General features: G+C 39.9%; 14 protein-coding genes and 1 pseudogene across 22 annotated transcripts; 10 read left to right on the forward strand and 5 right to left on the reverse strand.

Annotated features, from left to right (window-relative positions):
* Positions 1-5,242: 5,242 nt before the first annotated feature.
* Positions 5,243-17,629, forward strand: plat (plasminogen activator, tissue). 4 transcript variants are annotated; one of them, XM_067614548.1, is made up of 15 exons: positions 5,243-5,402; positions 10,635-10,710; positions 11,266-11,389; positions 11,618-11,752; positions 12,621-12,731; positions 13,986-14,160; positions 14,438-14,529; positions 14,629-14,803; positions 14,912-14,997; positions 15,149-15,208; positions 15,323-15,527; positions 15,615-15,751; positions 16,021-16,161; positions 16,324-16,472; positions 16,589-17,629. In XM_067614548.1, the coding sequence occupies exons 2-15, from the start codon at positions 10,648-10,650 to the stop codon at positions 16,754-16,756; spliced, it is 1,821 nt and encodes a 606-aa protein (XP_067470649.1). In that variant the 5' UTR covers positions 5,243-5,402; positions 10,635-10,647; the 3' UTR covers positions 16,757-17,629. The 4 variants fall into 4 exon arrangements, with proteins under 4 accessions (XP_067470649.1, XP_067470671.1, XP_067470660.1 ...); XM_067614570.1 differs by having other exon boundaries at positions 5,244-5,402; positions 11,266-11,308; XM_067614559.1 differs by lacking the exon at positions 5,243-5,402 and adding an exon at positions 8,750-8,890.
* A 2,257-nt stretch (positions 17,630-19,886) lies between these two features.
* Positions 19,887-31,736, forward strand: si:dkeyp-117b11.1 (B-cell linker protein). Its single transcript, XM_067614591.1, has 19 exons — positions 19,887-20,229; positions 22,965-22,990; positions 23,107-23,141; positions 23,251-23,276; positions 24,294-24,387; positions 24,513-24,577; positions 24,672-24,723; positions 24,831-24,932; positions 25,652-25,680; positions 26,933-26,969; positions 27,124-27,178; positions 27,416-27,446; positions 27,648-27,681; positions 27,790-27,895; positions 28,080-28,117; positions 28,324-28,367; positions 28,458-28,526; positions 29,797-29,955; positions 30,116-31,736. The coding sequence occupies exons 1-19, from the start codon at positions 20,221-20,223 to the stop codon at positions 30,230-30,232; spliced, it is 1,128 nt and encodes a 375-aa protein (XP_067470692.1). The 5' UTR covers positions 19,887-20,220; the 3' UTR covers positions 30,233-31,736.
* A 2,107-nt stretch (positions 31,737-33,843) lies between these two features.
* Positions 33,844-67,150, forward strand: cltcl1 (clathrin, heavy chain-like 1). Of its 3 annotated transcripts, none has more exons than XM_067614599.1 (32): positions 33,844-34,301; positions 42,104-42,311; positions 45,953-46,221; positions 47,190-47,351; positions 47,612-47,725; positions 47,813-47,986; positions 48,222-48,419; positions 48,838-49,038; positions 49,256-49,408; positions 49,552-49,674; positions 50,120-50,257; positions 50,360-50,524; positions 50,685-50,865; positions 51,026-51,189; positions 51,312-51,437; positions 51,880-52,022; positions 53,540-53,774; positions 53,866-53,988; positions 54,082-54,227; positions 54,313-54,496; positions 54,990-55,182; positions 55,295-55,452; positions 55,559-55,723; positions 56,505-56,780; positions 57,401-57,550; positions 57,655-57,786; positions 57,881-57,991; positions 58,591-58,761; positions 59,076-59,297; positions 60,365-60,391; positions 63,712-63,787; positions 65,317-67,150. In XM_067614599.1, the coding sequence occupies exons 1-32, from the start codon at positions 34,260-34,262 to the stop codon at positions 65,460-65,462; spliced, it is 5,076 nt and encodes a 1,691-aa protein (XP_067470700.1). In that variant the 5' UTR covers positions 33,844-34,259; the 3' UTR covers positions 65,463-67,150. The 3 variants fall into 3 exon arrangements, with proteins under 3 accessions (XP_067470700.1, XP_067470707.1, XP_067470714.1); XM_067614606.1 differs by having other exon boundaries at positions 60,365-60,385; XM_067614613.1 differs by lacking the exon at positions 60,365-60,391 and having other exon boundaries at positions 33,845-34,301.
* Positions 67,151-67,418: 268 nt separating this feature from the next.
* Positions 67,419-92,011, forward strand: si:dkey-178e17.1 (tricarboxylate transport protein B, mitochondrial). Of its 2 annotated transcripts, XR_010931896.1 has the most exons (10): positions 67,419-68,392; positions 80,874-80,981; positions 83,306-83,405; positions 87,344-87,482; positions 87,983-88,067; positions 88,214-88,318; positions 89,380-89,495; positions 89,623-89,696; positions 90,091-90,411; positions 90,795-92,011. XR_010931896.1 is itself a non-coding variant. In XM_067614625.1 (9 exons), the coding sequence occupies exons 1-9, from the start codon at positions 68,281-68,283 to the stop codon at positions 90,203-90,205; spliced, it is 954 nt and encodes a 317-aa protein (XP_067470726.1). In that variant the 5' UTR covers positions 67,419-68,280; the 3' UTR covers positions 90,206-92,011. The 2 variants fall into 2 exon arrangements, 1 of the variants encoding a protein (XP_067470726.1); XM_067614625.1 differs by having other exon boundaries at positions 90,091-92,011.
* A 2,386-nt stretch (positions 92,012-94,397) lies between these two features.
* si:dkey-178e17.3 (somatomedin-B and thrombospondin type-1 domain-containing protein) lies at positions 94,398-107,900 on the forward strand. 2 transcript variants are annotated; one of them, XM_067614635.1, is made up of 5 exons: positions 94,398-94,936; positions 102,834-103,019; positions 103,512-103,602; positions 105,694-105,852; positions 106,397-107,900. In XM_067614635.1, exons 1-5 carry the CDS (start codon positions 94,687-94,689, stop codon positions 106,500-106,502), a joined length of 792 nt encoding a protein of 263 aa, XP_067470736.1. In that variant the 5' UTR covers positions 94,398-94,686; the 3' UTR covers positions 106,503-107,900. The 2 variants fall into 2 exon arrangements, with proteins under 2 accessions (XP_067470736.1, XP_067470746.1); XM_067614645.1 differs by having other exon boundaries at positions 102,837-103,019.
* A 3,258-nt stretch (positions 107,901-111,158) lies between these two features.
* Positions 111,159-117,010, reverse strand: snap29 (synaptosome associated protein 29). Its single transcript, XM_067614691.1, has 6 exons — positions 116,902-117,010; positions 115,881-116,114; positions 115,564-115,754; positions 113,132-113,217; positions 112,941-113,045; positions 111,159-112,601 (listed from the first exon to the last, which is right to left on the reverse strand). Exons 2-6 carry the CDS (start codon positions 116,112-116,114, stop codon positions 112,441-112,443), a joined length of 777 nt encoding a protein of 258 aa, XP_067470792.1. The 5' UTR covers positions 116,902-117,010; the 3' UTR covers positions 111,159-112,440.
* A 206-nt stretch (positions 117,011-117,216) lies between these two features.
* LOC137199998 (phosphatidylinositol 4-kinase alpha-like) lies at positions 117,217-144,955 on the forward strand. 2 transcript variants are annotated; one of them, XM_067614658.1, is made up of 55 exons: positions 117,217-117,389; positions 118,727-118,843; positions 119,402-119,495; positions 119,861-119,949; positions 120,047-120,119; positions 120,213-120,475; positions 120,667-120,733; positions 121,731-121,879; positions 121,985-122,050; positions 122,158-122,254; positions 122,362-122,553; positions 122,679-122,779; positions 122,932-123,061; positions 123,659-123,788; positions 123,880-123,975; positions 124,078-124,261; positions 124,945-125,048; positions 125,295-125,463; positions 125,543-125,593; positions 129,484-129,592; positions 131,319-131,455; positions 131,537-131,670; positions 131,764-131,846; positions 131,928-131,998; positions 132,174-132,298; positions 132,393-132,474; positions 132,791-132,874; positions 133,176-133,265; positions 133,669-133,788; positions 134,742-134,756; positions 134,900-134,992; positions 135,237-135,393; positions 135,495-135,622; positions 135,757-135,915; positions 136,076-136,227; positions 136,334-136,441; positions 136,566-136,693; positions 136,868-137,026; positions 137,192-137,271; positions 137,378-137,577; positions 138,280-138,370; positions 139,235-139,402; positions 139,711-139,764; positions 139,878-139,998; positions 140,101-140,230; positions 141,084-141,227; positions 141,321-141,391; positions 141,484-141,590; positions 141,713-141,817; positions 141,986-142,111; positions 142,259-142,379; positions 143,256-143,415; positions 143,499-143,588; positions 143,683-143,766; positions 143,879-144,955. In XM_067614658.1, the coding sequence occupies exons 1-55, from the start codon at positions 117,291-117,293 to the stop codon at positions 143,928-143,930; spliced, it is 6,309 nt and encodes a 2,102-aa protein (XP_067470759.1). In that variant the 5' UTR covers positions 117,217-117,290; the 3' UTR covers positions 143,931-144,955. The 2 variants fall into 2 exon arrangements, with proteins under 2 accessions (XP_067470759.1, XP_067470768.1); XM_067614667.1 differs by lacking the exon at positions 134,742-134,756.
* On the reverse strand, positions 125,985-129,151 carry serpind1 (serpin peptidase inhibitor, clade D (heparin cofactor), member 1). Its single transcript, XM_067614679.1, has 7 exons — positions 129,070-129,151; positions 128,601-128,871; positions 127,735-128,378; positions 127,458-127,606; positions 127,152-127,276; positions 126,807-126,951; positions 125,985-126,618 (listed from the first exon to the last, which is right to left on the reverse strand). The coding sequence occupies exons 2-7, from the start codon at positions 128,861-128,863 to the stop codon at positions 126,427-126,429; spliced, it is 1,518 nt and encodes a 505-aa protein (XP_067470780.1). The 5' UTR covers positions 128,864-128,871; positions 129,070-129,151; the 3' UTR covers positions 125,985-126,426.
* Positions 144,956-181,263: 36,308 nt separating the features above from the next.
* On the reverse strand, positions 181,264-199,869 carry LOC137200028 (hypermethylated in cancer 2 protein-like). The gene is made up of 2 exons (XM_067614703.1): positions 199,661-199,869; positions 181,264-189,171 (listed from the first exon to the last, which is right to left on the reverse strand). The coding sequence occupies exon 2, from the start codon at positions 189,093-189,095 to the stop codon at positions 187,332-187,334; it is 1,764 nt and encodes a 587-aa protein (XP_067470804.1). The 5' UTR covers positions 189,096-189,171; positions 199,661-199,869; the 3' UTR covers positions 181,264-187,331.
* A 2,076-nt stretch (positions 199,870-201,945) lies between these two features.
* On the reverse strand, positions 201,946-202,833 carry LOC137171654 (adenosine receptor A1-like). The gene has a single exon (XM_067575702.1). The coding sequence runs from the start codon at positions 202,831-202,833 to the stop codon at positions 201,946-201,948; it is 888 nt and encodes a 295-aa protein (XP_067431803.1).
* A 2,230-nt stretch (positions 202,834-205,063) lies between these two features.
* LOC137172407 (sphingosine 1-phosphate receptor 3-like) lies at positions 205,064-206,989 on the forward strand. Its single transcript, XM_067576824.1, has one exon. The coding sequence runs from the start codon at positions 205,927-205,929 to the stop codon at positions 206,791-206,793; it is 867 nt and encodes a 288-aa protein (XP_067432925.1). The 5' UTR covers positions 205,064-205,926; the 3' UTR covers positions 206,794-206,989.
* Positions 206,990-213,696: 6,707 nt separating this feature from the next.
* On the forward strand, positions 213,697-214,998 carry LOC137172416 (G-protein coupled receptor 183-like). The gene is made up of 2 exons (XM_067576836.1): positions 213,697-214,744; positions 214,841-214,998. Exons 1-2 carry the CDS (start codon positions 213,861-213,863, stop codon positions 214,896-214,898), a joined length of 942 nt encoding a protein of 313 aa, XP_067432937.1. The 5' UTR covers positions 213,697-213,860; the 3' UTR covers positions 214,899-214,998.
* A 1,595-nt stretch (positions 214,999-216,593) lies between these two features.
* On the forward strand, positions 216,594-218,100 carry LOC137172424 (G-protein coupled receptor 183-like). Its single transcript, XM_067576848.1, has 2 exons — positions 216,594-217,775; positions 217,889-218,100. Exons 1-2 carry the CDS (start codon positions 216,829-216,831, stop codon positions 217,944-217,946), a joined length of 1,005 nt encoding a protein of 334 aa, XP_067432949.1. The 5' UTR covers positions 216,594-216,828; the 3' UTR covers positions 217,947-218,100.
* Positions 218,101-219,864: 1,764 nt separating this feature from the next.
* On the forward strand, positions 219,865-222,804 carry LOC137171661 (sphingosine 1-phosphate receptor 3-like; annotated as a pseudogene).
* LOC137200036 (protease-associated domain-containing protein 1-like) lies at positions 222,510-226,846 on the reverse strand. The gene is made up of 5 exons (XM_067614714.1): positions 226,615-226,846; positions 226,231-226,331; positions 226,003-226,112; positions 223,376-223,543; positions 222,510-223,256 (listed from the first exon to the last, which is right to left on the reverse strand). The coding sequence occupies exons 1-5, from the start codon at positions 226,688-226,690 to the stop codon at positions 223,136-223,138; spliced, it is 576 nt and encodes a 191-aa protein (XP_067470815.1). The 5' UTR covers positions 226,691-226,846; the 3' UTR covers positions 222,510-223,135.
* Between the last annotated feature and the right edge of the window lie 843 nt (positions 226,847-227,689).

The raw sequence follows: 227,689 nt of genomic DNA on the forward strand, positions 1-227,689 counted from the left end.
ATTGCTTTTTGTGAAAAGATTAAGTCGTCCATCTGTTAAATGTGCCAATCAGGTTGGGAAATTTACTTTTTAAAAATGTGAACATCTACCAGCCACTGACAGATAAATGTTCAAATTCACCAGCCACTCAATAGTAAATCATTATTTTGTGTCTGAAATCTACCAGCGACTTTCATATTTTACCAGCATTTGGTTGGTGGCTGGTGATAATTTCCCACTTTGGTGCCAACAATGTGTAATCTAATCTAACAATGAGCGGGAGTTGTTTCAATTCACCAGTTTGAGTTGGATTATTTTTTAAATATATAATTCTAGTAATTTTACAAAAATGTATCTTTTAAAGATTATAATAAATAAATAAGAAGAATAGACACTATGGTCACTGAAGATTCTCATTTCTGATTGGCTGGTGGCAGGTGTCCATTAATTTCCAGTAACTGCACAGTATAACCGGACACCTATGACACAGTTTGTTTTTTTACAGCTCTAAATTAATGTACCAATATTAAACTCTAAGCAAGGACAACAGTGCTTGCAGAGTCATCCATCACAATTGTGAAACACACAACTTGTCCGGTATTACGCCTTACATCATACTTTATTAGCTTTATTAGCTACATGATGAAAAAGAAGCATTGAATTGAAGTGTAGAATGTATCGCTGCCAATTAAAAAAGATTTTCATTGCTATTTGTGAAAAGATTAAGTTAAATGTGTTAAATGTGCCAACATTGTGCATTCTAATCTAATGTTGCTTCTATCTTTGACAAATTTTAGCTTGTGCATATTCATGTTTTGATTAATTGGTGACCAAACTGATATTCAGGGGCCCCGAAAGACTTTTTACCACGCTTCAGCCAGTCATGTAGCAATATAAGGACTAGTTTTAATTATCTTAATGTACAAAATGTACAAATGATCATTCTGATACGAGGTTCTATTCATTTTTTTGTCATCTCACCACCTCAAGGAAAGAAACACAAGAGGTCACTGAGATATGCGGAAGAACAACGTCTGAAGTTATCCTTTTTCAGGGAATAGTCTTTTAGACCTCGTAAAAGCACAATAAATGCATTTATACACCAGGCACTGATGGAGCCAATGGCTGCCACTATTTTGGGAGTACACCTAATAAATTTTTGTCTTCAGTTTCACAACTTTTCGTCAGTGGTTGGATCAAATTGCCGAAACCATTCAGGATAGTAGAGTCACCCCCCGATTTGCTTTCATGATGTGGCAACTCATCTCATTACTTCATGTCTCTCTCTTGAATTTCAACGTCTCCTCTGTGGTTGAAACAGATTTTTTTTTCCATTATTCTTTTTAATATCTTTTGTTTATCTATTTTTTTCTGTTATTCATAGTCATATCAAAAACATGATTTTTGTTATCTGTTCTCAAGGTTTCATTACACTGTAATGTAATGCAGATGTTATAATTTTTATTATTATTATGCTTCTGTAACCACTTTCCAGTGTCACTGTTGATCTAACAGATATGTATGTATTTGGAGAGGAAGCACTTCAGAGTTTCCACAGTATTCGAATGATGTTTTTCATCGCCCATTATTCTTGGAATGAACATTTCAGGTGAAAACTGTAAACTCAGTCTGTTGCAACCAACAAACTTTATTTCCGTCTTATCTGCATATGCACATCTGACGTTTCTCTGACGTGGTCTTCGAGAGTGTAAGACCCACTTAGGAAATGTTTAAAAAAAACAAAAAAGATTTTCCTGTTTATACTTACCAAATATGGGTCCGCTTCCGAATGTTTTCCAGTGAGGATAGTGCACAACAGAGAGGGCTTCACTGAAATCAGGAAGAAATGAGACTCATAATGAAAGATCGGTGTTGTGTTATATTTAGCCTTAACCTGTGTACATGTTGTCCCCAATTACATATCATTATATATGTTTATTTTCAGTGTTTTGATGTGTGATCCAGCTTCTTTTATTCAGCCACCAGCAGTTTGTTCAGTTGAACATTCTGTTACCATAGCAACAGCTACTGGCACAGTTCCATAGCAGTTTAACTGAAACTGTTAGCCTGTCGTTAGCTACATCCACCATTTTGTCAGATCTAAGCAAATGTTGACAAACATCTTTTATCTACTTTCAAAATTCCCTTATTGGATAATTATTTGTACACTTTTGCAGTTGTTTTGTGATTGGTGATTAGTTAATGTCGTTTTTCTGTAATCAGTTTACTGCTAACCAAGCTAGCCACTGTAGGCTACTATCTGTCTGAGGCTAAGGTGTTGCTAATCCCTACATTATTCAGTTTCTTCTCACTTGAATATTATCAAGAGATTTTCAACATTGCACATTGAAGATAACAAAAGTAAAATAAATCAAAAACAGATTAACACACATACACACACACACACAAGGGTAAAAAAGTTAGCTAAGTAAAATGGTGGGGAAAGTATTAAAAGTATAAAAGTAGTAATAATACTCAATTACAGTGCAAGTAATATCAAAGTCATTGAGAATTAAGTGTAGAGGTATTGGTGACAAACTAAATTTAAAATATCGAAAGTAAAAGTAGTCGCAGAATGGCCTCTGTCGGTATTATAAACTGATTGGTTTGAAAATCTTTATATAAAAGTAACTACTACTAACTCCACCTGTCAGATAAATGTAGTGAAACAAAAAGAGTGGATTAACTAATAGTATAAAGTAGCAGATACCTACTCAAGTAAAGTATAGCCTACAGTAAAAGTACACTGGCAAAGTATATAATTAGGTTCAGCACTCAAGTAAATGTAGCCTTCCTTTTACCACTACTGTCTAAGTATCTGTTAATTGTTTACTTTTGTAAATCCAGTTTCCCTATTTCCGTACAGTTTCACTTTCACAATTACCTTGCTCTAACTTGTTAATGTTTTCTTGTTTTCTGATTTATAATCACTTCAGTTGAATTTTTTTATGCTGTTTTCAGTTTCACAATTACTTCCAGTTAAATTTAAAAACTGAAATAGGAATGTAATTGAATTTCAATTTAAGTAAAAAATAAAGTTTTAAATTTAAACTACACTGTGTAACATGTGAACCTACATGCATAGTGAGAGCACAATATCCCGACAGAGATAATATGTTTGCTTGGTAATCTTTGATTCATTTTTTTACAACCACGGTACATTTTTAATCATCTCTGTCTGCTACATTCCCAGTGTATTGATTACATGATGGAAAAAATATGTGACAAAGCCTCTTGTTCTTTGTAGGTGTAACTCTGTTATCATATCAGTTAGGAAACTATGAGGTGTGTCTCTGCACCAACATCAGAAGACAACAAAGATTTTACGTCACTGTATGTGGCATTTGATATTTTGTTTATGAATCCGGTGACTCTTAGTTCATGGAGTCATGAAAACACTCACCCACGCAATAAGACAATAAACAAAAAATGTTTAAATAGCGGTTTGTCTAGTTTCTGCAATTCCTCCACAGAATTTACAAACACCTTTTCTTGCCATTTATTGCCCAATATAAATAATGGGCAGTCAAATGATAGATTATTGAAATACTTTTTGAATCACTCAACACAAGGGAGGAGATGTGTAGAAAAAGTTCAGCTATATTTAATTAATTTGATGAAATTTTTCACGAAAGAAAGATAAGACTTACTAAGATAAGACTAACGGGTATGTTTGAAGAACATGATGTATGGCATTACCTTCAGCTTGAACCATCTCTAATAGATTACGTGTTAAAGTAGCTTTCACAACTAAATGTGTGTAACTAAATGTGTGTGTGTGTGCGTGATTTTCCTCATCAAGAGAAGTGGGAGTGAGCACTAATCTGACGCAGATGGTATAAAAGAGGAAAGGCGCCAAACTAACTACCACCACCCAACATGTCTTCAACTATCGTGTTGTTAGCTGTTAAATGTGGAGTTAACAGCCAGCAAAAACAATGAACATAGATTAAACCAGGCAAATAAAAACACTGTTAGTCTGAGAAAAGATGCTGCTATTCTAAAGACTAAGTGACTGATTTCCTGAGGAAGGGATGGGTTGAATAAATGGGCCTCTGTAAGTGACAAATTACTCCTGGTGCCAGCTGGTTAACCGCAAAGATATAGTGCTGCCAAATAGTCCATCTCACCAAACCGTAGAATCAGAGTAAGCGTTTCTGGCATTTCACCTACTTCCAAGGTGCACAGAGAAGGGAAAAAAGTCTAAAGAGGTCAAAACTCCAGCAACGCTTGTCATATATAGCATAACTTTACTGTTAGACCAATGCCTTTCAGCTTGTGACCTTCGTCAGGGTCATCATGAAACACATTACATTTACAACATTTAAATTGAAAAGACAACCAATCATGTATATCCAGACACATATCAGCCAATGGGGCACTTATAAAGATGCACTGGGTATATGTTTGTGTGGCTTCAGGCCAATCGTTGTCCCACCAGAACGCCAGATGTCACTGACAGTGTGAAAAATCAATAATATGCCAGATTTGATGTCATTGCACACCTATCAGAGCCAGTTTAAAAGCTCCAATAGGTTCAAGGTACTTTTACTGCAAATTAAACTCTGAACACTTAAACAGGAGAATACTGTGTGTATGGTGTAAGTTATATGTATAGTACATTATATACTGTGTAGTACCTGTATTTTTGTTTGTGCTTGTTATCTTAATGTAGTGTGATTTTTTTTTTTGGCTTAATACTTTATCTCTAATATGCATCTGTTTTTGTTCTTCCTTTTGCTGCTTCTACATGCAGTTTTACCTGTATGGAATCAATAAAGTTTGTCTTATCAGATCTATATCTTACCTATCTCATAACAATATACAGTATATCAACAGTATACAGTATATATTAAGTGACACAAATGTTTGTTGTCCTAAAAGAAATGATAAGAAACCTGTTCTCTTATTAATAAGAGTTGTAAACTTGTCTGAATTGTACTTAAACACTTGTATTTGTGTGGATTTTTGAACTCTGTGAGTTTAATTTTGTGGTGAAGGCATAATTTTCAGACTGATAATATCAGGACTGGGGGAATCCATGCACATTTTTAAAACAAATTAATTTTTATTTTCTCAAAGGTGTCGACCAGAGTGTTGTTTGTTCCATATTTAGAACAAAAAACCTGTTCTAACAAAGTGTGTTTTTTGCCCTGCAGCTTGGAGTACTTGGGACAGTCCCGTCTCGTGTCGGTACCGCCCATCAGGCTGCATCATCACCATCATCATCCGGCCGGTCTACCATGCTTCCCTGCTGAGGTCACTCCCAGGCTGCAGACCTCCCCCTTCAAACGCCGACAGCACCGCGATAAAAACGGAGAGCGGAGGGATCAAGACACAAGTCCGAGCGACAAACACCAAGGACACTACATCACTGCTACAGAGATACTGAGAAGTGACCGATTCACAAGATTTTACATTGGGTGAGAGATTATTCTCCTTATGTGTTTGACTCCGATGCATTCGCTTTTTCTTTATATCTGGGAGATGCAGTTCCATCCACACTGTGCACCAGTCTGTTCTCAGTGGTGTAACATCACTATTATTTGAATTTGAAGAGTTCATCTATTAGAGTTATAGAGTCTTAAACATTTTGCATGATTGTTACTTTCTGTGTTAATAGGAACTAGAGGAAATATCTTATATCTCTCTGTTTTTTGGGGGGGTTTTTTTGCATTTGATGAAAAGTTACTGAAGAAGGTTATTTAACCAGTACTCTTTAAGTTGATAGACCAATTTTGGCTTGGCAATATTTCAATATTATCATATACAGTTTTGCAGTAGAATCTTATATGATTAGACAACGATATGGATTTCTGTCATATTTAATGATAATCAACAAAAAATAGATCAGAAAAAAGTAGGAAATGTAAACATACTGTAAGTACTTCTAGACCTGAAACTCAGTGTAGTTAAGAACTGATTTAACATTAAACTTATTTAATACCTGATTTTGCATCTTGGCAGACACAGTCTATGGGGAGTGTATTAAGTTTTATGCATATGGTGATATTCATGTAACCCATGTTGCCCAGCCGTAATGCTTTCACATCAGCTGCGTGAGCCCTTAATTTACGTCTCTGCGTCCACCTCCACCTGTTTCATATGGTGGGAATATAATTCACATTCACATACTTATATTCTCAAACACTTAAAGTTAGTTAATTCATGTGTATCAAAGTCATGTCAAATCTCTTTTTGCAACACAAAATCACAAAGCGTTCTGTTGCTGCTTCTCTAAATGTTACAAGAACAGGGTTGTATTGTGCTTTGCTGCTGCACTCAGTGTGTGTGTGTGTGTATATATGTTATCGAGGAACATCCCTGCTATGATACTGATAGTCTACGTCGGAGTATCTGTGTACCACTCTGAGCCAAAAGCTGCACAGGCTCACTGACTGTCACTCTTATCAGGCTAATGATTTGGATTTGTGTGTGAGCTAGCAATTTGGGAATTCTCCTCCCCAACATCCGTCCGCACAGACATTCCCCAACACATGGATATGATGTACTGTTTGCGTCTTTGTATGTTGAGAGTAAGTAGAGTTTGTATCCATTTAATTGCATTCCTGGCAGTGCGGTCAGTTGTGTTTGTGAGTCTGGTGCCTCGCACTGATGTTTGTGACTCACAGGATCAGTGAGTTTGGTCTATAAGCTGTAAACTAACATTAGGTCAGACAGAGGATAAGCCTGCACCAGTTCGTGGGAACAATGAGCAGAAGATGACGATGAATCCTTAGAGAGTGAATTCATAACCGAGCTGAGAGCTTCACTTGAATCTGGACAAAAACTCTTTCACGTCTCTTCTTTTCTTGACTGAATTTAGGAATTGTATCTTCATCTAATTGCTTCAGTGATGCTTATAAATCCCATCAATGCTTCTATTTGTGTCTCTTCCTCCATCTATCCCTGTGCGGTCCTGGAAGATGGGATGACTCAGGACTACTCACTCCCTTTCTACTGACCTCTGGGATTTGATTTCTTCTCCTTTTGCTCCCTGCTGTTGCCCTTCTCTTCTTTCTCTCTCTATTTACTCTCTCCATCCCTTTATCTCCTTCCACGCAGCTGTCTCACACTCCATCATCTCCTTGGTTTATTCTCATTTCCAGTGTCATCACATGCTTTTACCTGCCTTTCTGGCATGTGTATGAGTGTGTTTCTTTCTGTAGCCTCTTTGATAAGGATTCAAAGCCTCACATTGTGCACAGACCAGAGGGAAGCTGGAAGGCAACAATGCAACTCTCTGTTCTGCGGGACTTTACAGAGCCAGATCACAGCTGGTTTAATGAGGCTTGACTGAAAAAAACCCCGAGTAGAGAATGAACAATGCCTGCTAAGTAGCTTATCGACATGACATCACCTGTCATAACACGTCATCAACAAACATTCTACACGTATGCAGGGTTCTTAATTGAAGGAGCAACGTCTTAACTGAAACTACTGTAAAAATTGAATGCAGGGTTAGGCATCCCAACCAGTTCAAAAACATGGAATGACATTCAAATTTACCACGGGAAACTGACGCTGCCAGCCTGCTGTGACAAAAGAATGGGAATAGTGTTGTTGTACAATCCGATCCAACAAATGTTGAGCTTTCTAAGAAATCCTTTAGTGCCAAAGAAAATCAGACTGTAAAAGCGCAGCAGTGCTCACTGAAAAGGTGTTTCTTCTGCCAGTTCCTCCTCTGGGTGTCAGGGTGGGCAGTGCACCCACTCCAAGTGATCAATCAAGCATCTGTTCTGACAGTTGTAGTGATGGGAGACAGCAAAAGTAACCTCAGAGATACTTTAAAGCGCACAGCGAACCAGTCATTTTAAATTCACAGGTAGATGTAAGTACATTCTCACCATTTTAGGCTTTAACATTTTGACCTTGTTACTGGAAGGCAAAAATGTCTCACCTCCAACGTTTACAACCTCAGCGCATCATCATCATTACACATCCTCGCTAATGGTCCGGAGAACCTACCGCAAGGAGTCAAACATTGCGGTCAATACCTTTAAATACACTAACACTGCAGATTACAAGGAAATGAATAATGTTTGTGGGTAACCATTTTCTCTCAGCTGTGGACATACATTTTCTGTGTTTGTGTGTGTCTGCCTGTCTCATCATCTGTTGCATGCATTTGCCCTACTGAACTGATGCATCTTATAATTGTTGTCATTAAGCTGCTCCTGACTCATAGTCTGGCTGCTGCGCCTCCAAAGATGTTTTCATTTCTTCCATTCATACTTGACCTACTAGGAAAAACCACATTCTGCACAGGCAGCATACTTGGTTGCACATGCTTCAACTTTTAACTGATTGGGTGTAACAAACAAATACCTTAATCCCCTCTAGGAAATCATTTTCACTGTACGCCCAGTAAACTAAAAGAGCAGCTACAGTTGTACTTTGTATCCTGCAAATTAGACCTTTAACATGATTTTGCCTGCACATTTGTTTACTTTGTGTACTTCTGTCTGTACATATGCATTAAATGTTGTAAGACAGACCACAGAAACAGTTAAAACTCAGGCCAGTTGCATTGTGGGTTTGTCAGAAGAGCAGTATGTTAATGGCACCCCAACAGGGCCTCTGCATGTCAGATACCACGGACTTTAGAAAGGGTGGGATACACATATGTTCATGTCTGATGTGTGTGTGTGTTTGTGTGTGCATGCGTTGATATGTATGCACGTTCCTGAAGCGTACGGGGTGTATTTAGCAGGAAACACATGTTTTTAGCTGACAGCGCTGGGCGGCTAAATGGAGCTGAGCAGCTGCACAAAGGAAACAAAAAGGAAACTGGTCTGTTGTCGTCCTGCCAGTGAGGCTCAACTGAGGGGGGGGGGCAAAAGCGCACAGGCAACATAGTTTTTATTTGTCCGACACAAGGATAGCTTTCAAGGGACTTGTCCTCTAAATGGTGAGTGTGTGAATGCATGTGTTTGTGTCTGTGTTTTTTAAAAGACAAATCCTGAGAGGGAGTCTTTGTTTAAATGAACAATGAGCAGAATGCACAGTAAATCTTTGTGTGCAGAGGTGTTGATTAGCTCCACGTTCCTGAGCACTTTGTGTATGTGTGTGTGTGTGTGTGTGTGTGTGTATGTGGTTGCCAACGAAGCCGTTTTACCTCACCGATAGACACTACTCTGTTTTCTATTAACGCAGCAACCACAGAAGGTGAGTCAGTGAGGAACCAGCCGACAGAGAGAGGAGAATGTAAAAACATTACCAAGAATAGAAGTGTCAGCGCAGGCATGTACAGAGATGGTTATCAGTGTGTTTCTGCATCTTTGCATGGGTGTGTCTGTTGAAAATTTCTCATCTTTATACTGAGGTAATTTTTATTTTTCATTCCGCACTGTGTGCAACTTTTTTCTCTCTCCTCTTTCCTATTTTCCCCTCTCCACTCATCCTTCTTCCTCTCAAACTCCCCCCCCCCCCCCCCCCACACCCACTCCCTTCCTCCTCCTTTTGTGACTCATATTTACTCACACTTGACTGAGAAGCAATAGGCTCTCTCGTCCACACATTTTCTATATAATATGACTCCAACAAAGAAGAGGAACATGTCTGATATTAAACATCTATTCTTAGAATTATGAAATGGAAATATGAATTTAGTTACTTTTTCTGGCATTAGGCTTTCCCCTCAGTTTTTTTTTCCTCTTTTTCTTTATAGTCCTGAGTCGGTTTATCTTCTTTCCAGCTGTTGATTTGCTCTGTAAGGAAAGGAATGCTGTCAGTATGATGCAGAAGCTTTCTGCTGTGCGACCTCCCTGTCGTCGCTTCAGGGTTGTTCAGACTGTGTTGTTTGTGGCCTCTGTTTGATGTCTCATTTTGTCAAATGAAGACAAGATAATCTGCTTCCTGTTTATCCTCAGATGGGGATGAATTATGATAAATTGGTTTTACGGTATGGGAGTTTAAATATGGTGAAGGAATGGGCTCGTGATAAGAAAGTGAATCAAGGAAATTAAATTGAGGATGCCAAAGACTTACACAGCATGAACTTTTTGAACTTATCATCAGACTGTCCTGTTCAGGCTGTTCCTGTCTGAGTCAAGAAGTCAAGACAATATCAAGAAACTAGAATTGACCCCCGGTTTCCCACAAGTACCCCACCTGTCCCACCCTTTCCTCCCCAGTGGTGTCCCTCAGTTAGCAGACGTACATGGAGGAAGGAAGCTGAACAGAGAAACAGTATAGTTGAGAGAAGCATACAAGGTGACCAGTGCGGATATTTTTCCTGCAATTGTTGGCTCGGTATAGATGACAGATTCACTATAAAAGATTTATATGGATTGATGCTCAACAGTGAAATCCCTCACTCACCTTACTGTGCTGAAACATTTAATTTTTTAGACATTAAACTGAATTTTCTTTGTCAATTGTGGTTTTCATTTTGGTTGTACTGCAATCTTGTGTACAACTTTGTTAAAAAATGTTAAATAATGTTTGATAATGATTGTTCTGATCTGTAAAACTATGTCAGATAAAATGCATAAATCAGCATCGAGACTTAAAAAAGGATTTTGTGCTTTTTTTTCTCCAGATAAAGCTACTCTGTGTATCAGTGCTTTCATATGTCAATCTAAACTGTATCTTGTTACCTTGTAAAATCTTCTCTCAGTTGTTTCTAATCTGTATTTATATTGCACTTGCAGCACTTGACGAGCCATGACCAGAACACTTGGACTATTAATACTACTGTCTGCTCTCTGCTGCTGCCTAGCGGACAATGTAAGTACTGCATCATTTTCATTAGACTTACAGTAACTACAAATCCTACAGACCTAAAAGGGGTTTATCTGAATGCTTGTGAAATTTGCAGCTTTGTATCTTCCCTTATGTGTATAAATATCAAATTAAAGAGACTTGAAACTCGCTACTTACTTACTTCTGTCACAGCAAACATTTAGTCCGCTCAATCTCTTTGTTTCTTACATTTATTTTATTGTTGAGCGATGATGTTTTAAAAATATTATCTTGGTGATGCCTTCAAATACTTGCCTTGAAACTCAGACATTTGACACATCTGAATATACTGAACAGCAACAATTTTAATACAAGAAGATACCAACCTCGCTTTCACAAAATTCTGTGTATGTACTGTATGTGAAGCAAGTTTCAAAGCTCTGAACGTCTATTTTCATATCATACTAAAGAAATAAAGAAATAATTTTCATACCATGCTAAGAAATTATATAAACACATTGGTAGCCTGGAAACTGATGCCATGCCACCATTTCCTATGCACTGCTGCACAGTAAACGTCTCCCTATTCTCCTCTTGCAGGTGGGGCTGCTCCGCTCAAAGAGAGGGACTCGTTTTTACAGAGGTGAGCGCAACCGGCAGCCAGACAGACGGCCACTTTTGATAATTCATGTCGAGAAGTCTTCACCTTCCCATGTCACCTCCTGTGAGCCCCATCACACATCTGTTTGTCTTTTCTAATAACACCATCAGCACCGTCATCATCCTCAAATTCTTTCTAATTCTGTCTTGTCATTCATGTGTTTGTGTTCCTCTTTTGTTTTTGTACCTTCATGTTTTTAACCGCATGTACATGTAACGATATATCTGTGTGTCATCCAGTTTGATTGGTGATATATTTATTGTTTTTTTGTGTGTGTGTGTGTGTTTTCAGCACTTTGTGTGGATAGTCAAATGTCATCAGTGCGTAAATATGGGGACACTTGGCTGCGATGGAAGGGACAGCGTGTGGAGTATTGCCGTTGTGCATTAGGAGGACGAGAACTTTGTCACACTGTGCCCGTCATAAGTGAGTGTGACATGGACGCACACACAGACACACACACACAGACACACACACACACGTGGATCAGCTGAATCATTTGTCTTCATTTTTGTCTCTTTCTAATCAGATTATATTTTGTTTGCAATAAGCAAAACATAATCTCCTGGTTTTTTTTTAATGTGTCTGTTAATCTGCTTGCTTGTCCTTTCTGACCTTTTTTGTCTTTCAGTACAACTTCACTTGACTAACTTACTCTAACTTGCCATTACAACCTCAGATGATTATTTTTTGTTGGCCTGCCTCGCTCATCCCTGTCATTTCAGTGCATCTAAATGAAGATCTGCTGGGTTTCTGTGTTTTGGAGTGGGAGTAGTTTAGTCTAAGATTGTTTGAGATACTCCTGCCAGACCAGCCCTCGTGCGTTCTTTCACCCCCATTGACGAATTCTGTAAAGCCCCTCCCTCAGACAAATTACAACCACGTTTCAGTCTGACAAACTGGCGGCCTGTGAGATCATACTGTTGGCAGTGAGCAGGGTGGTGTTATTCTGAACGCCAGCCTTTAGGAAATGTTGAAATAATAAATTAAAAACCCAACTGGTGATTGAATACAGCCGGTTTTTCACAAGAAAGAAATCCAACTGTACCATGATCGCACAGTATTTTATAAGTCAGGTGTTAGAAAACAGTCAGCAGATACATTAGATTTAATTCTTACTGCATACTACTCAGTGTTCCTACATCATATGTGACAAGCCCAGACATTGAATTTTCTGTATACGCATATACGCATCTTGGCCAATCAATCATATCCTGATCATTAAAAATGTTTGTGTGCTGAAAAACTTGATGATGTATGACTGACTAACCGGCTCATTGTCTGCTCCTTCCAGACTGCTACGTGTCTCAGTGTTATAACGGAGGGATCTGTAAGGAGGCTGTGTACACTTCAGACTACATTTGCCAGTGTCCCCGAGGCTTCAGTGGGCGTCAGTGTGAGATCAGTAAGTACTCATCAAACTCTATTATTATACTACCTGTGCAATGAGCTCTGCAACAGCTCGCTATATCTTGTATTTGACTTTAAAGGATGGGTTCCCAATTTTTCACATCTGTCAGGTGCCTAAATGATCATTGAAATAGAGTTTTCTTGCAGTAATTATTCCTCCTATTCATACTGACCATTAAAGATCCCTTCGTAATGCACTTACAGTGTAAGTGATGAGGGACAAAATCCACAAGCCTCCTTCTGTGTAGAAATGTATTTAAAAGTTTAGAGTCAAGTCAAGTGGACGTCTTTTTAGTTTAGTTAGTTCAGTTGGCTACTTTAAGTACCAGATTCCCTTTTTTATTACTATCCCATTGCAGCTGAACACGGAAACAAAGAGGGAATTTTAGACTCAAAAGACTGTAATTTTGACTGCAGAAGTCTCATATTAACTTCATAAAAACTTTTAAATACATTTTTGCATGAAAGGAGGAATGTGGATTTTGTCCCCCATCACTTATATTGAAAGTGCATTTAGAGGGGATCTTCTAATGGTCAGTAGGAATGATTATAATGAGGAAAACCTGTTTCAATGTTCACATGGGTACCTGACTGTTGTTTAAGACAAATTTGAAAAATTGTGAACTTATCCTTTAAAGCAACAAAAAGTCAAGGGAGTTCCATGATGAGACGACTGGTGACACAACACTGATTTAAATGTGTAACAAACATGTCAGTGAATCTTGATAAGGTCATAGACTGACCTGTGACTCATGTAGTAGGTGTCACAAGCCTGTGGTTTGGAGGGAAGATGAAAAGATCATAAACCATGGAAAAACATTCTGGGATATGAATGTTTGTGTTTCTGCGGGCTACTTTTTCAGGCTTTTAGGACACCCCGCCCACTCAGTGGCGTAATTATGTGAACCCCAGCGGTCACAACCAAGTGATTTCAGCGAAACAATAATGAATTAAGAGGACCAGACTCAATAAATCTGATTTCATTTACATCATAGTTTATGTTTCGTCATTTTTTAAAACCACTAATTGGAAAAATACAATATAATTGCTATTAGGAAATAAGTTGTGAGTTTAATGCCTTGTATAAGCGATAACAATGTTTTAAATGGCCTACGTTTTTTCCAGATCCACTAAACAGGCTTTATTGTCTCAGAATAATTGATTTATGTCAGTTATTAGAGTGATATCAGAGCTATATATAGATGAGGGACACTATATTTAGTAACTGAGCTGTCTCTCTCTCCAACAGACACCAATGAGAAGTGTATTGCTGGGCAGGGCAGTGGGTACCGTGGCACACAGAGCATGAGCAATACAGGAGCAGAGTGCATAAACTGGAACTCTACGTCTCTGAGGGGAAAGAAGTTCACAGCCAGAAAATTGGACGCCAGCAGTCTTGGACTGGGCAATCACAACTTCTGCAGGTATGAGACCAATCTGATCTGTTTAGTGCTGGAGCTTCTCTCTCTAATTGTGTTCATGCAATTAAATCAAGGATGGTGTCTGATCATGCATCACAAAAGACGCTGGTCTAATGTTAATGAACAGTGCAGGAATTATGCATTTTTATTCTGGCGTTTAATTGAATTCAGTGATATCTGATTGTGGCACTGTAGCTGATGGTGAGAGTTTCTGAAAGGAAGTGGTTTTTACATCCTCATAGTGAGCCAAAATATTTACTTGCCTCTCTTTCTCTCTCAGGAACCCTGACGGTGACAGCTCTCCCTGGTGTTACGTCTATAGAGGCACTCAGATCAACTGGGAGTTCTGTTCCTTGCCCAAGTGTCTAGGAGGTAAATCTTTACAAAAAGTTAATATATATATAAAGTAAGCAGAAACAATAATAATTAAACAATTAAATGCTTACACACCTCTGTTTCTCTGTGTTTTAGAAAAGTACAGAGAGTGTGCGGTGCGCTCCGGGCAGTCTTACAGAGGTACAACAGCTGTCACTAAGAGTGGCTCTCGCTGTCTCCCATGGGACTCCCCGGCTGTGAAGCGCAAGCGCAACAATGCATGGAGATCTGATGCACTGGAGCTGGGGCTGGGCAGTCATAGCTTCTGCAGGTATGGATGCCAAAACACACAATATAATAAAACAAACACACATGAGAGGTTCTTCTTGCATGCAGATATTTCAGATTTTCATTGCATCTCTCCTTCTTTATCAAACAGGAATCCAGATGGTGACGTGGGTCCGTGGTGTCACACCTACAAGAACATGCAGCTGACCTGGGAACTGTGCGACATACCTAAATGCTGTGAGTTCCCTTGTTTTGTTATTGTTTCAGTGTTGCTGAATCATAGAAAGACTGATGCTAGAAGTCAGCTACACATTAGATCTGTATGAGCTAAAATCCTCCGCGCAGCAGTGTGCCATCAGGCTAACCGTACTTGTTGCCTCTTTTTCAGCGAGACGGCCATCTATCACCACTCTCGGCCCTCGTGCCCCCACAACTAACAATAACAGAGGTAAGACATCTTCACAACCTATGAAAATCACAGAAAACAGGAGTCAATTTCCTCTGATGTGTCTGGTGTTAAAATTTTATTTAACCATCCTCCTATAACCTTTCCTCTCTGTAGAGACTTGTGGCCAGCGTTTAGACAACTCCCTGAATAACGCCGCCTACCGCATGGTTGGGGGCAAAGAGAGTGACATCTCAGAGCAGCCCTGGCAGACAGTCATAAATGTTTACCAGGCCCGTCTCAAACAACACTTTCACCGATGTGGAGGAATCCTCATCGACTCCTGCTGGGTCCTTTCTGCTGCACACTGCTTTGAGGACAGGTAGGAATGACTCTCAAACATCTCTCACAGGTCATTTAAACATGTTTTTCCAGGCAGCATACAAACATATTTCTTTGTCTTTTTCAGAGATAAAGCGGAGAAGTTGGAGGTGATTCTGGGCCGTACCTTTAGGAAGCAGAATTCCAGCAGCGAGCAGATTTTTAATGTTGAGAAGTACTGGATCCACGAGAAGTTCAACAGTGAAACATATGACAATGACATTGGTGAGTGAACATTTCAAGAGATAAAATGTGTAATTTTGTAATGTTCAATTCGTTGCTGTTGTGGTTGAAAAAAAACCAAAAAAAACAGTGTTGTTTCAAGAGTTCTGTCATGCATAGAGTAAAAACATGAAAATTGAATTAGGTGCTTGAGTTGCCATGTTTGGAAATTTAAGTGGGCAGCAAAGGCTCATTAAGTTATACCTCAGACTTCATCCCACACGGTACCAATGTATTACACTGACTTTCCTCTGGTCACTTTCCACTTGCAGCTCTGCTGAAGCTGAAGACAGACATCGGCATCTGTGCTGTAAACTCTCCAGAGGTTCTTCCTGCATGTCTGCCTGAACCTGAGCTGGTGCTGCCCGACTGGACTGAGTGTGAGATCTCAGGCTATGGAAAAGACAGTGAATGTAAGTAAACCTCATAATTCACCCTACACTCTAGTTTTGATAATTTGGCACACGTGATGTTTGTATTTCAGAGGCAATTTGTTGACATTTATGTGACTGACCAGCAGAGGGCGGTACTAGAAAGCTTTCCCACAAATCAATAACCACGCCACCTCTCCACAGTTGCAGCTGTGTACTCCGAGCGTGTCAAGAGAGGCTATGTTCGCTTGTGGCCCAAAGAGCGCTGCATCCCAGATGTGCTGTCTGGACGGACGATTACTTCCAACATGCTGTGTGCAGGTGACACCAGAGGCCTGGATGATGCCTGCAAGGTGAGAGCACCTGAGTTTTGCACTGAAAATCCTCATTTAATCACTGGCAGGATGCTGCAGTGATGGTAACATTCCTCTAATGTTTTGTTCTCTGTCCATTTGAACTTCATCCACAGGGGGACTCTGGTGGCCCACTCGTCTGTCGAAACAATGACAGGATGACTCTCATGGGTGTGATCAGCTGGGGTGATGGTTGTGGGCAGAAAGATAAGCCTGGCGTCTACACTCGTGTCACCAATTACATCGACTGGATTAACGACAAAATCAAGGCAAACCCAGTCTAATGTAAGACAGACTTGCAAAGAAGATGTTGTTGGATGAACAGAGTGGGTAATGCAACATACACAGATATGTTTATCAGCAAGATCCACAGGATTCATGTTCAGAGCCAGTTTACCTGAATCCAAATTGGATTTAAGACCACTCCTTCAGAGACGAGAAGGACCTCAGTCATGAGTTTTTACGCTCAGTGTAACTTCTCAAGTTTGTCTTCTGTTCTTTACTGTTTTGAATGCAACAGTATCTATGGACAGAAACACAGAACAAGCTCTTCTTCCTCCTTCTGGGCCATCTTGATCTTTTTTGTCCTTCTGTGCATAAAAATGTTTGATTGTGCTCTCGGTATTGTTTTCTGACACCGAGCGCAGAGAGCAGGTTGTCACCAAACTGGAGGTTTAGGCAGTGAACCTATTAAAATAGGAAATGCCGATATATTCCTCTTCTCTTTTGTGGCTGGCCTCATGCTGGTTTATACTATGAAGTCACAGTGGTAGACTTGAGGTCAGTAGCACTTTTAATGAACGCTCCACTCAACACAGGCATTTAGTTTGCACAATAAGTCACATAGGAATGCTTTTACTGCTCCAAAAGGGCATTTTTAACAAGTTGTGTGCACATATAGTGAACTGTCATGTAGATCTGAGGGTATGTTGTCTTAATTAGTTTTAATGCAAACTTTCCTGCATTTGCTTATTTCAAGGCCTTAAATGATAAGTTCACATGTTTTCAAATCTGTCCTAAAACAATATTCTTGTGCTCAAATGAACATTGACACATGTTTCTCTTGCCGTAATCATTCCTCCTGTTCATACTGACCATTGAAGATTCCTTCAAAATACACTGACAATGTAAGTGATGGGGGTCAAAATCCACAAGCCTCCTTCTGTGCAAAAGTTTATTTGAAGCTAATATGAAGCTTCAGCCGTCCAAATTAGACAAATCAAGTCAATATCTTTCAAAGTTACAGTCCGTTTAGTGCCAAATTCAATATTTTTGTTACAATGCTTCCACTGTGCAGCTGTACAGGAAAACACTGACTGTCGAGATACAAAGAGGGAATTTTATACTAAAAAGACTGTGACTGTGGAAGATATCCACTTTATTTGACTCTTTGTTTAACTGCAGATTTTGTCCCCCATCACTTCCACTGTAAGTTCATTTGGAGGGGAGCCTATCCTTCGAATACCGTACCTTCATCCAAATGACAAAACGTATCTGCTGGTTCAGATTGTGCTGGGGTTTTTTGTTTGTTTTTCAGTTTCCTCTCTTTTAAGGGGAAGGTTTTTATTCAAACCTGTGTCATGTTCATTAAGCTTCACTATAAAGGGAGCACTTGTCTACCAGACACCTGGGTTGAGCCCAGCGTGTACAGTATATACAGTAATGTATATTGAATTTATATTGGAAATAACTGGGGGGCTGTTTTCTCTGTTCTACGTTGAACTGCTTGTTGACTGCAAAGCTCATCTTCTTACTCTGAGTTTGTCTTTCTTGGGTTGCAATGTGATAGACTCTCAAAGGAAACTAGGTTTTAGATGTTTTGTACTAAATTAATATTTATGTGTATTTTATATTATTTTATAGAGACTTAAATATGTGTTGTAATGTGTGTACTGTAGTGTAATAATTTATTGTCTCCGCCATTATAACCACAACCTCTGGCAACATACTGCTTCGTCAATAAATATTTGGAATAAATCTTGTGGGCTTGTGCTTTTTTTGTGTGGTATTTTTGTTTTTACTGGACAGTTGATAGTCTGGAGGGAGACAGAAAAAAAAATACTGTATCGTAAATGTTTATTATCCAGTAACACCTCAGCTAATGACAACTCGTGGTTGTCATAGTAACAGTAAGGAGAGATACCCCAGTAGGTTCATTAAAGAAATACATATTCACTATTTTTTCATGCATATGATCTAAAAAAGTTTGGGAACCACTGCTTTATTGTCTTTAAGTAATTCACTGATAAATTACAACAAGACAGGTCAAGGATTACTAAAGTAGAAGTCATATTAAAGGGTAGGTTAACAATTTTTCAAGTCTGTCTTAAAATGACAATCAGATGCCCAAATGAATTTTGAAATGGGTTTTTCTTGCTGTAATCATTCCTCCCATTCATATTGACCATTAGAAGATCCTTTCATAATGCACTTACAATGTAAGTGATAGGGGGCAAAATCCACAAGCCTCCTGCACAAAAATGTATCTGTTTAGTTTATCTGAAGCTAATATAAAGCTTCACTCGTCCAAATTAGTCAAATGAAGTTGATATCTTTCAAAGTTGCAGTCCCTCTTTTTGTTACTATTCTTCTACCGCAGCTCAACAAGGAAACACAGAGTGAATTTGATGCTAAAAAGACTGTAAATGTGGCAGATATCCTCTTGATATGACTAACTCAGACTGCTGAAGCTTCATACAAGCTTCAGATAAACTTTTAAATGCATTTTTGTGCTAAATGACTGTGTGGACACACTGTGGATTTTGGCCCCCCATCACTTACATTGAAAGCACATTTGAAGGGGATCTTTTAATATATATATAAACAGGAGGAATGATTACAGCGAGGAAATCCTCTTTAACTGCTCATATAGACACCTGACTGTTGTTTTAAGACAGAGTTGAACTTGCTCAGTTTATCAGCCTTTGAATGACGTTAAATTTCAACCACTGGAAGTTCTGTCATCATGTTGGAAATAAACCATCACACATAAATGTTATGGCTCCTTTTCTCACACGTTCACATTTCCATATAAAAGTCTGTGAAATCTACAACTAGCTACATGACAAATCATACAATGACTTTCATTCAAGTGATTTCTTGAAGCAGTAAGGCTGGCTGACCATACTGATATATCCACAATTCATCTAGCATGGGAACAATGTCCAAAGTTGAATAATGAAGTGAAAACACGCTGGGCTGGTGTTAAAACCTATACACAGTAGCAGATTGTTTGTTTCGGTTTAAGTGCCATCTGCACACACTTATTACTCACTGCTTGTAGTTTTAAAGGTGTAAGATAAACTCTGCGTGTGGATACAAGGGAGTTTTTGAGTTTTTTAATGTAATGACAACTTAATAGCGTCATTGATGGCTTGTGTTTGCATTCAATGTTAATAATTAATTTCCCCCGTTTGGTGGTAGTTGGAATACAAAAGAGACGTTATATACCAGTTGCAACATATGACATCAAATTCAATTGGTTACATGGTCATTAGCAGGTTCCTGTAGGGAGATTTAGAGTCGTGTATGAGCTGTACAGCAGCTGCAGCTCATTTGTAGGCAGACAGTTCAGCAGCAGGTGAGGCTGCCTGTCTGACACAGGTAGGAAATGCAAATGAGATCATTTATAGCCGCTCTTCACATTCTCTCTGTATCGCTCGCTTTCAATCTTTAAAACCATTTGCATCCAAGAACAGAAACAAAGACATTTCCTCATGACTTGAGCTGTGAGACTCGACCCTAAATCATGACAATGGTAATGTACTACCTTATTTTTTTGTCATATTTTGGTTTAGATTGTGTTAACTTTGGGTGGAGTGAGAAGGAAGTGAGCGTGTGTTGTTGATGGCAGAGTTTTTGTACTGTACAGTAGCGGCTGAGTCCCGTATAAACCTTCCTTGTATTTACTTTCATTTCAATGTTTTTTCCTTGGATTTCAGCGACATTGTTAAAGTTGTAATTGTGTGGGAGTGTGAAGGCAAACAGTAAAAATAACTCCGGCAGCTAGTGTTTGCAGATAAACTGAAAGTAAACACATCTACAGGCATCAGTGCAACAAAGCTGCTTTACTGTAAAACAGATCAAAGTTGTCTGAAACTTTAACTTGAATTAAACTTTAACATATTTTCAGTGTAACTGATTAGGAATTCGATTAATTAACTCTGACAAAACTGAATCACAGATGCTATTCTTAATGTGCACTTTTGAAGGTTTGTGTAGCTTCTATCTGTTCATTTTACTCAGTAATTGTAATACTTTAATGTTTTCTAGATATAAAATTCAAATAAATTGGAAATTTAGCAGACACACACATATGCATAGATTATTTGTGTCAGTTACACTACATATTTGTATATGGCATGCCATGCATTTCATATTTGGCTTGTAGTCAAATTTTAAATAGTTTCCCTATTTGAAAAAAAGTTTGTTGTTTCTTTTGTGGTCAACGATGCTGCTATCAGGCCCCTATAATACTTTTCAGAAACTAACTCAGTAAACATGAACATGCAGTAGTCTGGAAGGTGCTGTGCTTCATGTAAAGATGATATTTTGGGGAAAGTATTTAATTAATCAGATAACAGAAAAGACTTTGTGGTTTTCTGTGTCTCTGATTCTGATGAATTTTACAGTTTAATGTAGATGAGGATCATTTTGTACAACTTTACCTCTGTTGTCTTGTACAAAACGTTTCCAAACTTGATTACTGTTACACAACAAGAGTATGTAGGAAGACTTAATATCTCTGTCAAAAATAAAAATTAAAAATTACAGTAATTAATGATTTTTTAAATCATGTCTAATATAATTACTTGTGATAACACAGATACACTATTTCTATTGTGTGAATAGTGAAAAATTTGAATTTCTTGCCCTTGTTTGCATCAGATTTCACTTCATGGTTACGTGACTTTTTCCTTTTCCTCCTGTTGGTGGCAACTCTTTTGAACTCTTTTCACTGAGACTTTACACGTAGATTAATGTTTTCCCATCAGAGAGAAGTTACTGCTGAGAGCGGTTCAACACTGTGATCGACACAAAGCAGAGCATTGTCTCTGTAACTTGATCAGGCCTTAAAAATGCAGATATTTTTGGAATTACTGCGTGTGGAAAAAGGTCATAAATAGCAGAACAGTAACGTAGTTGTCCTCGTCCTCTTTAATCACCTCTCACCTGCTCATCATTTATCAACTGTAACAGTGTGTGTGAGTGTAAATACAAATGTGCCAATGTGTGAGAGAGAGAAACTGATGCAGTCCTCCCCCACTCTCTCCCCGTCTTTCCGTTTGTAGTCATTTACTTTACATCAGCACTTCCCTCTACAGTTGCCTGGCTGAGACCTGGCAGTGTGGGAAAACACAGATACTGTCACTCCACTTCCTGATTTCACTTGATGTGTGTGTTTATCTCCGCCTCCACCTGCCAACCTCAGTCACATCCCCGCAGATGAACTTTTCTGTGATTTCACTGATTATGTTCCTACTTCAAAACAGCATTGATCACTAAATAACTGTAGCAGCAGTTAGAGAGTACCTTAATATCTGCTTATATGTGCATTATAACACAATGTAATGTACTTATAAGCAGATTTAAGGATATGTTTCAGTTGTTAGAAATGTGTTTGTCAGCAACTATAACTCCTCCTATGAAGCATCTACAGCTATGATGTAAACAATTATTGAATGCATGAATAATACATATTATTGCTCTCATATAAAGTGAGTTTTAAACACATTTATAAACAGCTTTAAACTCACAAGTGCATGTTTTGTGATATTATTGTATGGTATGTATTCATTTTTCTTTATTTGGATCCTCAGGAAGTGGTTGCTGGTCTTCCTGGGATGCACACATAGACGGCAACAATAAAACTTAAATTTAAAATCACATAAAACCGAAAAAAACAACAACAAAACAAAAGCCCAACAAGGCAAATCTAACAATCATAAAAAGGTTAAATCACATATCATTATTATTATTATTTATTTATCATATTGTCGTATTATTATTACTGATGTATTAACATGCAAGCAGCATTTTAATGTTATAGCCAGTTGACGTGGAGCCAATTTTAACTGCTTTATATAGTGTTGAGTACAAGATAGATAGTCTTTGTATACTGCAACTTATATATCTTTGCGCCACTTACTTTGCTTCATGGGAGGAATTACAGTTATTGACAGTTACATTAAATAAATGCTGAAAACATCCATTATACATTATACCATGATAGAATGTGTTATAAACCTTTTATTAAGTGTTAACCTTGTACTTTAGGTGTTTTTTTATGTAAATCACCTAAATAAAGCGTTACTGTCCATCAGTGTGACCTTCGCCAAAGAGCAACTACTGACTCACACCTCATAATGATGCTGACTGATAATGTTTGACTAAAAGTAAATGATTAAAAAGCAGGCATCCAGTTCAGAGTCATTTGCTTGTGTCACATTGACACAGCTTAAAAATGTTAATCTAAGTTTCTGTGTTTTTCAGAGCTTCTTTGGAAAACTGAAGAACCTGTAAGTATTGTGACAAAAATCAAACCCTGATTTGTGCTACTGTTGTTGTACGATGCATGAAGCTCATAGTGCTGCAGAACGTTTTGTTTGAGTCTTTTATCTGCTCTTCCTCTCAGGCACAGCGGACCTCCGGCTCCACCCAGAAGAAAAGGTGATAAAACTTCACCTCAGAAGAAAAATGTTTTGATTTTGACGCTTCTTCACTTTGTTTCTTTACTTGATTACAAATGTATTGACTGTTTATCTTTTTCACAATGCAGGGTTTGGATGGCCACAGGATGAGTTTGTGAGTACAGAGAGTCAACAAGTTTTTGGATTTGTGCTTTTACGGGTTTTATCATTAAAGGTTCTACATTTTTAAAATTATTTATCACATTCTTATAATATTGTTACCACATCTCCTATAAACTCTGGTGCTTCCTTTCATGGAGGATATTGCGGTATGTCCCTCATTGCTCTATCTGGCATGTTCTTTTCTTTTGCTTTACTTAGGAAGATAATCTTTTTAGTTTTTCAGTTGCTCTCTCACGTAATTTTCCAAAATTTACAGTACAAAGAACATTTCCTCAATCACACAGTGTACTGTAAAATGAAGAAATAAAACTTCCACTTTTTTTTTGGTTTCATATGACTGAAACACTTTGATATTCTTATGCAGTACTGTGCAAAAGTTTTAGGCACTAAAAGTAAAGTGAGAATGCTTACAAAAATATTGCCATAAATTGTTTTAATTTATCAATTAACTCCTTACAAAGTTGAGTAAACAGCAGAAACCTAAATGAAATCAATATGTGCTGTGAGCAGCTTTGCCTTTAAAACAGCAGCAGTTCTCCTCGGTACACTTTAACACAGTTTTTCATGGTAACTTGCAGGTTGGTTGTTGTAACCATCCTGGAGAAAGAATGTTCTTCTGTGGATTTATTATTTAGGCCATCTCAGGTACTTCTTTATGTAATCCCAGATTGACTCCATGATGTTGAGATCAAGGCTCTGTGGGGGCCAAACCATACCATCTGTTGCAGGACTCATCATTCTTCTTGTCGCTGAAAATAGTTCTTTATAACTCTAGCTGTATGCTTGGGGTCACTGTCATGTTATGAATAAATGTGGGTCTGATCAGACACCTCCTTGATGGTATTGCATAATGGATAAGAATCTAAACATCTAGGATGCCTAAAACTTTTGCACAGTACTGTATGTTCATATTCCAAATCTCAGGATCAATGTGGCAGTGACTTTTTGTTAAAATGCTACATGCCGGCACCTTTGAAACATAACTACACTTTGTATTTACTTCTGGCAGGATGAAGAGGAAGGTGACACGTATGAAGCGCCTCCTTGTGAGCGTCCGGCTGTGAAAGTCCCACAGAGACAAGTGGAAGAAGACGTTTATCTGGGTAACAACAATGAACTGAGTCTTTACTACAGAAAAGATGGGGTTATAGGGTAAAACTGTGCAAATCCCTGTAAAAAAGCACCTTTTTCCCTAAAATCCTTTTTATTTGTTGCCACTTTTCTCTAGAAAGGACGTCCAATCCTGCTGTTCCACAAAGGCATGCTGCTCCTCCACCCAGGCAGAAAGCTTTGGTAACTACAGCTTAGTATCCTGTAAGTCTGCATCTGTCAAGACATCCAAGTTTTCAAGATGTTGTAATGAAATGATCTCCCCTCTGTCATGCAGAAACCTCATCAACGTGCTAAAGAGTTCTACTTTGATCTCAACACTAAGAAACGTGAGTCAGTCTGCAGAACTCATTTCATTTGCTATGATATTTTCAGATTATATACCCCACCTCTCTTGATCGTTTTAATGGCAACATCCTATCCTTCTCCCTCACAGCACCTGAGGTAAACAGAAATGACAAACCAGGGAGAAAGAAGATGCCTCCTCCACCGGTCCGATCTGCTCCTGCTCCAGTTCCTGAACCCAACACCGAGGAAGGTGCAGTAATCACTTCTACTATCAACACAAATAACTCTTTCATGTAAATATTTCACCAGCCTGTGAAGGACCAATGATTGTGACAGGTGACTGGGAGGAAGGCAAAAGCTTGTATGAGGTTTTAAGTGTTTAAATAATGACATATACTAAAAGAAATATTTGTTTTACAGTAATACAGTTATCTGATAAACTCACTCCATTAAAGATTTTACACCTGTTGTCTTGTAGATCTTTCCCAGGAAAAATCCTCATGATGCACAGTCAAGACATATATGTAATATAATATGTATACATATATATGTTTTCGGCAGCAGTAGCAGCAGCAGTATAGCATGGATACATAAATAGAAGAACTGTGTGGTGAAGTTAAGCAGCAGAGATTGCCACCATGAATGAATCCTACAATGATAGTGCCACCTAGTGTCACTGAGCTGCCACTCACTTTATTAGCAGAGTGATTGCAAAATGATCTGCGGTAAAGGCCACAATAATCTCTTTGCAGAACAGATGTAGTCAAAATTAAGACATTTAAAAGGTGAGGTAATTCGTTTAACTATCTTTAGCTGACCAGCAGACTGACTGATTTGACTGTGTGATCTATTCTCATACAGTGGACAGTTGTAGAGTTTTGGGCTCATTTCATCACCGCAAAACAACTTTCTTCAAGTATTAGTCATCAATACACATGTTGCTTCAAGTATTTTCTTTCTGTATTTTAGATGTGTATCTGGATCCAAATGAGGAACAGGTGAGTTTAACTGATGGTGGCTAACTTTCCCATGTAGACTTTTTATGTTTTTATATGTTTATTTATTCCTTGATGACCCTTCAAGCAGGTATATGGACATAGTTATGCATAAAATTCAAAAGAAACAAAAATAAAGTAGGCAGACAGCGATACCTGATATTCAGTAACGGGCAAATACAACACAACAGGGATGAAAATGATAAGTAAATAAACAAATAAACAAGTATACACAAGAGCAACATTTGTATTTTGTATTTTTTTTACAGACTTTCTGATATTAATAGTATTGAATATTTTGTCAAATTTAACAGCATTTGGATTAATTCTATACTACCATTTAATTTATTGTAACTTTAGACAAACTGTAATGATACTTATCACTTTGACATCAAACACGAAGTACACGGTCTACAGTGTATTCTCCAGAACAAAGTCAGGAAAAAAGTGGTACTCCATAGTTAAAAAAACAGCAAAAAGAACCACCTTTTTCCTGACTTTGTTCTGGAGAATATAAACTGCTTCTTTAAAGATCAGAGCACCTGACTGAATTTCAGTGCAGGAGAAGCGCACCTGTTTCCTCTTACAAACTCATAAAGTACATGGTCTTGGACATAATCACTTAAATATGTTGTCTTTGAAATTGGCAGATTGTGACTACCTTATCTAAATTGAAATCTAAATTGAAACAGATTAGTTCTGCACACAGAGATAAACAAAACTAAATTCTTTACAAAAACAAAATCAGTCTTTAACAGTCCGCATTTATTACACTGAGGGCTGTCATAAACTGAAGATCCTACTTGAGTCTGACATCAACCTGAAATTCAGTGTATTCTGGATAAATATGTCCATCACTGTTGCCTCCATACCTGATGGAGAAGCTCAAGAAGTTGAACTTTTTTACTCCATCTAATATGTAATAAAGAGGAATATTTATTAAAGAAGCATCCTACAGAGCTGCAAAGAACAGAAAGTGTTTTTTTTGTTTTTTGGACTCAGTACTTCATAAAGAAAGATGTGCGTGTGTCCCACACATTGTTTGCTATGTCCATCATTGTGCCATAAATATGATGACCCACATTTCTCACAAATGTTTTTAACATGAGAAATTCATTTTGACTGATTGTTGCTGTTGTCATACAATTTCTGTAGTTAATGAACCCAAAAATTCTCCCCAACTTGCCGTGTGCCAAACAATTTCCTGTGTTTCTGTTTACCGGCAATGAACAATATTTGTCTTTTTATGTTTCAGGAAGATAATGACGACCTGTATTTAGAACCAACAGCTGGTAGGTTGCATCACACTTCACAAAAAAAAACTCAAAGATGTCAATTGAAAATTTGCATGAATTCAAAATTATTGGTAATCTGGAGATGTCATTTCCAGATTGTGTCAATATGAGTCTAATATAAATGATAATTTCCTTCCCTATTGCTCGTCAGCTTGCTCTCCTGGCCCTCGTGGTCCAATGAGGATGCCTCCTTCTGCCATCCCCATGTAGGTGCCCGTCAACCTGTTTGAACATGTTGATATACACTAACCTGATGTGACGTAACTGACAAAACTGATGTGTGATATAATCTGTCTGCATGCCTTCATACTCCATTTCCCTTCAGACAATGTCAGTTTTCTTTTCCAGCTAAATGCAAATGTGGGAGATATACAATAGTGGTGATGTTTTTAAATTCCTGATACTAAACATTCAATGAAATTGAACATTCACTCTATCTGCAGGATGAAGCCTCCAGTTCCCAGAGCTAAGTCAGTGAGTGTGTCTATTCATCTCAGCGCTTAGTCTTATCATTTTCTTATGCTAAGCTCTGTCTTTTTTTTTATAAGCAAGACTATCTGAATGATGCAGGCTGAGTTAGAAAGGAAAATTTTCTTTCAGGAAATTAAGCTCAACTTGTCAGTATGACACAGCAGCTTTAATAACAGCAGTAACATGTATTTTCCTGCCTTTCAGAATTCACTCTTGCCTTCTTTGAATGAAGTAAAAGGTAAAGACAACATCACCTTTACTCATACATCATTAAAGCACCTTCTGACATAAAAAAAACAATCCTTTTGATCATGTTAATGAAGCTCAACATATCCTGCCTCTGTAGGTCCTTCAGTTGAAGCAAGACGCGCCACATTTCCAACCAAATTCCCTCCACCGACTCCCAGTGTTAAGCCCCCTCTGCCTGCAAACCTGAAGGAAGCTAAGCCCAGGTAAGAGGCAGATTGGGAGGATGTAATACATCTGTAATGAACCAACTGAAGACAGACGGAGTTTAAAAGTGGTAAAATGTAACGATTTATATTCATTTCCAGCTTGTTTTTTCACTTGACCCCATCAGAAAGTGCATGCATATACTACAAGTGTATAATGTTAGCCTTTTTGTCTTTATTTCAGCCCTCCAAATCCTCCCATGGCAGACACTAAGCCTGCGGGTAAGCTCAAATTAAAAATAAAAAATAAAAAGAGGGGTTTTTTTAAATCCTGAGGGATGACTGAGATCATACGGGGTGTGCTTAGATTATTCCTGTAATGTAATCCCAACATTGCATGGATCATACTTTTTACCATCTGGCTGCTGCCAAATATGGATTTCCCAAACCTGCACTTGACACATGACATGTTTTCTATCTGTTCTAAGCCTCCTCTGGTGGTATGAGGGCTACCAAACAAGCAGGGAATGAGGTATGACCCTGCACAGAAATATAACACGAGTTAGTGAGTGCTGGTTTAAATAACTTTTATTTATATATATATTTTTACGCCATATCACAGGTTAAAGAGTGGTTTGCTGGAGACTGTAACAGAAAGACAGCCGAGGATCTCTTACTGCGAGTCAACAAGGTAAACCAAACAGTTTTTATGTTTCATATCATGGTGAAATGCACGGTCAGCAGGGTCAAGTACAAGCAAACTCAAAGGCTTAAGGGAAGGGTGTTGCACAGACAATAGAGGAATTAACTGCATGTTTATGTGCATGTGTGTCCTTATGCTGACACTCAAACCTAAATTAAAAGTCAAACCTGAGTCAGACACCTCCTCGGCACTGGGATTTTGGTGGCATGTTGCATTCCAGCTTGGTAATAATGGGGTATTATTTTGATAATAAAGAGATAATAAAAAAGTAATATGATGATAATTACTAAATTAATAGGCAATAGCTTGGTATTAATAATGGGTATAACTAGGTAATATTAGACTTTTGTAGCAGGGTAATAAAGGGACAAAAACAAAGGGGTAATAATGCGGAAACACATTCGAAGATAAAAATGAGGCAGAAATGTTTAGTAATAGCACAGTAACACTTTGGTAACGATACTGTGAACAATAATAAGCTTATATCATATTTTGATTTAAAATGGTAAAATGGTGACATTAATGGGGTAATAGCCTAATAATAATTGGGTAGTATGGTTCATATTTTCACAATATTATGGGATACTATCAGTGTAAAACCTGTAAGAAAACACATTACAATTCTTGGAAGTGAAAATGACCTGATTATGGTGCTGAAATTCCTCCTCCCTTATGTTCCAAACATTCCCTTTTGATATCAGGTAATACTGAATTATCATGCGATTTATATAGGTATTATGATGATAATAGCACATAATATTTTGAAAATATGAACCATACTACCCAACTATCATCAGGTTATTACCCCATTAATGTCACCACAGTACCATTTTAAATCAAATTATGATGTAAACTTATTATTTTCAGCAGGTTACTGTATTGTTCCCAAAATGTTACTGTGCTATTACTAAATAATTCTGCTTTATTTTTATCTTTTGATGTGCTTCCACATTATTACCTCTTTGTTTTTGGCCTCTTATCACCCTGTTATAAAAATTTAACTCTAATATTACATACTTTACTTTACTTTACTTACTTTATTATTACCTCTTTATTATGTAAATATTTTTTATTTTTAGTTTTTACTGAGCTAAAATGTAAAGTGCTACCCCATTTTTTCCCCACCTACTTTGTATATTTATACAAACCCTTATTTTTCTATTAAGACTCCCAAACTTTTCGTCTCCATCACGTTTTTACATCCCACTTTGCTTAGATTTTCCAAGTTTTTCTCTCACTTTTTCTTTCCCTGTTGAAGGACGGCGCCTTCCTCATCCGACACAGCTCGGCCCAGAATGCCCGCCAGCCGTACACCCTCGCTGTGCTCTACCAGCAGAAGGTGTACAACATTCCCATCCGATTCCTGGGGGAGACACAAGGCTACGCCCTGGGAAAGGAGGGCAAGAAGAACGAAGAGGTGAGGCCAAAATTAAGAGAAACAGTGGCATACTGAAAAAAGAGAGAAAGGAAGGAAAAAGAGAAGAAGAGACAGAATTATGAAGGGAAAGGATTGCACCTTTCAGTAATAAGAATTTTTGATCCATCTCTCTCTCATTGTCTTTCTCCCTCTCTCTCAGATTTTCACCAGTCTGGACGAGATGATAACTCACCACAAGAATAATCAGCTGTGTCTGATTGACAGCAAGAGCCAGGCCAAGCACATGGCGTATTTAACTCACCCTGCACGCCCTTAAAACTACAGAACCTCTCTCATGCTTCCTTCAAATAGTCATATGAGGATAATTGCACAGTTTCCCACCTGGAGATTCTGTAAGTGTAATTACAACTCTATGAAATCAGTCACACAGTCTTTATGTTATTGGTAAATTGAAATAGACGCTGCAACCATTCAATGCACTGAAACACTGTATAAGCAGAGTAAGAGAGTTGAAAACAGTATAAATCCAAAACATAAACCTCTGAAATCATCAAGTTCTGTTGTTTGACGAGGCAATTTTCCTGTTTTGCACCATGTCATCAGTTTAGCAACAATTGCACAAGTTTAATTGTTTTCTAGTGAAAAGGAAAATGTGTCACTGTGTTACTGTCACTCAGTCTGGATGTTTCCAGATGAAGAAATGATGCTCCCACTGTCATAGCTGTCTGTTCATTGACTGTTTAACATACAAACAGTATATTTCTGCTGTAATAAGATGTCAATCCACGAGATCATTGATTTGCATCTTTAAGGGACAGGTTCACAATTTTTTAAGTCTGCCTTAAAACGACAGTTTGGTGCCCAAATGAACACTGACACATGTTTTTCTTGCTGCAATCATTCCTCCTGTTCATACTGACCATTAAGATCCCTCATAATACACTCTTCATGTAAGTAATGGGGGACAAAATCCACAGTCCTCCTTCTGTGCAAAAATATATTAAAGCTTATTTGTAGCTTATATGAGGCTTCCGCTGTCGCTGAACAGGAAAACACTGTCTGTCGAGACACAAAGAGGGAATTTTTTTACTAAAAAGACTGTAACTGTGGAAGATATCCACTTTATTTGACTAACTCAGAGTGCTGAAACCTCATATTATCTTCAGATAAAACTCATTTTTGCACAGAAGGAGGATTGTGGATTTTGTCTCCTATCCCTCACATTGTAAGTGCATTATGAAGGGATCTTCTAATGGTCAGTATGAGCAGGAGGAATGATTACGGCAAGAAAAAAAACCTGTTTCAGTGTTCATTTGGGCACCAAACTGTTGTTTTAAGGCAGACTGTGAAACCTGTCCTTTAAATCTTCACCATCACTTTGGTGCTTCCTGCTTATTTCCATTATTACAGCTGTGTGTGATGAACCCTTGAGATAAACGTCTGCATGAATTAAGTAATTTTAATTTCGGTCACAAGTACAGATTTGGTGTGTATCTTTTCCCTTCAGTTTAGTTTAATGACTTTAATTTTTAGTATAATGAATGTTATGGGTGTCTGTTCAGGCCCAAAGTCGTAATGCTTCAAATATTTATATTCTCTTTCTTTTTTAACCATTTTTGTTTGATATTTTCCTCAGATTTACTGTTGTTGGCCAGTAACTATCAGTTAAACTGGTTTAGGTGACCTCGACGCTATAACTGACCCCAGCGTGGGGCTCTGTGGCATGTGGGGTTCACCTAAAGGATTAAATACATTATGAAGTTTGTGTGTTGTGTGATGTTTGATGAAACTGTTTCAGTAAACTCACTACTAACAAAGTGCATGTTGTCAAACCTCCATTTGTGATGAGTCCTCACCAGTAAGGGTCAGTGTGGTGAGCTGAGGGTTTGTGGTTTTCACTGAGACAGTGAGAGTGTGTGTGCGTGTGTGTGGCAACTGACCAGCAGTCGTTGGTTACACCTGCTTCCTGTCAAGAGTAAAACCACCTTCTCTGTGGCCAAAACATAAATCTCAGACCTGCCAACATACTAAAATAGTAGAAACATCAGTGCTCGTGTATAAAAACATCAACACATCAGAGTTAAATCGAACATTTATCATAATTTTGACCACCTGTTTCAACTCTTTAAATGGATTACAACTATTTTAACACAAGCTATCAACTTGAAATTACTGCCTATAAAATTTATTGCATAGCAAGGATTCAATTCAACTTTGAAAATACGTCACAATGGTAAGTCATGGCTGCTTAAAATTAATTAAAATACATACAGACAGCAACAGTTTAAGCTGAGCACACCAAACATTGTCATGTCCTTTACTTTTTAGATGTTTTTTTGACACAGTTTCAGGTTTCAAGTGTGACCACATTATGTGTGAGACTTCAGCTTAAAGCAGCAGAGTCTCGTGCGACTGTAGCTGCTGTATTTGCATAGGCTGGTGATGTTAATGAGCACTAAATAACTTCCTGGAGCCACTGCAATTTGGCAGATGGGTGTGGGGCACATACTGCTAGGATGACAAACTGACATATTGTCCAGACGTGACCCCAACAACATCCTGTGATTTGCAACATATAGCACAGCAGCACTGCCACTGATATCTTGTAGAATCATTATATGAGAAATAATACGTATTATTTTTCTCAGAGTTTTCTGGGCATTTTCTTTTTTGCCTTTATTAGATAGTGACAGGAAATGAGGGGAGAGAGATGCAACAAACATCCCTGGCAGGACTACAACTGGGGACGCTATTAAACTCCTACGTCACCAGGAAGTCCCAAATTAGAGATTTTCATTCAAAAAAAGAATTAATAAACTTTAATATCATGAAGACTTATTGCCACTGAACTATCACGGGTAAATTACATGACTTAGAATATATCCTCTGCTTTTTTAGTGGTATACACATTTAAATTTACTGTAAATACAACTGCTTCCATTAATAATATTATTATAATAAACTTTATTTGTATAACACTTTCCTTAACAAAATTAGAAAGTGATTCACAGGGAAAAAAAAGAAAAAGTGTTGTGTGCATTTTGTGCAGTTTTCACTCCTTATATGATACAACTTTCTGCATCTTGATCAAATGAATGAGCTCATTTCCATCATAAATGTCTGCGCAGCATCTTTTTCCTTCCTTCCTTATACATATCTCCCAGTGGGGGAAGTCAAAACTGTATTGTGAAAGTCTCATCCTTTGAAACTGTGGTTTTTTGATTTCCAGTGATGTCTGTGCTGTCCACATCCTGCGTGTAATACTGACTCACACTAGTAGTGTCTTTGTTGATTTTAAAGGGAGTATTTTTCAGACAAACCACAAACTGACAGTGTGTGGTCTTAATGATTATGACTAATAGACAAAGAAAACACTGAATTGTATACTATCTTCCTTTTTTTTTCCATAGGCAAAAATGTCAGTCTCATCAAATGTATTTTAACACTAAATATTTATCTTAATAGCATAATTAACTTGAGTACAATCCATGATAGAAGACATCTTTGTTAACTTACAGTAAGAGTATTCTTTAACACAACCTGCTGCTCACCAGGCATAATGATGATGATGATGATGATGATGATGATGATGGGAGTATTAGGCCATAGAAGAGATCTTGTGTAGGTCTCAAAGATGCATTTTCAGCTCCTTGGAAAACATGGAAAACACACTTTAAAATATCAGCAGTCATCTGTGGTACAGAGCTATGTGTCCTCCATACAATAACACACTTTTTTTTCTAGGTGTGTGTGTGTGTGTGTGTATGTGTGTGTGTGTGTGTGTGTGTGTGTGTGTGTGTGTGTGTGTGATTTTGTAGAAATCATGCAGAGGTGGGGGGCGCTTGTCACGAGCCCTGATTTCGAAGTTGGTGGAGAGGACGGGGGAAGGGGCTGCGGCGGAGGGGTACAAACTGCACATCCGACCTCTCGCATTGACAGCTGTGAGAAAAATCCACGCCACGGGCTGCTTATGCGAAATCATCACTTACAATAAGTCAGCACGGATTTTTTTTTAATTTTTAAGGACACTCCCGTATCCTTACAAGGCACGAGGAGGAACTGGTTTATGCACGGGGCTCGGTAGTAGTTGAAGTGGACTAGTTTTCTTAGCGGAGGTGCGGAGTTTTTGATTCCGGACTGGCGTAGGGGGGCTGCTAAATGGGAGCAGTCACTGGATTCGTGTGATAACCAACGCAAGCCACCCAGACTACCTATTACAGCCCATCATATTTGACTTTTGGGCACGTTTAGGGCACATACAGAACAAGACCACCTCTATTCCTCCTGCTGTCCCCTTCCCCTTTCCTTCCTCACGGATTCTTCAGACAGAAAACCCTACAGAAATGGCTCAGATACTGCCGATACGTTTCCAGGAACATCTGCAGGTAAGGAGACGCAAGAAAAAACCCTAAAATTAATTCTAGCTGGTTTGTTTTTGCGCAGCTCCTCGCCCATGTAGGTCCGCACACGCACGGCACATGTCGCATTTAAATGGGATCTGAAATAGGGCTGCAGGGTGGTGCTCAATTTAGCTACAGGCCTAGTTTTCTCCTGCCGGGCAGATGATGACTTGTGAAAATTGAACAGTACACAGCTCCAATGCGGACCGGTGTGAGGATACGCCGCAGTTTTTCCCCTCAAGTGGAAAAACGCCGCTGTCATTTTCAATCCTGCTGTCCGCGCCGGTGGGAAACTGCGGTGTTTTGACACTTTATGTTGCAGGCAACTGTGAGCTCAGCTGTTCACGGTTACATTGTAACTGAATGGCACTTGGACTCTAAGCTTTGTGGCTACCATGTTGTTGTCATGTCCTGCAGCAACATATTCCTACTTTGTAACCTCCAACAGCAACAACAACAACAACAACACTGGGCTCTGTGTGTCTGCAAATGTGCAGTTTCTCCGCTGAGTTGGGCGTTACTGACAAAAATCACCATAATATATTGATTATTGTGACATTATGTTGAGGGTGTTTTCAGACTGTAGGTGTGGGTAAAGTTGTAGAAGCATTTGCTTGTTCAGAAAACTGCATCGCTTAATGATGCAGCATGTCATAACAGGAAAAAAACGCTACATTTAAACAATATTTTTAACGATGCAATAACAGAATCCTAGAAGACACCTTGTTTCATATCACAGCATCAATGTTAGACGGATAAACTGTATCTTCCAGGCCTACTTGTTGGTGTTTTAATGCTAGAAGAGCATCTGTGCAGCTTCAAAATGATCAACATGACAGAGTAAAGGCCCTGTGTGCTTTGGTAGGCAGTCTCTTGATGGAAAAAACAACACAGTGCCCCTTTTTAGATGCTGGGATTTAAAAAAGGAAAACAAACAACGAGCTATTTGGTCGTCTGTGGAGGAACTATTTCCACCACGGACCCCCTTTTTTTTCCTCCTCTGGTTTGGACTTTGATAATCGTTGTCCCATAGCAGCCCCTGCGCTCGGTGTCTTGCAGCCAAAAGAGAAACTTTGTGACGCACCCCCTCCACCTCCCCTGTCTGTAGCCTGTTGTTATGGTAACAGCAGGCAGTGAAATGGCCTTTCACTAGAAAAAGCACAGAGCCTCCACCCACCCACCCCCCTCTCTCTCTCTCTCTGCTCCCTTCCTCTGGCCAGTAGCCCCACTTTCGTCAGCCAAAGATCCTTTATTCACCAAACTGTGACTGCCAAGAGAGCTTGCAGGCTACCAGGCTCCTCTCCTCACTGACAGGGCTGGTACACTGTTGCTTGCTGATGGAGGGCAGTGCAGTACCTGGCAACGTCTGGGTTATTAGTTCAAATTGCTTCCAGCAGCGCATACCTTTCCCTTTTACATCTGCTAAGAAAATCTCGCCCTGAGACAGTGATAAGCAGCAGCGTTCCACCTCTACCGTGAAATCCCGGCTCTGCCCCAGTCGTATCCCCCTGTGAATCTAGGTGGCTCCAGCAGAGTGAAAAATGCTTGGAATTTGCAAACCAAGGACTTTGGGCCTCAAGTTGTTTAGCTTTTTTCCCTTGGCCTGGTATTTACAGCTCTCTGTCTGCAGTCTGGGCTCAGGAGTGTAACATGGACCCAGATCCATGGTGAGGCACCAGCCTGCCCAAATATGTTGGTTATTACACTCAACACACTTCTTTACTCTACACTTTTGTTAAATATGGACGTGGAGGATCAAGTTCAGAGCACACAGTTACTGTTTTAGCTGTGGTTGAACCAATACTCATTTTCTCACCTCACACTGTCATTAAGGCAAAGCTGTGGGTGAAGTCAGTCTCCGTCATCACTCTTTGTCTTCCCCGCTTATTTATTTCAGTGTGATTCATGATCCAAGGTCCAGGCTGTGCCTGAGCAAGTCAAAGTGTGTCATTAATTGACTAAATGGATCGGTGACCTAGTTGGACGTATGGAGCCAAATGCAGGGCTTGAAACTGCAGACGTGTTCTGTGGATTATGTCGGTGGCAGCATGAAGGAAGATGAGGACAGAGAATGGTGAATTATGAAAGTGCTAAAGTCATTTGCAGCTTATGTGGCTTTGCTGCTGGCTGTGTTAGCATCGGCCTACGTGCTGTAGCAGCTCGTGTAAGTGCAAAAATGTCCCGCAGCTCCCGAAGCGTCTGAACATTGTCCTGTTGAGTTGTAGTTAGGAGGATCCAACCTGCTGCTGCTCTGCGGCCTTTTCCAGCATCCCGGTGCGCTGCTGCATGTGCGCTGATGAAACGATCACGTCAGACCGACAAATGTGATAGAAAGATTGAGGTAAGCAGCCCCCCCCGTTTAAGTTCAGCAAATCACAACAGGGTAGGAAGCAGGATGAGGAAGTGAATTCACCACTCTGGGTCTAACACAACACATCTGTGACCGCAGCAGTGGCTGGAAGGGACGAGGATGAGCGTCTGTGTTCAGTCACCAAAACTCAATCATGAGTGCATGGAAAGAGAAGTCGTTCACACGTACAATAAACACATTGTCTGCATCTTTTAATGTGAAATGAGCCATGAACTGTTCATGTTTCCATGATCACCTACACTGTATACCTCCTAATGTGCAAGAAAGTGTGAAGTAGTAGCACTTCCATGTCATTTTGCTGCATTCCTCCTCAGTTTTAACTGTTTGTGCAATCTCCTCTCTCTCTCTCTCTCTCTCATGAGTCCAAAACCCTCAGCTGCTGACGTGACGTGTCAGTGCCTCAGTAATGCATCCACCCAGTCTATGACTCACCAAATACCATATGCTGTATCATCAGCGAAGTTCTTCTGCCTTTTGTTATTGTGATATGTTTGGGATTGTTAACCTCAGCCGCTAAGGCGAAGAGGACTTACAGGAGTCTGTGTGTGTGTGTGTGTGCGTAAAGGATCTGTTGCTAGAGGTAGTTTGTGGGTCACAGGAGACAGGAGGTTTAGTTGAAGTGTGATTTTAGTCTGGAATGTTCTTCTAAGGAGGAGTGTGTGGGGGGGTTTTTTCTTCCGGTGAGTCAGTCGCCCCACCCTGAGCTGTAGATTGCCAAAAGCCTGTCTTACTGGAACTGATGTGTATAGACACAGCACACATCCCTCCTTCATTTCTCATAAAAGGTACATTTATTACTCTGCCCCCCCACCCCCCTACCCCACACGCACACACATGCGCTCCTTTTAGCAGGATGCTGGACTGTGTCTTGAGCTCCTCCTTTCACCCCCATCCTTATCTTCTCCTTTGCTATCTTTATTGTGGTTTCTCCCTCTGTCTCCTTCCAGAGATAGTTTTGGCGGTCTTGAGAAGAGATGCAGCATATGGCTCCAATCCTCCCTCAGGTCTTCTGTGGCCTTTTCAAGAACCCTTTCTCTAATATTTCTGCATAATTTCGCAGATCTCGTTTGTACATTGAGTTAAGGCTCAGCATTAGGGGTGAAACCATTATCATGATATTGATATGTATATATATCTTGATATAGAAAATGTATGCAAAATCAGGTGTAGAGCTGCAAGCAATCCTTATTATTGTCTTGATGGATGGTTTGGTCTATTAAATATTATAAAATAGTGAAAAATGTCTATCACAGTGTCGCAGAGCCAAAGGTGAAGTCCTCAAATTGTCTTCAGCAGTCTAAAACCCAAAGATATTGAGTTTACAGTTGTATGTAAAACAGAGAAAAGTAGCAAATATTCACATTTGAGAAGCTGGAACCAGAGTACGTGTTTGTGTTTTTGTTTAAAAAATGATTAATTAGTCATTAAAATAATTGCAGATTAATTTCCTGTCAGTCTTTCAGAGCTGTAAACTTTGTTCCACTGGTATGCATCACATGTATCAAACAAAAACTAAATAAACAACTAATTTAGTTACTTTTTAATTACACCTTGCTCAAAAACATGATTTTTTTTGCAATGGAAATTGTGTTAAATGTTAAAATAACATAATATTTTTATTGCAATATGATTTGGTTGAAAGTTTATAAATAATAATATGAAAGCTGCATTGATTGCAGTTGAAAACAAGTTTGATGAGTGTGGCGTTTGTGAGTTGTAAAACCAAAACAACGAGCTAACAGAGGCTAAAAAATCTCTGTAAAGCTGAGGGTAGTTGCACTACAAGCAAACCCTTTCAAGTGTAGCTTTAAATTTTCTCCAGCCATACCTTGAATGAATGCAAAGCTAATGCTATTGCTTGGATATCATTCATTATGGATCATTACTTAATTGGTAACTTCTCTCTCTCTCTTTCTGGAGCCCCGACTGCTGACTGTCACATCCTTCCTGTTTTGTAGATGACATGATTTAAATGGCTCAGCAGTCACATTTGCTGCTCTACCAGCCAACTGTCAGATAGTACAGTCCTTGTGTTGAGCGTAAGGATTCCTTTCCGCTTGCCTCAGACTGCATAATGTAGTCAGTTCAGTCATCAGTGCGTGTTTGGTCTGCTCTATCTGTTCACAGTTAGCTTGGCAATGTGCACAATAATACCCCTGTTCAGCAGCTGTTAACCTAGGTAGTGTTTCATGTTTGTTAGTTCTGCTAAGATTCGACACGGCACAAGTTGACATCCGCTCGGTCTTTGTGCTTTGTTGTGTCTTGGGACTTCGTTTTATTAGGAAGGTAAACATGCTGATTAATGGATTGGATTCGCTGATGGAGCCTTATTAAAAGAATTCAGAAAGCAGATCTCTACTGGGGATTTTCTTTAATGTCGTCTCAGGCTGGTTTAGGTTGGATAATCAAGTGGTAAATAAACTTTTCTTACAGCTGGCTGCTTGCATAGACACTTAAATACAGTGTGAGGGTTTAATCACAGGTTTATCTGAATTAAAGTAGTTTTTTCCAGTATTATTGAGATGTAATGATGCATTGGCATTGCAAAAGAAAGAAAACATAGTTATCCAAATACTTCAGTAAATTCAGGAGATTATTAGCATCCACATTAAAGGGGACCAATTATGCTCATTTCCAGCTCTATATTTTTATTCTGGGACTCCACAAGAGTAGATCTGCATGATTCACATCTCCTTATTTATCTTCTACTGGCCCTTTTATGCAGCCCCTCAGTTCAGCCTCTGTCTCTTAACAGGCAGTCTTAGTTCTTATCTCTTCAAGGCCTGCGTCTCGATGATGCCTGTTCTGACTGGCGTTGGAAACTGAGCGTTCAGAGCAGTCTGAAATAAGTGCTTTCTGCTAACATTACTTCTGTATACATTTACTTCATTATCTGATACTGTGGCCATGTTTAATATGAACATCCAACATTATAACATTACATATATGACTGAAAATAAGGAAAAGCGTAATAAGTTCCCCTTTAAACTCTGCTGAGTTAACATCTTGCTTGTTGCCTGGCTCTGTGTACCACCAGACCTCTTGTCTGGAAAACAGCATTTTAAGAATTTCCCTGGAAAATTGGAGCAGATCTGCTGCTATTTTAATCACAACACCGTTTTGGTTGGGTACTTGCTGCTTGTTCCCCCCGCAAGGCAAATGTCAGCCATATTTATTTTCCCACTGATTTTTTTTTGTTGTTGTTGTTGTGATGGAGAAGGCATGACTCCTTCAAAGCTCTGAAAGAGCTGTTAAATTGAGATTTTCAGTGTCTAGCTGAGCGTAACTTTCATTCCAAAAATAGTAAATTGTTGGCACACTATGAAAGCAGTCTTGAGTGTTTTTATTAATTTAACAGGCTTTGGTTTAACCACCATTAAAACTTTAAGTTTAATACCAGATCATGGTTCATCCTTTCCAATGATTATTAGGACACACTCCCTATATTTAGCATTTATAAGCAGTTAACAGTAGTACATAGTTTACAGCACACTATGCAGTTTTTAGCAGATATAAGGACATTTAAAGTGCAACTATAATGCCTACTGTGAATCATTTTATGTAATATACTATTATATTTATTAATGAAGTATTGATTTATTGAGAAATACTTCTTCTTCACTCACCATGACAACTGGCTCTGACTGCGGCTAAGGCAAGAAGATGTGAATGAAAGCTTCTGGAGAAATCTAATAATTGGACATTGAGTTTTTTTTTGGCAAACTTGTATTTCCAACATAAATTATGAACCTTCAAGCTCAACATGTTTTGAAGAGTTTTTAACACATTCATAAACTGTTTTTAACCTGACTGTGAATTATTTGTAGGCCTGCATGTGTATAAACGGCGAACAAATGTTTTATAACACATTTGAATTGTTCATTTGTCTTGTCATGTGTCATTTAGGGAATCGTTTATTACATTACATTTACATTTATTTGCTTACTGGTAAACATCACTCTCATATCTGTTCCTAATACAAGGCTACAGCTGGCCAATTTTGGTTTAGCAAAGAGAATGAAAACAGGGAAATATAGAGGCGGATAAATGGAAAAACATGGTGACAGATGTCGGGTGGTCAGTTAGAGACGCAGCGGGCAAATTTACACACTACAAAATCATCCACAGATATTATTATACACCAGTTAAACTTAAAAAATGGGACTCATGGATAGCAGTTATTGCTGGAAGTGTGAAAATGAAATGGGTACTTTTCTTTATTTAATGTGGGAATGTTTTTTTTTTTTGTTTCTCCTTTCTGGAAACAAGTAATGAAAAGTATCAGAGAGTGGTTGCATAGGCCATTGCCAAAATATCTCCAGCTGTGCTTATTAAGAGACCAGTCTCTCTTACCACCAGATATATAAAAACAAAATGGATTTGCTCTGGCAGCTTTATTGCCTCTTCAAGGATGGTTTTCCGGTATTAGAAAAGCCAGACAAAACCAGATCTTACTGAATGCTTAAAATTGATGGCAGACATTGCCTCTTTTAAATCTCTAATCGCAAGGACTCATAATTACCAAGGGAGGTTTTATGAAGTTTGGTCTAATTTTCTGATGTATATAAAGGAAGGAACTTAGCAGTAAATATTCCTACACATATTTTTTAAGGAACATGTGCTACCCCATTTATTGATACATGGTACCCCATGTATCAATATTTTTCATTTGTCTCCACAGTTAAATGCTTTTTCTCACTGTACTTGTAGTTAATTCTGTTTGCCCAGATTCATTTTGTTGTTTGTTCTATTACTTATTTTTCATTGATTTACTGTAATAAGTGGTCTCATGTTTCATTATGTTTTGTACATATTGAAAAAGATAATAAAAAAAAATTACAAAAAAAGAGAATGAAAACAGGGGAAACAGCTAGCTTGGCTCTGTCTGAAGGTAACCAAATTCACCTACTAACACCTCTAAGGCTATCTAATGTATATGTTGTATCTTGTTTTCTTTAATATGTACAAAAAACCAAGTGTAAAAATGACAGGTCGTTATTTTACGAGGGCGTTTGGAAACTGTTTTTGCACGGATTAAACAAATGAGATATAACTTTTTAATTAGTAAACTGTAAACAGATGTTAGGAATAATTTGTTACAGTCCTTTGATTACTCCCTCATGTTTCCAGTCTTAATACTAAACTAAGCTAACCAGCTGTTGGCGGTAGCTTTATATTTAGGTATACAGACATGAGAGTGCTATCAATCTTCTAATCCAAATCTGCAAGAAAGGGAATAAGTGTATTTCCCTAAATGTCAAACTATTTCTTTACAATTATTGCTTCATGTTATACTGTCTTATCAATCATTCATTAGCTATTCAAACACAGTTTATTAAGTGTTTATATAGTGCTTTTTAAAGCGTTAGCAGGGTAAAGAGTGTCATTAATGCTCATGTTTTTGTATTATTCCCAGTTGCAGAACCTGGGGGTGAACCCGGCCAACATTGGGTTCAGCTATCTGACCATGGAGTCTGACAAGTTCATCTGCATCAGAGAGAAGGTGGGCGAGCAGAACCAGGTGGTGATCGTGGACATGTCGGACCCCACCAACCCAATCAGGAGACCAATCTCTGCCGACAGTGCTATCATGAACCCCGCCAGCAAGGTCATCGCCCTGAAAGGTACAAGCATGTATGCTGTGATGTATACATGGCAAGTGACAAATTAAAGGAAAAGCCTGAATATTTGAGTGGAGAAACATTATGAATGCAGATGTTTCCACACAGGTGCACTGCATGGTACAATTAAGCAAATAACAGCCGATCATGCACTGTGGCATGTATAAAAATGCTGAGCAGGCCCAGTTGACTCTGATTTTGTATCAAGATGGTAAGAGGAAAAGATCTAAGCGACTTTGAAAGAGGATTCATTGTTGGGGCACGGATGGCAGGAACTTCAGTCATAAAGACTGTTCAACTGGCTGGTGTTTCAATAGGAACAGTGACTAAAGTGACATCTGCATTTAGATCTATGGGAAAGGCATTAGTAAATAAGGTCGGACATTTGATGACCGAAATTCTCGTGCATTAGTGTGATATGCAGGGAAAAACAGAAGAGCAACTCTTCCTCAGGTGACTGAGAATGTCAATGCAGGACTTGATCAGACTGCGTCAGCAAGAACAGTCTTTCTACAATTACATAGAGAAGGATATTATAGCAGGGTTGCAGTACATAAACCCCTCATTACAAAGATGAATGCACATTTGACAATGCAGTGGTGCAAAAACCATAAGCACTGGTCTACCGAGATGTGGAAAGAAGTGATATGGTCAGATGAGTCATCCGTCACCATATTCTCAACAAGTGGGCGAGTGCATGTGTGGCGTACACCAAAAGGCCTGAATGCTTGACCCCTACAGTGAGGGGATCCGGTGGCTCTGTTATGCTGTGGGGGCATTTTGCTGGCATGGTTTGGGTCCACTTGTGTCCTTAGAGGGAAGGGTCAATGCAAATCAATACAAAGTTGTTCTGAGTGATCACCTTTATCCTATGATGAAACATTTCTATCCTGATGGGAGTGATCTCTTCCAGGATGACAATACCCCCGTCCATAGGACACGAGGGTTCACTGAATGGTTTAATGAGTATGAAAATGATGTGAATCATATGCTATGGCCTTTGCAATCACCAGATCTCAACCCAGCTGAACACCTACGGGAGATTTTGGACCAATGTGTTAGACAGCACTCTCCACCACCATCATCAAAACACCAAATGAGGGAATATCTTTTGGAAGAATGGTGTTCATCCCTCCAGAAGAGTTCAGAGACTTGTAGAATCAATGCCAAGGCACATTGAAGCTGTTCTGGCAGCACGCGGTAGCCCAACACTTTACTAAAACACTTTATGTTGGTTTTTCCTTTAATTTGTCACGTAGATACACATTCAGGCAGCCATACCAACTGGCTATTAGACGAGAAATACTGTAATGTTGTGAGAAAAAACAGATCACTGGTATTATTAGTGGCTTTAAACCAAGTGTTGAGGTTATTATTGTTGTTTATATTCCCAGAATGAAGTCTACATGGCATCCTCAATGTTTATTTAGTTCTAGTTTTAACAGATTTAGCCATCTAGTATCTACTAGTATCACTGTGGGAATGCCACGGTCATGCAATGACTAATGCTCTGTCAATGCTATAAATATGTAGAGTGCACTCAGTTCTATTGCCTGAATGTACTAAATTGGTTGTGCAAATTGATTTTCTGCCACTGAATCTTGCCCTTAGAGCACAAACACAAGCGCTGATCAGGATGATTTGCCTATAATGCCTCTCTCTCTCCCTCCTCCCCCACCCTCTGAGGATAATATGCCCCTGTTTGCCCTCTCTCTGTGGTCTATCTGTATCTACTCATTCTTACCTGATTGACACTTTGCTTTTTCTCCCTTGCTTTCTGTCCTTTCTCAGATGGTGAGTTGCTTTCTGTTGTGTCTACCCGTCTGGCAGTCTGTTGTGATGATACAGTAGCCATGTCTGTCTCATAAAAGCTTCCAACATACCCTTCTCAAGTGCACAGAGCAATTCCTATTTCGACCACTGATCAATCAAAAGACAGACACCTGTTTAGAAAGGACTTAACACTGCAGACGGCAGTAAATTGTCTCAACCTCACACGCCTGCTCCAACCTAACCTGCAGGCTCACCTCCTACTTTTATGAGAACTAAACATGTGTTAGCATGACTAGCTGTATGCTGGAAAGTGTGTGTGTGTGTTGGTATGCATCATCAGATATTACACACTGTCTTGTGAGTGTGTTCCAGCAGCCATATCAGTGTCTAGATCTTTCCTTGCTGCATACAAGGGATGCCATTAAATGTATCATTATAACTGTGTGTGTTGATGGTGGTTTGTAAAACTGCTCCAGTTATTCACCTGAATCATGCATTACCTCACCTGCTTGTTCCTCGGTAACTGAATCGTTAAACCGAGTTCCTTACATATGTGGGACTATTAGGACAAGCAAGAAATGCCAGAGCAGAAACATTATTATGGCCCAGACAGACCAGTACTATCAGACAGGTAAATGTGTACAGGGTGGTGCTCCATGCAATTAAACACCATTAATTAAATGGTTGGTTCATGTCAAATACAAAAAACATACTTTCTGACTTTTCTGTAATGGCATTTATTCATATTTATGGTTTTATTTGTCCCAGTCTTGAGATATCTTTATCAAATACCTTCACTTCCACCCCAGTACAATGGAAATTAAAAGGAATTTCATCTACAGTGCTCACAACATTGGAAAGTTTTGCTTAAAAATTTCAGCAGCAACATCTATTTCCAGTCATTATTACTCTGGATAATCTGTGCAACGTGCTGTCAACAGTCTAAAAGGGACTATTGTTTTGGTTGTAGTCTTCAGTGGAAGTTGTTCCAAAATAAACAGTTCACAGCGAGGTCAGTGGATCATCCAGAGTAACTGGGACATTGATTTTGGAAAGAAATATTGCTGTTGATTTTTTTTTTTTTCATTTTAAACGCAGGTTAAATGTGAGTATGACAAATGAAATTCCATTCTCCTCCTTTGCACTGAATTGGAAGCAGATATCTCCAAATCTGGGCAAATAAAACTGAAACTATTAGTATCTGGCTAAGTTCTAGTAGAACTAAGTGAGAATTAAATTTTTTTATTTTAGTGAACTGACTGGGCTAAATAAATCACATATACCAATTTCCAGAGTCTCACACTAAGTTTTGCTTCTTTCTTTTTGTTCTGTGAACTCTTTTCCAGCTCTGTGCAGTTGTGAGCTGTCCTATTAAATCAAGATTTATTGGTGGTCAGTGAGAGGTTACTATATATTGGGCTAAGGAGCATCACAAGAGCAACCGCAGGGCTACATTTTAGAAACGGCCAATAAAACAGAACAGCCTCTTACCACAAAACATTCACATGTTACTCCACATGTCACATTAAATCTTGATCAAAAGTTATTTTTTTTGTGTTTCCATTAATGATTTATACAAAAATAGTTTAATACATATATAAAATAGGGTGAATACAAACTGATATTTCAGCAGAAAATGTGATACAGTTTCCAGAGTTTCATACAGACAGTAAAAACAGTGACAGTTTGTGTAAGCATGGTTTAAAAAAATAACAAATTTATCAATAAATCATAACGTTGATTTGAGGTTATATCACCCAGCTCGGCTATAAATCTATTAATCGCTGTCTCTGCTTATCTCAGACTCAGTTATTCACTTTTTGCTGCCTGTTTGTCTCACTTCTTCCCTCTGTATCCTAACTTCCCCTCAGCTGCCAAGACGCTGCAGATCTTCAACATTGAGATGAAGAGTAAGATGAAGGCTCACACCATGACAGAGGAGGTCATGTTCTGGAAGTGGATATCGGTAAACACTGTCGCCTTGGTGACAGATACAGCCGTCTATCACTGGAGCATGGAGGGGGATTCCCAACCAGCCAAAGTATTCGATCGGCACGCCAGTCTGGCAGGATGTCAGATCATTAACTACAGAACTGACGAACAACAGAAGTGGCTACTGCTGATAGGGATTTCCGCACAGGTATATTTACTCATGCCTCATATAGTAGACATGCAAGCAAGAATGTCTTTTAGAGGAATTGGCATGTTTCTTTACCCTCTGATCCCTTATCTGCATTCTCATAGTACAAAGGATCCACACTGAGCTTGATTTATCCGAAGATACATCACATTACACTAAGTAGATCCAAAAACAGAGCTTTCAGAATCACTCACTGTGAATATCAGTGTAGCCACAATACAGGTGTGTCTACAGTTTTTTTCAAACCATATCACAATGATCAAATATTTATTTGTTCGACATCTTTGTGCCGCTGTGGTGAACCGGTAGTATTTAGACCCACAATAGAATTTCTGTTCTGTGTTTGTTGAGTTGTTTTGAGAATAGAAATAAAAGAATATGTATGTAAGAACAACTTAAGTGTAAGTCAGTAATGAAGCATAGAATAAGTGACGATAGAAAGCATGAGGGAAAATAATCAATGTTTAGTAGTGAAATTGGGGCTATAATATTAATAACATTATCGTTTCAAGCATTATTTTATTGGTTGCTGTCTGAAAGAGTAGGAGGAAGAGATTCGGCCATTTTCTGAACTTCTGAAAACAAAAACGGCCCATAAATACCAGTGTGGATGTTTTCACATAGTGTTGAGCCTTAGAAAAGGCAGCTTTGATTACTTCAAGGCCGTGTGCAACAGCACCAACCTTCTACTACAGATGTTTATTCTGATCTTAACAAACCAAATATAAAACTTAACCATCTAAACCTAATAAGGGACCAAAACATCCATCCATCCGTAACCTAAGCACTGTCAATTATAAAAATGTATTTGTAGTTGCTAAACCACCATGAATAAAAGTTTTTCTAACTTGACCCTAGAATTATTCATCTCTGATTTGTAATCGTTTGATTTTTGGGATGACATTAATGGCGTAATGCACCAAAAATGACCTGCATGTACCTACATTTTTTGTGTGTTTGTGCTACAGCAAAATCGTGTGGTTGGGGCGATGCAACTGTATTCTGTCGAGAGGAAAGTGTCCCAGCCCATCGAGGGTCACGCTGCCGCCTTTGGGGAGTTCAAAGTGGAGGGAAATGCCAAATCCTCCACCCTCTTCTGCTTTGCTGTGCGCTCACAGGCTGGTGGAAAGGTGAGGGTCTCTAGATGATACACAAGGATTTTACTCATGATCCTATCAGTGTATTTAGTCTAGTTTCTTAACAAAAGGCTCTGTGTGACACAAAGGGAAGTGTTTCAGGTAAGATCAGGAGAAACATCTGTGATGTGTCATGATTTTGTCATGGTTTGTTGGGTATACATCACCAAAATAGCTGTTGACATTAAGAAAGTTCATAGTTCATTCATATTTGCTCAACTGTGGTCACTTCTATGTGCTTTTTCTTCTTGCAGCTGCACATCATTGAAGTTGGTCAGCCAGCTGCAGGAAACCAGCCATTTGCTAAGAAAGCAGTGGATGTGTTCTTCCCTCCAGAGGCCCAGACAGACTTTCCTGTAGCTATGCAGGCAAGAAAAGACCCCTACTACTCACTGGTTTGGGATATACTCAGGATGACTTGTGAATGTTAAATTATACCTCTCTTTTCTCCTCAGATTGGTAATAAGCATGGTGTAATATATTTGATCACTAAGTACGGTTACATTCACCTGTATGATCTGGAGTCTGGAGTGTGTATCTACATGAACCGAATCAGTGCAGAGACCATCTTTGTCACTTCCCCTCATGAAGCCACCTCGGGAATTATCGGCGTCAACAAGAAGGGACAGGTGAGAAATAAGTTACTACTGTAATTACTGGCTTTTGTAACAGCATCAAGAGCAGATATGCTGTTGATGTTCAAGTTAAATGTTTAACAGTTGGCCTAATTTATAATGATGGATATTGGATGGATTTTCGTTTTGCACTGGTGTGAACGTCAAACAATCTCAAAGGACAGAAATATCTTTGCATCACTTATCTTGTGAGCAGTTTTCACATGTTTATCTATTCTTTATCTTCTAGGTCTTGTCAGTATGTGTTGAAGAGGAAAACATTGTCAACTATGCCACCAACGTGCTGCAGAACCCAGATCTGGCATTGAGGATGGCTGTGAGGTCAAACCTTGCAGGGGCAGAGGAGCTTTTTGCCAGGAAGTTCAACACTCTGTTTGCCCAGGGAAGCTATTCAGAAGCTGCAAAGGTTGCTGCATCAGCACCCAAGGTATGTCCGTCCTTTGCTGCAATGTGGTGTGGTGTGTGCATATTGTAATATATGCTGATGGCTTTGAAAAAGCAATTTTAGAAAATGCTACTTGCACATTTAGCGCTTAATGTAGATCAATTTGTAGAGTTTTGTTTTTCACTTTGTCATTTAAGTATTTTTCTGTTGATTGTTGAAAAACATTTCTAATATCACCTGCTGTGATTCAGTTTTCTAAATAATTAGAATTATGAAAAGGTTCAAAGAAAGAGGTCAATATTGTTCATAGGCATTGTATAGCATTATGAATGTGTTCTGCAATAAATATGAAATTATTATTCAAAAGATTCAATGCAATTCTTCTTCCATTGTTTGCTCTGCCCTTGTTTTTTCCATTACCCATAATTCCTCCATTCTTCACCATCTCTCCCCCCCTCAGGGTATCTTGCGGACAGCAGAGACCATTCGTAAGTTTCAGAGTGTGCCGGCTCAGCCGGGTCAGGCATCTCCACTCTTGCAGTACTTTGGCATTCTGCTGGACCAGGGCCAGCTCAACAAGTTTGAGTCTCTGGAGCTGTGCAGGCCTGTCCTGCAGCAGGGCCGCAAGCAACTGCTGGAGAAATGGCTGAAGGAGGACAAGGTAGGATCGGAGGATTAGAACAAGGCAGCTTTCATAAGCCTGGACTGATCTATAGATGTGCTGTAGAATTTCATTTCTTTGTGGTTTCCAAAGTGATAATGGTCAAATATATGGGGGTGTTGGCATTTATTCATAAATGGAGCTTGTTTACAGTGTAGTATCACCTACACATTGATGATTATCAACGGTATGTATTGTCAATGTATATCTGTTGTAGCTGGAGTGCTCAGAGGAGCTGGGAGACCTGGTGAAGGCCTCTGACCCCACCCTCGCTCTTAGTGTGTACCTCAGAGCTAACGTCCCCAACAAGGTCATCCAGTGCTTCGCTGAGACCGGCCAGTTCCAGAAGATAGTGCTGTATGCTAAAAAGGTAATCCCAGAGCTAACTTTATCATATAAGCAGTATATAAGACATGTTTATTCACTGCATCTTAACTTGTTTATACATTTATTTGTTTGAATTCAAAATGTTTGAATTGAGAAGTGAGCTTTAATCCAACTCTACTTCTGTAGGTTGGCTACACCCCAGACTGGGTGTTTTTATTGAGAAATGTGATGCGAGTCAGCCCAGACCAGGGACTGCAGTTTGCACAGATGCTGGTCCAGGATGAGGAGCCGCTGGCCAACATCAACCAGGTAACGCACACACCAGCATCTCCCTCGCTGGAGACACACAGTTACTCCTGCACATGCCCTCCTTTTAAAACACATCTGCACGTTTACCCTCACACATGCACGCAAACACACAAAGTGCCCAGTGTGGGAGCCTCCATCTGTGTTATTCCAGATGTGCCAGCAATGCCAGGAATTTACTGAGTCAGTGACCCCCTTCCCTTTTAAAGCCACATAACCACTCTGTCCAAGTCTCAACCAGAAAACTGGAAGACTTGATGCTTCTCTAAGTTAAGATGTCTGCCCCTTTTCATTTGTGGCCTCTGCACATGTTGTTAAATATAAAAAGCAGAAACATCTGGGCCTGCGGCTCTTAATAGTGTGTGAATCTTAATTTTACTATGCACGCTAACTCAATCGTGACTTGGTGCTCTTTTTCTTCCCATATCTTTGATTTCTGCTGTTGTAGATTGTGGATGTGTTCATGGAGGGCAGCTTGATCCAGCAGTGCACCTCCTTCTTGTTGGATGCTTTAAAGAACAACCGCCCAGCCGAAGGACACTTACAGACGCGCCTGCTTGAGATGAACCTCATACACGCCCCCCAGGTGAACATTCAGACATGAAATGACAAAAAGCAACTACAGCTTTGATATTAACAAGGATTTGTGTGACCATGTGTGAGTACACTTCCTTTTTTTTTTTTTTAGGTAGCAGATGCGATCCTGGGGAACCAGATGTTCACACACTATGACCGCGCTCATGTTGCTCAGCTGTGTGAGAAGGCAGGTCTGCTACAGAGAGCTCTTGAACACTACACCGACCTGTATGATATCAAACGAGCCGTGGTGCACACACATCTGCTCAACCCCGAGGTATGCCTATGGAGATGCAGTGATGCTTGTGAATACCACTCTATAGGGAGCGTCCACTTTTTACTCTTTTTTTTGATAATGTGTGAAACTGCCTCTTGAATCCACTTCTTTCCTTCCTTCTCCCTGCTCAGCCTGCTGTCTCACTTTTTTCTCCTTCTAGTGGCTGGTGAACTTCTTCGGCTCTTTGTCAGTTGACGACTCGTTGGAGTGTTTACGAGCCATGCTGTCGGCTAACATCAGACAGAACCTGCAGCTTTGTGTCCAAGTAGCATCTAAGTATCACGAGCAGCTGGGGACTCAGGCTTTAGTGGAACTCTTTGAATCCTTCAAGAGTTATGAGGGTAGGTGACATAAACAAGTGGGATTTGGGGTGCAGATCTGGGTCATGTTGGTTTAGATTAAAGCAAATTGTGATTTTTTTTCCATTTTGTGGAGGTTTTAAGAGTTAATAGATGGAGCTGACTATTTGCTGTTCCTCTCTCTCTGCTATCTCTATTCAAGGCTTGTTTTACTTCCTTGGGTCGATTGTGAATTTCAGCCAGGAGCCTGACGTTCACTTCAAGTACATCCAGGCTGCCTGTAAGACTGGACAGATCAAAGAAGTAGAGAGAATCTGTAGAGAGAGCAACTGTTACGACCCGGAGAGGGTTAAAAATTTCCTCAAGGTAAAAGGTTTCCCTATGTCAGAGAGCAAACGATTCACATCATTTAGCAACAATGTTGTGATATATTACACATTTGATAGTTTAATCAGAAATGACATGTTTCATGTTTCTTCTCTTCGTAGGAGGCCAAGCTAACAGACCAGCTTCCTCTCATCATCGTGTGTGATCGCTTTGACTTTGTCCATGATCTGGTGCTCTACCTCTACCGCAACAATCTACAAAAATACATTGAAATCTACGTACAGAAAGTAAGTAGGGCTGCAACTATCGATTATCTTCATTATCGATTTATCTGGTTATTATTTTCTCAATTAATCAAATAATTGTTTCGTCAGTAAGATATTTTTAAGAAAGTGAAAAATGCCCATCACTACTTCCCAATGTGATCTTCAAAAGTCTTGTTTTGTCTGACCAGCAGTCCAAAACCTAAAGATATTCAGTTTGCTATGTTACCAAAAATGGAAAATATTTGCATTTAAGAAGCATGAACAAGTGAATTTTTTTGTATAAATGACTTACACCATTAATAAATTTAAAAGTACTTCCTCACTGCTTTGCTTTTGATTGACTAAGTGTTTAATTAATTAATAAAATTAAGATCAAAACTACATCTTAGACTTAATCCAAATCTCTCCTTATTTGATCTGCTTGTTACCATCTTCATTTGGATATTGTTGCACTTGTTTCCAGGTGAACCCTAGTCGTTTGCCAGTGGTGATAGGCGGTCTTTTGGATGTAGATTGCGCTGAGGATGTCATTAAGAACTTGATCATGGTGGTCAGAGGGCAGTTTTCCACTGATGAACTTGTGGAGGAGGTAGAGAAGAGGAACAGGTAAGACTAAGTGAGAAATGGCTTCCACTATTCCTTGTCTACTTGCATAGTTGCCTCTGTGTGTCCCAATGGATGCAACATCTGTATATTTGGTGTCTCTGTACGTATATAATAGGTTTTTAAATGAGCCTTTAAAAATGTAGCTAGATGTAGCAGCTTTGTAGGTTATGCTCACACTGCAAGGAATGTCTGTGGTCTGCTTGAGTCAGTTCATACAGTAATTTTTCCCAGTAATAACAGTATGGGCCAAGTGGAAAGAAAGAAAAGTCACAGAAACCAAATAATAAATATTGACTTAACAAAACAATCTTCTCTTTCTCAATAACACTAGACATAAATACAGTTAGAAGCATTATGCTTGCAAAAATGTAAATATTTAATTATAGCGCCACAAATCACCAAATGCATACACAAGAGCAAAAAGACAAATAGATAAATAAATCTAAGGAAATATGCAGGCTCTTGTTTTTATCTTTTGCTCTGTGTATGCTTGACGGTTTGTGCTCTCCAGCAGCTGAAGTAAATATTTCCGTTTTAGCATCAATGTACTTTGAATGTTTATTCTCTCTGGACCTTTCAGAAGGCCTGTTTCCCTTGTGTATTTACCCAGACATCTAAATAATGCAGAGAAAATAGCTCTTAAGTTCCTCATCTTACAAAACTATTTCTAGTGCAAACCCTCTTTGCTGCCATACTGTATCAAACACTGAATTTGGGAAAGTGTCACCATAAATACTTACAGCATAAATGAATGACACTGCTGAATGCACAACACTGCCATCTAGTTTTCTAGCTGTGCGTTACATTATATTACAGAAAACTTTCTGACAGCATTCTTAGGCCGTATTCAGAACAAATCAGACTATGCGGCATAAACACCAGTCCTCCCATTCATTTGAATGAGGGTAGTGCGTTTCAGCTGCGGGCGTTTTGGCTGTAGTGGCACTGCACCAGACTGCGGCCGGAAAGTTGAACCAGAGTCAACATTTGGAGAAATGCAACCCAATGTCACTGCGGCTAAAGGCTGCAGTGGCCAATCACAGCCGGAGATCAGACTGATCAGAGCTGTAAACTACAAAGACGTTACTAAGAGGAGGTGAGGACACTTCTCTTCGTTTGATAATCTTTAAAAGTAAAGTTAGACTTTGCTGTCTGCTTCCTGACTCATTTTAAAAGAGACGAGAGAAAGAGAGCGAGAGCTGAGAGCACCAGCGAGATGGAGAGAGAGAGAGGGAGCAGCTGTGGTCGAGCAAGCTAGAGAGTGAATGAAGAGACGGTGAATAAGAAGAAAACATTATTTTCTGATTGTTTCACAGCAGTTACGTTCTAGAGCACAAATAAACACACTCACGCCTCCGCTCAACCCTGCGGCGATGGGCTGCACCGCCTGATTTGGTCTGATTACGGCCTTAATAGCACTGTAAAACATGTTAGTTAAATACATCTTCTAAATGGCGCGTATTATTTTATTTAATGAAGCTGATATTTAAAAATGGTGTATTTTCATTTCTTCTCAGGTTAAAACTTCTGTTGCCATGGCTGGAGTCCCGTATCCATGAGGGCTGCGAGGAGCCGGCCACCCACAATGCTCTGGCCAAGATCTACATTGACAGCAACAACACACCTGAGCGTTTCCTGAAGGAGAACCCGTTCTACGACAGCGCTGTGGTTGGACGCTACTGCGAGAAGAGAGACCCCCACCTGGCCTGTGTGGCTTATGAGAGAGGCCAGTGTGACCTGGATCTCATCAAAGTGCGTAGTTCAAATCACACAGCATTTAGATGATCCTTTATCTAATTCATATTGACATAAGTCTTAAATAAGTGCATTTCTGATGTACTAGGTGTGCAATGAGAACTCATTATTCAAGAGTGAGGCTCGATATTTGGTACGGCGGAAAGATCCAGAACTTTGGGCGAATGTGTTGGAGGAAAACAACCCCTACAGGAGACAACTCATCGACCAGGTCAGGTTTTCTCCAGCTCCGCTCTTGAAGTGATGCAGACTGTGGTATTTATTGATCTTTACTTTCGCTCACTTCTCATTTTGTTAATTTCAGGTGGTGCAAACAGCTCTGTCAGAGACCCAGGACCCAGAGGAGGTGTCAGTCACAGTCAAGGCCTTCATGACTGCAGATCTACCCAACGAGCTGATTGAGCTGCTGGAGAAGATTGTACTTGATAACTCTGTCTTCAGTGAACACAGGTACAGCAGACTTAACACTGGTAATAATTTAGCCACAACACTTGCCATCTTTATAATAATCCCTCTGTTCCATTTATTTTCCCAGAAATCTTCAGAACCTGCTGATTTTAACAGCCATCAAGGCAGACCGCACTCGCGTGATGGAGTACATTAACAGGCTAGACAACTATGATGCTCCAGATATTGCTAATATTGCCATCAGCAATGAGCTCTTTGAAGAGGCTTTTGCCATTTTCAAGAAGTTTGATGTCAACACCTCAGCTATACAGGTAAAATGGATGTATTACAGCTAGAGATGCACTGACACTATTATTTCAGGACAAATCTGAGCACAAAGTACTTCATTACTGGAAGTGAAGTTTAATACCCATCAGATTATTTCTTATATTAGACATTTATATTATTAAATTTAGGAGTTTGATGTCTGCTTAAGATATATACTCCAGTTTGTCAATGTTAAGCACTTCCTTACCTCAGACACTTTTCCTTACTGCACCAACATGCATTTCATTAAAAGTATCTGTCACGGTATCTAAAACTAATTTGTCAGTACAAGTAATAAAGAGCTGCGCTGGCGATTGCTGCAGGTCGTATCAGTGCACCTTTAATTGCTGCGTAGAGAAATGACGCAGTATTTGCTTTAGTGCTGGACATAACCTGTAAATTAAAACTAGTAAAACTGAATTTTATTACTGGTGTTTTATTTCTACATATATGTTACATAATATAATGCAACTCTCTCCTCTCCCCTCCCTTCTTTAGGTACTGATAGAGCACATAGGGAACTTAGATCGGGCCTATGAGTTTGCTGAGCGCTGTAATGAACCAGCGGTGTGGAGCCAGTTAGCCAGAGCTCAGCTGCACAGAGACCTGGTTAAAGAGGCTATTGACTCGTATATTAAAGCTGTTGACCCCTCAGCGTACATGGAGGTGGTCAATGCAGCCAGCAAGAATAGTAAGCCTTTGTTTTTCAGCATCACTAGCAGCTCACATTGAGTGTTTTTTTGGGGGTTTTTTTGATGTAATTGATCAGCATTGAGCTTTAAGATGTTATATGTGTTTCGCAGATAACTGGGAAGACTTGGTGAAGTTCCTCCAGATGGCTCGAAAGAAAGCCAGGGAGTCATACGTCGAGACAGAGCTGATCTTTGCTTTGGCTAAAACAAATCGTCTGGCTGAGCTGGAAGAGTTTGTCAGTGGGCCCAACAATGCTCACATACAGCAGGTAAGAAAAAAACGTCACAGCTGTAGTGTTAAGCTATTATGTATGTAGCTTTTGTTTGCATGTATCTGGTGATTCTCTCTCTCTCTTTCTCTCTCCCCCTCTCCAGGTGGGCGATAGATGTTATGAGGAGGGGATGTACGAAGCAGCCAAGCTCTTGTACAACAACGTGTCAAACTTTGCTCGACTTGCATCTACACTAGTCCACCTCGGAGAGTACCAGGCAGCTGTGGACAGCGCCAGGAAAGCCAACAGCACACGGACATGGAAAGAGGTAACTAGCACATGAAGTAAAGCTAACCTCTGCTCCATGAACCTTAACCCAAATGTGTATTATTGAGGATTTTTCTTTCTCAGTTTTTAAAAACTCTTTAAACTCACTAAGTCACTCACTGGGTCTGATGAGGACTCCAGAGTTTCTAAAGATGATACATATATCAGGATGGTTTGGGGTATTAATGGCTGTACAAGACATCAGGAATATTTCCATTTGAACGAGCTAGACAGTGTGGAATAAGATACTTTTTCCAACCTTAAAGCTACTTGAGGGGAAAAAATGAGAAAAAAAAGTGTTTATGTGGTTTAAAGGTTTTCTAAAAAGTAGAAACAATACTATTCTATATTCTGAGACACACTCTATCTGCTACAATACTAGTTTAGCTCAGAAACCTTGTTTATTATATATATTAGGATTCAACAACATCTTACAGTCATAGAAACACAGTCAGAGCCTCATGTGAGCTGTCTCATCGAATGCTGATGAAATATTGACACTTTTGTGATTATTAAAAGGGCTAAGTGTTGAAATTTTACTAGATAATGATGTGGTAAGTAGTTATTTGCCTTAAAACGTGGACAGAGAGCACACTGATTAACGAAGAGCTTAGTATTATGTTTCAGCTTTTCAGCAAGAAGGATTGATTTTATTAATATCAGTGTGTAATCTGAGCTTTACACTTACAGGATGCTATACTTAACATTCTCGTATTTCCTCTTTTATGTCCACTGTTTTCTTTTCTCATTGGTAATTCTCGCGTCCTTCCTCTGTCTATCAGGTGTGTTTTGCATGTGTGGACGGCGAGGAGTTTCGACTTGCACAAATCTGCGGCCTCCATATAGTGATCCACGCTGATGAGCTGGAGGACCTGATCAGCTACTACCAGGACCGCGGGTACTTTGAGGAGCTCATTGCTCTGCTGGAGGCAGCACTGGGCCTGGAACGGGCTCACATGGGCATGTTCACCGAACTCGCCATCCTCTACTCTAAATTTAAACCTCAGAAGATGAGAGAGCATCTGGAGCTCTTCTGGTCCAGAGTCAACATCCCAAAGGTAGGTTGTGTCTGTCTGTGGACATGTGTTTCATAACTATTCCTACTCTTCCTTACTCTTGTAATGAATCAATGAAGTCATCAAACATAAGGATGCTGCATGTGTCCTTTGATTTATTACTCTGCAAAGATTTCTGCTCATCAATACCCAGAAATGAGAGTAATATTGTGCACAGAAGATTCCTGTTTGTAGACTCAAAAATATGTCATGAAAGTGAAAAATAGATTGTTGGCTGTTTCTCTTGCCCACAAGTCTTTCCCATCCTGAAGTACCTGGGGAAAAAAAACACTTATTTTAAATGTATCACCTGCATTTGTCAATATTCTTCTGCTTATTGGACCTCATTTTGTTGATAAATGGACCTGATAAAAACCAGAAGATAAATATTTGTACCAAAGAATGTAATAAGAAAAGAAATGACACATGATTTCTTGATGTGACAACATGTGGCTGATGGGGCATAAAAGGAGGCCTTTACGATATCAGTCCTTGACCGCTGTCAGAGTTTTACCCAAACATACTAATTTGAATCCTTGAATCACATCAAACAAACCTGTTAAAGTCATCAAAGACTGTTTCAGTGTTTTTCAATTCTGTGTTTTCTGTCTTTTGCTTACCAGGTCCTTCGTGCAGCAGAGCAGTCTCACTTATGGGCAGAGCTGGTTTTCCTTTACGATAAATACGAGGAGTACGACAACGCTGTCATCACAATGATGTCTCATCCGACAGATGCATGGAAAGAAGGGCTCTTCAAAGACATCATTGCCAAGGTAAACTGTTAAAGTATTTGTGGTTTGCTTAGTATTTTCCTTGTGAAACATCTTTACTTACACTCCATATTTATGATATTTACGTGTGTTCTTTTTCTCCTCAGGTTGCCAATGTGGAGTTGTACTATAAATCTCTTACCTTTTACCTGGACTACAAGCCGCTCTTACTGAATGACCTGCTGACTATCTTGTCTCCACGGCTGGATCACAGCCGAGCTGTCAACTTTTTCACCAAGGTAATTGTCAGCCTCTTTGAATTATGCCCTCTGTATTTTTCTTTACAGTTTGTATTGTTGACATGACATGATGTGGGTTGGTTTTGCTTGACAGGTGAACCAGCTGAAGTTGGTCAAACCGTACCTGAGGTCTGTCCAGAATCACAACAACAAGTCCGTCAATGAAGCTCTCAACAACCTGCTTACAGAGGAGGAGGACTACCAGGTCTCTCAGCCATTCTGTTACTGACGTTAATAATAGAGAATAATGTTAACACTTAATGAATCAGCAGATAAACTTTGAAGTACTGTAACAGCTACTCATCTGTTTCATTTTTTTGATGGCTGTTCATTCCTTATTGAAACTTTTATCCGTGCAATTTGTAAGACTGTTCCTCTTTACATATGAAATAATTTTGTAGATTTTTGACCAGTGCTTCTGCAGGTAGGGCACAGATGATCTGGCTCTTTGGGCCTCCTTTGACCAAATGTGTCCCACATTTGGAGCAGTATTTGTGATTTTATTATGTCAGTTAGATTCTTTCTTTTTAAGTGCTGGCATTGTTTTTTCTACTTCCTGTATGTTGTAGATGGTTTATTATTTATCACAGTAAAATGCGTCATATATAGTATGATATATGTATCACTTATAGATTAAACTCTACAGTTCACAATATTTGGGACTGAAGCCCACTGAGGAGACTCAGCTTCTGTGATCACTAGATGGCACTGTTGATGTCCAGTTACAATGAACTTACTGGATCCAGTCTCCATCTAATTGAGATGTAACTTTTTTCCTGTCTGTGTGTTACATGTTATCTACAGGGCCTGAGAGCATCCATTGATGCCTACGACAACTTTGACACCATTGGTCTGGCACAGAGGTTAGAGAAACATGAACTGATCGAGTTCAGACGTATCGCTGCTTACCTATACAAGGGCAACAACCGCTGGAGACAGAGTGTAGAGCTCTGCAAGAAGGACAAACTCTACAAGGTAAGAAAACAACCTTTCAAAAAAATGTTTGAGAAAAGAAAAGAGAACTGCTGTACTCAAACAGTACATCCTCCAGACAAATGTACAGTACCTCCATGTCCCCATAGATGGCACTTATACTTAAGAGAGATATTCATTATCTGGAGACAGATACATGGACCAGCTAACATCAAATTAAGATAGGACAAAAGATATCAGTGTTTTGTCACCAGTTGCCATCTCTTATCAAAAAAGACTATTAGACAACAAGTGAAACCAGTCTTGCATGAAGACTCATAACCAGTTAGTTAAATGCACACCACTGTCTTCCCCAGGATGCCATGCTGTATGCCGCAGAGTCTAAAGATGCTGAGCTGGCAGAGACTTTGCTCCAGTGGTTCCTGGAGGAGGGCAGGAAGGAGTGCTTCGCTGCTTGCCTGTTCGCCTCCTATGACCTGCTGCACCCTGATGTGGTGCTGGAGCTGGCCTGGAGGCACAACATCATGGACTTTGCCATGCCGTATTTCATCCAGGTCATGAGAGAGTACCTCACCAAGGTTAGTACTCAACTGAAAAAGAGTACAGAGTTCCCTTAGTTTATGCTATAACCTGTTTTCCAAAATTATGTTTAATTAGTGGATATTACTAAGAAGAAACATGTTAAAAGGTGAATTTCCTTTCATATTGCATTTTTACTGTGTACTAAAATTGGTTTATTTTTCTCAGATTTTTTAATTTCCTGTAGAAACCTGCCCCCACAGGTGAGAGATGGACAATAGTCCAAAATAGTAATATCTCTGGAGCAAAGGTTTTCAAACTGAGGTGCCAAGGGAGTTGAAGGTGCAATTTATGTCAAAACTCAGTCACATCTGAACACACCTGATTCACATCTGATTCAGTGTGACATAGACTTCCTGAGGATATCGTTGCCTCTGACGTGAATAAACATCCATAAATCTACTTAGTAATCAGAAAAAAGATGTTGGGAATTATGACATTATTAAGTTTTCTTCAGTATCAGAGTAATCCAGTGATAGTTGTCTGTACATTCATGTGTACATTGCAAACAGGAACTGCTAATAGCTGATACGACATACTTATTACTACCTACTTTAAACAAATTTACGCTAAAAAAAACAGGACTCAAGTTGTAGCCTACAGCTAACTCACTGAATCCATGGCAATGTTATACTGTGCTTCCTGTTTACACCCCTAAAGCATTGTGGGAACTGTAGTTCTAAAACTGAGAACATGATTACCCCTCAAATCGAAGTAAGACAGGAACAAAGAGTAACAATAGAGTGACAAAATCCATTAATATGAATTTGCAATATTTTGCACTATCCAAGACTATCCATATCCAGTCTTGTCTGAGAGGGGCCATACTATGTCAGACTTTGAAAACCCCTGCTCTGGAGGTATTGAAAAACAGGTAATGAAGAGTATTTTTATTTACAGCATACCAGGTCTACTGCTAGATGAGAAGGTAGCAGGAGACGAGTATTCAAGTTTATTAAGCAGTGATATTAAACTCCCTCTGAAACATGGTCTTCCCCATTTCCTAAAATGTTGACCTGTAGACATGTGAGGTCACTTGAGGTCATTTCTTTGGGTTCTTTTCCAGGTTGATGAGTTTGCAGCGAAGGTGACGGTCTCTGGCCCTCTTTTTATTTCTCTTATGTGTTCTGTCTGTTTTTTGTTGTAACTTGTCTCTTAGGTTTCTGATGTAGGAACCTAGCATGGACTGTAGACTGAGTACGGCCTAACTAGCTCTGGTCCTGGAGAGCTGTAGCAATAGTGTGTGTGCAGGCTTTGGTTCCACTTCAGCACCAACACAACACATTTTGAGTTTAGATTTTTTTTTTTACTGGAAGCAGTTTCTTAATTATCCTCCTGGGGAAACTCATTGTCCTTTTCATTTGGGCTAATGAATTCTCATTTTCAGTGGAAAGTTTAATAGCAGTCGAGCAGAAACAGCTTCATGAAAACCGAAGTTCAGCAGAAGTTCATGACTGTAAAGGTTTAAGAACCACTATATGAAGAAATATGCTGTATCAGCTACCTGTTAACAATGGAAATATAATCAGCTGCTGCTTTTGGGTAAATATCCAACAGCTAAGAAACATCTGTGCTGCTGATAATGAATTCCTGGCATTTTATGATCTATGGTTGAATTGAGACACTATGAGCTCCTCTGACTGCCAAGTTTCCTGTATCCAGAGGGTTTAATGTGGTCTAAAGTGGAAGTCTTGGACCACTTGAGACCCCACTAATTCAAACACTGTGTTGATGTTGGGAACTGAAGCCTGCACACTGTTCTTCAGATCTTCAGGACCAGGATTAGCCTGTCCTGGCCTAACAGATACCTCTCACCTCTCTAACTCTTCTGTTATGGGGCTGCATCGAGTCTTATGTGGCTTTTTTTTTTTTATATAAATGTCTCTCAGTTACTGATACTTTCAGTTGTGCTGGCACAAATTCATAATATTGACAATATTTTGAGACTGACTGATCTTTCCACCTGTCTTATGTTCTCCAAAGACCAGAAATGAAGGTGGGTGAGGAGAACGAGCCACTCTAGACTTGTTAGATGCATCCCCATGTTTCTAACTTCAGGTTAACAAGTTGTAGTCTAAATTATTGAACTGTTACATCAGTGCAGGGCCACAAACACTAACTTCAAAGGCTTTGGGATCCCTTAATTTCCTCTCTCTCTCTCTGGGAATTTTTTTTCAGTTTATTTCTGCTAATCTAACAGTTTATTTTCTAGAGACCAAACACTTTGTTCCATAAATCACTGGTCAAACTGGTTGGAATGGAGTCAATGCAGCTGCTGGGGAAGTGAAACCATAAAATAGAATAAACACACACTAAGAGACAGCAGTAAGGTCTTACCAGATGTTTTTTTGCAGCTATGTCCCCCATCTTGCTGGCAATGAAACAGGCAGCACAGCAGTGTAATGTTTTGTTTTATTTACTAAAATCATATAAAATTCTTTTCATTCTTGCTCTCTATATAATATTTTGTAGTCATATTAAGACAAGTGCTTTACAGGTGGTGTTTAAGCTTTCCTCCAAACTTGCTTCCATCTCTTCAAATTATGACTCAACAAAAACCCTACATTTAGATACCTAATATTAATTGAGTTAAACTGATCTCCACTTACATCAGAAACCTTTTTGTCTTCAGCTTTTTCCACGATCGAAGCACAATGCCTGAATATTTCTTTGCACTTAGCGGCTAGGAAAATTGGCACCACAACCGACTCACTGCGCAAATCATGCCTGGCGAGGATGAGCTTAACCTGTGAGATTTTAATTGGTAGCTTGATTTTAGTCCCGCAGCATACACTCCATACAATGAAAATCTATGAGGAGGGCCTGCTTACAGCAATGAATGAGATGCATGTGGAACCTGTGATTTGTCATTTATTGATATGAGATTGTTAACTGTGAATGGCTGGAAATGTAGCATCAGCATATAGGCATGTGTAGCTTCTCCCTCACTTAATACACAATGTAATATTTCTTTAACCTTGAATCTCCCTCTAATACTGCTTTTAAAGGGTCAGCTCATCCAAATCACACAGAATTTCCCCTCTTACTCCTTGTGGTATCTAACCATGTAGATAGTTTCAGTTTTTTTTTTGGATCTGTGATGCTCAAAGCGCAGAAAAATCCCATTTTAGAAACTCAAATGTTCTTGATATTCATGATGATCCATAGACCTCGCTTTTAACAGTTTCCATTGAGAGCTATTCTCCTCTGAATGTAAGAAATAATTAAAACAGTGAGGTCTTTTAATAATTATGACATTTTATCTGAAAATAGGATTTACTGTTGAGTTTTTTAAATGTCACTTTTTGATGCTTTGAGCAGCAGCATTACACTCCCTTTAATTGGGGTGATGGCAGAAGTCTCAGCAAAGGTGTCTTCATGGTTAAATACCTCTAAGAGTCAAGTGGGAAATTATTATTTTGGTTTTTTTTGTGATTTGGGTGAACTGCTCCTTTAATTGTGCCTAGACTGTGGACTTAACATCTGTACTTGAAACTGTTTTTAGAAGTTCTCACCAAACCTGCATGGCATCTTCTCTTAGGTAACCTCAGTGTAGCTGCACTATGAAGTACTGTATGTAGTATTGTATTAGAGAAGGGAGTATAACAAATCTACTGTGTTAGCCAGTAATACTTGTAAGTGTTTATTTGTTTGGTATAAAAGAAAGAGGCTCTAACGTAGTCTTCCAACTGTAGTATTAGACTTTATGATCTATTGTAGGACATCAAATACGAAATTTTCATTTGAATAAAAGAGAAAAGTCACATCACTGTGATCGCTAGATTGTAGGTATCCAGAAAACATCTTTTATTTAAAGGATATGGCTCGTGATTTTCTATATTTTTCTTATTGTCAACAAATCTCATGTGCAGAGCCAAACCAACAATGAATTCATCCTACCTACAAGTACTGTTTGTGTATCCAAAGTCTGATATATTGTATTTCTCTGTGCTGTGGACCTCTGTTGTTGTCCAAAAACTGGTCCTGCTTCGCTTCGCTAGCTTGTTGTGCTATACATCACAACCTGTTGACTTAATGCTGCATTTTAAATTTCTCACAGTACTTCCAGACTTTGGATACATGCACAATACTTGTAGGTAGGATCAATTCATTGTTGGTTTGGCTCTGCACATGAGTTTTTTGACAGTAAGAAAAATATAGAAAATTGCCAGTCAAATCTGTTTATTTTTTTATTGATAGCTAACCTTTTCCTAAAAATATAAAATTTCTATGTGACCAAGACAAGTTTTGGAATTAGTGTTTTAAATATATGCTTGAATGGCCTACAAAGCTAAGAACACGGAGTACAATGTTTCTGTAGGATACCTACAATGCATGAAATCAGACGTTCTCTTATTCTGTGGAGAACATGAGAGAGCGACGTCTCATCTGTCTTGTCTTTGTTGCCCTCAGGTGGACAAACTGGAGGAGGCTGAAAGCCAAAGGAAAACTGAAGAGGAGGTGACAGAGCCTCAGCCGATGGTGTTTGGTAGGTTTACAGGCAGCGCGTTACCCTGAGGGACAGACGCTTCTGGTTCCTAAATAGGAGAAAATTGCCCCCTGCTTTGAGAGCGGCAGGATGTGAGCTGCAGTGTTTATCTGTCTGAGGCTGTACTGTTTGTTCTCAGAAACTACTGGTCTATGAAGCCTGTGGTAAAACACATCATTACCAGATTTACACTGATCGGAGGAAGGGAATGGACTGTTGTTTCTTTGTTTTAGTCATTCTTTGGGTGGAGTCAAATAGTCACTGGAAAAACTAATGTGCTGATATTGGCTTCACCAGATTTTTATGATTCATCGTTCAAAAAAGGATTCCAACACAGCTTGTGCACACCATAAAGTGTTAATGACAAATCTGGAGGATCACAAACTGTTTAAGGTATCTTGCACACTGTTGGTCACTTGCTCTCACTTTATTAATGACGTTCCATCAGGTAAAATCCTAATGAAGGATGGAAAAAAAACAAACAATGCAAAGTGACCAACAGTGTTATAGGGTTTATTCTCATTCACACAGTGGAAATGCAACTGCTGTCAAAGTGCTATTTAGAATTTCCATTAAAGTAAATGTCATGTTTGCTACTGTGTTCCCAGTTGATATAACACAACAGTTATTTACAGCTGACACTTTTCATTTATTGTAGTCTTATACTTCAAGTGTTGAGTAGCTGGTTGCTGGTGTTGTGTCAAAAGTTGTTTCCCCTTAAATTTTTACTCTTACGTACTTTTTATTGTCTTCATCTTACACTGGTTTCTAAGGATAAAAATGTTGTGTTAAATTATTTCATAATATTACACAGAGTGAACGTAGCCTTCTGGTCTAGTTGACCTGTAATGAACTGGGACATCTGTTTGTGATGCACTGAAACCTGCAGCAATGTTTTTCATTTATTAAGTAATTTTGCCCTGTGATCATTTTTTTTTCTTAATGCAATTTTTGGCACAATATTGGGGCAAATGCTGTGGTGTCGGAGAGGAGATAATGTATGTCTTCAATCAGTCAGATCATTAATGGTTCTTTGTTTGCAAGAGTAGTGATGAGCTATAAGAGCACCACTTATAAAGGGGACATATCATGCTTTTTGTGATTTTCTGTTATTTTTATACTGTTGTGATATCAGATGTCTATTTTTAACATGGTTAAAGTTCCATGAGGTGAATGATGTGAAATGCTGAGGGGGGCCTTAAAGAGACAGGCGCTAGAACGGCCTGTTGTAGACACAGGCTGAACTGAGGAGCTGCATTAAGAGCTTGTATAAGATTATAAAGGGTTTTTAAAATTTTAAATCATGCAAATATATTCTAGTAGAGCCCCAGAATATAAATGTACACTTGGAAATGTGCATTATGCATCTCACTTAACTGAAAATCTGATGACAAAACAGTTTGACAAATGGTCTCTGGGAATCCCAGTGCATAAAAATGTGCAGCAATTAGCACTTAGTTGTAAAAAGGTTTTTTGTACTAACATGCAACCATCTGTGTGTGTGTGTCTGTTTGTGTTTGTATGTTCAGGCCAGCAGCTGATGTTGACCGCCGCTCCTGCTCCAGTGGCTCCCCAGCCAGCGTACCCGGGCTATGGCTACGCCCCCGCCACCGCCGCCGCCGCCACCGCCCCTACGGGCTACCCTGCTCAGCCCGCCTACGGCTTCAACATGTAGAGGACTGAACCCGCCTCTTCCAACCCCTCCCCCCCCCCCCCCCCCCCCCCCCCCCCACCCCCCCCCTTACACACACTCACACACCCCATGGACCTGATCCACACTGAACCGTGCTGCTCTGGGTCTCAGCTGGCCAAACTGAAACCTCACCGGGACTAGACACCACCCAAGTTCACCGAAACTGCAATAGAAACTGCTTCTCAGCCCTTCATCTGCCCTTTTCTCTCCTCTTCAATACAGCAGGACGGCATCACGGCTGTTGGACACCTTTCTCCACTTGGACGTAATAACTGCATCACTGACTAAAACAGCATGAAGTCACCTCTCAGCTCCTAGAGGAATTAACATACCGAAGATAACATTAGTGACATCAAACCACTCTGTCCTGTTGCTGTTCCATGTAGACTTTGTTAATCATAGAGCAGCTTTTTCTTTGTTTTATTTCTTTTTTTTTTTTTCAGCACTGATGAGGAAGAGACTTTGTTACTGAGGAGCAGAGGGGCTTGTGCTTCTTCCCCTCCCTCCAGAAGCACTGCTACGGCCTTATATACAATGAGGACAAGGAGGCAAAAAAAAAAAGAAGAAAAAAATGGGCTCATGTTTAATTTCACAACTGTCTCATGCTCTGATTAGAAAGACGGTTACTGTGCAATAGTTTTTTTTTTCTGTTTGTCCTTTCACAACAGGTACAGATTGTTTTCAAACAAGGCTATGCTGTAAACGGACTAAGAACACTTGTTTATGAGGTTACGGTACTGTCTGTGTCTGTATGTGTGTGTGTGTGTGTGCGTGTGTGTGTGCGTGTGCGTGTGCGTGTGTGTAGCCTCTAAAGCCTTCGAGGGATAGGTCACCAAACCATGAGACACTCAATGAAATTTCAACTCCCTTGCAGCCGCAAACTTTGTGCGGTTGATCTCATCAGTCGACTCTTTGGGCTGTACGATACTGGACGTCCGGCGTTTCAGGATGAAAGTGATTAAAAAGACAAAAGAAAGGATGAAATAATTTAAAAAAAAAAAATGCTATAAAAATGCTGTAGTCTGTGCATGTGCTGCCAAACTATAATGCTGCAACCAGGAGCACAATTTTCATGTTACACTCAAGTATATCAAGTATTACTAATGTTGTGTCAAAAACTAAGTGATGTACAATGAAACTTTCTCACCCGACTAACAGAAAACGGTGATGAAACTCCAACAGCAGACAGACTGAGGAGATGAAAACAAACACAGGGGAACATTAGCTCATGTCCTGGTGCCAGTTGGTTTAAAAAAAAAAAATCATTATTGTAATGAAAGCAGTGTATAATTTAAGATATATTGAAATACCTAACTAATCAAAGAAGTCAAATATTATGGAATACCGTATGTATTGTCTATAGTGTGTTGTTGTAGTCTTAAACAAAGCGTAATGATTTTTGTAAGAAAAAGGACAAAATGCAAAAACAGCAGGTCAATAAATGGTCTTGAGGCAAGGCTGCTCAAAGTGGTGACAGTTTGGTTGATTGTTTACTTCCCGTGTTGTCCGACAGTCCTCCTGTATGATGCGCTGAGCTCTGTCCCAGTGGAGTCCACTACGGATTTGTCAAAGCGGAAAGCAAAAAAAAAAAACCTGAGCTGCAAACACGAAGCACTCCCTTTATCTGCACAAGTCATGCATACAGAAAGAGGAATAAAGTTTACACACAGTGTCGTTTGTGCATTTTCATTCATTCACATCAGGAGAAGATTTAGTCTCTTTAAAGCAGCGGTTCTCAAACTTTTTCATGTGAAGGACCCCTAAATGGACACAAAGATTTTTTTTTTATTACAGAAAGTACATGAAACCCATGACCAAAACAGTCATACATTCTGTCATTGTGTTACTTATAAATGGAATTATAGTGAAAATCAATTATCCTTGGGGGTCCCTGAACTCCACTTTGAGAGCCACTGCTCTAAAGGGTTCGGCCTTTATTGTTTGTGTGTTTTGGGGGGTTGGGTGGGGAGTTTTATAGCGGTGAACATTATGCAACATATATTTACTTCCATACTTTGGTAGAGCCACACTGACATTTTGGTCACCAAGCTGCTCAGACCTGATTGATGGTTTCAGTCCCTGTGAGAGCTGCAGCCTCTTTGTGTGGGAAGGGTGTGGCTGTCCTATTACTGCCTGCTGCACACTGGGCAATGCTTAAGGTTTTGGCAGTAAAAGATTTAATAACAGGGGAATCAGGTTTTATTCTTCCTCGCTGAGATGCTTTCATATGATAATCCAGACAGAGCGGAGAGAGAGAGAGAGAGAGAGAGGCTGCGCCCCGCCCTTCTTCTGTTGTGGCACAAAAGTGGCCGCTCTCCTCTCACCCTGCGCTCATACAAACACCCGGAGTGTGCCTCCTACTATCCGTTATCACAGACCAGGCTCCGTGATCGCTTCAGTTCACTCGCTGTCAGGTGAAATTGCCAAATCCCACGCTGCAGGATACGGATACACCTTTTCGTCCGCCCCTTCTTGCTTCCGGTTTGCTTTGCTCTCTTACGTACTATTGTCGTGATACAGAGTTACCATGGTTACAAATAACAGATATTGGATATAGAAAATCTCAACTTCCTTGACAGTCCCAGTATCCGCCCACTGTCAACAGAGAGATCCGCCAGAGTCTCCGGACGCATCAGAGATCACCTGCATCCAGGAAAGCGCACCAGGCAGCGGCGGTCCATGTGTTGCGCGCTCCAGTCGACTTGAAAAAAAAAATTTGCAAGCCCAACCACTTTAAGATAAAGCTCACGACATTTTAAAAGCTCTGCGTTGATTTGAGTGTGTGTGTTTTCTAGTAACAATGCAGGGAAAAGGCACATTTATTAGCCCGTTTCACAGACCGCGCTGTCTGGCGGCAGCGGCGCCGGCGGGGAAAGCGAAATTAACTCACCCGGGAAAGGCGATCCTGGCAGGTAAGTTCATCACATTTGGTCTTGCGGAAAAGTCAGAGTTGGTCATAATGTCACTGTGTATACGAGGAAGAGTGGTATGGTGTCACAGCTGGATAAAGCGGTAAATACTTTGTCTTTGCTTGTTTCTGGTGCGCATCGGAGCGAATAAGTGTCATAAATACTGGACAGATAGTATTAAGACAAAACCTTTAAACAACATAAAGCTTCCTGTTATCACATTATAACGAGAGAGATACTCTTATGTCCAGTCTTTAGCCTGCAATTTAAGGGAATGTTGAAATCCCATATTGTGTCCACAAACAGGCTAAGAATATTTGAATATTGTTTATATATATATATCATTTTGAAACACCACAAATAAAACACTTTGCCATGTAGACTACTTTAATCCAAAACATAAAAAACAAGATTGCTGTAGAAGAAAGTAAGTTCTGTTTGCTTTGTGTTTATTATTGTTTAAATGTTGCTGCAAAGATCAAGCCTAATTAGAGCCTTTCTCTTTCAAATGACACATTTCACTTCATGCTTCTGAGAGACTGGGATTTGTGGAGCTGTGTGAGCTGCAATTTCAGTTTCTAAACATAGACATAGAGCTGGTAAAACTAGATTTTAGAGTTCTGTCATTTTCCATCAACTACTGCCACTTACCCTTAAACTACGTTGACCCCTGTGACCCTTGAAGCAAAAAGGAAAAGGCCTTCAGAACTCAGTGTTTAAGAAGAAGAAAGCAGTTTTGTTCTTCTTCTGTGCCTCTGTTTTTGTCATGGTTGGGATCTTTAGCTGCTGCACTGATGTGGTTTTATCTAATCTAAAGATCACCTCTTAGTGCACTTCACATAATGCTATTAGAGCAGAGTGATGCATGCAGCGGGGTAGAGGACACTGAAGACATTCACAGAAAGGTCTCAGCTAATGTGTGATGGTGAGCAGAACACAAACAACACCTTTAATGTCGAGGCTCAAAGTTCATTTTAACCTCGGATGCAGCTGCTGAGAAGAGAAGTCTCAGTACAAGATCAGTTTAGTAGCTTTTATAGAGCTTTTTGTCATATCACATGATCCTCGTCAGCCCAGTTCTCATGGAATTGTAGACGTTCAAATTTCCAGTTTTCATCGAGGGTTTCTTGTACGTGTTGGCTTAAAATTTCCATGACGACCGGGCAAAATCCATCTGTTGATGATGTGATTGAAAGCTCCTGAAGAGCTGCTAAATGGACCTTGATTGTTCTCTCAAACTGTAATGTTGTTCTGTTAGTTTGTGGTTGTGGTTCTGCTCTCTGATACCATGGCAGTATTTGTCAGCTTTAGTTAGACTTAGTTTGATCTTCAACCCACCCAAAAAAAACTCAATTTATTCTTGATATAAATCATTGCCTTGATGCTGTGCACAGCAATGGTTTGGTATTTTTATTTGATGAATGACAGAAACAGTAGAACAGATTGATTAATTGATTGACTATTTCAGTCATGCTTGTTTGAGCCATTTCTGTGATTCATGGGTTTATCCCTGCTGAGGTTCAGAAACTCCCACCTTTCTCTGCTGCTGCTCGACCCTCTCATGTGTTTTGATGATCGGGGGGCAGCAGCTCCAGTTGATTTGAGAGGCTCTTGGAGGTGCTCTTGTATTGAGGCAACATGCTGAGATTTGGCAGCATGTTGTTGATTTCAGCCTTGTGCTCTGGCAACAGTTTCATGCTGAATATTTCATCGTTCTGGATGGATTCCTTTTGATTGAAGATTGAAAATGAACTTTTTGTGCGGATGCCAAATGAAGGGATCTAATAAGCGTTTACATGAAGAAAACCAGGTTGTTATGTTATTTAATGTTAATTAAGGCCGCAGCTAACGAATAATTTCATTCTCGATGAATCTGCTGTGGATTATTTTCTCGATTAGTCATTTGGTTTTTAAAAAGTCAGAAAATAGTGAAAAATATCGATGGCTGTTTCCCAAATCCCAACTTAAAATTTCATGTTTTGTCCCGGCCAACAGTCCAAAACCCAAAGATATTCAGTTTATTATCATAGAGGACTAAAGAAACCAGAAAATATTCACATTTATGAAGCAGGAACCAAAGAGTTTCATAGTTTTTCTTACTTTTCTTTCTTAAAAATTACTTGAAACAATTATGGCTGTAGGTGTGTGTGTGTGTGTGTTACAGGAGAAACGCTGGTTCAGTAATCATTCAGTACGTACAGTAAACACTCAGTAAACATTGAGTACAGTCAGACCTAGCAGCCTCAATTAGGTTGGGCGAGTTCAAACTTGTGTATTCAAAACACCCCTGTTTTCACAGGTAATTTGTTTGTCTGTCCCTCCCGCCTCAGAAAATAATGGATAAATCCTTGAAGGCTACTGATGCAGCACTTTTCTTCTTCTGAAAGCAACACAGAGATTATTCGACCAATGAGAATTTAGTTGGACGAGAGCATATCGACCAACTAATCGACCAGTCGATCAAAATAGTTGGCGATTAATTTCCTGTTAATGAACTAATCGTTGCCACTCTAATGTTAATGATTTACATAGCGACTAGCATCAGTGGCTTAACCCCTTTTGATATAATGAAAGTGAGATCAGGGTCACATGGTATGGAGTAAAAACAACATACACAATACAATAATGACAAAACACTGGCAGGAATGAAGTGCAACAAAAATAACTTGAACAAAGGTAAAACATTCTTTAAAAAGGCATCTAGTTTGCATATAACTGTTGGCTTATCTGACTGTAATAACAAAATTAATTCAAACATTGATGGACAGTTTAAAAAGTACTTCAACAACTAGTTTTCCCTTTTATTCAGTCATACATTCAAACTAAATGTACTTGTCTCATTCATTTCAATGGTTACAGAACCTTACAGCACATTTCATACACATGGAAATTCAAAGTGCTTTATATAATTCAATTAATTTAGATTTGAGAGCAATCTGTCTACCTGGGTCCATGTGAAGTTACAATAATGAATATAGAGGGAAAAAAACAAACAACTTATAATAATCTGTTACTTCTGTTTTCATACAATTAGTGATTTTCCAATTTAAGTTTAGTTTAAATCTAACATAAAGATCACACACTGACATAGTTTGAATTGTATCAAAAGCATAAAAAATGGATCATAAAGTTGGAAAAGTGTTTAGAGCTCATGATTTTATGGTGAGTAGAGTGAATGGAAAAAAAATCTCCTCTCCTGAGTCATGTCGTCCTATCAGCTGCTGAGAACTGGAAACCTTCCCATGGCGAGACCTTTCCCCTCCCCCATCAGCTGCCGGCAGCCTGATTGACTGGATTCGGCCCCGTGTTGCTCCCTGTTCACCCCACTGTGTGGTTGAGCTCGTCTCAGGCCTGTCTGTCCAGTTTTGCAACAGCGGAGCGATTGCATCCTCTCTGTCTCTGACTCTCCTCCAGGCCTCACTGACGAGGAAGCATTGATTTCTCACTGTCTTTCAGAGGTTTGGAAATGAAAGCTTGTGTCAGTGTGTGTAGTCTGACGAAAGGACATGTTTCAGAGCTTTGCTGGGATGACTCAGCGATAGATAAACTGCCTCATTGACCTAAGTCAAAAACCACGGCTGATACTTTACAGTGTCAGGATGAAAAAAAATCTTCTCACTCAGCTGTGGCAGATCATAAATCCAACTGACACCCCTCCCAGTGCTTTGACATGCTAATGTTACTTCAGATTTATCTGTTATGGTTAGCGGTATGTCTATGTGGAGGCAGAGAATCACTTGTACATGCCCGAAGGCTCCAAGTAGACAAAGCAAGAAGTAGAAGGTCAAAGCTTAATGCATTAGAGAGCCCACATAGACAGTGTTTGGGGAGGAGGGGTGCACATTGCACAATTCTAAAGCTTTTAGAGGTCTGCGAGCTCTTTTTGCTCCCATTGGTCAACTCAAGTCTTCTCTCAGCAGCCACTGGTGATGACTGAAGTTGAGACACGGAAAGAGGTCGAGTTTTTTCTGTGTGAGGCCTGAGGGGGAGAGAGCTGGATAAATGGGTCCTGATTCACTGGCTGTTGTGCATTCATGCACTGTTGTAGCTTTCATTTACAACCCGTCTGCTCAGGAGGGTGCACGGTCAGGGATGGAGAGCAAGAGAAAGTTTCTTTTATATCTCGATTTCCTGAATTTCCACTGAGACAAGGGTTGTTTTATGCCACTTCTTCTGCTCTCTTTGCCTCCTTTTCCTTCCCTCCGTCACTCTCTCGCTCCAGCCTCAGGGCAGCCAGTGAGGTCTTCTGAGTGGCTGTCTCCTCTCAGGCTCAGAGGGCTCGTCAAAAATGAGCGCTTACTCCCCGTTTCCTTGCGTCACAAGCGACGCACATAGTCCACTCCCCTCCGCTGTTCTGCTGCTCCCAGACCCCGAGTACCAGGAGGCGAGATAATAAATCACAGTACAGTCCTCTGTTCACCCCCGAGCCATCCCCACCTTAACAGCTTGTCAACTAGATGTTGCTTTCATAGACACACAAACACCTAGCAATGTAGAAATGAGTGTGGAAATTTATAATATAGGACGGATACCTCAGTATTACGTTTTTTTTAGAGGTTGATAAATGATCCAAAGCTTCATATTTTATCTCAGTAATTATAAATGACATAATATTAAACAACCCTTTTCCAAAGCATTCTGTCTTTAGATTGATTGTCTACCTTCCAGTCAGCCTTTGTTTTCCTTTCATTTAACGGTTTGCAGAGACTTGAAACTTGCCTGGTGATAGGTGATCCATCACAGTGAACAATTTGCTGCCAACATCTTTTGTCAAAGTTATGTAATCACAGTGTGGTAATCCATTTTCAAGCAAGTGCTTTACTGGTACATTCAAATACTCTCCAACGTCCACAATGTGAAAGGTGGTTTCCAAAAGACCCTGAAAATCAATGTTCTTAGGGGCGACAGGGTTGTTTTACTCTCTACCAACTCCTGAGGGAAATATCTGGCTCTTTAGCTGCTAAATGCTCCACTATGTTCACCAGCTAGTCGCTAACTTTGTCTGCTTGCTGTCCGGTGTTGGCTAGGTAGTGTATGGTGGCTTTTTAGAAAATGACACTACAAGAGCAGTGAGAGTGAGCCAAAACGCTCGGCCTCATGGGCCGTAAAACCAAAACAATAAGCTGAAAGATGCTACAATGCTGCGTAGAGCTGAGGGCAACAGCGGAGTCGAGTGATAATTCTCTGTGGGTTCATCAATACCAGCAACCCCCATCTCAAGTAGTCATGTGATAGTATGGTTTTCAGGGTGTTAGATTTGACAGGAAACTGTCAAATCTAACACAATCTATGGTTGTTTATTCTTTGTTTTAGGGTGTGAAATTTTGACAGCTGTTGCTTATGAATGCAGATCAATGCTTAACATGCTTAAATCTATGCTTAAAGATGCTTAAAAAGCAGACTGAATACTGTATGTTGGGTTACAAGCTTGTTTTGCCTCTCCAAGTTAATTTTGTAGTAAAAAGAACCCTCAGTGAATCCAGGTAGGTAATCAAATGTAGTTATGTAAATTTAAAGAAACCTACTTGTTTGGCCCTTGAAGTGAGTGTGATCAGGCTTGTCTACAACTGTACACACTGTCAAAACAACTTGAATGTAGTTGTCTTGTTCATGTAAATCTTTGTATAATCTGCATGCTACAGGCTTATAAGCAGTTAAAGCAGTTCCCATGTAAAATTAATCAACATCCCTCCTGTAATTAAGCATCAGTGTAGCATTGGGGACTGTTGTTCAGGACAGAGGAAGCGTAAAAGGCCAGACGTCAGATGAATAATTCTTTTCATCTTTTGCGTGAGGAAAACAGAAATATTACAAGTCTATTAATAGGACACCTCGTGTTTGAAGTACATCAGTCCTCCGGCTATGTTTGGACTGGAGATATGGACGTAATAACATCTTTCCCTCAAATTATCCCCCCATCCTCATCCCTCCAGAGAATATAAAGTGAGATAATACTCTAAATAAAGAACATCTGGATGAATAATAGATTCTGCTGCAAAACTGCTTATTAATTTTCACATGCACACAAGCATACACACATGGATACACATTGCTGACTGTTTTGGGTTTTATTGTTTGAGTTGAACTTAGCCAAAAATGGCAGCACTGCAAATTAAAAGTGGGTCTACAGCAGCAGTGCTTAAAATTATAGTCATCTACTCTACAAGGCAGCAAGCCGAACCGTCGACTATGCTGCCAGACAAAAAAAACAATATTTTAAAGGAAATGTAGCTTCAAATATGTTAAGAAACCGTTACATTCACGGGCCGTGCTAGAGTGGCAGTTCTATTTAAAAAAGGAAGTTTCTTAGTGGACCAGATGTGTTGGGTGCTCATTAGAGTTACTGAAGCAGGCAGGACAAGATTTCAGAAACTGGTCCTCCCTGTCAGCTGTCTGCTTGCTCACCTGGCCTCCTCTGTGCCTCTGTATTGGAGAACGAGTGGCTGTACATTTGTGCATCTTACATTCATGCATGTGTGTGAATGTGCACATACAGTATTCACTATATGTCCAAAAGTATATGAACACCAGAGCTGAAATCATTGATCTATAATTGACATAAATGCCACATGTTGCATAGTTCCACCTGCCCAGTTGTGATGATTAGCTGCTTTTCTTTGTCATATGTGTAGGGCTGCAACTAATGATTATATTCATTATTGATTAATCTGTCCACTATTTTCTCTGGTCCCCAAATGTCGTGTTTTGTCCCAACTAACAGTCCACAACCCAAAGATATTTAGTTTGCTATCATAGAAGACTAAAGAAACCAGAAAATATTCACATTTAAGAAGCTGGATTTAGAGATTTTTTGTAATTTTTCTGAAGAAATGACGCGAAATAATGAATTGATTGGCAAAGTAGTTGGCAAATATGTTTCTGTGACTTATCATTGCAACTCTACTTATGTGATGTAAACTGAATATCTTTGGGTTTTGGACTTTTGGATGAACAAAACAAGCAATTTGAAGATGCCTCCTTGGGCTTTAGTCTCAACATTTGATAGACCAAATAAATTAATTGATTCATTGAGTAAATAATCGGCAGACCAATTGATGATGAATCAAAATAATTTTTAGTTGCAGCACTAGTCCACACACTTTTGGTCTGGGGCTGTTTTTCAAGACTTAAGTAAGGTCCCTTAGTTCTAATTTAAGGAAATCTTGATGCTATTGCAGAGAATTATATTTTTGACTATAGTATGTTTCCATCTTTGTGGCAAAAGTTTAGAAAGCACTCTCTCTTGTTTCAACACAACTAGGCGCCTGTGCACAAAGCCAGGTTAAGACATGGTTTTCCCATTTTGGCATTAAGGAACTTGATCTCAACCCCATCCAACAGCTTTTGCATGAACTTGAACGCAGACTGTAAGCTAGGCTGTATCATCCAACATCAACCAGAACTCACTAAGGCTGGGGGGCAAATCCCTGCAGCTAGGTGTCTACAGACTTTTGGCCCTGCATTGTATAAACTGTGGGGTAGCAGCATGAGCTGGGGCCCAGCTGTGAAGTCTACAGTGAGTCAATTAAATTATAAATTTACTTTTTATGGCCAGAGAGTCAGTGTGGTACCTTTTACACAGTCCATCAATTTTTGCATTCTGTGTCTGATTTATTAAACTGCTGTTCAGCTTGTGGAAGTTTCATGTTTGTAAGGAAGCAGCTTTGTGTCAGGCACTACACTGTTTTTCACTCTGAGTATTGCTCCAGTGCTGTTTCCATTTCTTTTCCGTGTAATAGTAAGTGTCAGCGATCTATGTGGATGCATTGATTTTATGACACAGAGTGGAGAAGAGTAGTTGGATGATGAGGAGGGAGGAAGGAAGGCGCTGCTGAGAGAAAAAATAAGAACAGAAGTGGAGAGCGAGCCTGTGAAGATAAAGATTAATGGCCATTTTGCTCATGTAACCCACGTTTGGCAGCTCTACTGGAGTCATTTAAGTTGTCACCTGTAAATGTTTGAGCGGATATGTGTGTGTGTGTGTGTGTGCTCTGCTGCAAAATGGACTAGAAGACAAACAAGCTTCATTTCCTTCACAGGCGCTGTGTGTCTGATGAGGATTGATCATGTGTGCTGTGTTTGTATCTGTTACTGACTTGCTGCATCTGAGTGGCTGCTGGTTGGTTTTCACGGGCAGCTTCGTCTTGGCTGAAAACAGATGAATGAGGTTAATTGTTTCTTCTTCTCCCAAGACACACTGACCCACTGAGCCCGGATCATCACGGTTAGAACAGAGCGTTTGTAAAGCTCATGTGATTTCTGTTACGTCTCAGGAGGCCACGTTTACTCACTACTTCACCAGGATTACAGGAATTACAGCTTACATGCCTGGCACTTAAACACTGTGCGTGTGATCACATGAACGTCATGATTCAGCTTAGTTACTGTTTACTACGTGTGCTTATCAGGTGAATCCAATTAACGAAAAAGTACTCAATGAATAGTCAATGAAAAACTCAAAATCATGTTTGACACAGTGGATAAAATTAGTATGAATAAATATAATGCTTAGTTGGACCAAAATACAATAAAACTTTCAGAAAATATACATTCTCAGGTATTTAATTTACAATAGATTTACATGTAAAAGTTGTAAACCACAACATTTCGATATTAGAAATCTCGTACAATGCAATGATATGGAGAGACAATAAATTAGTATATTAAGTTGTGGTGCAGCCTTAAGTAAAAGAAATGTTCCCTTATCGATTTCCTTTATTAAATCACCTCTACTCACAGTGAAGGAGATTTAAGTGGAGAGAAGCAGATGATTCAGAGGCTTTTTTGACTTTGAGACGCAACCCAAAATCAGAAAGACGTTCCTAATGTTTTGTACATTAAAGGGGACATAACATGCTTTTTGTGATTTTCTGTCTTTTATATACTATCATAATGTCAGATGTTAAACATGGTCAATGTTCCAAAACTTGAGGTTAACGTATCTAAAAATACACCCTCTGACTGTTAAAACTTACCCATTCTTACCAGTCAACGTTGACCACTCGCATATTTTGAAATCAGATTTTGGCTCAAACACGTGAAGATGTATTTCAGAAGTTGACATTTTGAGTAAAGGAGAAAAAGATATGAAATCCTACGATTATTGTTTGTTTATGTAGCCTCCGGAGCCGCTGGAAGTCTGCCGAGGGGCAGCGTCTGGAAACTAACCAATCACAACAGAGTGGGTTCATTGGGAGAGGGGCCTTAAAGAGACTGGAGGTAAAACAGCCTGTTTCAGACAGAGGCTGAACTGAGGGGCTGCATAAAGGAGAAGTATAAGAAAAATAAAGAGTTTTTTATAAACTGTAAATCATGCAAAGGAATTCCAGTGGAGCCCCAGAATAAAAGTTTAGACCTGGAAATGTGCATGCTATGTCCCCTTTAAGTATGTATGGAACTTTTTGGTATTTCACTGGCTAATTTTAAGTCGTCCAACATATACCATGGGTTAAATATATGATTATATCTCAAGTAGAGACCCTGCTTCTAGGTGACGCAGTGATAAAGCTTGTGTTGGCAGCAGTGACACGAGGAGAGCCACACTGAGAAAACAAGAGCTTAATGACACATGTGCATGTTTATAAGAGAAACACTGCTTTACTGGGGCTGTAGTGTAGAAATGATTTAGACTTTTAGTCTGAATACACTGCATAATACATCTCCTTACAGGTGATAAGACTCATATGTAGCCTTCAAGACTTATTTTTCTTTAAGTAAAATAAAAATTCTGCCGGTTTTCTTCAATGCAGCTTTCCTTATATTGTGATTTTTCTAAAAAAATCAGCGTCAATATCTTGAAATAAGACACGAGATAAGTTAGATCTCTGCACAAAATTCTGCAACTAGTTGATCTGAAAAAGAAACAGGTGAAATAACCTTATTTCGATGTTTAACTGTACTCCACTGAAACAGCTCTCCTGAAGGTCTCAAATGACATTTTAATGGCTGCAGATGCCGTAGACTGTTCTGTTCTAGTACTATTGGACCTTAGGGCAGTGTTCAATACTGTGGACCATCACATTCTGATCCACAGGCTAAATTACCTGGTGGGCATCTCTGGGACTTCATTGGAGTGGTTCTCCTCATACCTCACAGATAGATCTTTGTCAGTCTGTGTAGGTGAACTTGAGTTGGACACTGCAGCTTTGTCACGTGGTGTCCCCCAGGGATCAGTCTTGGGACCCATTCTATTCTCCATATACATGCTACCACTAGGACAAATCATCAGCAGTTTCAAGAACATCTCCTACTATATGTACGCTGATGACATCCAGTTGTACTTTTCATTTAAACCTAATGAGCTTCACAAACCCTCTGTACTTAACAACTGTTTAAACGCAATTAGGAATTGGATGGCAAACAATTTTCTGCAGTTAAATGCAGACAAAACTGAAGTCCTAATCTTTGGCCCTGACAATCTTCAGTCAGTAATCAGGCAGAACCTTGGTGCCTTATCTTCATCCTCCCAGTCTTGCCTGCGCAATCTTGGTGTAATTTTCGACCAATCCATGAGTTTTGAAGCGCATGTTAAGACGCTAACTAAATCATGTTTCTTTCACCTGAGAAACAGCCAAACTCCGGTCTGTGGTATCAAGAAATGAAATGGAGATGTTAATACATGCTTTCATCACATTTGGACTACTGTAACTCTCTTTTTACTTGTCTTAACAAATCTTCCATACAACGTTTACAAACTGTGCAAAACGCTACTGCTAGGCTTTTAACACAATCTAACAGATGGTCACATACAACTCCTATTTTAATCTCATTGCACTGGCTCCCAGTAAATTTTAGAATTCATTTTAAAATTTTGGTGCTCACTTATAGAGCCCTACATGGTCAGGCTCCACAGTACATTAGTGACCTTCTGCACCCCTACACCACTAGTCGAGCTCTTAGATCCTCCACCCAGGGCTTTCTAAGTGTACATCGTACACATTTTAAGGGGGATCATGCCTTCCAGTCAGCAGCCCCTAAGCTTTGGAACACTCTTCCAACAAGCTTAAGGTCCTTGGATAATGTAGACTCCTTTAAAAAGCAGCTAAAAACCCATTTGTTCAGACAGGCATTTGGGTAGTATGTGCTATTTTATCTTAGCTTGTCCATTTTATCCGCTCTACTTGTGTATTTTATCTGGTGTCTTTGCTTTTCTTTATTCTGATTTTCTTTTATTGTATTTTTATTTCACTTCAGGTATAAGGTGCTATATAAATAAACTGCTTGCTTACTTGCTTATGCCTTGTGATAGATTTGAAGGATGCTTTATCACATCAATTCTACACAGTGGGATTTGAAGATGGACATTTTTCACATTACACATAGTGCATTGGAAACATTTTTAAATGAAACTTTTGCATCTGAGCTTAAAGTGTGGAGATAACTGTATTTGCTTCAATAACTAGATAGTAACATCTAATCACAGCTGGTAATTCCCAGAAATAGAAAAAAATCACAACCACTTTCTGTTGAAACCACTTGTCCTTGGGCCAGTGTGAGATGAAAGAAAGGCATTTCAATTTTTCACTCCCTGTTTGTTGGTCTGTTGTGGTCTTTTGGTAGTTTCATTTCGGGTTCCTTGACTTGGCACAAATGTACATAATGTGCAGTAAAATGTTCCTCATAATTATCCAGAAGAATTACTTTAGATTTTAGGAATTTCTCCCTTCATGGGAGTGTGTGTGTGTGTGTGTGTGTGTGCTTGTGTCTATTACCACATGATGTGTGAGCACAGTGTGCCTGCGTGTGTGTCATTGAGTTAATGGAGGGTCTTGGGTAATGGAGCCCCTCCCTGCAGGCTGTGCAGTTAATTTAATTAATGTCAGCCTTCTCCGCATCCTCCAGCCTTCCCTTGTGACTCATCTGTATTGTCCGTTAGCTTTGCTTTTGGACACTCGTCCTCATCTACTCAACTCATCGACTGTGGCTGGTTTCAGGCCAAACCCTGCAGCAGCCACTCACACCTCCATTCATTGATTTTCCCACTGTATATTTTACTTTGTACAGTCATACACTAAACGCATGGTTTAGAAATTAGCCCCACATTTGACAGGTAGCAAAATTTCCTCACACAACCTTCTCTTGTGATGACTGTTCATTCCTCAGACAGCACAGTCGCTGTGTAGTTTAGCTGTGGCAGCATTTGATTCATCTTCGCGCAGCTCGTTACTCTTCCTCCCTCAGCAGCAGTGCTTTTAATGTTTATGGAGGGAAAGCCATTTGTGGAGTCACTGTAATGATCCATGACGTAATGGCACCACCTTGTAATTCATAAGGGGATGTGGCACTGACTCAATCTTGGTAAGGCTGCAGCCAGGCAGATATGGTATGCCCGGCTGTTTAGTCAGTAAGTCAACAAAGCTGCCTGACCAGTGTGACATTTTTTTCATTCTTCACTGCTCACTTTTTGATAAGTTCCAGTTTCATCTATGCACATTTTTATGTTCTTTATATTAAACTAAATCTGCTCTGATTTCTGTGTTTCCAGGTGGAATTGCAGGTGGCATAGAGATCTGCATCACCTTCCCCACAGAGTATGTCAAGACACAGTTACAGCTGGATGAGAAGGCCAACCCGCCCAAATACAGAGGAATAGGTGAGTATGATGCGTGTGTGAGAGAATATTTTTGATAGTGCTCCCTTATATTGAAAAAAATTCTCAAGACTCAAATTTGAATGAAACTGAGGTAATAATTCACACTAAATATCAGTGAAATATTAGTTAAACCAACATGTTTCCATTCATCTGACTGATAGTAAAGTCAAGGCAAACCAATTTACCAGAGTTGGGAGAGCTGTTTATGTAAACGGCAGTAGGTCTTTTCCTTATTTTAGATGTGATCACCTACAAGAGTTAACATACTTTGTGAGATCTGTCCTTTTTTAATAAAGAGCAGTTATCAGTTTAGTGTCCTAACAGAGGACAAAAAGAAGATTGAGACTTTATTATGGATAATAAATGGAAATTAGACAGTGTGTTTCGTGTGTACTCCATGCACGAGAATCCATTTCGGCTGTTGTTGTGGTTTCTTCTTGTTGTTTTGCACTTTAATATGATGCAGCTGACACGCAAATGCAAGTAGGATTCAAGTATCTACATGACACATCTACTTTACTACATGACACACCCACTAGGTTAGGTTTATACATGAGCAGTGAGATGATTAGGGTTAGGGGCCAGGAGGGTGTGTTGTGTAACATGCTGTTACGGTGACAACATCAGGCAGGGTGTGTCGTGTCGTGTCCTGTAGTAAAGCGGGTGTGTCTTCTAGATCTGCAAGACTGCGGCTTGACCCTTCTCCATAAAAGAGTACATACTTCCGCTTACACAGAGGTTGTCAATTGAGTAGGCGGCCCTTCAGTGTGGCTCAGGACACAGTTGCGTACACACTGCCAAAAGAATGTGGCCATACAGTATGCGGCCCAGACCACCTCCGAATTTCTTTAAAACTAACTGTATAACAACAATAGGATTGTGGAAACTCTGGAAACATTGTTGAAAACAATGGACCCCTGCCTCAGGATGCTATAATGTAAACTCATACAAACTATACATTTTTGCTGACTCCATTTAGTTTTGGTATTTGTCTTCCACCACCAAATTAATTGAATTCAAATAAGAAATAACAGTAACACTTCACTAAGTCCCCCTATTTAGTTTATAAACGTAACACACTATAATGTAGTTATAAGCAGATGTAAGGATATTTAAAATGTTTATTAATGTACAGTATATGCCAACAATTAAATTATTGTCATTAATTATCTGTCTGCCTCCATCTATCTATCTATCTATCTATCTATCTATCTATCTATCTATCTATCTATCTATCTATCTATCTATCTATTTCTCTCTGTCTCTGTCTATCTATTCGTCATCCTGTCTCTTTGCCTCTCTCAGGAGCTCATTATCTAATTACCCATCATCCCAAGGTACATTGGGGATTCTGGCAGGCTGTCACTGTGCTTGTTTATATGACATAGTACAGACCAGTGCACACATGCACACTCACCATCCATGCATACCAGTGTGCACAAACACAAACACAGATTCTAATAAAGTTGGCTGCAGCTCTGAGGATTGGATATCATGCTAATGAGCACTCAAGACAGCTGTTGCTTTTTCTGCTCAGTTGTGCATTTGGCTGGCGAGCAGAACATAAATTACTGGACTGATATTTCCAAGAGAAGAAGCAAGTTTAAAGGAATACCAAGGTTGGTACCAAGGTAATATCAAGGTTTGAGGGGCCCATTAAGTGATGAGAAACTAGACTTAAATAGCATCCGCATCTCCCTCGATATGTGGTTTTAGTTTTTATCCACGTAAACATTTACATCAGCAGCTTTCTGCAACTGGCAGTGCACCAGAAATAAAGGACAGATGTTTCAGGTGTCTGTGCTCTCATCACATTTAAAAATAGCAGGTGTATTACCTTCAAAACAGGGCAGAAAACAGCTGCACTAAATTCACCATCCTGTTGAAAAGACAGATGCTAGTATAGCAGCTGTGATCTTCTTTATGTAAAGGGTCAGTTAACTCAAATCACAAAAACATATCTTCTCATTTACCTCTAGTTTTATTTAGCCATGCAGATAGTTTTGGTTTTACTTAGCCAGGTTTTTAGATATTACTGTAGTGTGTGGGAGTTTCACCGTCATCCCCTTACAATGGGGAAGAATTGAGTTTTGTTTGTTTCTTTTAAGAAAAATAGCAACATTTCTTTCCAGAAACAGTGTCCTGGTTACTGTGGATAATCCACAGACAATACTGTCGCCTGTTTTCATTGAAACTCATTTCTACCAAAGAAATAATTCCTGAAAGTTTTCTACAGCACAGAGGTTTGCTTCTGAGAACGTATCAGAACAACAACACACTGCAGCTTTACGGTAATATGTGTGTGTCTGTGTGTCCTCTTCCAGGTGACTGTGTGAGACAGACGGTACAGGGTCATGGTGTCAAAGGACTGTACAGAGGACTGAGCTCGCTGCTCTATGGATCTATACCCAAATCTGCAGTCAGGTATGTGACAAACTCTAAAAGAGTGTTAGAATAGAAAAAGTAGAAGTACAAGACTCAAGCAGAGGTAGTATTAGCAGGGATGTATCTACTTAGGTAAAAGTAAACTAACTGATTTGAAATGTAAAATTAACTTCAGTCACTTGCTACACTGTTAGAAATAAAAAATAGAAATTACTCAATAAAATGCATAAAAGTAGAACTCCTCTTTGTGATCCAGTTTTTGATAATTCTAGGTAGCTCTTCAGTATTTCTCCTTAACAGATCAGTTTTAGGTGATATGAGGTCTTACATCTGTCTGTAACCTTTGACCTTCAAACAAATAGTTACTGCTATTTGTACTTGCAGAGTAGAGCTGACATGAACTGAACTCACAAATACACACAGTTATAAATTTCCCTTAAAATCCTGCTGCTTATCACTTAGCCAGTTTTTTTTGCAATCTTTCCACATCTACCTTAGCATAAACATGCATACACATGTATAAACAAGTACATAACAAATGTATTTATGTCTGTTGCTGTATAGCAGATATAATCTTACAGTAACATAGAAATATGTTCATGTTTGTGTAGACTCTAAACATAAATATACAAGATATTTCATTTTTAGCCATTTGGATTTCAGGAAACAACATAAAACTGTTAAATGTTTGAGTAACAACTGCAAGTAAATAAATAAACATTACAACTCGTTATAATATAGACTATATTTGTGTGCAGAAAAAAGCTGAAATAAAACGAACACTGTTAGCTTTTACCTGGAACCACTAACTCACAGACTCCAATTATGCTAGTCCATTACCCACAATGCACGGCATAAATGCCACACTGCAGTATAATTATGTTTTCTTTTACAGCAATGACATTTATCTACAGACAAGTGTGCACAGTGCAGTGCATGTACACACACACACACACATACACGCACACACATACACATACACACACTGCACAAATACTGCACAAAATGCTTTTTTTTTGTCACCCTCTTTTGGTCTCCCTTTCTTTATATCTTCTCTCCCTCTATCTTTCTTTCTTTGTGTGTGCATGTGTGCATGCGTGTGTGTGTGTGTGTGTATGTGTGTGAGTGTGAGATGCTGGAGGGTAGAGCCTGTCTGTACGAATGAGAGACAGGTCCAGCCAGGCGGAGCAAAGATGCCACTCAAACTCAGGCAGGGTCTCAATAGGAGTACAGAGAGGGAGACTTGTGTTGATACTCTGTCAATGAGCGTGTGTGTGTGTGTGTGTGTGTGTGTGTGTGTGTGTGTGTGTGTGTGTGTGTGTACATATGAGTTTGTCAGTCAGCTTTCAGCACTCTTTCCAGAGGGAGTCAGAGTGGTGTTGTTTCTACTCTAAGGCTGGTTTTCACTGAGAGGTTTTCACTGATGTTGTTATGTGACTACATTGTATTTAGAAATACATATAAATGCCTACATTGTGTTTAAAAATATAACCTTCGGTGGGAAGGTTGTAATCGTTGCAGCTTTAAATATGTTTTTGTTTCAGTTATTTAGGGCAGTGGTTCCACTTTTCAACTAACAAAGCTACTGTATATCTACCTGTCATTACAATTTGAGTATGTTTATGAGTTACAAGATGTTCAACCAAATTATTATTTTAATTTAATACTTTCTAGAGGGCTGAAGAGATAAACCTATTCAGTAATTCACAAGAAAATATGAAATATTAGAGGCAAGTTTTGTGGAACAGAAATATGTTTTTTCTGCTTTCCTATCTTGTTAATCATCTCATGAACCAAAGGAAAGTGAAAAAAATAATAAAAAAAGCAAACATGATGGAGAGATTAAAAGCCATTGAGAGGGGAGCAGTTAAATTAGATTTATAGAGAATACTTTGGCACTTTTCCACTGACCACCGCTTCCACTGAGCCAATTTTTCGATCCGTTCTTTTCTTCCTCCCTATCTCTTCCTCCCCCTTCCTATCACTCCAACCCTCTTTCTCTCCCATCCCATTAACTGATTGCCTGCACACCATCACACGCCATGCAGTCTGCTGTTGGGTTGTCAGAGAGAAAGGAGAGGGATAGACAAGGAAGCCTTTGACCTTTTCCTCCCCTTAACCCTTCATCCACATCTATATCCCTCTCTCCTGTCTGCCTCCATTATTTCTTTTCTATTCCCTCTCCTTCCCTTTTCTCTCTCTCCTTCACCTCCTCTTCTCATCAGCAGAGCTGACCTTGTAGAAAGACCCTTTAATGAAGATTGGGCAGCACTCTGCTGTCCAGAGTGACTCATCTCAGACTGTGGATGTCGGCCAAAGCATGAAGGGTCATATTCTAAATGTTAAGTGTAGTCCACTTTAGTCCACTCCAAAATGGGAAGGGTGACTTATTAGAGTAAATTGGCAAAGGAGCAGGCCTGGCAGCAGGATATACGTATCTCTCCAGCAGCTTTTAATGAATAGCGTTTGTTTCAGAAGGTGAGTTATTAAGTGTGATGCCATCTCCTTAAAGTCTGAGCAAGCTTTAGGGAAGTACACGTTCTCATTTTATAGGTTGTTTCTTCCTGCTTGACAGTGGGAGGCAGTTAATTGTGGGGAACCAGTCTTTCAAAAACAAATACCAAAAAAATCTGTGTGAGGAATGACGACAGGAGAACAGATGTGGAAGGTTAATGAGCAGAAGAAAATCTTGCAGTAGAAAGGCAGACGGAGAAGAAAACTCCACTCACATGAGCCGAGGGATAAGAAATGAATTCTGTTAGACCCATGAGGACGGCAGGTAGACGGTCTGGGCAGATTGAGAAAAGCCAGAGAGGAAAACAAAGCATTCATCAAGAGCAAGTGTCTGTCCTCCCCCGCCCCTTTTGCTAAATGTACCGGGCAACGTCCCCTCTTCAATTCAATTCCATCTATAAATAACCTTTCTTGCAAAGGACTCGCTGGCACAACATTTTCTGATTGCACTGATACACAAACCACACCTCTCTCTCTCTCTCTCTCTCTCTCTCTCTCTCTCTCTCTCTCTCTCTCTCTCTGTCTGGGCTGGCTGGCTTCCATGGCAGCTGTTGCTGGACACTCATTGGCTACTGAGACACGACAATTTATGGGTGCATCTTTAATGAGGACGCATGCAAGACAATACAATACAATAAAAGCCTTAAGCACATTGTGCACTTCCAGCAGTTTGTCAACAGTAAAAAATCTGAGTCGGACAGAAGTTTTTTTTGGCTTGAGATGAATACTGCTTTTATTTGTACTCAGTGAGACATGAAAAGGAAACTGGTCTTACATCTGCTTAAACATCCTCCTCATCCTCCTACCAGATTTCTGCTGATGAAGGGCAGCGCAGTTATCTTCTTATATGTGGCTCCTTTTTCATAAACTATGGTTAATGTCATAATACAAGCACCTCATTGTCTTCCCTTGCAATATTACCATTTATGTGTTATTATTTTATTTATCTACTTTATGTAATGTCTTATGTGATTAAAACTGCGTTGATCAGATTGCAGAATGGTCTCAGCTTCATAGGAGAGAAATGCAGCTCCAAAAAAAAGGAGCAAATCAGAAAATTTTTTGAAATGTCACTTCAGTGGAGGGATCTTCAGACAAAAAGACAGTAACTTTGAAAGATATTGAATTGATTTAATTAATTCGGACAACTGAGGCTTAATAGTAGCTTCAAATGACCTTCTAAATACATTTTTGTACAGAAGGAAGCTTGTGGATTTTTTCCCCCATCACTTACATTGAAAACACATTATGAAGGGATCTTCTAATGGTCAGTATGAACAGGAGGAATGATTGCAGCAAGAAAAGCATATGTCAATGTCTGTTTGAGCACCTGACTGTTTTAGACTTGAAAAACTGTGAACCTATCCTTTAATTTCTGATCATTATTCACTCGACCTGCAGCGGTTTTGGACACTCCTCCATTAACTTTTCCCATAATTCCCTGCTGGTTTTGTTCTCCTTAGGTTTGGGGTGTTTGAGTTCCTCAGTAACCATGCAAAGGACGAGTCTGGTCGACTGGACAGCACCAGAGGCCTGCTGTGTGGGCTCGGAGCCGGGGTGATGGAAGCTGTTTTGGTGGTCTGTCCCATGGAAACTGTTAAGGTATGTTATAAACTGCACGGAATTGGATTAGTTTAGATTAGATTAGTTTGATTTTTAGTGTCATGCACACTTGGTGCCCAGCCAGCGCAAATGTGCATGAAACATCTTCCCATCACACTTGAGAATTTGTGATCTTTTGTGTGATAAACATGTGCATTAAGAGGATACAATGCTGGTTTTCTAAGCCTCACATAAATATTTTTAACAAATATAATTTGTTCATTTCTCGACACAAATGAAGACGTTTTTATATAAATAACTATTCTAAGCTAATGATAGAAAGTAAAACTGATTAAACCACATAAATCAGGTCTGGAAATCACAAACTAGCTGATGTCTATTACACTTGCTGTCAATCATGCATCAGTCTTTTTAAAAATGTCAATTAAGATTCAATAATGTCTGCGCTGTTTTCACCATCCTGTATCTGCTTTTTTTTTTTTAAAAAGTAAAACAACATTTCAATACTCATCCTGTTCCCTTTTTTGAAATCTCTCAAGGTTAAATTCATTCATGACCAGACTTCAGCAAACCCCAAATACAAGGGCTTCTACCACGGAGTCAGAGAAATCATCAGAGCACAAGGTAAAGACCAGCTTCAATTCATAGTTTACCTGACATCTACTGGTCAGACAGGGTAGTGCAGCTGAAAATAGTGTCAATAATTGTACCATCAATACATCAAGTTGTTTACTAAATGTGAAATATCCTTTGTCTTCCTGCTTGCACAGGTTTGAGAGGGACATATCAGGGTCTCACAGCCACCGTCCTCAAACAAGGATCCAACCAGGCTATTCGGTTCTTTGTGATGACATCTCTGAAGAACTGGTACAAAGGTCGGTGTGCATTAGGCTGTATGTGTTTGTCTGTCTATGATTATAAGAGATCTTTGAAAAAACACTACTCAAAGAGGCTAGAAAATTAGTTTAGGTGCATGTTAGTAGCGATTTGTGTTTAAAGATTTAGTCAATTAAATCTTTTAGAGTCATGAGTGACCCAAGTGACTGAGTATAGTCACTAGTATCTGGTTGTCTGGATCAATTCTTTCCTTTAGATCTCATGTTCAAAGAATATACCAAAGAGTAAGTTTTAATTTAACTAATTTTATATTTATTAGAAACTCAATAAGCACAGAAACAGGCATGACATATATGAATGCTATGATCATTCCACATTTCACATATTGTCGTATATTATTGTCACATATAGGCAAACAAATCTACACTGAAAACACTTGAAATTTTATATAAACCTGCTCTTAACATTTTGGGCCAGAAATCCAACAGCTTCCACAGCTGACAAATTTAAAATAAATATAAACTCCTGAGGTATGAAAACTTAGTAAAATATGTTAATCTTTGTCTTGTTTATAAGATTTTACATAAAACTGCCTCTCCTCCACTTCAGACATTTATTATGCAAAGAACAAGCATTCAGGTTACCAGATGTACCATAAGAAGAGAATTCATCATTTCTATTCAAAGAAGCACTTTCAGTCAGTCGGCATTTTCTGTGATGTGTATTCGTTATGTTTCTGTTTGGATTTTACAAGATGTCATTTTATTATAATTTTAGCTTAGGTTTTCTTTAACTGACTCATTTACAGTTCTTTTTTTTCTGTTTATTAATGAGCAGTGTCCCTGTCAAATAAATAAATACAATAAAATAAGACTCTCATGGGAAGCAGAAGCCACTCTGAGAAAATGTAGATTACACATACAGATAGATATAGGTATATTGATACATAGTGTTTAATTGGGACACAGTATATTAGACACATTTATTATCTGAGATCTAAAGAGTTTGCAAATTGCCTGCAGGATTTCACCAGCTACTCACCCTGTGACTGTTCATACATGTTACTGTTGCTGAGTCTTCTGTTTTGTCCTTTCACCAGGTGATAACCCCAATAAAGCGATTAATCCTTTAGTGACTGGAGCCTTTGGAGCCATAGCAGGAGCAGCCAGTGTGTTTGGAAACACCCCACTAGATGTCATCAAGACAAGGATGCAGGTACATACATCCAAGTGCAGGTTCACCGTTCGTGTTCTTTTTTGTGTTTTCTTGCTGGTGTCCTGACGTTGTCACAACATACTGACATTGATTAGGAATAACAATGTTTTCCTTTTTCTCTCTGAAGGGTCTGGAGGCACATAAATATAAAAGCACGCTGGACTGTGCTGTTAAGATCCTGAGATACGAAGGCTTGGCAGCGTGAGTAAACCTTCACTTTGTTTGGTTTGGTTTGGTTTATAGTGTTGGTTTGACAGCAGACATTTTATCATGGTGATCCTCCGCTGTGTTTTCAGTTATGCTCTAAACACTTGGCCTTGGTTAATCCTTAGAATTAATGCAGACATATGCAAAACATTAAAACAAAAAGGGAACATGAATTAAATGCAAATGTTTACCTTCAGTAAACCTATTTAATATTTAGTCCAATTTATTTATTCATCCATTATGAGTATAATGTTTTGTATTTTTTAAGATGTTTCAATGTCTTGATCTGGCTATGTTTTACTGGACTGCCACTGCATCTGGTTAGGCGTCAATAAATGTAACTTCTTCTAAATGCCGACATTCATTCTCACTCTCTGTCCATCTCTAGTTTCTATAAGGGAACAGTTCCTCGGCTGGGCCGTGTGTGTCTGGATGTGGCCATAGTTTTCATCATCTATGAGGAGGTGGTGAAGGTCTTGAATGTAGTCTGGAAGACGGAATGAACAGCTGGACGTACATAGAGAGTGGCGGCTTCCTGCTTCCCTTGCTTCAGACACAGATCTGAGTTTAGTAGACCTCATAAGGGGGGTGAGACAAGAAGCTGAACTTAGATCGGTGTCAAATGCTAACAAGGAAGTCAAAAATGCTCATAGACAGGAGCCGTGGAGAAGAAAAGAGGCTCAGTGTTGCCCACATCTGGAGAGTTGGGGTAAATATAGAGCTTGCTGCTCAGCACTGACAAACCTGACAAGACCAAGGGTCAATTTTACAAAGTGGGATTAAAAACGCCAAATAACAGAGGAAAATGGGCTGCATCCTAGAGATACTGATGTCTGTATTGAAACTAAACCTGAATATTGGTTCAAATATGTTCAAACTTATTGTTGACTGCTGGTAAATAGCATTTTTGCAGATATTTCAGAGCCTTTTTTCAATTTATCTGGTTCATTTTCTTTGTAAACCTACTTTGTAAAAATGGCCCCATTCAGTGAAGGGTATTATTTGTTGTCATTCACAGCTGTTTTACTGATGTATGCGGTGTCATATTGGATTTTCTTGATTTAGTGTTGCTCTCTGTTTCTTCTTTTAAAGCCAGAGGAGCCAGACTGCAGCAGTTTGCAGTTTACAGTCATATAAACTGCAGTAACCTCCATAACTAGGCCTTTAATAGAATGATTTTACATTTATAATATGCTGATTATTTTTATACAATGTAGATTCTAATTTAACTTACTATCAGGGTTATAGTTTTATTGTAAAGTATAGAATATTTTATTCCCGTGCCAAATGCCAAATTTATTAAACTATGAAAGTGTATTCAGAGTAAGAACATGCAAAAGTAGCATAATGATATTAACAAGAGAGGATTATTATTATTCATATTGTGACCTATTTTATCAATGTATTTATTTAAAATTGAATGTTAAATATCTAGATGGTTGAGAGACAGTGTGCTGTAAACTTGTGCCACTTGTGTCAAGATTGTTTTATATTTTCTGTTATCAGGTCTGGTATAAAGGTGTTTTTAAGATGTTTAGAAAAAAAATACTTAATTGCTGTATTTCACTGTGAGTCTAAATGACCCAACAACACTGAGTCATACAGACAAAGTAAAACTCAGACCTCTCTTCCCCTCCAATGGAAGCAGTGCAGTTATATCCTAACATCCTGCCACGGGATGATTATTTGTCTTCTGTTTACATTATAATTAGTTTTCAATCTCTGTGATTCTCTCTTCTACATACATTCCCTACACAATCTGTTGAACATCCATTTCCAGTGCCATGTGTCATTCAGGGTTTGTTTTTACTTAAAATTTTCTCACTCATGTGCCTTTAACTCATCTGTGATTGACCGCTTAACCTGTTTAACTCTTAATCATGTTACTGGTAATTTGAGATTTCTGAGGTCCAATCATGTTGTTTGTTATAAAATAATGTATTAGAAGTTCTTCCTTGCATCACCAATAGTGACATTTAAACAGTCATATGTATCACTGTAATGATTGTATTCAAGTAATGATGGATTTTAGTTTCTTATTTCTGTTAGAAATGATGTTCATCGTTATTTTGTATTTCTCTGTTTAGCCAAACAAAATGTACCCTATACTGCCACATACTGTAGCCAATAGCAAGTCAATGTATTTCCGAGGCTGTGCGTATACGGGTGTGTGTTTGTGTGTATGTGGGTCTTTATGAAGCTTGTGCAATAAACACCGCCCCCCCTCCCTTTTGTCCATGCTTAATGTAAAGGCTTTTGTTGTAGGGGGGATTCAAAACTCATTAAAACAAGCATCTGAAAACTGGAAAGCATGCAGACTGGCTGTTGTTTTTTATCCTCGCTCTCTCGTTTCGTCTGTTGTTCTGCCCTTTTGGTTACAACAGATCATGTTGGGACAAACCATGGGGGGCAGGTAGGAGAGGAACTGAACAGGGGACTCATTGTTCCAGTCTTGGCTGATGATCATGTTGGGTGATTCAACTATCCATCTCACTCTCTCTTTCTATGACTCTCTGTTTTTTAGTCTCTTTTGCAGTCGCTCACACACACTTCAAAAACAAAGAAATTTGACATCAAATAGTTTCAGATTTCAACTGATTTTTTCATGACCTGTGAAGCTATTTTGTTTATTCCCACTTGTTTACTCCCTTGTGTATCATGGAGTGCAGAACACAAGAAACCAATATGTTAATAAAGCTCATTTTCCTGGATGAGCACCTGGACTGAGAGCAGAACTGTGAACTCAGTGACAACACTGACAAAGAAATACAGAACATGCCAAAAACTTTAATCTTAAACACTGGGGGGAGCTGTTGCCAGAGCCTGAAACACATCTGTGAATCTCTCTCTATCTGGCACACACAACAGTGATGAGAGAGACCTCCTCTCTCTTCATATCTGCACAATAGGGCTTTATGAGGAGGGCCGGAGCACCTACCAACCTCCCTTCATCCTACCATCATCACTCCCTCCTCCTCCATCTTTCCTTTCGGCTGCTGGAGAGAAGATTGGTCCAAAATTGCCTAAAAAAAAAAAAAAAAATCTCTCATCAGTCTTCAGCCTCACAGGCATCAAACACACAGCTCAGGCCTTGAGATAATCTTTGAACTCCAGAAAAGTTAAGATTTCCAGTTTTTTAAGAGCAGTCAACTAGTGCCTTGATGGCCTCAGCTCTTATCCCCCAACGTGTGCTTCACATAGAGAGGTGGAAAGAAAGTAAGTGATCCTGGATATGTACTAAAGTATTTTCTTTTCTTTTTTTAAAAGTTAATACTTTTACTTCACTGCATTTTAGAAGGAAATATTTTACTCATACTCTATATTACTCTTCACTATCTGTTGGATGTTACTGTGTATTTTGCAGGCTAAGGTTTGTACAATGAATTTTTATACACTGTTAAATTTTAAATACATACAAACAGGGAATGTTTTTATTAAAAAGACTGTAACTGTGAAAGATATCCACTTTAATTGACTAACTCAGATGGCTGAAGACTCATATTAGCTTTAGACTAAACTTTTAAGTGTATTTTTGAAGAAAATGAGGACTGTGGATTTTGTCCCCCATCACTTACATAGTAAATGCATTTGAAGAAGATCTTCTAATGGTCAGTATGAACATGAAGAGCGATGACAGCAAGAAAAAAACTGTTTCAATGTTCATTTGGGCACCTGACCGTTGTTTTAAGACAGACTTGAAAAAACTGTGAACCTGTCCTTTAAATTGTCACCTCTGACTGATTTACTTTACATTTTTCTTCTAATACTACTACTTGAAACTCAATGTGAAGCAGGTGATTTACTTTTAATTTCCCCCTACTCTGTAATATTGCTGCCTTAAGCAAAGTAGGGAATTTGACTTTCCCTACAACAATGCAGATTTTCTTTTGTCTTTTTCGCTTTTCTGCGCTTTTACAGTATCCGCCCTTTGCTCTGCTTCTCCCCCAGTCTCCATTCACTCAGAACCAGTGAAGGGTGAGTAATATTATTGTTCTCTGGTCTTTCTCTCAATAGGATGGATGCTCTTAGTTCTATGGGGTGAGTGGAGATCATTTTGTTGCTGCTGCTCAAAGGGACCTCGTCACCTTCCGCATCAGCTGCTGCATGAATCTTATTTTCATGTAAACTTCTTTTTTTATTTACTGATTGGATATAAAGTGGCTGCGCCGCTGTCCGTGGTGCTGAATTAGATTTTTTGATCGGAAACTAAAGTTATCTGAGCCGTTTAAGATACTTTTCATGCGTTGTTTACAGATACTGTGTTGGAAAACACGTCGGATATTGTTTTTTGTTTTCACTTGAGGGTGGATATTTCGGGTTACTTTACATGTTTTTGGATCCAGTTTTTGGTGCAACGGAGCAAGTCACTATAAATGCTCCCATTAGGGCTTATTTTATGTGCTTTGGCAGCCTTTCCCCAAAAAATGAACTGGCTTTTGTTTTGCATCGTACTTGTATCTTGGCAGCAGCGGTGGTCCAACACCTTTGAAGAGAATAATACACATTCTGTAATGCCACTCATGTGTTGAGTTACATCTTGCGCAAACAAGAGAGAGAGAGAGAGAGAGAAAGACAGAGAGAGAGAGAGAGAGAGAGAGAGAGAGAGAGAGAGAGAGAGAGAGAGAGAGAGAGAGAGAGAGAGAGAGAGAGAGAGAGAGAGGTTGGTACTGTAAGTCTTTCCTAATAACCAACAGTAGCTCAAAGGGGCGGTGTCCGACAAGCGGATAGAGGAGAGCTGGTGCGCACAAACAGGCTCCACTTTTACGCATCAGTGCTTTATGTAGGTGTCAAGGCAGAAGAGATCCAATTTTCTTCACGGGAAGGACAATGTTGCACTTGGAATTTATATAGATAATACCATCAGTTTCTTTTAAAAAAATACAGTATATATACCTATTTCAGTTTTAAGCGCCATCCAGAGTGAAGCATACATCACCGGAGAGGGTGTGCGTGTGGAACAAGTGAACACAGAAAAGTTTCCGTCATGGGAGCGCATGGATGGAGCTCAGCGCGTCTTGGGTTTGTCGTTTTTGGATATTTAGCGTTTTTCTGCGGGGTGATTGTTCCACAGGCTGAAGCGGGCTGCAGGGAGAGGGACAACCCAAACTGCTGCACCGGCCGAAACAACGAATGTTTTGAATACACCAAGAGAAAAACAGTGTGCTACTGTGATACCTACTGTCAGAAAACTGGAGATTGCTGCGAGGATTATCAGCGTGTGTGCCAAATATCTGGTGAGTTGCTTGTTCCGTCCTGGTCAATGAAATTTGACATCTAATAACTTCAGATTTTAATTTTTTTTTCATGACCCCTTGAGGCTGTTTTGTTTATTCCAGCTCTGTCCTTTCCAGTGACCTCCTGTTGTTCATCCTTGTCCAGTTTGAGCCAGGGGTGGCTGGCATTGAGGTGACACGGAGACAGTGAGACATACTACACATAGCTGTGTCTATTGCGCCCATTATGGTTGTTTGTTTTAAGTTAAGAGCTAGAGGTTATATGTAGGGGGTTGCTGGGAGGGTATCTCCAGTCTATAGTGTATTTTCCAACGGCAGGTTGTGTGTGTTTGTGTGTTTTAGTTTGTAGGTTTGACCCTTGGCCTTCACATCAAAGCTTTAAAATGCACAAAGTGGACATGAAGTGGTTGGACAGTGAAGACAACAACAAGTTAATGCAGGGAATAAATACTCTTTGAATCAAGATATCAAGGTCATCAAATCCACAAAATCCTTAAAATGTGAGTTTGGGTAACCGTCTAAAAGCTCCTCTCATGATCCTGGCCAATGCTATATATGGACAAATGAGGGAATGGGCACCATGGGAACAGACTGCCAAAGATGGTTAGGATTATAGTAGAGCTGTCTCTGAGAAGTGACAGACAGGAAACACTCCAACCTGTAACTGAGGCAGCTCTCATGTTGAAACATCTTAAGTTCATGTGGACCGATTATCTATGTGTGAATGCACTCAGAGTGGGATCCTTGTCTTAAGTGCACACTAACAAGCACCTACAGGGACATTCAAAGAGCACTTAAACACTGCAGTGATCCCTCTATTTAGGCACATTCAGTTTATACATAGTGAACCTGTGTTTGAGTGTGGTATCTGTGCAGTGATGTAAACAGGCTGGCTCATCCGGATATTAGTCAGTTACTTTAAAGTGTGTACAAAAGTACTGTGATGGAAGCACTAGTACACTTTATTACTTCACTGTGTTTACAGCAAAGATACCTGAACCAATTGTTAATCACTGTGTCACCACAACATACTCACTGCACTCATCTTCATACTAGTTGTGTCTTTGCACATTTAAACCAGTTTCGTTCTACTTTTACTGCTAATCTTTTCTTAAAAGCATATAACTTTATTAGATTGAAGTTTGAATGCAGTTTTACAACTTGGGTATCCTTTCATTTTAGGTAAAACAGTCTTTAAACTTGCATGATCCATCTCAGGCATCCTCATGCCTGCCTTTATTTTGATCAGTGTGGTGTTATTGTTTTTTAGTGCGGACCTTTCTGGTACAAATTTAATTGCATTAGACTATGTTAAAGTGTGAAAATGTTTAGTTGTAATGTAAATAATATACAATTTGTAGTAAATGGGCTAAAACATGCAAAAACACCTGTATGGCCCTTTAAATGCTGTCAAATCTGTGCAGAAATTGTAGAATTTCAGTTTGTACTTTTGTACTGACAAGCTCTTCTCATCAGGGTATTAGAGGGCAGATTCTGCCTGGAAAAAGATGTTTCTTGCAGTGAGGCTCTTAAATTATAAATGAACACGCATTGCAATGTTGCTAACAGCAGAGGTGTGGCTACAGGCAACTAAAACCTGGAAGAAATATTGCAAACTCTACAGTAATTTGTATTTCTATCCATCAATTAGTCAGAGGCATGTAGAGACAGCAGTTATCATCTCGCAACCAGCTAGAGTGGATTCTAGGTATCACTTGATCCATCCCATGTGTCTGCCAAGCTGAAAATGAACAGAGAAAGCACAGGACCTCAGCCAGCATTGAGTCATCACTGCACTGTTTAACAGCAGCTGGTCCCTTGGAGGTCAGCTAACGGCTGCCATGTGCAGTGGTTCACTCACGTGTCAGATGAGGATTTTAGCACCGTAGACTTCATGTGTCTGTCTGGCGGGTCAATCCGAATGTGACACAGAACAGAATAAAGCAGATCTCTGTTTGGGACCACATGATGGTGTGATGCAGGTGTGTTAGATTAAACAATCTTCCCCAGATGAATGAAGTTACTGTACAGAATAACTGTAAATCAAGACATGTCTGCTGAATATTGTGTCTTGTGTTTTTATGGTTCTGCAGTCTTGATGGGGAGAGATGAACTTGGCCATACCCTTTGAACCCCTGTACGGATCAATGAGTGTTTAGTGATGCTGAGAAAAACACTGACTTCCCCCTCTCTGCAACCTGAGCATCTTTACAGTATAAACACAGCATGCAGCTTGCAGCTTGTCTCAGCTCCATCAAAGCCCCTGATGTTTTTCTTACCCACATCAGACTCAGACTCTATCTGATTCTGATTCTGATCCTGGAACGCATCAAGGAGTCTGTCTGTGTACTGTCTTTCACAGTCTGTAATTAACCTGTGTCAGCTGTGGCCGAGCAAAGGGCTCAGAGGGGGTGACATCAGGGGAGACAAAGAGCGACAGAGAGACTGTTTGCACCACTTAGACACAAACACTTATAGCTCTTCAGAGTGTGATACCACTCTCTCCAGAGATGTCGCTCAAATGAAGTATCTGGCAGGAATGCATGTGTTATGTAAACAGTTTGGATGATCCTTCTGTACACCTACTATTTCATAGCAACAGATGAGTAATGGCACATGTCAGATTGTATTGCTCTGTTAAGGGCTACAAGTCAAGTAGAGTCAGTGGTGGAATCTTTAAAAGGGAATAAAATCCACTTTACAGTAGAATAACTTAATAAGATGTGTCATGCATTTCTGGCAATATACTGGTCTCTTTCTGCACCAGACTGGCAGAATGTACCACTCACTGGGCTGTTCTTGGGTTTATCTTCAAGTTGTCAAACTGGAAAAAAAGATGGAGTTGCCGGAAAAAGCTAACTTCACCTTAATAATCTGTGAAAATAATACATTTGAGTCTTTTACAGTCATGTTTATGTTTAGGTCTACAAAGTCCAGTCTGAACAGCTGTTCTCAAGGTTATGAAAGTTGATAGGCAGCAAATTGGCACTCACTCAAAAATCTAAATAACTCAAAAAGGGCTTTTTGTCATCTGCACCATCTAAACTACCTATAACATCTGCATAATTTGCAGATTGGTCTGATTTCCAGCTGCTGAGGTTGATTCTTATTGGATGTTTTCCAGACTCATAGCTGGAAAACTACTAAATTAAGATCACAAGTATTTCTGCCTGGCCTGGAAAGGCTAAGTGTTCTGCGGTGCATTTTTATCTTTCTAATAAATGGACACAAGATGTTTAAACGTCATCAGTTTATTTCCAGTTCGGCTGCAGAAAGTTTTTCCAACTAAGCAACGACAAGCTTCTATTTTTAGAGTCAGTTCTGTACAAAGAGAGCGTATTTCTAAAAATACAGAGAGATGCATCAAAGAAGAGGCAGAGAAGAAGATGCATACTTCTGCAGAGACAGTATATTAGAATTCAGTGCAGTGCCAATGCAGCCTCTTCTATAAGACATAAGAGTTATTTTTTGACTGGATAAACTTTCACTTTCTCCACTGTGCAGTGCTATTTTTACAGGGCTCTAAGAGTTGTTAACAGACATTCTGGGAAATGCAGAAAATAGCTGCCTAAATCTGAAGAGGTGGAGGCCTTCTAAAGAAAAGTGGATACACCAATGAGTTCAAAATACAAGTAGGGAGTTGTTTCCTGTTGTAGGAGTACTTTTGGTACATCACATAATTTCCACCTCTGCTGTACAGTAGGCCTTTAATTGCTCATTCTTCATCATAGACTCTAGAGATCAAACTGGTCTGCGGGAGGATGGAGGGGGCAGCTCCTCTCCTCTCCTTCTATGGCATCTGGTAGTTCTCACTTCAGCAGGAAGACACCAGAGGTTTGCTCACCATTCCTCTGTCTCTCCGGCAGGCACTTCTGCTTGTCTTCCTTTCCTCTAGGGCACTGTATGTTGTCATGCCATGATGTTTGCTTCTTTCCACTTACGTTCACTCCCTTTTTTTTCTGTTTTACTTCCCACGTGTTCTTCCTTTGACCTCAGTGAGTAGTGAATATTTTTAGGCTGAAACAGGCCAGCTGTTGTAAATTCTGGTACCAACAGTCCAGTTTCTCCTGCACGCACTCCACAATAGACACTTCTGATTGCAAATTTGACATCCATCATCTGGCCTCCTCATGAGCAGAAAACACCAACATTGTATTGTTTGTTCAATGTTAAGTGCAGATTTACCCAAATTACGAGCACGTGTTATCTCACTTAGTGGTGTCTAGTCATGCAGTTAGTTTTGGGTTTATTTTCCCAGATTTTTCAGATATCTTTTTCTGACATTTCAACCTCCATTCCCTCACAATGGAGGTGAATAAAATTTTGTTTATTAAAAATTCAACAGCAACATCTCTTTCCAAAACACTGCTTTATTTATGTCGAACAGCGCAGTTTAGGATTACTCCCAAAAGACATTTTAAGTCTGTTAATGTGTTTTTGTGAGATTTTTGCAACGTCTCAACTGAAAAGTTGTTCATCAGACAAAGTTCAAACCCAGGGTGGCTGTGTGTATTTTCCTTTGCATTCTTCAAATTGTTTTTTATCCAGAACCTTAAGCAATATGAGGGAGAAAAGCCAACACCACAATGCTCATTCCTGAGATGTTATTTACTCTGAACAAGAGTATTTTTTCTATTCCACTTATTTTCTCTTTTTGCTTCCTTTTTCTTGGTTGTTGTTTCCTTGCTGGTAAGGAGTGGAGCCATCTCTTACGTGTTTGTGTATAATGTCTTGAGTTATTATCATTATGGTATGACAAAGTGTTTGGAGGCCATCCAATGCAAATACACAACAATTTCACAATTTCAACTGAAAATCTGTTACAGCTGTGTTTGTAATGAATTCTTTGAATTAGTTGGTTTATTTGGTTCCTCTTTTCAAGGTGTCTACAGGAAACATTTCTGTGTTATCCTGTTATTAGGGTTTAGTGCCGTGTCCTTCACCCTATTAACAGGCTTATAGTTCTCCCTTGTGTTGCCCAACATTATAATGCTTGTCTGATGGGGCCGAGGCCCAGCTCTCTACATGGGAGAGAGGGTGACTGTGGAGGTGCAATGGTCCTCCAGAGCAGCTGGACATCTGGGTCCCATCAGAGAGGGGGAGGCAGTGTGGGGGGGCGAAGAGAGGGGGTGGGAGAGTGAAAAAGAGGACTTAAAAAAAGGAGACAGATGGGGAGAAAGAACAAGGGAGGGCACGGGACAAAGTGAGAAGAAGATAAAGCAAATTGGCAGGGCAGGTCTGATAACTCTTTTGTTGTGAAACCCTAAAATGGAAGCAGAATTCAGGGAGAGAGAAAGAAAAAGCAAAGGAAAGCCAATCTGAAAAGACAGATAGTGCGCTATTATCTCCCTGTAACAAGTGTGACTGGAGATTGGCTGACAAGTCAGGAGATAAAAGTGCTGATGTTGGATACACATTCAGACATTGGGTTCATTTAATGGCATTTGTCTGAAGCTCTGCCAACTGCCAGGAGAATTAGCCATACTACCATAAAATCCCTCCAAAAAGCTCATATTACTCTCAATTATACTCTCAATTATTTCTTAACAAAAGCTGATTTTAACTATAGCGAGCACAGTTTTAATCTTCCTCCATACAGCTTACATGCTTTAACTTTTGCATGTTTTGTGGCTGGTATTTTTTAAATTTATTTTTCCAGTTTCCAGTTTCAAAGGTCACAAAACATTAGAAAATACACAACTAAAGTTTGCAGATAAAACATTGTTTCTGGTTAATTCCACAAGTTTCCTTTGAGGGGAAACTTACTTGAAAAAACTTTGAAAGAATATCAGCTGTTTGAAAAGACAAAACGCTGAACATGCTGACAACGACGACCAGTTGTTTCCTGTATTGGGGTCAGGGGTCAGAAGTGGTGGCACGCTTTCCAACTGGGGACTTTCTTGTCAACAATGGGGACAGGGGACACCAGTGGCTGTAAGCTCTGAGGGTCAGGCTGTGTCAGACTGTCAGCAGGGTTATCATGTGGGTGGTGGGACTGTCACACTGGTGGTACCAGAAACAGAGTGGGGGGACCACCACAGTTTGGTAATTACCTTCTGACCTCTGGTGGCTCAGGGGGCCGGTGAGCTGAGACTTCCAGACATGGCTTTAGTCCTGTTTGTGTGTATGTCGGTGTTCATCAGGGGGGTAATAGTTCTGTTCCCCCTTGGGTGCGGGAACCCGCCGACCCTATCGGTTTCATCACACACCCTCTGCAGTAAAGACCTCAACTGCCCACGTAGCTCATGTTTTCCCCTTTTAACAGCAAAATAAAAAATGGGCCTGTGATCGTCAGAGGATGTAGAAGAGGGAAGGAAAGGCGAGGAGACAAGAGTAAGGATATGAGGAGGAGGAGGAGGAGGCATGAGCAGGAAGTTGAAAGGGTTGTGGTGTCTGGTTCGATTACTCCCTTTAGAATTCTTTGGAAAAAAGTTCATGTCTGTGTGTTTTAGAGTGATGACTGAAAATGGAACAAGCCCAAGTGGGTGGGTTTATCTGACAAAAATTGTTTTCGATGTGTGTGTATGTGTGTGTATGTGTGTGTGTGTGTGCGTGTGTGTGTGGTGATCTGGGAAAGGCGGGTGTCAGGTGGGCAGCACTAATGTGCAGGAATGCAGAGATTCCACAGTGGCTTTGTGGATCGGCTGTGTCACTGAGACAGCCACCCCCCCTCCAAAACCCCAACAGGACCATGGGAATGAACAGAACAGGCGGCACCTTGAAAGCTCTCTCTCTCTCTTTCTCCTGTTCACACACACATACGTATTGACTTGCAGCATTGTGCTGTGGGGTGAGTGTGTATTATAAAGACAGAGCGAGATAGATTAGATGGCAAGGGAGGATTAGATTCAGTTATGGTATATTTATCCTCTCCCTCCCTATAATTTCACCAAGAACTTCTAAGAGCTTCAAGCTGTGTGCACCTGCTCTTATTGTGCTATTGTCTACACTGAAAAAAATCAGAAGCTCCACACCATATATAACAAGCTTTATGAAAAAAGTATCCTTGCGTAAATGTGTATTTTTGATTTTGTTAATTTGTAAGTGTTTGAGATTATTTTCTGCCTCTCTCCTTTGTTCATATGTTTATGAAGTGTGCACTTCCTCCCTAAAACGGGGCTGATAAATGTCTGCAGCTATTAAATCTCTGTGTTAGACAAGGCTTGATTACTGCTGGAGACTCCTGGCTTTGATCAGAGCAGCCATCTAACTAATACAGCTTCCTCTTAGCCTGATGTAATTGGCTAAATCAGCCTACTGAATGGGACGCCTGATTGCTGCTGCTCCTGTGTGTGTATGTGGTGTGTCGTGTTTGCTGCTGTGCGTGAGTGTGGGGCAAAGGGAAACCAGAGAGAACAGGATGCAAAATTAGCCTTTTATTTAAATTGCCCGACACATTTGACCTAGGTCACAGACTTCCTGAGTCTGGCGTTTGCTGATCTGACATTAGTAGATGGTAATGACCCATGTCACTCGTTTGCCACCCACTTACCTGAGTAAATGTTCAGCAGTTCAATACTGTGTAAGTCTTTAACTGGGTGTGTGTTGCGGCTCACACTTTCAGTCATGCAGTTCGACATGACAGCACAGATTAGCGGAAAGTTAACAGCTATTTCTGGGGTAAAGATCAATTCTTTTTTCAAAATAAGGCCACTTGTCATGCTAGGAGAGCTGGAAAAAGCTTCTCATAAAAAATGTTCTTTCTCTTCTGCTTTCATGCTTTTAAATCTTCCTGAACTGAAACTTACCTTCCCAAAATGTATTTGACCTTCCCTGAGAAAACCTGTAAAACCACCTAAAACATCATTTCTATTTCATGACTTTTACTCTATCTTTGGATCTAAAGTTTTATTATTTAAAACCTTCAGCTGATCTCTGTATCTCCCTGATTCCCTAGCAGCCATTGACTGTGTGGTGGGATCATGGGGTCCCTGGTCATCATGCACGTCTCCGTGTGGGGTCGGCAGCACCGAAAGGAGCCGCCAAGTGTCTGTTCCTCCAAGAAACGGAGGTACGCCCTGTCCTGACCTCAAACAGCGTCGAGGATGCTTTGGAAACAACGCAATATGCAGCACTGCGAAAGGTGAGAACATGACCTTTTCTTCATGCCCCTACATGCATGTTTTTGTGGATGCACGCAGGCCTGCTCAGAGAACACTGTTACATATTAAGTAGGTGTTTCAGTATTCTCTGGGGTTACTCTGGTGAACAGTTTTACTTTAAGCAACACATTTGCGCACATCTGTTCTGAGGTCTTATATCCAGCTGTAGTATTTCAAACACCTCAGTTATGCTATTAACTGTTGCATCACTTTTCCAGTAACAAAGCACCACAACACAGATAAACACTTTTCCAAGAAGACCTCCAAAGGAAACATCACTTTGTTTTGATTCATTGAGTCATTTCGAGTCATATAAAGGGATGAGCTGTTCTAGGACATGTTAACTCTATACTCCCACTGACTGTTGTGCAATTTGAAAAGATGCTCTTCAGTGGACACAGTAGACTAATTTGTCATGGTTATTTTTTTTTCTATGTCCACGTTTTTTTTACCTGCACAATTTTGATTTGCAGAGGTGGCAAAGATCCTTCCTGATTCTTTCAAGAGGAACTTCAAGGACCCTTGGAGGCGACCACACATGCTGATGAAGGAGGAGAAGGCCAGGTAAAGCCACTATTATCAGACTGCAAACAGACACACAGGACTGCTCACTGCTGACACACTCAGCCCACTTTGTTTTTCACTGTGGCGCTGGCTTTCATGTGCAATTGATGCAGGGAGTGGGGTAATTATAGCTGAACTGTTTAAGGTGCTGAATGACTGTATGTCTTGCACGGAGGGTTTTTTTTTTCAGCAACTGAGGAGTTTCATGTCAAAAATGCAATCTATGCATGTTGTGTGAATGTTTCAGAAACATATCTGATTGTAGAGTTCGAAGCACAACTATCACTCATAATTATAACCAACAATATGCTTTGTTTTCTTGCCAGCAATCATTTTATATGACAAAATGTTCAGATGTGAGCTAACACATTCTGGCATAAATTTACTTAGTTCCAGCTCCAAGCTCCAAGGCTGCATTTCAACTTCTCTAATACAGCTGGATTTTACTCCAGAGTGTGTAGCTGGTATCAGTTTTTTCTCAATTTGACTTAGTTCCAAAGGTCACTTTAAGATCAACTTTGTGCTCCAAAAGATTAGAGAATACAGACTAAGGCCAAGGTCACCATCGAACACAGAGCCTTGAAATTGCTTTGACTGTGAAACAGAGTGCCATCTTTGAATATTTGCACCACGAGCTGACCTTTACTGATAAGACAACCATAATCCATGTAACAAGTACACCCGACCAGCATAGATGTCATCTTTGATCTGAGCTGATTGCAGATGTTCTCAGAACTATGAAAAATTAGAGATGAGGGAATAAAATCGTGGCTGGTTTCCTGACAGGCCCACAGCCTTTCACACTGATTAAAATTGACATCGGATACTCTTGTTTTGAGTTAGAATGCAGAACATCAGGGGATTGGAAGTACATTACTCATAAATGTGAGCCATTCACGGATGACACAGATTTAGGGAGATTTCACACAGACATCCTGTGCAGTGAAAGTTCCCTCGTGTTGTCATGGTGATTGAATCAGGAAATGAGGAGTTGAAATGACATGAATGATGATCAGTAGTTGTCTTTGGGTCTTAAGTTATCTCTGTGAAATGATCTGAACGAGTAATATTTCATGAAGATACGGAATTGCCAGGAGCTATCACACTGCTCTTACTTTACTGGTAAGAGTTTTGTTAATATCTTTAGCTAATAATTAGGACGTTGTATTGTACAGTATTGTTCTGACACAGCATTTTTAGTGGTATAAACAGTAAGTGACATCTTTTAGGTTAAATTCAGCGGCATGAATAAGCTCAAGCCTTTTGTAAGAGATTCTGCTAAAGCTTTTCTTCACATTGCTCTACTCTTTACCTTGCTTATTCACTCAACAAACACTCCAAATCAGACCTGAATAATTATATTGCATGTTACTGAGAAAGTCTTCAGGAATCACTCTGAGGAAAAAAAAAAGAAACGTCATGCATTCTTTGACAAAACACCCCAGTGGGGATGATGTTTTGTCACAGCTGACTGAATCAGAGACATAATAAATAGTGCAGAAGTTCAAAGATGCCTGCCAGAGAACACAATGAGCAGGAAAACAAGACTTTATTATTGTTTCCAGTGCACAGACTGAGACGTGTTGATATTAGGATACCGCAGGTGACCGTGACACTGCTGGATCATCTTCAAATGAAGCAAACCTATTATCAGGAAGTTTGATTCGTCTTATGTCTGGTTATAGTCATGATGAAGCACAGACTGCTGGGCTGGATTGTCACTTGGCTTTCATCAATCAAGCCAAGTTGGATCTCTTTAACTTTTGAACCTCCTCTTGAAAGGATGTCTTTTTTTGGAGTGTTTAAACCTACCTAGCCCATTTTCCATTTGCCAGGATTTTCAGGAACAGTCCAAAGCTTAATTCAAAGGTCAGGGCATTAGATGTTGAGCTCTCAGCTACAGAGTTGTGTGAGCAGCACCCTGCTTAGCTCTCACAAAATTACTTTTAGGTTTCTAAGTTCAAACACGTGTGCTTGTGTCCATGTTTGCCAGATTGATGGATCAAATATAAGTGAAACTGAAAATGTCAAATTTTAAGCAGCTGTAGCCATCAACTCTTTTCTCTCTCTTTCTTTCCTCTGTGCTTGCAGTTACTGTGTGTACCTGCGGATGAAACAGGCCAGTGCAGCGTGTAAGCTCAAACTGTGGAGTGCTCAATTGGTGAGAGAAAGGCTGGTCTGTGCAGAGTGTCAGAGTGATGCCATGTCAAAATCAGACCGCTGTGGAGGAGACGGCCTGGAGAGCACCAGGTAATCCAGACAAATGAAAGAAAAGTCAAGTTATTTTCATCCATTACACTGCTGAGACCTGTGTAGCTTTGAATCTGCAGACTGGCTGGAAAAAAAGCTTGGTAGGGATGGAGAATTAGCAATTATTCTGCTTCATTTGACTTCTTCCATAAAGGTTGATAATGACTTAGTTAAGTTCAATTAATTAATGTCTATTGGATTAAGTAGCTGCTGCTCTTAAAGGGAAACATCTTCTCCATTACTTACTTATTATTTATTCATTTGGAAGCCAGCAAATTCATACACGTGACAACATTACATTTAGTTCGACTATTCATCAGGTTTTGGTTAAGTGTAACAGTTTATTACCTCAATTGGTTTTTTGACACTGTAGGTAGGAAAAATTGTAACGTTCCTAAAAAACTGAGGTGTCCCTTTAAGCCCTGTAAATGCTGTAAATAATATATATACCCTGATGTCATTCTTTTCATAGATAATGCCAACAAAAAAACATTTTTCTCACACTGAAATTGTTACATGTCTGATATAGTCCTTTATTTCCTAGAACGTTCTGGGCAGCAGCTTCAGTCCCGGGCTGTCATGGTTCCTGGGTGCGGGAGTCTTCTTCTGAAGGCTGCCGATGTCCTCCCTACTCTGTGCTCTTTGTGTGAGCCGCCACACAACCACCAGATATCTGTATGCAGGGACGAGATTGCCCTCAACAACTCCTGCTAAACTGCCAGCCAAGTCAGACCCTTCCGATCCAAATTACTGGATGGGTAACTCAAGGAGATCAGCAGCATCCTGCCACTTTTTCCTTTCACCTCATACTCAGTACTGTATACACTATTAATAAGCACACAGAAATTCTTGCATTTAACTTCAGAATTTACAGCCACGTTATGTACTTTTTCTCCTCCAAAGCACAGCAACATCTATATGCCTTTTTACCTCTGAATCTTTGCTATCTACCTCCATCAATGCAAGTGCATTTGATAATGCATAATGTATAAATATATAAATATATTATTTTGCTTTATACATTTTCTACTTTTGATTGTTATGTGTAATGCATTTGTGTCTATATAGCTACACTTTTTTGTATCCAACAGTTTAACACCAAACAGCAGTTGCTGCACCCAGTTTAAGCCCCAATCCAAAGGGTCCTAAATCACCAGTGGGTTGGAGATGCTAAAAAACTGGTCCATCCAAATTGTACCCATTGCTAGAATCCCTGAGTCAAAAATATTTGTGTCTTACAGTTTTGTCCTCATTAAGATTTCTTCTCATCTAAAACATTTTACCAGCAAGTCAAGTCAAATATCAGGTATGATCAGTTGATTCTCAGGTGCTTAGATTTGTGTCTTTGTGCATTAAGGTCCCTCTTTCATGTCTGCCCCTTCTGATGGTCAGTCACTGATTGTTTTAGTAGTTTAAAGTGACTCATATCTAAAATATATCCCATCTGTTTAGAGCTAATATTGTTGGAGAGGAAAGAGCCATTTAAGAGAATTTCAGTGTGGTTCTCTATGTCCTCTGTGTCCAAGACAAGGAATTTCCTCATAACTATGTTTTCTCTCACTCCCTGCTGAGAAATCCTGTTACCTTGACAAGGGAGTTTTATCAGCAAAGTATCATCCAATATAACCATCGCAGGCAGCCATGTTACTCCCATTTTATTAATTAACTGAACCTCCTCCCAGCACTCCCCTGAGCTTCTTGGAAAGATACGTGTCTGCCCTCTGACCGGCACTTCTTTCTCCTCTCTCTCTCTGTCTATGTGTTTTCTTTAGAAGAAACACCAGATTAACTACAGTGTTACATTCTTGACTTAAACAACAGGCTCATTTTATGCCTTCCTACATCTTTCATACTGCTGGTTTAAGAAGAGGACAATTGTACCAGAAAATGTCTTTTCTTTGTGGAAAGCTGTGACTTTCTCTTTCTCTCCCCCTGTCTGTGTCTGTGTTTGTGTGTTTATTTATTATAAAACAAGTGATGATTTTATTAGTGCAGCACGGCATACTCTGTACACTGTCCATTAGTGAAAATAAACAACTATACAGTCATTTCTCCCCCTCCTGTCATATTTTCTTATGTAGGTTTTTAATTGCAATGAACTAATATCTTTGCATTCAGATTAATCTTGAAGCTGCTATTTTACTTTCTTCGTTACACAGACCACAGACTGTTAGCATTGCTGGCTTTCTCCCCTCTGCAATTACCGCTGTGAGCAGTACTAAGTATATCCCTCAGACTGACCAGTGTTTACATGCAGCAGCTCACAGTTAAAAGAAGAGCGCAGTTGAACATACATAACTTAATGCAAACATGTACCCATCAACATATTTTTGCTGCATTCTTCGCATTCTGTCTTTTGGTGTAAACGGGACGACGACGTAGTAAAATGACAACTTATGTGTATCATCATGTTTTTAGCGCCACATTCTCCTACAATTTGGGGGATGTTTTTGTGATGTAACTGCCAGAGATGATGTGTGGACAGACTAAACATCAGGCCTGAGAAAGTGGACAGTTTACAATCTCTGTAAATTTAAAAAAAAAATCATACTTTTTGTCAAGAACAAGAAGCCCGATTTAAAAACCAGCTTTCTTTCTCCTTTATGTGATATATGGAGTAGTTAACTGAAGATGGAGGAGGGGATGTCTAAACCTTGACTCTGACCCTGAAGGTTGTTTATGAAGCCATTGCTCCTTGCCCTTGCTGATAGTTTCTACATATTTACCACCCGCACATAAATAATACCAATTAAACCACCATATCAGAGCCACAGCCTTCTAATGGTTTCTATATTATCTTGCTTTGAGATCAAAAACCTTGAATACATCCCTTGTATTGCTCATTACTCAGGTTATTTACTCTACCGTATGAAACCTTTCATCACAAGCAGGTGTGTAACCAGGAAGGTAAAAAGACTCAGCAGAGGAACTGTACTGTACATATGCTACATATTAAGGCTTTAAGTTGAGAAAATATTAAAGGCCATTCATTCTCTTTATAAATTAAGTGCTTTTTTGTCTGGAAAATGGAAAATAAACATAGAAAAATGTGAAACTCTGCTGTGTACTCAATTATGCAGTCATGACACTGATCTGAATGAGACAAGCAAGATCTAACACGTAAGTCACACATATAAGTCCTTTGAGAGATATTTGTACTCCTGGCTACTTTCATGTGTTTCATCTTGAACTTCACCTCCTCCATTAATCTCCCCAGCCGTCCTCCCCCCTTTTTCTGCACTCCTCCCTCATCCCTCTCCCCAGCTCCCTACCAAACTCCCCTCCGTCAGCACAACTCTTTATTTTCTCTTACTACAACAGTGGCAATAGAGTGCTGTCAGCCTGACAGTCCATCCCTTCTGAAGCAGGCTTTACCCCCCTGGCTGCCCTGCCTCTGCTGCTAACCCGCTTTCCAAAGGGCAGGAAGGCCCATCTCTGGCCCAGTGCCTGATGGGCTCCGACAGCAGTGTGTTCTGGGATTACGCCCGCTGAAAAGGGGGGCATTCCAGCACCGACGGCCTTTGTCACAGCACGGCCACTGTTTGCTTTTGACAAGACAGCTGTTCAAAGCCCTCCCGGCCCCCACGGATGGCGTGAAGGGAAAAGAACCCAGGGGTGACTTCCGTTTATTGGTGGTGTCGGTGGATGTGTGGTACCTGAGGTGGCTTCAGCAGCAGGTTTATCTGTGGCGTCAGTTTGTGCACCTAATAGTCACATTATTCTAACTGTACATGATCACCTCCAGTCACAAATGTGTTTTGATTATTGTTACTTCACCTGGATTTTTGAGCTTCACTGTGCAGAATGATGTATAATGCAGAGTTTGACACTAGACGGTTGTTTTCACATTAATCTGCTGGAAATGGAAAGTTTCTCTGTGCTCACCTTAAGTCTGAGTTTAAGGCGTGTACCTATGAGCATGATATATGACATGACAACACACTGAGAATGGACTTTTCAGTGAAATAGTAAACATCTTGTGTCCAGAAGTTAAACCTCTCAAATGAAAAATATTTACTTATCCAGAGAACCTGGATTTTTCATGTGGGGTTAAAGATTTTAAGTATTTCTAACCAACAAATTGAACTTTTTCTTTTATGGAAAAACCATATCAGACACATTATTATTCAAAGCAAATTTTGAAAATTTCAATCCTAGAGCTACAAAGATGTTCCAACCAGGTTTTTCTTTTCTCTTTTCTTTGACCCAAATAAAGATGGCAGCTGGTCAAGCAAGCTGAATTTGTGTGTCACTGCACTGCTTTGTCTACCAGAACATCCTTGATGTTTTTCCTTCCCTTCCTATTGCGTAAATAATGCTGCAATTACACAACATTCAATGTTTTCATCTACCTTCCTTTTTGTCCATTTGTGTACACTACATGTGCAACAGGACTCACATGTTGCTGTGTATGGGTGTAGGAATTACAGGCTCTATACACAGGAAGTGGCTCAGAGCAGACGTCCACTTTCTTTACACCCCACGCCACAATCATCAAACACCTGTGTCCAGCTGTTCACATTCAAACACATTCATTTACTGATGAATTGAACTAATTCATCAGTCAAAGCAACAGATTGTCTGGGTAATCTACTGATGGTAATCAGAAACTATGGCTAATCAGATCATGTTATAACACTAGCCTCCCATTCAAATTCTGTCTAAAGAACATTTTGTTTCAATAACTTTGGATTTGTGTTCCCCCATACTTTATTTTGTTGCAGATTAAAAATTGGCTGCACATCAGTATTTACAAATACATATTTGTGGCCTCACAAAAAATGCTTTTTAGTCCAGACATGTAGGAGCCTCTCTCAGCTTGGGGCCCAGGGTAGTTGGTACCCCCGTTTTCCGCCCTGCATCGCCCCCGTGTTGTGTGTATATGTGTTTTTGGGAAGTCTGTACTGTAATTAGCAAGTCATTCTAATGAGGGCTTGTTGCCACTGTTGGAGCAGCTGGTCCAACACGGAAGAATGATAATGAATAGACACTTTGACAGGATGACCTAAGCTACGCACAGCAACACAGCTGGTACACCACACAGCCAATGGTAAACACACACATGGTATGACAATCTTATTTAAGGAAACTATAATCAATGTATTTTAAAATTTTCTTAATAATCCAGCTTGAAGCTGATAATATACAGTAAGAAAGCAGTAAAGTTTAGATGACTATAAAGAAGTCAAGTTTCAGCTGTAATGGTGTATTTGGAGTCAAAAAAAAAGTATTGTAGTCTACATTTATCTAAAAATATTACCCTGTTGATGCATTTTAATGCCGTAAAAAAAAATAGTAGTCTGACACTATATTAATGTATTAAGTTTAATGAATGATGAACAGTAGTATGTTGCAACATAACCTCATGCAAGTTCTATTTAAAACTGTGGCGTCACCTTGTGGTGATTTTGACTTCCTGCTCCATTTGTAACAGGAACACAGTTCATAAACACCTGAGACTCCCCTGATCCATGTTTTTATTGTGGTCTTGATGAGAATACAAGATATACATGGCGAAAACATGAATGCTCATTTATTTCCCCATTTTTATAGCTTTCATTTGTATTTTAATTTCTGAAAGTCATAAAAATGACTGATCTACCCATAACTTCCCTATACTAAGGAAGATATATATAATTATGACAGAGGGGATATTCTTTCAGTTTCAGTTTTATATTCAAAGCATATTTGTTCACATTGTTTATGCTGTTCCATCTTTCACTCAATCCCACCCTGCAACATTCAAATACAATATTAATCTATATCAACAATGTGTAAAATTCAAGGGAAAGCACTGAACATGAGCATAAATCAAACAAGAATTTCAGAAGATCAAACAAAGTGAAGCATCTTATACTGAGGAAATGTACCAGTGGAGGCAGAATCACGGCACAGAAACAAATGTTTTTGCCTACTGTACATACATATCACATATAAGGCAAATGTGACTTGAGCAGACTGCCAAAGTGTTTTTGTACATAGCTGAATGCAGGTCCAGAGTTAGTGTTGACATATCAACAAACACTAACAACATTCCAGTTTAGGACAGAAGCCGTGTTCAGTTTTTCTTGATCGCCAAAGTGATACTCTGATCCTCTAACCAACGCAAATTCACCTGACTACAAACAGAGCTTTTATCTAGACACACAGTCCCTTCGATCTAAAACACACATGGGAGTCTTCCCTTCATAGCACACAGGTAAAATAATCACAGTTATATTGAGGTGGGGTGTCTCCAAAAGGCATGTGCGAGTGTGGGCGGGACAGAATTCACTCTATCAATGTATCACTATAAAACTCAGTGATTGGAGGAATTTTCAGGCAAACTCAGACTGGACAAAACTGAAACATAAATGAATTGGGAATTACCAGTCAGTCATTTAAGAATAAAATAATGTGAATAAAAAAGGGTGTTCACTTGTTTATCTGTCAGAGTTACATCTTCCAATTCATTAAAAACAAAACAAAACAAAAAAAACAAAAAAAAACAAAATCAAGGAGTAAGTTTATTCGACAGAGGCCAGGATGGAAGCCAAGTGAGAGGATGCTGTTGTTCCGACTCTGTGAGGTGAGTCCAGAGCGCTTGTTTCATTTGAGGTTTTTAATCTGTTGGTTTGTGTTGTGGATCTTGACCTCCATCTTGTCCGCTTTATTCAGCAGAGCATCAATGGAGGCGTCCTGGTCGTCAATCTCGGACTGGAGACCCAATCCGAGGTTCTTCAGCCTTTTCAGGCCATCACACATTTCATCTAGATGATTCACAAGTAAGATCTGATGTTAGTCGATTGGACTGTGGATTGGCGATACATAAGTTTCTTTTATATATTAGAAATAATGAAATAATGTGTTTTGATGTAGAGGTAAATTTAAAAAACATTTGTAGTCTATTTAAATTTATTTTTTACATAAAGAATTACAAAAATTACACTTATATTATCTAGCAAAGCTAATAGGATTATAATAGAAATAACCAAAAGTGTCACCCCTTTGTGCCTGTCTTGTGATTGCATTTTATATTACTGTATACTATAATAAAGTCTAAAAAAATAAGGAAATTTAAAAAAAAGAAAAGAAAAAGATATTCTTACCTAAGTTTGTATCCAGGGTCTGGTGAGCCTGCCTAAGTTGTCTGTTCTGAGGGTATCCATTCTGTCTGGATGAGGTATCATCTACTGATGCAGACGCTCCAAATCCTGCAACAAACAAAGCAGATATGGTGTCAGTCAGTTCTCAGTATAATTAAGCTATCATGAGATTCTTGTGCAAACTCTTACTATACCTCCTGTGTCCAGCTTTCTTAGGTTGGGGTGACTTGCTTGGTACTTATCTTCATGTTCTCTGCTGCCAGACAAGGCACTCTGTAATCTGACAAAACATGAGAAATTGAGATAAGGATTGCTTAACTATTCTGTGAAGGATAGTCAATGACAAGAACCTAGGAATGGTACATATTTTATGGAATACCTTTACATGTATATACAAAGAAACTCATGATGTAAGGATAGGATAGGTATATTCTACATGAGGTTTTACATGGCTTTGATCCAGTCTTCTAGTAGAGGATGGGCTGAGTTGTGAAAGTGTTTCCTTTAGGATTATTTTGCGGGGAGGGGGGGGGGGGGGGGGCATGTTTGTTGTGGGGCGGGCATGTCATGGATACGGATATGTGGTGTTGACAATGTCATCATAGATGTGTGTAGTAAGGCGGTAGTCCGTATTGGTATATTTCTCTACACTGAGCTGAAATAAAACGAGCGCACATAAATAATATAATAAATGTTAACAATATTTATTTACAACACATAAAGAAATGTAGTCCTTATGGATGGATAGCTTGACCAATAAGTCTCTATCTTAAAAACAAATCTCGATTCTCACACTGTCTATTTGGTTTAAACTGACTTATGGGGAATTAATTTGCTCAAGTCAACAACAGTTTGACTTATAGATGAATCAGTCAGATGAATGATGAATCAGCATTTTCTGTTTCCTAATAACTGGACACTATCTGCCAATTTCAGCGCTGTGTTTACAACCGCTTAAGAAAACACCGTGTTAACAGAGTTGTTGTGTAGTGTTAGTAACTGTATTAAAATATCTGTAAGTCCTTTAATAGCAGGTTTCAATCTTGTGCTTTGACTTTTGTTTGTTAAGATGTCCTTTACTTTACATTTGGATAACAGATTATGCTTTTAAAAATGATTAAATAACAGTAATTCATCTAGATGCAGGTGTAAGTCAGACCTTACCAGTTTTTTCTGCCTCCTGCTTTGAATGTGTTCATGTCTGTCCTTCACCTGACGTCTGGGCTGCCTCTATGTGTTTCTTTTTCCTCCTTAAACTTTTTCTTTTAATCTTGAATTAGTTGCACTTTCTTCCTTTTCAATCAGTTCTTTACTTTCTCTTTGTTTTTCTTTCAACACCATTACATCCTGCAATTCTTCCTCACTTCTGTCTCCTCTCTCCTAATTCATTCACTCACTCTGAAAATGTAAAAAACCTTCCTTTTAAAAGTCTGAGTGGACATGAAGCTGAACTTTAACTTGTATGGTGTTAATTACAGTAATTGTGGACAAACAACACCCAGCAGGAATGCATAAGCAGTCAAGCTATCCATACTATCAAGCTACATCAACATTACTGTCATGTAAAGCAACAGCAGATAAACTGGACAGTTAAAACAACACTAATGTCAATTTAAAAAACTTTAGCTTAACTTCAGAGTTTTTTGCTAGCTACGTACTTCGTTGTACTTTGTCTAACAGATTACAGTTTCATACCGCACATTACAGTAAATGTCATATATCATCTGAACTCTTCTTCTGTCTCACAAAAATGGCTCCTGTCTGCCTGCTGGCTTCAGCAGGGAGGGTTTGTTTATTTTGAAATCTGTTTAGCACAACTGGGCAGTGGTTTGTTGGTGGTCCATGTTAAGAGTAACAGCTGTCTCTGTGTCTCATTAGGTCTATGATCTCATATAAGGATACAGTGATCAAATGGAAAATAAAACAAACATTCCTAGAAGCTACAACATAAACTGTGGTAGGAAGCGAGTCCAAACTAACAGCTGTACAGTGATGAAAGTCTGCGTGAACACTATTTCTGAATTTGAGAGGTGGGTAAATGGCGCTTATGTGCATTTAGCCTCCATTATGGCCCTGATTACAACACACCATATACAGTCTATGCAATACACATATGAATACGTGCGAGCCTATCCTGCTCCCGCTATCCTGCTAGTATAAGTTACATTTGTTTTTTTTGTTTCTTTCAGGAGGGGCGGGGGCATCCCGTTGGAGGGGTGGGCCGACACCGGCCAAAACAAAAGTACTAGAAATAATTAACAGCGTCTGTCTGTAAACAGAAGTAGTGAGAAATGAACCCAAATTAAGGGTATACTAAAGGACTAAGAAGGATATAAAATATCTACCTGATGAGAAGAGCTAGTACTCTGACAATCATGTCTTCCATAATTCACTGAGTCTGCTACATAACTGACTGTTCAAAAAAGGTTTTGGTGGGTGAAGTCTTTTATTTAAGGCCCTTCAGTTGTATACACAACATACTGAGTTAGAGAGCAAAGGCAAAAAACAAAGTATATTTGAGCAGTCTGTGTCTCCAACATTTTGAGTTTAAAGTATGAGAAATAAACTTCCATTTTTTCCTAAACACAGCAAAAATGATTTCAGATAATAAAGGACTGAATTCTACCTGTCGCTGGCCTCGTAGGGCTTTGGTTCCGGTGCCGGCTTTGTCTCTGGCTTGCCCTTGAAGTAATTGACCAGGCCGCCCCATACACTCTTGATACTAGTGATGTGCTTCTGGCTGGTCTTCAGGTCCTGATCCATGTTGTCCAACATTTTGTCTGTCCTCTTTAAAACCTCACCCTGACGCATTAGCTCCTACACAGACAAAGATAGAGAGAGAGGAGAATGAGAGAAACTCCGAGAATTTCTCTGTTGATTGGCATACTCTTGGAGACAATCATTTTTTTGTGTGCCAGGATAAATTGGATTAATTTGACATACCTCTGCCGTCTCCACACCCATCTTCTCTGATTCATAGATGAGGCCGAGGGAACGGTGACTACTGTCAACGGCAGACTGAGCTGTACGCATCACCTCCTGCTGGAGGTACCTCTGCCTCCTCTCTGCATCAGTCAAGCCATCATCGGGGTCGTCATCAAACCCTCTATTTTTAGGTCTAAAGTCTTCCTCATCGTCATCATCTGCAAACGGGTTGTGGGACTTTGGGTAGGCCATCTGTGGAGCAGACACAATGTGTTTTGACAAAATAATCTTAAGTCAAAGTCCAAATTACTAGTTTCTCTAGTGCTTTCAACCGTATCTCAAAATCCTCTTGTTTGTCAGACTACTATATCCAAGGTCAAGAATGAACTTTCACGCTTAACACAGTGTTTTATTTCTGTCAACAGTTAGGCAGTGGACATTTAACGATGTTTGGAATAATGATGAAATCATGTCAGAACAAAAATGGTACAGGATTAATTGACTCCAGTTTTGAAAAACAAAGGCATTCATCAAATAAAAACACCGAAATTGCTGTCTTGAACATATTGAGAGACGCTTTTCTTCATTTCACGTCATCACAAGTTAAATAGTATGGAGTTTGCACTACTTATCAAAATAAAGTTTTGCCACTTTTACAACGTTTTTGACTTGTGGTGGCTTGCATTTAGCATTTGTTAGCTTTAGCTAGCTACAACTTCCACACATTAGAACGACTTTTAAACAATGAAAAATTAGTATGTCAAACTGTCTCTCATAAATAACCATTGTCTTGTATAACCTGCCTGATGATACTTATAGTGACGGAAAGTAAAATTAACATTAATGCTAACTTAACGTTACCATATGTGCCGTTAAACCTGATGGGTGTTGGCTAGCTAGTTAACCGCTAACCTAGCTAATTTACACCAACCAAACAACCACACCCATGAGCCAACATTGACCTTTCTTCACGTAGAACAGATGATATCTAGAGCGAAACTGTGAAGAAACATAGGTTTGATCAATTTAACAGACAAACCTTTGACCGACGGGAGCCGTAGACGGTGTTGTTGCTGTATCAGCTGACTGCTAGCAACAGAACACTTCCTGTCATGTTTGGTGACGTCGCTGCTTGCTGTCCCAACGGCTAAACCTGCGCAACGAAAACGCACAAAACAATTATACTTAAGTCAGCCGTTATTAAAAAATGCATTTAAACACGACACTAAACGACAGAAATTTTTTGTTACCATTCATCTTAGTCAAAATAATAAAAACATGGTCAAATTTAAAAGCCATTAACGTATGAACATTGTAGTTAGATTGTCCCCACTGCGTTGCCGTACTGCGGCTTTGCCAGAGCCAACTACCGCCGCTCGTCTCTTTCCTCTCCTCGATGAATTTCGCTCGTTTGATGTAAAGGTAAACATGTCTGTAACGGGAGGTGGTACGAGAGGGTTTTATTTCAACACAGTCCTGTCGCTGGCCCGCTCTTTAGCCGTCCACCGCCCCGCACCGGTCGAAAAGGTGAGGAAAGAGAGCCGAGCGAGCTCCAAACTACACATTTATATTAATTGGCTAAAGTAACGATAAGCAACAGGGTTGTTGAGGGTGTAGCAGCTCCGCTTCCGCACAGGCGGTGGCTTATTTTTGATCACTGACGTGACAGCAAAGGTTACATATGGCAGGTGTATGTGCTTTAATAGCTATGAATCACTTTAACTGGGTCTTCCCTGCATTATTTCCCTTGTAATAGAAGAGAGAGCAATGCAGAAGAAAGTGGCGTCGCTGCCTGCGTTACTGCACCAGTCAGGCTCGATCAGCACTGCAGTCAAACAGGTTTACACGGTGAAGAGCTAGAGATGAGAGAGAGGTCACAGTTTTATCTGTTCAGTAGATGGTTACTAACCTGTTTCAAGGAGGATCATGATCTAAATTAGACGACTTGTTTTATATGTGGATCAGTTATCCAAAAAAAGACTTGTGCTGCGCAAAGTAATGTTTGGTAGAGTCAAATAACATATAAGGGAATTCTCTGTCGCTAGTATTGATATTTTATGCAGCATATGGGTTTTAAATATCCAGATAACGCGTGTTTTAAGGGGAATAGTTAGCTACTGTGAGCTAGAGGGAGATGATTGTTTTGCACTATAGCAAATATCATACATGCCTGTATCATGATACCATTGATATAGTAGGCAGCAACATAATAGTTTATGGTCCCCACTTCTGATTGTAAGCAACAGTAAACTTTATTGATTGCCAAGAGGGACATAAAGTTTTACAGCAGCACAAGAGACAGCAAAGCTATAAACAGAATATAGACAAATAGAAAAAAATACGTAAAAATGATAAAACAAAAGAAAAAAATCAAAGTAAGAAAGCGATATACAGTAAGAGCCCCAGACCAGTGTGCAGAAACTATTAAATGAATTGCCAACTATTTTGATAACTGATTAATCATTTTGAGTCCTTTTTTTAAGGAAAAATGTCCAAATTTACTGGTTCCAGCCTCTCAAATAAGAATATTTTCTGGTTTCTTTAGTCTTCTATGCTAGCAAACTGAATATCTTTGGGTTGTGGACTGTTGAGACAAAAGAAGACATTTAGGGCTGTCATCTTGGGCTTTGGGAAACAGGGATTGACATTTTTCACCATTTTCTGACATTTTGTTGACCAACCAACTAATAGAGTAATCAAGATAATAATTGACAGATTAATCGTTAACATACGGAACAACTACAATGAAATAGGATCTGTCAAAGATAACTTGGTGCTTATCATTAGCTTGGGCAGTCTGGTTTCCATCACATGTTTATATCAAATCATTTTTTTAAAGAAATGATATCCTTGTGATCTTTAAGGTCCAGAAGCTACAATGTATGTGTCCACTGGAGGCCCGTGGTGTGTTCACTCTAGATGTGCGTCGCAGAGATGCAGTTATAGCCCTGGCTGTTTTTCTGGTGGAGTCTGGCTTACAGGTGGGTTGTGGTCAGTAAAAAGTTGAGCTATTGAGCCTTTTTTTACAGAGTGGCTGAATTTCATCATTACTTTAAACATCACATCTGTAAACTGCCCTAGCAGGTAATGGATAACAGGGTACAATTAAAGCTACAATCTATAGAAGTAATTACAAAGAGATTCAATAACCTGATATATTTAGATTTTATTAGTACCTTTATATCATTACTATTGCTCCGCTTTTGCTACCAGCCTCTCACAGTACTACGCATATATCACCGCAATAAGCTTATTCCCATAATCTGATTAAACTGGCGATTAGACATGCAGCTGGACACGTAAGCCTCTAACCTCATCACACTTACACACGCTCTGGAAAGCTTCCCCGCCGTCTAATTATGTAGAGATGACTGCCTCACTTTTCATTAAAGTATTGTTTGATATATTTTCTTTGATTCAGATTTGATTCAGTGTTGGAATAAAAATGCCTCACATTTATGATTAATGTGTGTGAGTGCTTGTTAGACAAACAAAGTGCAGTTGTTTGTGGTGTGTAATGATTTGTTTTACACTGGCAGCACAAAGAAACACTTGTTCCCTACTTGCTGAGCCTATTGAGAGGGCTACCACGGGTCCAATGGATCGAAGAGAGCTTGGGAAAGAAAGGAAAGGGTAAGAACAATCCTCTTACAGTTAGTTCGATAATGCCCCTGTTAAAGTGCTTATACTTGCTAAATGAATGTTTGTAGTCATTGTTATTTTTTATTTTCAATAATGTCTCAAGACATGATGAGGTGAGTCAAGATATCAAGTCATAAAATGCCATTAAACCAGTTTCCACTTGTTAAGACATTGATTTTATTGACCAGATATGACATTAAATAATACTGTGAAATACAGTTTGTTGGTTCTGATATTAATACTCAGTTGTATTTGGGTTTGAATGTATTTTAATTTTTTGATGAATATATTTGCCTTTCTTTTTCTTACTGCATTCTTTTATGAGATTATATTGTCTGTGTTTTGTTTCTCCTCAGAGTCTCTGCCGGTTGCAGAAAACTTCAGCTTCTGTTTAGTGACTCTTTTGGCAGATGTAGCTCAGAGGGACCCAGACTCCAGACAAGAGGTCAGTTTAAGAAGTGGTGATAATACACTATAAGGTTTACTGTAGGTTTTATTGCAGTAAAGTGCTTGATTGACTGTTTATTGTGTTTCCGCTCTAGATCTTGAACACTATAATGGAAGTCATGCAGGCCTTGCAAGAGATGTGCCAAACACCTGATAATCATGACAAAGGTATACACACACACACACACACACACACATATCAAAATGCAAAATCTTATTCCTTCAGAATGGAGGCCCTCACAGACACTCTCTCGCCTCTAGTCTATCTGTGCAGGTACATCGTGCCCAGTCTGCTCGGCTTGACTCGAGCATTTGGCCGCTACAGCAACACAGATGAAGCCCTGTTGTCCAAGTTGTTCCCCAAAGATTCCCCCCAGGCCCGCTGCGTCACAGAGGAAACCGAGGGAGTACGGCGCAGATCCTTCAATGACTTCCGCTCCATCCTGCCTTCCTCACTGCTGACAGTGTGCCAGAGTGACACTCTGCGCAGACGCACCGGGACCAACCTGGATTCCTCTGCACAGGTGTGTGTATGTGTGTGTTGTGATGGAACTAGTTGGACTCAAAAAATGGTATTTAGCACTTTTAGAACAGCTAAATGTGGTTGCAGGAATTTAAAAATGATCTTGCATGCTTTTTCTTTTGTATAATGTGAGAACAAATTTTTGATGACTTTGTTTTGGTTAATTAGAAGTTAAAATGTGCTCTGTCGTAGGCCTGTACAGATTCAGGAGGCCACTCACCCTGCTCCCCTACAACCCCTGGCCCACATTACTTTGAAGGTAAAACACAAGAAAAACACACGCTGCTTTGATTAAATCTGCCAGTGGAAACCTACATTCCACCAATTCATCATCATCTTATCATTTCCAGCTATCAGTGTTATGTAATAACTGAGCATGCATATTGCTTATCTGCACTTGCCTGTGTGGCTTGTCAGTGATATTTATTGGGGTACATCAAGTATATTTCTCACATGCTGTTAACTCACACTAAACTATTCAGTAATGCACAAGGTTTCTGGTTAACATTGGGATTTTAATTTGGGTGAAAGTTTTGGAGCTTGGTAACACATACAGCATATCGAGTGTTTACCCCATTGCCTTCATCACCTCTCTCTATAGTTTGGATGGACATCATATCTTAATATGAATGCACAGTTTAGTCTGTGCTAAGGCTTGTTTGTGCTTTGTGACGTGAGAGTTCAAATCTATGGCATACCAGAACAATAGTGCAGTTAAATCAATATTATAGATCATATTTCTAACCCTATGTCTATTATACTTCCTGCTCCCACTTGTCAAATACACTGTTATACCTTGTTCTAATTACTGTACACTCATGTTACCATGCAAATGACAACTGCTTTCGAACGCTAGCAGTGTTTTTAGTAAAAGTCCATCCATCTGTTTTCCTGCTTTCATATTGATTCAGACACCATTGTTCAAAGGGTTAGCGGAGCAGCTATATAGTTGTGTTAGCCAAATATAGATTTACATGACATCAGATTGAGATATTTCTAGCTCAGCTTCAGTTGACTTTCATAGGAAAAAAACCCAGCTCCTCTCAACTGTGATCATCAATTTTTGGTGTCAGAATCAAAGTTTCTTTTACTTGAGTCACCATTCTACATTCTGATGATCAACATCATCTTTATAGAGACAGATGTTAATTTCTGCATTATTTCTGAATCAGTAATCTCATATCCTTATTTTAAATATTCCATATTTTTCCAACTTTCCTCATGTCTCTTATGTCATATGGTCCTTTTCATTTCAGGTGCCTACCTCCCAGACAGCAGCTCAGTGGACCCTGACTACTATTTCTCCACAGTTAGCTCCAGTTTCTCAATGTCTCCTCTCTTCATGGGAGCAGGAGAAAATGAGGTGGAAGTGCCTGTTGATCAGCTCCGACAGCTCCTCAGCATGGTACAGTGGCCTGTTACATGTTAACCACAACACTGATACTGACATAATGCATTTGCCGCATTCTGTATCTTTACCCATGTTTACCTGTGTTCTGTCCATATTCAGGTGAAGAAGTTTGTTTCTGACTCATTTTTGAAAGCACTCGATGCCACAATGACTGAACTTATAGAGGTAACTATAAAACCACTGTTAATACAACAAAACATATACATTGTTGAAAGTAAAATCAGTGTGAAGTTAAGTAATCTTCTTTGTCATTGTCTCTCCTGTTTGTTAAGTCTAATCCTGGAATCAACCTCTATTACAAAACCTTCAGTGACCCTCTGTATGTGTGTGTGTTCAAAATGCTGCGGGACACACTGTACTACATGAAAGGTAAAGCATTATAAATTTCTTAATTGTTCTGTATTAATTGGTGTATTTTGTAGTCCTTTTAAATAAACTACATTCTCAAATTTACATATTGTCCTCCTATATCTCAGCCTTGCAACCGGCTTTTGTGCGGGAAGTGCATGACTTTGTACTGGAGCAGTTTAGCAGCAGTCAATCGGAGCTGCAGAGGGTACTTCATGACACAGGGGGGTTGCCGGGGGAACAGAGTCCCCTCAAGCTTCGTTGCCAAGCCAACGCTGCCTGCGTGGACCTCATGGTGTGGGCTGTCAAAGATGAGCAAGGTAATCAATTGTAGCAGAGAGTGAGCAGAGCAGTGTGTTCAGATGTCATAACCAGAGAGATACTGTATGTGTTTATTTGTACTGGCTGTATTCATTTTCCTTCCTGATGTCTTATTTTTTTTCAGGAGCTGAGAATTTGTGCACAAAACTGTCAGAAAAGCTGCAGTCAAAAACCTCTAGTAAAGTCATTATCGCCCACATGCCCCTGCTCATCTGTTGCCTACAGGTATATAACACTATAAGGTAGAAAGAGCACTAAGATACTGACCCCAAATTTCAGAAAAATGTCTCATAAGGTTCTATTTTGTGTAAAAAAAAATTACTTCAGGAAAAGTAAAGGTATCATGATGATTAACATTTTCTCTGTCTGTGCCTCAGGGTCTGGGCCGTCTGTGTGAGAGGTTTCCAGTGGTGGCTCACTCTGCCACGACCTCTCTCAGGGATTTCCTGGTGGTTCCCTCCCCTGTTCTTATAAAACTCTACAAGTATCACAGCCAGTACAGCACAGGTAGGGCTACCATACTTACTTCACATCCACCACCTGACTGAGACATTATCAGGTGTTAATCAGCTTGCGTGAAATAATAAATGTAGCACACTTTAAAAAGCTGAATGGAAATAATAAGAATGAATTTGAAGACTAAATCCACAGAAAGCATAATCACAATGTGACTATTTTATCCTGGAAAATTGAATTTGTCTACAATACGTCCAGCTGGGATTTAGCACAGCAGTGCAGAACAAATGATTTGATGGCTGATGATCCAGTGACAAATTACAAGTGTTGTTGTCACAACCATCTCTCATCCACTATTGATCTGCACATAGTGTTCATTGACAAGAAGCTACAGATACAGACAATCGGAAATGCAATTTGGGTTACTGTTTTTTTTCCGTGTTGTAGTCCACAGAGTACTGCTTCTCTATAGGTCAGCTGCTAATTCGTTAGATTGTAAAAGATAACATGCTCTTTAGATTTGGCACTACAATCAACATTTTTCTTTTCTGCGCAGAATCATATTTTGTGATATTTTTAAAAATGTTTATTTAACTTCATATAACCCTCTCATTAATGTTTCTCTCTGTGTTGTTATCGCTTTTTAAGGCGCAGGTGAAATCAGGATCAATGTAACCAATGAGCATTCTCAGTCCACCTTCAATCTTCTGTCAAATAGGAAAGACCAGCCTTCCATGTATGAGCAGCTCAGAGACATTTCCATTGACAACATCTGCAGGTCAGACGCAAACACCTGGCACAGCTTTGATTAAAGAATATGATTATTATGTTTCATTTTTCATAGCTGAATGTGTCTTTTCTCTCTCTAGATGTCTGAAAGCTGGTCTGACCATGGACCAGGTGATAGTGGAGGCCTTTCTGGCTAGTCTATCCAACCGTCTTTACATTTCACAGGAGAACGACAAGTAAGTAACGTTTCTGATTGAAAAAAGCCGCACTGTGGTTTTTAATCAAACTGAATATATTCAAATTTTTTAACATCAATGATCCCCCCGTTTTTCTGCCAGGGAAGCACTTCTAATCCCAGATCACACCATCCGAGCGCTGGGCCACATTGCAGTGGCTCTGAGAGACACTCCTAAAGTCATGGAGCACATCCTACAAATCCTTCAGCAGAAGTTCTGCCAGCCTACATCACAGCTGGATGTACTCATCATAGACCAGCTTGGCTGCATGGTTATTTCAGGAAATGTGAGTTCAAAGTCAAAGTGATACAACATTTAGTGCATCTTGCTTCCAGTATTTGACATTACACACAAAAGTGTAAACCATTAGGGTATTAGTTTGGATTGGTGGGATTGTTCAAACATCTCTGATATTCAGAAATTTTGTTACTGTTGCTTAAATAGAAGCAAAGTAACCCTTTTTTACCCGTGGGTCTGACACGCTGTTGTTACTGGAGACCTGCTGGCAGCTGTTTATTTGTCCTTGCTGCTCTGTTGTTTACATGCTCAGTAAAATGTGCATTAAGAGTAGGTTTCAGTATTCCAGTAAGCACCCCGTTTGACAGTAATGGGGTGTTTGAGACAGCTGGTGTTCCTAAGTGCAATCAGTTATAATTAACAAAGCACAGGAAATGGATCCAACCTTATATAACAGATAAAGATCACAAATGCCTCGATTGTTCCAGATACAGATCTTGCATAGCGGCTCATGTTATCCCTAATAATGGGATTTTTGTATTGGAAATTATTTTATAAAATTAAAGTTAAATGTTGTGTCTATGTAAATAATTTAGTATGTATCTAAGTAAGTATAATACACGGAAGATTGGCTTACAAATCGTAAATACATATTTTTCAATTATTAAGATTTAAAGCCAGTGGTGCTTTAACAGTTTTAACCATCCATGTGTCTGTCTGTCTGTCCTGTAGCAATACATCTATCAGGAGGTGTGGAACCTGTTCCAGCAGATCAGTGTGAAGGCCAGTTCAGTGGTCTACTCAGCTACCAAAGACTACAGAGATCATGGCTACAGGTCAGCGTCTGCTCGCAAGAGAAAATGTGGTTTGGAAAATGTTAATAATTGTTGCAGCAGAAGACGACTTGTAGTAATGTACATTCCCCTGATCTGTGTTACATTGGTGTTCTCTATCATATTTGATTAAAAAAAAAAATAGCTACAGTATATAGGTCTTGTCAGTCTTGTGCATGTATGTATGTCTGTGTTGAGTATTGCTTTAGTTTAACTGTTCCCATCATGTATACTGCCTTTCCTCTCAAGGCACTGCTCTCTGGCAGTGATAAATGCACTGGCCAACATTGCAGCCAACCTGCAGGGGGAGCAGCTTGTGGATGAACTGATGGTGAACCTTTTAGAGCTGTTTGTCCAACTGGGCCTGGAAGGAAAGAGAGCCAGTGAGAGGGCCTCAGATAAGGGACCAGCGCTGAAGGTACGTGCTTGAATACAGAAACATCTAAACACAACAGGAAGTTGATAACAGCAACGTAATTGCTCCTTATCTCCCGTAGGCATCAAGTAGTGCTGGAAATCTCGGAGTCCTCATTCCAGTGATTGCTGTGGTGAGTATGTGATGACTATGCAAATTGTTACACCTTTTGAAACAATGCCTATTAATTTGCTACACAAATTTGTGTTAAAATACCAATATAGAGCACAGTTGAATGATCTACGTGAGTATTTGAGGTCTTACTGACGAATCCAAACTGTTAGTTAGCATTTAACTCAATGAACAAATATTTACCCTGTCGGCTGCAGTGCAAACATTTGTGGCACCAGTTCACTGTTGAATGTCTTCAATCTGTCACTGTAATTTTTCATAAAATTGTCACTCATTATCGTTGTAGCATGTAGTAAAAGTCTCACAAAACTGTTAACAAATTAGTAGTATTGAGATAGTAATAGTTCATGTAGTATAACAATTTCAACTTCTTTTCCCACAGACATTGCACAGAAATGGTTTTCTATTGTATAGTAGTGTTATATATTATTTTATTATCCCCTTTCTTGTGTTCAATTCATTATTCCATAGTTTTTCTGCAATAACTACAGCAATAAAGCTATGACACTTATGTAATGTCTCACATGTCTCCACCAACATCATTGCAAGAGATAAAACATTGACAGATGATAACAAGCATTCAGTGAGTCACTGAGACAAACTCATAATACTGACTAAATCTTCTGAACAGGCTGAACGTTCAGTCACAGATAACATACAGATAAAAAGTGCTCATTACTTGATGTTACATTTTCTTTTTGTTATAGTGAAAGAATTGAATATTAAAAATATTCAGCAGTTAGAAGCAGTAGTGTTTCTCAGGTACATTGAAACTCACTGAGCATGGAATTTGTAGGGAATAGTTCAACTTTTAGCGGGAGCTTTTAGTCAAGTTTAGCTCTGTGAAGGATTGACCACACGACCCATGAACACAAGGCAATCTGTGCGGTGCTCGTAGATGAGGAAGAGAAAGGGATGGTCCACGGTGAAGCGTATCTGAGAGGAGAGAGGCATGAAGCCCACCTGGGTCAGAGCAGCAGCCTCAGTCCCTTCTTCATTCACAGTAATGGTTCCCTGGTGCTTCAGCTGGGGAGGGAGATCAGTGGGAGTCATTTTGAAGTACTTTGTAAGGATTATTGTTTGCAGAAAGCTGTTGATAAGGTGTACAGGGGACAGTCTGAGTCACCTGCGCTTCTATCATGTTTTGACCTTACCTTTTAGAATCAGTTTGGTTTGTGTATTTCTGAAATCATGGCTGATTTTAGCTTACTTACCCAGTTCATGGCAATCTTTTCAGAGGTCATTCCAGTGAAGTCTCCGTTCTCCTGAAACAAGTCAGTGAGGCCCATCTCCTTCAAATTGTCAATCAAGTCATAGTTCTGCTCCAGTTTAAAGCGAGGTAACACCACCTCACGGGTCCTGAGGGGGAGGCATAGAAAAGCAGTCCCTAAATTGACATTTCCTCATGGTATAGCTTTTAAATCTCCACAAGGTCTAAGCACTTTCACCTACATTGTTAATCATAGTGGAGCTTCCATCTAAAAAGTTCATTGCATGTTATTGTGTACAGTACAATTTCTCAGCTATTGATTGTAGTTTGTTGGGAGAACAATGCTGACCTGTTTGTCATGTTTTTGAGCCACTTGTTGACAACAGTGGGGGAGATGTCCTGTTCCAAGGTCCTCATGCCAGTGATCTTCCTAGGCAAGGCAATGAGCATGCTGATGTTTCCTGAATAAGGGAGCTGTAAACATGATAGTTGACACCATTATTATGCAGTTCATTTAATCTGTTAATTGATCAGTATGTGTTCTTAACAAGAACTTCTCATTGAATAGACTTTTCACTATAAATATATAGTCGACCATCTGGATTTCCAATCTAGACCCCAAGTTAAAATTTCAAATCAGTGTTTGGCCACCCACCTGTAGGATGTCACACTCTAGTTCATGGTCAGCAGCAGCCAGGTAGTTCCCTTTGTTGGTCATCATTGGCACACGAACATTTGTCTTTTCGTTAACACGAAAGTTGCGATAGTGAGTCTGTTCTTTGGGAAACTTCTGCTCCCACGTACCTGTTATACAAACAAACAAGGTCAAAGACTCATATGTGTATTATGATGATTCAATTAACCAAACAAAGCAGACAGTTGTGCTGCAGTTTTACTGTTTAATGCAAAGTCTTGACTATATTTTCACCCACCTTTGAAGTACAGGTAGTTGAGCAGCATCAGCACCATATTTGGGTCCACACTCTTCAGTGGTTCCCTGATCAGTCCTTTTGTCAGCTTTAGGATGCGACGGTTAGCCTTGTCCAGAAAGGCAGGCTCACTGAAGTCCACTGACTGCGGCTCTGCAAAGTAATAAGCCTTTGTCTCTGCACGGAAAGCATCCTTCACTGAGACATCCTTCTTTACATAGACATCATTTACGGAGCGCAGCGTGTAACCAAAGTTCCTCCTGAAGAGCCTGTGTGTCAACTTCCTGAAGAGCTTGTGCACTGTTGTGTTGTCATAGTGACTGCTTGCATTGACAAATTCAGCGAATCCCAGGACTTTGTAGATCTGATCATGGGTTCCAGATCCTGTCCCTAAAGACATCATCCCCATAGCGATTGAGATCCCGGCAGGTGCAAGCAGGATGTTGTCAGTCTGGTTGACGCTGTTTCGAAGACTTCGATAGAGGTTAAAACCAAAAACGGCATTGACAATGTTGAGGCGCTGGAGGCGAGACCGACCACTGAACAGCCGTAGGAGTCTGGCACGGCGAATCTTTGGGTCAGAGGGTTCGGCAAAGATGTCAATGTCTGGGGCTGGTGTGGCAATCTCATCTATCTCATCCCCTTCACTGAAAAATCATCCAGATTCATCATCCAGTTAGTCAAACGAAGAATCACTCTAAATTTGCTTTGGTATTTAGTTTTAAAGCAAGTCAGGCTCAAATGTTAAGAAATGTCTCTGTTCAGCCTAATCTATGCAGACATTTTTATTTCACTGCTTCATACAACAAGTTCTTTTCTCAAAATGAATTTTTATATATAATCCATTAGAAGGTACATTTAATACTCACAGGTAGTCATCACTGCCTGCAGCCAGGATCTTATCAAAATCAATGTAATCTTCATCATCAAAGCCATCAAAAACCAGGTCATTAGTGACAGTGTTTTCTTTGTGGAACTCCAAGGGCATAGCCTCTATATCCACTGCCCCTCCTGGTTCATAGTTTCTGGGGTCCGGTTTAGGGTCACTAAAGTGTGTGCTGATTTCTTTAATCCCAGCCAGAGATGGACTGACCAGCAGAAGAGCCACAGAGATGACTGTAATCACCCACATCCTTAAGGCTGGGGCAGGGGGAATGAACATTTAGGATGGCTTAATTAATGTTCTAATCAACATTTAGTATATTTGATTGAGTTACATTTTAGTGAATAGCGTAGGAATAAAAGTATTGTAAAAGTATGTTCACTGGCTAAGAATGAAAAACATTTTTAGGTAAAAAAAAACTCCCTTCATAGCAGTATCATGTCAAAATGTCTTACCTTTACTGTGTGCTGGCAGGAAGTGCTGTGTGAGAGCAAAGAATTGAATACAAAACTGAACTTTGACGTGGTCTCCTCCTGAACAAATAGACCAGATCAAACAGACCAAAAATGCTGTGACTGACTAAAATTTTTAACTCTTCACAATTCAGCTTATTTGTTAAGAATATTTAATATGACTTATTAAAAACCTAGTTATCTGGTAAGAGATTTTTGAAGTTTTTTTTGTTATATGTATATTGTATTTTAAGGTTAAATGTGAAGATTCGTCATCTATTTCATGAAATTTCCATTCCTTTTCCTTCCTTACCACTGCTTCAGAATCACATTTAACAGAATGGGATCATTTGTATATTGCAACATTAGTTGCTCTACATTTTTCACCTTTTCTATGTCCATCTCTGTAATTCACAGTTGACCAGACGACTTCCACCAATCAAAGAGGCCAAGCCTCGCCTCCAGAAGCTGTTCCGAGACTTCTGGTTGTACTCTGTGGTCATGGGTTTTGCTGTAGAAGGATCAGGTGAGATGAACAGCTATGTTAAATGTTTAGTGTAAAGAAACAAAGAGTTTCTGGGCTTGACATAAAATTAGAGGGGGCTGATATTTAAAGGAACACTCCCTGAGTTTGCAAAATAGTCTCCCCATATTCCAAGATTTCCTACCACTTAACTTTTAATGTTTTGAAACTCAACTGTGAATTGTGTTGATTGAACAGCCACTGCCTTAATTTGTAAGTCATAGATCATATATTCTTGTTTGCCCAGGCTATTGTTTATAGTTCAAAGAAGTTGTTGTGACAATGTGGCAAATTTTAAGTAATAATGGCAATTTATTTTATGCCATAAGGGGAAGAAGAAATATGTTATTGATGTGCAAAAAAAGTTTGTTTCCATCATTGGTATTGACCCAAAAAACATCCTAAAGAACGTCTGTGAGCAGGCCTAAATGATTAATTAGGGGCCGAGCCCAAAAGTAGGGCGAGGACTACTGTTTTACAGTAGTCCTCGCCCTACTGTTTGCCCTATTGTTTTTCGTCTTTCTTTCTTTCTTTCTTTCTTTCTTTCTTTCTTTATTATAACGCCACTTAAACCCTAAATTTGACCCTCTAAACATGCTCAAAAACTCACCACATTTGGCACGCACATCAGGTCTGGTGAAAAATTTGATAAAATGTAAAAATGAACCCCTAAAGTGCCAAAATGTGCTCTCTAGCGCCACCTATGTAACTAAAATGGCCTCCACGGCCCGTAGGAATGTTGTAGAGAGATCAAACCAAAACTCAATTATTCGTCTCATCAAGACCTAGAAATCCTATCTTGACACCCCTGACCTAAATCCAACAGGAAATCTGCAATTATGCTTTCAAAATAAGACTTTGCCCCAATTTTGGCCCCCAAACAAACGCTATCCCCTCTGAGGGCGTTAATGGTATCTGCTTCAAACTTAAATGGGTGACTTATGACACTATGCTGAAAAAAAGTTGTGAAAAACTTTGTAATAACTCGAACGGTTTGGATTTAAAAGCCCTGAAAGTTGCAGTGCCACATCACACCTTACAATGTAAAACAATGGGGAGGCAATCTATGGGCATTAACTTTGTGTCTTTGTGGCTTCTGATGTCTAAACTAAAAGTCTCACCACTTTCAAACCTGTATCAATGGATTCGCCACAAAATTTCTTACTAAAAAATGATTTTTAATGTAAGATTTGGCCAAAGTCATGGGATTTATGAGGATATTTCACGAGAAGCGTTCTCTAAAATCCTCCTCTCCAACTGCTACTGGTGATGTCACCCCCTCAGTGCTGTGAAACATTCCGCAATACACACTCATTATAAAATCACAGGAGGAGCAAGAAAAGACTTTAAAACTCTAATATCTCAAAAACAATAAAAGATAGAAAAAACATGTAAATTCAAGATTCGTAGGTCAAAGTCTCGTGACTCATTTAAAGTTCAAATGTAGTCTGTATCTAAAACTATGTGGTGGCAGTAAATGTTCAAAAAGGTGTGGGATCGCTCACACTCTCCATTCAAATATGAGTATTTTTCTGTGTCCAGCTGCAGTTACTTATTGTCTCTACACACCCGACAGTACACATTTCAATCAAACTTTCAAAATAAAAGCACACCACACTTGTAAGAAATATCCCTCATTTTTAAAAAGCAAAATGATCTGATCCCGACGTGCCAGAGTGCGAGGTCCCGACCAATGCTGCATTTCTGGATCTACATTTTGTCCTTTCAGGGCTCTGGCCGGAGGAGTGGTATGAAGGTGTTTGTGAGATTGCCACCACGTCTCCTCTTCTCACCTTCCCCAGTGGAGAACCCCTTCGCTCCGAACTGCAGTACAACTCTGCTCTGAAAAATGACACAGTCACACCGGTAGTGTTCAAAATCAGGTTATTAGAGGACACACTTGCATAGAGATGCACTGGGATTAATGGTTAAATTTCTGTCCTCCAGGCCGAGTTGAGTGAGTTGCGGGCAACCATCAGCAATCTCCTCGACCCACCCCCTGAAGGATCTGCCCTCATTAACAAGCTCGACTTTGCCATGTCCACGTACCTGCTCTCAGTCTACAGATTAGAATACATGAGGTCAGCTCCATTAGACTTACAAGTTCAGCTTTCTTAATATGAGACCAACTTATGAAACTTATAATATTTCTCTTTACTCTTGCACTCTTTTAGGATGCTACGATCCAATGATCCTGACAGGTTCCAGGTCATGTTTCGATACTTTGAAGACAAAGCTATCCAGAAAGACAAATCTGGTGAGTGCTTTACATCTGTACACCTCTGGCTCGTCCTGTGTGTAATTCATTTTCTCTAATTCACTTTTTTTGTTTTCTCAGGCATGATGCAGTGTATTATTTGTGTCGGCGATAAGGTGTTTGACGTCTTCCTCCAGATGATGGCCGAGAAGGTAGGTGTCACTGCAGGCTAACGAGCCATAGATTGAGCTTATTTTAACATCTGCTCTGCATGGTTTCTTTTGATGTTTTGGATGATAGCAAAGCACTTCAAAATGCTTGTTGTCTGTAGGTGTAATTCTTCAGGATCAGTCATTAACAATCAATACATATTTTTTATTTATTTAGCCAAAGACCAAAGAGCATGAGGAGGAATTAGAGCGACATGCCCAGTTCTTATTGATCAACTTTAACCACACCCACAAGAGGATCCGCAGAGTGGCAGACAAATACCTTTCTGGTTTGGCTGAGACGTGAGTGATCATCCTTTCCTCTATGTTTAAGCACTTTTAGCATTTCACATATGAATTATATATATTTTTTTTTATGTCCCACCGCTTTCACCAGATTCCCCCATCTGCTTTGGAGTGGACGTGTGTTGAAGACCATGTTGGACATCTTGCAGACACTCTCTCTGTCGCTAAGTGCTGTAAGTATCAGTTGACAGCTGGTATAAACAACGCTGCACTTGTTTTTGGTTTGAATCCTCATCATGAACAAGAACATATAAGTGGGGGAAATGAAAACATTAAGAATTTTCTCCTCTGGTGCTTTTAGATTTTAATAATTAATTAATTATCATTGATTATTAATAAGCATAACCTTAGCACAAGCTTTTTGTGGTGGAAAAAAAGCAGAGTTGTAACCATTTCTGCTTGAAGTGACATTGGAAAACCCAAAAGAAGTGTTTAAATAAGAGCTACTTTAAGCTTCAGTAGCAATGAATTTCTTTTCCACTTATTCAGGACATCCACAAGGATCAGCCATACTATGACATTCCAGACACTCCCTACAGGATCACTGTTCCTGACACATATGAGGCCCGAGAGGTGAGTTTGGCTGTTATTACCCAAATGACCACTAGAGGGTAGCACAGGTTTGGTTTTCAAGATATTAGTGGTCTCTCTATTGCCCTGTCTTACTTCTTTTTGGATTGTTAAATCATCCTGAGTGGTGGATAGTTATGTGATGTTTTTATGTAACATGATCTGTTTAATTTTCCCTTTACATACAGTATGTACCAATAGGATTGAAGGAGTTGGCCTCATCTTAGCATTTTGTGTATACAATTAATTGGTATTCTGTATGTCATGATCACTGCTTTACCCTGATTTCCTTATCTCCTATTAGAGCATAGTGAAAGACTTTGCTGCTCGTTGTGGTGAAATCCTGAAAGAAGCAATGAAATGGGCCCCTTCAGTCACAAAGTCTCACTTACAGGTCAGTTTCTTTACCTTTATGTTGCCTCAAAGATTAAGTTAAAGGAGTACAATTAATTCTAGCTACTGCTTCTCTTTAAGATTTTACTGATAGTAAAACTAAGAAAAGTCATCAAGGGTATTCCTGAAAGTTGAGATACTCAAATGCTAAGCTCCAAAACTCCAACACTTGACTTTGGTCATGTCTTTGTATTTTAAGTAATGCCATCTCGGCTACAGCACTCATGGAAATAGTAACCTGAGATTCCCAAATTAGTTTATTATAGAATATATTTTCTAAGGGAAAATATTGTTTGCTGACTACAGGGGATATTTGTCATCTTTATTGTTTTATTTCTACTTCCCTTTTCCCCCTTTCTCTTTTTCTGTCCATCCTTATATCTTATCTGTTGTGTGTTGTGCAGGAGTACTTGAACAAGCATCAGAACTGGGTGTCGGGACTGTCTCAGCACACAGGCCTGGCCATGGCCACAGAGAGCATACTGCACTTCGCAGGCTACAACAGACAGAGTACCACACTAGGCGTGAGTCACACAGACACATGCCGGTCATGCATGTCTGCACACAAACCCATTTCTGATCACTGCAGTATTGTTGTCCTGTAAATCTTAGATTCCCTAGCCAAATTAAATTCTGCTAAATTCAGATGAAATTAAATGACATGTCCTAAATGAATTCTGAGGTCACATACCAATCACATTTTTAACTTAAAGTATTTAAAGACTGCAAAACAAACCTTAGTCTGTCATCTCAGCAATGCTGTATTGTTTGAAACATTGTGGAGACACATCAAAGATTTAAGTAGATTTTTGTGAGGTAAGTGCAGCTACTTTTCAGACCACTGAGAATGTCTCAAGAAGTGACAGATGTCTTATTGAGAAATCAAGAAGTTCACAAGTGATGCGGCACTTGAAAATACAGCAAACTTTAAAATCCCAATTGGCTACCTACTGTTGGCCTCACAGTCTTGTTGATTTGATGCTTATTAACATTCGTCCAACATTAATGGCTTTTTAACATAACAGCAAATGTACCATTTAGTTGCTTTGTCCAAGCATTTGCAGTTTTGTTAACAATCAGCAGAAGTGTTTTGTATCCTTTGTGCATATATATTTGTTTTATTATGTGTTTCAAACCGTCTGCATTTTATAGCTCTGTAAACTCTGTGTGTCTAGTTACTGTACTTTTATGTCCATGTGTGCATGCTTACTAGTCTGTGTGACATTATTTTGCTTTCTATGCATTTTATGTGTTCCTGGGCTTACATTCTGCTATATCTGTCTTTTCATTTGCTTCATTTGTTGTATTTTGTCTTTATTAAACTGCACCGAACTACCTACCTGGTTGCTTGGCTGGTTTACGGATTTGCTGGTTACCTGGTTACTTACCTGCAATGGACGGGTGGGTTGGTTGGCTGGTTGCCCATTTGGCTTACTGGTTATGCTGGTGCTCTCCTCCAACACATGGCCAACCGTAGGCTGCTTTCCCTCAGGTTGGTCTGAATACTGAATACAGAGAGACAGGGCTCAGGCATGATAGTATTTACCAGAAGTGTTATAGTGCAGCCACGTATCTTACCTGCCTGGCTTGTGACTATGTGGCCCTAAGTGGCCCCTAAACTGTGTTTTTCACTAGACCACCCAGCTGACAGAGAGACCAGCATGTGTGAAGAAGGACTACTCCAACTTCATGGCATCTCTCAACTTGCGCAACCGGTACACTGGAGAGGTAAAATCTGTTCTTAAATATCAATATGATCTCTGAAGCCATTAAGGAAAACAGTTTTGCCTGTTTCTCACAAGCGGGCAACTCTGCCAGAAGCTATGGATTTAAGCTTTTAAAAACTAACTAACTTGACTTGTATTGGATACTACGATTAAAGGATTAGCAATACTAAATCAAACAATAGTAGTAGCAAAAGTATTTTGTGTTCTGCATATGATTTTTACCTATTTATCGTTGTGATGTTTAGGTGGCTGGTATGATTCAGTTCTCCGAAGCAACTCACAGCCAGTCAGACCTCAATAAGCTGATGATCCATCAGATGACCAGTGCTCTGGAAAGAAAAGACCCAGAGGGCTTCACCCAGGCCATGTTCAAGATGGCAGCCCTGCTTATAACCACCAAAAGTGAGTACCTCTGCTTCATTCAGATATTAAGAGGAGCTGTAAAACTGATAATCCTTTTACCTCTATTTATTTAATCATTTATCTATTTGTTGATCTTTCAGACTGTGACCCTCAGCTCCTGCACCATCTGTGCTGGTCTCCTCTGAAGATGTTTACAGAACACGGTATGGAAACTGCTATCGCCTGCTGGGAGTGGCTTCTGGCTGCGCACAACGGGGTTGAAGTGCCAGTATGTATCACTTTTCGTAATATCCAATGAATGGTTTGTGTAATGAAGGAAGTATCTTGGTCACAAACTTAATATAGAGTGCATGATGCATAAATCAAATGTGTATTCTCATCTTCTCTTTTCTCTCTGCCTAGTTCATGCGTGAGATGGCAGGAGCTTGGCAGATGACAGTAGAGCTGAAGATGGGTTTGTTTTCTGAGGCTAAAGTAGAGACTGGCCCTCTGGCTGTCTCAGAGGAGAGCCAGCCTGCACCCTGTGCACCTGACGTCATCCCTCACTTCCTCTGGATAGAGGTCAGTTTACCATTTTAATGACTTTCAGTCTGAATTTCTGTCAAAACGGTTGTAAATGTTGCTCATAAAATAAAGGTTAGTGAATTCTTGTCAGCAAAAAGGTCTGAAAGCTATCATTTGTCTTGATCTCCATTTCTTTCTTCTTTTTGTTGTCTTCCAGTTTCTGGTGCAGAGATTTGAGATAGCCAAGTACAGCAGTGCTGATCAGGTGGAGATTTTCACCACTATTCTGCAGAGGTCTCTGTCTCTGAATGTCGGAGGAGCCAAAAGCAACTTAAACACACACGTTGCTGCCATAGGACCAAGATTTAGGTGCCATGTGTAATTTTTTCAACAGACAAATGGTTGAATCTTAAATTCTGTATTAATGAGCTGTGAAAAATACTCAATCCTAAACTCTAATCTGTCTTTATTCCAGACTGCTGACTCTCGGTCTGACTCTTCTGCATGCTGATGTTGTGACAAATGCCACCATCAGAAATGTACTGCGAGAGAAGATCTATTCTACGGCATTTGACTACTTCACGTAGGAATAATTCAGATCTGTGTTGTTGGGGGGGAAAAAAAGGAAAACTCACTTTCAGTTTGAAGTTTAAAACTGTCTCTCTTTTTCTGTCCTCTGACGTTTTGCCAACTCTCTTTTTCTGTAGTGTCAGTCCCAAATTTCCCACTCAGACAGATAAGAGGCTGAGAGAAGACATCAGTATAATGATCAAGTTCTATGCCAGCCTGCAGTCTGACAAGAAGTATCTGGCTGCCAATCAGCTGGTTCCTCCAGGTACAGCATTGAAGCTTTGGCTTTTTAAGTTTAAGAAGGTTGTCAAAATGCAGCCCAGAATGCCTTCAAAAAGCTTCTTTGTAAAGATAAAGGAAATATCTTCCATCTATAACTCAGAGAGGCCATGTTGACCTTTTCCAGAATTAAGTTTTTATCTGATTTGTCCCTGTGTAGATCCCCAAGACATGTCAGTGAACAGCCTGTCTGTAGTGGCAGTGACAGACAGCCGAAGCAGTCTTGATGCAGCGGTGGGCCAGAGACAGCAGGTGGCTCAGGGATGGATTAACACCTACCCTCTGTCCTCTGGGATGTCCACCATATCCAAGAAATCAGGTAAAGCACACACAGCATGTCAAACTTGCTATGCTGGAACACACCATGTGCTGTCAACACAGTCACATTGAAACCTATCCATAGATAAAATTTATCTTCAATAAAAAAAAAAAAAGTTTGATTGCCATGATGTGTTGCTAATATATTTCTCTTGTGTTGTTTCAGGACTGTCTAAAAAAAGCAACCGAGGCTCTCAGCTGCACAAGTACTACATGAAACGGCGGACTCTTTTACTGGCTTTACTGGTATTTACAACAGTTTTTATTCACAAATATGTGATAGTAATGAAAAATTAAACCGGTCACCTTTTTGGGGAACTAATATGGTCCTGTTTCCTGTATGTGTCTCTAGGCCAGCGAGATCGAGCGGTTGACAATATGGTACAACCCCTTATCAACTCAAGAGCTTGCCATCGCTACTGAACAGTCGGTGGAGACCAGCATTGCTAACTGGAGGTCCAAGTACATCAGTCTGACAGAAAAGCAGTGGAAGGACAACGTGAACCTGGCGTGGAGCATAGCGCCTTACCTCGCACTGCAGCTGCCTGCCAGGTACACAGAGGCTGAACTGTCATGTTAGTCAATTTGAGACCAGATTCACAGAAAACATTCTCCCAAGAGATAATGCAGGCAACCATTAGGCCAATAAGATGCAGCATGCATTACATCCCAAGTTTCATTAAAGTCAAGCACTAGTGTTGCAGACTTTGTACTTCAGATTTTTAAATTTGAGCCCCTAATCTCAGTGTCTTAGACAAGACAATTATTATTATAACGTTTTTAAAAGCTGAAATCCAGAACTTTCCTCACATTGTTGCCCTCTATGGTAGCAAGAACTTATTGAATGATGTTCAAACTATAACAAAGATAGCAGAGCATTCACAATTGCACTTGTGATATCATCTCACGCCACTAATGTGTGTGAACAGCTCTAGTATCTGTCAGAGAAAGAATATCTTCAATCAACCAGTTGACATATTATTTTACCCTGCACAATACATTGTGCAAAATATATTTACCATTACAATGTCTTTACACAGACTATGACTTGATTATATGATTCATGTTTAGTGATTTTGTTGTCATCCAAAAAGAGAAGTGGCCAGTAGACCTTAGAAACACCAGTGTTGTGCAAACACATATGAACGTGAACACATACTAGACATGCACATTTATGACAGTGCAGTTTTTCTGAACAGATGAGTAAGTCGTTCATTAGGAATGCACCTATTCAGCTTATTTTTTGTTTTTCAGGTTTAAAAACACAGAAGCTATTGTGTCAGAGGTGACTCGCCTAGTAAGAATGGATCCGGCTGCTGTGTGTGACGTTCCTGAAGCAGTCAAGGTGAGATTCTCCATCTGCCAGACACGTTTTCCTTGTCTCTGCCATCCTGTTGGTCTCACTCATATTGGTCTTATTCTATAGTATTTGGAACAGTTAATCTGCAATTTTGGTTAAAGGGTTACATTTAATATTGAATATGTATTCAGCCATTACAATATGCTTTAGATTATTAGATTATTACATTTTCCTCATACAGTTTCAGCAGAATAGACTTGAATTTAGCATCTTTGAAGGTACATTGAGTGCCATTGATTGTCTTTGACTTTCAGCATTTAAGAAAATCTCACTTGAGTTTTAAGTCATTTGTTCTTTGGCTTTTGAAGTTGCGTTGATGCATTTCTGTTAAGTTGCAACAAAAGTTTAAGAGAAGAAAGTTGAATAAACTTTTTGTTAGTTGCTTAGTGTAATGAGAGTGGCCATATAGTGTCACTTGAGAAATTATGGTGTTATTGAAGTAGTCTTTCTTTCCCTCCAGCTTTCTGTAGTCTTCTTCGTTTATTTCTACCTGATTGAACTCTTAATGAGCCCTGTTCATGTCTAAAGAAGAAGCAGGGGAGGCAGAGCACAGCCTTCCCCAAGGGCCTTCGTGACTTAGCGGATGATCATCCTTGACATCTTGTAGTTGTTTATTCCAGTCACTTTAGTAAACACAGCTTTCTCTGGAGGCTAGTTAGCACAATGTCAGGTATAGGGTCATAAGCTTGCATCAGATTGTTGTCATATTTGATACGGAAATGTGGATCCTGTGATACATGCTGCACATACATATTTTCTACCCATGTATTGATACAAATATCAGCTTAATTGGTTCATTTTCCATCATGTTTCTGATTTCTTTCTTTTTTTTTCTTGTTTCGTCTTCAGTTCCTGGTGACGTGGCACACAATTGATGCTGACTCTCCAGAGCTGAGTCATATCCTGTGTTGGGCCCCAGCAGATCCACCAACTGGGCTATCCTATTTCTCCTCCATGTACCCTCCTCACCCTCTCACAGCTCAGTATGGGGTCAAAGTGCTGCGCTCCTTTCCTCCGGTACAGATATATATCAAAAATATACACAATCAGCTGTTGCAATTGTTGTGGTTTTATTTTTGTGTTTTATGGAGTGAAATCTGTGTTATTATCTTAGGTGACACATCCACCGCCGCCAGATAAAATTTAGCTGAAACCTGCCCAAATAGTACACTAATATGTCAAATTCTTTAGCATTAACTACAACTTTGATTTTTACTCATGATAACAAGTGCTATCAGATAGTCAAATTTGACGAAACTGTTTCTGATTAGCCCAAGTGATGCCTTTTTTCTTCCCAGTAAAATATTTTCTTCCTCTGTTTCTAGGACGCCATTTTGTTTTACATTCCTCAAATCGTCCAAGCACTTCGTTATGACAAGGTAAATATGAGATCTTTTTGAGTTGGCATGCCTTCCTAAAGCCCAGATATCTTCAGATTATTTACTTATCACAACTTTGCCTGTCTTTCTTTTTCTGTTACATCCTGGTACAGATGGGTTATGTGAGAGAGTACATCCTGTGGGCCGCTCAAAAGTCTCAGCTGCTTGCCCACCAGTTCATCTGGAACATGAAGACCAACATATACCTGGATGAGGAGGGAAACCAGAAAGACCGTGAGATATTCCAGTCTCAAAAAATCTTTCTGTCACACACACACAAGCACATCTACATATGCACATAAATATAAATAACTGTGATCGTCTCTCTCCCTGCAGCTGACATAGGTGAGCTGTTGGAACAGATGGTGGAGGAAATCACTGGTTCTCTATCTGGGCCAGCCAAGGACTTCTACCAGCGAGAATTTGACTTCTTCAACAAGATCACCAATGTGTCGGCCATTATCAAGTATGAACATATTTTTTTTATAAGGAACCATGTTGTAGGTAACTCCTCCTGTATTGTCTTGTAATTCCTTCAACATATAACGTAATTTTTCTTGATTTATTTTGCTTTTTGTTCTTCTAATTTTTCTCTCTGCTTCTCTTAATTCTTCTGCTTTTTTCACTTTCACATTGTCAGCTATATCATATGTTTCTTGACTATGCTCCTCACTTAACAGATTCCTGAAGTTGTTATATAATAAAATCATAAACTTTGGGGTACATCGAAAGAAAAGAGAAGAATTTGTGAAGGTGAAACTTTAACAAAGGCCTTAGAGAAGCCCTACAGTCGAACTTTTCTGTTATATGGATGTCATACTTAATAACATTACCCCCTAGATAATTGTCTTGTTTATGAAGTGATAAGCTTTCTCCTGGGTGTAGATGTTTTGTTCTTTTTCCTGTCTTGAACCACTAGTGATCTACTCCCAAAATACCTTTCTTGTTAATTTATTTGGTCAATGTCTCTCTGATTATGCACTGGTCTGGAAGATATTGTATGTTGTGATTTGTCTCCCTCTGCCGCTGAGTTACCTATTCACCAGTGGCTAACACTAGAAGCTGACAAAATCCCACTCTGCCCTCATTAGGGCAATAATTGCAACTATCCAGGGGCTAGCCAGAAACTTCTACTGTCCCCTGGCGTCCATTCTCCATTACTCTCTACCCCAGTGACTCCCCTCTGTGAATAACAGCAGAGCCCAACTGTCACTTGTGTTCTGGTGTCATTCAGTCATTGAGATACTCATGCTTGCTATTCTTAGCTAAGTCTGTAATAGAGGTGTGGAAACTCTGTGTGTTTTGTTTGTCTTCATCAGACCTTTTCCCAAAGGGGAGGAGAGGAAGAGGGCCTGCCTGGAAGCCATGTCACAAATCAAAGTCCAACCTGGCTGTTATCTTCCCAGTAACCCAGAGGCCATAGTTTTAGATATTGACTACAAATCTGGGACCCCGATGCAAAGGTGAACCTCAAAGCTGACTTCTATTATACTCTTACCAGAATTCACAAAGAAACATGACAGTTTCACTGAACCTTTTATTGTACATCTGTTTAGTGCTGCCAAAGCACCTTACCTGGCCAAATTCAAAGTTAGAAGATGTGGAGTCAGCGAGCTGGAAAAAGAAGGTACTGTCAATGTTAACAGAACCTAAAGTAGATATTGCACTTCTTAATTTTGTGCACAAACAAACAACGTATCATGACATCTTCCCCCTTAGGTCTGCAGTGTCGCTCAGATTCAGTTGATGAAGGTAAAAGCGAAGAGGAGGCCAAGAGAATCTGCTGGCAGGCGGCCATCTTTAAAGTTGGAGACGACTGTAGACAGGTCTCAATTTTACACCACTCACCTTTCACTTACCACACTGCAATGTCAGCCTTTACCATTTTTTCTGGCTTTTATTTAATTTCTTCTTCTCTTTCTTTACTATTTTGGTCCTTTGTGTTCAGGACATGCTGGCGCTTCAGATCATCAGCCTGTTTAAGAACATCTTCCAGCTGGTGGGCCTGGATCTCTACGTGTTTCCTTACAGGGTGGTGGCCACAGCTCCTGGTGTAAGTTCATTTAAAAATGCTCCTGGCAAGAATTAATCCCTTATTTCCTGACATGAACTATTGGTTATCCAAAACAAATGTTCCATTAATATGATGAAACCACAAGTCTAACTTTCCCCTGTCATCAAACCGCTTCTTATTCCTCCTTTTCCTGATGTTCGTTCACAGTGTGGAGTGATCGAGTGCATCCCAGACTGCAAGTCTCGTGACCAGCTGGGGCGGCAGACAGACTTCGGCATGTATGATTATTTCAGGAACCAGTATGGAGATGAATCCACACTTGCGTTCCAGAAGGTAAATGTCATATCTCCCCACCTCATAGCGACTTTTACAGTCATCTGTCAATCACACACATCAGTAAAATGGCACATTGCTCACTGCTTACATATAGTGACAGTTTAATCTGACGTTCCTTCCAACACTCTTCTTGTCTCCTTCCAGGCCCGCTACAACTTCATCCGCAGCATGGCAGCTTACAGCTTGTTGCTCTTCCTGCTGCAGATAAAAGACAGACACAACGGCAACATCATGCTGGACAGTCAGGGCCACCTCATCCACATCGGTGTGTATTTGGGTTAACTTTGTTTAAAGCCACTATGTATGAACTATGTATGTATGTAGAATTTTTAGTTATTATAGCATTTATCAAAATATTATTATAAGATTTTGAAAAATCTGGATGAAAAGTGGTGCTGTCTGTTTAGTTTTCTCCCTGATCCCTTCTTTCCTTCCTTCTTTTTTATACTACCACTGGGGGGCGCTTAAGTTGTACGTTTCTGGATTCCATACATACTGGCTTTAAGTTTACTTTATGTAAATGTGTGTGTGTTTGTGTGTGTGTGTGTGTGAACGTGTACAAGACTAAATCACTTTTCCTTCCTTCCTGCAAGTTCTTGAACATAACAACAAAACCATTTTCAAAACGGTTCCTATTCACACAACTGCATCACCACAGAATACTACATATATATATATATATATATATATATATATATATAAATAATGCAAAAATATAAATCATAACTTGGTAAAAGTAAAAGAAGACATGCTGTTCACTGTAATTGATTACCAATCTCAAACAAGTTTCAAGTCTGTGCGAGCAGACTTTCATACTTCGTTAACTCTTTTTTCATTAGAAACCAATGGCTGCATGGAAGGGAGGAAAATTTTGGAGAATTATTATATTTATAAAACTTTATGACCCAAGCTTTTATTGTGTATTGCTCTGTGGAAAGGGGGAATACAAAAAATGGGCGTTCAACAATTTAATTGACAGCTCTTTGGCACATATGTGGAATCTTCAGCAGCCCTTTCGGATGACTATTTGTACTGACAATGCTAGACATTACTCATCCTCACACTCTGACCCTATATTAGACCATTTACAAAAAGTTATTGTCTGTGTGTGTGTGTCCATGTGTATATGACTGTTTTCCAGACTTTGGGTTCATGTTTGAAAGTTCTCCTGGCGGGAACCTCGGCTGGGAGCCAGACATCAAACTAACCGATGAGATGGTGATGATCATGGGTGGCAAAATGGAGGCGACACCCTTCAAGTGGTTCATGGAGATGTGTGTGAGGGGATACCTGGCTGTCAGGTGAGTATGTGGCAGTGCTAAAGCAAGTGCACATTGATGACAGCTAACATGTTAGACTAAGGCAAGTTCCTCTGGTGAATTAGGCCCTACATGGATGGAGTGGTCTCCTTAGTGAACCTCATGCTGGACACTGGTCTCCCCTGCTTCAGAGGACAGACCATCAAATTGCTCAAGTGAGTCAGGCGTGCGGATAAGTCTGCGTCTGTGTGCCGATGTGAATGCGATCAGGCGGTTTTAATGTAATTTCCTGTTGTTGCTCACACCTAGGCAGCGATTCAACCCGGGTTTGAGTGAGAAAGAGGCAGCTTCCTTCATCATCAAAGTCATCCAGAACTGCTTCCTCAGCAACAGGTCAGAACAAAAGAACCTAAACAGTTTCCATATTCATATTATTAATATTGATTTCCAGAAAGTATCACTCACATTTGTCAAATTTCTTTTTTGTTTTGTTTTTGTCTTACAGGAGTAGAACCTACGACATGATCCAGTATTACCAAAATCAGATCCCGTATTAAACGTTTGTGCCTAAGCATGTGCATATTGACTGGTAGATGGCATATATGTGTGTGTGTGTGCGTGTGTGTGTGTGTGTGTGTGTGTGTGTATGTGTGTGTGTGTGTGTGCCTTTGTTAATGTTCAACACTGAAGATTGTGGCTCATCGTTGCAGCTGATTGTTGGATGTTGTCCTTTGTGTTTGCTTTAGCTTCTTGTTTCCTCCCAAATCATTTATTTTCTTTTTAGTTATATATTTCTTTATTTATTATGTTCCGTTGAAATCAATGTTGTTATTAATTATTAATATTTTACTATTGCACTAGCATCTTGACTTCTGTGCACTTAGGGAAAAAAAAACTCTTGATAATCTGCACGTTCAGTAAATACTTTATCAGAGTTTGTGCCAATTTTAAATGATTTGTAACATTCGTGAATGTGAACTCTTAATGCTGTTGATTTTAGATGGGGTTTGAAAAGTAATCGGTTACTCAAGTAGCTGATGTAGACCGGTTTCAGTTCTGACCAGTGTGGCCTATTCTGTCACCTCGTACTTGACTGTACTACTGTGCTTCTCTTTTTAATGGACCAGTCAGAGTTCTTTGATCTGTGGCATGGTAATCGTCTTGTATTTAACAGTGAGGACTGACTGTATAGACATGGGTTACACTGTCTGTATTTTTGGGTTTCCATATTTGCAGTTACCACAGGAGAGGTGATGCACCGGGGCTGTGTTTTGTACATTTAGCATTGCCAAAGGGGGAGGGAGGATAATGCACATAAATCAAACTTTTCTATTGTTTTTGGATGGAGGTGAGACACAGTTTGAATGTTGGATGGTTGCATGAAGTTATGTGTTAACTACCATGTAGCCTGTGTCCAATGTGGCTTTTGGTGAAAATTATTTTAGTAATCCAAAAGTGCTGTGCCCCATGTCCATATGGTTAGCTTAAGCCTTTATGTAATGTTACTGAATGTAAAGATTTTGCCTCTATTTGTATATTTATATCCATGACCCATTTTCTGTCTCCTTTTCTATCTTCATGCCTTTTGAATGAGAACGCATAAGATAAGAAATCAAATAAACATCTATTAACTATTAACTTAAAGAAACTGTCTTATTTTTGCTGTTGGTGTTTCATTAAAGGTCCCTTCCAGACATGTTGGAAGATGTATGAAAAATGCTCCGCTTGGAATAATAAAATGTGTCTGATGTGGGTTTTCCACATAAAAAAAGTCAATTTGCCTCATTAAAATCTTTGAAATTACATCTCGCTGTACCTCATTGAAAAATCCAGACTCAATGAATATGCAAATATTGTACATTTCAAAATGTTTAACTGCTGGATACAAGATGTCTCCTACATCATTGGAAAGTCCATTTTCAGTGTATGTGCACAAGCTTCCACATCACACTTGTGTAAGTTGCATGCTGGACCAGGATTACACAAATCACGCACAAGTCATGCTTGTAGGCCCAAACCTTAAACTCAGATCAGATGAGAACAAAGAAACTTTCCCTCTTCAGCAGTTGAATGTGAAAAAAGCCTTATAGTTTCAAGATCTGCACGTACATTAATCTGCAAAGTGAAACTCAAACATCCAACTGAAGCAACAATAGGCAAAACACATTTCTGAGTGGAGGGGGACTTCAAGTATAAAACCACGTTCTCCTTATTGAAGACACTTGGTGGTTCTGTGCTGTGCAGTACTGCTGAAGTGCCCTGCATTGGCAATGGGAGTTGGCAGAGAGAAATTAGTTACCATCAGGTTGGTTTTGTTTGTGATGGAGAACAGACCAGGATGAAAACAAAGATCATAAATCAGCACTGGCTGAAAACCTGCCTTGCTACTGTGGTCCAACCACTCAGAGGGATGTTTACATGTGAATTTTGTGCCATTGGAGAGACAATAGAAAGACAAAAATGTTTATTAAGGTTACTAAGAATTTGAACTTTAATAACAGTTTTTTTTTTCATCCTTTTTTTTAGTTTTGGGTAATTTTTACATAAACAAAACAGATAAACAAGTAGGACAGTAAAGAGTCATTAAAAAAATCATTACTTGACTGCAAAGTATAGTTAAGGATAGAGTATGGGCTAATCTTCTTGTAGGTCAGTGAAACTGTCATCACTACTAAAAAGAGCTGAGGGGGGCCTAAATTTAGGGAAGTCTCTGATGCCCACTTCACTAACCAAATGCCCCCCTCACCTCACTGTATGTAGCACATGCCTTGTTTATGTCTGATCATGTGTGCCAGCAACTACAGACAATAAGCAATCATACAGTATTTCCCCTGTATTTTTCTGGCCTTTAATATTTACCTCCACCAGAGGGCAGCACATGACGACACATTTGAATGTACCAAGTTATTGGTGGTGCCAGTTCTGATTAATTCGAAGAAAATACCACTCATAACTAATGAAAAACCAAATTACCTACCACAGTATATTTCCTCCTGTTTGAAAGATGGCTTCGAGAGTAAAAAAAAAATACTCGAAATACCAAAGTGAAACCATGAACCATGTCTGAAACAGAGGTCAGGCACTACAGCTGTCAAACTTTTTCCCTCACAAATAATGAGAGTGACCCTGAATGGGCCTTGAAGCATTTACAGATGCAGTGACTGACCCCGCTTTAGAAGAAGACGTTTCCCTCTGACAGCAGCATGAGTTTAGATGGAGGGCAACATGTGCTTGCCTGTTTCTACCGCAGTGAAACATGGACTTGAAACACAACTCTGCATGAAATACTGCGTCATATATTCTTGCATAACAGGTTATGTTAAACACAGTGGAGTGGAATTAAACAGCCTAGCCCAGAGGTATTAATTAGACTTAAGGTGCTTTTCAAATTGAAAGGTTTCATGTCAGCTGTGTAGGTGTGTTAAACTGTGATGTATGGCAGTGTGTGGTGTGGACTGGTGTGTGTTACATTCCGCATATTAACTCACAGAATTACATGAAAAACAATCTCAAACAGGCACGATGATGAGTGGAATATTGGGAGACGTGCTGCATCAAATACACTGCTCAAAAACATGCATTCAATTGCTGCTAAGAGCTTTTAAGGAGAAAGATGAACATTTTTTTGACTTGATTGCTTTTTTTCCATTAAGGGTGACTGTAGGTGTGGTGGAGAGGGTGCTTTGGGTGGACTGTTGGGTGCGTCAGCAGAGGAGAGAAAGAGCCCTGAGGAAAGAGCCGACACAGCTCAAGTCAACACACTGGAGGCCAAACAATGTGTCGGCCAAGAGATGGAAAGAGTGAGTGAAAGAGAGAAAGAAACACAGAGATCCCATGACAGCACACAGAGCTGCTCATGCTTTCACTTCTCACAGCTGATATACCGGCAGTTTTCATAAGAAGCCAACAGATTTAATTAGGAAAAAGGTGCTGATGGTTGTTTATCGCAGGATTTACAACATTACTACATTTGGTTAATATTTCATTGCATACAGATGTCCGGAGGGGAAACACCTTGATGTATTTTTGATGAGATCAGATCAGTGACTGTCACGTCTGCTCCCTGTGGTCCTCCAGGTCTACTGATCTAGTCCCTGTAGCTTCACACTTTCAAATTCAAGGTGTGTGTGTGTGTGTGTGTTTATACACAGCCAGACTGGACATTTGTGCTAGTTTGGGGTCTGGACATGACTTACGGCCAAAGAGTGACGCACGTCACTTTGGGCTGACTCACAAATCATGAATGACAGTAGCCTACGGACAAAGTTCCTGTTTGGGTGGCTTCACCTCAAACTGCGGTGTCACTCAGGTTCTTGTGTAGCATGTAACTTGTTTTATTGAACATCTCACAAAATATTTAATTTAGCCAAATTAGAGTTGGAAGGGAACACATCTGTTTGTCATATTTCGTCATGAATGAAGGATTTTTTTTGTGCTATAGGTTTGCTTTATGTACACAAAAGACAAAGAAAAGAATGAAAAATGAAAAAATCAATACAACCTGCACAACTGAGAGACAAAGACAATAAAAGAAAAAGAGAATAAACTCTTATGTGACACATAGGCAATGACAAATAAAAATGGCTTGATGCAGATACTGATTTTTTATTTTAAAGAAAAGTAAGAAAGCAATACACTGATAAAGATTCCAGTGTTTCAATGTGTGGACTGTAAACTGGAGGTTTTGTCAGATTTCAAAGTCTATTAAAATCAAACCAAAAGACAATGATGCTAAGACATTTAAATATTGTGGATTTGTTCACACTCCATATAAAGACACATTGACACCAACAGTGTGAAATGCAGTTAGGTGTGTGCGGCTGTTGTTGGGTGGTATTTGCCAATGTGTGGGTGGTGGATTGATCTGTGAATTGTCAGCACATGTGAGCAATTATCCACCGTGTGCATACTGAGGTGTTTTTTGTTTGTATTAGCTTAGAGCTGGGTGATATGGACAAAATCAAATATCACAATATTTTTGACCAAATACCTTGATATCGATATTGCAACAATAATGCAGGGATGACTATCATCAGTAATGTGGATATAATGACTAAGTGTGTAAAGGCAAATATTAGAACAGCTAGAACAGTCTGGTATGTTCAGAAAATTATATCACTTTACTGTAATGCAGCCTTTAAAACTAGGAGAAGACTTATGCCATATCATGATATTACGATATCCAAAATCTAATAATGTCTAATGTCATATCACGATATCGATATAATATCAATGTATTGCTCAGCCCTATATTAGCTCATGCATGAATTGTATAATTAGTTAAAATTACCTCATCCATTGACTTAAAACCCACTCCCTCTTTTCCTTTTTGTCCCCTCTCTACACAAACATGTGTATCATCTGTATCTCCCTATATCCTTGTTCATCACATGTGTTAAACTGCAGGCCGTCTTGTGACACATTCATGCTTCTTGAACTGGTGCAGCCGCTGCGCTGTATGCCAGCCATGTGCTATGCAATAATTAACTCTTCTCTGAGCCGTTCCAGCCATTAAAGCAGTAAGGAGTGATGTTGAGTAGAAAGGGCTATTTGTCCAAAGGCCAGCGCAGACAGTCAGGCCTATTGATGAAATGCTGGAGCTAATCAGGAATAGTAGCTGCCGTGCCCTGAATAGCAGCGTTGATGTTTTTTTTTTTTTTTTGTGAAAGAAGGGAAACCAGTGCCACACAAAAGTCCGGCTGTCCCCTTCATCACCGATGCCATAGTGAAGAGTTTTTTATTCTCACATCATTGGGGCATCCAATAAATCTGGGTCTTTATACTAATGTCTGCTCTTTGGTTTAGCCATCGGAGATTACCAGCTACAAATAAGATTCAATAATGTCTTTCAAAGAATCAAAATGATTATAGTTCAGTTTTGGGGGGAACTTAAGTGTTATTCCTACTTAACCACAGTCAGACAAACCCAAAGATGCCTTTCTCGTCATCTTAGAGATGTGTTGAAGCCCAAGAGTAATGTAGTTTAGCTCAAAGTATGAATGTTTATTGACTCAAGTAACAGCTCGACTTAAAAGTTACTTCTCCAGAGATGAAAAGTTTGTTTGATGAAATTACACCTTGTAATTTGTATTAAGTCACTAATTTCACTGTTAAAGAAGAATAAGCTACTGTGACTGTTAATTTTGATATAAATGTTTTGAGCAAAAATATTTGAAACACCTCTTAGTGTAGCACAATACAATTCAACAGCACCACAAACTACAACCTCCAAAAATGACCACAAAGTTGAATCAGCAGCACCTCTATGTCATAGTTTCTTTATGTAGGATTTATTGCAGGGCTGTTGTATCAGACTGTATTTGTTTTAGCTAGGTGTATCAGATAAACTGGCAACCGAGTGTAAATTAGTTTGACTCTTGGAAAGAAGGATAAACCAAACTGTCTCTTTCATTGATGATATTTCGTTGGGCGGTTGTGTGCTGCAGTTTGTACGTGACCAGAGGGCGATGATAGGGTCAACCTTTCCTGTGCACTGTTGATCTGTTGAGTTATCTGATGCTGTGATGACTTAAGGGAGGGGTCGGAGCCACAGGCTTAACCAACATACACTCACTGTTTACCTGGGAGCTTAAGGCCAGTGGGCAACAAACACTGTATATTTAAACATGCCAACACATTTTTACACTCACAACCAGAGGACGTGCACAAAGTATGCTTCGCCTCAACAGTAAGACTGAATCCATCATAATGATATAGTTCACTATATTCAATACAATATGCTGTATTAGCATAACAAATCAATGTTTTATAAAGCTCCTCTATGGCCGCTCTAAAGAAAAGACTTTCCCAGAACTCTCCGAGGGCTTGTCAAGACACACACTGGGGCCAAAACTCTCTCTTCCTTTCTTTCTGTCTTTTTTCTCTCTACTTCTCGGTGCCCACGTGTTATACGCTATTGGTCCAAGCTGCTGAATGGGCCCCTGTGTTCGCCCTCTCCTTATCGTGTGACCTTTGATCTGTTTGGACAGCGTGACCAACAGAGGCTGCAAGGAGAAGAGAGCCAAGAGACACCCAAGTCAGAGTAGAGTGAACCCGGTACAATTCAGTCTCAGTCAGGCACCATGTGAAATACTATAGGATTTTTAAAATGCGAAATGTATGGCAAGCATCAAATGCACATTTATAAGGAAAAAATAAAAATATGACATGATATGCTCAGTCTTTGTAATACATTCAGCTGAGGGCTGGAGGGCTGGGGGCTAATACTCTTTCAGGGCTTCACTATGTCCATGTTAAACTCTGTATTGACCTCAAAATACTCACACATGACTCATAAACCACAGTATGGCCTTGCACTTTCATACAGGAGAGATATGCCACACCTGTACTCACCAACCCACATCCTGAGATCTCAAGATGCTTCAGACCTCCAGATAAAGAAAACATAGATTTTTCTTGTTTCTCATGTCTTTTCTCTTTCTGTGGTACATTTATTTTTTATTTATTTTTTTGGCATTTAGAAAAAGTCACCGCTCTTGGATGCACAGTTTACGTTACTAAAAATAGCACATTCAACCTTTGCCTTCTTAACTCTTTGTTGGTTTTCCCTCCCTGTTGTCCCACTGCCACCCTCTTACATCTGCTGTCTCGCCTGCCTGTCAAAAAGTTCCAGCCCTCCTTTTTCTATACAGACTTAACAGTTTCTACTTTGTATCACTGCACTGACTGCACTTGACAGCCATCAAGATTCATCCCAAGACTGCTGGATTATAAAAAAAACTGAGTGATATGGACAGTGGATTTCTATGTTAAAAATTTAAACCACATAGACCTTGTTCTTATTTCCTCATCTCTACTAACTGAACTGACTTGTACTAATCTGTCAATCACAGTTTATGCCATTCTTTGTCTGCTTTTCTTGTATTTATTGCTTTGATAATTATTTTATTATGCCCCTTTAATCCTTGTTATGTGTAAATTTGTATGTTTTCTTTATAGTGCATTCTCCTTCTTCTCCATACTGCTGTAACATTTCAGCATAAAATGCACATTTAAAATTCTGATTTGATCTGACAACAAGAAAATACGAGCTGAGACGAGCAGAATAAATCAGCATCACACAACATTTCTCCAAACAGTACAACAGGGCTTTGATGCATTTTCGTTTTTCCCACAGTTTACTGATGATGTGTAACCATGCAGTGGTGTATTTGTCCAGCAGAGGGCCGAAGCTGCACCAAACTGCAGGAACATGAGCACAGAAACAGTAAATCCCAAACAGGCTGGAGGAGTTGTGAATGAAATGCGCAAGTTTTCTCTTAAGCACTCTGTTTTCTTTCTTGTCCTACTTACTCTCTCTGTTTAATCAAATTTTCTTGTAAATTCCACCACCAGAAGCAATTTCCATGTCTAGTAACAGCTTAAAATTTGTTTTTGTAATATATGACCACTTTAAACTTAAAATGAAATAGTTTCTTCCTAAATCATACTTCAGTTTTCTCCGTGTGCTTAATTAAGCACTGTCCATGGCAACCAGGCAGCAACAAAAAGCCTCTGCCACTCTCTCAACCGCCATGACCACTGTTGCCACGGAGACCCATTCAGATGCCCGGTGGTGACCTTTGACCTGAGGGGAGGCTGGTGAATGTAGCTGAAAGGGGCGGCTGGGCCGGGGCATCTGGGGTATCATCTGGTGCCTAACAAAGCCCCTCGCCAGCTGGGGAGGAGGGCAGGAGATAGAGAGAGAGGGAGCTGGAGGAAGGGGCACAGAGGAGCGGGGAGTGGGGAGAAAGAGAGAGCACCCTTTTCTTCTTGCCCTCTTCAGAGAGAGTGGCCATTGACACTGTGCATCTCATTAAAAGTTGTGCCCCCCCCACCTCCTCCTCCTCCTCTTCCCTCCCTCTCTCTCTCTGGAGCACAGGGCCCAGGCAGCTGCCTGTCCCGCTCTGGCCATTCAAGCTCAAGTGCACTGCAGGACAGAGAGAGAAAAAAAAAGCAGACAGAGAGATGGTTGGGAGTTGGGGGGTGACAGGGGGTGCAGGAGGCCTTGGACATATGCCACCACCACTGGGCCTGGAGAGGCTGGTCTGCAAACGACATCGCCGTGCTGCTGTATGTCTCAATATCTTTGAAAAACTTCTTTCTCGTTCAAAATAAAACATTGATTATTGTGATTAGAAAAGTAATGTGCACAGATAAAAACAACTCATTTCCATTTTTAATCACCTCTTACTGTGAAACACTGCACACCTATACTGTATATGATGTTATAGCTCTCCCTCCTCATTATGAAAAGTAGATTGTAAAAAGCCCAGCGTGCATCCTGAGTTGCTTAATTTATTTGTGCTTTAAAAAAAAAAAAAAAGGATGCAAGTGATCTCAATAGTGACGTGATGTCACCAAGGCGCCAGACACGACCCCATCCATGTGTAGATGGACAGCAGGATAAAACATGCAAACAGCTGCCGGGTGGCAACACGCGTAATCACAGAAAGCAAACAATGACACACACACCCCTCAACCTCCCAGAACCCCTCTGGTGTCCCTACACCCCCGAAGGACATTGTGGATATGCACGGGGCGCTCTGAGGGTCATGGTCATGCAGTGTGTGTGTGTGTGTGTATGTGTGTGTGTGTGTGTGAAGCCAAGAGAGCACAGCAGGACTGCTGTCAAAACAGAAAATCTGCCATGGGGTGCAAAGGTGGGGGATCTGTAATAAGCGAGGGGAGGAATGATTAACATGAGGGGCGGGGCTTAAACTGGTAGGTGCTATGCTAATGAGATGATAACTGTGCAGGTACTGCATAGAGAGTGTAGCATAAACAGAGCCTTCATTACTCAAAGGAATATAGCATGTTTATATGCATGGACACATTTCACATTCACACAGACACGCACTTTAAGATTGTTTAAGGAATGAGTACAGTGCTGATAGAGTGAAAACAACATGTCTGGAGAAATCAGCCTCAACTTTCCGTCCTCCCTTTTTCACTCATCACAAGCTAGTTTAGATTCCTAAATTCAAGGGTACAGAAACAGAGCCCCTTGTCCCCCACCTCTTCTCTCTCTCTCTCTCTCTCTTTCACTTTCTCTCTCTCTCTCTCTCTCTGTCATCTCCGCTGATGAATGGGGCTTTGCGTGTGGATTTTAATTACTGTTCTGTCGAGGTGGGAATTGGCCATGCATTAAATTGGAATGAAACACATTTTTCCCCTCAGCAGGGGAGGGAGGAGAATGGAGGGTAAAAGGAGAAACTGGTTACTGTATATTAATTGAACCATCCAGTAGCCCAAAGTTCTCACATAACTGTGCAAATCAAACAAAAAAGGGAGCTCAGAGGAAACAAGTGCACATTTTTACTGGCAGGAAAACAACAGAAGTTTGCTGAGAGGTCCTGTAGGCCTTGTAGGATGTGAAAAAGGACATAATCAGGCTGTTTTATTCCTAAAAGAGATATATTTTTCTGTCAAAACCATAAAAGTGAATTATTTTATGAGCTAAAGGCTTGGTGGCTTCCTCTCTTTGGATTGCTGGACTTTATTCAGCCAATCTACCATGAGTGTGAGTTGGAGGCAGAGCGCTGCAGGGCTCCCAGCCTGGTTGGCAAGGGCATATGCAGTTATGATGAAGGTCTATCTGTGTCAATTACCTCTGATTAAAAAGGACATTACATAGGTCAAATTCCATTTTACAGTCTGCCAGTGCAGCTTAGCACCATCAAAGAAAATTGAGCCTTGAGTCCATTCACACACACATACACACACACACATAGAGGAAGGTTCATATTGCAAGAGTGGTGATCAGTGGACCAAGGAAAGCTCTACTGGCCCATTTTGTCAATTTTTTTAATTTGAGGAAGTTAAAAAAGGGCTTGCTTTTCCTTTCCTCAAACAGCACATAAAGCACTTGACTTCAAATAGCACATAAAGCACCAAAGAGATGTTAAAGTTTATGACCAGGACTAGATTTTACATCGTAGTATTTCACTTAAACACATGATGGATGACAAACAAATAGCATGTAGGTTAAAATATATCCATATGACTTCTATTTCCTTGCAATGCACTGTGATAACCAATATATCCAGGCTGCAAACAAGAAAAAATGGTGTCATATATGACTTCCATTTTTGTTGCTATTTTCATCACTCTAGTTCAAGCGATACCAGTGATCAATCTGAGTTGTTTGGTCATATCATATTTGCCAACTTTATGAGTTGATGGGGATGGCCTGGATGCTCCGTTAAGAGCACATTTGGTTGTCCATATGTTATTCTGGTGTCTCACCCTGATAGAGCAGGACCACCAATCAATTGTTCAAATAAGAAAGCTCATTCTGTCAAATAGGGACAAAAACAACAAAATGGACACGCAGTCATACAATCTGGCTTCAAAGACAGGTAGGTCATTCTGGCAGGTATCTATCAGAAGTCTGCTCTTATTTTAAGCACATTTGGTACAGAATGGGACACCTCGCCATAAAGCTTTTGTATTTCATTGTTCATCCAGAGGTAGTGACTCAGATTGTCACTGGTGCATAATGAGGGCTACAAACGATTCCCGTTTGTGTTCTGCCACATTTGGAGAAGCCCTTAAAATGTGGCAAAGTCGGCCAGAAATGTTGGCTCTGGATCCACACAGAGTAATACACTGTTGTGTCTTGTGTTCTGGTATTTACATGTAATTATTGGCTGTTTCCTAAACTATTACTCTTTAAAAAAGGGAAATTGTGTTACATTTATTTTCTAGAAACCACACATGCATTAAATAAACTACCCTCCAATGAGTGATGTGCTCCATTCCCCTGCAGACTTTGTTTGTCATATACAGTGTTTGCTGTGTCAGTATCAGTTGGTTTGTAATCACTTAGACACACGGCACACTGAGCCTCATGTGTACATGATCACATAAAATGTGATGTTGGGGGAAGGGAATATACTATCCTAGAATACACATACCATTGTGTCCTGCTTCAACAAACCACCCCGTGAAGACATGGTAGCTCAATATGCCTGCAAAAAAACAGCCAAATTTTCATATTGATTTGTAATCCCTAATTTGATTTAGCAAAACCATAGAAAGTCCTGTGCAACATATGTCATGACAAAAATAAAGATACTCCCACCGATTTAGCAGGTTTGCTGCACCACATGGTAACTAGGGATCTAAAGCAATTGGAGTCAGCACTCTTATCATTAACAAATACTGCTACAGTGACTTCATACTAAAACAAACCAAACGTATAGTTTAAAAAGTTACATCTGATAAAACTCTTGTATGTTGAGTTTGCTGTTGTTGGTGTTCAAGCAACAGAATACCTTTCACCTGTGGGCAGAGATGTTTTTCCATCCGAATTCATACCAAACATCAGCTTTCTATTTGACCAAATTAGACAGATCTCTTTCTTCTGCGGGATTCAGGCTGAAAATACAGGTTGACAGTTAAAAATTACATCTAGTGAAGCCGTAAAGAGTAACTAAAGTGCTCTGATACTGGTCCTGAATCTCAGAACCAGTAAATGTTGTCTAAAAGGAATATTTCTATAAATAGCACTGACAGGTCACATTCATAGGAGATGACTTAAGACCCAATGTGACGCCTGTCAACTGGATATTGGGAGTGTAAAACTTAATAGGATGACAGCAGAAGGAAAGACTTTAAAGTGCATATCTCATGGCCCAATGTTTGCATTCACAACAATCTCTGTGGCTCTGAAGTAGCCGAAAAATGATAGAGCTGAGTGTAAAACCCAATATCGCTCACATTTTCTGTCAATTATTCACTGTGTCTTGATAAGACCGTGACCTGAAGTGTCTCCTAGTCAGTCAGTCTTTGCTTTGACTTGATCTCAGCTGTTTTTAAAGGTTTCATATAGTTGTCTTGTGTTGGCGGAGCCAGAAGATGTCCAGCAGACTCTGGTTCTGGGGCCGATGCCATCACATGATTTGATTGGAGGCTGTGGAGGTCAACACATGGTCATCTGTAGTCAGCTGACAGGCTGAGCCCGCTCTCTGATAACAGGCCAGACGGGCAAAGGACAGGAAAAGCATGACCTGGCAAACAACACGTGACCCACGACAAAGATCTTTGTCTGTTTGTCCTTGCTTGTCCCTTGTATTCTCTCAGGCTCTATCTGTCACTCTCCTTTGAAGTGTGTTATGCTCAGCGCTCATGGTCTCCTCAACCAAACACTTCACATCTCTTTTCCAGTATACAGAGGCTGAGTGCTTCTGGGCTTTTTTTCTGAATAATTGATTTTTTGTTGTTGGGTTCTGTAGCATCACTTCCTTGAGTCTTGACGTAACTGCCGAGAAGTTCTGATAAAGGATGTTTCTAGGTTGAAAGGATAAAAGATTTTATTTTTTATTTTGGACATTTTATTACAATTTATTTCCTCCTTAAATGCTCATCAGTTTTCATATAAGCCTGCAAAAGTAACATACTTCAAGTCGGCTGTCTCAGATCAATGTAAGTGAACAAATGAGACTCTAGTCAATACTTATCAGCCCCATCTGTCAAATCAACACTTACAATAATGCTTTGACTACAACAACATGCTGTTAAATGATCAATTCCTTACAAATCACGCAATGTTTCAACTACAGTTTTCAAATTACTGGATGAGAATAATCATGCTTATGTCTCCCAAATCACCATATAAATGTCTTTTTCTCCTTACAGCATACTTTGAAATAAATGCTTGCACTGTAATCAGCCTTTTTGAATAAGTGTTGGTTATGTTATTGCTATGTTTTATAATAATAATTGTGGTGCTGCACAATTATCAGTTTTTAAACTTGCTTTAATCTTGTTAAAGTAATTTGCTCCATCGACCTTCTTATCCTATCAAACCACCTCTAATCCTCAGATTATAAAAGGAATACACCGTCACTGAGAAGTTTATTCTTTCCTCCATTCCCCCCCTTACAGTCAACTTTTTCCACTCCCTTTCCTTCCCCTCTGCTGCTGATTTTCCCTTCCCTTTTCCTTCCTCTTCACCTCCTCTTTTTCCCATTCCCTCCCTCCCTCCTTCCTTCCCTCTGATTCTCCTTCTCCTCCTCCGTCTGTTAATGGAGTGTTGGCAGCGAGCCAGGGGAAGCCTTGCTGTGTAGGTCTTCCCTCCTTGGCAGAGCTCCCAGTGTGTTTGTGTGTGTGTGTGTGTGTATCTGTGTGTGTGTGTGTGTGTGTGTGTGGTGCAGAGCTTTCTCATAATCACTGCCATTCAGCACCTCGCCGGAGTGTGTCCATGTTTACATGAGAGGGGTCAGGGAGCAGGCAACAACTCTCTCTCTCCCTCTCTCTCTCTCTCTCTCTCTTTCACTCCTTTAAACACATGCACATGCACAAAGAGGGAAACATGCACACACAGACGCACACACACACGTGCACAAACAGAGGTCAAGGAAGAAACACGGCACATTGCTAAAAATGTTCTAAACTCCCATCGTGGTGGGCAACAGAAAGAGTTGTGTTTTTAAAGGATGGTTTTATTCACTCTGTCATCTGTATCTCTAAATAACATATTTACTTGCACAGGGAAAATAGACATTTCTGATTGGCCAGTTGGCTGGTGAGCTTCCTTTTTAATCATATAATGGGACACCTCAATCATAACTACGCTCTAGATCAGCAAGGCACATTAAATAGCACATAACCATGGCAACTGCTTTGCAACTCCATGCCAGTTAACTCTCCCTGGTGAAATAGTCCTAAACATGAGTTAAACTGATTATAAACAAGCTTTTTACAACTTGAGCCTTTATGTTGTAGTTTTGGACATTATTCTAAATGGTGATAATAATATTGTACTCACTAAGTTGTTTGCTGACAACAGGAGCAAATACTAATGGAGCATTTAACACAAGCAGTCATATAATAATCAGGTTTAAAAAAACAACAAAACATGTCAGCCGAATTTATTTAGCAGAGAAAACAAACATTCATCACAGTTTAGGGATCGACTTCTCTCTTTGACTCTGATTGCTACACTTTCAGCTGTTCATGTGCAAAGAGGGATCATTGCAGGGGCAAAAAATTGATACTTTTTGTTTCTCATGCAAGGACTTGCAATACCGTAAAAGGCTCCCAAAAAAATATTGTCCTTTATTACATTTAGACAGAGCCAAAAGGGGCAAAATTGGCTCTTCATTAGGCAGGGTGGCATCAAACTGATTCAAAGAGGGATTAGTACTAACTTCACCAAGAGAATCTGTTCTGATAAACTATTTGAACTTGGGATCTGTTTTTGTCTGTGGTCAACGGCCATTGCACATTGCGTGTGATAATATACTATCTTTTAAAATATAAAATACAGACTTGCCACATCATCCATTATTTTCAGATGTAATAAGACCCTGTTGTCTGATCACTTGCATACATGTCAATCATTACTGCATGTAGCAGGGTGGTGTTTAAGTCTGAGCACATGTTGAAGTAATAATCTGTCTGCAATGCCTCAGGCAGCGCCACATATAAAAAATCTGCACATGATGGCTGTTTACACAACCACACTAGTTTACATGACAATAAAGTTGATCTTATTTATTGGTGGTTTTTACTGTCCGTCATATTAATAGGATCTATTTATTGCTAGAAGCTGTGTACACATGAACACATTATTTTACGACTTTTGGCCAAACAAACTGTACCACAGAGTTCTGTACGACATGTGCAAATGTGCATGGAAATAATATCTGGCTGCACTCATGAAATTCTCTCAGCAGGGCAACCTGTACCACAGGTTTGAGTGTACAGCTTCACTTTGCTCACATTGACAGGTGTTGTAAGGAAGTAATTGTCTTTGAGGCAAATGTTCCCCTGGCATGGAGGAATGTGGCTCGTTCTCTCTCTCTCATTCTGTCTGTTTTCTCTCTGTAATCTGTTGTTTTTTTTTTTCTCTCTCTAATAGCTACCCTCTGCACTTACCCCTGAGGGCCTGTGGGCCATTCCCTTTATATTTGCATGTTAGGAGTGGGTGTGTGAGCAGTTCAACTGTCTGTTTGAATCTCAAATAGCCCAGGGATACACTAGTCATCACTGGATGGCAGTTCAGCATCTTGGAAGAAATGATGAAATACCCTCAACTGTGACACTGACTACCTTTGGGGCTGTCCAAACACAATTACCATTATACAATGATAGAGAGTTAATATTCATGATACTGGCAACTGACTTCGGTGAGTGTTTTTATTAACTGCTGCAGGACCAGTGGTGCCTCTCCTACCGGTTTCTGCCACTATGTGTGCGTGCAACATGTTTCTGGGTATTTACATGTATGTGCATGCGAGCAAACATGTGCCTCAAATGAGAAGTGAGAAGCACACTTACATCAGGAATGTGAGTAAGACACATGGAGAGACAGACAGATAAATAAAAAAGAAATGAGACCAGCATGCTTTACTCCACTAGATTTCATTTAGCAGACATAACACAAGTAACACTAATGATATACAACGGACAAGCAGTGGGATTTTTATTGGATGTAATGTCATTTAACATAAATTATTCACAACAAATCACATTTAGTTTGATTTAGTGACAAATTCTGTGAGGGGACAGCTCCTGCTGTGACTCAAGTGGCTTAATGCATGTGACCCATAGAGTGAACTCAGGTTAGTCTGCTATTTTCTCAAACTGACTTCCTTCTCTCTCCCAGCAAACCTCTTTATTCAACTATACTGGAAAACTGATTTGGTCAAAGGAGATTTAAGAGAAACAGTTTTTTTATTTTTGTTTTTGTTTTGTTTTTTTTATCTTAAAGACCAAACCTAAACCATACATGATTAGGTTTATTCAAATAGGTATTGTTTTTTTTCCATGGTTTTCTTTTTTTTCAGATATTACATATCCATTTGTGGAAATATTTTGCTGTGGTTGGAATACAGTAATTCTGTTTTAGTGCTGAATCATTGACAAATGTATTTATATCCATAATATATGTTCATTGACAGACTGTTGCCCATTGATCGGCATGAAATGTTAACAGTATTGATAAATGATTGATGTTTACTCATGGACAGAGTGTAACACTCGCACACTTACTCCAAAGCCACAATTAAAATTTTATTCTAAATAGACAATGTTTCCATCCAAATCGGATCTTCTTCAGATCTTTTTAGACCAGATCTTTTGACCGATTTGGATTGAAACATTGTCTCTTTGGAATAAGATTTTAGTTGTCGCTTTTGAGGGTTTTTTTCTTTTTTTTTCTGTTACCCTCTTTCCATTGCTGCTGTCTTTTAATAGCCCTGCGCCTACGTGATGGGTATAATTATACCCCTTCCTGAGGCTTACTCATGAGCAGAGGATTCCATGTGTCCTCGCCCACACAGCTCAATTATTTTTTATCTTTTTATTTTATGTGCTTATAAATGCATCTAAATAAACTAAACAGCTTTCATCGACCATCATCTTATAATCTTCTCTTTGCCTAGCCAATAATTCTAGCTCTTACTTTATCCTTCTTCAACCTAGGCGGCATTTAGTCTTGAGAGTGGCCCACTCATCAGCCATCCGCTTATACCAAATGGGTCATCGGCACCTAATGGGATCAGGGAAGGTGATCCAATGCTTTGGGCTTGAGATCACAGCAACAACACTTTTAGTTTCAATACACGCCACATATTCTTAATATCCACAGGCTTCCTTGTACTTCTTTAATCAAAGACTTGATTGAGGCTTATCATATTAATGGCTGAAAAAAGTAAAGAAAATTGGCATTTAAAAAAAAAAGCTGTGTTGTATCACACAACAGCAGTAAATATACAGTGTGGCTATTGACTAGTAGGTTTTAGATAAGGTCCAAAACACACGTCCCTCCCTCTTCCTTCAGTGTTTTCCAAGAAACAGCAGCACTGAGCTTAGAGCTGGTTTAGTAATTCTCCAAGCAGATTAGGATGCCTACTGCATGCTTGCAGGGGATTGGGCACACGAGTCTAACAATACAACAAGACAGATTACCTATCCACAGTGGCACTCGTCTGACCGTGTCTACAGGAAGGTCTTACTGACGATTTCTTATAGTCTTATATTCACAAGCATGCCTGCTTTCATAAACACACATGGTGCAACTCTTGTCAGATATGCAGCACATGCATGCAACACACACACAAGAGCACATATACCAACATTACCACACATGTGCACATACCCTGCACAAACCAGTACCCAAGCACTTGAGCCTGATCATCTGGTGCTGATCTCCTCTGTATGTACAGAGGTCATATTACCTTCTTAACAATAGTATTATCTGCAACAATAATTGTAAACACAAGGTTTATTTTAAGCTCAGGCTTCTCTGGTTTGTAATGTCAATTTAAAGTGAATGGAAATCTTCTCTAAGGTGAATCTAAGGTTGTTTTATGATTAAAATGATTTTGGGCACTGTTTAATTTCCCATTTCCCAAAATGCCTGTAAGCAGCCGACACAGAATGTGCTTCATTCCAATGTGGGTTATACTACATGTTGGTGGAGAGAGCAGGTAAAAGACAGAGTGTGGAAGACTAATCCCATTGGAGAGAATGTGTGAACCACGGCAATTATTCAAATCATAATGTTCTGTGGCTGCAATGCATACTGGTTCACTGTGCCTTCATCACAAAAATTCTGTAATTTCTTGTACTGTTGAATATATGTGTTACTGTAAATGGACATAAAGAACTCATACATGCATCAAAACTGGCCAAGATACATAGTCAATACCTGTTTCTTTGCAGTATTCGTTGTTATTACATTTTAAAGTGTTTTACATTGTTTTTACAGTGTGCCTTATAATTTGGGTGTCTATCATGCATGTGTGTTTTTGTACCTATCTGCTATACCATTCCTTGGTCCTCCTAATGAGTAAAACCAGAATAAAGTTTGACATTTTCTAATGGTTCCTCCACAACAGTGAGGCAGGAATACAGGAAATGTGGAAACCTTGTAAAATAAACTGGAAATGTTACATGACAGGATCTCCTTTAGTTTGTAACATTACATCAATGATGCTTCACTTGCTGTTCCTGCTCTTCTCACATAAACATAAAATACATACAGACACATCATGACAAGATGAACTGCTGAACATAATATTACCCTAGATACCCGAAATGAACGCTTATTGCATAAAGTAATATGAGAATCATCTTGTGACATGATTTTATATTCAGGACTGTTGCAAAGTACGTAAGTTCTCCTCCTTCCCCTGCCAATCAACCAACACGCACCAAAAGTTAAATAGTTGCACTAATTGTACTGCTACATTTTCTGTTTCAACACAAAGGTTGAAATTCTGTTTTAATGCCTTCATCACACTGCAAGGATTTAAATTCTGAAAGGGAAATAATGAATCATTTATTTATTTGGTAGTTTATTTATTAATCATTAGATTAGAAACAGTTGAATTTTAATAGTGCTGCCGTAGCCAGCTGGTTACAGTGCGTGCCATGTCTTTGGTTTGACTCCAGTCACACCCCTTTCTCTGACCCTTTTTTCCCAACAGAGATGCAAAAAAATTCTGAAAAACATAACTAAAATCTAAATACAATGTCTCTAATAATACATGAATCATTCTTAAAAGGGCAAGCTTTTCATTGCTGAAAGTAAATGCCCACTGTGTTGCAAAAATCCCCCAAATTCTAACAAAAAGGATATGACCTTAGTGTCCTCATTCGTCACCATGGCCTTGTCTATATCATGAACACAAGAATTAATCTGAACTATGTGGGACAGGAAAAGATTGACTTAAAAATTCTCTTGTGATCCATCTGTGCTGCTGAGGGAAAAGTAAACGCCGAGCTGTTGGTTATGTTTCCCTTCATTATCCCCAAGACTGTTGTTTCCCGCCAGAGTTGCAATGCTACAATTTCCTTTAAAAAACCAAACTGGAGTCTGCTGCCGAATAACACCACATATATATTGCACAATTGCCCATTTAATGACTGCAAAATTTTCATACAAGTCATATACATACATGTACAAAGGGTGCTAGTGCTGTGCTGGTGAAAGCTCTATCTATGTGTCCAAATAGAGCGGGTCTGACCCATTCTAAGGGCTGGAAGTCCCAAAGGGCCAGAGAGGGTCTCAAGGCCCCAGTGGTTGAGAATAGCTAGGTGATCTATATTCATTGGCCAGCTTTGGAGAGGCCTGCTGTCATGGCCTCCCCACCCCCCATGGCAGACCAGACCAGGGACCTGTGTGTGTGTGTATGTGTACGTACTTGCTCCTCATGGCACTAATGCAGTCTGACAGAGATGAATGGAGCTGGACCAGCAACGAGGGGTCCAGAGAGCACAGAGCGAAGGGAGTTATCTGCATAAAAAGGTAAAGGGAGAAGAAATGGAGAACATATAGGTGAGGAGAGAAGAAGGAGGGAGGAAGGCAGAGAAATGAATAAAATGAGAGAAAGGAGGGAGTAGGTGGAGGGAACATGCAGGTGTTGGGCTGGCCCTGGAGGGAAGGGGGGTGGGGGGGTTGACCAACTCTTCGTTGAAACTGCATCTGCATTGGGGGTGAGGATGGAGATGATCATTAAGGCAAGAGGATAGTAAAGACAAGGGACCGACAATACTGAAAGAAGACAAAATAAAGTGAGATAGGAAAAAGAGAGAGGGAGGAAAGATGCACACGGACAGTTGGGGGAGGAGAGATAGTGATGGGTAAGGGTTTTGCAAACGAAGGAGGAGAAACAGGGGAGAGGATGAACAGGGAGAACGGTCAGAGAAATGGGGGCTGGTCCCATTAATGTTAATCAAACAGCCCTGACAGATCCTAATGAAGGTTTCGTAAGAAGGGTTATTCATGATTTCTCCTTGTGCTCTTAGTGTCACATATCCACACCAGAGCTGGAGAAGCAAGAGCCAAAGTGTCCTTCCTTGGTGATATCCATTACTTAACTAAATTGTTTCCTCAATTAATTTTCCCCACTTAAAGGGTTATATTTTTAACAAATATTAAAAAATATGAAAGATGAGATAGGAGTCAGGCCATTCTTGATACTACCTGAGCTGTAAAGGAGGCAAAACTGCTAATAGGAGGCCTGTTTCAGCTCAAGATGCATCTAAAATCTGAATACAGCCGGAATTAGCTTGTGTGTTTGCCGTCATATATGGCATGACACAAGTATGAGTGATGATAGTAGTATGAAACAACAAGTGTGCTATATGTCAAAGATCCAGGAAACCTTTCAAATGTACAGTCTCTACATCAATCTTTCATATACTATCCAGCTAGTAATTTCAAAAGACAGTAAATGCTGCAAATGGTTCTAAACATCAAATTTAGTATCTAAACATTAAATGACCATAAAGTTTAAAAATCATCTTGAGATTGTGAGATTACATTTTCTATTTTTGATGTTAATGGCGGTTTCTGTGTTGTCGTTTCCATTAAGAAGGTTATGTGTTTGGTCCCATTTGTCTATCTGTCGTTTGTTTCTAGAAAAATGTCTCAAAACTACTTAAAAAAAGTTGAGTAATGGGCCGACAACGTAAAATACATCATGTTTTGGTGTGTATATTACTACCATGTGGCCACTTACAAAGCACTTTATGCTCATTTTATAGTTCATCCTTTGCAAAGTTATGCGCTCTCTGAGTACTTGCTAGTTTAAAGACCCTATAATCAATATGTTTTATGACAACAATGTATCAAATGACAATGTGTAATGTCAGGGGTGTGGCTGAGTGATGAACCTACAGAGAATTATCACTTCAGCTTTGTGGTGCTTTATAGCAAGTTTCAGCTCATTGTTTAGCTGTCCAGCTGCAAACTTTACTATTTTGGTTCACTCTCACCACCCTCACTGTGTTGGTTTTGGCTACAACAGCTCTAAAAACCCACTGTACTACCTGCTCAGCACCAAATGGCAAACAGACACAGTTAGCTGTAGACTAGCTGGTGAACATAGTGGAGCATTTAGTAGCTAAAGAGCCAGATATTTCCCTCAGGAGTTGTATAGTTTGTACCAGAAGCAGACTGAACATAATACTGAACTGAAGACAGTCAGAAATTTGAACAATGACGCTTTCATTTACTGATGAACATACTGAAGTGCATTTGAACATTTAGACTTATAAGTGAACAACAACATTGTCAGTGAAAACTAATCTTTAAACTAAACTGAATTAAATGATTCAAATCAGCAAAATGATCTTCAATTTCCATCTCTAATGCAATGACTTGAGTAGATGTGAATTCATTCTGGTGAACTGAAGAAAAGACATGTTTGACAGGAGCTGGTGAGTTCTCAGATCAGGTCATAAACATGCAAAGACACACTTCACATGGTTGGTAAATAGACTGTTAAAACACTCCAGCAGTCAAATTTGCATGAAGGTGAATGTTTGCTCCTTGTTTAGTCTGAACACATCTTAAAACTGAGTAACACAAACACAATTCTGATCTGTGTGAGACAGAACAAAGATTCAACTTTTAAATCATGTAAAATTGTTGCCTCATAGAGTGATGACCATCAATGGTTGTCTGCAGCAACCATTTTAAGTGATCAGCCAGCAGGATGTGATGTGTAGGTATCACTGAGAGGAAGAAGAGCTACAGAATAAGACACACTGCCTTTATATAAAAACATGTACTGTACAGTGCAGTGAATATGTGAATAAGAGCTGTGTGTCTTTGAGTGTGTGTGGGGCAGTGTTGATGATTGTGTTTTTCCCCAGATGTCTGCTAGTTCAACTTTCAGTCATATATGTACCCCTTACCTGTTACGGTCATGATAATGACTGTTTTGCTGAGGACGTGCACACATATGATCCCACGTTCTCTTTCTGCAGATCGTCTGTGGTGGCAGTGATGATGTGTTTATGTACCATATGCACCATGCTGGTTCCCATTATGGACCTAGGGCTCTCTCACCTCCCTCCTCCGCTCACCACGATTAACAGCCCTCTCCTGTCAGACTAATGAACATGCCAGAAAGCAGAAAGCAGGGAAAAAGAGAGAGAGAGAGGGGGTAGTTATGAAAGAGGCGGAATGAGAGGGAGATTGTGAGATACAAGGAAGGATATTAATAAGGGAAGAAAGTGAGAAGGGACGATTAGAAAGAGGAGGATAAAGAAAAAAGAGGCTTGATCAGAGAGGATGTCAATTTACACAGTCAGCCATCAGATCTTCTAGGAGCTGGTTTTATTATAATGGCAGAAAGAACAAACTATCACACTGTATAGAAAAGGACTGACCGGGAAATCGCAGGGGAGGGAAGTGACATAATACAAAGAAGAAGAAAAAAACCCAAACACATGGTGACTACTAAACACTGTAGGTCTGTATTAGGAGTGGACATACTTTAACAAGTGAGTTAAGAGATTTGTCATTATAAATTCCAACACAGTGCTGTAGGCTGTATTGAGTGAATTAATGAAGAAATCCCCCCTATTCCTCAATTTTCTTCCTCATTTTCTTTCACTTCTTGCCTTACGTGATTGATTGATTCTTAATTAGTTTGTTACTGCAAAGAGAAGCTGGGTTGGCTCAGAAGCTGCAGATAAAGTGGGGATCAACTCAACAGTGTTTAGGCATAGATTCTCCGCTCTGCACCACGAGGAAACAGTAGGAGAGGAATCCCACAAATTCTGTAGTGTTTCAAGTTTGATGGGTAAAATCAAATCTTTTTATACTCCTACAAATCTTCCCACAAGTCGATCACATAAGAGATCAGCATCAAAGCATCCTAGAGGAGTTGGTTTGTCAGACATTTGTAGCCTGTTTTATACATGAGGAGAGCTTGGAGCTAGTAAGATTAGCCACTCCGACCACATAAGTCGGTTTATCTGGTGTTATTGTTTCTGTTTGTTGTTGAGGACCACAGTGGAGATAAACAATAATGATTGTATGATTGTAAACACTGGAGAACAGAGTTATTTTTCAATCAGTGCATAAAGTGAGTCAATCAATCAAGGGTGAGCTACTCTGAACCCGATTTTCCTCTAGCAATTGTCATGTACACTCACTCCTTTCTGCACAGCCAAACAATAGATCTTTCTGCTGTCTGAGTCATACTGGAAAGCTGCAGAATTTCAGACACTGAGATCCTTGTATCACACATACTTCCTGCAGTCAGCCTTGAGTGAAACAGTGATGACAAGATTATTAAATCTGATAGCGCTGCAGATGTTGTGCTCCTGTATTCTGTGCTAAATGAAAGAGAACCAAGGTAAGATGATAATGATGACCCCGGTAAATGTCCGACCAGTAAATGCCTATTTGTACAGCAAATGAATGCATGTACAATGTCAAATTTGACCACTTTGAGAATTAATGTCCATGAATGATGATCAGGAATAATTCCATCAGCTTGTTAATAAATCATTTACTGCCACTTCCTTGTATCTGGGCTAGATTAGTGGGGGAAATTCATAAAATGAGGAGGAAGAGGGGGTGATGGAGGTTGCTGTGGCAACGCTAATGACATCCACCCCCTTGTCTATGTGTGCTGGCCCTTTCCTCAAGATAGTAGATGTAATTGTGGCTGGTGCAGGGGTTGGTAGTGCAAACACATGGAAAAATCTTGTGGTTTTTGATGTCTCAAGGGGAAAATACCACACTAAGACGCCTTTTATTCACTGACGGGTAAGATTTGTGATCTTGAGCAAGTCACTGCCAAACACTTGGAATGAAAGTACCAAGGTGGTAATATATATTTGATTTTGTCAAGCTGGAACAAAACTATTACAACATCAACAAATGGAGAGAAAGCACCAAAGGCAATTTCATGGAACATGTTCCCATTATCTGATCGAAGGGTGTGAACAACTATAAAAGATATTCATTATGGTCCAAACGCTAAGACAAACATTTTACAGAGTCAATAAATCAGTGTGCAGATACAAAACCTTCAATAGTTCACTTTTGATGAAATTTCTTATTGGAGCAACAAACAAAACTGGTTAATCAGTTGAAGAAATGTTGCATTAAAAGGATCTTGTGTGTTTTTATGAAATGCAGGTAATGTTAATCTCCAAAAGGTCAGGGTTAGGCTTCTCATCAACAAGGAAAAGAGATTTCTAATTGACCGCAATGCATTTTTGACTTAATCAAGTGTCCAATAGCTCAAAGCATTTTCTTAATACATGGAGCCATCTAAACATGCAGAGGAAGTTGAAATGTGAAACCATTTAAAGTGGAACTACAGATGTGTTTGCTCTACTTTTATGTAAGTTCCATGCTCAGTATTTACTCATGTTGTGTTTGTGTCTCACTGTGTGTCTTTACATCCTGGTGCCACTTTGCAAACAGTATGTTTTCTGCATGTGTGTTTTCAGTTTATCTGCAGTGTGAGAATGCTTTTATGACTTGGCCCGCTTCCATTAAAATCATGTTTTAACTGTTTTCATGGTGTTTTAAATTCTGCAATGCTTTAAAGGTGATCATAGTAGATATTCCCCCTTAATAAAACACATTAGCCTTTTCTCATGTGAGCAAAAGACAGGTACAGTGATGCTTAGCCCACATCCCTCTGACTGGGATGAGATGACTGAGTAGACTGGGCTGATGGTGTGGAGAGAGGCTTAGAGTCATAGGCTGATTACTGATTACCACAGTACTGCTGAGTATGCTAAAGCACATGGGCTCAAGGTGGGCTGGGTCACTATGATTAAGGCAAGGGGAGGGTGGGTGGGTATTGTGGATTGGAGAGCGAAGGAGGGGATGGAGCCACAGAGACCCCACCAAGAGAGAGAACTGCTGAGGTGGGCTGAGTAAAGCCACTACAGGCAAAATCATCTCTCTCTGAATCCTGCCTGCCTGCCTGCCTGCCTACTTGCATTCACATACAGGTAAACTCATCTGGAAAATGTATTTGAGAAAATGAGCCAAATAGCATGTCACTCTAGTGTTCTCATCAGTAGTAGGGAGATTCTGTCAGTCTGGCTTGGTGGCCTAATGGTTAAAGCACATACCACATAATCGCCACGTCCACCGCTTGACTCCTAGTCAGGGGACCCGTGCCGCATGTCACCCCCCTCCAACCCCCCCCCCTCTCCGTAGCCCCCTGTCTGTCTGTCAAATAAAGGCATAAAAGCTGAAAAAAAATCTTAAAAGATGTCGGTCACAGATATGGTGCTTGACCCCCTTTAAACACTGGAAGAAAAAGGCTGCAGAGGAAGCCTGGAGCAGATCCTGTCAGTGTGTGTAGGGTTGTTGAGTCTAGTCTTGAGGGGAAGGGGTTCAACAGACTCATGAAGAAATACAAAAAACAAATCATGCTTTAGTAGAGGAAACACTAGAAAAATGCTGAGTTCACCTTTAATCCGACATGCGTGTGCACACGCAAAGACCCACCGTGAAGATTATTAAATCCATTTATGTGTATTTCTATATACTCTGTGTGTGTGTTTGTGTGTGTTTATCTGTCCCCTTGAGGTAGCTCATGATTTTATTGCCCGTCGACTTATTGCCAAGGTGTAACTGTCCGGTTGCTGGTGGGGTGAGACCATAATGAAGTTGCCTTTTATTGGTTTAACAGTCAATGTCAAGAGGCCACTTCCCAGCTTTAGGACACACCTTTTATGCATAGGTGTGTGTGAGGGAGAGAGAGAGTAAGAGAGATAGAGAGAGAGAGATAAAGCGACTGCCACTTTATCTTTTATATACCAGTATATATTTGTAGAGACATTATAGGTTTGCAAACATACACTTGAACAAAAACATTACCCATCAGAGGACTTCAAAGCCTTAAGGGCACAATGTTGCAAGTTGATGCACGTTTTTCCACCTTCCTAACTACCTTTTCTCAGTCCCACACATTGGTTTCCATTCATTTAATTTATAAGAAAATCAACTGAAAGACTAATAAAACTTTCTTGACTTGTGGTATCCATTACAATGAATATTAAGCCATTAATTGCATTAATTTTGGTCAAATATACTTATCTATCATTGTGTGGTAATGCAGTTTGAAGGGTTAGTTAACACAAATTGCAAGATATTTATTTTGTCATTGATCTCTTTCTGCCTCCATTCCACATAATGCGCAGAAAATACTGTCAACAGTTCCCATAGGGACTATTTTTTGGTAGAAAGTATCTCTAATTGAAATTGTTCACAGTGAGGTCTGTGAAATTTTTTTCCTAAAAGGACACATTGCTGTTGGATTTTTAAGATTTCCAATGCTGTGCACAACACAAATGAAATTTTATTTTAGAGTGGTGGAGGCATAAATCAAAAACATGGATATCTCAAAACCTGAGCAAATAAAACCAAAATGTTTAGATACCACTGGAGGTAAGGGAGAAAATATTTTTTTCTTCCGATAAGATGTATTTGAAAAGTCTGCACTGTATTCCATGTAACTTAAATAAAGTTAATTCAGACTTTATGCTTACTGTGAAACATCCAGTCTCCATATCATACAAAAATTAATAGAAACCAGTGGCTGCTTGCAAGGTCTAAAAAATATAAAGCAAACACACACAAGAACACAACAGCATTTACAAAATGGTTTGCTGTAATCTTTGTGGAAAGACTGATTATCACATAATTATTTGGTAAAACTGCATAATCAGATTTCTACAAAGTGATGGGATGCAGTGAAAAGGTCAGTATAAGGCAGGAGTGACTGTTTTTCTGAATAAGAACCATCAGGGGCCATGGATAATAAAACTGACCAATGACACGACATGGAGAAATGCCACAGCAGAGGGTCTTATGACCAACAGCCCCACTGTCACACTAAATCAATAATCATTAACACTGTAGCTATGTAATGCTAATTACACACATAGCATTTTCAAAGCATTACACTGAGTCACACAAAGGAGAAACTGAAATGTTTGCTCTAATCGATTGCACATAGGCCTTCTTATGATTCATTGTGCTAATTCTTTTATAGATATAGATCATCCACACTTCGTTTGTGCTCATCTGGGGAAAATTGATATTGCTGCGGGAGCACATATTAACACTAAATAGATAAGCTTCTCGTCTTTCGCTCATGTGAAATCTGGAATCCACTCGCAGGTTGCAAGCCACAGCATATTCATCCTCCTGCCTGCCTGCCTGCCTGCCATACACACACGGACACACACAAACAGTATCGCTGCCAGGCAGGGTGGAATTACCAAAGATGTGCTTCAACTTGCCCAACGACATTCCCCAGAAACCATGGCAACCTTGTAAGGTAAAGGGAGAGCGTGTGTAGTGTGTTTATTTGCCTTTAAGGGTCTCCAGTGCCCATCAGTCTCACACAGTCTGACTGACTGCACCGGCCCTCGCTGGAGCCACTCCACATCTTTCAGGAGCTGAATAGGGTCAAGCCTGCATGGCAACAATCTCTCCTTCCTTTGTGGCTCTCTGGGATCCTTAAAAGAAACCAGGAGGGCATAAAACTCATTCACTGACTCACCCACTCACTTGTACAGACACACACACACACACACATGCACACACACAAGTAGAACTAAATCACCATGGTTTCAAAGGGAAATCCAGTATCACAATCCAACTCTATCTTTAACCCTTTCCAATAAGCGGCTGGTATATTTTGATACCTCGGCTGTGTATAGTTCAACATGGATTCCTGAGCAGGGCTGGCTAAGGGTGAGGACAGCTAAGGGTCAGTTTACACATCTCTCCCACTCTCTTTCTCGCTCTCTCCTCAATTATTCATACACTATAACATCCTCTCCTGCTCCCAGCCAATCACCGTGAGTCGAAGATGAGGAGAGGAGGCTTGGGGGAGGGCATGGAGAAACTTGGGAGCTAAGAAAGAGCTGATGAATCTGTGGGCTCCGGGAGAAGCTGCCACTCACTCACTCACTGTGGGCTCCATTATCTCCTGAAAGGTATCAGACATGGAAGTATCTAATTCCACAGGTACAAACAGTGTGATGGTGCACACATACATATACACTCATTACATTACATACAGCAGCTTCTACCCCCCTCCCCTCCCTCTCCACCCCCCCTCTCTAATGCGAACATACAGGCACGCTCAAGGAAGCTTTCACTGAACAATGCTGCTACAATTGCTGTGTAAGCATTAGCATAGTAATGGTGTCTTGAATACAGGGTCAGGCAAAGCTCTTAGGTTATTAGACCCACTCCAGGTGCCTTAAATCTAAAATTGACCCTATTCAACTGTGGCTGCAGGCTCATTTTATGTGTCAATGCAACGTTTTTCTAAGGTCTCACTGATATTCATGGAATTTATGCACATAAAGCAGGCTAACTGTGGCATAATGTGTGTAAAAGTGCAAAGGTTTTCAAGCAGGAACAGATGAGGATTCTTGCCTGGATGAAAAAATAAAATAAGAGAAAGACACAGGGCAATGAAGCAGTGATACACCCTGGAGTATGGGGAAATGTTGGTTATATACTTTCTGTTTCTGTCAGTATTGTGCTCGTTCTATCAACATTAAAGGTGCCCTGTGGGGTTTTTGACCACTAGCAGCGCTACGGAGCAATGTTTTTATGAGCATGTCCCCATTTTATTTGTATTGCACACAATACTCAAAATGTCAACTTTATGAATGTTTTATGAGGAAAGAAATGCATTCATGCACAGTTGTTAGGCCTCAAAGATGTGCTTTGTTAAGAAACACTAAATATAAACATACTTTTTTTGTTTGTTTTTTTAATGAGAAAACTCTGCATGGTACCTTTAAGTTAGCCAACTTGAATGTTCATGTAGGAAAAAAAAGATTTAAAGAAGGACAATGAACATACTATTTGTTGTACATTGAGGAACATCAAAGACTCAAAAAAACTTCAAGACAATTTTCTATCCAAAAAATTTTTTAAATTATTTTTATTTTCATTTTTAAATTATGATCCCTATTTTTTAGATCAGCTATCTTATTCCTATAAATAAACAAAAGTCTGTGACAGAGTTTTTCTTATCAAAAGAGTATGAGACACACATGCACAAAATGAACTGGATCATAGCACACACATATAGGTGTTAAGGGGCCCCTATGAGTCATGATCCACTTTGTACTATCTTTATAAAATCAGCTCAAATGAGGGTACCACATTACTGTAAATGAACCAGACTTAATGTGTCTGAGAGAGGTTATGTAGGTTCATTAGTGCATTCAGTCATCAAGTAGTACTGGTTCACTATTATCAGTAACAAAGCAGCTGGACATACTTAATAGGTGGTTGTTTACATTGTATGAATATTACATTATTGTTATGAGGGACTGAACAAACAGGCTAATCACTGTCCCTCCCTAGGGTGAGGTTGCCTGTGATCTCTTTCCCACAATGCACTCTGGTGGCTTCAGGGCAAAGGGTGTATCTCTGTGCCGCAAGGGAGCTTTCCTTCTGCCCTCTGACACACAGCCCACACCATTCTTTTATTCCTCCCTTCTTCTCTGTCACTACTCTTTGAACACAAAGTAAATAAACTAAAGAGAGTGGAAGAGCCAGTAAGAGAGAGCAATGGAGACAACAGAATATCTTGAGATATGGAGCAAGTGAGAAAAGGAAGCAGATCAAATTCTGTCCAATTACAGCAGGAGCTGAGGCGTAAAGTAGAATGGTTAGTAGGAGGAGGAGGTGTTCTCACTAATGTAATGAGAGAGAGGAGAGGAGAGGATAGGAGAGGAGAGGAGAGGAGAGGAGAGGAGAGGAGAGGAGAGGAGAGGAAGGGAGAGGAGAGGAGAGGAGAGGAGAGGAGAGGAGAGGAGAGGAGAGGAGAGGGGGATAGTGTTGGGTGATGGAGATAAAGAAGTGACAAAAGCAGCAAGATAAACTACATTCCCTATAATGATCAGTTGCAACACCATCAGACATGAAGATAATATGAATGGATGCTGCTGTTGAAAAAACAAAAAAAAAAACTTGTTAGATATATACTTATATTGAGAACATTCTCTGGCTATCTAATATGTTGGTATTGATTATTTGGATTTACTTTAAATTTACTTTTTAATTTATTAAGTTCAGCATCTTTTCCAGAAACAATTTCCTATTTACCCTGGAAAAACAACCAAACACACTGCTTTCAGCTTTTTTACTGCATGTCTCTGATGAAAACTGTCGACAGGGTATTTTGTGGATTATCCAGAGTAACTAGGACATTGTTTCCAGAAAAAAAAATCGGTAAATCAATCAAAACATGGGGAGAAGAGACAGAGAATGACAAAAACAAAGAATCAACCCTCTTACAACAGAGATGTTAAGAAATTTGCAAAGATAAAATATAGAAACAAATATTTGTTGGGATGATGCATAATGGCAGATCTAAACGAAATTCTGTGATGCATTCATGTAAGTTAAGTAATACTGCAACTTGGAAAAATGTACATGTAAGGTCACATGTAGCCATGTAAAATAAATTATATTATGTGAGCCTTTTCATTTGTAAGTCTAAACAATTGATGATTCACCAGCTTGTCTGACCTGAGACAATTTGCAGTGAGTTATACCCTCATATGAACATATTCTACTTCCCTTCTTTTTCCCAATATGCTTATTATTTTAATATATAAAACCCATATAGAGCTTTGTATAGAGTAGCCCTTTACTCCACATCCTTTGTGCCTTTAATGAGGAGCAAAAAGGAAAGAAGAGGAATTTCTCTGAAACTGAAACGCATGTCTCCTCACAGACTTCACTGCTTGATCTTCTAACAGTGCCAGATCTTCCAAGGCTCTTTCATGCCATCATCGTTATTCCTTTTTTAAAATATTCAACCCTGAAATGAGATGTTTTTCATTCTTCTTTCACATGTATTGCTTTGATTTTTCTGTAGGGTCAGTAACAACTGATAATTGGAGCATTTAAAAAGGGAAGCATTTAAATCATCATAAAAAGAGAGTGATACATCCTATTTTTTCTATGTGAACTCTTATTGTGAAACCACACAACTATATTTCATCTGTGTTTTGAATGCCTTTTTTTTGACATTGTAAAACACACAAGCATGTAATAAATGTGTCACTCTCATGTTATTAAATGGACATTTATGTTTCACTGTATGTGAGAAAGGGGCAGATAATTTAATTGCTGTGTTTTTCACACAACATTATCACTGTGTGTGTGTGTGAGATGGGTGTTTCAGCGTGTTTATATGCACACTCTGATTAACAATCAAAGTCAGGCAGTGAATGATAGATTAGGAGCAAGTTTTAATTCACCAGAGAGAATTACAATCAAAATGCATACACACACACTCTCTCTCTCACACACATACACACACACAGAGGGATAGAGATAAACAAATTAGTGCAAAGGGGAGGAGATTATAGAGCAAATGAGTTTACCCATACGCCATGACACTGATTACTCTCTGAGACAAATACCTTTCCCCTCATGATATTCTCCCACTGTTTATGACTTGAATGTGTATGTCTCATTATAGAGGGCAAATTAATGAGGAAGAGTAGCAAACAGTGGATGACCTCATACTTAGAGGACACTTTGTACTGTGGAGGAGTTTGTGGTTTTATCATTACACTCCTGTTAATTGAATAAGTCTCTAATAAGACTTTCTTAATTATGTTTTTTTGGCTGGATTGTCTAGTTGATCAAATACTATGTTGTGAAAAATCACAATCACAAGAGAGCTCATGGTGATGCTTGTCTGACCAACAGTCCAAATTTATAATGATATAAAACAGAGATCATTTTTGCTTGATCAGTGACTTGAATGCAAATTAAATTATCAAAGCTGTTGTTTTTTTCCCCTGCTGATTCACTTATCAATGAATCAGCTGAGTTTCAGTGTTTCTCCCTGATCTTGGAAACAGCAGTTGACAAAACAATCTCACTGATGTAAATGTTCAAATTTTCACTTTTTCTTCTTTTCTTTTCAAAATTTTTTGTCAGCTGCTGTTCCCAAGATCAAGAATGCACTTTTAAACTCTTTTAAACCGAGGAGTCTCAGTGCTCAGGAAAAAAATGGAAATTTGGCAATCTACATTTCCATGAGAACTCGGCAGGCTCCGTCTGGCCTTGAAGATCATGTGATATGATCAAAAGCTCCACAATAGCTACTTAATGGACCTTGGGGCGAGATGATTTTCTCAGTTAATCAGCAAGTTTTTTTGGCCCTAGGCTGAAGCTCTTAGTGAAGCATTTACAGGGTTCTTGGGAGAACTGTTGCCAGTTTACAAAATGGCACCGAGATTTCAGAGACTTAAGTTAAGAAGGAATATTCAAGCAAACGAACAGATCGTAGACATGCTTCACAGCAGATTGCGGGGAATGCAAAAACTTTTACAGATGACAGAAAAAGTTTACTGAAAGCCACTCTGATTTCTCTCAAAGGAAACCACAGCATCAACTTACAAAACAAAGAAGAAAAAAACACAACTGCCATTCTGAGTGAACAAAAACCAAAAAACGCAGACTGTACCACGAAGCAGGTCAGCTGGTCTCTAATTCTTATTTAGCTCTGAAAATGGCATAATGATGATAATGAGTATGATTACCAAAATGGTCGTCTAGGAGCACAATAATCTAAACTGTCCATCACAAAGAGAAAAAAGGATCGGTGCATTTTTGTGTGTGTGTGCCTGTGTGTTACAGCTTACAGTACTACTCTGTAAATGAACTGGCATTAGCATGCTCTGAAAGGAGCAGAGCCGGGGTTGAAGGGAGCAGGTGAAAATCTCACTTTGAATCATTTCCCCTCCCGGTCCCTGCCATTGTTCCTGTCCTCACACATGGCAGAGGCAGAAAGAAAGGATCCTATTATTCCGGCCCAAGCCTGTTCTCCTCGTTTATCGTTTAAAGAGGGGGAAGAGAGGGGGAATATTCTGATGGAAAGCAGGGCCTCTGTGGCAGCCTAGCAGTTGTGTGCCAGCTGAAAAGACTCCGCGGGCTGAAGCTGCGGCGGTGCCCACCACCTGCCGAGTTCTTTCTCCTTCATCTCTCCCTCTCTCTCTGCTCTCTTTCTCTGCTTTTCACCGTCAAGCGCTCAGTGACTCAGCAGTCCAGGTTCAATTCAGGCGGAGGCCTCATGAAATAAAGAAAAAAAGGAAGGGTACAAAAAAAAGAGAGAAAAGATTAATTTATTGAGAGGGCGAGTGAAGAGGGGGGAAAGAAGCAGGCAGATACATAGGTACTGTATTTTGTTTTGCATTGAAAGAGGGTTGCCTTAGCTGCACCTGGCTCTGGATTTTGAAGTGATTTCCATGGATGTTGAAGAAGGACAAGGTTGATCTAACTCTCTGCAAAAACCCACACAATTACAGGAGTGTAAGAATCTCAATGGGCTGCTTCTACTTTTTTCTCATACAATTTACTCGACCTGCCACTGTTTCGGCCTTGTCTTCTTGCCATACCTGCAACACAGGCCTTGGACATCCTCCCCATGCTCCATAAACAGACCAGCTGAATTTAAGATCAGGTATTGATGCTCAGAGTGTACTCAGCCCCCATCAATACTGATGGGTTATTGATGAAGGAATCCTTGTACCACACCATCATGAGACCAGTACTTTCACATGAAACATCTGTGTGTGTGTGTGTGTGTGTGTGTGTGTGTGTGTGAAATAATGAGACAGGGCTAAAGCAAGTGTTGTCATATATATATGTGTGCACACTCACACAGCAAAAATCAATGAAATCCCACACAAATGGAGATATATACATTGCCTGCAGCGTTGCACTTTTGTGCCAATACATGTGTCTTCCCAGTGGGATGGGATCCATTGCACTCTTCCCTGAGGAAGAAGGAGAAGGAGGAGGGCACGGTTAACTACATGGACAGAGGGAACGAGCCCAACAGGCAGAGGCAGGGTGATGAAAAGATACAACTGTGAAGAAGAGAGGAAGTGTTGGATGAACAGGATGAACTGGACAGAGCTTTTTATCATAGGAAAAAGCAGCAGCGAATCAACATTTCCCCGGATCTCTACCCGCCTCTACCATGAGCTGCATCTTATAAAGGCAGTACAGACAACCTGGGGCTTGGAGGCATTAATTCAACACATTGTTAATAATTGATGTGCATCAAAACATTGAAGATATATGCACACATGATCAGAATGCATAAATTCTCGTTGTGGGTGATCCACTCTCTCGAGGGGGTTTTGTCGGTATGTTTTGTAGGCAAGTGGTATATGTTTCCTGCCTCTACAGTAACTTTGGACCAATAGAAAACTCTGAATCGAGAGCAGCTGCAAACTCATAATTCGTACATGTGTTTACTTCTGCTTTAAATCATACTCAACCTGATCACAGGACAGGTATGACGTTGACATAACTACCACAGAAATTGTCTTGGCTCTGAAACTGTTCGAGTTCCCTTAAACCTCCTGTATCTACATCTTTTCAAAAGCAAGTTGTTTTCCCAAGTGGTGCTCAAACCCACAGAGAAAAACTACTTTATTCAGTGCAAGCATCAGATAGTTTCAATGAAGTACTGGAACAAGCTGCGCATGTGTGATAATGTCAAACAGAGTGGACATTTTTTTAAGGAGAATTTTCAAGGGCAAATCATAACACTGAAGGATTACTTTGGCATTTTGGGAAATATGATAATTTGATTTCTTACCAAGAGTCGGTTGAGTAGATTGACAACACTTTAATGTCTGTGAGGTACAATTTATGACGCTGGAGCCAGCAGTTTATTAGCTTAGCTTAGCATAAAGACTGGGAACAGGGGGAAACAGCTAGCCCGGTTCTGTCAATATGTAACAAAATCTGCCTACCATCACCTCTACAGCTCGATAATTAACATGTTATATCTTTTTTGTTTAATTCATACAAAAGTTATACACATTGGTACACATTGGAAATGTGTTGGACTATATCCAAGCTAACCAACTTTAGCATCTTATTTACCATACAAACATTAGAATGGTACCAATCTTCTCATATAACTCACAGCAGGAAAATGTATTTCTAAAAATGTCTATTCCTCTCACAAAGGTTAAAACAAAGCCAGTGACTGCTTCATATCTGCATGGAGACAAGAGGGTCATCTGGCATTGAAGATAAAGGTGGGTGTGTGTCATGTGTGAGTGTGTGTGTGTGTGTACTACTTATAACCAGATGCTGTCCATCTCCCTCGCCCACCATGGGCAGGCCAGGCATCTCTCATCTACATTCCTCAGATTATAGAGGGCCATCCCAGACAAGCAGAGGCAAGCCTGGACCCACCTGGGCAGACCCTGGTAAATTCCACTCATGCTCGCAGACCCACTGGGATAAGAAAAGCTGGGGAGCAGCGGGGGCATTTTTTGAAATTCGTCTCTCAGCTCTTCCCAAGATGAAACCAAAAACCATGTTTGAATCAAACTGTGGAGCTCTCTGCATGTTCTCAAGGAGCCAAAACAGCAATGAGCGTGAATGACCCCTGGAGGGCAAACAGGCACCTCTGGTCTTTGCTGTGGGTAATGTCCAGGGTGTACCCACCTATCCACCCCCCTATCCACCCTCTCCACCCTCACTATTGTGTTTGCTTGGCGCTGATGTTAGTGGAGAGAGGGGCTCGGGTGGGGGAGGGCAGGGTAGGGCTATCGACACCAGGACCATTGTGTCTCAGCGACCCCCATTCAGGGTCATTTAGCATGTGACACCTCTAGGGGCACAGTGCATTGCTAATGGCACAGAAGAGCAATAAATGTGCCAGCTCCCTACACTCTGACCCGAGCCAGGATGACGAGAAATAAGGCAAGCGAGATAGCTGGAGAGAAACAGGGAGAATGAGGTTATGGACTCAAAATCAGGGGAAAGAACGAAACACAAGACTCACATGACAGAGGGCTGGCAGTGAAAAGACACAAGGCAGACGAGAAAGTTAAAGGAACTCATCTACATACCTGAGTAGGGCGTGTGCATGAGTGTGTGTGATCTGTGTAACTGTGTGTTTACTATAAGGGATGGATGGACCAGCAGCCCACAGCCATGGGCATTTCTGCTGGGGCATCAAAAGGAAGGGAAAGAGACGCTGGGGGAAGGGAGTAATATAGGCAGGCTGGAAAAGGCCCATTGTTTACCACAGCTGGCTCTGCCCTTACTCAAGAGGAGGAGATAACAGAAACACCTCAACAGACATAATGGTGAGGTGAAGCACATCATATTTAGCTTTTTGGAGGTGTTTTAAAAGCTTCATTTCAACAAAGTAGCCCTTTATATGTAGCTTGTACCATTGTTAACAGCATTTTTTGCTTTAAGTGCCCCTCAGTCATTGTTAGTGAAGGTCTTCTTGTGACTACTTGCGGTCAGTGAAGTATCCTGTGTTTGGTATATGTGAATCATCATTTTTGAGGCTTTTCCCACTGACACATCACATACTTTTGCTGTTTTTGCAGCTAAGCAATTTAGGCAGCAAACACTGTTAATCACAACTACACAAGCGAGTCATATGAACATGAACACCAATTAGCAGTGTCCATGAACCATAACAAATGTGTGACAATAACCATTTTCAAAAGAGGGTTTTAAGGCATCATAAGGCAACTTAGAGGTGCAAAGAGGCCTGGGGCAAGAGGAAACTCAGGAATGCTGATAACCCATGTCAAATTCAGGAAGACTGCATTAGCAAGGACTAGTGGGCACATGTTGACCCTCATGGACAACTACTGAAAAAAATTCCAAGCAGTATATTTGTTTAACAACGCTGCAAAAAATTAACTATTCAATTGAATAAATACCTGACAAATAAATGTTACATGCCTCACCAAACTGGCTTTTAAACACAGGAACTATTATCTTTTCCACCCCTGTACCTTTAATGGGGCATATGCAAGTTGGCCTTATGTCTATTGTCTTTGAAGAAAACTGCCAACAGGTTTTCATTTCATAGAAATGAAATACACATGCACGCCACAACATAACACGTGTCACATGTTCTCAGAATGTACATAAATTAACCCTGAGGCAAACTGCACAGAGTAGTAATACATGTGACCTGTGAGTTGAGAGACATTACCCATTAGATATTATCTATGAGCAGGATCACTTACACCGACATAATGACAGAATCAGACTTGTTCTCAAGAGAGGACCACAGAAACTAAGAAAAGCCAAACACAGTCTTGGTTTTCAATCAAGCTTTTAATGAAAAGATCATAAAATAACAGTTTATTTTTCCTCACTGCTGTACATTAAGACTGCAAGGTTGTGAGTGCTGAGGTCAGCTGTATTACACTTTTATGACACTTTGAGTTTGCGAGCCCCATCGCTATGCACGGCGGTGGCTCTGACCTGAATACGAGCTCTCTGAGGAGTGGAGATAAAGAGAGCCCAGCCTGGGTGCTGCCAAAAGCCACAAAAGGGTCACAGAATCTCACCCTAAATACTGGTGTGTGTATGTTAGGTCGTTTTTGAAGTCTAGACGGTGGCATCTGTGTTTGCATGAGTGGAGGTGTGTGCGCATACATGCCAGCTAAAGTGCACCTAGGTGTGTACACCTTAGCATGTGAAGTGTGTTTGCCAAGGGGGAGGGCTTCTCGGCTTTTAATTATTCATCAGCAAAGACCCTACATGTCCATTCCAGAGCCTCTTAGCCCACGGATCCTGATACATTATTAAGAGGCTGTTCCTGAAGAAAACAGACCAAAGAGGAAAGCTTGATCCACCCACTTCATGGGCAGCTCTCTAATCAACTCTTCAAGTACTATATTTTAGCAGCTAATCATGTCTTTCCATCAAAGTAGTGCACATCAAGGTGACACTGTGCCTTTATGAATTAGTAAACAGGTGTAAATAAAAAAAGTTCTGAAGGAAAATATGCTGCTACAAACTCCATTTTGAAAAAAAAGGATATTTTGGTTACAGATGGACGGCAAAAAAAAAAAACAAAAAAAAAACGTATAAATGCTGAGATGTAATGGCAAGATAGCACATGTCCGTAAACACTGAAAGTTTTGAGGTAATTTGGTGTTTTCTGTTTTAGTCACTACTGCACAATGTCACTGGAGATACAGTAAATACTTATGTGATGTGTAAAATGCAGCAGAGCAGAGGATACAGTCGCCCGTGCAGTAACAGAGATAACGAAGTGTCAAAGGGCTAAAGCAGGGGGTCAAGTGTATCTGAGATAAAGCAAGGGACAATAAAGCTTATACAGGGTTTAATGGCACTGGAGGCCATTTTAAAACTGGCTTTGGTTTAGTCTGCCGAGGTAAGAAGGAGCATCTCCATAATAACTGGACAGACCAGCCCCTCTACTATACAAAATGCCTGGAGAGGATGGTGGTAGTAACAACCGCACGAGGTGTAACAACAATAATACCAAGAAATGAGATGGAAACTTGAATGCTGAGAGCCGAGTACAGTCTCTCGGTTGAGTTTCCTGCTTTGTATATTCATCTTTAAAGCTTTTGTAACACTGCATAATGATATGGTATTTCAACAAACACACAGCAACAATGATGAGGTAAGAAGAGAAAGACATAGAGTAAACCGTCAGTTAAATGGGAACTGATATGAGAGTGCCCCGGGTCTTCCCAGAGGTTTTGAAAAACATACAAAGTGCACTTAGTAAAGCTATCTCACCCAACATTTCTAAAACCCTCCAATGTGGAACTAACAGACACTAAAAACACAGACGTCATGTACAAGAGATGGAAGAAGTGGCAAGTGGTTTACGACAAGAAATGTAGCAATAGTCACAAGGATAACACTACTGTTCAGAGGAGAGAAGTGTTGATTTATGTGCATGTTTCTGCTTGTTTGTTGAATGTTTTTTTTTGTTTTTTTTTAATAAATGGCAGCAGCATGGCAACACCCAGGGAGAGCAAGCTTGAAAAGATACAGTAGCCTCCGTTCCACAGACACACAAGGGGTTAAACTCCCCTGATGTGCAGTCATTCAGTGAGAACTCAGAAACACATGGGCAAGAAAATACCCATAGTGAATTACATGAAATAAAAACCTACAGACTGTCAGGTGTAACTGAGAAAGAAGATATTAAATGCCATAAACCATTTTCTTTGAGTTGGAAAAAAAAATTAAATCAGTTCTCCCACAAAAAAAAAAAGTCAACTTCACAGATTGTGGTTAATGGCTATGTTTTGTGTCTCATTTTTGATTCTCAGCTTGAAATCCTCAAAACGAAAACGAAACAAAACAAAAAAAAAAAAAAATAGGGGGTCCTGCCTCCACCTCAGTCTCACGCTCTGAGCAAATTCTTTGCAGAGGTGAGGGCAGGACCAGAAATAAATACATTCATCACTGACAATAGACATTTGATAAAAAAAGAACACTGTCAATAAGTGTTTGCACCAACTTTGTATGAGGCTCGGCCAGCCAGAGGTTTGTGCTGCTTTTACCCACAGAACACAGGCAGCTAAAAAAAAAAAAAAAAAAAAAAAAAAACAACAAAAAAACAAAACACAGATTCATCGAAACATCATAAAAGCAGAAAAACGACAATAACATTCACAGTTAAGACTACCAGTTAAGCCTGTTTACATGCAGTGAACAAATCAAAGCTACATTCTCCAGATAGGTTTCAAGAACTGCCAGCATCAGAGATGTACCATGTTAGATGACTAAAACAACCCAAACCATTCAAGCATCACCCACCCACTCCTACATATTAAGACCCAAGCAGCTGAGGTAGTCCTCAAGTGCATTTTGGGTAAACACAGATACACAACATTGAGCTAAGGACCCTGACTAACAATGCCTTTTGATTAAAACATCAAGGATGCACTGCGCACCCCCATCGCTGCAGTCACATCTGAAGACAGGCCAGAGGGCAGGGGGACTGGGGCGCAGGGTCACCCCAAAGCCAGCTGGCAAAGGGTTGGAGGGGGGGAGTACCCCTAAACCACACACCCCTCCCCCTAATTGAATATGCAGCAGTTCACCCCATGTTTGACTATGCTTTTGTTTTGGCAGCAACCTCTGTGGAAAAGCATTAAAAAAAAACAACAACACACAAAATCGCCTCTCTGACTGGCCGAGCCTCCACTGAGGTCTGTAAAACTGTAAAAGTTTATGTAAACAATGAGATAAATACATATGTTTCTTTTTAGAGCCACACATGGTTCCATAATCATTCAAATGTGCTTTGGTTTAAAAAATAGTTTGTGGATTTGGGTATGAGCTTTTTTTTCTTCTTAGTTCTTTGTACAACTTTGCAACTATTTCTGAACATACTGTGTTACTAACTAAAATGTAGACTTGTTTTCGAGCTGCCTCGCCTTTGTCAAGGCTCTTTGTGTTAGTTGAAAAAGTACCCCCCTATTTGTCTTAAATATGAAACTAGTGTTTTGCTTTTCCCATGATTAAAATACAGAGAAATCGATACAATACTATGTCTTACAAATGTAGCTGAGAGTCTGCATTCACAGATGCAGAACAATCCCTGAAGTATTTGAATAGTAGTAGTACTAGTAGTAGTAGTAGTAGTAGTAGTAGTAGTAATAGTAGTATGGTCACAGTTTGGAGTTTTCTTCGTTATGACAAACAAGCAAGCATTCAAATGCAGATGCAAAGTCTTTTGCAGAGATGGCTAGAGATCTTGTTGTACAAAAACACTTTTTGCATTGACAGACATTACGCTGTACTGCATCAAGTGCTGACAAGTACAATAACGTTTGAAGGCAACGCATTGTGGACTCCATCTTAAACTAGAAGAGGTCACAAGCAACAATGGATCAGGCGATAAATAACATGTTTGTGGTTGAAGGGTGGGGAGTGTGAAAAAAATTGATGTACCATGCAATCACTAAACAGCAACTGCTTTACAGCAAGACACCAACATCCAACATAACCAAGTAACAACTCTGGGAGTCCAGGACGCAGGTACCTTAAAACGGTAGCGAAGTTTGTGTAACTGTAGCTGCATCCCTATGATAAACATTTCACAGACCATGACATGAGGACGAAAGAGGAATAAAAAAAAAAAAAAAAAAATCAAGAAGACAGTTAAACCAACATAATAGAGGAATGCCTATGCCAAAAACTTGTAGTGAAGGTTCATGCTCCACAGTGTAACTGTTAAGAGTAGATACACTGGACAGGTTTCAGTGAAACCCACAGACAACAGAGGGGCCAATCCCAACATATGGTTGCTTGTGATGAGGTAAAGCTTTAGGAGGTTAAAATAATTTAAAATCATTCTGTGATATAATGGAATACAATCAGAAACAAAAGGATGCCGCAGGAGACCAATGAGTTGTCCAGCTGTCCAGTGCATCTCTGCTTCTCCCTTCTTATTACAAGTTTTCACAAGTCTGGCTCAAAAAACTAACAAGCAACTTGAACTTCACATTAAAATTCTGATTATAATTCCTATATTTTTTTTCTTTTTCTTTTTTTGGTCTGAACAGAACACATACAATGTCATCAAGTCCTGTTTTTAAAGTCAGGGAATATAAAGTGATAAGGACTCTGGATACAAACAAAAGAAAACAAAAAACATGTTCGGGGAACATGTTCTAAACTTTACCAATTTCGTTAGGTGGTAAAGTTTACATTATACCGGCCCACCAATCAGCACAAGCTTTCCTTGCAAACCACAAGAACCTTCCTCAGTCTCAGAGTCATTGGCCAAAACTCCATCAAAAGAGTGGATTTCTTTGTATGGACTTAGAATATAATTCATAATTTGTTTTATACAGCAAAAAGAAATCAAAAGTGAAATAATTTAGTATGCTATATATTTTAAGTACATCTTTTTAAAAACTTTGGTTATGAACTTGTCTAGCAATGTTTGTTAGTTAGCTCTGTTCTCCTCAACATTCATAAGATCTTTGGAACACTATACATCTAAACTAACTAACCACTATTTGCTCCAGGCAGGAAGCTACAGTACACTTTGAGGTGGGGCCACATTGAACAGGGCACCCAAAAAGCTATATTTGACAAGTAAAAACAACAGCTAAAAACAATATTAATGTGTAAAATCTATGAGCATTAAAAACCTGTGTTGAGAGATGGGCAGGTTAAAGCATTAGGTGAAGAGTTACCATAATCTACACACTTTTTACAATTAATTACATAGGAACTTTCAACTAATCAACATAGAGTTTGTAAGAGTAATCAGAGGTAGCGAGGTCACAAGCCCATATAAATAGACTTTTCTTTTTTCTCAAGGGGAGGAAAGCTATACAGACAAAAAAATAAACGTACCCACTGAACATATTGTTCAGTCTAAAACACCCTCTCCTTACCCCCATTAAAACTAAGCCCCCCCACCCCAATCCAAATCCCTCCCCTCCACAAGAAAAATCCCAAGACCTTCCAGTTTAAACATTCACTGAAACATTACAAGTTCTTTAAGTAAAACAAGTACCTCAAGGGGTTCATCTTTCCAACCAGGATTCCTTCCTGGGAGCACTAGCAGGCAAAACCAAAAACAATGAACATCCTCTCTTTATTACTGTGAACAGCTGTGGAGAGGAATTTGAGTATTTGCCATCCGTAAAAACTAAAACTTGATCCAATGTCATCCCACCTGGAACTTTCTTTCAGGACTTTCAGTTAAAGCATGGGGATGGTCCCAAACCCAGTTACCCCTCCTCTTACATACAGATCCCCATCACCAACATAACAAAGGATATAAAGCTGTCAGGGTAAAAATACTCTTTTTGCTGAATTATTGCCAGTATTGTTTGCACGGGTTTTTGGTCAAAATAGCACTGGAGTACAGAGGGGACTCTTGAGTTATCCGTTTGAGGGACAATCTGAAAAACTCAAAGACTCAATGCTCAAAGGTAGAAGAGAGGAAGGCTGTTGAGGGGTATGAGGTGAGGGGGCTTGACATTATATCAGTACCCACATTCACATTTAACAGACTTGCAACGCAGACCAGAAGTCATGCCACTCCACCCTGGCTTTGTCACTTTGGAGAGAGACAGAGGAGTAAATTGTCCCTCTAGAACTCCTGAGAGGTGAGCAGACGTCACTTGATAATTGATGACATGATCGTTGCATTAACAAGATCCCACCGTCACCAAGAGCCCACTGTGGCTAACAGCTACATCATTCACTTAGCCAGGGCACCGTAAACTGGAATTTATACGTAGAACGAACTGTGTGTGTCTGCTTGTGAATGTGTACATGTGCGTTTCTTTGCTTTTGAGATGGAAAAAGGTAGAGAAATGTTTCTTTTTTTTTTATTCCCAGAGTTCTTTGGCTTGATGCATTTCTAAGAGGGTGAGGTGTGCATTCTCAGGTGACTGATGAGGTTGCGCTGCTGGGTGAACTTCCCCCCACATAGTTGGCATTCATACGGCTTCTCCCCAGAGTGGACACGCATGTGCTCTGTCAGACGGTACTGGCGTGTGAAACGCATGCCACACTCCTCACATGCAAAGGGCTTGAGGCCAAGGTGGCTGCGCATGTGGCGTGTCATGGTGCCCCTCTGGGTGAACATTTTGCCACAGATGTTGCAGGGGAAGGGCCTGGTCAGCCAGTGGCTCTTTTCATGTTGTCTCAGCGTTGCCGGGTCTTTGTAGCTCTTACTGCAGACTGTACACTTGAACGGACGCGTTTCAGAGCCAAAGTTGGAGGGACCTACAGGGGCAGAGAGGTCCTCTGCCTCCTCCTCATCTTCCTCTTTCACAAAGGTTCCTCCCTCTTCTTTGATGTAGAGCTCATCCTCAGTGTGTGTCTCCACGTGAGCATTGAGCTGCTCAGAACTGGGGAAGCCCTTACCACAGGGAATGCACACATAGAGGTTGTCTCCAAATGCTGGTTCAAAACCTTCCTGGCGGTACACATAGTTGGCGCTTTGGTGTCCCCCTCCTGTTCCTCCTCCTCCTCCGCCTCCTGTGCTCTCTCCGTCACTTTGACCGCTCTCTTCACTGTGGTCCTGGCCATTCTCTCCTCCCTCCTCCTCTTCTTTACACTGGAAGGACTGGTCAGAGGCGAAGCTGCTACCACTGCCCCCTCCAACCCCACCAGAAGAGCGGCCATCTTTGGGACCCACTATCACCCCATTAACCAGGGGCCTGTCATGGTCTTCAGACTTCAACCCTGATGCCTCTCTTTTAGGCCACTCATTCTTGCGAGCGCCCTGCCGGGATTTCTTCTGGGGTGGGGGTCCATCAGGATGGTTTTCCTCCACTTTAGAGGAGGAGTTGAGCTCCATGGGGTCTGAGCCACAGGTGTCTGCTCCTGGTAGGGTGGTAGAGGAGTCATCCAGTGAGGCACTGTTGGTTGTGGATACTGAGGCAGATTGAGGAGATTCTTGGGAGTTGCTGTGTGGGCTGAGGGCATCAGTGGCTGTGCCTGCAGAGGGAGGGCTCTTCTTGGACAGGTCTAGCCCAAGATCTGGCTCACCTGCACTTCCTCCACTGCTGAGGTTACCATTACTGCTGCCATTCCCCCCATTCCCATTCTTCCCAGAGCTGCCAACAAACATCTCGTCATCTGAGAGCTTGTCCCGAAGGCCTTCATCTGGCTGTGGCTGGTCGGCTTCGGAAGGGGTGGGAGGATAGTGGTTGTTGGGGCCAGCAGGCGTAGAAGAGGAAAGGCGCTGGTTGTTGAGGCGTAAGCGGCTAAGGGGACCTGGAGTGGAGGGTTTACCTGGCAGGGGTTTCCCACCACTGCGCTTGAGCTTCTTTCTGCACAGAGCAGCGAGGTCATGGAGCTGGAGGTAGCTGGCTGCGGTTAAGAGGGCACTGAAGTTCTGCTCACTGCTCTGTTCCGATGAGGACAGGAGCTTCCCAGTGTAGATGAAGTCCAGAACTTGTCTAAATACAGAGGGGTTAACCATCTCTGTGTCGAGGTTAATGAGGTTATCGTGGAGGACCAAAGATTTGAAGTAGATGCTGCTTGCCGCCAGGATATTCTTGTGGGCACGGAAGAGCGCATTCTCCACCACGATGATAACATCACACAGGAAGCCCTTGGCTCTCTGCTGGTTGAGTTGCAGCAGCAGTTGTTTGGCATGATTTGGCAGTTCCATTTCCACCTTCCTTCTTTCCTTCTCTCTCTCTCTCTCTCTCTCGCTCTCTCTCTTCCTACACGAGCACCACCTGAAGCTGAAAGAAAAAAAAATGTGATTAGTTTTACATCGTAGACATAGAAAACCCAAAGACTGAATCTAGCGTATCCATACTACTAGCAATAGCAATACTAGCACACAAAAAAATAAAGAATGAGACAAAGAAGAGCAGTGGTTTCCAACAGGGAGCAGAGAACTCAAATTGTTTGCATCGGTAAAATAATTATTTTTGACCAATAAATGTGTTGTATTAGCTTTGATTACAGCAAGCTTAGCGGCAAAACACAGCTTGCAATAACTTGATTCACAGCAGTGTGATTTTGTTCAAGTTCGGTTTTATTTCTAGTCTATTCCTGACATCGGCAAGGTTAAAATTTATTACAGGTTTAAAAAAAAACTAGGGTGTTACAGCTTGTCTGACACATCGAACAATCAAACTGCATGTGTTATGATTCCTGCTATGAGCACATCAATCTATGCTTTTAGCTCTCTCGGGGAAATTAGCCAACTGTTAGCACAGCGCGCCACATAGTCACATGGCAGCTTGGAAACAGGAACCCTTCCCTCGCTCTCATCTTCCTTTTTAAACAAATTGCAACCCTACATGGATCAAGTTCTGATTGTACACATTGCCATTGGTCTGGCACAAAGGCCAAATGGGCGGAGACGAGGAAAGGGTAAAGTAACTATTTTTCTAAAAGCTACCTCCTCTCAGCTTCTCTTCCCTATCGCCGCAGAGTAACTCTAGTTTCAGTGGGGTGCCCTCTTTGGAAACCCAGCTCGTTCTACTCTCCATTAGGTCATGGTAATGTCAGCCCTGCCCCATTGTCTGGGGGTGGGGGTCGGTGGCACAGCAGGGCCGGGGGGAGGGATTAGGTGACACCTGAGCAGGTAAAACTACACAAGAGCTAGGGCAGAAGAGGGGGGAGAGGGTGTGGCTCAAAGACAAGGACAGCTCCACCTGATCCTCCAGAGAGGCCCTCATTTATGGAATTAGGACAGATGAATCTCATTCGCTGTTAAACTACATGCTGATGTCCCATAACACACCCCAATGCTCTACTTCTAGTCTGAGACTGAAAACACAAATTTTGTTAAAGAATTATAATGCAAAGGATGCAGAGAGCCTATTCGCAGCTCAGGTCTAATGATAACAGTAGTAGTGTGTTTTAGTTGAAGCCCTGACTCATGTTTAACATGTCCTTAAAGCCCTGAGCATGATGGGAAAATGGACACACATCTTTTAACGCCACTGATCAGAGCAGGGTATACTGTATTACAGGAGATTACACAGTAATGCAGAGAAATGCTTAACTCAAGCCGTAAATACATGTGAATATGAGCCATTTCAATCCATTGCCAACTAAGAGATTTACATACATGCAGAGCAGGAACGATGGAAGTGGTTCCTGAACTCAGCTACAGTGACGAAAGTGCAAATGCAAAGACATACTGTAGAATTGAACTCTGTTTATCAAAACCCCAAAAAAGGATAATCTGAAGGATGAAATTTTACCATCACTAAAATGTATCAGGACAAAGCTCAGTCTAAAAATCATGGCAGCTTGTAGAGCCTGTTTTCCTGTTTCAAATACTTTCAACTGTTAAATAACTAAGAGCAACTGCATAAAGATAAAGATCAGTTCAGCATCACCACATATTTAGTTTGATCAGTTCCATTAACCAGTCAATTCAGATGGCAGAGGTCTGAATAAATGAGGTTTTAGTTTATATTGGATCTGTCTGCTTCATCAAGAAATCTGAAATTTAAATTTAGCACAATATGACAGACAATGACAACCTTCTTAAACAAGGCCTTCAATATCCTGGGCACGACCCCATGGTTAATATCTATACAGACAACACACATAAAAATTACTATTTAAGTGACAAAATATAGGAATTTGCTAGCTCTGGACACTAAGGAAACCACACTGTAGCAAAAATGCTCTATTACAGACTACTCTACACATCATTTCAGAACAACAAGGTGAAAATTGTCAACTGGAGATGGCTGACTGATGTATCAGAGCAGGCTCTGTTGGAACAGTCAGACTAGCTGATACAATCAGCTGGAGTGATCATTATACTCTCAGGTCCAGGCCTGGGCTTGCCTCCTCTGCTTTGACACTTCTACTCATGGTCTTCATCCCCTCCCCCGTCTTTCCTCTGCTCCTCTCCTTGTTTCTCTCTATCCTCCCCAACCTTTACCAGCCTCTCACCGGGCATGCAGACATCGCAGGAACAATTCACTGTCCCCACCATGAATCATAATGAGCTATTTTGGAACACATAACCCAGATCTGAAGTTAATCGCAAAATGTGCTACAGGGGTGTGCAGCACTCAACCCTGGAGGAGTTAATGGAGAAGAGGGCCGCTAAAGAAAGAAGGGCCTCTACTATGATGCCAGCCAGGAAGCCATATATCAGTCAAGTCTCTCTCTTAACATACACACACACCTCTGCAGGCTTTATGGGGGGATTCAAGAGGCTTTTCCAGCAGACCGACATAAAAGGGGGCTGGGCTCAGAGTAGAGAAGCTAGCTCAGGAGGAAAAAAAAAAGAAAAAAAGAGCCCTCCCCCACCCCCCCTCCTCTTCTCATCCCTCGTTCTCTCTCCTCCCCCCATCACCCACACGGCTACCCTCTCCCCCTGGCCCCTCCGGTGCTGTGCTGTGCCGGCTGGATTCCAGGGAGCCGCTAATGGATTACGGCTGATCTATATGCAGCTAGGGTGGGACACGTGTAGGCCCAGCTCCCCTTCCAATGGTGCTGCCCAGGAAAACAGGCTTAATACCACAGGGGACAGATAGGCCTGCAACATCATCACAGCTCCATCTGTGTGCGCATACTGCTCTTTGCAGTTTGTACAAACATTTTCAATACCACATGTAGGCTATTGTGCTATGTTTAAAGTATCACAGCTTGATGTGGGGCTATATCTCCAATACATCCAACATATATAGTAGGTCAGGGATGATGAAGCATTAGGAAAATGACCCCACTAAACCAGCATTTCACAGGAAAGATGTAGCCAGTATGCAGAACGACTAGCTCATACGTATAATGTTACACAGCTGGCAAGCAGTATTTCCTGCAGGGTTGATACCTGCATTTAAGCCCTCTGCAAAGGCTGGTGCAACCTGGCAGAGAGGTTGAGAGATGGCAAGATAGCTGGTCATGAGGTCCATAATGAATTATTGACCCTTGAGAAACAAGACATGCTCTGACCAAATATGGCACCACATACCAACTAAAGCCAGCACTGGGCTTGGACTGGAGACCAGGGTAGATATTGCCCTTCAAGCACAGGCACAGGATCGGCTTACCTTGCCTGCAGTGTTAACCTTTTCAAAAACTGACTGTGGCTTAATGATAGAGGGGGCAACCTCATTTTAAAACACAGCACCCAACTGCTTAGCCTCAACCTTGACTTCGTTCAGGAGCCTACTGATGAGGAGATGAGCAGAGAGGGATGTTTACACAGACATGACAGACATGATCTGGATAACATATCCGTGAATGGATTCCTGGACTGAAAACTAGTGAGCTCCAAAGTATCTCCAGCAGTGAATTAATGACAATCAAATTTAAACTGGTTACACCAGAGATCCTGATGATCTGGTTTGACTTCATTTACTGCTGCCTGTCGTTGCATCCTTTATTTCAAGGAGTTTAAGGATTAAACAGCGCGCTAGTAAACCTTTCAGAGTCAGTGTTCATGCAGCTAAGGTGACTGAGTGAGCGGTGGGCTGTGGCACTAATCTCCTGAACAGAGGGTAGAGAGCCAGGAGAGAGGGCAGAGGTGAGGCAAAGTCCTGTGGCGCAATAACAAAACACACCCTACTACTGTGAAAGGTCATCTGCTAACAACCAATAGAAAACCAGACTGAGTGGGATTTTAAAAACATACTCAACATAGGCTTTATTGTGGGGTTACCTTTCACACCAGTTCCTTTCAACAATATACAGTAATGACTTTGGAAAACTGTGTAGATGGTCATATTGTGCAGGGGAAGATGGGCAGAAGAGACAGACGTACAGGTAAAGACTGTTTGAGGCAAAAAGAAAAAAGAAAGCCCATCATGTACATGAGCAAAAGGCCTCATTGCGTCCACACACTCAGAGACAGTGCATTTACACATGCACACAGAACACACATAGACACACACACACACACACACACACACCCAGAGAGTATGCTGGTGGGCAGAGGCAGTGGGGGAGGGGTTAGGGGGATGGTACAAAGCCAGTTTGAAATACAAACACTGAGCAACCACCTCCGAGCCATTTCAACATGGCTGACGCTGTGCTGCATGGGTAAGGCTGATCCAGGCAGGACTCGTGGGTACTGCAATTATCGGAGTTTCAGTTCTCTCATGAGTGAAAGGACGGCTCATAACACAATGAGGAGATTAAACAGAACAGCTGGGCTTTTTCGGCTACCCACTCTGTATGTTCCTTTACACCTGTGTCATATCTGCTGCATCAGAGGAAACCTACCTCCAATGATTTTATCATTATTTTAGCTTTAAAAAAAAAATTGTAGAAGCTTTACCTACAGTCGTGTGTTTAAATGGACACACAAAAATCAGGTTAAGGTAGGGAATCAAAGAATGCATGTATATGCACTGCAATAATCTGATTACATTAAGACCTATATTTACATGCAGTGGTGAGTAATCAGATTCACCCTTGTGATTTTTTTAAAACCAAAGTTTGCATATTATTATTGATCAAGAATTTTTTTTTTTTTTTCAGGGCATGGGGATTGACACTGCAGTGAGTAGGCAGGAAATATTTTCTTACTCTGTGCATGTTTTATAAATAGTCCACTGTTTAGCCATGGAAACTGGCTTATTTAGCTCAGTTTTGATCAGAGTTTGGACTTGGTAACAAGGATGCACTTCTAAGAGTAATGATGTCTCCTTTCATCCTGCCACACTGCTGTCACAGCGATACTTCCCCTGTCTGAGGTCTTTGTTATGCACAGGCACACAAGCAATAACACCTTTAGAAACCCTCTTACTCATATACATGGCAAAGAAAAAAGGTTTCTCCAGCTGAAATCTAGCAGTGTTAACCGGATTTTCTTCATCCCTTACCCAGTTTAAGGAAACCTGGTCACTTGTGCTCATGATGTTTAATAAATCAGGTTACTGCAGAAAGTTAACAATACCAAGGTAAGTTATGTGTATATAAGCGTAATGAGTGTGAGCAAATGTCTCTTTAAGAAAAATAAATATTTCTTATAAATCCAGTTTAATCCAAAGCCTAAGTGCAATGTCAATTTTGCACTGAACTTATGCACATAACATTCAGTATAGTGTTACATAATTTTCTAAACTATATCCAATGATATATCTAGAGCAGCACTGTGGTGTCATGGAGAGCAGAATATGCAGTTTTTTGTTCCAACCGACTACAGAGGGTGAAATAATAAGTGAAATCACCTGCTGTGGTCTTTGCTTGAGATAAAAACCTGCCTACAATCAACTCTCCATGGCAAATGGTTGAATACATCTGATACGGAGCATCTGCTGGAATTCTGGACACTGATCCAATTTGTGGTTATAATGTCTTCAGAAAAGCTGCAGGAGAGACGCCATGCTGTACAAAAGCTAAACAAGAAGTAAAGGCTGATCTGTTCTGTCTTAAAAGATTTTAATTTCTGCAGAATTGTTGCTAGTGAACAGGTGCATGACCCTAGTGCTGCATGTGGGAATGAGTGGGAAATACACGAATTACAGTATCTCTGCCGCAGTCTAAGTAGAACCCTTCCAATTAAGTCTCATTTTGTGTCAGGCAGTTCAGCCGTGTTGCAGACAAACAAGTCCTGCCCAGGGTGCAGTGGAATGAAAAGAGCCCCGTCCATTTCATCACAGGAGGGGGCCAATGGTTGCTGCGTACCCCAGATGTGCCAATGCTGTGCAGCAAGGGAAGAAAAGGCAAGACTCTCTTGCATACACACAAGCACGAAAGCTTGCATACATACGAGCACGAAACAAGCATGAAACCTCTTACACATGCTCAACTCAACCTCTTATTGCAGAGTATTAACCCAAATGAAAAGAGAAGCTGATGTGTGATGGTGAATATTAATATCTGAAGATTTCCCTCATGTGATAAAGCAGTAGCATGAGTCTTAACCTTGTTTTTCTCTCCCTACAACACAACTTAACAACAGACCATGAATGACTTTGTTTTGTGGTGTGCATGTCATCCTCGGGTAATTTTAAAAGGGGGAAGTGCTATAGCCTCTCAGGCATGCAAAAATAGCATGCACACCCAAAACTTTCCCCAGAATGTCCCTCCTTCACATTGTCATGAGAGTGCTGGATGCAGTTGCCTAACTTTGGCACAACCCTTTCTCTTACATAATATAGACTACACGCCAATTAATTCAATCCAACTTTATTTATTGGCACTGGACAATTCGCTGCCATCAAATGGTATAATAAAACATTAAAAATAAAATGTTTTAAGGATGGCTAAAGGTAAGGGAGTATTTTTCCTATAAATGTGCAATGTATGGGCAGATATCAGCTGTCATGTGCATAAAGCTGCAAATACACTGCCAGAAGATAAAAGTCCAACACCCTAGACACATGATGTTTATTCAAAATGTTTATTGGCTCAGGTATTGCATTTCTTTGATTCTTCTTGAGAGCCAAGAAACATGAAGGGAAGATGTTTACTGTAATACACAATATCAAACACTTCCTGGTTCGACAGCATTTTATGGAATCTAAGTTCAGAACTGAATCAGTTTGTCAAATCATTCAAAAAAGGCCCTTCACATATAAAATATATTCAAACCTTTCAACAATTTTAGGTGATTTAGGTGGTTTGTGTCTAACGTAATATTTAAGACCAAAACTGACATTAAATCAACTTAAAACATTTTTGTGCAAGATAGTTTTTATATTTGCTATTAACTTAATGAATCTTTGCTAATATAAAAGGAGGAAATAAAATATTCTATAAGACTCTACTTAATTCATTTAGGAATCAGAACCAAACCTGACTTGGGCGTTCTTCAGAAACAGTTGTGAGTTATAACAGAGTTTGCTTCCTCTCTCTCTCTGCTACGGGTTTACACAGTATACGTGTGTGCTTCTGCCCTCTGTCTTCCAAGCTGTATTGTACTTTGTGGCTCAGTTGCTGCATCCAAAGTGCCCCCTGGAGAAATTAAATAAAGACTGACCTGAACAATGAGACTTTCACCAGCAATACTTGTTAGCAATTGGCACCCACACATGCTGTATCTATCTGTGGGACATTTGTGTGTATCCTCGCCAAAAAGTGAGGTAATCAACCGCTTCACTAAGAAGTGAACAGAATAAAGTGACCTGTGTCTTGAAAGAGTGAACTTTGTTAATGAGATAAAACCCCCTGTAAAAAGCAGCAGACCCACATGACCTGGTGCCTAATGCTTTGGCTAAGGACAGAGGGCATGTTGGGTAAGGAAAGATCCTGTATGGTCCAAGGTTTTACAGAGCTGCCACCCCCTCCTTCTCCTCCTCCTCCTTGTCCTCCTCCAGCCTTTAAACACTGCATAACCTTCTGGCTATCAACACTACATTCCACAGACTGTTTCTTCTTCTTAAAGAACAACAACAACCCTGCCCTGAGGTGGTTTAGCCACTGAACGAATCAAACTGCCCTCGAACAGACAGCACAGTACACAACAGACAGATCCGTATGGACACAAAAGCCTAGCACAATCTTTAAGTCCTCGTCCAACATGTCAGCAGAACATATAGCCTAAGTAACCTTCTTACTGCATTGTGCTGCCCACACACACGCTACTGTAAGCCATGATCACAATATACACAGGATACTGTGTGTGTGCTGAGAAGGAAAAAGGGACCAGCAGGGCAGGGCAAGACCAACCGGCCGATCATCAGGATCATGTGGCACACAAACACACACAAACACACACACACACACACACACGGACCTCAAATTAACCTCCAGGTCCCACTTTGTAGTCCATAGTAATCAATGAATCTAGTCACGCCCATCAGTTGACTTGAGTTGGTCATTCTGATGGCCTAAATTAACTTGTTTAACACTAATGTTACATGTAGGCACATGTAGTAATCTCACAACAGCTATAGTATCCAGATAGTTAGGCTTGACAAGAAAATGACAAGTTAAGAGCACAACAGTTATATGTAAATTTTTTTTTTTTTTTACAGTTTTTGGTCAAAATTTCTGTCTTATTTCTTCTTGTTGTTTTGGTAGAGATTCCGGGCTGCTACACAACTGTCATATAGCCTAAATACAACATTTTCAGTGTAACATTTAATCTACAGTCTGACAGAGGAGGAGTCAATTAAAATGCAATTTAGTGGCCTCATCTACACAAGCACCTATTTTCTACATACCTGCAGAAATTAGATTTAAGAGACCGTGCCTTGAAAAAAACTGGGATTAAATGAACAAAACACTTCAGTCTTCTGTTACAGATGCAGTGTTGTCATCATCAAAAGCTTTGAGTCTCAGCTTTACAAGCCTCACTAAATTTTGATTGTGTATATAAAAGTGTAAAATGCATTCGGATGCATCTTGTCAAGCCTTGAACATCTTGTGTGTCTCAACTGTAATGTTGAAACTAATTGTTCTCCCAGCTTTCAGACTGGCAGATGGATCAACTATGCACTTCAGCTACACTTCTGGGTGGGTGTAACCAGCCAAAATATAGTCCTGTAATCTTCATATTATGTTAGAACACTATGCAATCCTGAATGACATAAGCGGTTTGGGGTTTTGAAAATAATAGGTTTTCATATTGTCCTAAAGAGCCAACAAAAGTTTCACAACACAAGAGTCTAAAATTGTCTCAGTATTTATAGTTAACTCTGAAACTTAATATTTTTCAAAATAACTGCTTAACTTGGTATGATTCAGCTACAAAACCATTTTGTAGGACATGATAAGAGCAGAAATGTGAAAAAAAAACTTCAAACCAACAACTTATATACTCAGCCCTTGAAGTTAGTGAACAAGTGAGGACGCCTGGCTTCTGCTATGGCAACACTCTTGACACGAGCACCGAGTGTGACACATTTAACGCAAAAACTGACAAAATCTCATTAAGGGAGTTTACTATTATTAAACACTCATTGTTAGCATGTATAACAGGTCCACCAGTTCCATTAACCCTAAAATACAATGGAAGTGTCTTATCAGAAGTACATATTGTGTGTGGTGTAATATTTCTCGGTTGAAACTAAGCAATGCGCTCAACAGAGCCACACTGGAAATGTTTTTACAGAACTAAACATTTGGTTACACAAAACCAGCAGCCAGTCAAGGGAACCCACATTACTGACATTCCTGTGCCTTATTATCTCTATGCCCCTTGGTACTTTAACAACACTAATCACCTGAGAAGCCAAGCTGCCTTCACACCTGAGCAGGAAGGCCTACATTGTTACATTACCAAGTGATCTGTGGTTGCATTAGAGTAATCAAATTAACATCAAACAGACTGCTGTGGCTTTTTTTGTTCATTGGATTGTCATACACGTCGAAATCGATAGAATGCAACACAGTTTCAATACAGCCCAGCAGTTTTGGGTCACAATGTAACGTTACACCGACACTGTGGCCGATCACAAAGATGGTCGATGTATAGCAGCACCCCACCTATGGACTGGAAAGACATATACAATCCCACTGCATCGATTGCATTCATCTCACTACAGAACGTTTTAAACCAGAAAGTAGCTGCGTCTACATTGTACTGTGTATATTTACAAGTCAATCCTGTATAATCATTTTTAATTAGCCCTACCTAAGATCAAGGTGGCTTAACCTATATATAAACAATGCAGGTTACACTACAGGTATCGACTGGAACATCTCTGTGATTATCAGATGATTGCGCAAAATACCGTGCGTAAAATCCACGGAATCGGCCTTGTTTCATTTAAGAGATGAAGTGCAATTTGCTGTTGTTTTGAAAAATAACAGTGTTGTGGTTATGTGACAGCGATTCATTTAAACGGAGCTCATTACCCAATATTTTTGTAAACAATTCATTGAGCATATTGGATTATAAAACAGAGAAAACGAGGTTAAGAGTTAAGACATTTTTACATTTCTGCGACGAGCCGTTTGCGGATCTTTTCTTTCGCCTAATGTGCTTTGCCAGCCTGGTAATTATTTGGTACACACTCGTTCTGTGGGGCATCGTTTACAAGCCCACGACGCCAAAATAAACGCCACAACATTTGCAACCAATTCATTTTGCGGCTTCGAGCAGGAGCCGCGATAAACTCAAACGGCTAAAACGGAATTCCTTGGCTTGCCAAAGCAGGCTGGTAGAGCCAGAATAGGCACCACCGGAGCCCCTTTTTGTTGGCACGCCGTGGAAAAAAACACCACCGTAACGCCGAAAACCCTTGCGATCCTTGCAGCAACTGGGAGTAAAACGATCCGAAGAAAACAGGCATTACAGCAGCCCCGTAACGCGTTTACGATTCACCTTTGAGAGAAATTAATTCTTTTAAATACCTTATTACATCGGTAGGATCGTTCTCAAGCGTTCTTTACCATCCTCTTGCTCATCTCACAGCCTTCGGGACGCCATGTTGCAAGCTTATGACGTTAGGCTTCCTCACCCCTGACCCACATTTGAATAGAAACCAGCCCAGAGTGCAGCAGAGAAAACATCCCACTGTGGGAGGGTTTGGCCACTTTCTCAGCCCAGGACCCCTGGCAACTTTACCTGCAAGATGGCAGAGAGAGGGAGAGAGAGAGAGAGAGAGAGAGAGAGAAAGACAGAGAGGGGGTGGGGGGGTGGGGGGGGGATATGCTGTGTTCAAACTGTGGTTAAGGCCCTTTTCCTACCAGCAGAATGGCTCAGCCATGGTCCTATACTGCTGAATGTAAGTTCACACTGCAAAAAATATCTGACTTGACAAATTATTTTGTGTAGTGTTTATACCCACTGCTAGAATTCAAGAGATTAAATAATCAAACTAAATGTTTTATGAGAGTTTGTGAGAGAAATCCGCAGGTTTCGAGCGCATTTTCCCCTAAATTCCATAAATACACCAGGCCATTATGTTGAGATAAAGTGAAAGGCTGGTAACCAGGGATTTCCATTTCTTGATTGGAAATGTTTTAATCAAGGTTTGCATCGCAAACAAGTCCAATTATTTTGTATCACCGTCATTTACAGCAGGTTTAAATTTAAAAAAGCTTGTAACATCGCTGCCTGTTTTGCAGTGTAGACTGTTTCTCTGCACTCTCAAGAGTCTTTACTAGCAGACCATGCCTTTCAGCGTGTAATGTATTAATGCGCCTATTGCAAACACGCAGCATCAGCCCTTTTCATGCAGAAATGAGTTTATCAGTTGGAAAATGATTGCAATTTGACTACAAATTTGAGCTCAAAGCCATAACAGATCTCAGAGAACGATGCATTCACATATATTTTCTATGTATTTGCCTTTTTGGATGCAAAGAGGATATGCCTACATATGTTTATAAGGGGTTCTCTGGTGTCTTTTGTGAAGGAGGTGGTGACTGGTATCAGCAGAGAGAGAGAGAAAAGGGAGAGAGAGATGGTTGTGGTTCAGAAATTGGGCACCAGATGTGCGGAAGTGTGGCGATCTGTTGGCTCCTCCTCTTAGCACAGAGGGCCCTGACCAGCCTTCAGCCAATAGAAAACAGGATACAACACTACTGATGTGGTTTCACCAGCATACCATTTATTGGACCTCTATCAACGAGATTACTCTTCTAATATTACCTGCAGCTAAAAATTAATCTTATTGCCCATCGCCCGCAAGGCGCTAAGAGACTCATATTGTTCCAGATATTGTAGGACTATCAGTGTGATCTGCCATGCATTATGCTTGTGCTTCACATCTCATGGAGATCGATGTTATGGCGATGTGCCAAAGTACTCTTCTGACACTCTGCGGTTGCCGCGGAAACTGCATCCTCTGCGGGGAAGCTGGACACACTGAGGTGCATAATCCAGGTGCTGAGAAGCACTGCATGAGTTTCTGTGACATCACCTCCCCCTAGATGAGGATAATTTACGAAAAACAACAGCAACTGCGAAGCAATGATAAACTTCATAAGGATATGACAATCAATCAATCAACATTTCTGATATCACAGCGAGTCCATTTGAATTTATAGGTTACAAAAAAATCACTGAGTACAGCAGATTAATCTGCGCACAGCCTAATTTGTTCATTTCCCTCTTTTGCTTATTCGATCCATTCCACTAAAATATCAGGGAAATAATGCAAACAGTCCAGAAAAATGCTGGAGGTGAAGCAGAGAAATAAAGAACAGGCGTTAGCACACTTTCTCCATTTGCAGATTTCAAATTTAATCGAAGAAAAAACGTTGCCAGTTACTTATTGCCAAAACATCTCATCTGTTTGGGTGTTCCTCTTGGTGTTTTCATGACAAACAAAAAAAGCAACAAGATAAATAATAAAATTATATAAAAGCATATAAAGGACAAAGTACAAAACATGAAAAGTCAGTTCATTTGTTAAACTTTACCCCTACACTGCAGCAGAAGCATCAGTGGTCTGTGGCATTCAGAATAGAGATATACTTGGGTACATGATATTTAGGGCCTGTGTGTTCCTCTGGGATGAAACAAAAACATGAAAAATGGGAATAAAAATAAAAACCTGGTTTCTGGTGTCTGTAAAATGATTCTGGGCTCAGGTGTGCAAAAATATTAGGAGACTTTCAAACAAATCATCATGAAGCCATGATTCCTTTCACTCACCACCATGAAAAGCATTTTGTTAACAACGTTTACACTAATCAAACATGCCCACCCTTTGCCTCTTCCTATAGCAGGGTTTCCACACTTTAGTGAGCAGCGTCGCCCTGAGCGGAGCGCAGCCTCTGATGTACAGAATGGGGGTCAAGGCAGCATTAACTCTGGGTAAAATGCGAAGAGGGTCGGTGCCTTCATTCTTAAAGGTATAACAGGTTGAATTAGCAAAATTACAGGCAATAACATGAGAGAATATCGGAAGCCACGTGCCTAAGAAAAACACAGCCACCACCAGGATGAGATACACCGATGAGCGCTTGCTGTCTCTCTCCTCAGAGGGCGGCTCCCTCTCCAGCTGGAACCTAGCGATGATGAACAGTCTGATGTTCAACCCTATCATTATAATCACTGTGAATATGTTCCCCACAAACGAACCGATGCTCGTGATTTTTTTGGCTACTCCAATAGTGACCAAACTTTGCACACCAACGATGACGAAAGCATAGACCCAGTAGCCGAAAATGACCAGCAGGGTCCTGTTTCGGGTCATGCGCTGGGAGTATTTAAAAGGTGAAATCACAGCGTGGTACCTGTCTGCCTGCGCGGCCAGAATAGCCATGTAAGACAGTCCTAGAAACGTGGGAACGATGTAAAAGGTTCTCGTAGGGGAGTCGAAGCTGTCCCTCACATCGAGAACACCAACATAGTAATAAGACACGCCGGTGCAGATGTCACTGAAGCAAGTGCTCAGCATGTACATGAAGCGGTTCTCGCTGCGCAGCGCCTTGTTCAGCAGTATGGAGAGAAACACAGACACATTGAGGAAAATGATGCTTGCAGCCAGGAAAACACTGAAAAGAAGCATAAACACATTGCCAACGTTTGTGAGGGGCAGAGCAAAAGACAGGCCCTGGCTGCTGTTACTCATCGGTGCAGAGAAACGGTGTGCGCAACAGGGTGCTCAGGTCTTCATTGCACAGCAAAGACTGGAGATGGGCAGGAATGCAGCTGTATGGCTGTACAGCTGAGGGGGTTTTTACCACTGTTCTGGTTTATGTAGTCAGGCTTACAGGGAGACGTCGACTTGGGTGACTTCAATTCCCATGGACAACAAGTCAACAAACTCTTGATAAACACATACAGAGGTCAACATGTAAAAATACTGCAGCACTAATATAAAAAGGCCTAATATCACGGTCCATTAGGGTTATCTTTTATCATCTGCTCAATGCATACTGTCTATTGTCGATTTCAAGTTACAACTATAACTTCAGTCCTGATTTAAGGAGTTTTTATATAAAATTCTCATGACCATCATGTATTATGAATTACATTGTTTTCTTTTAATATGAAGCACTTTGGCTTTATGAAAGCACCTCAGCTGTATGAAAGCTGAAACTATAGATATCAGTGAAACTGTGTGCTTGTTTACATTTTACACACACAGGAAAGAAAGGACAGAAAGGTTAGTATACTGTTTAAACAATCTTTTTGTACAGTTGTTTTCAAAGCTGGGGCTCCTAAAGTAAGGTTTGGTTTAATTTTGTTGCTTTAGGACCATGAGAACAACACCAAACTGCCTGTTTTGATCAGAGGCATCTCCCTGTTATCATTGTTATTTCACTTAAATTGTCTCCCCCAAGTTTGTCTACCAGTTTCACGAACCCCCTTAAAGAGTTAAAGACTGTGTGGGATTAAATAGTCTACAGTATTTTGAGGGATACTGAAGAGCAAACAAGCTGCCAACAGCTTGTGTCAGCTCTTTTAAGTGTCTGGTGTTAAGAATGACTGATTGGTGTAAGGGAGGTTTATCCACTTGTGTGTTTCAGGAAGCCATTTTCCAGTCTAGATAATTAGTACATGGCATGTTGGCTCTATTTTATATACCATATATACATATACAGTGCCAGTCAAAAGTCTGGACATACTTTCTTATTCAAGTGAATGGGAACGTGTCTATATAAAGTGTATGTACAGTGTGTGCAAAAGTTTTAGGTACTTTAGATGTTTAGATTTTTATTCATTATGCAATATCATCAGGGAGGCGTCTGAGCAGCATGACAACGACCCCAAATATACAGCCAAGATGAACAAGGAGTCCTGCAACAGATGGTTTGGCCCCCACAGAGCCCTCAACATCATCAAGTCAGTCTGGGATTACATAAGAGATAGAAGTAACTGAGACGCCTAAATCCACAGAGGAACTGTGGCGAATTCTTCAAGATGCTTAGAACAACGAACCTGCCAAGTACCCTGAAAAACTGTGTGCAAGTGTACCGAAGAAATATCTATCTATCTATCTATCTATCTATCTATCTATCTATCTATCTATCTATCTATCTATCTATCTATCTATCTATCTATCTATACAGCCAGAATCATGAAGAACTATTTTAATCGACAAGAGGAACAAGGAGTCCTGCAACAGATGGTATGGCACCCTACAGAGTCCTGATCTTTACATCGTCGAGTCAGGCTGGGATTACATGAAAGACGGAAGCAACTGAGACAGGCTAAATCCACAGAACTGTGACAAGTTCTCCAATTATGTAAGTATGTATATATACAGTACATAATGCAAATGCTGAATACAAACTGTACTAGGACTCATCCAAACATCTACAGCCCCTTTACAGGTAGTAATGACATGTATAGGTTGGGAACCCATAGCAATATGATTAGAGGGAAGTCTTAGGCCATATAATGAAAAATGGTTTATTGCTCCCCCCAGTGGCTGAAAAACACATTGCATTAGGTCAGACACACTGGATGAAATAAATAATCGCAAAGAGGACAGACAATGCAATACCACAGTGTAATAATGCATCAAAGAATTCTAACAAAGGCTGGTGCAATTTGATAAATATGCCTTGAAATTATCATTGACTGTTTGGAAAACCTCACTTAAGTTCATGCAAATTTAAAAAATTATAGGACATGTGTGTTTTAATACCAGGCTATTCGTGCTGAATGAATCTTGGCCACATTTTTTAAACGTATCTGCACACATTTAAGACGTTTCGCACTCCATGGTCATGTAGATGTATGTTAGATAAAATTACCTGAAATTATAATTACCTGAAAATAGGAATACATGTGACAAAAACCGAAATTTGTAAAGGAAATGTCCACAGAATGGGGAATAGATCACCAAAAGGTCAGAGCACACCGTGACGTCAAGCTAAACAAGCGGCCTCATGAAAAAACAAAACCAACACATATCGACCGCACACTTGTCTTCCTCAGGGTCAAATAATCACATACTCATACTTACTCTTTTGTGGACATACACCAAGGGTACCCGTTTTATGTCATATTGCTGTCAGATCCAAGAAGCGCACCCTCGTTTTTTATTTATTATTATTTTTATTTATTTGTAAAGTAGAATGAGTCCTCAGTTAAATACTGGGCTTCATGATGCTCATTCAAAGTTTGACACATTTCACTTTTTGTGGAAAAAATACGCCCGAGGGACTTTAAAAGTTTTGCAGAGTCAAAAGAAGCACAGTTACGCAAATGTATTTTTGGCTGGTTGAAGTATGTTTTGTTTTTGCTTTTTATGTTGATCATGTCTTTGGAAATAACACAGACGTTTTAGGACACAATTAAGTTCTTATTCTGAGGACTGAGCAGCTGGTACAATGAAGGTATTGAACAAAGGTAATTACATCTTAAATGCAAGTGATATTAAAACCATATAGGTCACACTGAACCAGATCTGAGAAGAAGCGGCCCGCACCAAGCCAAGTCACAAAGAAAGTGTTATGGAGACCACATGACGCACAAACAAGTGATTGATGATCACCTTGTTTTCACTATAACCAAACACTCCTGGGACTCTATGTGATTAGGCCTCATTTATCCTTTCCATATGTCTGGCACGCGTCACTCTTACATGAAAACTTGTTTATGCTAAAGCTTCTGCCCTCTAGAGATTAAGAGGTTTGCTTAAATTCTGCCAACTAGCCCTCATTCCTCTATAAATACAATAAACGCTCGTCTTATCCGGCGGAGCGTCAGGATGCTCCTCAACGCCACCGTCCCTCTGTCGGTGGATTTCAGCACTCCGGGGGACTTTCTCATCTTCATCTTCCATATTCTGTTCGCCACAAGCGCCGTGCTCGTCGCCGGCTCGGTTATCATCGGGATATCCTTCACCCGGTCTCTGCGAGTCCAGAACCGTTTCATATTCATGCTGAACACGAGCATCAGTGACACTCTGACCGGCTTTTCGGTCTATTACCTCGGCCTCTTTGACGTCCAAGAGGGCTATCCCTCAAGGAACGGGACATACTACATTTTACCCTCATTTCTAGGTGTCAATGTGTTAACCTTTCTCTTCGCTCAGTTTGATCGCTACTTCGCCGTGTGCCATCCATTCTTTTATAACCGTTACATCACAAGGTCTTTTGTCATTGGGATTTGCGCGTTTTGCTGGATTTACACATATTCTATCCTCACCGTGCAAAATATGGTGCCTATTTCAAAGGCGGCTCAAATAAACGCTTTTGGTGTAATGACTCTGCAGATTATAGTTCTTGTTAAAGTGTTGATGACGATTAAACTTTACATCATAGCCAAGAGCCACCTGGTGAGAGACGCGCCCAGTGCAGAGAGAGACAACAAAAAGGAGTCGCTGCGCATTATTGTGTTTGTGGTTATATGCTTCTTGGCTCTGTGGTGTCCATCCTTTGTCAACATTATTGTCAGACAGTTGACTAGAAAGGGTCTGAGGTTTAGAAATGAAGCCACTAACCTGTTCGCCATCATGGCACGCCTGAACGCACTGGTCACCCCGGCTCTGTACATCTGGGGCAGCCCGGCGCTGCGCCAGGCCGTGTGGAGAACAGTGTGGCGGTGGGTCTGTCCCAGACGGACGGTGAGGTAAGAAGCAACAAAATCTGCTCAGAGTGATCGTTTTATGTCAACAGAGTATTAGACTTTTTTTTAATCCAATATTGAGTGTGAATAAGACAATTACTGTGTCTCTCTCTGATCCCCCCCAACCCATCTGTCTTTCAGAATTGGTTTTAACTTCGATGGAGTGACAAGCAAATTATAGTGAAGCTGCCAGCATCAACAAGGTATCATAAGAATGAATTATATTATCGCTTTCACGCGGCTGACGTAAGAATGGCCTTTGTTTCAGTCACTCTTGAATTAATGTGTCTGTAATATTTAAAAATGACTGGAGGGAACTGAGCTGGTTGAGCTGTTTTACATGGGAGCTGTTAGGGTGTAATGTCATAGTCTTTATACACATTGTGTTGAGACCGAGTGAGGACTGATAGCCAAAGCTCTTACTCTATGCCACTGCCCTCCAAATCTGACCTTTGAACTGGAAACGCTGCATTGTTTTTCAAATGAACAATTGTCATAAACGCTTTTGAAAGAATAAAATTAGATATTTGTATTACCCTTTTGTAAAAATTTCCTCTATTGCTTATCTTGAGCTCCCATGTGATTTTGCTTTCCGCGGAACTTGTATTAATCCAGGTGCAAAGCAGGTTAATCCTGTAATATTTCTGTATCCGATGTTCTTTTCTCTCGTTTTCTTTGAAACTATTAAGGTTCCAATGAAATTTCAGTCAATCGATATTTTAGGTTCAATTTCAATTAAATTCCAAACATATTCACAAATGTATAAAATGTTTATTATGTTTTAATATTTTTAATTATGGACTCATAATTATCTTCTATCAGAGGCATGGGAAGGGATTTAGGTTAATGTGACTGTCTGTGTGTAGGCCTCTGGCTCTCAACATATGAATGCAAACTATTTTAAAGTATCCTGTTGTGACAAAGGCTCCAGACTAATGGATCCACAGTATATTTTTCTTTCCTATACGGCTCGAATGGATCATTTGTAATGTTTTACAGGTGTGTCATGACCGCTGTCCATGGTGCTAATCATGGGACCGTCGGAGATTCGGGAGCTGTCCGAGATAGACTCGTCTAGGTTGATAAGCTTGTCGGCAGGATTCCTGCAGTTAATAGTGACAGGATGAGATCTTTACTGAGTGGCGTAAATGTCCGGTAAATTCTACAGTTTTGATGGTTTATTATGTCGCTTGGTACCTTGTTGGTATTTGACATTATCGTGCAGTATCAGGCTGCGAAGCTGTCTCCAATGTGTAACCATCGCAGATGGTCCAGAACACACACCGAGGCATGTACCAAAAGGGAAAACAGTAACCTAGAACATGGTATAGTATTACCGCACATACATGTGAATTCAGTAGTCAGACATCTCACATTTTAAGTTTTCGAGCCGTCTGAGAGCGCCGACCGGAGCGGGTACCATGGACAGCTCCCCTGTCGCTGGATCAGCTCTGCTTTGTGTTCTTTAAAATATCAGTTTCCCAAATCTCCAAACTCCAAGACTCACTCTCTGAATTTTATGCTTAGCCTGCCTAAAGGCACAGCCTAAGACTATAGACATATGTAAATATGATCATCAAGGCCGCAGTTGATTTCAATGTACGGCAATAAATAATTCATTTAAGACACGTCTTGAATCTGGAAAGCAGTGAAGAGCAAAAGAGTATGTTCCCTTTTACTTAACTTTGAATACAATTTTCGTAAAAAGGAATGGAAAGGAAAATAAATATCACTTCACAGGACTGTCAGCTTAAAAAAGATGAGTGATTGTCCCAGGTGTGGTTAGGACATTAAATCAGCTAGGGTGAATGTATTGTACAAATGTGTGTAAAATGTATATATTGTAATATATAATATATTGATCTACTTTATAAAACATGCTGTAAAACGCTAATACATATAAACGGTTTAATCAGAAAATGTTTGAGCTGCTTCCCACTGCATATTATTACGCTTTCAATGAGTACATCTTATTAAAAACTGCCAGTGTGTGGAGATAGAAATCCAAAAAAGTTTTGAAAACATGCACTGCCCTTTTCAGTTATCTTGTTAAACTACAGTTGCTATGTACAGGTGTTCAGTTGATGTCTGGATAATCTTATAGGGTCAATATTGATACACAGATGTGGCAACATTGAATAAAAAGAAAGAGCCAAATAGCCGTAGCTGTTTTTCTCCCTGCCAGTACGTGATCACACAAGTGAAAGCCAAAGTGTTGCTGAACTCTGCACTCAGCGTACTTCCCCGTTTTTATCAGATTGCCATGCAGGTGTATAGCCCAGTATCATGATGTCCCGGATCAGCAATCTGTTTCAGTTCTCTTTGAAAACATGAAAAACTCGAGACAAACCTTTTTTTTTTTTAAGAGATGATTCAAAGAGAGACACTGCTTCCCCCATGCATGACAAATACTACTAAAAAACTATTGGAAATAAGTCTAATAAATGTTAGTTCAGTATAAAAACTCAAAATAAATCCCATATAATGACTCCAATATCTGTAAACTATGGTTAGGTATATGGACATGACCCACAAAACCAACAAAGCAAGGCTAAAAGTAGGCTACCGAGTAGGCCACTATGAGCTGACACATTTACAGCACTCATTATCAGATGAAGATACATTAGGATAATTAGCACAAGATGTATAAGGAATCACACAAACGTATGAGTTCAGTGGCTGAACATGGGCATTAATTGGTTGGAATTAAGGAGCCAGTACGCAGAACTGGAGCCGCAGATTCAGGACCATGGTCAGCGGCGTGGCCCTCACAGCTCAAACACTGCCGCAGGTTCAGGACCTTGGTCAGCTCCGTATTGTTGTTGTTGACAATAGTTCTTAACGCCGTTTCAACTCCAAGATGGGCCTTGTGGTGGTAGAGGGCTCAGCTTCAATACAAAAATCATTTATCCTCTTTAGACTGTTTTCCATTGTTGTTTGAATTAAATAAAAGGAAACTTAAAATACATTCTATTGCTTTTAATGAATTTAAAAAAAGGAATAAAAATAAATAAAAACTGAAGTCAAATTGATCACAACGGGAAAGGGCGATGGGACGTCATTTATCCTCGTCATCTCCTCCTACACCCATCCTTCAACATCAACTCAGTTTTTTGGTCGCAGTTCACGTTGGGCTGTTTCCACTGCTCAGTCCCATCATGATCCTCTCAGTCAACATAACGCTCGTTCCCCTGTGTGTTGACTTTGACAGCCCAGGAGATTATTTTCTTTTTATTTTTCACACCTTAGCTGGGGTGAGCACCGTGCTCTTAGCCGGTTCCGTGGCGTGTGGTATTGTTAATACACGTTCACTATTAAGACTGAATACTTAAATAATTCTTAATCATTTACAGCTGAATTCAACCAGCCAACAAGACTGGACGGCAGCCCAATCTAAACCTTTTCCACGGCACTTTGACATGGCCTAGCAGGAAAAGTACACGTGTATTTAATGACACTAACTATGGCAGCATTACATTGAGGTGTCAAGGCGCTAAGATTTTGCATGCTGGCTCGTGCCTTGGTTTTAATGGCTTAACAAAACGCAGATATCATTGAAGTTATTGGCGACACCTTTGCTTTTACTGCTATGACAGGTCAAAATGTCTGGTATGAAAAAGGCCCAAATATTTCAGCTCGAAGCATTGACTGCAGACCTGATGCGCGTCCTTCATGTTTTGAAAACTGGTGTAATATTGCCGTTTTACCCACCAAACTAAAATAATTAATCACGTTTGGATGTTTCCTAATTAGAATTAATTAGTGTCAATCCCTGTCCTGAAAGGCCTATTGTATCAGCTCAATCCTGTAATAGTTTTATTATGAATGATAAATTCTCAAATCTTAAAGGTACAGGTACAGAAATTAATTCAACTCATTGATCGATTTATAAGTTAACTATTCTATAGGTTTCCTGGAAATAAACTAGAATGATTTATAAATTATCAGCCAGTCTGTTTTCCAAGTGGGCAATAATTGTCTAAGCTTAATACACTGTAGTTGTAGATTTTGCAGGAATAAATAATAACACAAATGTATCATTTTTTGCGTGCTTTGTGGCAAATATGATGGATTACAAAAGCATTAATCTTTTCAAAGTGTTTACACTATATGTTCCTCAACAGTTGAACAGTGAAGTGCTTGTAAAAAAATATTGGCTGCAGATTAAGGCCCTGCATGTTATGGGAGATGCTGTAAATCCTGCCATTTTAATCTATCTCCAAATTTAAATGACCACAATGTGGAGGTTTCATGGTTAAAATTACTGATAAAATCAGTTTTCCAGTGAGTGGAGATAATTATTGAATCAAGGAAATAAATAAGATCACCATGCTTTCAATGTTACAGATAAAACTGCATTGGGATTTTGGTTGAGTGTATCATGTCAGATTTCATGTACATGATGGGCAATTATAAGAACAATAATAATCAATGGATTCACTCATTTTTTCTCCCTATAGGACTGATAAAGTTGGTGGGATGATTTGGAATATTTCAGAGTGATAAGAAGTCGTCTCTCTGTCTCCTTGAATGTTCAGTTGAGATTCTAGGTTTGTATGTGTTTTGAGAATTTTAAAATACATTTTTCATGTCAATCTGTCACTATTGTATGTTTATTAAGTCCCAGTCTAACTGTAGGCCTACCTACAGTATTATTTTAGGGCATGAAGCTCTTCAAAGTATTAGAATTATTTTAAAAATCCATATACCTGGCAGCCAGTGTATTTAGACTGTCAGGGAGTAATGTTAGACTGTACAGATTTAAAAGTTCTCATGTCCTCTCTGTTTCCAAAAGTTTTGTAGGCCTCTCATCATAACTTGACAATGCTAAAACAATTTATTGAGATTTTCTGGGAAATAGAAGCTGGGAAAAGTCAAGTTCAAAGAACATTGCAGCAGTCAAGGTTTAAGACAAACTAAGCATGAATTCATTTCTTTGTATCAGTAAGCACATATGTGCCACATTGCATATTACCTCAATTTGAGGCAAAAGGTTTGGGTATAAGTGATCCATCCTCACCAATACAGTCTCTCTGTTCAGTGGGTACTGCAGCGTTCTCTGCAGTATCATTTGTAAAAATTTGATTCATTCATTCATCAAGACTTTCACTAGGGCAGATTCTGTGCTATGTCCATGTTGAAAGCCTGACTCATATTGTAAAGCCTTTTAACTACACTGCTTCCTTCAAGATCCAGCTATAGGTTAAGTTTGAAACAGGTCTAAAGTTATTCAGAATTGATGGTTCAAGATTAGTTTTCTTAAAGGGAGACTAACACATTCTTTAGTTCTTCTGGAAAAAATATCAGTTATGAGAACTGTTTACAATGCCAAGGTCAACATGTGATGTACAACCTCCTTAAAAAGTTTGTCAGAATGTGTCCATACATAGATAACCTACTAAAACCTCTGATTTTATAATGTCCTAAATCATAAATATTTGTTGGAGCTGAATTTCTGTGGAGGGGCTGTGGCATCTCATCTCATTAAAACTCTTTTTTTGTGCTTTCATGTTGTTCTTTCAAATGTGTTTTATTAACTGTCTTTTAAATATCTTACTGAACCTTATCTTATTAAGTGTATTTTATTTAGTAAGTACTTTACCTTGTATTGGTGTATAAAGTGTGCAAATGTGCAAAAAATAAACTTGCTTTGTCTTGCTTTAAAGCTGTCCTATAAATCTTATGGCATGTTGCGGTTGTGTGATTGCAGGATGACCCTGATGAAGGCCACAAGCCAGAACACGTTGGTGTCACAATAAAGTTGTTCTTTACTCCAAGTGTTGCTGCAGTTTTGACCTCTTCATGCTATGGTTATGGTATGGTTCTGCATGTCCATAAAAATGGCATCAATGTCGCCAACATGTGGCCAGTTACAGTTAAAAGGCCACAGCTTAAAGTTAAGGCTTAAAGTTATGTACAATTAAGGGTATGACCATTTTGAGTGACAAGTGCTACCACGGCGACAATGTTGGTTGGTGAGGTAACCATGGTGTAACCCCAGAGTCACAGAGTATAAGCGTAGCCATAGCCATAGCTATTTCAGTGTGTTTTCTGTTCATGAAAGTTATATGTAACATTGTGGTTGCCTAAAAAAGTCGCATGTGTAGCATGTGGTTGTACTAAAAGGAGTCTAAAGAGTCAGGTAATCATTTTTTCCCCAGTAAAGTACATTTTGTTTTAATGGTTTTAAGCCTGTTTTTCTCTAGCAAAAATTAGCATTAGCATTATCACAGTTAACTATAGACTGTAAATGCACCGTGCTAACCATATGGTCACTTCTGGCTCCAAAAATGCAAGATGTCTACGGTCAAAATGTAAACTCAAGGCTTCAAAACAGGAGTACACAAACCAATGGGTAACGTCACGGTAGCTACATCCATTATTTTTTTTACAGTCTATGCGCCTAATTAGATTTCCCGCCATTTTGAATTTTTTGTTAAAAACGCTTTTAACTTTTCAAGGGCGGGATTTTTGGGAATAAAAGGCTCTAACTGTTCAATGCAATGACCTATTACAACCAAAATTGGGTAACATGTGCACACTGGGCCCTTGAGCAAGCCTATAAAATTTCATACAATTTCCCCACCCGCTGGCGCTACAGTTAACATAATACTTTCAATAACTCCTTCTCTATTAGCATGACAGGGCTGAAACTTGGTACACATGCATCAACTGGATTGCGGTAATTTAATTAAAACATTTAAGGAATACGAATAAAGCAAAATAGTAACTGACATGATTAAAAACTTAAATGTTCAAACTTAAATGTTTATTAAGAGTAAATCTAAACATTGATATGAAAAGAGAGATTAGGCCATGTCTCATGAGGAAAAACAGTTTGGGTTTACGTGGGCAGTGGCTTATCAAGCAGCTATATGAAGACAATAAATTCAAGCTGCATTACTGAGACGATGCTCCACTCCAACATCACAGACTCTGTGACTGGAGAACTGCATTAGATTTGGAATGGAGGACATTCAATTGCTCATAACATCTCAAGAGAGACTGGTGACAGCACATTAGGTTTTACTCATAAATAAAGATTTGCATTTAGGAAACCTTTGCGCATAAACAATGCTCCTCTCCAACATCACAGACTCTGTGACTGGAGGAGTGCCTTTCTCAGTGGACTTCGACAGCCCCGAGGATTATCTTATCTATATTTTCCAGATTTTATTCGCTACTACTACTGTTCTTATAGCCGGACCTGTAGTGATCACCATCTTGGCCACCAGAGCGCTCCGCCTGCAAAATAGGTTTCTTTTCATGCTGAACACCAGTATCTGTGACACACTGGTTGGGTTTTCAGTGTATTATGTTGGTCTGTTTGATGTTCAGGAGGGATACCCGTCTAGAAATGGAACTTATAATATGTTACCTTCACTTCTTGGGGTAAACATAATGACATTTTTATTTGCACAGTTTGACCGGTATTTTGCCGTTTGTCATCCATTCATCTACACGCGCTTTATAACCCGGCGGGTGGTTATCTCTGCAAATGTTTATTGCTGGTTTTATGTCTATTTTCAGTCGATCATTTCCAATTTCTTGCCACTTTCCAAAGCGATACAGCTGTATGTTTTCGGTATTGTAGTCTTACAAGTTATTGTGCTCACCAAAGTGGTCATGACTATCAAACTGTATGTTGTTGCCAGATTCCAGCTTGAAAGAGACCCTCCCAGCGCGGAGAAAGAAAGCAACAAGGAATCTCTGAAAATAATCATTTTTGTTGTCATAACTTTCTTGGTGTTGTGGTGCCCTTCTTTTGTTAATATCGTCCTCAGACTTGTGGTAGGAGGAGGGCTGACATTTAGGAATGAAGCCACTAATCTTTTCGCCATCATGGCTCGTTTCAACGCTGTGTGCACACCGACGGTGTATCTGTGGGGCAGTCCGGCTCTGAGAGAAGCCATGGTGAGGACAGTGTGGGGAAGAGTGTGCCCGAGATGCAAGAGGAGGTAAGAAGTTAATGGGCAAAAAGAAAAAAAAAAACTGTGATAAATATGTCAATAGTCGACTTGTAATACGCAGTTATCAACCTGGTTCTTTCTCAGAATTGGCTCCTGTCCTACGAAGGGAAATAGAAAAGGAAGGCCGATGAAGATTCACTGACCGTGAGACCTCTGAAAGACTCCGTCAGCAACTACTGCAAGTTTTCTAGTGATAAAGGCCTCTATTACAACTGCAAATTTAATAAATTATGAAGGAACAGTTTTCTTTGTCACATTATGTATGTTTCTTATCTTGAACTGCCCGTATGTTTGTTCCTTATTTACTCTTAAAGTTATGGCATGGTTCTCACAGAGATTTTTCCTCCTGATGATAATTTATACACCACTTTTCTTAAACTCAGCCCCGGGAATAATATGTTGTATTTTGTAACTGTACGGCTCCATCAGCTTGGTCGGACATGAATAGATGTGGATAGTTTGGGGCAAAATTTGCCAGTTTGAGTCTAAAAAATATTTGACCGTATTTAGTTAAATGACATCAATCCACGTCCATATCCCAAGGACGATAAAATTGGGAACTAGAAAATGTATAAAAATGTTATTTCTATCACTTCACTATCAGAGTTCATTATAATCTCTGCATAAACGGGAAATAGCGGCTACATGGCCTTCTGTGGGCGCATCAGACTCTTAGACAGTCAACCATTTCCTTTTCTCTGCCCTCTCAATGAATTCTGTGTGTCGGCTACATCAAAACCTTTAAGCACTGTTCATAAATCTACTGTGTATACTGTAGATAATATTAATCCATATGATCCTGACCCATTTCCATCTAACACTCAATATTTTTAACGTGGAGATGAATATTTGTGCCTCGTGTTGAGGTTACAGCCAATTTTTTTTGCCTAGGATGGCGAAGTCATGAGCGGCCCTACTCTGCCCTATGATTAGCTACTCAATAGCTTCGTTGGTCAAATTTAGGCATGAGGAGTGAGATTTGTTAGGGTTAGAGTACGAGTATCAGGGTAAGTCAATCAGAAGCAGAGTAGCGCTGTTCATGACTTGGACATCCTAGGAAAAAAATATCGCTAAAAGGAAAGGTCACGGTGGACAGCTCCTGGTGCTGAAAATTATGCCTTATAAACCCACCGACGAACAACAGATAAAAATTCTTCAAAATTACACGTCTTATTTGAAACACACATCTCAGATAGCAAATTACTGCGGCCCAGATCCGGGCCACACCCGACACTTTCGGCACTTTCATCCGGCCCACATACCGCGTGGAATGATGGCACTTGGGCTGTCCACTCCTGTTTCCCAGATCTGGGCCACAAGCAAGCCGTATGTCAACCAAGAACAAACCAGATAAACCAGGACTGGCCCACATCCAGAATACACATACCTGAGAGCACCCCATCTTTACCAAAACAGGCCCACATTTGATTTGGGATAATTGGGCCATATTTGTTATTTTACATGTGGGCCATTTTAGGCTCACATCAATTTTGTCCGGGCCAGAAGAAGGCCAGCAGTGCCGCATCATTGCCTGAAGTGGCCCACTTCCGTATGCTATCTGGGACAGCAAATCTGGGGCAAGGTAGTGCACAGAAAACATTGCACAGAGAGGGAGTAATGTGGGGCCCAGCAACTTATTTTTGCATTAAAATATCCGAAAATGTTTGATAAAATATCATGAAAATATTCATGTATCCCCTATGAGTGTCATTCAGCGTGAACTCAACATATGTATATTATAATAATTTATATTATTCTTTTATTATGTATATTATTCTCTAATTATTCATGTTTGATAATATCCATAATCAGATTATTTATGTGTGTTTTTCTTGTTTATGTATTTTTTCTCTTTTCTGCTGGGAAATTTTCATATTACAAAAAGTTAGGACAGAAATGTTGGAACATATTGTGGGTCGTTATGTGATTGTGCTCTCACTAAATTTATTTATACAAAAACGTGTTTTGAAAATGCAAGAAAAATCTTGAATGTTTATTAAGAGTAAGTCTAAACATTGATATGAAAAGAGAGATTAGGCCATGTCTCCTGAGGAAAAACAGTTTGGGTTTACATGGGCAGTGGCTTATCAAGCAGCTATATGAATACATTGAATTCAAGCTGCATTACTGAGACGATGCTCCACTCCAACATCACAGACTCTGTGACTGGAGGACTGAATCTCTCGGTGGACTTCGACAGTCCTGTCGACTATCTCATTTTTATTTTCCAATTTTTATTCGCTACGACTGCTGTTCTCGTAGCCGGACCTGTAGTCATCACCATCTTAGTCACCAGAGCGCTCCGCCTTCAGAATAGGTTTATATTCATGCTGAACACCAGTATCTGTGATACGCTGGTTGGGTTTTCAGTGTATTATGTTGGTCTGTTTGATGTTCAGGAGGGATACCCGTCTAGAAATGGAACTTATAATATGTTACCTTCACTTCTAGGGGTAAACATAATGACATTTTTATTTGCACAGTTTGACCGGTATTTTGCAGTTTGTCATCCTTTCATCTACACGCGCTTTATAACCCGGCGGGTGGTTATCTCTGCAAATGTTTATTGCTGGTTTCATGTCTATTTTCAGTCGATCATTACTAATTTCTTGCCACTTTCCAAAGCGATACAGCTGTATGTTTTCAGTATTGTAACCTTACAAGTCATTGTGTTCACCAAAGTGGTCATGACTATCAAACTGTATGTTGTTGCCAGATTCCAGCTTGAAAGAGACCCTCCCAGCGCGGAGAAAGAAAGCAACAAGGAATCACTGAAAATAATCATTTTTGTTGTCATAAGTTTCTTGGTGTTGTGGTGCCCTTCTTTTGTTAATATCGTCCTCAGACTGGTGATAGGAAGAGGGCTGACATTTAAGAATGAAGCCACTAATCTTTTCGCCATCATGGCTCGTTTCAACGCTGTGTGCACACCGACGGTGTACCTGTGGGGCAGTCCGGCTCTGAGAGAAGCCATGGTGAGGACAGTGTGGGGAAGAGTGTGCCCGAGATGCAAGAGGAGGTAAGAAGTTAATGGGCAAAAAGAAAAAAAATATGATATGATAATAATATGATATGATAAATATGTCAATAGTCGACTTGTAATACGCAGTTATCAACCTGATTCTTTCTCAGAATTGGCTCCTGTCCTACGAAGGGAAATAGAAAAGGAAGGCCGATGAAGATTCACTGACTGTGAGACCTCTGAAAGACTCCGTCAGAAACTACTGCAAGTTTTCTAGTGATAAAGGCCTCTATTACAACTGCAAATTTAATAAATAAAAAAGGAACAGTTTTCTTTGTCACACTATGTATGTTTCTTATCTTGAGCTGCCCGTATGTTTGTGCCTTATTTACTCTTAAAGTTACAGCATGGTTCTCACAGAGATTTTTCCTCCTGATGATAATTTATACACCACTTTTCTTTAACACAGCCCCGGGAATAAGGTATTATGTTATATGTTGTATTTTGTAACTTGTAATATTTGACCGTATTTAATTTAACCTTTAAAATTCATAAGAAGAGTAGCTATATACCCAGAAAAGATCACTCATCTTTAGACTTGAATTATTATGATGTGGCCAGGCTGTAGGCCTAAATAAAATGTAATATGTAATAATGATTTTATATGATTAACTCACCACTTAGACATGAAGTGAGCTGAATATGTTTTTAATTATTACCTGGTTTCACCATTATGATTGACCCAAAGACTCGTCATTGAGGATCATATTAGGATTTTTAAATTATTTTTTTGGCAAAAGCAGTCCTATCGTGTGTGGCTTTACATAAGAGCAAAGGGAAAACTCATGCAGGGGTGAGGCTGGGCTGTGTTGGTTAAATTTAGGCATGAGGAGTGAGATTTGTTAGGGGTGGGGTAAGAGTATCAGGGTAAGTCAATCAGAAGCAGAGTGGCGCTGTTCATGACTTGGACATCCTAGGAAAAAAATATCGCTAACAGGAAAGGTGGCTGTGGACAGCTCCTGGTGCTGAAAATTATGCCTTATAAACCCACCCGACGAACAACAGATAAAAATTCTTCAAAATTACACGTCTTATTTGAAACACAGCTATTATTTTACCAAAAGAGACTCACAAACACAAAAGATGATTCAATTGGTATTCTACAATTTTGTTGCACACTGGCAAATTACATACACATATTTACTTGTCCATTCTTCTCTGTCTTTATGTCGTTATGTCACTGTGTTTGATCATGTCTCAGTGCGGGTCAAAAGTTACATGTATTTTAAAATCTCACAAAAAATATCAAAAGAACAATTTAATATGCTGCGTCCTTGTTGCACAGCACCCTCTGGTGGAGCTTTAGGGTAAAATATACTTATGCTATATATTCTCAAAACTGTATCAATCAAGTTCAGTCAGCTTGCATATATTGACCTAAAGTAGCTAACTGAATGATAATGGGATATTGGTCATGGAAACATAATTACTTTTAGAGCGGCAAGATTAGTAAATTAATCGATTGACAGAAAAATAATTATCAACTATTTTGATTAATCGTTTTGAGTCATTTTAAATGAAAAAATACAAACATTTTCTGGGTTCTTTAGTCTTCTGTGATAGTGAACTGAATATCTTTGGGTTGTGGACTGTTGGTCGGGACAAAACAAGACATTACAATTGCACCTTGGGCTTTGGGAACCTGTGATTTACATTTATCACCAAACGATTAATCAGTTAATAGAGAAACTAATTGTCAGATTATGAAAATAACTGATAGTTGCAGCCCTAATTAGTTTATATTGTTGCAGCATAATGATGTAATGATGATGGGCTGTTTGTAAGGATACAAATTAGTACAGCAGCACAGCAAAAGCAGAATAAAACATAATGTGCAGCATGTGAGAGAAAAAAGTATTTAAAAAATATGAAGATTTGAGGGGAATTTCTTTAAACTGCTTAATAATGACCTTAAAGGCTGAAAAAAAAATCTCTGTATGACTTCTGCATGAGGCTTGTGTTAAAAGGAAAAAAAAACAAACATTAGATTGCTCATGACATCCCAAGAGAGGCTGGTGGCTCCACGGCACATTAGGTTTTACGCATAAATAAAGATTTGCATTTAGGAACCCTTTGCGTTTAAACAATGCTCCTCTCCAACATCACAGACACTGTGACTGGAGGAGTGCCTCTCTCTGTGGACTTCGACAGTCCTGAGGATTATTTTATCTTTATTTTCCAGATTTTATTCGCTACTACTACTGTTCTCGTGGCAGGAACGGTAGTCATTGGCATCTTGGCCACCAGAGCGCTCCGCCTTCAGAATAGGTTTATTTTCATGCTGAACACGAGTATTTGTGACACGCTGGTTGGGTTTTCAGTGTATTATCTCGGTCTGTTTGATGTTCAGGAGGGATACCCGTCTAGAAATGGAACTTATAATGTTTTACCTTCTCTTCTAGGGGTCAATATATTGACGTTTTTGTTTGCACAGTTTGATCGATATTTGGCTGTGTGTCATCCATTCATCTACAACCGCTTCATCACACGGCATGTTGTAATAGGCATTAACATTTACTGTTGGGTTTATAACTTTGCTCACTTGCTCGCCAGGAATTTGTTGCCACTTTCTAAAGCGATACAGCTGTACGTGTTCAGCATTGTCTTCTTTCAACTAATCATACTAACCAAAGTGGTCATGACTATCAAACTGTATGTTGTTGCCAGATTCCAGGTTGAAAAAGACCCTCCCAGCGCAGAGAAAGAAAGCAAGAAGGAATCACTGAGAATCATCATTTTTGTTGTCTTAAGCTTCTTGGTGTTGTGGTGCCCTTCTTTTGTTAATATCATAATCAGATTTGTGGTAGGAGGAGGGCTGACATTTAGGAATGAAGCCACTAATCTTTTCGCTATCATGGCTCGTTTAAACGCTGTGTGCACACCGACGGTGTACCTGTGGGGCAGTCCGGCTCTGAGAGAAGCCATGGTGAAGACAGTGTGGGGCAGAGTGTGCCCGAGATGCAAGAGGAGGTAAAACACTGTGGGGAAACTGCATATTACTACCAAATACACAACGTGATTTGTATCCACTCATGCAGTTAATTGTCTATAATCCATTTACTCAGAGTCGGCTCCTGTCATGGGAAGGAAGATACCAAAGAGTCATGGAAATAAGAACCCGCGGACTCCATTCAACACGTCAATGTAATATACCACCTGTTTTCTCTCTCTCTCTCTCTCTCTCTCTCTCTCTCTCTCTCTCTCTCTCTCTCTCTCTCTCTCTCTCTCTCTCTCTCGGCAATTTACATATCAAATTTGCTGATTGCAATGCAACATCACGTGGATAATTCAGTGCCAGTATCCCGATAATGATTCTACAGTCAGTTTTAAATAGACCAGTGCTGTAGACTCGGAGGTAAAAGCCTACCCAGCAGTCCTAATTCTGGAAAAAAAAAACCTATATATAAAACACATGCTGAATAAAGTTGAAGATTAGTCAGTTAATGTAAAAACAGATGCTGGTTAAAATCAATTTTGTAATATTAGGTGTGGAAGGAGGGATGTTGGCATACTGTTCAATGTGGAAATATTTCTTCAACTTGTTGCAACTAAATTTTTACATTAAATAGAAAGAATGGAAAGCTAATTAACATACCCCTAATTTGAAATGTAATTATAAATGTATTACTGATCTGTAATCTAAAAATTCTAAGTTCACAAATATTTTATGTTGATGGAAAAAAACGCCACGTTCTTGTACTGTCTGCAGTAAAACATTATTACTGAAAATCCTATTGTTAACTATCGAGATCTGTTATCTGCCTTTTTAATAGAAGATGTAAATTAACTTCGACATGACTGAAGGTAATAGCGTTTACATTATATGGCAATAATATTTAAATAATAGGCTACTTTTATGACCCCATATGCTACATGATACACAAATATGTAAGTAGGCCAACCATTGGTTAGGTATCTAACCAATGGTCGGCCTACCAATTGTCTTCTCCAAGTGAGAAGAGCCTAAATAAAATCACTTTTCATATAGTTTATTTTTATGCATATGCATGAAATGTTTGTTATTTCTGAAAGGACTGCAGAATTAAATGTGTGTGTTGTGGCCTATCAGCTGCACCTAATCATTTTTACTCCATGGAGAAAAAGATAGACTCAAAGACTGAAGCCCAGATCACCTTGTGTTTTTGCTGCCTCAAGTTGTGTGGTTCAATATCAATATGCTTTGCAGAACACTACTAAATTATTTAAAAAACTGCCCATCCTTTAGCAGGACTTACCATTTTTGGTAGATGGCAAACCAACATGGTTGTTTGTTTATTCAGATTCCCTATTAGCTGATGCATCACCTCAGCTGTTCTTTTTGGTATGCACATAAAAATACTACATGAGAATAATAACAAATAACAAACTGAAACTAAAAACTACCACCAACTACAACTTCTTAAAATTACATGATGACAACAAGACTATAAGTAGTGCACTGTCGCCATGCTCATTTACTCCCCTGTCTTTTCACATTGTGTCAATGATATTATCCAAACTGCTCATTTGTCTGGATCAGGAGTTTAAAAATCAGAGTAGATATTAAAAATACAAAGTAAAAAAATGGCTACTACTACAGCACTCTGGGTGATTAGGCTTCAGGCATAAAACCTATGTGTGTGTGTGTGTGTGTGTGTGTGTGTGTGTGTGCTCTTTGAAGATGTACAAATGTGTACCGCAGAAAGGCAATAAATTATAGTCTTTTATACAAAAAATATCTTTTTATATTAATTTACCATAAGAGAAACAGTTTATTTCATTTCTTGTCCGTTGAAGTTCATGCAGATGAGCAGAAGTGTATTCATATTGTACAGTTTCCTGTGTGAAGTATACTATATGCAGTCATGACCGAGTTTATTTCCTTTCTTTGCCACTGTGGCCTAATGTGACAGCTTGTACTATAAGACAAAACGAACAAATGGTGCGCTTCAATCTGTATGCGTATGTATTGTATTTTCCAGTTTCAGAACTCAGTAGCAACCGACAGATCATCTTCACACAACTCCACAGAGACTACACTACTTGAAGACAGGCTGATAATAACTAAAACACTGATAATTCAGTCGACCTCAACTGAACAATGAGATTCTACGAACATTGTTTCTGCTGAGTTCATTCTCTCTAGCAAAGAGTCCATTTGAACACTAAAAGGTTTGGTCCACATGCCTCTGGCTGGGTGTGTAAGGGTGCTCCATGTGTACGTACAGTATGATCATGTTGATAAGTCACCATTAGTGGGTGTTTAATTTGTTTAACCACAACCAAAGAATTTCCCTGTGAGGCTGTGAGTTTATTCATCGCTGACAGAATAAACACTGATGTGAGGAAGTGGAGGAAGTTGTGGGTGTGCATCATTTCTACCACAGTGTCCATGGGGGCTGCTTGAGTGGGAAGGAGGCCAAAGAGGAAACATTAACAGGAATGGAAATGACAGCCCACGGCAGTGCTTGTCTTTGAAGAGATCGTTTGATCATCATCCTAGAATATGTGGGACAAAAAAACATGTGTCATGTCCCAAAATTTATGTCACGTCTCGTACAAAAAAAAACAGGTCTCTATGTGTTTATCTTTTTTGTGTTTTACTGCGTCACTCTTACCCGTCACGTCCCAGCAGGAATAAAGCAGGTATGCTTGGTTTAGCAGTGCTTCCATCAGTGATCATATCAAGGTACTGACTGTCATTATCCACCGCATTATCAGCAATCAGAACAGCTTTGCCTCCTGCTTCCTCCACATGTCGGGCCTTTTGTACAAAGGAACAACCTCTGGAACACAAAAAATACATATAAAGTGAGACACAAACTCAAAATTTGCAAGCAAATACATTCTGTCACTGTCCCAATGATCGATTCATTCTAAGTCTCATTTGATGTGGCCAGTCAGTAAAATAAAAGTGTCAAAGTCTCCCACACAGGTGGAAGTGGAATTGTTTCAAATGCAAATTAATAATTATTAATGCACTTTTACACACAAACCAAGATAAGTATGACACCGGATACTGAACACTTAGTCGGACCAGACCATTGTCGGTCATGGGTAAATACCTGGTGGTTGCTGTTCACACGAGAACACAGGTCTGCAACTGTAGTTTTTATACTTCATACTTCATTTAACAAGATTAGGTTTATTACATTTTACCATCATGATGTGGTGGTTGCAGTTCTGTTTTTACACTGAAGATTAAACATGGCACATGGTGCAGGTGGAGAATCTTAAAAATTCACTCAAGACATGTATTAAGACATAAAAAAATACTCTGCTTGGAACAATAATGTGTGTCTGATATGTTTTTTCCACAAAAAAAGTTCAAATTACAACATTAAAATCCTTAAAAACAGTGAAGGTAGAAAATTCAACTGTAGGAACAAGAAGAAAAACATATTTTTGAGTGGAAGGGGACTTAAAGGATTTTATCTCTCTTAATTATGAATGCAATTCTGTTCTCTGCAATTGGAACAGTCACACATTCAAGGACACCTAAGTTTATGACATTGTCTTGTCATTTCTTAAAGCTTAATCTCAGGCCACAGCTTCACAGCTTCTTTGTGTGCACATCCTCTGTGCAATACAGGTATAGGTGTATAATAGGGGTGTCATGATTTTGATTCTAAATCGAAAATCGATCAAAAGGAGCATTTGAGTTCAACCTTTGAAATCAAAAATAGGATTGGAGATTCTGCCTGTGTTTTTTTTTTCTTTCCACCCCCATCTACTTGTGTGCATTCAGTACGTGTCTGAAGGGGGAAAAAACAACATTTCAAAGATGTCACAGCATTACATTTTAGTTCAGTTGAATTACTTTTTGAGACACAGAGGCCGCTGCTGGAGTCGGAGATGATGGAGAAACAACAGAACTAGAAAATCCTCCTACTTCCCCGAAGTCACCAGTGTGGCAACATTTTGCCTTCCCCGTGATCTGCATAAACAATGAGTGCATCATTTACAGGAAAACTACAGTTTGTAGGCTATGCTACACACTTCAAAAAAGTTGCAAATATATTGACAGATTTGAACTTCCCAGATCAATAACTCATAAGCGAAACATTGTTAAAACTCAAATGACTCCTCTTTCCTACCATAGTAAGGTAGACAACGAGCCGTCCCCCAAGATGGACTAATAACATTGGTCTCTATGTAAAGCCGGCTGTGAGATGAGTGTGCAGAACTGTCTAAAAAGTGCAACACTTAGTTAGGGATGGGAATTGATAAGATTTTATTGATACCAATGCCATTATCGATTTTGCTTATTGGTTATATTCTTTATTGATTCCTGATCAATTTTTAGTGTGGAAAAAAGTAGGCCTACACAGGTTTCCGGTGTCAACGCAACTGTTTTATTATCTCCACTGTTTGAATATATGAAACATAACTGTAAGATAAGATAAATGGTATTTCCTTCACCTCAGAGTTGGTTTAAGTTGTTTAATGCTGCAGTGTGTGTTGGTCAGTTGGTCTCATTTGTTACTGCTGATTGCTGCTTTGCTAACGTTAGTCTGGGTGACGGCATAGAAAGTTCACAATATACTTCCCATTTGTCTCCCAAAGTTAATTTGTGAAAACATGTTTGCAATCGCTGCCTTTTAGAAGATGAATAACGAGAAAGCTGAAGATAACTTTAGCGTGTGCACTGTAGGCAGTCCGGAGACTGCGCTTCCCTTGCATAGTTCTGCATTTTTCGTTCCGTTAACATGACATGCCTAGGCATCGATGAAAGGAATTGATAAGCTCGGAGGCATACGATTCCGATGGATCGGACAATTTGGAGCCGGTTCTCAATTCCCATCCGTACTCTTAGTTAGAAACTCAAGCTGTTGTTGTAAAGTACCCTTCTGCCATCTAGTGGCTCTTCTTTTTGTTTTTGTGTTAAACAGTTTGTTCTCATTTGACTAGCGAAACAAGTTAGCGTTATTATATTTTAAACAAATTATTTAAAATTTGACCATAGTATGGTACAAAAATATGGCAGGTGTATCGCACTTGATACCATGTAACCTATCTTGTTAAAGAAGAATTTGAAAATGTAAATGACAGTTGTCAGGGCATAAAACCAATGATCTTTTGATCTTTACAAATCAAGATTCGATAGTCTTACAATGGCATAGCCGTCAGTGCAAGTTCAAATCAAATCAAATCGTGACCTTAAAATCGAGAGTCATATCAAATCGTGGATTTGGAGAATCGTGACACCCCTACAGTACATAGGTGCTAAGACACATGTGCATACCCCCTCTCCACCAGAATGACTTGTCCCTGGATGATTTCTCTGTCCTTCAGGTCTGAGCAGCCATCTGCTGGGTCCGCTGGCACCAGGAAAATCTCATCATACGATGATGTCTGGGCACAGAAGGAGAGAAGACCGATGTGATTAGATGGTCAGCGTGCATGTCTGTCTTTAAGGCTTGTGAATCCTTCTAGGCAACAAATGAAATCCAAACGAGGGAAGGGTACTCACAAAGTCTCCTCCAAAGTCTTTAGCAGGCGCTGCACTGAAGATGTACCCTATCTCCTCTGGACTGATGACCCGGAAATACAGCAATTCATTAACCCCAAGACCTGGAGCAGTCATACAAAACAGAAACACCGACCAGTTTATCTCACCACAGATATGAGTAACAGCACTTCCAGTAGGAGGTGACAACCGGATTAACCACAGGACTTTGAAGAGGAAATTCATAAGAACTATGATACAGCATGTCTATATTTGATTACTCAAATGACGAATCGTGTCAGCTATGACAAAAGCCTTAGTATACGTATAACTCCTTCACATAACCGACCTTTAACGTAGCTAAATTTGCTGCGAACTCGCAGATGAATGCTGCCTCCTCAGACTCACCTGACATGCGACTGAACTGCATGAAAACACTCCAGAGGTATAAAACTAAAGCTGTTGACAGAACAACCTTTGCCATATTCAAGACATTTGTAGAGCTCCTTACATAGGACGAGGCCTCAGTATGGCTTTATATTTGACAGCGATCTTTTGTCCATATGTAGCTGTAAACAACTCAGCACCAGGTTAGCAGCCACTTCCGCGCTTGTTTTCACACGCATGCGCATTTAGCATGGCCGGTGCTACGGAATCCCGGAGCAAATATGAGCTGTTGGGCCCCATTTACCCCATTTACCCCCATAATTTACCCTACGATTTACCCCATGACTTACCCTATGACTAACCCCATGATTTCCATGATTTGCCCCATGATTTACGTTTCCACAACGTTTTTTTTTTTTTTGTATTTTATTAACAGCACAGTGATATTGCAAGGCAAACAGTACAGGAAGTAGGCTATTGGAGGAAAAATGAATAAAATACATTGATCACAAAAACACAAGAAGAAATAAAATTGTACAACATATACACATTTATCTGGTCCTTATTTTAGCAGTGTTACAAAAGAAAGCACACATACATAGATGAATCATAAGAAATTATATCAAACAAAAATAAATAAATAAATAAATGAATGAATAAGTATAACTTTAAAAAAAAAAAGTGAATAAGAAATGTTGCAAACCAACTTAAACCATCTGGCAATGTTGTCCACAGTGTTTCTCAAGAGATGAGATGTCTTTAAAGCTTTTTTGTTTTGTTTTGTTTTTAGATACTCTACAGACAGAATCATTGAATGTCTGAAGTTCAGCATAAAACAAGTTTTTGTTTGGAAGAAACTGAATTTATTTGACTTTGTGAATATGTTTGCCCAAAAGACAGCAATTTTATCGAGTTTTCAACTTCACTGTTTTAAGACGCTACATTCAAAAATAAGACCTGTAATATGGACCCAGAACTTATGAGTCTCTCAAATTAATAAGGAAATTTGAGTCCAAAAGTTACTTGGATGAGTATAGACACAAAATAAATGAGAAAAGGGCTCACCCTCCCTTTTTCAGAAGGAACATAAAGGGGA

The sequence above is a fragment of the Thunnus thynnus genome, chromosome 2 (genome assembly GCF_963924715.1).
Source record: "Thunnus thynnus chromosome 2, fThuThy2.1, whole genome shotgun sequence".
In the NCBI taxonomy this organism is placed as follows: Eukaryota; Metazoa; Chordata; class Actinopteri; order Scombriformes; family Scombridae; genus Thunnus; species Thunnus thynnus.

Bases quoted from the DNA above. Each gene is read 5' to 3' on its own strand.
- si:dkey-178e17.1 (XM_067614625.1), top strand. From the start codon at position 68,281: ATGCAGGGAAAAGGCACATTTATTAGCCCGTTTCACAGACCGCGCTGT. The intron at 87,483-87,982 runs GTATGTTATAAA...AAATCTCTCAAG, and splicing joins GTCCCATGGAAACTGTTAAG to GTTAAATTCATTCATGACCA. The intron at 89,697-90,090 runs GTGAGTAAACCT...GTCCATCTCTAG, and splicing joins AGATACGAAGGCTTGGCAGC to TTTCTATAAGGGAACAGTTC.
- LOC137172416 (XM_067576836.1), top strand. From the start codon at position 213,861: ATGCTCCTCTCCAACATCACAGACTCTGTGACTGGAGGAGTGCCTTTC. The intron at 214,745-214,840 runs GTAAGAAGTTAA...GTTCTTTCTCAG, and splicing joins TGCCCGAGATGCAAGAGGAG to AATTGGCTCCTGTCCTACGA.
- si:dkey-178e17.3 (XM_067614635.1), top strand. From the start codon at position 94,687: ATGGGAGCGCATGGATGGAGCTCAGCGCGTCTTGGGTTTGTCGTTTTT. The intron at 103,020-103,511 runs GTGAGAACATGA...TTTGATTTGCAG, and splicing joins AATATGCAGCACTGCGAAAG to AGGTGGCAAAGATCCTTCCT. The intron at 103,603-105,693 runs GTAAAGCCACTA...CTGTGCTTGCAG, and splicing joins ATGAAGGAGGAGAAGGCCAG to TTACTGTGTGTACCTGCGGA.
- cltcl1 (XM_067614599.1), top strand. From the start codon at position 34,260: ATGGCTCAGATACTGCCGATACGTTTCCAGGAACATCTGCAG. The intron at 49,039-49,255 runs GTAGGATCGGAG...TATCTGTTGTAG, and splicing joins AATGGCTGAAGGAGGACAAG to CTGGAGTGCTCAGAGGAGCT. The intron at 50,258-50,359 runs GTGAACATTCAG...TTTTTTTTTTAG, and splicing joins ACCTCATACACGCCCCCCAG to GTAGCAGATGCGATCCTGGG.
- LOC137200028 (XM_067614703.1), bottom strand. From the start codon at position 189,095: ATGGAACTGCCAAATCATGCCAAACAACTGCTGCTGCAACTCAACCAG.
- snap29 (XM_067614691.1), bottom strand. From the start codon at position 116,114: ATGGCCTACCCAAAGTCCCACAACCCGTTTGCAGATGATGACGATGAG. The intron at 113,046-113,131 runs GTATAGTAAGAG...TGTTTGTTGCAG, and splicing joins AAGAAAGCTGGACACAGGAG to GATTTGGAGCGTCTGCATCA. The intron at 112,602-112,940 runs GTAAGAATATCT...TGAATCATCTAG, and splicing joins GACCCTGGATACAAACTTAG to ATGAAATGTGTGATGGCCTG.
- LOC137199998 (XM_067614658.1), top strand. From the start codon at position 117,291: ATGTCTGTAACGGGAGGTGGTACGAGAGGGTTTTATTTCAACACAGTC. The intron at 120,734-121,730 runs GTAAAACACAAG...TTTTCATTTCAG, and splicing joins TGGCCCACATTACTTTGAAG to GTGCCTACCTCCCAGACAGC. The intron at 141,392-141,483 runs GTACTGTCAATG...CTTCCCCCTTAG, and splicing joins CAGCGAGCTGGAAAAAGAAG to GTCTGCAGTGTCGCTCAGAT.
- LOC137172424 (XM_067576848.1), top strand. From the start codon at position 216,829: ATGGGCAGTGGCTTATCAAGCAGCTATATGAATACATTGAATTCAAGC. The intron at 217,776-217,888 runs GTAAGAAGTTAA...ATTCTTTCTCAG, and splicing joins TGCCCGAGATGCAAGAGGAG to AATTGGCTCCTGTCCTACGA.
- LOC137171654 (XM_067575702.1), bottom strand. From the start codon at position 202,833: ATGAGTAACAGCAGCCAGGGCCTGTCTTTTGCTCTGCCCCTCACAAAC.
- plat (XM_067614548.1), top strand. From the start codon at position 10,648: ATGACCAGAACACTTGGACTATTAATACTACTGTCTGCTCTCTGCTGC. The intron at 11,390-11,617 runs GTGAGCCCCATC...GTGTGTTTTCAG, and splicing joins ACCTTCCCATGTCACCTCCT to CACTTTGTGTGGATAGTCAA. The intron at 16,473-16,588 runs GTGAGAGCACCT...CTTCATCCACAG, and splicing joins GCCTGGATGATGCCTGCAAG to GGGGACTCTGGTGGCCCACT.
- si:dkeyp-117b11.1 (XM_067614591.1), top strand. The intron at 24,578-24,671 runs GTAACTACAGCT...TCTGTCATGCAG, and splicing joins CACCCAGGCAGAAAGCTTTG to AAACCTCATCAACGTGCTAA. The intron at 25,681-26,932 runs GTGAGTTTAACT...TTTATGTTTCAG, and splicing joins TGGATCCAAATGAGGAACAG to GAAGATAATGACGACCTGTA.
- LOC137200036 (XM_067614714.1), bottom strand. From the start codon at position 226,690: ATGGCAAAGGTTGTTCTGTCAACAGCTTTAGTTTTATACCTCTGGAGT. The intron at 223,544-226,002 runs GTATGCACATGT...TTTGTGTTCCAG, and splicing joins GTCATTCTGGTGGAGAGGGG to AGGTTGTTCCTTTGTACAAA. The intron at 223,257-223,375 runs GTAAGAGTGACG...CACATATTCTAG, and splicing joins TTCCTGCTGGGACGTGACGG to GATGATGATCAAACGATCTC.
- serpind1 (XM_067614679.1), bottom strand. From the start codon at position 128,863: ATGTGGGTGATTACAGTCATCTCTGTGGCTCTTCTGCTGGTCAGTCCA. The intron at 127,607-127,734 runs GTGGGTGAAAAT...TTTGTATAACAG, and splicing joins CAACTACCTGTACTTCAAAG to GTACGTGGGAGCAGAAGTTT. The intron at 126,619-126,806 runs GTAAGTAAGCTA...CTCCCTCCCCAG, and splicing joins AAAAGATTGCCATGAACTGG to CTGAAGCACCAGGGAACCAT.
- LOC137172407 (XM_067576824.1), top strand. From the start codon at position 205,927: ATGCTCCTCAACGCCACCGTCCCTCTGTCGGTGGATTTCAGCACTCCG.